Genomic DNA, 233,024 nt, shown 5'->3' on the forward strand with positions numbered 1-233,024 from the left:
CCTCGGTGCGCCCAGCCCCCCGCGGCACCCCCGGTTTGCCCACGGGGAGCGGCGGAGCCGGAGCACGGGGGCAGCAGGAAAGGGGAAGGAAGCGGCGCCAGGCCCGGGCCGCGCACGTCACCCCGGCCCCGCCACACCGGGGGGGCCGCACGGCCGCGACCCCACCGCGGACACCGCCCGGGACGCCGGGGTGGCTCCGTGAGCCCGGTACGGAGGGCACGGTCGCTGCACCGAGGGGTGCCAGCAGTGACACCCCCTCAGCCGGGCGGGGACACCCCCGGGGACAGCGACGGGGACAGCGACAGCCCTGCCTGGGGTCACCTCCTGCCGGGGCCTGCGGGGGTTCCCCATCCCCGTGTCCCCCCCGGTGACCCCCTGGAGGATCCTCTGTCCCCGTGTCCCTCCCGGTGGGGCCTCCGGAGCGTTCCCCATCCCCGTGGCCGCCCCGGTGCCCCCCCGGCCGGCCCCGCATCCCCGTGTCCCCCCTCCCGGTGACTCCCCCACATGCGGCCCACAGAGCCCAGCCCCGGCCCCGCAGCCCCCGCGGGACCCCCGGCCCGGCCCTTCCCTGTTCCCCCACTCCCCCTCCCGGTACCTGCGGGCCGGGCCGGGCCGGGCCGGGCCGGGGCCGCGTCTTTGGGCTCCGCTGGGCCGCGACCGCGCGCCCGCCCGGCGCCCGCCCGCCACAGCGCCCCCTGGCGGCGGGGAGGACTCAGGGACCCGCCGGGGGACACCGCCCCCCGCCCCAAAAACTCAGAACCCCCCAAAATCCCCAGAAACCCCTCCCCAAAATCCTCAGAAAATCCTCAGAACCCCCTCCCAAAATCCTCAGAATCCCCCAACAAAATCCTCAGAAAATCCTCAGAATCCCCCCAACAAAATCCTCAGCACCTTCCCCAAAATCCTCAGAACCCCTCCCCAAAATCCTCAGAACCCCCTCCCCAAAATCCTCAGAACCCCTCCCCAAAATCACCCACACGCCAGCAGGGGGGGGATTTAATTAACATAGAATATATTTTAAAAAATAATAATAATAATAAATCACTCTGGCTCCCTCCGGGGGGGGCCCAGGGCCCCCCACGCACGGACGGGCCCCCCAATTTTGGGGAGGGGGGCAGGGGGCAAAGTTACAAGTGCTTTCTACACGTCCCCGGCAGCTGGGTAATTTGGGGAGGGGGGCTTGGGGTACATATTGGGGAGGGGGGAGCGGGATCTCTCCTTAAACATGATGATGATTAGCCAGAAAAATGATAAAATAAAGGCAGAAGCGGCCCCCCCCGAGGGTCTCTACCTACGGGGTTATGTACAGCCCCCCCCGGGGGTGCAGCCCCCTCCCCAAATTTCCCGGGGTTCGGTGCCAGGTGGGCTCTGGGGGTGGGAATTGAGGGGGGGGCGATGAGTGGAACCCCCCAGGATGGTTTGGGGGGGTGCCTGGATTGTCTCCCCCTCCCCAAATTCCCTCACCCTGAGGTGGTCCCGGGGGTTTCCTGGAGAAGAGAACCCGGTGGGAATTTGGAGGGGGGGGCTGGGGGGTGCTGGGGACCCCCCCCAGCCTCGGAAAGAGCAGAAGGAGCCCTTGAGAGCCGTGCCTGGAGCCCCCTCCCCACTTTTCCAGGATTTTCCTGGCATGACAGTGACAGGGTCAATCCCAGGGTGGGAACTGGGGAGGGGGCTTGGCACGGACCCCCCCAGGCTCACTGGGGGCGGTCGCAGCCCTTGACAGCCGCAGTTTGGAGGGTCCGGACGGAGCCCCCCGCCCATTTCTGTGGGGCTGGGTGGGGGGGGTCGCAGCTCCCTGCAGCCGGGTTCGGGATCCATTCCTGGGTTCGGGATCCGTTCCGGGGTTCGGGATCCGTTCCGGGGTTCGGGATCCGTTCCTGGGTTCGGAATCCGTTCCTGGGTTCGGGATCCGTTCCTGGGTTCGGGATCCGTTCCTGGGTTCGGGATCCGTTCCCGGGTTCGGGATCCGTTCCCGGGTTCGGGATCCGTTCCCGCCTCTCCCGTTGCACTCCCGGTGCTGTCCCGGTGCATTCCCGGTTCTCTCCCGGAGCTGCCCCGGTCCCTCAGCGGGAGCGCAGCGGGCGGCGGCCCCGGGGGGCGGGCACGGCGGGCGGGGCGCGGCCCCGGGGCCGGCCCGGGCTCACTGCAGGCGGTCGGAGCGGAAGGAATCCTCCACGGCGGGGTCGGTGAGCAGCGCGCACGGGTCGCTCAGCATGCTCAGCCCGTCCAGCGTCAGCGGCTCGATGCGCAGCTCCTCCTCCAGCCCCCCCAGCCCCCCCAGCGAGCCCCCCTCCACCTCGAAGCCCGGCACCCCCGCCAGGGCCGTGGCGATCTCCTTGGACAGCCCGGGGGGCGAGTCGCCTGCGGGGAACGGGGGGGGGGGGGGACACGGGGGTCAGCGGGGACAGACACCCCGGGACAGCGCAGGGACCCCCGGAACAGCACCCCGGGACAGCCCAGAGACCCGCGGGACAGCGCTGAGACCCCCGGGACACCACAGAGACTCCCGGGACACCACTCTGGGACACCCCAGAGACCCCCGGGACAGCCCAGAGACTCCCAGGACAGCCCAGAGATCCCCAGGACAGCCCAGAGACCCCCGGGACACCACCCTGGGACAGCCCAGAGACCCCCGGGACAGCCCAGAGACCCCCGGGACACCACCCTGGGACAGCCCAGAGACCCCCGGGACAGCCCAGAGACCCCCGGGACACCACCCTGGGACAGCCCAGAGACCCCTGGGACAGCCCACCTGTGATACCCCAGGGACCCCCAGGACACCCACCTGTGACACCAGAGACCCCCGGGACACCACCCTGGGACACCCCAGAGACTCCCGGAATAGCACCCTGGGACAGCCCAGAGACTCCCAGGACACCCCAGAGACCCCCGGGACACCACAGAGACCCCTGGGGCATCCCACCTGCGACACCCCAGAGACCCCCGGGACACCCCACCTGTGATACCCCATGGAGCCCCTGTGACACGCCAGAGTCCCCCAGCCCACCCCTTGTGCCACCCAGCCCCCCCAGAGACATCCCCCGAGCCCCAGGACCCCCCGTGCCCCCCACCTGTGAAGATGATGTTGGGGATGGGGCCGTGGCGGCTGCAGTTGCTCAGGTTTGGGCGGCTCAGGCCGGGGGGGTCGTAGCCCCCCTCGCTCGGGGGGTAACCCAGGGCCCCCCCCAAATCCTCGGGGAAGCCTCCGCTGTTCCCGGGGGGGCTCTCCCCGATCCCGAACTGCTCCAGCTGTGGGGAGGGGGGCACACGGGAGGTGAGACCCCCACAGAGGGAGGTGGGAGGTGAGACCCCCCCAGAGGGTGCCCTGTGACCCCACCCAGAGGGTCCCCAGCCCCCATGTCCCCCATGCTGGGTCCCCTGTCCCCATGTCCCTTTTGCCCCGTTGACCCCATATCCACCCCATAAGGACCCTCCTGAAGGGTCCCTGTCCCCATGTCCCCCATGTAGAGGTCCCCTGAGCCCATGTCCACCCCACAAGGAGCCTCCACACAGGTCCCTGTCCCCATGTCCTCCTTGCCCCCCTGACCCCATACAACATTCTCTGACCCCGTGTCCACCCCACAAAGGGGATCCCCATCCCCACGCCCCCTCCGAGGTGTCCCTGTCCCCGTGCCCCACTCACGCTGCCCAGGCCGAAGTCTGCTGCGTGGGGCTGTGCCAGGGGCTGCCCCAGGGGGGTCCCTGTCCCCATGTCCCCTTCCCCATGCCCACATCCCCCCAGAGGTGTCCCCCTGTCCCCGTGCCCCACTCACGCTGCCCAGGCCGAAGTCTGCTGCGTGGGGCTGTGCCAGGGGCTGCCCCAGGGGGGTGCCGGGGGTGTAGGGGGGGTTGTAGGGGCGCGGGGGCGGCGCGGGGCCCCTCGGGGGGGGCTGGGAGCCCAGCAGCAGCCCCGGCTGCCCGTAGGGGTACGGGGGCAGCCGCTGCTCCGCCGGCAGCTTGCTGGTGTCCAGGGGCACGCCCTGCGGAGATAACGGGGAGGGGGCGTCAGCGGGGCCCCCCCCGAGGGTGGGGGGCTCCCCCAGCCCCCCCAGCGCCGGCAGGAGCCGTCCCTGAGAGCCCCGAAACAGCCACGGCTGCAGCCGGAGCCGCTGAGGGGAGGGGGCCTGGAGGGGACGTGGGGGGCCTGGGAGGGACTGGGGGGTCCTGGAAGGGTGGGGGGTCCCTAGAAGGGACACAGGGTCCCCCCCCCGCTGTCCCTGAGCACAGGGAGGGGCTGTGGGGGTGAGGGGGCCCTGGGGTGTGGGTGAGATGAGGATGGAAACGAGACGAGAAGTGAAGGCAGGAGGAGGGGAGAGGAGAGGAAGAGGAGGATGAGGAGGTTGAGGATAAGCGGGACGAAGAGGAGGGTGAGGAAGAGGAGGTCCAAGATAAGGATAAGGATGGGGAAGAGGAGAAAGAGAAAGAAGAAAAAGAAGAGAAAGAGAAGGAACACAAGGATGAGAAGGAGGATGGGGAAGAGCAGAAACAGAGGGAAAAGGAAGAGAAAGAGAAAGAACACAAGGACGAAAAGAAGGAAGATGGAGAAGAGGACAAGGAGGAAGGAGACAAGGAGGAGGAGAAAGAAGGGGAAAGGAGGAAAAGGACAAAGGTGAGATCCAAGACAAGAACAAGGACGGGGAAGAGAAGAAAGGGAAAGAAGAAAAAGAGAAGGAACACAAGAAGGGTAAGAAGAGGGAGGAGGGGGAAGAGGACGAGGAGAAGGAGACAAGGAGGAGGAGAAGGAAGGGGAAAGGAAGAGGACAAGGAAGGGGAAAGGAGGAAAAGGCTGAGGAAGAGGAAGAGGAGGAGGCCGAGGAAGAGGAGGCGGCGGCGCTGGAGCGGGGGACGACGACGATGCGTACCTGGGTGATGGAGGACAATGTGGGTGACATTGTTGGTGAGAACTGTTTGGGGTGCTGCCGTCTGCAGTCGCCGGCCGCGGGCAGGGACAGGGGGCTGAGCGGGACGCGCCGGCGGGGCGAGGTGGCCGCGAAGGAGCCGCCCAGCCCCGAGGGCAGGCTGGGGTTGCTGGGCGAGGACTGCAGCGGCTGCGGCCGCGGGGACGTGGGCAGAGAGGGGTTGGAGAGCGAGGAGGACAGCGAGGAGGGCAGGGACTGGTTGGACAGGGAGGAGGGGATGGAGGAGCTGCTGTGCGAGGACTGCAGCGAGGGGTTGCTGAGGGAGGCCTGCAGCGAGGGGCCGCGCAGGGAGGCCTGCAGGTTGGGATTGCTCAGGGAGGACTGCAGGGACGGGTTACTCAGGGAGCTCTGCAGAGGTGAGGGGAGTCCTGTGGGGACAAAAACAGAGAGCACCGTTACCCCGGCACGGCCCCAGCCCCGGGACGGCCCGGGGACGGGGATGGAGGGGAACAAAACGATGGGGACGGACACACGGACACAGGGACGGACACACACCCCGGGCAGGAGCGGGAGGGGGCACCGGGGTGGGAGACGGGCTCCTCCCAGACCCCTGTGAGACCCCTGGCACTGCCAGAGCGCAGGGAATGACAGCTGGGCACCCCCCAGGGACCCACAAAACAAATGGATCTTATAGGGCAACAGGGTGGGAGCTGGGCTCCCCTCAGAGACCCACAACACCATGGGACCCCACAGGGCAACAGGGTGGGAGCTGGGCTCCCCCCACACACCCACAGGACCCCCAAATCCATCCCCACCCCACTCTCAGATTGCTCCATCCCAGACTGGGATCCCTGGAGCTGCCACTGCCACCCCAGGACACCTCCTGGAGGGGCTCTGCGTCCCCCCACACCACCCAGGGGTCCCCCTCTCTGTCTGTTGGACACTGGTGGCGCTCCCTGTGTCCCCCAGAGCAGTTCCCAGCCTGGGGACCCTCTCTGGGTGCAGGGGGGGTCCCGGCTCACCTGGGGGGTCGTAGCCCAGCCCGACGCCGCCGGCGCTGCCGCTGATGCCCAGGTGGGTCATGGTGGTGGCCAGGTTGGAGGTGCTGCTGCCCCCGCTCAGGGGCGGGTACGGGGCCTCCTCGGGGTCCAGGGGGGTGGGCAGGGGGGATGGGAAGTGCAGCGTGGTCAGGTCGGGCAGGGACCCCCCGTGTTGAGGGCCGAGGGCATGAGGGGCACGTTGGCAGGTTGATCCGGGGATGGGAATACGCTGGCACAGGGGGGAGAGACACAGGATCAGAGCAGGACAGGGGCTCCCCCAGGGCCCCCCAGTGCCCCTTTCCCACCTCCAGCCCCTCCCTGGCATCCCCCTCCCCATGCCAGCCCCTCCCAGCACTCACTGGATTCCCGGCACCTCGCAGGAGCGTGGCCGGGCCGAGGAGGACGAGAGCTGTGGGATCAAAGGGTGGGAGTGAGGCCAGGCCAGGCCACAGGGGTGGGGGACACGGGGGGAACACGGGGGGACACCCCCACCCACCTTTCTGGTGTCCCAACCCACCTTCTTGGCGTCCCACGGCTTCAGCGAGTGCTTGTTGTCATCGAAGTTCTCTTCGATGGGAGGCACTTGGAAAAGAAACACTGGGAAGGGCACGGGGGGTCAGTGTGAGGAGGAGGGGACACAGGGGGGGTCACTCAGAGCCCCCCCAGAACAGAGAAAGAGGGGACACCACACTGGGGACATGGGTTGGTGCCACGCTCACCTTTGCTGTCCGAGTCCCCGTCCAGGAAACCTGTGGGGGAGCAGGAGGGTGAGGGGAGCACCGAGGGGAGGGGGCTGCCCTGGGAGCCCCCAGGGGGTGTGGGGGGAGCTCACCAGCTCGGCGGCCGGGGGGGGGCCCGGCCTGGGAGGGGCCCAGGTAGGAGTCCTGGGGTGTGGGGTTCATCACGCTCGTGTGCAGCGCCGAGTCCGAGTTCGTCCTGGACATGGGGAGAGGGGCTGCATCTGGGCTCTGCCTGGACCCCGACCCACTGACAGACCCCCAACCCACTGACAGCCCCACTGACAGCCCCCCAGCCCAGCCCCAGCCCCCTCCCCACTGGGATCCCTCCCCTGCGTCCCCAGACCGGCTCCGCTCCCGTCCCCTCTGCCACCACCCCTGGTATGGGGGGACAATGGGACCCCCAGGGAACCCCAGGGACCCTTTAGGGGCTGGGGGCACCCAGGGTGTTCCCAGGGAGCTGTTCCCAGGCAGAGGAGGGCAGGGAAGGGCTGGGAAAGGCGGCTGGGACGAGTGACAAAGAGGGACATTGTTCAGCAGTGGGACCCCTCCAGAGGGGGCCCTGACGGGGGGTCAGGGGCCAGCTCCTCCCCAGGGGGGTCCTGGGGCCTCTCTGGGGGTCTCCAGGGCCACCTCCTCTGCAGAAAGGGCCAAAGCCGGGCTTGGGAACAGGGAGAAAATCCATCCATTACCTGTTGAGAGCTGAGGGCAGCCGGAATAAATGTCCTTTCTCCATGGGGAAATTGCTCCAGGGCATGGTCCTGCAGAGGGAGAAAGGGCATCAGGGAATGGGATGGGAATGGGCACCCAGGACCCAGGGTAAGCAGGAATTACCTCCTCCAGGATGGGAATGGGATAGGAATGGGCACTCAGGACCCAGGGCAATCAGGAATTACCTCCTCCAGGATGGGAATGGGATAGGAATGGGCACTCGGGACCCAGGGTAAGCAGGAATTACCTCCTCCAGGATGGGAATGGGATGGGAACAGGATGGGAAAGGGCACTGGGGACCCAGGGCAATCAGGAATTACCTCCTCCAGCTGGGCTCGGGCGGTGGTGACAGGTACGTGGGTCCGTAGGGAGAGCTGTCGATGTGGGGGCACGTTAAGGGTCACACAGAGATCGGGGGGCTCCCAAATGCCCCGGGAAGGGCGGGAGGGCCGGGACGGCGCCGGGGACACGGCACAAAGGATATCTGGCGCACGTAGCGGCGCAGGGGGGACATCATGCGGCGCGGGTCCCGCTGCACGCGCTCCACCAGCCCGTGGTGCCGCGTGCCGCGCGTGGAATCCAGCGGCGACGGGCCCTGAGGGGAGGGGGAACGGCTGAGCCCACCCAGGAGGGGCTCGGGAGCAGCTGCCCCGCCTGGGAGAGGGCGAAGGGACCGGGGAAGGTCCCCGTGTCCCCAGAGAGCCCCTGGAGTCACCTGGAAGTCGGGCACGCCGCTGCCGATCTGGTTGACGTTGGGCAGGGAGCCGCTGTAGAAGGGGCCCCGGCTGTGGGCCAGCCGCAGCTTCTGCGCCTGCAGCTGGGGGGACACGGGTGGGGGACACTCAGCGGGGCGGCCGGCACCCCCTGGGACCCCCGGGCCGCCCTTCCCACACCCCACATTGGATCCGGCCCCTTCCCGCACCCAGAGCGGGATGATGAGGGTCAGGATCCCGAGAGGATCCCGCAATCCCGGAGCAGAGGCTCCCCCTGTCCCAGACAGACCCTGGGGCCAGATCCAGAGGGATTTTCCACCCCATCCACCCAAGGCCACCCCGGAGATTCCAGCACAGAGCAGGACTCAAGGCTGGGGGAAGGAGTCACGGCACAGCACGGCGGGAGATAAGGGGATCCCAGCAAACATCGGAGAGTTAAGGGGATCCCAGAAAACATCAGAGATTTGGGATTCCCAGGAAAGGGAACGGCCTCACTCCCCTCCAGCAGCAGGGCATGGCCCAATCCCCCCATCCCCTGATCACCCCACTCTGCTCCCGGTGCCCAGGGAAGGAGGAATTCCCTGGGCTGAGCCCACAGGAATCCCCTTTCACTCCGGAGCTGGGGGGCCCTAAACAGATCCATGAGCTGTTGTGCCTCAGTGCCTGGAGAAATCCCAGGGAAATGGAAGCTGAAGCCACAAAACCAGCTGAGAAACGGGAAACACCGAATTCCTGAGCGCAAAACCATGGAAATCCAGATCCAGAGGGAAAAACAAGGAAAACAACCCAAAAACCCCAGGAGATTTAGGCAGCAGCTGGCGGGATTAGCACCCGGAGCTGCGCTGGGGCTTAAGGCCTTGGGATGGAGCAGGGAGCTGTGAGCCAGGATCCCTGGGGGAGCCTGGAACCCGGCATCTGCAGCTCTCAAACACTGGGGAAACTCCAGGAAAAATTCCGGGAAAAACTCCGGGAAAAACTCCGGGAACCACGGAGCAGAGCTGGGGGGGCTGCGGATCCCACGTGGGAATGGATGGGGCAGGGATGAGGGAAGGAATTCCCAGAGGAGCCACCCCAGAGAAGGACCATGGAGTGGATTCCTGGAGAATGATTCCAGAAAGGGATCAGGGAGTGGATTTCTGGAGAAATGATTCCAGGCAGGGATCAGAGAACGGGTTCCCACAGGAATTATTCCAGGCAGGGGTCAGGGAAGGAATTCCGAGAGGAATGATTCCAGGCAGGGATGAGGGATTGGATTCATGATTCCAGGCAGGGATGAGGGAAGGAATTCCCGGAGCACTGATTCCAGGCAGGGCTCAGGGAGGGTGTGGATTCCTGGATTCACGATTCCAGGCAGGGCTCAGCACAGCCCCGCTGCACATTAACCAGCTGTTTGCTCGGCAAACACGGCCCCAAAATCCCTGCGGATGGAGGCACCCGGGGATGCTCCACCCCGCTCCTAAACTGCCCAGGAAGGGACAGCAAGGTCCGGCCCAGCCCCGAACTCTCCAAGGATGTCCCTGTGAGCTGTGACAGCGACATCCCAGACTCTGAGTTCCAGCAGATCCAAGCCAAAAATTCCCGGTTTGGGAAGCTCTGCTGGGCATTCTCCGGATTTTCCCCCATCCCCTGGAAGAGCCTCCCCGGATTCCTCACTGCCCATCCTCGCTCCTCCATCCCGCACTCTGGGCTGGGAAGGACCAAATTCCACCAAACGCCGGGATGGCGGAAATTCCCACAGGTTTCAGGAGGCGATTCCTGAGCAGCTCCACATCTGGAGCATTCCCGGTTTCCCCGACTCCCTCCGAGTTCCCAGCACTCGCCTTTCCCGGAGCTGCCGGGTGGGATTTATCCCAGATATCCCAAATATCCCACCCCTGCCTTTCCCGGCCCCAAACAAACCCAACCTGAGCATCCCCCGAGGGGTCCCGGGCACAGGGACAGAGCCCGGAGCTCCGCGGGGTGGGATCGGAGCCATCAGGGATCCCTTTCCCACCCCAGTTCCGCCGGGATCCACGCGGAACCCCCCTGGACCCCCTCCCCAAAATCCTCGCAGCCCCTCCAACACCCCCAAACCCTTACGAGCCCTTCCGGACCCTTCTACCCCAACCCAAATCCTTCAGAACACCCCTCGACCCCTCAAACTCCCCCCAACACCTTCGCAGCCTTCTCAGCCCCCTCCCCAAATTCCTCACGGGCCCCCCATCCCCTCAGGACCCCTCCAGCCCCCCCACACCCTCGCCCCCGCGTCCCCTCACGATGCCCCCAAATCACGGCCCCCGTCAGCTCCTCAAGACCCCCCTCAGCCTCTCTCGATTCCCTCGGTCCTCTCCCCCTCAGCCCCGGCCCCCCACAGCCCCTCACGGCCCCTCCGCCCCGGCCCCCCCCCCGCCCCGCGGCGCATCCGGCGCGCGGCCCGTCCTCACCCGTGTGGAGCAGATCTCCATCATGACCTCCTCGAAGGCCGCGGTCTCCTCCGCCTGCCGCTGCTTCTGCAGTGCGATCTTCTCGCTGAACTTGCGCGGGTTGGACGCACCGGCGCCGGCCGAGGGTCCCGCGCCGGGCCCGGGCCCGGCCCCCGCGCCCGCCGCCGCCATCTTCCCCGCTCCGCCGCTCCGCCGTCGCCGCCGCGCGCGGCACGCCGGGATCTGTAGTTCAGCGGGTAGAACCAACAGCGGGGTGTGCTATGTGTGTGGACTATAACTCCCAGTGATCTGTGCGTGCGCTGCGCAGGGAGCGCTGGGAAATGGAGGCACAGGGTTACGAGGTACTGGGCGGTGAGGGAGGCTGGGACTACAAATCCCGGAGAGCAGCGCGAGAGCGCCGGGCTGGGAAGGGGCGCGGCCTCTGGAAGGGGCGTGGTCTGCGCTGTGAGGGGAATGGGGCGGACGAGCATGGAGGGGCTCAGAAATGGGGGCGGCTCTGGGAATACAGCGGGGTCACCCCCTCCCCGAGCCTGGGAACTGAGCAGAAACCCCCCAGACCCAAAATTAGGGGGTATCAGACTCCCCTAGCACATATATCCTGGGGGGTGAGCGGGGCACACTGAGACACACACCCCAAATCCCGTCCCACCCTCCCCAGGCACAGGCAGAAATTTGGGATTCAGTTCTTTATTTGCTTCATCCAACGCCCCCAAATCCGGGGGAGTCCGTAAGAGCACTTGTGGTTATTGAGGGGGGGACACTCACCCCCTCCCGGTGTCCTGGGGGGGGTCACAGCACCGATCCCTTGTGCAGACGGGGAAACTGAGGCACAGCGCTGAGAGAGGCACTTTGGCACTTTGGAAAAGGGGAGTGCAGGGTGGGAGCGAGAATGGGGGATCCCAGGTCGGGCTTGAGAAAGAGGCCAGGTTAGAGAGGGAAACTGAGGCTGGGAGAGGCACTTTGGCACTTCGGGGTACAGGAATCCCACGGGATCCTCCGAGGCCGGGGCGCAGATCCCGGCGGATCTCATCCCTTGACGAAGAGGATGGCGCTGACCAACGCGAAGCCGGCGAGGATCAGGATCACCTTGGGGATGCGATTCCGCGGCACCCCCAGCTCCTGGGGCAGAATCTCCAGGAAGGTGACGAAGAGGAAGGTGCCGGCCGCCAAGCCCTCCAGCACGGCCCGGCACAGGCGCTGCCTCGGCCCCGCGCCCGCCGCCAGCGCCGTGCCCACCCCGACGCCCAGCGGGGACATGAGGGCCAGCAGCACCAGGCACGAGGCCACGGCGGGCGGGCGCAGGCGGCTCCGCAGCAGCTCCAGCGAGAGGCCGAAGGCCACGGCGCCCTTGTGCAGCAGCAGCGCCAGCAGCACCCGCAGCGCCGCCGCGTCCCCCTCGCGCAGCCCCAGCGCCAGCCCCTCCAGCACCGCGTGCAGCGCCAGCGCCAGCGCCAGCGCCCCGGCCCGCAGCGCCCCGGGGGCACCGGGCACCGCCGAGGCCGCCGGGACACCGGGGCCGGGAGCCGCGGCCTGGATGGAGGAACCGTTGGGCAGCAGCGCCCGCGACTCCTCGGGAGGCTCGGCCAGCTCGCGCTGCGCCAGCGTCGCCTGCTCCAGCACCAGCACCAGGAAAAATCCCATGGCCAGGATGAACTCGGGCAGGGGGAACTGCAGCTGTGGGGAGGGGACGGTGGGGACAGTCAGTGCCAAGGGGGAGGGGACAGTGCCAAGGGGAAGCTGCGGGCAGAGGAGGATCTGTCCGTGCATCATGTGACAGGGAAACTGAGGCACGGAGCTGGGAGAGGCACTTTGGAGAAACCAGGGGATATTGTCACCGTTCTGGCTGCTCCGCTGGCATCAGTGTGGCCCTGCTGTCCCTTCTCTGTTGTCCCAGCTGCCCTCCTTCCTCATCCTCAATGTCCTCAGTGCCCCATTCTCACTGTACCCTCTGCAATGCCCGTGCTCTTTGTCCTATTCTCACTGTGCCCCCTTCTGTCCTTGTCCCACTCTCACTGTGCCCCCTTCTGTCCTTGTCCCACTCTCACTGTCCTTCCCTCTGTCCCTGTCCCACTTTCAATGTCCATCCCCACTGTACCCCCTCTGTCCTTGTCCCACCCTCACTGTCCCCCTCCCAGTCCCGGGGACAGAAACACCCCTGGGGACAAGGACACCCGTGGGGACAGTGCCAGCCCCGGGGGTCTCACCGTGACGCGCAGCCCCTCCAGCGCGGCGCCGATGCTGCCCAGGTAGTCGGGCAGGAGGTCCAGCAGGAAGGTGCCCATGAAAACCCCGCCCGAGAAGCAGCTCACCAGGCTGAGCACGGGGCTGCGGGGGTCTGCGGGGGAAATTGGGGGGCTGAGACCCCAACGAGACCCCTCCTCAACCCTGCACCCTGCCAGGCCCCGTGGGGACAGCGCTGAGGTGGGGACAGCGCTGGTCCCAGCCTGTTCCAGCCCCTCGGACACCCCCAGACTCCCCAAGACCCCCCTGAACCCCCCAAACTCCATGAGCCCCCCACTCCCCGAACCCCCGAGACCCCCGAGACCCCCCAGACCCCGCAATTCCCGGTACCGGGGGGCTGTCGGAAGCACCAGAGGGGTGCGAGGCCGCAGGCGAGGGGCAGCAGCAGCAGCAGCACCAGCGACCCCAACTTCACCCCCAGCCCGGGCGGGGGCTGCGAGGCCGCCCCGGGGCTCCAGGCCAGCGAGGCCCCGGTGCCGGCGTCCCCGATGCCGGTGTCCATCGTGCTCCCGGTGCTCAGCGCCCGCAGCCGCCGGGGAAGCTCCGAGCCGCGCTGCGCATCCCCGGGAAGCGGGGCTGGAACGGGACGGGCCGGTCAGAGCCGCCCCCGGTCCCGGTGAATCACCCGGCACCGACCCCCCCCCCGCCCGGGGGCCCCGGGACACGGACAGGGCGGCGGGGAGGGACCGGAATGGGAACAAGGACCGGAATGGGAACAAGGACCGGGACCGGAATCGGGCACCGGGATGGGGAACTTGGGACCACAGACCGCGTTAGAGGTCAAGGACCGCGACCGGGGACCACGACCGCGATCGGGATCAAGGACCGGGACTGCGGCCACGATCAAGAACCGGGATTGCGGACCGGGACCGAGCGGGGATCGGGAAATAAGGACCGGGACCGGGAGTCAAGGATCGGCTTTTCCGGGACCGGGATCGGAAACGGGGCCGAGGACAGGAACGGGGGTCGGAACCGAGGACGGAACCGAGGACGGCACCGACGGGACCCCCGCTCCCCCCGCCCCGCACTCACCGCCCGCCGCATCCCAACGGCGTCCCGGGAACTCCGGGGGGCGGCACCGCCGCCAGCCCAGCCAATAGCTGCGCGGAATCCCCGGTACGTCACTGATTGACGCGCGGAGCAGCCAATGGGGAGCGAGCGGAGCCCGCGCGGCCCCGCGGCCCCGGGAGCGCGCACGTGTCCGCTCGGTCGGGCGGGGCGGGGGAATCCTCCGGTTACCGGGGGGATCTCCCCGTTCCTGCACTCCCGGACCCCGTTACCGGGGACATCCCCCGTTCCTCCACCCCAACTCCGTTACCGGGGGGCGCGGGGGGCACCGGCTCCGGTACAGAGCCGCCCCAAGCCCGGTTCCCCCGTTCCCGGTTCCCCCGCGAGACCCTCCGGAGGCAGCCGCACCCCCGGTGCCCCCGGTGCCCCGGTAGGGCGGCCGGAGCCCCGAGCCCCGCGGGGGGAGGGATGATCGCGGCCCTTCCCGGCACGGGGCGGGACTTGGCCGCGTTCCCCGGGATCCCGGAGATCCTGGTGCCCAGCGCCGGCACCGGGCGGAGGCGGCGGCACCACCGGGGACCGGGGGACCCGCAGGGGGTTCATCCCCGGGGCTCGGGGCACGAGGGATCCCCAGGGAACCTCAATGGAGGCACCGGAGCTCCCGGAACCCGACGGGCTCTTCCCGGATCCCGCCTCGCTCCCGGTGCCGGTGCTGGGCTTCCAGATCTTGACGCTCCCGGAGGATGATGTGAGTGGGGGCGGGCAGGATCCCCCCGGGGACACCGGGATGTCGCGGGGGGCCCGTCACGGACCCCGGCCCGGTGTCCCCGCAGGGCAGCGGCACCGAGGAGCTGCTGGGGCTGACGGTGAACCCCGACATCGCCTGCGGGCTCGGCACCGGCCCGGAGCCCCCCCGGCCCGAGGGGCCCCCGCCGGTGCTGCTGGAGGTGGTTTGTGACCTCAGCGCGCCCCTGCACCCCTCGCTGTTCCCCGGCACGCAGCTGGCCCCGCAGCCCGACCCCCGAACCACGGTGAGTGCCTGCACCCCCAGCTCACACCCGGACCCCAGCTCAGCCCCGGACCCCCCAGTTCAGTCCCGGACACCCCCAGCTCACACCCGGACCCCAGCTCAGCCCCGGACCCCAGTTCAGCCCCGGACCCCCCAGCTCAGTCCCGGACACCCCCAGTTCAGCCCCGGACACCCCAGTTCAGTCCCGGACACCCCCAGCTCAGCCCCGGACCCCCCAGTTCAGCCCCGGACCCCCCAGTTCAGCCCCGGACACCCCAGTTCAGTCCTGGACACCCCAGTTCAGTCCTGGACCCTTCCAGTTCACCCCTGGACCCCCCCAGTTCACTCCCAGACCTTCCCAGTTTGCCCCTGGACCCCCAAGTTTGCCCCCAGACCCCCCAGCTCACCCCGGACCCCCCCCCAGCTCACCCCCAGACTCCCCCAGTTCACCCCCAGTTCCACCCTAGACCCTCCCAGTTCTCCCCAGTTCGCCCCCAGACCCCCCTAGCTCACCCCAGTCCCCCCAGTTCAGCCCCATTCCCCCCGTTCCCCCATTCCCCCCGTGTCGCGCAGCTCCGGCTGACGGAGGAGGAGCAGCGGCTGCTGGCACAGGAGGGGGTGACCCTGCCCGGGGCGCTGCCCCTCACCCAGGTACGGCCGGGGGGCACACGGGGGGGGCTCGGTGCCACCGGGGAGGGGGGGGGGGGACAGCAGTGACCCCTCGGTGCCCCAGGCCCAGGAGCGGCTCCTGAAAAAGGTGCGGAGAAAGATCCGGAACAAACAATCGGCGCAGGACAGCCGGCGGAGGAAGAAGGAATACCTGGACGAGCTGGAGAGCAGGTGGGGTTATCCCTGCATTCCCGTTATCCCGACATTCCGGTCATCCCGATGTTATCCCGGCATTCCCGTTATCCCGACATTCTGGTTATCCCGACTGTCTGGTTATCCCGGCGTTCCCGTTATCCCGATGTTATCCCGGCGTTCCCGTTATCCCGACCCTCTTGGTTATCCCGGCGTTCCCGTTATCCCGACGTTCCGCTTATCCCAGCGTTCCCGTTGTCCTGACATTCCCGTTATCCCGGAATTCCAATTATCCCGGCATTCCCGTTATCCCGGTGCATCCCTTTCCCCGTTATTGTCCTTCTTTTTGTCCGGGCAGGGCGGCCGCGTGCTCGGCACTGAACCAGGAGCTGCGGAAAAAGGTGCAGGAGCTGGAAACGAGCAACGGGTGAGCACCGGGATGGGGCACCGGGATGGGCACAGAGCCGGGATGGGGCACCAGGATGGGGCACCGGGATGGGCACGGAGCCGGGATGGGGCATCGGGATGGGGCACCGGGATGGGGCACCGGGATGGGCACGGAGCCGGGATGGGGCACCGGGATGGGGCACCGGGATGGGCACAGAGCCGGGATGGGGCACCGGGATGGGGCACCGGGATGGGGCACCGGGATGGGCACGGAGCTGACCCCCGTTCCCGCAGGTCTCTCCTGCGGCAGCTCCAGGCGCTGATCAAGGAAACCTCCACCAAGCCCGCTCAGACCGGCACCTGTGTCCTGGTACGGCTCCTCCGGGACCCTCCCGGGACCCTTCCGGTCCCGTTCCGGGCTCACGGCTCCCGTCCCTCCCGCAGATCCTGTTCCTGTCGCTGGGGCTGATCCTGCTGCCCAGCTCCAGCCCGTTCCGCCGGGACGGCAACCGGGACGGCCTCGGGCCCACCGGAGGTAACGGGAGCACCGGGAGGGGGACGGGAACAACCTCGGGCCCACCGGAGGTAACGGGAGCACCGGGATGGGAACCGGGACAGCCCCTCCAGCCCCATCGGTGTCCCCGTTCCCGCAGTGATCTCCAGGAACATCCTGATGCGGCGGGAACCGGGAGCGGCCGCGGAATTCCCGTTCCCCCGGTGGATGTCGGGGCCAGAGCCGGGACCGGGAGCAGAGGACGGAGGCGGGGAGGGGCCTGGGGATGGAATTCCCGCCCCCCGGAGGGAGCCGGGCACCAATTCCTCCAGGCAGGACGTGGGGACAGGAGGGACACGGGGACACGGGGATGAGATGTGACGGGGGAACGTTCCGGAATAAACCTGAACTGTGTTTCCACCCCGTGGAATGTCGGGGGGACCCCCAAAGGCCAAACGTGCTCCAGCCACAGGGATTGGGATTTATTCCACATTCCACCCCCCTGGGGACCCTCAGCCCTGGAATAAATGGGGATCCCCCCAAGAAAACAACCACAGCCTCGCTCCAGGAACCGTGACCAGGATTTATTCCACATCCCTCTCCTGGAGGACGATCCCAGAGCAGATCCCGGTGCTGGGGGGCACGGCGATCCCCCCCAAAAGGACGAACCCGGGGATTTATTCCACACCCGCTCCGGGGGATGCCCCGGGTGCTCCCCGAGGCAGATCCCAGCAGGACTCCGGGTCCGGGCAGCAAAGCCGGGGCCGCCTCTCCTCCCGGCGCTCCGGGCCGGCGGAATTCCCGGCTCCGAGCCCTCGGGAGCCTCCGGCTAAATGGACTCGATCTGCTTGCGGACCTTCTCGAGCGCCCGCCGGTCCAGCACGCGCTGCCGCAGCACCACGAGCGCCGCCGCCGCCGCCGCCACGCCCAGAGCGGAGCCCACGAAGCGCCAGAAGCGCTGAGCCTCCAGCGCGGCCGAGCGGCAGCTGCGGCACGGCCCGGGGCAACGAGGGATGGATGGATGGATGGATGAATGCCACCCCTGGGAATTCCCGGCCCCCATGCAATTCCCAGCCTCAATCCCATAGAAATTCCCAGCCGCGATTCTCCTGGAATTCCGAGCCTCGATCCCCCAGGAGTTCCCAGCTCAAATCCCCTGGGAACTCCCACTCCCCTGGAATTCCCAGCCCCAATCTCACAGGAATTCCCGGCCCTGAGAGAATTCCCAGCCCCTATCCCCCGTTATTTCCCAGCCCAAATCCCAGGATCTCCCGGCCCCAATCTCCCATTAATTCCCAGCCACGATCCCGAGATCTCCCAGCCCCAATCCCGGGATCTCCCGGCCCCAATCCCCCGTTAATTCCCGGCCCCAATCCCCCGTTAATTCCCAGCCCCAATCCCCCGTTAATTCCCAACCCTATCCCTTTAATTCCCAGCCCCGATCCCCCGTTAATTCCCAGCCCCGATCCTGTTAATTCCCAACCCGATCCTGTTAATTCCCAGCCCCGATCCCGTTAATTCCCAGCCCCGTTCCCGTTAATTCCCAGCCCCGATCCCGTTAATTCCCAGCTCCGTTCCCATTAATTCCCAACCCTATCCCTTTAATTCCCGAACTCTATCCCGTTAATTCCCAGCCCCGATCCCGTTAATTCCCAGCCCCGATCCCGTTAATTCCCAGCCCCAATCCCATTAATTCCCAACCCTATCCCTTTAATTCCCAGCCCCGATCCCGTTAATTCCCAGCTCCGTTCCCGTAAATTCCCAGCTCCGTTCCCATTAATTCCCAACCCTATCCCTTTAATTCCCGAACTCTATCCCGTTAATTCCCAGCCCCGATCCCGTTAATTCCCAGCCCCAATCCCGTTAATTCCCAGCCCCGATCCCGTTAATTCCCAACCCTATCCCTTTAATTCCCAGCCCCGATCCCGTTAATTCCCGGCCCCACCTCTTGTACTCATCCCGGTGGGACGAGGCGCAGTTGATTTTCTCGATGAAGCCGGTGGGGCCGCACGCCGGGATCGTTTTCTGCCAACGGGAGCACGGAGGGCTCGGTCACGGGGAGACCCCCGGGATAACGGGGGGACCCCGAGCCCGGGGAGCCGCACTCACCATCTCGAAGCCGGAGCACCGCGTGCACTCCTGGGCAACCACGAACTGCTCCACTCGCCAGCACGGCGTGGCCACCGCGGGGCTCGCTGCGGGGCGGGGGGATCGCGTTACCGGGGAACCGGCGGGGAGCGCCCCGGTACCGGACAGAGCCCCGGGGCCGGACCGAGACCCCGCGACCGGAGATACCCCTCCGTCTCCAGCCTCACAGCCCCGGATCTATCCCGGTCTGAGCCCCCGGAACCTGTCCGAGCCCCCGGGATCCCGTTCCGGGCCCCCCGGTCCGAGCCCCCACATTCCAGTCCGAGCCCCCACATCCCGGTCCGAATCCCCGGGACCAGACCGAGCCCCCGGGACCGTCCCAAACGCCGGCCCTGCCCTGCTCACCGGGCCGCTCCTCGCTCGCTGCCGCCGCCGACGCCGCCGAGCTGTGGGCACAGAGGAGCTGCCGTGAGGGCCCCGCACCGGGCCCGTTCCTTCCACCCCCCGGTTTCCCCCGGTCCCCGCTCACCGCAGCCCGCTCAGCACCGCCAGCAGCACCGCGAGGCCGCCGGGCCCCATCGGGGCGGCGGGATCCGCGGCAAAGCCCCAGGAATCCCCGCGATCCTCCGGGAACTACCGGGCCCGGCCCCGCCGCGACGGCGGCGCCGCCATGTTGGAACTGCCGGGGGTGCCGGGAGGGGAAGGGCGGGGCCTGGAGGCTCAGCCAATGGGAGAAAGGGGCGTGACCCGAAGTCTGAATAAGGGGCGTGGTTTAACCATAACGGGCATCGCTTAATTTATGAGGGGCGTGGTTTCGGTTTAATGAGGGGCGGGGATATGCGGATGAGATGGAGGCGTGGCTATGGGAGTGGGCGTGGTTTTTAAAATCAATGTTTGGCGTTGTGGGCGTGGCTTGGGCGCGGCTTCGCCGCCGCTCGTCCCGGTCGCGATCACGGTATCGAACTCGATCCCGTCTCCGACCCCGGTCCCGGTCTCGGTCCCGTCTCCAATCCCGATCCCGGTCTTGGTCCCCATCACGGTAGCGAACTCGATCCCGTCTCCGACCCGGTCCCGGTCTCGGTCCCGTCTCCAATCCCGATCCCGGTCTTGGTCCCCATCACGGTATCGAACTCGATCCCGTCTCTAATCCCGGTCCCGGTCCCGTCTCCAATCCCGATTCCGGTCCCAGTCCCAACCGCGATCCCGGTTCTGGTCCCGATCCCGGTCCCAATCCCGATCGCAATCCCGGTCCCGATCCCGACCGCGATCCCAACCCGGTTCCGCCCCCTCCAAACCCCCATCAAAGAGACTCCGGAGCCGGGACAAGGCACAGCGGGGCTTTATGGCACAAGGAGAGAGGGGGGCAGCCCCAAACCCCCCCAGATCCCTCCGGAGAGGCGCCCGCGCTGCCCCGGGGGTCTCGGGGAGCTCCCGAGCCCCTACCCCAGGGAGCATCTCCCGCCGGCCTTCCGGGGGGGGCCGGGCTCCAGCAGGGCCCTGCTGCTGCTGCCGGGGGGCTGCGGAGAGAGTGGGGGGTCAGGGGGGCACAGGGGGGGTCGCTGGGCTGCCCCCCACCCCCAAATCCCGGTCCCACTCACGGCTTTGCTGAAGGATTTGTGCAGGATGTCCCGCGCCAGCGTGCAGAAAGCCTGGGGGGACAGGGGCTGCTCAGAGGGGAGGCAGTGCTTGGGGACCCTCCGGGAGGAAGGAGGGACCCCCTCATCCCGGCAAATTTGGGGGTGCAGTCCCAGGGACCCCCCCTCACCTCCTCCACGTTCTGGCTGGACTTGGCGCTGGTCTCGAAGAAGCGAATCCCGTGTTCCTTGGCCAGCTGAGGCACCGTGACCCTCCTGTGATCCCCTCGCAGCCCCTCCAGCCCCCTGGGACCCCCTCCAATCCCACTAACCCCTCCCCAAAACCCCTGGGACCCCCCCAATCCCACTAACCCCTCCCTGAAACCCCTGGGACCCCTCCAATCCCACTAACCCCTCCTCAAAACCCCTGGGACCCCCCCAATCCTAATAACCCCTCCCCAAAACCCCTGGGACCCCCTCCAATCCCACTAACCCCTCCCTGAAACCCCTGGGACCCCCCCAATCCCACTAACCCCTCCCTGAAACCCCTGGGACCCCCCCAATCCCACTAACCCCTCCCTGAAACCCCTGGGACCCCCTCCAATCCCACTAACCCCTCCCTGAAACCCCTGGGACCCCCCCAATCCCACTAACCCCTCCCTGAAACCCCTGGGACCCCCTCCAATCCCACTAACCCCTCCCTGAAACCCCTGGGACCCCCCCAATCCTAATAACCCCTCCCTGAAACCCCTGGGACCCCCTCCAATCCCACTAACCCCTCCGCAAAACCCCTGGGACCCCCCCCAATCCCAATAACCCCCCCAACCCTCCTGTGACCCCCCAATTCCCATGGAGACCCCACAGACTCCTCCAGCGCGTCCCCAGAACCCCCCAGCCCCAAAGCCGCCTCCAGACCCCGCAATCCCACAAACCCCCCCCAATCCCACCCCATGGGCTCCCCCAGCACCCCTTCTTCCCTCCCAGCCCCCTCCCCGAGCCCCCTCCCACCTTCTCGGCCGCGTCCCGCTGCACTTTCCTCCTCCCCTCCATGTCGCACTTGTTGCCCAGGAGGAGCCGCTCCACCCCGGCCGAGGCGTTCTGGGGACAGGGGAGGGAAACACGGGCAGGACCCCCGCGACCCCCACCCAATTCCCGCCCCCCCCCCCCCCCCAGAATCCCCCCACCCACCTCCTTGATGCTTTTCATCCAGTTCTGGATGTTCTCGAAGGATTTCTCGTCCGTGATGTCGTACACCAGGACGATGCCCTGGGGGGGGGGGGGGATCGGGGGTCACGGGAGGGGGGTCGGGACCCCCTGCCCGCGGTTTTGGGGTGGGGTCCCGACCCCCCCCGGGCTGCAGCCCCCTCCCCGTACCACGGCTCCGCGGTAATAGGCCGTGGTGATGGTTTTGAAGCGTTCCTGTCCCGCCGTGTCCCTGCGGAAACGGGGCGGGTTTGGGGATTTGGGGGGAATTTTTGGGGGGCATTTGGGGGGGTCTCCAACCTTCCCTGAGCATCCCTCATCCCCGACTCACCAGACCTGCAGCTTGATCTTCTTCCCATCGATATCCACAGTGCGGATCTTGAAGTCGATGCCTGGGGGAAAGAGAGGGGGGCACTGGGGGGCAAAACCAGTCCCCTCCCAGTGCTCCCAGTGCTCCCAGTGCTCCCAGTGCTCCCAGTGCTCCCAGCGACGGCATTCCGGCGCCCAGGAACCATCTGGCTCTCCGGGAAAGGGGGGGGGCAAAATCCGGGAGGGGAATCTCGGGGCATTCCGTGGCGGAGGTTCCCGGGAAGAACCCGTGGGCTCCCGGTGGAGGGGTTCTGGTGAGTTCCAGCGTGGGGGTCCCGGGGATTTTGGGGTGGGGGTTCCTGCTGAGTGCCAGGGTCCCGGTGAATCCCGGGATGGGGGTGCCGGGGCAGAGAGATGTGGGAGGGGTCCCGGGGGGATTTCGGTGAGGGGGGGTCCCGGTGAATCCCGGGATGGGAGTCCCGGTGGTCTCCCGGGGTGGAAGGATCTGGGAGGGGTCCCGGGGGAATTTCTGACTGGGGGAGTCCCGGTGAATCCCGGTATGAGGGTCCCGGTGGGTCCCGGTGGGGTCCCGGGACGGAAGGATCAGGGAGGGATCCCGAGGGAATTTCAGAGAGGGGGGTCCCGGTGAATCCCGGTTGGGGGATCCCGGAGGGGTCCTAGGATTGGAGTCCCAAACAATCCCGGTGAGTCCCGTTGGGAGGTCCCGGTGAATCCCGGAGGTTCCCACTTGGGGAGGGTCCCACTTGTGGGGGGCGTCCCGGTTTGGGGGGTGCCGGTGAATCCCGGTGGGTCCTCATTAGGGGGGTCCCGAGGGGGTCTCACTCACCGATGGTGGAGATGTAGGTGCTGCTGAAGTTGTCCTCGGCGAAGCGGATGACGAGGCAGGTCTTGCCCACGCCGCTGTCCCCGATCAGCAGCAGCTTGAAGAGGTGGTCGTAGGCCTTGGCCATGGCCCCCGCCACCGCCCGCCGCCACCGGGACCGGGCCGGCCCCCCCGGGCGGGGCTTGGCTGCGGCCCCGCCTCCCGCCGTGACGCCACGCCCAGACGACGTCACCAAACCGATACGCTTACGTCACGAGTCCGATGTGCCACTCCCAAAATGGCGCCACCATCCCAAGATGGCAGAGGTTCAGCGACCTCCCCAAAATGGCGGCAACACAGGGACCATCTCAAAATGGCGGAAACACGAACGACCCTACTGACGATGAGGCACTTTCCCAAATTCCGACAGTTTAAAGAACCACCCCAAATGGCGGCAATGAGAGGCGCCTTCCTCAAAGTGACAAAACTTTAACGACCGTCCCAAAAGGCGGCTAAGTTAGCGACCTTCCCAAAATGGCGTCAACACCGCCGCCACGGCCCAACGATGGCACCGCCCCACTTCCTCCCCTGGCGCCGCCCCGCAGCGGAAATGGCGCTGCGGGGCTGAGCCCGTCCCTTTCCGGCCCCTCACGCCGCCGCCGCCATGCCTGTGAGTGCGGCCCGACCCTGCCCGGGCTCCGCCGCCCCCGCGGCCGCCCCGGAACCGCGCCCGGCGGGGCCAGGGAGGGGCGGGAGGGCGCGGGGAAGGCGCGGGGAAGGCGGCGGGGCCGGGGGCGCGCGGGGCGCTGAGGGCGAGGAGCGCGAACGTGGGAGCCCCAAGATGGCGGCAGCGGCGTGAGGGGACGGAGGGTGGGGGGAGCGGGAGCGATCGCGGTGTCCTCAGGACTGACCGATCCCGGTGCCCCCGCAGCTCGCCAAGGACCTGTTGCACCCGTCTCCCGAGGAGGAGAAGCGCAAGCATAAGAAGAAGCGGCTGGTGCAGAGCCCCAACTCGTACTTCATGGACGTCAAGTGCCCCGGTGGGCATCGAGGGTCTCCCCGTGTCCCGCTGTTGTCCCCGCTCTCTCTTTGCCCTTCCATGTCTTTATTTCCCTGTGTCCCGCCGTCTTTTCGTGTCCTTCCCCGTTTCCCACCGGGCTCTCCCTCCGTGTCCCTCCCGGTGTCCCCCTTTCGTGTCCCTTCACGCGTTTCCTGCCTTGTCCCGTTGTCTCTCCGTGACCCTCCACGTGTCCCGGTCCCCCTGCCCGTGTCCCCCCCGATAACTCCGCTGTCCCCACGCTGTCCCCGCAGGCTGTTACAAGATCACGACCGTGTTCAGCCATGCCCAGACCGTGGTGCTCTGCGTGGGCTGCTCCACGGTGCTGTGCCAGCCCACGGGGGGCAAGGCTCGGCTCACCGAGGGTGGGTATCCCGAGGGGGCTTTGGGAATACCGAGGGTGGGAGGGGATGGAGGAATCCGGGGCTGCTCCATGGGAAGGTGCCGTGCAAGGAGGGCCTGGGGGGATTTGGGGATTTTGGGGTGGGGGGACGCGGTGTGGACCCCACTGGAGGGGCTGGTTCCTGTTTGGGGTGGGGGGATTTGGGACCTCAGCGGGGCTGACTCCCCCCTCGGTAGTTTTGGAATTCTGCTGGAGGGTTGGAATTCCAAGGAGAGGTTTGGAATTTGGGCTGTTTTGGAAGCTTTTGCCATCAGAATTCCCCAGAATTCGGGTTGGAAGAGGTGGAATTCCCGTTTCCAGAGCGATGCAGCATTGCCAGGTCTGTGTTTGCTCCCCAGGCTGCTCGTTCCGGAGGAAGCAGCACTGAGGCAGCCGGGATGCCACGGAGACACACGGGAATTCCGCCCTGTCCCTGTCGCCCCCTCCGCTTCCCGCTAATAAATTTTGGATAAAATACCCAAAATGGGTCAGGTCTGGTTCTTGGCTGCAGGGACACTGCGGGGTTTGGGCATGCGGGGAGGGAATTCCTTCCTGGGACTGTCCCTGCTGTCCCTTCCCAAAGCATTCCGTGATTCTCAATCCAGGTGGTGCCACCACCACCCTGGGGTGGGACAAGTCTCCTTCCTGTCCTTGTGGGGATGCTCAATTGGGAGTTCCACCTGGATAAACCTTTTCTGTGTGTGGTTTAACTGGAGGAACTGGGAATATCCATGTTTCATGCTCCCCACGCTGATGCTAACGTGGATCAGTGCTCTGATCCTATTATGGATCCTCCTCCCACCCCTCTTTTCCCATCTGGAGGGGAATTACCAGGATGTTTTCCCCAGATCTGGCTCTGGTGGGGTGAACTGGGGGCTCAGCTCTCCCCATTCCCACCTGGAGCTCCCCAAATCCACCCCGAGCTGTGACCCTGCTCTCACTCCGCATTTTTGGGGTGCTGAAACAACAAACCCTCCCTCCCTCCCTCCTTGGGTGTTTTCTGGAAGCTCTCGCCCCGCTGGCCCCTCAGAGCTGAACTGAAATCGAACTTGGGACTTTCGGTTCCTCATTCCCTCATTTCCTGGCTCGTGATTTCTCCCCACGGCGCCGCTGCCCCGCGCCCCAAATCCCGGCGTGCCGGCGCCGGGAATGCTCCGGATCCGAGCCCGAATCCCCAGATCCCCTCCCCAGCCCCTCCTGCCGGCGCTGGAGGTCGGAGCCAGCCCGGAGCAGCTTCTGGAGGTAATTTGGGCGGCTTTGATGTTTTAATCCCCACCCCAGGAGCCCTTGGAGGAAGTAAAACTCGGGGACAAGTGGATTTGTGGGGGTTTGGGGGTCTGTTTTATCCCAAACCTCCACCTGGATTGTGGGATTGCCGGTGTATCCCATCCTGGGGGGCACTGCTCGGGTAAAACCAGGGAATTTTGGGGATTTTTGGGCATGGATTTGTCCCAGCAGCTCGGATGTGTCCTGGCCTGTCCTCACGGACACGGGGCTGGCTCCGGGATTCTCCCCTGCAGGGAATTTTGTGCTGCGTGTCCGGGCGGGCCGGTGGCACCACCAGGTCACCACCGGGGTGTTGTCACCTCCCTGCCCAGACCGGATTTGTCACCGAGGGGTCAATCCCGGCTCCGAGCCCTCGGCTCCTGCTCCGAATCCCGGGATGGAGCCGCTGGCTCCCGCCGCCCTCCTGGCCCTGCTGGTGCTGGCCCTGGGACACCCCGACCCCGCGCTGGACCGGCACTGGGAGCTCTGGAAAAAATCCTACGGCAAGGAATATCACCCCCAGGTGCGAATGTGATAGGATGGGAGCTGGGAACGTCTGGGGAACATCCCAGGATTTTCTGGGGCTCTCCTGGTTGGAGAAGATCCGACGGCGTTCCGAGCGCTGCCGCTCTCCAGGGATGAGCCAGCTGGGGCTCCCGACGGCTTTTACTGGGATGAACTGGGGTGGGAAGGCTCTGGAGGGGCTGTCCCGGCTCTGACAGGGCCCTGCTGGAATTGCAGGAGGATTTGCTCCGTCGCCTGACGTGGGAGAAGAACCTGTGGCTGGTGACCCTCCACAACCTGGAGCACTCCCTGGGGCTCCGCTCCTACACGCTGGGCATGAACCACCTGGGGGACATGGTGGGTGCTGGCAGCGGTTCCAGCCCTCTGGAATTGCCCTGGAGGGGGACTGGACCTGGCTTTTGGTGGGTCTGGGGTGGGAAAATTCCTGACATCCCCCTCAGCCCGCTCTGGTGGGATCCAGCAGCCAGAGACAGGCTGCTCTGGAATTCTGTGAGGAAAGAGCTCCTTGGGGTGGGATTTGGGACACACGGGAGGTGTCTGGAATTCTGTGAGGAATTCTGTGAGGAAAGAGCTCCCTGGGGTGGAATTTGGGGCACACGGGAGCTGTCCTGGTCATTTGGGATATTTATGGATCATCCCTCTTCTGTGTCCCAAATTTGGAGGGGGTTTATAACCCAGTTTCCAGGGATTTGGGGAGCTGGAGCTGAGCTTTTCCTTTTCTGATTAAAATCTTGAAATTAAATGGAAAAACAAAGAGTTGAGGATACCCCACAGCCAATTCCACCTCAGAAATCCCGCACCACCCTCATGTGGGGCTGACAGAGAGCAGGAGTCACCCTCTGGGATTCTCCTTCCCACCAGACCAGCGAGGAGGTGGCAGCATCGCTGACGGGGCTCCAGCTCCATCCCCGTCCCCGCCGGAATTCTGCATTCCCAGCCCGACCCCGGCCTGTTGGGGACATCCCCGAGGCTCTGGACTGGCGGGACAAGGGCTGTGTGACCGAGGTGAAGAACCAGGTGAGCCTCGCCCCGGGATCCTCCCGCCGCTCCCCACGGCGGCTCCTGAGCCTCTCCCGCCTCCTCCGCAGGGCGCCTGCGGATCCTGCTGGGCCTTCAGCGCCGTGGGAGCGCTGGAGGCGCAGCTGAAGCTGAAAACCGGGAATTTGGTGTCCCTGAGCGTCCAGAACCTGGTGGATTGCTCCGGGATGTACGGGAACAAGGGCTGCGCCGGCGGGTTCATGACGGACGCGTTCCAGTACATCATCGACAACGGCGGCATCGAGTCCGAGGAGTCCTATCCCTACACGGCTCAGGTGGGCCTGGAAAACCTCTTTTCCTGGAAAACTCATGGAAACCTCACCCTGTTCCTGTTTTGCTCCCTCCTCTCCCATCCGATTCCCCCTGCCTCGGTTTTCTGGTGGCACCTCAGGACCCAAAGCCAGGCCAGGAACTTTGGGATGGTTTGGAGGGGAGTGACTGGACCGCGAGCTGGAATTCCTACCTGGTTATTTCACCATTTCTTAAGCAACGAGCTGGAGGGGAGGGAAAAATGGGTCAGGAGCCTCCTGAAAACACGATTCCAGGAAATGGGTCAGAGCAACAACAGCTCAATCCAAGAAAAAGTGGGAATTAACTCTCCGAACGTGGAGCTACAGTGGGAAAAGCTGTTCCTGGGGTCTGGAGGAAATGAGAAGCATCTGTGGATAGGGAGGATGAGGATGGTGGCTCCAGGGAAGAGGAGGATGACGATGCAGGCTTGTGCTGGATTTGGGATTGGGAAGGGGAACCAACCCCAGGATGGGGTTGGAATTTTGAATGTTTTTGAGGAAAAAGGACAGAGAATCCTGCGAGAAACAAACCAAGGATGGAGACGGCGGGACTGGAGGGGCTCAGGCGGGGGTCTGGGAATGCTCCTGGATCCCATTGGCTCATTCCCATTTCCTGGCTCATTCCCATTTCTTGACTTGTTCCCATTTTCTGGCTGGTTCCCGTCTCTAGACTTGTTCCTATTTCTTGTCTCATCCCCGTTTCCCAGCTCATTTCTGTTCCTTGGCTCGTCCTCGTTTCCTGTCTCGTTTCCGTTTCTCAGCTCATTCCCGTTTCCTGGTTTATTCCCATTTCCCATCTCCTTCCCATTTCCCATCTCCTTCCCATTTCCCATCTCCTTCCTATTTCTCATCTCCTTCCCATTTCCAATCTCCTTCCCATTTCCAATCTCCTTCCCATTTCCCGGTTCATTCCCATTTCCCGGTTCATTCCCATTTCCCACCTCATTCCCGTTTCCCGTTTTTTTCCCCCGTTTCCCGTCAGAACGGGACGTGCCACTACAACGCCTCCGCCCGTGCCGCCTCCTGCTCCCGCTTCGTGGAGCTGCCCGAGGGCGACGAGGCCGCGCTCAGGGACGCCGTGGCCACCGTGGGCCCCGTGGCCGTGGCCATCGACGCCACCCGGCCCAGCTTCTTCCTCTACCGCTCCGGTGAGGCCTCCGGATTGGGCGGAATTCGGGGATTTTTGGGTTAATTCCTGGAGGGAGGCTGGAGTGAGATGGTCTTGAGGCCTTTAGGGCTCTTCCAACCTTCCAAATCCACTTTCTTTGCAGAATCCTTCCAACCTTCCAAATCCACCTTCTTCCTTTCTTTCCAGAATCCTTCCAACATTCCAACAGAATCCTTCCAACCTTCCAAATCCACCTTCTTCCTTTCTTTCACTCCAGAATCCTTCCAACCTTCCAAATCCACCTTCTTCCTTTCTTTCACTCCAGAATCCTTCCAACCTTCCAAATCCACTTTCTTTCCAGAATCCTTCCAACTTTCCAAATTCATCTTCTTCCTTTCTTTCCAGAATCCTTCCAACCTTCCAAACCCACCTTCTTCCTGTCTTTCACCCCAGAATCCTGGTGAGAGGTATCATTGGGAATTTGGGTGGGGTTTGGGAGGCTGGTGGTGAATTCCTGGAGGGAGGCTGGGATCCGTTGGAATTCTGAATTTTCTCCCTCCCCAGGTGTGTTTGACGACCCCCAGTGCTCGCAGGAGAAGCTGAACCACGCCGTGCTGGTGGTGGGATACGGCTCCCTGGAAAACAAGGAATATTGGCTGGTGAAGAACAGGTAAAAACCCAGAGCATCCACAGGGAATTCTGGAACATTCCCAGCTGGGTGGAGACCCACAAATAGTCCAACTCCCAGCCCTGGACACCCCAAAACTCCCACCTCGTCCCTCAGGGCCTTGTCCAGGTGCTTCTTCACCCATGGGGGGGTTGGAACGATGATCCATAAGGTCCATTCTGGCCCAACCCACTCCATAATGCCAGGATTTTGTGTTTAGAGCTGCCCAAATCCATGTGGATGTGGCACTTGGGGACACATTCCCATGGTGGTGGCCTTAGCAGCCTCGGGGACAGTTGAACTTTGTGATTTCTGAGGACTTTTCCAACCCAAATTGTGGTGGTACCAGTTGTGAGTTTCTCTGGGTCTGGACTGGAGGCACTTGAGACAATAATTCATATTGTGACTCAAGTGTTTATTATTGTGTTTATTATTTCTTATCAGTAAAACAATCTCACTACTGTGAGTTGGGCAGCAAGGCACAAAATGGCCAACAATCTCTTGTTCCAAGGTCTTTTAAGACTAAACTATCCAATTAAGAACTGACACCTAAATTATTTCCCCTTTTAACCCAATAACTGATCCCAATGTGGATTTTTCCGCCCAATTACAAAATGCCACCCAAACCCATGAAGAAGAAGCCTGGAGAAGAAATCCAGGATGACACCCTGTGCCCTCCATCTTGCATACTAAAAATCCCAAAATCTCAATTTCTCACCAAGTGATGCCTCTACACTGCTCTCTATAATTTCACATTTTTGTGGATTTTAGTCTGTCTTGAAGTTTAGAAAACTTTCTCCATGAATGAGGGTCAAAATCAGTGCTCCCCCTGGGCGTCAGAACACCTCAGAGCAAACAGAGAAATATTCCCTGTGGTGCCCTGGGTTTCCACACTGAATAGTTCCATGAATCCCAGGATTCTGGCACCTTCTCCTTTAAAAAAAATGAGGATTTTTCCCTGTTTTCTTCTCCCTGTTCCCAAAGCTGGGGCGTGCATTTCGGGGACGCCGGGTACATCCGCATGGCCCGTAACGCCTCCAACCTCTGCGGCATCGCCAGCTACGCCTCCTACCCGCTCATCTAGACCCGATCTGGACCTGCTCTGGACCTGCTCTGGACCTGCTCTGGACCTGCTCTGGACCTGGTCTGCACCTGCACTCCAGGCACCTCCCCAGAGCTCCAGATTTCCATGGATTCAATGGATTCCTCTACTTCCAGGGTCGCTTTCCAGCGCTGGGCATTGTCTGGTGGTTGGATCCGTGGGTTGGGAGGGGATCCGGAGTGTGGGATGGGGAAATGTTGTTGATAAGCATCAGGGAGTTTGTTTTTGGTGGAAATGTGGGGGTTTGGGAGTAAAATGGTGATTCCTGCAGGGATTGGTCACAGGGGCAACAGGGAGCGGGTAGTGGGATCGTAGGTGTCGTTGGGATCACTGGGATCACTGGGATTGGGCACTGGGACCACAGGGGTCACTGGGATCACTGGGATTGGGTACTGGGACCACAGGGGTCACTGGGATCACTGGGATCAGGCACGGGGTTCATTGGGATCAGGTAATGGGACCACAGGGGTCACTGGGATTGAGTACTGGGATCATTGGCATCACAGGGATCGTTTGGATCATGTAATGGGATCACAGGATCATTGGGATTGGGTACCAGGATCATTGGGATCACTGGGCTCACAGGGATCACTGGGATCACTGCAATTGGATAGTGGGATCATTGGGATCAGGCACAGGGTCATGGGGATCAGGTACAAGGATCACTGGGTTCACAGGGATCATTGGAATTGGGTACCAGGATAATTGGGATCACAAGGATCATTGGGATCACTGGGATTACTGGGATCCCATTATCAGGATCCCAGGAATCCCAGGGATCACAGAGATCAGGTGCTGGAATCACAGAGATAATTGGGATTGGGTGCCAGGATCACTGGGATCACTGGGATCAGGTACTGGGATCACTGGAATCACAGGGATCATTGGGATTGGGTGCCAGGATAATTGGGATCACAAGGATTCCATGGATCACTGGGATCAGGTACTGAGATCACAGAGGTCATTGGGATCGGGTACTGGGATCATTGGGATCACTGGAATCACAGGGATCATTGGGATTGGGTACAAGGATCACAGAGATCATTGGGATCTGGTACTGGGATCACAGGGATCACTGGGGTCACTGGGATCCCAGCATCAGAATCCCAGGAATCCCAGGGATCACAGAGATCATGTGCTGGGATCACAGAGGTCATTGGGATTGGGTACCAGGATGACTGGGATCACTGGGATCACTGGGATCAGGTACTGGGATCTCAGAGATCATTGGGATTGGGTGCCAGGATAATTGGGATAATTGGGATCACTGGGATCACTGGGATCAGGTACTGAGATCACAGAGGTCATTGGGATTGGGGACCAGGATGACTGGGATCACTGGGATCACTGGGATCAGGTACTGAGATCACAGAGGTCATTGGGATTGGGTGCCAGGATAATTGGGATCACTGGGATCAGGTACTGAGATCACAGAGGTCGTTGGAATTGGGTACTGGGATCACAGGAATCGCTGGGATCACAGAGATCATTGGGATCTGGTACTGGGATCACTGGGATCACTGGGATCATGGGTTCCTCCCTCTGGAGCTGCTGCGATGCCGGACATCGATTTCCCTCCCCAGTGTGACGCTGCTGGGATTGCAGATATTCCATGGGAAATAAAAGATTTGCATCTTGCTGCCTCAAAAATCCCGATATTTGGGAGATAATCCCCCCCCCCCCCAAAAATCCCAACATTTGGTGGCTCCCATCACCCCACAGCCGAGAATTCCGTGTTGGTGGATGGAGATCCCGAGGGAACAGTGTCCCTTTTGTCCCTTTTGTCCCTAAACAATGTCCCCAAGGCTGGAATTCCTCACCCCCGGATCCCAGCCCTCCCTTGCCGGGGGGGATCCGAGCAGCCGGGAGCATCGGAGCGCCGGGATGAGGGGTAAGGATGGTCCCAGCTGCCCTTCCCATGGGATTTCCAGCTGGAAAAGGGGCGCGGGTGGCTCATTCCCAGCGGCCGCATTGGGATTTAGGGCGAGGTTTTGTTGGGAAAAGGAGTTGTCCCCGTTGGATCCCAAATCCTGGCACCTCCCTGGATTTCGGGGGGTGGAGCTGCGGCATCGGGAAGGATGAAACCCCCCCCCAATAAAGGACCCTGGTGAGGAGGAGAAAATTCCAGAACTCCCTTGGAAATCATGGAATTATTCAGGTTGGAAAACAGAAAGATTCCACACCTGGAATGTTTCTGGAGTTTTGGGGAAGGAGTTTTTGTCCCTCTGTGGGGTCATAGCTTTGCTCGGCAAGGACCCAAAGACCCCATTCCCGCCTCCATCCAGGAATTCAAGCCCCAGCTTCCCAAATTCCACCCTAATTCCAAAGGTTTATGCACACAAGCGCCGCGGGGCGGACCCGCAGAACCAGGAAACCGCGAGGCCAAAATTTAACCCCCAAAAAACCTGGGGAAAGGAGACTCACTCAATCCCTGCCCTGGGAGAGAGAATTCCCGAGGAAATCCCTGGAAAAGCTTCGGGAACGGGCAGGGCTCGTGTCCGGGGAGTTGGCACCTCCTGGCACCTCCCGAATCCCGCACAAAGGTCCCCGTTCCGCCCGCTTGTTTAAACAAACACCTTCCCGGCGGGACAAATCCCCGGGAATACCCGCAGGGAGACGGAACCCGGGGCCGTTTGGCTCCGGAGGGGGCGAAAATTTGGGATTTTCCTGGGATTTCTGCCGGCGAGGAGAACCCGGAGCTTTCCACTCTCCCGGATATTCCCTTTGGTGGGAATCGGGGCGCTGGGGGCCCGCAGGTACCTCCGGAGCGGGATGGAGCCGGTGCAGCCGGGATTAACCCGTTCCGGGCCGGTTTTTCCCAGGAGATGAAATCCCGCCTGGATCCGGCTGCGCTGGCATCGCCCGAGGTGTGTGACCCGTGCGGAACCGGGACAAGGTGGGGGTGGGGGGGCAGCGCCGTGGATTTGGGGTTCAGCCCCGTGGGATGTGGGGTTCTGCAGGCTGCGGGTTGGGAAAAATGGGAATATTCCAGTGGGGGTGAAGGAATTCTTGCCTTTGGGGCAGGGAAACTGAGGCACGGAGCCAGCCCCGCCCTGCCTTGCGGGGTTTTGGGGGTTCCCGGCTGAATCACCCACAAATCCCATGGGAAGGATCTCGGGGAGAGCGGGGAAGGGAGAGTTTCACCCCGAGGGCGGCGCGGGGGCTGTTCCCGATCCCTGAAAATCGCTGGGAAAGGGAATCGGGGGGTGCCGAGGGCTGGGGGGGGGGAACAGGGAGCGGTTCGGGATTTGGGGAGCGGCAGCGGCACCCCCGGAGCTGCGGCACAAAGGGTTAACAGGGAAAAGGCTCCGCTCGGCCGGGTGGTTCCTGCTTCGTTTGGAGTGCGGGAGGCGACAGCGAGGAAGGGGGAGGGGGCGCGGGGCCGGGACCCCTCCTCGGGAACCGCCGGGACCTCGTTGGGAATTGGGAACTGGGAATTTGGGAATTAATTGGGAATTTGGGAATTTCCGCCCGGCACCGAGCTCAACCCCCGCTCCCGTCACCCGCAGGTAGGACCGGGGTGACCCGGCGTGACCTGGGGACAGCAGGACACCCCAAAATCCCCTCTGAGCCCCCCCCCCCGGCCACCTTCCCCGTGGTCCCCCCGAGGTCGCGGTCCCGGTTCCCTCCAGCGCCCCCGGGATGGGGAATCCCCCGCCGATCGTTCCCCGCCGGTACCGGACGGTGCTGGGAAAACACCGGAGCCCCCCCGGGTTCCGAACCCCTCCGGGAATCCCGGCACACCCACCCCGGTATGAGTTTGGCCATTCCCAGCTCGGAGCAGCGCCCGAAATTCCCGGTCCGGCGTTGTCCCGGTGCTATCCCGGCCTTATCCCGGTGCTATCCCGGCCTTATCCCGGTGCTATCCCGCTGTTCCCGAGTCCCGGTCGGGATCCAAACTGGCCACTCTCAGCCAACATTTTGGGGCTGCCCCCAGGACCGGGATTTGGGGGGGGGAATGTCCCCAGAATTGGGATTTGGGGCTGGAGCTGCCCTCAGGATAGGGGTTTGGAGGGAAGGAAGATGTCCCCAGCACCGGGATTTTGGGGGAGCAGTCCCCAAGATCGGGATTTGGGAGTGGGATCGGGATTTGGGGCTGGAGCTGCCCCCAGGATCGGGGTTTGGGGGGCGGCTGTTCCCGGAACTGGGATTTGAGGGGAGCTGCTGCACGATCGGGATTTAGGGGTGAAGATGTCCCCAAGGTCGGGATTTTGGGGAGCTGTCCCCCAGGATCAGGATTCGGGGAGGGATCTGTCCCCAGGACCGGGATTTGGGGGATTTGGGGCTGGATCCAGATTTGGGGGCTGGAGCCTCCCCCAGGACTGGGATTTGGGGGGACTGCCCCCAGGAATTTGGGAGGGCTATCCCCAGGATGGGGATTTAGGGGGATCTGTCCCCAGAATTGGGATTTTGGGGGGATCTGCTGCAGGATTTCCCTTTCCCTGCTCCGGAGTTTGAATTTGCATCCTGAGATTCCCGGCAGGCTCTGGGAAGCTCCTGCACATCCCGGCTGCTTTCCTGCACCTGGATGAGCTCGGGAACCCCAAAATCTGCGTGGGGGGAGTCTCGTGGGTCCTTGGGAAGAGCCGTGCCTGTGCTTTTCCCCTGGAGCCGTGGCCACGCTCCTCTCCTCATTTATTTATGATTCCATGTTTATTATCCCGCGTTTGTGGCCGATCCCTGGCAGATCCAAGGGCAGATCCACAAAGGAAAACGGGGTGGTTTTTATTTGGGTTTTTTTTTTTTGTTTTTTTTTTTTTTTTTTTTTTTTGTTGTTTTCTTTTTTTTTAACATCAGCTGACCGGGCTGGGAATGTAAAAACAGGAAAAACGGCTGAGCTCATCCCAGCTCATCCCAGCTCATCCCAGTGCCCTCCCTGTCCCCAGCGGGGTGAGTCTGGCCAGGCCAGGATGTGGGGCTGGGATTTGGGGATTGTGGCACTGGGCTGGGGCACGGGGACTGGGGGGATCCATCGGGAGCAGCCCAGGATCCAGGAGGGGATCCCAGCAGGAGCGGCTGGCTCGGGGTTCTGGGGGGATGTCGGGATTTTGGGAGGGGGTCAGGATTCCCAGGGGTTTCCCGGTCTCGTGGGGCCTTTTAGGGGCTATGGCCAGGCTGAAATCCCCCAGATCCCAACTCAGATCCCACCCCAAAACCCGCTCAGATCCCAACTCAGATCCCACCCCAAACCCCGCTCAGATCCCACCCCAAACCCCGCCGTGTTCCCATCCCACAGCCTCTCCCAGCCCCATCCCAAACCCACCCCAGGTCCCATTCCAAGATCCCATTCCAGACCCCCCAGTCCCTCTAAAGCCCCCTGGGCCCCTTCCCCACTCTGGGGGGTTTATCCCTCCCGTCAGGGGTGGGAATTTGGGGGCTCGGATGAGCTGCATCCTTGCGGGGTCCCCCTGCGGTGGGGAGTCCCATTCCCAATCCTTTTCCCATTCCCAATCCTTTTCCCATTCCCAATCCTTTTCCCATTCCCTCTCCCATTTCCCAATCCCATTCCCATTTCCCTATTTCCTCTCCCATTCCCATCTTCCCATTCATTCCCATTCCTATTTCCTCTCCCTCTCCCATTCTCACTCCCACTCCCATTCCCATTCCTTTCCCATTCCCAATCCCATTTTCCCATTTTCCCATTTTCTCATTTTCCCCTTCCCATTCCCATTTTCTCATTTCCACTTCCCATCCCCACTCCCATTCCTATTCCCGTAGCCATTCCCAAACCCATTTTCCCATTTTTTTCCCCATTTCCCCATTTTCCCATTCCTGTCCCCATTCCCATTTCCCATTCCCAATCCCATTCCATTCCCAGTCCCTCTCCCTTTCCCAGTCCCATTTTCCCACTTTCCCATCATTTTCCCATTTTCCCCTTCCCCGCCTCTCTGCTCCCTTCCCGAATTCCTCCCAGTTTAATGAATAACCACAAGAGCTCAGCCTCGGGCAGGGGGAGTGAATTTTGACTTTCCCGCCCCCCCTGGGGGCTTTGGGGACCCTCCAGCACCGCGGGGAGACAGAAACGCCCCCCCTGCTCCGGCTGAGACCCCCCAAAATCCCCTCAGGGCTGGGCTGGACCCCCCTCAACCCCTCCCTTCCCCCTTCCTGCAGTGTCCGGCCACCAGGAGCACCCCAAAATCCTGGAGCACCCCAAAATCCTGGAGCCCCACCAAGTTCTGGAGACCCCCAAAATCCTGGAGCCCCCCCAAGTCACCCCAGAGCCCTACGGGGGGCTCCCGCCCCCGAGGCGCCGCTGCGTGTCCGTCCTGGAGCCCGGCACGGCCTGGGATGAGGATGAGGAGGAGGAGGAGGATGAAGGGCGGATCCCTCTGCGCAGACCCCGGGCCCTGCGGAGCTCCCCGGACCCTTTCCGGAGGCACAGCTGGGAACCGGGCAAGGAACCGCGGGGCATGGCGGGCTACGGGCAGCTCAGGTACGGGGGGACCCCGGGACACCGTCACCCCCAAATCCAGAGGGGTCGGGGGGTCTTCTGAGCCCCCAAACCCGGGGACTGGGGAGTCTGGGGTCTTCTGAGCCCCCCCAAACACGGGGATTGGGATCCATCCCTGCCTGGGTGGGGACATCCCCAAATCCAGTGGGCTCGGGGGTCTTCCTGCATCCCTGAGCCCCCCAAACCCAAACTGGGACCCTCTGTGCATCCCTGCTTTGCGTGGGGACACCCCCAGCCCTGACCCCCAAATCCAGCGGGGTCGGGACCTTCCCGCGTCCCCAAGACCCCCAAACCCAAACTGGGATCCATCCCTGCCTCGGTAGGGACACCCCCAATTCCAGCGGGGTCGGGGATCTTCCTGCATCCCTGAGCCCCCCAAATTTGGGGATTGGGACCCTCCGTGCATCCCTGCCTGAGTGGGGACACCCCAGATTCCCTGCTCACCCCTCGGGGACCCTCTTTGGGGCCGTGCCCCCCTCGAGGAGCCGCTTTGGGGGTGACTTTCCCCGCGTGCCCCCCCAGCAGGAGCCCCGAGCTGGGTTCCAGCGCGGAGCAGCTGGGGGGGCTCTGTGGGCGCCCCCGGGACCCCCGGAGAGCCCCCCTGGTGCACAGCAGTGACGAGCTGGACTCGCTGCTCTCGCAGGACGACGACGACGAGGCCGACGTGAGGCGGGCACAGGTGGGACCCTCCTGTCACCTTGGGGTCACCCAGCGGCCACCCGAGCCAGGGGAGGGGACACCGGGGAGGGGAGCACCGGGGCAAAGGCACATCCTGGTGGCTTTGGTCACATCCTGGTGGCTTTGGTCACATCCTGGTGGCTTTGCTGTCCGTCCTGGGTGGCTTTGGTCACATCCTGGTGGCTTTGGTCACATCCTGGTGGCTTTGCTGTCCGTCCTGGGTGGCTTTGGTCACATCCTGGTGGCTTTGGTCACATCCTGGTGGCTTTGCTGTCCGTCCTGGGTGGCTTTGGTCACATCCTGGTGGCTTTGGTCACATCCTGGTGGCTTTGCTGTCCGTCCCGGGTGGCTTTGTCATCGTCCTGAGTGACTTTGCCATCATTTGGGGTGAGCCTGTCACCGCTCTGAGTGGCTTTGCCATCATCCCAGGTGGCTTTGCCATCGTCCTGCTGGTTTGTCATTGTCCTGAGACACTCTGTCACCACCTTGAGTGGCTCTGCCACAGTCCCGGTGGCTTTGTCACTCTCCTTGCGCCTTTGCCATTGCCCAGAGTGGCTTTGCCATTCTCCTGAGAGACTTTGTCACCCCCTTGAGTGGCTTGGGCATCCTCCTGGTGGCTTTGTTGTCACCCCAAGTGGTTTTATCACCATCCTGAGTGGCTCTGGCATCATTTGGGGTGAGGCTGTCGCCGCTTTGGGTGGCTTTGCCATCACCTCAGGTGGCTTTGCCATCGTCCTGCTGGTTTGCCATTGCCCAGAGTGATTTTGTCATTGTCCTGCGAGGCTTTGTCACCATCTTGAGCGGCTTTGGCGTCGTCCTGGTGGCTTTGGCGTCGTCCTTGCGCCTTTGCCACCATCCCGGGCGGCTTTGCCGCGGTCCTGCCGGTTTGCCATTGCCCTTGAGTGGCTCTGCCACAGTCCTGGTGCCTTTGTCACTCTCCTCGTGCCTTTGCCGCCATCCCCGGTGGCTTTGCCACCGCCCCGAGTGCCCAGGACGCTCCTTGCCCCCGGCAGCCGCTTCCACCTGGGGACCGCTGTCGGGGCGGGAGGGTGGCAGTGCCACCACTGTCGCTGTCCCCGCCGGCAGGAGGACGCCAGGCGGCTCCCGGCGCCCCGGGCCGGGCCGCGCTGCCGGGGCTGGTCCCGTTTCAAATCCGCGTCCCTCGGTGTCATCCCGGCCAGCGTCCCCGGCCAGGAGGGTGAGTCTGTCCGTCCGTCCGTCCGTCTGTCCCCCCGTGGAGGGACCCTCGTGTCCCCCCTGGCGCTGTCCCTGCTCCGACCTCCCCGCTAACGACCCAGAATCGATGGCGCTGCCGCCGCAGTTAATTAGTTAATTATCACCCCCTCCGCCCCCAGCTCATCGCCACCTTTTAAACTCCTTTTTAAATTCCTTTTTTTCCTTTTCCAGCTGCCGAAATTCCCCCGTTCGCCTCCCAGCAGAGCCTGCTCGGAGGGTGAGTGTCCCCTGAGTGTCCCCTGAGTGTCCCCGCGCTGTCCCTGTCCCCTCCCCGCGCCTGTCACAGCCCATTGCCGTCCTCATTAGGGCTGGCCCGGAGCCCCGCGGGGACAGGGACGGCCTTGGGGACAGGGATGGGGGCAGGGACAGGGATGGGGACACGCTGCCCTGCCAAAAATGGGGTTTTGCCCCCTCCAAAAGTGGCTCTGAAGGTGATTTGTCCCCACCCGAGGGCATCTTGTCCCCTCCTTCGAGGGTGATTTATGTCCCAGGGTGGCTCGTCCCCACCCAAATGGGGATTTGTCACCCCTCAAATGGGGATTTGTCCCCCCCATGAGGATTTGTCCGCCCCCAATTGGGGTTTGTCCCATCCAAAGGGGATCTGTCCCCCTCAATGGGAATTTGTCCCCCTCAATGGGAATTTGTCCCCCTCAATGGGGAGCTGCCCACCCAAAAAGGGGATTTGTCCCCCCAAAATGAGAATTTGTCCCCCTCAAAGGGGATTTGTCCCCCTTAATTGGGAATTGTCCCCCCAAATGTGGATTTATCCCCCCCCCCAAATGGGGATTTGTCCCCCCCAATAGAGATCTGTCCCCCCCAAACGGGAATTTGTCCCCCCAAACGGGAATTTATCCTCTCCAAGGACGTTTTGTCCCCTCCCAAGCGTGGCTTTTGTCCCCTCCGGGGGGTGATTTGTCCCCTCCAAGAGCTCTTTGTCCCCTCCGAGGATGTCCCCAAGCAACCAGGACGCCCCTCCCCGCTCCCCAAATCGGGGGGGCAGCGGCACGGGGGGACCCCCGGGAGGGGACAGGGGGGACACGGAGGGGACAGAGGGGACAGGGGGGACACGGAGGGGGCAGAGGGGACACGGAGGGGGCAGAGGCGACAGGAGGGGGCTCTGTATGGCCCTGCTGGCCGCGGGGAGGGGACACGCTCGCTCCTCCCCGTTGTGGCGGGGACAGAGCCGGGATTGTCCGGCGGGCTCGCCCATCGCCATCCTCGTCCCGCAGCACCGGGAGCCGCGAGCGGCTGGCGGGGGAGGCGGGGACCCCCCCGGGCCGGGAAGGGACCCCCCTGGACAGGACCCTCAGCTTCATCCGCAGGATGACCGGCAAGACAAAGGTAACGGGGCGGGAGGGAAAAACAACCGGGGAGAAAACAACAACGGGGCGGGAGCGGCGCGGCGGGACAACGGAACAACGGGAGAAGGGGAGAACGGGACAGCGGGAAACCGGGAAACCGGGATAACGGGAAACCGGGAAAACAGGATACCGGGAGAACGGGAGAACGGGAAAATGGAAAAACGGGAGAACGGGATGGGTTCAAGGATGCTCCGCCGTGCCTCAGTTTCCCCTCTCCCCCCCCCGGCTCCGTCGCTCGCTGTTTGCCAGATTCTGGGACCTAAAAGATCCCAAAGAAAGGAAAGCGCGGGATGTGCTCGGGGAAGGGATCCCCAGCGCTCATTCCCGCCGCCATCCCTTCCTCGGGAATGTTTTCCTCCTCCTCCTCCTCCTTCCCCTCCCGTGCCTCAGTTTCCCCTCTGCCGCCCCTTCCCGAGGCGCTTTGGTGCCTCGGGGGACGGGGGGGACCCCCATCAGGGAGGGAAACTGAGGCACGAGGGGACCCCGCAGCCGGCCCTGGCTTTGTCCCCGGTTTTGGGGGGGTCAAACGCCGCTCGCCCCCCTGCCCCGGGCGGCCCCGATTTGCCGCCAAGCGGAGCCGTTAATCCCCGACCTCCTCCTCCTCCTCCTCCTCCTCCCCCCGCCGGATCAGCCGCCAGCTGTTCGCATCTGGGGGGGCCCCGCGCGTCCCCCCCCGGGCCCAAACCCCGCCCGGGATCCGGAACCGCCCGGGGAGCGGCTCCGGCCCCGTCCCGGCAGCGCAGCGGGGCCGGAACCCGGCGCTCCTTGGGGCGTTTATTGCGATTATTGCGGTGTTGGCTCGGGGCTGTTGTAGGGGAAAAGGCGCCTGGGAGTCGGGGTGGGCTTCGGGCTCCGTTTTGGGGTGGGGAGGGGGTCGGTCCTGGCTGGAAAAGCGGGGCTTGGATGAAATGTTCTCCCCAATTTGGGGAAAAAAAAAAAAAAAAAAAAAAAAGTAATAATAACGGTAATAAGAATAGTAATAATAATAGTAATAATAATAGTAACAATAGTAATGGTAATAATAATAATAATGATAATGATGATAATAAAATAATGAAATAATAATAATAATAATAATAATAATAATAATAATAATAATAATAATAATAATAATAATAATAATAATAATAGTAATAATAATAATAGTAATAATAATAATAGTAGTAGTAGTAGTAAGCCCATGGGGGTCTCCTTTGGGGGGCTCCAACCCCCAGATCCGGTACCGGGGATTCCCAACGGGAGGTTCTGCCGATGTTGGGGTGACTTTGGGGGTCCCTATGAGCGGACCCCCCCATTTCCCTTCCCACACCGATCCCTCCCGGAGCACCCCGGGCTTTCTCCGCTGGTTTTTGGCTGCTCCGGGAGGAAGAGGAGGAACAGCCGCGCTCCGGGCGTACCGGGAGGAGACGGGGATCTGGGCATGGGGAACGGGGGTGAAAGGGGCGCCCCGGGCGCGTCCTGCCCCCGCTCCGAGCCCCCCCCGAGGGTCTGATCACGCTTTGGTGACCAGGAGTTCATTAAAACCCGCAGTTTAATTAAAACCCGGCAAGGAGCCGGGAATGAGTCAGGAGAGAGGCCCAGGAACTGCCCCGTCCTGGCCTCGGCACCTGGGGGGTTTCCCTTGATTTTAGGAATATTTTTATGGATCCCAGGGATGCTTTTCTGGGTCCCATAGATGTTTTCCTGGATCCCAGGGGTGTTTTGAATCCCAGGGACCTTTTTCCTGAATCCCAGGAATATTTTCCTGGATCCCAGTGATATTTTTACTGGATCCCAGGGGTGTTTTCAATCCCAGGGATGTTTTCCTGGATCCCAGGGATCTTTTCTTGAATCCCAGGAATATTTTCCTGAATTCCAGGGGTGATTTTAATCCCAGGAATATTTCCCTGGATCCCAAGGACATTTTCCTGAATCTCTGGGATGTTTCCCTGGATCCCAGGGGTGTTTTGAATCCCAGGGATCTTGTCCTATATCCCAGGAATATTTTCCTGGATCCTGGGGATATTCTCCTGAATCCCAGAGATGTTTTCCTGAATCCCAGGAATATTTTCCTGGCTCCTAGGGATATCCTTCTGAATCCCAGAGATGTTTTCCTGAATCCCAGGAATATTTTCTTGGATCCCGGGGATGTTTTCATGGATCCCAGGGATTTTTCCTTGATCCCAGGAATATTTTACTGGACCCAAAGAATATTCTCCTGAATCCCAGGGACGCTTTCCTGAATTGCAGGGCTGTTTTCCTGAATCCCATTAATGTTTCCCTGGATCCCAGGAATATTCTCCTGAATCCCAGGGACGTTTTCCTGTATCTCAGGGATGTTTTCCTGGATGTTTTCCTGAACCCCAGGGATTTTTCCCCAGGAATGCCCCTCCCAATGCATCCTGCCCCTCTCCCCGGGGATTTTTGGCGCCGTTCCCGTTCCACAGCCGCTGTTTTTCCCCAGGGAAACTGAGGCAGCCGGGAGTGGTGACACCTCTGGTTGGCACCGCTGGATTTTTCTGGTTATTCATTAATCCCAGCGCTGCCGGTGGCGCTGCCGTCCCCGTCCCCTCGGTGTCCCCTCGGTGCCACCAGGCCGGGAAATTCGGGATAAATTACATTTAACTCCTTTGCATCCCAGAACCGCGGGGTTTGGCTTTGTCCTGGCGCTCCCCAAGTGACACTTGGGGACCTGGGGATCCCCAAAAAGCCGCAGCTGGCATCAGGAGCGTTATCTCGGATTGATGCCATAAATCCTGGCTTATCTCGGCGGAGTTAATGTTCAACCGGCGATGCCAGCCCGGCTCCCTCTGCCAGGGCCTCTCCCAAGCCGCTGTTTTATGGGGAAAAAGCGACATTTCCCCCAAAATAACACTTTTATCCCAGATTTCCACCCCCAGGGAAGCGGCAGCACCGTGGAGGGGCTCTCCCTGGAGGGATTTGCTGCAGCTGGGAGATAAGAGCCCCAAAAATTGAAGGAGAGCAGGGCAGGGATTTGCGTCACCCCGAAAACGGAGCTTTGGGGCGCGCGGGGCCTTTGGGACGGGTGGAATTCACAAATGGGATTTTCTGCTTCCTTTCGGGATGGGAAGGGGGTGTTCCCAAAGCTCGGGGCTTTCCAGGGAGTGTGTCAGGGGGGAAACTGAGGCACGGAGAGGAAGGGCTGGACCTGGGGCCACATCCGGGCTGCAGGGGCCGGAGCAGGGGGGGATCCGAGGGGCGGCCCCGGGGGATGATGGGGGTGGTCCGGGGGGGTTCTGGGGTCTGATACCGAGGGGAATGCAGGGATCGATCCCCAGGGATGAAGGGGATGGGCTGGGAGGGTTCTGGGGTCTGATACCGAGGGGAATGCAGGGATTGATCCCCAGGGATGATGGGGATGGTCTGGGGGGGTTCTGGGGATGGTCTGGGGGAATTCTGGGGTCTGATCCTGAGGGGAATGCAGGGATCGATCCCCAGGGATGATGGGGATGGTCTGGGGGGGTTCTGGGGATGGTCTGGGGGAATTCTGGGGTCTGATCCTGAGGGGAATGCAGGGATCGATCCCCAGGGATGATGGGGATGGTCCGGGGGGGTTCTGGGGTCTGATCCCAAGGGGAATGCAGGGATTGATCCCCAGGGATGATGGGGGTGGTCTGGGGGGATTCTGGGGTCTGATACCGAGGGGAATGCAGGGATTGATCCCCAGGGATGATGGGGATGGGCTGGGGGGGTTCTGGGGATGGTCTGGGGGGATTCTGGGGTCTGATCCCGAGGGGAATGCAGGGATCGATCCCCAGGGATGAAGGGGATGGGCTGGGGTGATTCCAGGGTCTGATCCCGAGGGGAATCCAGGCATTGATCCCAAAGGATGATGGGGGTGGTCTGGGGGGATTCCAGGGTCTGATCCCGAGGGGAATCCAGGCATTGATCCCCAGGGATGCTGAGGACAGTCCAGGATGAGCCTGGGGACCAATCCCTCAGGATGCTGGGACACAGATTCCTGTGGTTGCTGGGATTCAGATCCCTCGGGATGTTGGAACACAGATCCCTTGAGATATTGGATTACAGATCCCTTGGGATGCTGGAGCGCAGATCCCTCGGGATGTTTGATTACAAATCTCTCGGGATGTTGGATTCGGTTGGGATGCAGGAATTCAGATCCCTTGGGATGTTTGGAACACAAATCCCTCGGGATGCTGGATTCAGATCCCTCAGGATGCAGGGACACAGATCCCTTGGGATGCAGGAATTCAGATCCCTCAGGATGTTGGATTAGAGATCCCTGGGGATGCTGGATTCCAAATCCCTCAGGATTTTGGATTCAGATCCCTCAGGATGCTGGGACTCAGATCCCTCGGGATGTTGGGACTCAGATCTATGGGAATGCTGGAGCACAGATCCCTTGGGATATTGGATTGAGATCCCTCAAGATGTTTGAATACAGATCCCTTGGGAAGTTGGAACACAAATCCCTCGGGATGCTGGATTCAGATCCCTGGGGATGCTGGGACACAGATCCCCTGGGATGCTGGATTACAAATCCCTTGGGATGCAAGGACACCGATCCCTCGGGTTGCTTGAGCACAGATCCCTTGGGATGCAGGAATTCAGATCCCTTGGGATGTTTGGTTACAAATCCCTTGGGATGTTTGATTCAGATCCTCCAGGATGTTTGATTCCAAATCCCTTGGGATTTCAGATTCAGATCCCTGGGGATGTTGGATTCAGATCCCTGGGGATGTTGGATTCTGACCCCTCGGGATTTCGGATTCAGATCCCTGGGGATGCTGGATTCTGACCCCTCGGGATTTCGGATTCAGATCCCTGGGGATGTTGGATTCTGACCCCCGGGACGTTGCGGTTCCGTGCCCAGAGCTGGGCTGAGTCCCGGCTCCGTTCCCTCGGGAGCCGGTCCCGGCGGGGGGCGCGGTGCCGGTGCCGGTGCCGGCGGAGGATGCGGATCCCGAGGGGAGGCTCCGGGGCGCCGATCCCGGCCGGATCCCGGGAATCCCGGCTGGATCCCGGCCGGATCCCGGGGACCCCGCTCGAACAAAGGCCCCGCGGGCAGCACGAGGCCGGGGGGCGGCGCCACCCGCCCCCGGGAGGGCGGGACCGGCGGGGACCGGGCAGGGACCGGGAGCACCGGGAGGGGACCGGGAAGGAGCCGGGATCGCACCGGGAGGGGGCCGGCAGCGCTCCCTGGATTATGTCCCGTATCGAGTCGCTGTCGCGAGTCAGGAGCGATCGCGCCAAGGTGGGTCCCGGCAGCGCAGCCCCCCCCGAGCGGGGTCACCCCACTTTTCCACCCCATTTTAGGGTGGGGGGCTCTTCCCTCCCTGCTCCTGTTTGTGGGGGGAAGGGAGGGAGGGGTCGCTTCATTCTTCACCCAAACCTGGGGGGCTCTGCCATGTCCCAGGCGGCCGCGGGGATTTTTTGGGGTGATCTTGGGTTTTTTGGGGTGATTTGGGGTTTTTGGGGCGATGCTCGGGGCGTGTGTGGGGGGGTCCACACTTCGGGGGTCCCTATGGAAAAGGGGAGGGGGGGTGAGGACCCCCCCAGCTGCTCCCCATTGTGCATCGGGGGGTGCTGCCTGCTACAGGGACCCCCCCACCCCGCAGCTTCGGGGACCCCCACGTGTCCCCCTCTCCTCCCCAAACTTCTCCGCCGCCCCAAACTCGGCCCCGACTCTTCCTCATCCTCCTTTCCGCCCGAGCCCCGGGTGACGCGGGGATGAGGATGAGGATGAGGAAGAGGAAGTCGCCTTCCCCTCCTGCCGGGCGGGGGGCGGGAGAGCAATTTTCAGGACCCGCACCCCAATTTCTTGTTTTCCATGGAAACAAAGCCCGGCTTGGAGGGGGTTCGGGATGGGGAAACTGAGGCACGGCAGCACGGCCGCCGCTCCGACCCCCGTGACCGGGGGGGTGCGGGGGGGACCGGGCATGTGGCAATGCCGGCGTGGCGAAACCGGCCGGGGGGGGGCCCAAAGGGCTTTGTGTGCCCGGACCGGGCATTTTTGGGGGGGTTCGATGCTCTGTGCCCCCCCCACACACCTCAATTTACCCCAAAATTTGGATTTTTTGGTGACCCCCCCCCCTCCCTGAGCGCTGTTGGATGCTCTGAGTTGGTCGGGCAGCAAGGGGGGAGGGGGGAATTTGGGGGTGCCCCCACCCAGGAAAGGGTTTTGGGGGGGTTTTAGGGTGGTTTTGTGGAAGAGGGAAGTGGTTGTTGGTCCCTGTTGTTTGTTTGGTTTTTTTTCATTATTTTTTGGGGTTTTTTCGGTTTAAAAAGTTTCGTCCGAGACGTTTTGGCCACACCCAGAGCCGGGGGAATCGGGGGTGCCCCCCCCGGGGACAAAACGACCCCAAAAAGCAGCGGGACCCCCCCAGTCCCGACTGGGAGGGGAAATCTGGGGACCCCCCCGCGGTTTTTTGGGGATCCCCACCTGCATTTTGGGGGGGTCCTATCAGCGACCCCCCAAAACAGCTCAGGGGGTCCCAGATCTCCCGTAAATCCGGGGGTGTCCAATGTGGAGGGGGAAAATGTGGGGGTTCAGGGGGTCTGGGGGGGTCACCCGGTGGTTTATTTGGGGAGGGGGATCTGCTGAGATCCCCCCGCGTTTCCCATCCCGGACCCAGCGGGGTCTTTGTTGCCTCGGCCGTGGCTTTGTTCGGCGCGGGGGCTGTCCCCAAAACGGGGGGAATGTCCCCAAAAACGGGGGGAATATCCCCAAAACGGGGGGAATGTCCCCAAAAACGGGGGGAATATCCCCAAAACGGGGGGAATGTCCCCAAAACGGGGAGAATGTCCCCAAAACCGGGGGGAATGTCCCCAAAACCGGGGGGGCTGTCCCCAAAACCGGGGGGAATGTCCCCAAAACCGGGGGGGCTGTCCCCAAAACCGGGGGGGGTGTCCCCAAAAACGGGGGGAATGTCCCCAAAAACGGGGGGGCTGTCCCCAAAACGGGGGGAATGTCCCCAAAAACGGGGAGAATGTCCCCAAAACCGGGGGGGCTGTCCCCAAAACGGGGGGAATGTCCCCAAAAACGGGGGGAATGTCCCCAAAACGGGGGGGGGGTGTCCCCAAAAACGGGGGGAATGTCCCCAAAAACGGGGGGGGGGGGGTGTCCCCAAAAAAAGGGGAGGAGACCGTCCTCAAAAATGAGGAAATTACCCCCAAAAAGGAGAAGCTCGACCTTCTCTGTTTTGGGGTTCGTCGCTGTCAAATCCCGCTGGGTTTCGGGGCGCGGGCTCCCCCATTTCAGCCCCCCATCCGAGCCGGTTTTAGGGGGGGCTCTGCGAGCGCCCCAAAGCTCCCCCCGAGCTCGGCGCGGAGTTTTTGGGGCCGGAACAGGAACCCGAAAAGCCCCGGCTCTATTTAGAGCACCGAAACTTCCTCCGCCCCCAGCTCGGGGGGGGTTCGGGAGCGCGGGGACCCCAAAATTCCCCGCTCGGAGCAGCCGCGTGTCCCCGCAGCGCGGTTCGTGCAGGTTTTGGGGTTCGGGGGGGGCTTTTTTGTTTTTTTTTTTTATTTTTTTGGGGTGCAACCTCTTCCCCTTCCCACCCCCGGGGTTTTTAGGAGGGTGGTCCGAGACCCCCCCAAATTTACAGAAGGGGGGACGCGGGATCTCTGTATCCTCCCAGGGTGGTTTTGGGGTTTTTTTGGGTTGTGATCCCCAATTTTTCCGGAGGGTTTCGGGTTCGGGGGGGGTCCCGGGGCGGGCAGGAAGCGGCGGCGGCGGCTCCCGCCTTTGTCTGGCGCGGTTCGGTTTCCTTCTCTGGCCGGGGGGGCCCGAAATGGGGAGGAAAACACGGAAATGGGTGAGGAGAAAAGCGGGCAAACAGGGGAGAAAAGTCGGGGGGGAAAAAGAAGAAAAACGGTAAAAAAAAAAAAATAAATAGAGAGGTAAAAAAGTGGCGGGGAAATAGAGGAGAAAAAAGGAAAACAAGATTTTAAAAAAAGGGGAAATTAACAGGGGGAAAGATGGTGAAATCAGTTAGAAAGAAAAATGCTGTAAAAAGGGGGATATAGAGATAAAAAAGGGAAAAAACGGTAAAAAAGGGGGAAGGTAGGGGAAAGGAATGATAAAAAAAGGAAAGAAAATCGGGGTGGAAAAGGAAAGAAAAGCAGAAAGATAAAGGAAAGAAAGTGAAGGGAAGGAAAGGAAAAAAAAGGGGGGAAAAGGTGAAAAGAATAAAGGGAAAGGAAAGGAAAAAAGCAAAAAAAAAAAAAAAAAGGAAGGAAAAGAAAGGCAAGCAAATAAAGGGAAGAGGAAAAAAAATATAAAGAAAAAAAGAAAGAACAAAAAGAGGGAGGAAAAGCAAAGCAAAGCAAACAAAACCGGCGGAGCAGAGGCAGAAATCAAAGGCAGACAAACAAGCGGGCGGGAACAATCGCGCTCGGGGCGGATGTCGCGGCCGGAGCCTCGGGGGGGGGTCCGGGATGTGCTGCTGCTCCTGCGCCCCGTTCCCGGCCGAGGGGGAGCCCGAGGGACCCCGCAGGGTGAGACCCCCCCGAGACCCCCGCCCGGGCTGGGGGACACGGGGGGACGCGGGGGGTCCCGGCTGTGGGGTCTCCTTGGGGGTCACTGCTGAGCTGAGGCGTCCCGGAGGTGCCCGTGGGGTCCCAGAGGTGCCCGTGGGGTCCCACTTTTGATCCGAGGGGTCCCAAAGGTCCCTGTGGGGTCCCTGTCCTGTCCCATGGGGTCCCAGAGGTGCCCGTGGGGTCCCTGTCCTAATCCAAGGGGTTCTAAAGGTGCCCGTGGGGTCCCAAAGGTGCCTGAGGGGTCTCAGAGGTGCCTGAGGGGGTCTCTGTCCCAATCCGAGGGGTCCCAAAGATGCCCATGGGGTCCCTCTCCTGCCCCGTGGGGTCCCACAGCTGATCTGAGGGGTCCCAAAGGTCCTTGTGGGGTCCCACTCCTAATCCAAGAGGTTCCAAAGGTGCCCGAGGGGTCCCTGTCCTGTCCCGTGGGGTCCCAAAGGTGCCCGTGGGGTCCCCTGTTCTAATCCGAGGGGTCCCAGAGGTGCCCAAGGGGTCCCAAAGATGCCCATGGGGTCCCTCTCCTGATTCCTGGGGTCCCAAAGGTGCCCATGGGGTCCCAAAGGTGCCCATGGGGTCCCTCTCCTGATTCCTGGGGTCCCAAAGGTGCCCATGGGGTCCCAAAGGTGCCCATGGGGTCCCTCTCCTGTCCATGGGGTCCCTGTCCCAGTCCAAGGGGTCCCAAAGGTGACAATGGCGTCCCAAAGGTGCCCGTGGGGTCCCAAAGGTGCCCGTGGGGTCCCTCTCCTGCCCGTGGGGTCCCCCCTGTTCTCCCTCCCTCCAGCCCCCCCCGGGGGTCCCTCAGCCCCCTCCCCACCCTCAGATTGGGGGTCAGCAGCAGGGACAGAGCCCGGGACCCCCATTGGGGATCGGGGAGCAGCACCGGGGGGGTCCTGAGGCGCTTTTGGGGGGCTGCTGGTTGGCACCCGCCGGTGCCAGGCACGGCCGGGGCCGCGGGGGTGCCAAGGGGGGGGCACAAAGGCCTCTCTGTGCCCGTGGGGGGGGGGCACGGGGGGGGGTCCGAGGCTGTAAAAAGGGGGGGTGTGGGGGGGGGGGGTGGCACCGACTCGCTCCCCTTTTCCATACGGGAAAAAACCCCAAACCCCAAAACCACCCCGGTGGGGGGGGAGGGGGGGGGTTCTGCTGCTTCCCCACTTTTTTTTTGGGGGGGCGGGGGGGGTGGGGAAGCAAGGGGGTGACGGGCTATAAATAGATAGCGGGGGGCGCCACAGGGGCAGCGTCACCCCCGGCTGCGCCCCCGCAGCCCGTCCCCATTGGGGCTGGCACCGGGGGGGGGGGGGGTGGGGGGGTGGCACCGGCAGAGCCTCCGGTTACCGTGGAAACGGCGAAACCGGCGATGCAGGGGAGCGGCGGCGAGCGCCGGCAGCGGGCCGGGCTCTCCCCGTGCTCCGGCGAAGCCCCGGGCGGCACCGGGGAGCGGCGGCCGCCCGCGGCCATGAGCCGTGCGCCCCGGGCACCGGCACCGGCACCGGCACCGGGAGGGCGGCCCCGGTGCCGCAGCCCCGTCAGGCGCCCGGTGCCGCTGTCACAGGGCAAGGACAAGGAGAGGATGAAGGAGGGCAAGGAGAAGGACGCGCGTTACACCAACGGGCACCTCTTCACCACCATCTCCGTGTCGGGCATGACCATGTGCTTCGCCTGCAACAAGAGCATCACCGCCAAGGAAGCGCTGGTGTGCCCCAGTGAGTGCCCGGGGCCACGGCAGGGAGGGCGCAGGGGAGGGAAATGCCAGCTGGAGGTGCCCAAAACGGGATGCCAGGGGGGAAATGCCAGCTGGAGGTGCCCAAAAGTGGATGCCAGGGGGGAAATGCCAGCTGGAGGTGCCCAAAAGGGGCTGCCAGGGGGGAAATGCCAGCTGGAGGGGCCCAAAAGGTGTTGCCAGGGGGGTCTGCCAAGGGAGATTTGCAGGAGGGGATGTGGCAGGGGAGGGTTGGCATGGTGGCATGGCTGGGGTGGCTTTGGCAGGGTGGCATTGCTGGGGTGGCATTGCCGGGGTGGATTTGCCGGGGTGGATTTGCTGGGGTGGATTTGCTGGGGTGGATTTGGTGGGGTGGCATCCCCGGGGTGGCATTGCTGCAGTGGCATTGCCAGGGTGGATTTGATGGGGTGGCTTTGCCAGGGCAAAATCATCACAGTGGCTTTGCCAGGGCAGAATTTCTGGGGTGGCATTGCCACGGTGGCTTTGCCAGGGTGAATTTGGTGGGGTGGCTTTGCCAGGCTGGCATTGCCGGGGTGGCTTTTCCAGGGCAGAATCGCTGGGGTGGCATTGCCACAGTGGCTTTGCTGCAATGGCTTTTTCTGGGTGGCATTGCCAGGGTGGCATTGCCATGGTGGCTTTGCCAGGGTGGATTTGCCAGGGTTGATCTGATGGGGTGGCTTTGCCAGGTTGGCTTTTTCCAGGGCAGAATTGCCAGGGTGGCACCACTGCAGTGGCATTGCCAGGGTGGCTTTTTCCAGGGCAGAATTGCCACGGTGGCTTTACTGCAGTGGCATTGCCAGGGTGGCATTTCCAGAGTGGAGTTGCCAGGGTGGCATTGCTGGGGTGGCTTTACTGCAGTGGCTTTGCCAGGGTGGCATTGCCGGGTTGGCATTTCCAGAGTGGCATTGCCGGGGTAGCTTTGCCGCAGTGGATTTTTTGGGACGGCACTTCTGGGGTATCTTTTCCATCACAGCTTTGCCAGGGTGGCATTGCCAGGGCAGAATTACCAGGGTGGCTTTGCCAGGGTGGATTTGGTGGGGTGGCTTTTGCAGCTTGGCTTTGCCAGGGCAGAAATGCCAGGGTGGCTTTGCCAGGATGAAATTTCCGGGGTGGCTTTGCTGCGGTGGCTTTGCCAGGGTGGAATTGCTGGAATGGATTTGCCAGGGTGGAATTGCTGGAATGGATTTGCCAGGATGGATTTGCTGGGGTGGCTTTCTTGTGGTGGCTTTGCCAGGGTGGCATTTCTGTGCTGGCATGCCCAGGGTGGCATTGCCGCAGTGTGGAGTTGCCAGGGTGGCTTTTCCTGGGGTGGCTTTGCCGCAGTGGTTTTTTTTTTCTCAGGAGGCTTTTTTTGGGATGACTTTTTTTGGGGTGGCTTTGCTGGGGCGGAATTGCTGGGGTGGCTTTGCCAGATTGGATTTGCCGCAGTGCCTTGGCCAGGGCGGCTTTTTTGGGATGATTTCATTTGGGGTGGCTTTGGCAGCATGGCTTTTTTGGGGTGGCTTTGCCAGGTTGACCGTGCCATGGTGGCATTTTTTGGGGTGGCTTTTTTGGGGTGGCTTTGCCAGGTTGACTGTGCTGTGGTGGCATTTTTTGGGGTGGCTTTGCCAGGATGACTCTGCCGTGGTGGCATTTTTGGGGTGACATTTTTGGGGTGGCTTTGCCAGGATGACTCTGCCGTGGTGGCATTTTTGGGGTGACATTTTTGAAGTGGCTTTGCCAGGATGACTTTTTTGGGGTGGCTTTTTTGATGTGGCCTCACCAGGACGACCGTGCCAAGGTGGCTTTATTGGGATGGCTTTTTGAGGGTGGCCTCGCCAGGATGGTTTGTGCCATGGTGGATTTTTTGGGGTGGCTTTTTTGAGGTGTCCTCACCAGGACGACTGTGCCATGGTGGCTTTTTTTGCTGTGGCCTCACCAGGATACCTGTGTCAAGGTGGCTTTTTTGGGATATCGTTTTTGGGGTGGCCTTGCCATGGTGGCTTTTCCAAGATGCCATTTCTGGGGTGGCTTTGCCGCACGGGCACCGCAGTGCCCGTTCCCAGAGCCCCATTCCCGCCCGGTTTGCTGCCTGGAGCAGGAGATGCTTTCTCCATTTCTCCACCCTGGCACATCCCAGCTCCCTGGCGCTGGTGGCCCCGCTCTGGCGCGGTGCCCTCAGGCTGGGGCAGCTGCTGCTCCGTGGCAGCTGCAGCTCCGTGTGCTCCTCACCCACCCTCATTCCCACCACATCTGCTGCCGTCGCTCTGCCCTGCCAGCAGCCGGGGGAGGAGGGGTGGCAGGAGTGTCCCCGTGGCCCTTTTGTCACCTCTCGGTGTCCCCCAGCCTGCAACGTCACCATCCACAACCGCTGCAAGGACACGCTGCCCAACTGCACCAAGGTGAAGCAGAAGGTGAGCGCGGCGCCACCGGGGCGCGGGGGAGCCGTGGGGAGGAGGGGACACGGGGGAGGTGGCACTGGGGACACGCGAGGACAGTGACGAGGACAGTGACGAGGACAGTGACGCTTCCACTCCCCCGCAGCAGCAGAAGGCGGCGCTGCTGAAGAACAGCTCAGCACTGCAGTCGGTGTCCCTGCGCAACAAGAGTGAGTGGGGGGAGCTTTCCTTTCCTTTCCTTTCCTTTCCTTTCCTTTCCTTTCCTTTCCTTTCCTTTCCTTTCCTTTCCTTTCCTTTCCTTTCCTTTCCTTTCCTTTCCTTTCCTTTCCTTTTCCTTTTTCCTTTTTCCTTTTTCCTTTTTCCTTTTTCCTTTTTCCTTTTTCCTTTTTCCTTTTTCCTTTTTTCCTTTTTCCTTTTTCCTTTTTCCTTTTTCCTTTTTCCTTTTTCCTTTTTCCTTTTTCCTTTTTCCTTTCCTTTTCCCCCTTTCCTTTTTTCCCCCTTTTTCCCTTTTCCCTCCCCTGCCCCGTGTCCCTGCCCATCTCGGGGGGTGACAGGGGTGTCCCAGCACTGTCCCCTCCCCAGATGCCATCCGGGAGCGCCCCAACTCTGCCATCTACCCCTCGGAGAGTTTCCGCCAGACGCTGCTGGGGCCGCGCCGCGGCCGCCCCTCGCTGTCCCTGTCCAAGAGCGTCTCCACCACCAACATCTCGGGGTAAGGACGGGTGACAGGGAGGGTCTGGGGGTGTCCCCAGTGTCCCCAACATGTCCCACCCCCTCTCCAGGACGTTCAACAATGACTTTTTTTGGGGGGGCGGAATTGCTGGGGTGGCTCTGCCAGATTGGATTTGCCGCAGCGGCTTTGCCATGGTGGCTTTTATGGGATGTATTTTTGGGGTGGCCTTGCCAGGACGACTGTGCCACGGTGGCTTTCTGGGACGGCTTTTTTGGGGTGGCATTTTTGGGACAGCCTTACCATAGTGACTGTGCCATGGTGGCTTTTTTGGGGTGGCTTTTTTGGGATGGCCTTGCCAGGACAACTCTGCCATGGTGGCTTTTTGGGACAGCTTTTTTGGGGTGGCCTTGCCAGGATAACTCTGCCATGGTGGCTTTTTGGGACAGCTTTTTTAGGGTGGCCTTGCCAGGATGACTGTGCCATGGTGGATTTTTTGGGATGGGATGGCTTTTTTGGGATGACTTTTTGGGGTGGCCTTAGCAGGGTGACTGTGCCATCGTGGCTTTTTTGGGGTGGCTTTTTTAGGATGGGTTTTTGGGGTGGCTTTTTTGGGGTGGCTTTTCCCCGTCATGTCCCCATCATGTCCCACCCCCTCTCCAGGAATTTCAACGATGACTCTCCCCTGGGCATCCGGCGGATCCTGTCCCAGTCCACGGATTCCCTCAACATGCGCAACCGGACGCTCTCGGTGGAGTCGTTGATCGACGAAGGTGGGGACAGCGCTGGGGACAACGTGAGGGCACAGGGGAGGGACACGGGGGCTCCATGTCCCCCCTGATGTCACCTGCAGGCCCTGACGTCATCCTGAGCCAGCTGCTGAGCGATCTGGAGGCGGATGGGAAGGAGTTTGAGGCGGATTCCTGGAGCCTGGCGGTGGATAACAGCTTCCTGCAGCAGCACCGCATGGACGTCATGAAGCGGCAGGACGTCATCTACGGTGAGGGGACAGAGGGACGGGGACACGGGGACAGGGGTGGGACACAGGCGTGGGGAATGTGAGGACGGGAAAGGGATACAGGGGTGGGGATGCAGAGAGAGGGGGACACGGGGACCAGGGACAAAGGAAGAGGTTGGAGGAGCAGGAATGGGGACAAAGGGACAGGACAGAGGGTGAAGGGACAAAGGGGCAGGACAGAGGGTATGGGGACAGGGACAGCACCCTGGGGACAGGGAGGCGGGAATGGGGACACAGGGCTAGGCTGGGTGGCTGTCCCTGGGGTCCTGCTCCCTCTGTGCTGCTGTTGGGGTGCTGTCCCTGTCCCTGGGGTGCTGTCCTTGTCCCCAGGGGTGGATCCTTGTCCCCAGGGCTGTGTTCCTGTCCCCGGGGGTGTGTCCCTGTCCCCAAGGGTTCTGTCCCTGTACCCGAGGGTTCTGTCCCTGTGGTGTGTCCCTGTCCCCATGGTGTGTCCCTGTCCCTGTGGCATGTCCCCAGGGGGTAGTCCCTGTCCCCAAGGGTTCTGTCCCTGTCCCCAAGGGTTCTGTCCCCATGGTGTGTCCCTGTCCCAGTGGTGTGTCCCTGTGTTCCTGTCCCCGTGGTGTGTCCCTGTCCCTGGGGCTGTGTCCCTATCCTCATGGGTTCTGTCCCTGTCCTGGGGCTGTGTCCCTGTCCCCATGGCTGTGTCCCTGTCCCCGGGGCTGTGTCCCTGTCCCCGTGGTGTGTCCCTGTGCCCTGGTGACCCCGCCGTGCCCCCGCAGAGCTGATGCAGACGGAGCTGCACCACGTGCGGACGCTGAAGATCATGGGCGCCCTGTTCCGCAGGGCCATGCTGGAGGAGCTGCAGCTGGACCCCGGCACCGTCCAGCGCATCTTCCCCTGCCTGGACGAGCTCAGCCACATCCACGAGCGCTTCCTGGCCCAGCTCCTGGAGCGGCGCCGGGAGTCGCTGGCCCAGGACAGCAACAAGAACTTCGTCATCGACCGCCTCGGTGACATCCTCGTCACCCAGGTGGGCAGAAAATGGGGGTTTGGGGGGTGGGATGCAGGGAGATGAGGGTTTGGGGCGCTGGGAGGCGGTGAACGGGTTAGCGGGGTGCTTTGGGGTGGGGATGGTGGAGGGGACGCTCTCATTGATGTCCCCTCGTTGTTCCCGCTGCCAAGTTCTCGGGCCCCAGCGCGGAGCAGCTGCGCAAAGCCTACGCCGAGTTCTGCAGCAAGCACACCAAGGCGCTCAAGGAGTACAAGGACCTGCTGGCCCGGGACAAACGCTTCCAGCAGTTCATCAGGGTGGGCTCCCTGGGGACGCCCGGGCTGGGGAGTGGGGTCTGCATCTTCTGGGGGACCCCTGGGATGGGGAGCAGGGTCTGCATCTCCCCAGGATTGGAGCTGGGGTCTCCATCCTCTGTGTGGCCCCTGGGCTGGGGAGCAGGGTCTCCATCCTCTGGGGAACCCCCGGGATGGGGATCAGGGTCTGCATCCCCCCAGGATAGGGTTTGGGGTATCCGTCCTCTGAGGGACCCCCGGCCTGGGGAGCAGGGTCTGCATCCCCCTGGGATGGGAGTTGGGGTCTCCATCCTCTGGGGGACTCCCGGGATGGGGTTTGGGGTGTCCATCCTCTGGAGAACCTCTGGGATGGGGATAGGGGTTTTCATCCTCTGGGAGACCCTTGGGCTGGAGTTTGGGGTCTCCATCCTCTGGAGGACCCCTGGGGTGGGGATTGGGGTCTCCATCCCCCAGCACCTTCCAGTGGAAAACCCTTCTCCCATCTCCTTGCCTCAGTTTCCCCGACTCGTGTCCTTCCCTCCCTGAGCTCCGGGGGTCCCTGCTTTGTGGGGATGGGGGGTCCCTGCTGGTGGGGGTCTTTGCTGATGGGGGGTCTCTGCTTTCGGGGCTCCCTGCTGACGCTGTGCCCCCCAGCGGGTGACGCGCTCCCCTCTCCTGCGCCGCCACGGCGTCCCCGAGTGCATCCTGCTGGTGACGCAGCGCATCACCAAGTACCCGGTGCTCATCGAGCGCATCCTCAAGAATTCCAAAGGTACCTGGGAGGGGCTGGGACCCACCTGGGGCTGGAATTCCATGATGTCAGGAGACCCAGGACACCCTACTGGCTGTCCTGAGCAGCCAAGACCCCTACCAGGGGTCTCAGAGAGCCTGGCACAGAGCCCAGAATGCCCCTGTGGGTTTGATTATGACCCGTGGAGCAAATTACCAACCTTGCATGAAGATCTGCAAGCCACAACTGTTTAAGTAGAATATTAGTGAAGTTATCACAGGGTGGAAAAGTAGATTTTGGGGTTTTTCGTATGGGGGTTCAAAAGGCAAGATGGAGGGAACTGGGTGTGTCCAGCCTTTCTCCTTCTTCTTCTTCTTGGCCTCCACCTTCTGCTGTGATGGTGGCACTTACAGATTGGTCTGGAGTAGAAGCTCACTGTCTAACATAGGAGATAGGTGTTGGGAAGTAATTGTAAATATTGTAGTTTTTAGTATAAAGACATAACACCACCCTGGGGACAGGCAGAGCGCCTGGGCTGTCTTGCTGAGCTGACCTCAGCAGGGCAGGAGAAAATTTTTTATAGATAAGATGAAATAAACAACCTTGAGACCGAGAAATGAAGACCCCCGACTCCTTTTTCAAGCACCAAGCTGGGGAAAGAGACTTTGGAACTTTTCTTGGGGTCGCTCTGACCAGCGAGAGATCCCGGCATCACCTTCCCTTCTCGCAGACAACGAGGGCGACTGCGCGGACCTGTCGCGGGCGCTGCGCCTGGTGAAGGAGCTGCTGTCGGCCGTGGACGAGGAGGTGCACGCCTGGGAGCTCCGCGGGCGCCTCTGGGACGTGTTCCGGCGCGTGGATCCCCGCGCCAAGGTGCCGCTGTGCTGGGACAGTCGGCCCGGCGCCTTCGGCAGGGACGAGCTGCTCCGCAGGAAGCTGGTGCACAGCGGGGGCATGCTCTGGAAAACGGCGGCCGGGCGCTTCAAAGGTGGGAGATTTGGGGGGAAAATGGGAATGGGGGTGCGCGTGGAGGAGGGTGATGGCGGAGCCGCTCTCGCCGTGGCTGAATTTGGGGTCAGCCCTGGGATTTGCGGGGCTTCAGCAGGGTGAACCCTCCCACTCACCCCAACTCTTCCCTGTGGAATTTTTCCTCACTCGGGGCCACCAAATGTGGCAATGTTCCTCACTCGGGGTCACTGATTGTGGTGTTCAGAGGGGTCCCAGGACGAAGGAAGGGATGAGAATCTTGGCTCCGTGTTTCAGAACCCTATTCTTATAGTATAGCTTTAATATATCCTTTTGTTTTAATATAACATATATTATATTAAAACATATTGTTATATATTATATTAAACAAAATCTATTATATTATATATTATATTAAAACATTATATTAAAACATTATATTAAAACATTATATTAAAACATTATATTATATTATATTATATTATATTATATTATATTATATCTCAAAAGGATATATTAAAACGATACTAAAAGAGCAGAAAAAAGAATTTAATCAGAAAGGAATAGAAAGGAATGGAATTATGATAAAATCTTGTGACTCTCAGAGAGTCTGACACAGCTGGACTGTGATTAACCATTAATTAGAAACAACCACATGAGACCAATCAAAGATGCACCTGTTGCATCCCACAGCAGCAGATAACCACTGTTTACATTTCGTTCCTGAGGCCCCTCAGCTTCTCAGGAGAAAAAAATCCTAGCAAGAAGATTTTTCATAAAATCTGTCTGTGACCCATCCCAGATGTCCTGGTGCTGCTGATGACGGACGTGCTGGTGTTCCTGCAAGAGAAGGACCAGAAATACACCTTCCCCATGCTGGTGAGCCGCCCCCTCCTCACCCCGACCCTCACTGGGGTCTCCGGAGCACCATTCCCCACTCCCAACGCTCCCCAATTCCTCAGGACAAGCCTGCTGTCATCTCCCTGCAAAACCTGATCGTGAGGGACATCGCCAACCAGGAGAAGGGCATGTTCCTGATCAGCGCGGCGCCGCCCGAGATGTACGAGGTGCACGCGGCCTCGCGGGACGACCGCAACCACTGGATGAAGGTCATCCAGCAGGCCGTCAGCCTGTGAGTGTCCCCTGGGAACTGGGGACACCTGGGAACTGCCCCGGGATGTCTGGGAGTCGCTGGGGGTTCCATGGGTGCAGGGTGGGTGGTGGTGGGTGTGGGGTGTGGAGGGAAAAAGGGGATGGGTGTGGGGTGATGGGGTTGGGGGGTTCTGGTTCTGATCCCCCTCCCCATCCCGGCTCTCCCAGCTGTCCAAGCCGTCAGGATTTTCCCCTGATTGAGACGGAGACTGAGGCGTCCTTGAGGAAGCTGAAAGGTGGGGGCCCATCCCTGTTCATCCCATCCCTTCCCGTCCATCTCATTGACCCCATCCCATTGATCCTGTCCCATGGATCCCATTCCCTCTCATTGATCCCATTGATCCCATCCCATCCCATCCCATCCTATGCATCCCATCCCATCCCGTCCTATCCCATCCCACTGATCACATCTCATTGATCCCATCCCATCCCATCCCATTGATCCCACCCCATCCCATCCTATGCATCCCATCCCATCCTATCCCATCCCATCGATCACATCCCATTGATCCCATTGATCCCCTCCCATCAATCCCATCCCATCCCATCCCATTGATCACATCTCATCCCATCCCATGGATCCCATCCCATTAATCCCATTAATCCCATTAATCCCATTAATCCCATCCCATGGATCCCATCCCATTAATCCCGTCCCATGCTATCTCATTGATCCCATCCCATCTCATTGATCGCATCCCATTGATCCCCTCCCATTAATCCCATCCCATTGATCCCATCCCATCCCATCAATCTCATCCCATCCTATTAATCCTGTCTCATTGATCCCATTGATCCCATCCCATCCCATCGATTCCGTTGATCCCATCAATCCCATCCCACTGATGCCACCACATCCCATCCTATGCATCCCATCCCACTGGTGCCATTGATGTCATAGATCCCATCCCATTGATCCCATCCCATGGATCCCATCCCATCCCATCCCATCCCATCCCATGGATCCCATCCCATTGATCCCATCCCATTGATCCCATCCCATCCCATCCCATCCCATCCCATGGATCCCATCCTATTGATCCCATCCCATCCCATGGATCCCATCCCATTAATCCCATCCCATGCTATCTCATTGATCCCATCTCATTGATCTCATTGACCCCATCCCACCCCACAGATTCCACCACATCCCAGTGATCCTATCCCAGTGATCCCACTGATCCCACGGCTCCCGCCCCAATTGATCCCCGCTGACCCCACTCCCCTTTTCCCCCGCGCAGAGCGGATGGAGCAGCAGGACCGGCAGATCGCGGCGCTGCTGGAGGACAAGGTTGGCATCTTTGCCGACATGCTGGCGCTGGGCAGCGGCTGCTCCGAGCCCCCCGCAGCCCCCCGGGGCACCCCCTTCCCTGGGGACCCCGCCCGGGGCCCCCGCGGGGACGTTCTGCTGCACGACGCCATCCGGGAAGGTAGGCGGCGTTCTGGAACCTTCTTTGAGTCATTTTAATACATTTTTGGACATTTATAACATGTTTAAAAGAGCTTAGTTACTTTTGGAGGCATAAAAAGTAATAGAGTGGGGGTTTTTTTCCCCTTTTTCCCCATTTCCCCCTTTTCCCTGCTTTGTTCTCTTCCCATTCCCATCTTTCTCCTCATTGTCACCTGTTCCCTCTTGCCCTATTCCTCCTTTTTTCCCCCTTTTCCCCCACTCCCTTCTTTTCCCCCTTTCCCCTGCTTTGTCCCCTTCCCCCCTTTCTCCTCATTTCCCCCTATTCCCCCTTTTTTTCCCCTTTTCCCCCCTTTTCCCCCCATTCCCCTTTTTTGTTGTAGTGTCGGAAATAAAAACATTAAATAATAAATAAAAGGCGAAATATTAAACAGAGAAAATTGAGTTAGGTGTTAGAGGGTTTTGTTTTCGGTAAAACACTTTATAAAAGTGGTTTGTTCTTTGTTTACTCCTTTTTCTAGTTAATTGCTTTGGAAGGACTTTTTTGGTTTTGTCTAATTAGCTGGTTTTAAGATTAAGGTGCAATTCTTTAGGTTTACGAGGTGGCTTTTTTCACCTAATCAGAGAGAACCTTCCAGGCTTCTTTCCTTTTGAAGAGAACAAAAAATCATTTTGTCACTCCCTCAACAAAAAGCAGCTCTGGGGTGGGGCGGGAAGGACAAGTGTGGGATGGAAACTTCCGGATGCTCCAGGATGGGGAAACTGAGGCAGGGCTCCGCCTTTCCCCCACAGTGGAGTGCCTGAAGGAGATTTTCACGGGATGCAGCCGGGACCGGGACCAGAACCAGAACCAGAATCAGAACCAGAACAACCCCCCTGAGGCCGAGAGCTGCCCCAGCCCCAGCGCCAGCAGTAAGGGGGGGACACGGGGAGGGGTTCCTGGGTTGGGGGGACCCCCAGGACCCCCCTGGGGCTCACCCAACCCTCCCCTGCAGACGGTGACTCCGGCAGCATCAACGGCTCCTTGGAATTCCGGGCGGATCCGGACGCTGGGCAGCGGGTGAGTTGGGGAGGGGGCACAGTTGGGGGGCACAGGGGGACATTTGGGGACCCCCGGCCCACACTGGGACCCTCGGTGTCACCCCACTCTCTTCCACAGGACGGGAATGGGAACCAGGTCCCGCCGAGGGGATCCCAGGAGGTGAGCAAAGGGTTTTGGGGTGTTGGGGTTTTGGGGTTTTGGGGTGGTGCTCACCCCATGGTGCCTCAGTGGGTCCCCCCGATGTGGCACTCGGGGTCACCTCCCCTCACCCCAAATCCTGTCCCCTGCAGGAGATCAACCAGCGCCTGGTGAACCTGTACGGGCTCCTGCTGCGGCTGCAGGTGGGACAGGGGGACACGAGGGGGGACAGGGGGGAACCCCTGCCCAGGTCCATCCTGCTCCCAAATCCACGCCCTGTCCTCTTTCTCCCCTTGTCCCCTTCCTATTCCAATCCTTTTCCTCATTGCCCCCTGTTTCCTATTACCCCTTTTCCCCCTTTTTTCCCCCTTTTCCCCCATTCCCCCCTTTTTGCCCTTTGCTCTCTTTTGTCCCCTTCCCATTCTCCTCTTTCTCCTCATTGCCCCCTGTTCCCTCTTACCCTATTCTCCCTTTTATTCCCCCTTTTTCCCCATTCTCCCCTTTTTCCCCATTCTCCCCTTTTCCCCCTCATTTCCCTCATTTTTTCCCCTTGCCCCCCTTTTTCTCTCCCTTTTTTTCTCCCTTTTTTCTCCCTTCTTTCCCCTTTTTATCCCCCTTTTTCCCCCTTCTTTTTCCCCTTTTTTTCCCCCCCATTTTCCTGCCCCTTTTTCCCCCTTTTCCCCTGTCCTTTCCCCTGACCGCTCCGTCCCCCCAGGTGCACCTGACGCACCAGGAGGTGCTGCTGGAGCTGCAGCTGCCGGAGGGGCTGCAGCGGCCGCGGCCCCGCCGGGGCTCGCAGCCGGCCGTGCCGGTGACGGTAACGGGAGCGGCGGAACCGGGCGCCGGGGCGGAGCTGGCGCTGCTGCAGCGGCAGCACGGGCTGGTGCAGGAGGAGCTGAGCCGCTGCCGCCAGCTGTGCCAGGAGCGGGCGCAGGAGGCGGCGGCGCTCGAGTCGCGCCTGCGGGACAGCGAACGGGAGCGCTCCCGGTTGGAACGGGAGCTGCAGGAGGCGCGGGGGGCGCCGGCGGCGGCGGCGCCGCGGGGACGGAGGGCGGCGGAGCCTCGGCGGAGGAGCCTCCCGGCGGGGGATGCGCTGTACCTGAGCTTCACCCCGCCGCAGGTGAGCGCGGGGGCACCGGGGGGACTGGGGGCACTGAGGGCACCGGGGGCACCGAGGGCACCAGAGGGACTGGGGGAACAGGAGGGATCGCGGGTATCGGGGGTACCGCAGGGATTGAGGGCGCCGGGGGGACCAGGGGCACCAGAGGGAGCGAGGGCACTGAGGGCATCAGATGGACTGGGGGCACCGGAGGGAGTGGGAGCATCGAGGGCACCGGAGGGTCCGGGGCCACCAGGGGCACTGGAGGGAGTGGGGGGACCGGGGGCACTGAAGGCACCGGGGCCACCAGAGGTACCGGGGGCACTGAGGGACCGAGGGCACCGGGCACACTGGAGAGAGCGGGGACACCAAGGGCATCGAGGGCACCAGAGGGAGCAGGGGGCACCGAGGGCACCAGAGGGAGCAGGGGCGCCAGAGGAACCGGGGGCACTGAGGGCACCGGAGGCACCGGAGGGAGTGGGGGCGCCGGGGGCACCAAGGACACCAGGGGGACCGGGGGCACCGGGGATGGGCAGAGCCCGGGGGGTCTCTTTGAGCTCTGTCCGGCCGCACCCCCCACGCACGAAGGGGGGCTCTGGGTGAACCCCCCCGCTCCTTTCCCCCCCCCCCGCAGCTGAGCCACGCCAGCCCCCCCGCCGCCGTCCCGTTCCACGGCCCCGCCTTCCCCGGCTCCCGGGACGAGCTGGAATTCCGCGGAACCGACCCCGAGCGGCTGCGGGAGGGCGAGGACACCCTGGACGTGCTCCTGGAGGACGAGGGGGGCTTGGGGGGTCGCCACTCCCCCCCCGCCAGCCCCCGAGGTGGGTCCCTGTTTTTTGTGGGGGGTAAATCCCGCCTTGGTGTCCCCATTTTATTTTGTTAACCCGGAGTCTTTCCGTAGATTTCCTGAGGATGCAGGATATTCCCGAGGAGGTGGAGAACAGCCAGGAGCTGAAGGAGGGCGACGGGGACAGTTAGGGACCCCCGCGGCCCCCCCAGCACCCCACGATTCCCCCCCAGGACACGCCGGGGGCTGGATCCAGCCGTGGGGAGCGTTGGGAAAAGCGGGATGGGGACGCTGCTATTCCCGCGGGAGCCTTATGGGAATTTTGGGGGGCGAGGGGTCCTGTCGCCCCCTCCCCTACTCCAACCCGGGGGGGACAGGGGTGACAGCGTGTCCCTCCTCTTCCCGCTGGGATTTATTTATTTATTTGGATGTTTTGGGGTGCGGGAGGCGGGGGGGGCACGGACACCTCCCGTTCCTGGGTCAGCGGTGACAGTGACCCCCCCCCGGTATCGGGGGGCTGCCCGAGGGTGGGGCGGGGAGGGACGGGGTCCCCGCGGATTAACTGTAAAAACAAAGGATAAAAGAAATGAAAAAATATTAAAAAGAAAAAATTTGGAAAGTGGTGAAAATGAAGAGTTTGGAGCTAAAATGAAGAGGGGGGGCTGGGGGCTCAGTCGGTGGGGGGTTTTCAGCCGGGGGGTCTGGGCCGGGTTTGGGGCGCACCCGCAGGGCGGGGCCGTTCCCGGGGCGGTGCCGAACCCGCCGGGCCGGTGCGGGACCGGGCGCGGAGCGGGCGGGGCGGGCGCAGGACGCGGCCCCGGAGCGGCTCCCGGGGGTCCCGCAGCCAGGAGGGGTCGGGGGGCCGCGAACGGAGGGGAGGGGTCCGGGAGATCCCGGGGCGGGGGTCCCGGCCATGAAGAGGATGTTCTCCTGCTCCAGCTCGCAAGTGACGGTGAGTCCCGGCGGGGAACGGGGGGCCCGCGCCACCTGCGATCCCAATCCCGGTGCCAGCCCTTGCCGGCTGCCATCCCAGTCCCGGTGCCAGCCCCGGTGCCAGCTGCCATCCCAGCCCCGGTGCCAGCTGCCATCCCAGTCCCGGTGCCAGCCCCGGTGCCAGCTCTGATCCCAGCCCCGATGCTGCCTCAGTCCCGACCCCAGTCCAGCTCCGACGATCCCAATCCCAGCCCAAATTCTGGTCCTGGTCCTCGCTGTAATCCCTGTCCCATCCCAGCCCCAAATCCCAACCCCAGGTATGATTCTGGTCCCGATGCCCCGCTGCAATCCGAGCCCCATTCCCAGCTTCCATCCCAGTTCAACCCCAATCCCAGCCCCAATCCCGACCCCAATCCTGCCCCATCGCCTTGCCCATTTGCAGCTCCCGCAGCCCATCCCAGTCCCGGTTCCCGTTCTCAGATCCCGGTCCCGGTTCCCGTTCTCAGACCCCGGTGCCGGTGCCGCCCCTCCCGGTGCCACGCTGCAGCCCAGCCCAGCTCGGTGGCACTCGCCAAACCAGCCGGGCGGGCACAGGCCGGGACACGCTCCGGCCTCTCCGCCCCCTCCCGGCTCCGCGGGGATCCCGGATCCCGCACCGAGCCCCGCGGGGTGGGGAAACTGAGGCAGGAGATGCGGGGGCGGGACCCGCACATGGGGGGGTCCTGTCTTGGGATGGGGTTTGGGGTGCTGTCCTGGCTTTGGGGTCCTGTCCTGGATTTGGGGACCCCCCTCCCCAGCAGATGGAGAGCTGGACGCGGCAGGACCAGAAGCTCCTGGAGGCGGTGACACGAGGGGACGTGGCCCGCGTGGCCGCCCTGGCCGCCCGCAAGGCCGCCCGCCCCGCCAAGCTCAACGCCAGGGGACAATCCGCGTATGTCACCGCCGGGGGGACACGGGCAGGGGCCCGGGAGGGGGGGACACGCCGGTCACGGCCACTTGTCACCTCCCCCAGGCTCCACCTGGCCGCGGCCGGGGGTCTCACCGAGTGCCTGATGCTGCTGCTGGAGCACGGGGCTCCCGTCAATGAGAGCAACGATGACGGTGGGTGGGGACACCTTGGGGACACCTTGGGGACATCCAGGCAGGTCCCTGTGTCACCTCTGGAGGAGCCCAGAGCTGTCCCTCAAGGGAGGGACCCTGGGGAGTGTCCCCTGATGGAGGGGGTGTCCCCTGGGGGTGTCCCTTAGGGGATCAGGTGTCCCCAGGAGTGTCCCCTGATGGAGGGGGTGTCCCCAGGAGTGTCCCTCGATGGAGGGGAGTGTCCCTTAGGGGATCAGGTGTCCCCAGGAGTGTCCCCAGCCCGTCCTGTCCCCACAGGCAGCACCGCCCTGCACTTGGCCACCATCGCCTGCCAGCCCCAGTGTGTGAAGGTGCTGCTGCAGGTACGGGGATGGGAATGGGAACAGAAATTGGAATGGGAATTGGAGTTGGAATTGGATGGGATGGGAATGGGATAGGGGTGGGATGGGAACAGGAACTGGATTGGGATGGAGCTGGGGGTGAAAACAGGGACGGAGATCAGGATAGAGACAGGGATAAGGACACGGGTGGGGATGCCGAGGAGGATGAGGATGGAGGTGGGGATGGGGACAAGGACAGGGAAGAAGGACGGGGATGAGGAAGAGAACAGGGCTGGAATTGGGGGGCCGTTCCCATTCCCAATCCAATTCCCATTCCCACTCCCACTCCCTATCCCATTTTGTTCCCATCCCAATCCCATCTCATTCCCATTCCCAACCCCATTACCAATCCCAATTCCCATTCCCATTCCCATTCCCATTTCCAATCCCATTCCCATTCCCATTCCCATTCCCATTCCCATTCCCATTCCCATTTCCAATCCCAATTCCCATTCCCATTCCCATTCCCATTCCCAATCCCATCCCATTCCCATTCCCATTCCCATTCCCATTCCCATTCCCAATCCCATTCCCATTCCCATTCCCATTCCCATTCCCATTCCCATTCCCAATCCCATCCCATTCCCATTCCGTTCCCATTCCCATTTCCAATCCCATTCCCAATCCCATTCCCATTTCCAATCCCATTCCCAATCCCATTCCCATTCCCATTCCCATTCCCAATCCCAATTCCCATTCCCAATCCCATCCCATTCCCATTCCCATTCCCAATCCCATTCCCATTCCCATTCCCATTCCCATTCCCATTCCCATTCCCAATCCCAATTCCCATTCCCAATCCCATCCCATTCCCGCTGTCCCCCCAGCACGGAGCCAACGAGCGCCACGTGGACGGGCAGAACCGGACACCGCTGCACTGGGCCGGTGAGGGGGGGGACACGGGGACACCCCGGGATTTGGGGGACACCAGAGGGGTCCCCAGAGTCCCTGCAGTGACCCCGCCCCCCCGCAGCCTCCTCGGGCTGCGCCTCCAGCGTCCTCCTGCTCTGCGACCGCGAGGCCCCGCTGGACGTGCCCGATGCCGTGAGTGGGGACAGGGGGACAGCAGGGGGTGGCAGGGGACAGCGAGGGCTGGTGGTCACCCCACGTGTCCCCCCAGCACGGCCAGACCCCCCTGATGCTGGCAGCACAGGGGAACCACGTGGCTGTGTGTGCCCAGCTCCTGCGGCGTGGGGCCGAGCCTGGGCTGGCCGACAGGGATGGCAGGTGGGTGACAGGGGACACTGGGGACACTGGGGACACTGGGATGCCCTGGGGACATCGCTCTGTGGTGTCACCAATGCGGGGAAAGGATGGGAGTCACCTGTGCCACTGTGTCATGGTGCCATCGCAGGCTGCCCCTGTGCCACCCTCTGCCATTGCTCACTGTTCCCGTGTCCCTCGGTGTCACATCCCCGTGTCCCTGTATGTCACATCCCCGTGTCCCTCCGTGTCACATCCCCCTGTCCCTCCATGTCACATGCCCTGTCCCTCGGTGTCACCTCCCCGGCTCAGGACAGCACTGGAGCTGGCCCTGGCTCACGGCGGCCTGGAAGTGGCCGAGCTGCTGCAGGGCCACAAGGGAGACAAGGACACCGGGAATGTCACCGGGAATGTCACCGGGAATGTCACCGGGGAGGCCCCGAGCTGGGCTCTCCAGAAGGTCCCAAGGACAGGTGAGACCTCCTGGATCTCCCTCCCCCAATAAAAGGAAAAAGCTGGGGGGAAATGGGAAAAAATTGAGAAGAATTGGGAAAACGGGATCGTGTTGTTCCCTCCTGCAGAGAACGGCGCTGGACAGGTGGGAATCCAGGGCGAGGAGGAGGAGGAGGAGGAAGAGGAGCAGCGGGACGGACGCGCTGCCCGGCGGCTGCGGGAGGAGCTGGCGAGGAAGACTCTGGAATGCCGGAGGATGGAGGAAGCTGCCGAGGGCGTCCGGCGGCGGCTGCGGGAGCTCGTGCGTCTCCTGCCGGGACGGGAGGAAGATGAGGATGAGGATGAGGATGAGGATGAGGATGAGGAGGATGACGGCGCCTGCCTGGAGCTCCTGGCCCGGCGCGTGGCGGAGCTGAGGAAGAGGACGAGGGATGAAGAGTGGGAAGGAGGAGGAGGACAGAGCAGCTCCGAGGCTCCGGCGCTGATCCCGTTCCTGGCCTGGCTGGGGGAGGAATGCTCCAAAATGCGGGAAGCGAAGGCCGGAGCCTTCTCCCGGAGCCGGGAGCTGCGCCGGGAATCCGAGCGCTCCCTCCGGGCCTGGGAGCAGCTGGCGGCCGGGCTGGAGCAGGCGCTGGAGCAGCAGGACCAGATCCACGCCAGGATGCTCCAGGGATCCCGAATCCTCCTGGAAAAGCTCCGCCGGTGCTCGGTGAACGGCACAGAGGCAGCTCCGGGCGGGAAGCACCGGGAGGAGACGCCGAGGGAGGGCGGGGGGATGGAGAAGGAGCTGCTGGAGCTGCGGGAGGGGAACGGGAAGCTCCTGGTGGAGCTGGCGCGGCTGGGCCGGGAGCGGGAGCGGCTGCAGCGGGAGCTGCGGGAGCTGCGGGAGGATCCCGGTAAGCGGGACGAGGCGTGGCGGCTCCGCCGGGAGCTGCGGGCGCTGCGGGACGGGCTCGGGGCGCGGGTGCGGGAGGCGGGCGGCGACACCGGGACCGGGATCCTCCGGGACCTGCACCGGCGGCTGGACGCGCTGGTGCGCTCGCAGCACGAGGCCCTGCAGCTCATCACGGAGATGGAGGAGGGAGAGGCCGGAGAGACCTCCGGGAGCGACGGGACAGAACCGGGAGAACCGGGAGAGGCGCAGCGCACGGAGCGCGGCACCGCCGGGGTCCCGCCGGGCTCGGAGGCGGAGCGGTGGCGGGAGGCGGCGGCGGCGGCCGAGGAGAGGGCGGCCGGGCGGGAACGGGAGCTGCGGGAGCTGCGGGACACGGCGGAGGGGCTGGAGCGCAGCGTGGCGGCGCTGCGGGAGCGCGCGGGGCGGCTGGAGCGCGCCTGCCGCGACAAGGACGGGAAGGTGAGCGACGGGACGGGGACGGGGACGGGGACGGGGACGGGACCTTCCCAGCACCAGTTCCGTTCTCGTCATCATCCTCCTGCCATCCTTGTCCCCATCACTGACCCCTTCCCGTCTTCCTCCTATATCCATCCCCATGTCCCTCCTATACCCATCCCCGTCTTCTTTCCATCATCATCATCATCATCATCATCATCATCATCATCATCATCATCATCATCATCATCATCATCATCATCATCCCTTTCCCACCGTTGTTCCCATCATCATCTGCACCCCCATCCCTTTGATCCCATCCCTTTGATCCATCCCATCCCATCCCATCCCATCCCATTGATCCCATCCCATCCCATCCCATCCCATTGATCCCATCCCATCCCATCCCATCCCATTGATCCCATCCCATCCCATTGATCCCATCCCATCCCATCCCATCCCATTGATCCCATCCCATCCCATCCCCATCCTGTTCTTCCTCCCAGCCCCATTTAGGGGGACCTCAGGCGGAACTGAGAAGGCCTTTGGGGGTTGGCAGGGACCAAGGGGGCTCTGGGGGGCACTGAGAGCAACCAACCCCCCCAGACCCCCAATTCTGCCCCAACTTTGCCCCCCCAGCTGAAGCAGCTGCTGGTGGAGACGGAGAAACTCTCGGCCGAGGTGCTGGGGCTGCGGGGCAGGAGCGCCCGGCTCCAGCTGCAGCTGGAGGTGAGGACAGCGCCCGGTGTCACACCGTGTCACCCTCTGTCACCTCCTGTCACCCTGAGTCACCCAGTGCCACCCTGTGCCCGCCAGGTCCAGCAGAAGCAGCACCGGGACACCGTGGCCGTGTACCGGAGCCACCTCCTGCAGGCTGCCCAGGTGGGACCCCCCGGCCCTGCCCGGGGTCTCTGGGGGGTGGGGACACAGTTTTGGGAGGGATTCTGGTAAAATCCACATTCCTTCCTCCGCAGGGATTCATGGACGAGGGCGTGCACGCCGCGCTGCTGCGGATCCTGCGGGCCGAGGCGGGAGCGGGGCTGTGGCATTAAACCGGGAAATTGTGACACACACGTGGCCGTGTCACATTCTGTGTCCCTGTCTGTGTCCCTATCCCGTGTCCCATTCTGTGTCCCTTTCCGTGTCCCCTTCTGTGTCCCCCATCCTGTGTCCCACCCCGTGTCCCATCCCATGTCCTCATTCCGTGTCCCTATCCCCTGTCCCACCTTGTGTCCCATTTTGGGTCCCATGTCCCCATTCCGTGTCCCCATCCCATATCCCATCCCATGTCCCATGTCCCCATCTCGTGTCCCATCCCATGTCCCATTCTGGGTCCCATTTTGTGTCCCATGTTCCCATCCCATATCCCATCCCATATCCCATCCCGTGTCCCCATCCCACGTCCCTTTCCATGTCCCACATCCCCATCCCATGTCCCATCCCCTGTCCCATGTCCCATCCCATGTCCTGTCCCATGTCCCCATCCCGTGTCCCATCCCATGTCCCAGGTCCCATTCTGTGTCCCTTTCCATATCCCATCCTGTGTCCCATGTCTCATCCCATGTCCCATCCCATGTCCCCATCCCCTGTCCCCCTTCTGAGTCCCATTCTGTGTCCTGTGTCCCATCCCATGTCCCATTTTGGGTCCCATTGTGTGTCCCATGTCCCCATCCCGCGTCCCATCCCGTGTCTCCATCCCCACACCCCGGGGAACGGTGAGCACCCTCTCCATTGCCCTGGAACCCCCCGACCCCACGCACACCCCACTCCCGGACGGCTTTGGATCCCGCTGGGATTTTATTCGCGCTCCCGCCCCCGGCCGGGCCCCGCCCGCCACCGGCCCAGCGCGAATTTGGTGCCGGTGCTGACGCGCTCCAGGTCGGGGCCGCGCTCCGGGGCCCGGCGCAGGAGGGTCCCGGTGGCGATCCGGGAGCTGCGGAGGCCGTCGGGGCTCAGCTCCGTGATCCTGCACCGGGGAACGGGGTCGGGAACGGGGTCGGGAACGGGGCTGGGCAGCCCCCGGGGCTCTGCAGCCTCGTGTCGCTGTCCCCAGGGTGGCAGCGGGGGTCTCACCCTATGGTGGCCGGCAGCTCGCTGGGGAGTGATCCCGATCCCAATCCCGGTCCCAATCCCGGTCCCGGTCCTGATCCCGGTCCCTCGGCTCCATCCTCGGTGGCAGCGATGGCCTCCAGGACCGGAGGCTCCAGCCAGGCCACGGCGCCGACCTCAGCCGGGCTCGGGCACAGCCGGGCCTGGGCATGGGGGCATCGTGGAGGGAGAGACCCCCACGGTGGGGGGAACCCCAACCTCCATAGGGACCCCCACCCTTGGAGGGAACCCCAGCCTCGGAGGGAACCCCCAGCCTCAGGAGGGGCTTCCAGGGGAGGAACAGCCCGGCCATGAGGGACCCCCACCCTTAGAGGGACCCCAACCCAGAGAGGGACTGCAGTACCAAGAGGGGCCCCCACCCATTGAGGGACCCCCTTGGAAGTGCCCCCCACCCTCGGAGGTGCCCCCCGTGCATTGAGGGACCCCCTCGGAGGTGCCCCCCATCCACGAAGGGACCCTCTCAGAGGTGCCCCCCCCCGGCGGTGCCCCCACCCCCGAGCTGTCCCCACCTGCAGCCGCTGGCGGGGCTCGGCCGAGCGCAGCCCCAGGTAGGTGACAATGTGGTGGCACCGCGGTGGCCCCCAGTTCAGCGAGGGGGGGAACAGCGACTGCGGGGAGCAGGGGTGACCCGTGGGACACAGCGGCCACCTGGGGGTGTCACCCCCCGCCCAGCCCCGCTTTGGGGAGGGGTCGTTACCTCCCAGAGGCCGAGCAGGCGCCACGAGAAGGTTCCGGGCTCCAGGTGCAGCCCCGTCTCCTCGGCCAGCTCCCGCAGCCCCGCGGCCACCAGCTGCGGGGGTCGGGGTGTCACAGGTGTCCCCAACTCACCTGGGCACCCCCTGCCCTCCCCGCGGTGTCACCTCACCTCTTCTCCTGGCTCCAAGTGCCCACCTGAGTGGGGGGACAGCGGTCAGGGGACCCCAAAATATCTGTCCCCCACCCAGAGCTGCTGTCCCCGTCCTTGCGCTCACCTGGTGGCACCCAAACGTTGGGGAAGTGTCGCAGGGTGGTGGCCCGGCGGGTCAGCAGGACGTGGCCGCAGGTGGCCTCCAGCAGCACGGCCACCGCCGCTGTCACCCCCGCGCGTCCCCCCCGATCACCCGGCGTGTCCCCTCCCAGCTTGGCGGGGCAGAACGGGGGTCTCTGCGGGGACAGGGCATGTCAGGGCTGCCGTGGCTCCGACACCGAGGGGGGGACACCGGGGCTGGCGGCACCTTGAGGACGGTGACGGTGGAGCCGGGGAAGGGCACATCGGAGATGAGGAAGCGGCCGCGCTCCAGCCCGCAGCTCACCAGGGCCACGTCGGTGTGCGCGGGGCAGAACACGCCGGTGACACTCTGCGGGGACACCGCTGTCACCGTCCCCGCGCTGTCACCGTCACCGTCCCCGCGCTGTCCCCGCTCCCCCTACCCTGCACTGTCCCTCCGTTACCCCCACGGTCCCCAGACCCCCCCATTGCCCCCGGTCCCCCCCGGTCCCCCCCGGACCTGCCCGAACGCCGCCGCCCCCCCCGCCCCCGCGCGCCGCACGTGCACGAGCACGCGCGCGCCCGCCATGACGGGGGGCGGGGCCTCCTGCGGAGTGGGCGGGGCCTGACGCGTTCTGGGGGCGGGGCCTGAACCGAGCCGGGGATTGCGCCCCCTGCAGGAACCGCCGGGAATGGCGCCGCCCTCGGGAGGGGAGCGGAGATTGGGGACGGTTGCGTGTCCCTCTGTCCTGTGGGTGTCCCTTTGTCCTGCGTGTGTCCCCCGTGTGTCCCCCGTGTCCTCTGTGTGTCCCCCGTGTGTCCCCCGTGTGTCCCCCGTGTGTCCTGTATCCCCGTGTCCCGTGTGTGTCCCTCTGTCCTGTCTGTGTCCCCCGTGTCCTGGGTATGTGTCCCCCATGTGTCCTGCGTCCTCTGTGTCCCATGTGTCCCCCCGTGTCATGTGTGTGTTCCCCCGTGTCCTGGGTGTGTCCCATGTGTTCCCAGTGTCCTGTCTGTGTCCTGTCTGTGTCCTGCGTGTGTCCATCTATCCTGTGTGTGTCCCCCCGTGTATCCTGTCTGTGTCCCCGTGTCCTGTGTGTGTCCCCGATTGTCCTGTGTGTGTCCATGTCCTCCGCCTTCCCTCACTGGCGACACTGTCCCCTGCCACCCCTCAGGGACGCGACCATCGCTCCGAGGGGACACCGCCCCCCCGTGTCCCCGAGCGGTGCCATCCCCGGCCATGCCAGCAGATGTCACCCCGTGCCCGCCCCCTCGGGACCCCCGGTACCCCCCCCGAACCTCAGGGGTGTCCCCAGCGTCCCCCGCCCCTGCCATGTCCCCACAGGGTGACACTCGGGGACAGCGCAGCCTGAGCGGGGACACCGAGGCAGAGGGCATCTCAGTGCTCCCAGTACGTCCCAGTAACTCCCAGTAACTCTCGGTGGCCACACCACGGTGCAGGTGACACAGAGGGGACACACAGAGGGGACACACAGAGGGGACACACAGAGGGGGACACACAGAGGGGGACACACAGAGGGGACACACAGAGGGGGACACACAGAGGGGACACACAGAGGGGGACACACAGAGGGGGACACACAGAGGGGACACACAGAGGGGGACACACAGAGGGGGACACACAGAGGGGACACACAGAGGGGGACACACACGGGGTGGCCGCCGCACCGGTGCGCGCGCCCGGCGGTTACACACGCGGGAGCGCGCACCGGAGGGGGGGGGGGAGGGGGGGGTGTCACAGCCGCGCACACGCGCGTGCAAAACGCCCCCCCCCCCCCAACCCCCACCGCCGGGCTCGGCAGTTAATGAGGATCATCTCATTAACGGGGATTAACGCCTATCTATAGGGCGGCCGCGGGGGCAGCCCCGGGGGCTCTGCCGTCCCCACGGGGGTCCCCCGGTCCCGCCCCCCACCGGCCCCCGCTCCGGCCGCTGCCCGGTCCCGGCCCGTTCCGGGGCGGAGCCGCTCGGCACCGAGCGGGGAGCGGAGCCGGTACCGAGCGCCGAGGGGTCCGGGAGGGGCGGGGGTTGGGGGGGTGTTGGGGCTGGAGGTGGGTTTGGGGTGATTTGGGGTGGTTTGGAGTAGTTTTGGGGTGGTTTTGGGGTGGTTTAGGGTGATTCTGGGGTGGTTTTGGGGTGGGTTTTGGGGTGCAGGCTGGGAGTTGTGGGGTGCTGGGGCAGGGGATGCGTTTGGGGTGGTTTTGGGGTGGTTTTGGGGTGGTTTTGGGGTAGTTTTGGGGTGTAGGCTGGGTATTGTGGAGTGTTGGGGCAGGGGGTAGGTTTGGGGTGGTTTTGGGGTGGTTTTGGAGTAGGTTTGGGGTGGTTTTGGGGTAGGTTTGGGGTGCAGGCTAGGTGTTGTGGGGTGCTGGGGCACGGGGTGTGTAGGGCACTGAATGGGGCCATGGAGCTTGGGGACGGGCGGTTTTGGGGTGTTTTAGGGTTTTGGAGGTGTTTTAGGGCTTTGGGTGGGACACTGAGTGTTGTGAGGCTGTCGTGGGGGTATTTGGGGTGCGGGGTCGGGGTGTAGGGGGCTGTTTGGGGGTGCTGGGGAAAAGTCCCGGCACTGGTGGCAGCAGTACTGGGAGCACTGGGACGGGGGCACTGGGGACTTTGGGACAGGAACACTGGAGCAGGGGGAAACGGGGACCGCTGAGAGGACTGGGGACACTGGGAGCGCTGTCCCCACACTGTCCCCACTCCCCCTCTCCTCCCCGTGCCTCAGTTTCCCCCCGCTCGCAGCCCGGGGCGGGGCGGGGGGGTCGCTCCCAGCCCCACCCGCGATGCCGGGGGTCCCGCTGCTCTTCGTCCTCCTCCTCCTCACCGGGACCCTCGCCCAGTCCTTCCCAAGGGACCTGGTGGCTCGGAGCACCGTGGGGCTGGCAGGTGAGCAGGGCTGGGGGGCAGCCCTGGGATGGGGGGGGCTGCAATCCCTGTCCCACCCCCAAATCCCAATCCCAATTCTGGTCCCGATCCTGGCTGCAATCCCTGTCCCACCCCCAAATCCCAATCCCTGTCCCAGCCCCAATCCCAGTCCCAGTTCTGATGCTGGTCCCGATCCGAGCCCCATTCCCAGCTTCCATCCCAGTTCAACCCCAATCCCAGCCCCAATCCTGACCCCAATCCTGGCCCCAATCCAGACCCCAGTCTCAGCCCCCAACCCTAATTCTGATCCCAGTCCTGCCCCATTGCCTTGCCCCCAGCCCTGGCCTCGCTGCAGCTCCCGCAGCCCATTCCAGTCCTGATTCCCGTTCTCAGACCCCGGTCCCAATCCCAATTCCCGTTCTCAGACCCCGGTCCCAGTCCCGGTTCCCGTTCTCAGACCCCGGTCCCGATTCCCGTTCTCAGACCCCGGTCCCGGTTCCCGTTCTCAGACTCCGGTCCCAAACCCAATTCCCGTTCTCAGACCCCGGTCCCAGTCCCGATTCCCGTTCTCAGACCCCGGTCCCGGTTCCCGTTCTCAGACCCCAGTCCCAATCCCAATTCCCGTTCTCAGACCCCGGTCCCAATCCCAATTCCCGTTCTCAGACCCCGATCCCGGGGGTTCCCGGGCTCTCACCGTGTCCCCCCGCCCCGCAGCCACGGCCGCGTACCCGCGTTTCGGGGGGCTCCGGGGGGACAACGGCACGGCGCGGCTCGGCCTGGACTTCCAGCGGATGCTGCGGCTCAACGGGACGCTCTTCGTGGCCGCCCGGTGAGCGCCCGGTGCGCCGGGACACGGCCCCGGTGCGGGGCACCCTTAGCCGGGCTTGTGCAAGGATTTGCACGCTCCTGCGCCCTTGTCAGTGCGTGACCCCGCGCTGTCCCCCTGTGCGTGTTGTCCCTGTGTCCCTTGCACACCCCTTATGATGTCCCCTTGCACGCCCCCTGCCAGTTTGCACGCCCCCTGTCACTTTGCACACCCCCGTGTCCCTTACACTCCCTCCACGTCCCCTTGCACACCCCCATGTCCCTTGCACACCCCCTGTGCGTGTTGTCCCCGTGTCCCTTTGCACACACCCCCGTGTCCCTTACACTCCCTCCACGTCCCCTTGCACACCCCCATGTCCCTTGCACACCCCCTGTGCCTGTTGTCCCCGTGTCCCCTCGCACACCCCATGTCCCTTGCACACCCCCGTGTCCCTTGCACACCTCCTGTGTCCCTTTGCACACCCCGTGTGCCTGTTGTCCCCGTGTCCCTTTGCACACACCCCCGTGTCCCTTGCACACCCCCGTGTCCCCTCGCACACCCCATGTCCCTTGCACACCCCCGTGTCCCTTGCACACCCCTGTGTCCCTTTGCACACCCCATGTCCCTTGCACACCCCCGTGCCCCCTTGCACACTCACCCCCCTTCTCCAGGGACCACATCTACGCCTTCGACCTGCGGCAGGACAAGGGGACGCTGTACCCGGAGCGGGTAAGGGGGGACGGGGACAGCGACCCTTGGGGACACAGGGGACACACAGGGGGACACACGAGGGTCCCCGTGCCCACCCTCCCTTGGCACATCTCACCTGGCAGCACCTCACCTGGGAGACGCGGGACAGGCAGAACTGCGCCATGCGGGGCCGGCGGCAGGTGAGGGGGCGCCACCGGGGATTTGGGGTGCGGGAATTTGGGGTGCGGGCCGTGATGTGGTGGCACCAGGGTCACCTGTGTCACCCTCACAGGACGAGTGTCACAACTACATCCGAGTGCTGGTGCCCCGCGACGCCGAGACCCTCCTGGCTTGTGGCACCAACGCCTTCAGCCCCCTGTGCCGCACGTACCAGGTGGGGGGACCCCCGGAATGAGGGGGGGTCCTGGGGGTCTCAGCCCCAGCAGGGCAGTTCCCAGAGCACGGAGGTGCAGCTCGGGGGGCCCCGAGTGACACCTGAGACCCTCCCGGGACCCCGAGTGTCACCTGAGACCCTCCCAGGACACCCCAACTGTACCTGGGGGTTCCCGATGGGGTTGGGGATGGCACAAGGGGGATGCTGAGTATTTGGGGAGGGGTCTCACAGCCTCTGGACGTGTCCCCCCCCCAGGTGAGCAGCCTGGCCCAGCAGGGTGACGAGGTCAGCGGCCAGGCGCGGTGTCCCTTCGATGCCAAGCAAAGCATCGTGGCTCTCTTTGTCGGTGGGTGCTGGGGGGCGCGGGGGCACGGGCGGGTCCGGGGGGGCACGGGGGTGACCCGGTGTGTCCCCCCCCGCAGATGGCAGCCTGTACTCGGCCACCGTGGCCGATTTCCAGGCCAGTGACGCCGTGATCTACCGCAGCCTGAGCCCCGGGCAGGCTCCCCTGCGCACCCTCAAGTACAGCTCCCGCTGGCTGCAGGGTACCCCGAAATGGGGGGTCTGGGGGGTCTGGGGGGTGGGATGGGGGTCTGCGGGGGTCTATGGGGGGGTCTCTGGGGGTGGGATGGGGGTGCAGGGGTGTAGGAGGGTGTGAGGAACAGGTTACAGGTGTGGAGGGATGTGTCAGAATGGGGCAAGGGGATGTGAGGATGGGATGGGGGGTGCAGGGGGTCTGTGGGGGTGGGATGGGGTGCAGGGGGTCTGGGGGGGTCTGTAGGGATGGGATGGGGGTCTCTGGGGATGGGATGATGGTCTCTGGGGGTCTGTGGGAATGGGATGGGGGTACAGGGGTGTAGGAGGGTGTGGGGAAGGGGTTACAGGTGTGGAGGGATGTGGCAGAATGGGGCAGGGGTCTGTGGGGATGGGATGGGGGTACAGGGGGTCTGTGGGGGTCTGCGAAGGTGGGATGGGGGTCTCTGGGGGTCTCTGGGGGTACAGGGGGTCTGTGAAGGTCTGTGGAGGTGGGATGGGGGTACAGGGATGGAAGGATGTGTCAGAATGGGGCAGGGGGATGTGGGGATGGGGGTACAGGGGGTCTGGGGGGGCTGTGTAGGGATCTGTGGGGGTCTGTGGGGGTTTGGGGGAATCTGTGGAGATGGGATGGGGGTACAGGAGGTTTGGGGGGTCTGTGGGGGTCGGATGGGGGTACAGGTGTGGAGGGATGTGCCAGAGTGGTGCAGGGGTCTGTGGGGATGGGGTCGGGGGGTGCAGGGCTGCAATCTGGGGGTGCAGGGGAGGGGGCTGAGCACAAGGCTGTGGGACAAGGACAGGAGGTGGCAGGAGCTGATGGTCCCTCTGACCCCCCCTGTCCCTCCCCCCCCAGAACCCCACTTTGTGCAGGTGCTGCCCTACGGCCCCTACGTCTACTTCTTCTTCAGGGAGGTGGCAGTGGAGCTCAGCGCCCTGGGCAAGGTGGGGCACGGGGCATGGGGGGCACGGGGAGCACACAGGGACCCCCACCCTGGGGCTGAGGCAGGGGAGACTCCTGAGCCCCTCACCAGGGTGTCAGGCCTGTGGGTGCCCCCGGAGGCGTCTGGGGGGGCAGCCACAATGCCCAGGTTGCCCAGATGCCCTGGCTGGTGACCCTGAGGGTGTCCAGGTGCTGACCCAGTTCCCATGCAGGTGCTGGTGGGCCAGGTGCTGACCCTGAGGGTGCCCAGGTGCTGACCTGGTCCCTGTGCAGGTGTTGGTGACCCTGAGGGTGTCCAGGTGCTGACCCAGTTCCTGTGCAGGTGCTGGTGGCCCTGGTGGCCCAGGTGCTGACTCTGGGTGCCCGGGTGGTGACCCTGAGGATGTCCAGGTGCTGACCAGGTTCCTGTGGAGGTGCTGGTGGCCCTGGTGGTGACCCCGGGTGTCTGGGTGGTGACCCTAAGGGTGTCCAGGTGGTGACCCCACATGTCCAGGCGCTGACCCCAGGTGTCCAGGTGCTGACCTGGTTCCTGTGCAGGTGTTGGTGGCCTGAGTGGCCCAGGTCGTGACCCTGAGGGTGGTGACCAGGTTCCTGTGCAGATGCTGGTGGCCCTGGTGGCCCAGGTGGTGACCCTGAGGGTGTCCAGGTGGTGACCAGGTTCCTGTGCAGGTGCTGGTGGCTCAGGTGGCGACCCTGAGGGTGTCCAGGTGGCGACCCTGAGGGTGTCCAGGTTCTGACCCACCCCATGCAGGTTCTGGTGACCCTGAGGGTGTCCAGGTTCTGACCCAGTCCCCATGCAGGTGCTGGTGGCGCGGGTGGCCCGGGTGTGCCGCAATGACCGCGGCGGGTCCCCGCGGGTGCTGGAGCGGCGCTGGACGTCCTTCCTGAAGGTGCGGCTGCAGTGCTCCATCCCTGGCGACACCGTCTTCTACTTCGACGTCCTGGAGGCTGTGACACCGCCACAGACCCTGCACGGGCGCCCCGCTGTCCTGGCACTCTTTGGCACCCAACCCAACAGGCAGGGACATGGGGACGTGGGGACGTGGGGACACGGGGACATCAGGACACGGGGATGTGGGGACATGGGGACTTGGGGACATGGGGAAGTGGGGATGTGGGGACACGGGGACATGGGGACATCAGGACATGGGGATGTGGGGATGTGGGATCATGGGGATGTGGGGACATGGGGATATCAGGACATGGAGATGTGGGGACATGGGGACATCAGGACACAGGGACATTGGGATGTTGGGACATGGGGATGGACTTGAAGGGGGACTAGGGGACACAGGGACATGGCGACATGGGGCTATGGGATCATGAGGATGTGGGGACACGGGGACACGGGGACATGGGAATGTGGGGACATGGGATGTGGGGTCATGGGGTTGTAGGGACATGGGGATGTTGGGATGTTGGGACATGGAGATGTGGGGACATGAGGACATGCAGACATGGGGACATGGGGATGGAAAGACAGGGGGAGATGGGATATGGGGACAGGATGATGGTGACATGAGTAGGGACTCACATGTGGACATGGGGGTCACAGAGAGGGGCTTGCCCAGGGGGACATGGGGATGGACTCACATGTGGACATGGGGACACAGGGAGGAGCTTGTCCAGGGGACATGGGGATGGACTTGAAGGGGAACTGGGGATGGACTGAAATGGGGACATGGGGATGGACTCAACTGGGGACATGGGGACACAGAGGGGACACACACAGAGAAACAGAGCCTGGGGACACCCCAGGGACACGGAGGGGCCCTGCTCAACCCCAGGCCATCCTGTCCCCCCCTGCTGTCCCCGCAGCATCCCCGGCTCGGCCGTCTGCGCCTTCTACCTGGCGGACGTGGAGCGCTCCTTCGAGGGCCCCTTCGCCGAGCCCCGCGGCGCCGCCTGGGGCCCGGTGCCGGAGGAGAGGGTCCCCCAGCCCAGGTACAGCCGGGTACCCCCACCCGCACCGGGACACCCCCGGGTGCCGCCGAAACCGCGTCCCCACACCCGCTGTGCCGCAGGCCGGGCTGCTGTGCCGGGATGGGACCTGCTGCTGGCGTTGTCACCTCTGGGGACTTCCCCGATGAGACGTTGGTGTTCGCCAAGGAGCACCCGCTGCTGCACGGGGCTGTGGGAGCCGCGGGAGGGCGGCCCCTCTTCACCCACACCGGCACCAGGTGCGGGGACAGGGTGGCCTCGGGGACAGGGTGACATCAGGGACAGGGTGGCCTCGGGGACGGGGTGACACCAGGGACAGGGTGGTCTTGGGGACAGGGTGACACCAGGGACAGGGTGGCCTCAGGGACAGGGTGGTCTTGGGGACAAGGTGGCCTCTGGGACAGGGTGGCCTCAGGGGTGGGATGGACTTAGGAAGTGAGATTAGAAGTTGGTTTCCTAAATCACCATGGTGCACTGTAAGCTGCATTATTGCCCTTTGACCTGGTATCTTTATATAAATATTTATATATTTATATATATTCATATATTTATATATGTATATATCAATATATCTATATATATAATATAAATATTAAAATATATAAACATAATATTATACAATTAATATATAAATATTAATTAATATTTATATAAATAACATTTATTTATAGAGATAAATATAATATAATATAATATAATATAATATAATATAATATAATATAATATAATATAATATAATAGTATATAATAGTATATAATAGTATAGTATAGTATAGTATAGTATAGTATAGTATAGTTTAGTATAGTTTAGTATAGTATATAATAATATATAATATATAATATATAATATAATATATTTTATATATATAAACATTTATGTATTTTATATTTACACAGTCCACTTAACCAAGCTGTCATGAGGGAACACATTTCTGTCCTTTCTTTTAAGAGTGATACATTAGGTGATTTTTTTCCCTCCCCTAAACATTTACAACCAAAAAAAAAAAAAAAAAAAAAAAATTGAAAGAAAAACATCCCATCGAGAGATTTGAACTATTTCCTCTCTGCTGTGGAAAAGGGCGAATTAGTTACGATAAAACTTATCGCTTTTAGGGAAAGTGATGGATTTGTGGGAGTGGACGGAGCAGCCGTGGGGACAGGGAGTATTTCACGAGGGGAGGTTCAGGCGCCGCAGGGTGGGGATGGTCCTTGCGCAGGGCTCCTGAGAAGGGTGTGTGGGAGCACAGGGGGGCGCAGGAAGGCCCCGAGCCCCCAGCCCGGCTTTGCAAGGCCTGTCCCGCCGCAGGCTGACCCAGCTGGCCGCGGACACGGGCGCGGGGCCCCGCGGGAACCGCACCGTGCTGTTCCTGGGCGCCGAGGACGGGCGGCTGCTCAAGGTGCTGGCGGCTGCGCCGAGCCCCGAGGCCGCGCAGCCCCCCGGGGGGACCCCGGCACCGAGGGACCCCCGAGAGCTGGGGGACAGCAGGGACGGGACGCTGCTGCTCGAGGAGATCAGCCTCTACGACCCCGGGCGGTGAGGGGCTGGGGGTCTCAGGGGATGCTGGAGGGGGCTGGGGAGCACTGAGAGGTGCCTGGGGGTGCCTGGGGGTCCTGGGGGGCTGCTGGTGCTGGGGGGCTCTTGGGCACTGTGGGGCTGTGAGGATTTGGGGGTTTGGGGGTGTCAGGGGGGCTGTGCTGACCCCGGGTGCTCTCGGGTGCAGGTGCCACAGCCCAAGGGGATTTGGGGGTATTGCGGGGTGCTGGAGGGGGCTGGTGGGCACTGAGGGGTGCCTGGGGGTCCTGGGGGGTGGGTTCTGGGCACTGTGGGAGCTGCTGGTGCTGGGAGGCTCTTGGGCACTATGGGGCTGTGAGGATTTGGGGGTGTCAGGGGGGCTGTGCTGACCCCGGGTGCCCTCAGGTGCCACAGCCCAAGGGGATTTGGGGGTCTCAGGGGGGCTGTGCTGACCCTGGGTGCTCTCGGGTGCAGGTGCCACAGCCCAAGGGGATTTGGGGGTCTCAGGGGGGCTGTGCTGTGACCCTGAGTGCAGGTGCCACAGCCCGCGGGGGTTTTGGGGTGTCAGGGGGGCTGTGCTGACCCTGGGTGCTCTCGGGTGCAGGTGCCACAGCCTGCGGGGGTTTTGGGGTCTCAGGGGGGCTGTGCTGACCCTGGGTGCTCTCGGGTGCAGGTGCCACAGCCTGCGGGGGTTTTGGGGTCTCAGGGGGGCTGTGCTGACCCTGGGTGCTCTCGGGTGCAGGTGCCACAGCCCAAGGGGATTTGGGGGTCTCAGGGGGGCTGTGCTGTGACCCTGAGTGCAGGTGCCACAGCCTGCGGGGGTTTTGGGGTCTCAGGGGGGCTGTGCTGACCCCGGGTGCTCTCGGCTGCAGGTGCCACAGCCCGCGGGGCTCCGGGGTGCCCAGCCGGGTGCTGGGGCTGGAGCTGCACCTGCCGGGCCGGGAGCTGATCGTGGCCTTTGCCGGGTGCCTCCTGCGGCTGCCCCTGAGCCGCTGCGGCCGCCACGGCTCCTGCCGAGGGTGAGCGGGGCCGGGAGGGATGGAAAAGGAGCGGGAGGGAACGGGGATGTGCAAAATGGGGATGGGGATGTGCAAAATGGGGATGGGGATGTGCAAAATGGGGACGGGGATGCGCAAAATGGGGATGGGAATGTGCAAAATGGGGATGGGGATGTGCAAAATGGGGATGGGAATGTGCAAGGGAATGAGGACACAAGGATGTGCAAGGTCATGGGAGTGTCCAAGGGCACGAGGGCAGGGGAGGGGACGCGGGCGCACACGGGCGCAGGGACATGGGTGGCAGCTGTGTCCCCGCGTCCCCGCAGGAGCTGCCTGGCTGCCCGAGACCCCTATTGTGTCTGGCTGCCCTCCAGGGGCTGCGTCCCCTTCTCCGAGGACCTTCCGTGAGTTTTGTCCCTCCCATCCCCGACCTCCCGGGGCGTGTGGGGACACGCTGGGGACAGCGGGTGATGTCCCCTCTGTGTCCCAGGAGTGGCTTCCAGCAGGACATGGAGGGATCGCTCGGGATCAGCGGGACCTGCCAAGGTGAAGCCAAGGGGGAACACGGGGGACGCTGGGGATGTTTGGGGATTTCTGGGGGGATGCAGGTGACAATGGGGTGGCTCTGGCACACGTGGGTGATGCCAGAGGATGGGGAGGACGTGGAGGGGACATTGGTGGCTCCAAGGGACACACTGGGGCCTGGCCTGACCCTGCTCTGCTCTCACAGGGCCTACAAGGGTTGGTGACGAGGATGGAGACCTGGCCCACGGTCAGTGACATTGTCTGAGCACCCTGGCGTGGGGGGACACCCCAGGGTTTGGGGAGGGGGACACCAAGGACTTGGGGCGGGGGGGATTGTGGTGTCCCAGAGACAGATACGAGACACCCAGGGACAGGAGAGGGACCCCTGGGGTGGGACAAGGATCCCAAGGGGGGAAGAGGGATGGAGAAGGACCCTGGGGTGGGGGGACCCCAGTGAGCAGGAGGGACCTCAGGAACAGGAGAAGGGACGGGAGGGGGGACCGGGGGGGTCTCTGTGGGGGACACCGGGCTGACGGGAGGTCCCGCAGGGGTGCGGCACCCCGGGCCCGGTGCCGAAGCGACGGTTCCGGTGCCGGTGCTCGTGGGCTGCGTGCTGGGCGCCTTCGCCGTGGGCGCCCTGGCCACCGGGCTGCTGGCCACCTGCTGCCAGCGCCCCGCCGTCCCCAAAGCGCCCCCGGAGCCGCCGTGCGCCCCCCGGAGCCCGAGCCAGCCGCCCGTGCCCCGCCTGTACCCCGCGCTGCCGCCGCAGGACGGGAGCGGCCCCGAGCCCGAGCCCGAGCCCGAGCCCCCCGCGCTGCCCCCGGCCCGCGCCCCCCGGGAGCGGGAGCCCCGGCGCGGCCCCGCGGAGCCCCCCGGGCCGGGCCCGCCGGGCAGGGCGCTCCGGGAGGAGACGCTGCAGCGGCCGCCCGCGGGCTCGGCGTGGCCCGGGACCCCTCCGGGCAGCGGCTCCTTCGCCAACCGGGTGCTGCCCCGCGGCCCCGCGCCCCCGTTGGGCCCCCACGACCGCGGCCCGGTGCGCCTGGACGTGCCCCCCGACAGCCCCCCGGCCCCGCGGCGGCCGCTGGCGCAGAGCTACTCGCTGGGGGGGACCCCCGTGAGCCCCCCCGGGCCGCCGCGGGGCCTCACCCGCATGCACTCGCTGGGGACACCGGGGGGGACACCCTGGGGACCCCGGCCCGGAGCCCTGGAGCGCTCGGTGTCCATGAAGCCCCCCCTGCTCCCCAAACCGCTGCTGCTGCCCGCGGCACCGGGGCGGCCCTGAGAGCCTCCCGGGACACCCCAAATCTGCACTGGGGGACCCCGAGTGTCATCTGGGACCCTCCTGGGATCCTGAGTGTCACCTGGGACCCTCCTGGGACACCCCAAAACTGCTCTGGGGGGACCCCGAGCGTCACCTGGGACCCTCCTGGGACCCCGAGTGTCACCTGAGAGCCTCCCGGGACACCCCAAAACTGCACTGGGGGACCCCGAGTGTCACCTGGAACCCTCCTGGGACCCCGAGTGTCACTTGGGACCCTCCTGGGACACCCCAAAACTGCACTGGGGGACCCCGAGTGTCACCTGGAACCCTCCTGGGACCCCGAGTGTCACTTGGGACCCTCCTGGGACACCCCAAAACTGCACTGGGGGATCCCGAGTGTCACCTGGGACCCTCCTGGGATCCTGAGTGTCACCTGGGACCCTCCTGGGACCCCGAGTGTCACCTGGAACCCTCCCAGGACACCCGAGCTGTCACCTCCCCCAGGGTGCAGGGTCCCCACCACCCCAGCTCTCTGTCCCCATGTGACCAGGACAGCCCCCAGCAGGGTGACAGGGATCCCCGTGTCCCCACAAGGTCTCCACGTCTCCCATCCCCCTGGTTTTGCTTTGTTTTTATTCTTTCTAATTTATTTTCTGTTCGGACGGGGGGAATGGGAGTTGCTGTCCCCCCCCCCCCCCCCTTTGGGGACATCAGGAAGGGGGACACATGGCCCAGCCCATCCTACTGTGTAGGAGCAGGGCTGGGCCAGGGCAACATTGGCACAGGATTTTAATAAAAAATACAGAACAAAAAACGAATTTCAATGTTGAAATTTCTGCATTCCAAAGCATTTTCCCTTGGTGGAAAAGGGGGAGAGCAAGCATTTGTGTTGTCCCAGCACTCAGGGAATGTGTCCCTGATTTCTTCAGCAATCAAAACAATGTGATAAAAGTCCAAATTAATCAATTAATAGATTTTTCCCCAGGAAGAGGATGGGGGTGGAATGGAGGGTGCCCCATTCTCAGCTTGTGCTCCCCTTTCCTGGGTGTCCCAGCAGGATTTGGGAGAACTGAAACCACCCACTGCAGACAGGAGGGAAACACGTGTCAAATTAACCCCAAAGTGGGCTAATTAACCCCAAAGTGTGTTAATTAATTAACCCCAAAGTGTGTGATGAGAAGGGCAGCCAGGCTGTGTTCTCAGGAATGGCGCGGGCAGGAAAATCCCTGACACGGCACAGCCCAGCCTGGCCTCCCGTGGGAGGGAATTTACTGACCAAAAAAATGCTGCTTTTGGGCTTAAAAAATGCTGCTTTGGGCTTAAAAAGCTCCTGGTGTTTTTCTGTGGAAGAGCTGGGCTGGAATTCCAGGCAGAGACCAGTTTTGGTCAGCTTTGGTACATGGATATTTCCAGAAATTAAATCAGGGGATTCCCCTCCCAAAGGTGACAACATCCTCAGCTTTATTTCCCCCAAAAATAACCCAAACCAATTCTCAAGAGCTCCTTGGAGTTTTTATTTTTCATTTCCTCTTCCTTTTTTTCCCCAGCTGAAGGGATTTTTTGGCTAAATCACCTGTTTTGAGGAGAAGGATGGCAATAACTGAGGGAGGAAGGCACAATACAGATCAGCTGCATGTTAAAAAAGGTTCTTTAAAAATAGAAATTTTAGCTTAAAAAGTGACATTTGTATCTCCAAAGACAAGCAGAATCCAGAATCCACACAGACCCCCAGGATCAAGAGTATCCACCTCATGTTCCTTGGGTCATCCACTCTTTGTTCCACTCCTTGCCTCTTAGAAGGCAATTCCAAGTCTGAAATATCCAAGTATTTCACCCCAATGGAACTGGCAGAATCCAAAGTCAAACATTTTAATCTTAAAAGAACCACATGAGGAAAATAAAGCTTAATTTTGATGCCTTGCTAATGGAATTTTCAGCCCAGACAGGGTGAAGGAGAGGAATAGAAAGCTCTCCTGGATAATTCCTGGCTCTAAGCTCCCAAGCTGCTTTAAGCACATGCAAGAGCTGCAAATTTCCAGAGAATAAATATTTTAAATCTGTAAACATGAGTTTTTTGCTTTGGGAAGGCAGAGTTTGGGCCAAGCAGGGAGGAGAAAGCTCATGTGAGTGACTGAAGGTAGCACCACCTAAACAGTTCCCCCTTTGTCTCCCTGGTGGGTCCCGAGCCAGGAATGATTTGTAGTAATTTGGCAAATAATTCAGAATAATTAACAGCTTTAGAAAATTGTTTTTCAGCAGGGCAAGTCTGTAAACAGACAGAACTGATGTAACCCGTCTCTCAGAGCTGCTCTGCTCCCTAATCCTCTTTTCCTGCCCCGAAGTTAATCCAAATAATCGAGTATCCCTGGGACACGCGGCAGGAATGGGCGGCAGGAGGCAAGGCAGGAATGACATCCCTTGAGGAAACAAAGCTGAGCTCTGGAGCTGTGCCCTGCTTTCATTTGGATCTGGCTCATAAAATAATGAGATTACAGAGAGTTTAGTGGCAGGACAAGGTGGGCTGAGGCTGATATTAGTGGGCTAGTATGAAGCTTTGGATAAATGATGGAGTTACTGGTTGGGGTTTCATGGGTTGGATGATTTAATCCCAGACTGGGATGTTCCCCACAGGACAAAGGAACAGTCTGTGCCAAAGAGACAACAGCCAAATTGGCATTTCTCCTCCTGAGGGCCTTGGGTTTCCAGGAAAAACCCAAAATATTCTAGTGTGGTTTAAGAAACCCCACGGACACTCAGCCCTCAGACCCCACGAGCTCACAGGAGCTGGAATTTTTCCTTGTGGAACTGAACGTGGCTGCTCCTCCTGGCAGGGACAGTGGCTCTGGGGACAGTGGCACTCAGAGCTGGAATTTTTTTCCTTCTGGAATTGAATTTGGCTACTCTTCACCTTGCTGCCCACCCTGCTCCTCCTGGCAGGGACAGTGGCACTCAAGAGCTGGAATTTTTTCCTTCTGGAATTGAACCTGGCTGTTCCTCAGTGGCACTCAGGAGCTGGAATAATTCCTTCTGGAATTAACCTCACCTTGCTGCCCACCCTGCTCCTCCTGGCAGGGACAGGTGGCTCTGGGGACAGTGGCACTCAGAGCTGGAATTTTTTCCTTCTGGAATTGAACCTGGCTGCTCCTCACCCTGTTCCTCAGTGGCACTCAGGAGCTGGAATAATTCCTTCTGGAATTAACCTCACCTTGCTGCCCACCCTGCTCTGGGGACAGTGGCACTCAGGAGCTGGAAGTTTTTCCTTCTGGAATTGAACCTGGCTGCTCCTCACCCTGCTCCTCCTGGCACTCGGGTGGCACAATCCACAGCTTCTGTTTCCACCACTTCCTCCCTCTTGCCTTGGGAAATAAAGCAAAGAGCAGAGAAAAGAGTCAGGGTTTCCTCCCCTCTTCCTTGAATAGAAACTGAAGGGGAAAGGCTCCAGTGTGTGGCTTGAGACTCCTGGGATTATGGAAAACAATGTGGGAATACAGCAGGTTTTAGCAGAAAGAAAACAACACCACCGCAGCTCAGCAAAACAAAGGTTTCAGGGTAAATCTGGCGTAGCTGGGAGGCCCAAACAACCTCCAAGATCACCAAGTCCATTTGAAGGCTGGATTGGTGATTTTGGAGGCCTTTTCCAGCCTGAGTAACTTTATTTTGTGCACATTAATAAGGAGCAGCACACAAATGAAAAGCTCTGGAGCAGCCCTGGCTCTGCAAAGCTTCCTTCCCTGCCCCTTCCCTTGGCTGCATCCTGCTCCCAGGGCAGGAAACGGGGACCTGGCCTGTGCTGGGTGCCAGACAGGAAAACACTCGAGCACCAGGGGTCAACAAATCAGGGCTGTGGCACCAGCGGCCCCAAGAATTTCAATTACTCGTCTCTAGACTCGAGAAAAAAAAAAATCGCTTAGCTTTGGGGAAGAGAAAGGAATTGAGAAGTGAGGGGTGAGATAAACTTCCACTTCATCAAATTCCTAAATTCAAAGTTAATTAAAGGTCAAACAGCATAAAAGATGATATTAAAAAACAACAGAAAGCTTTCTGTGAGGAGTTATCAGAGCCTCAACATGGGGACAGGAAACATTTGAGACAGTTTCACTCTGAACTGTTTATCCAGGTTTGTATGTTACAGTCAATCCACTTCTGCAACAGTTTTTATTTATAAAATATGGTTTTATTTATTTTTAATATTTTTATTTATTTTAAAAATAAAATATTTAAGTTTATTATTTATTTTAAAATACTATTTATTTTAAAAATATTATTTAATTTTAAATTATCATTTATTTTTAAAATAACTGTTAAAGCACATCAAGCGCTGCATATGGCAACATCAGACATTTAGAATTTAATAAGAATTAAGTTCTTTCTATTGGTATCCATCAGTGTTCCTTTAATTAAATTCAAACTGGGATTAAATCAATAAAATCACCCAAAAAGCACTCACTTCGAGGGGATATTGACTGAAATGAGATAAACAAACCTTCTCAGCCCCCAAAACAATGTTTCTTCCTGCAATTGACCGTAGTAGCTCCTATTCAATGGAAGAATGGGGCAGGAAATTACCGAAAGGGCGCAAGCTCAGTGCACAGAACCCACAATTCCTCTTTAAAAGGGAAAAAAAGAGATCCTGTTCCTCGGAGATCAACAGATTATAGGCACACAGAGGGAAGTTCACCTAAAGTTCTTCTCGTTTAACCCTTGCAATCTGGGTTTTTTTTTTTTTTTTTTTCTCTCTTCTTTTACCTGATTTAGCAAGTTTAGCAGGTTTGTTTCATAGAATATTTGTGCTGGCAGGTGAAAACAGCCCAAGCCTGGAGTTTTCAGCACCTTCAGATTCCCCTTCAGCCCAGCTAAAGATCCTTTTTCCCATTTAAAAACAAGAGAGAGAGAGAGAAGAAAAGTCTTTATGTGGAAGTGTTAAATCAAACGGTTTTGTTACAATTAAAGTGGTTGCTGATTGCCATCTCGTGGGAAATGCAAAAATCACCTCTCAGGGCTGTCCCTGTGCCCTTTCTGGGTGGGAATGTCAGGATCTCAAAAATTAATTCAGTTTCAAAAGCACTCTCTGATTGCTAAGCAAACATTCGCCCAGGTGAACAGTCCCACTTGACCAAAGAATTACTCACATACAGAAGTGTTTGCAGGATGAGGCAAAAAATGCTTCCCAAAAATTTTCAGCAGCCTCAAAACTGCAGAGAAACAGCAATTTGTGTTTCCCCAAACACACAAAAATTAACTTGATGAGTTATTAGAAAAATTGTGATTACTCAAAAGGGATTTGCACTTAGAACCGAGTCGAATGGGTTTTCCCAGTCAAAATAAAGGCCAAGGAACAACGGGAAACCTCTTTATTTCCATTTAATATGGGATAGAATAAATAAGAATAAATAGAATAAACAGAATAAATAAGGAGCAACCTACACATCTCTTAGATTTGCTTATCCAGGAATTTCCTTACTCAGTGTTTACACGAAGCAAAACACTCAACGCTGGCGGTAAAGAGCAAAGCAAACTGTTCCACTCTGGATTTGGCACAGGCAGGAATTCTCATTATTCCTCTCTTGCAATCAGCCAAATCCATTTTCTCCAGACCTGGAGCAGGCCCTGGCCAAGCCACTCAGCCTGGAACCACCTTTATTTACACCATGAGTAGGATCCTCCTCCCTTATCTCGCCTGGTGAAAACATTCAGGCGCAGGAAGCAGCCGCTGGGCGTGTTTGGCCACATTTCAGCACTTTTACTTTCCTAAATACCCATCTGCCCTCTACTGGAGAGCGATCTTGGGGGTTTTATCCCAAGGTTTTCACACTCGAGGTTCCCTAAGACATTACCTGAAGTGGTTTTGGGGTTTGCTGTGGGGAAGAGATTGAGAATTTGCCCTGGTGTAAGAATGAAGGGTGAGATAGGATGTTTGTGATGGGATTTGTTCTCTGGGTGAGCGCCCATCACACGGGGGTGCCCCCTCCTCAAAACCCCAAGATCGTGGCCCTTCTCCTCATGGGAGTCCCAAAACCCCTCATGGGGGTCCCCCCTCAGAGCCCCTGAGGCTCCTCCAGCCCATTCCCTCACAGGGGTCCCCAAAGCCCCTCACGGGTGTCCCCCATCCTCAGACTCCCAAGATCGCAGCCCTTCCCCTCACAGGGATCCCCAAAGCCCCTTATGGGGGTCCCTCCTCCTCAAGACCCCCAAGATCGCAGCCCTTCCCCTCACGGGCGTCTCCCTCAACGGCTCCGCCCCGGCTGAGGGCGCTCGGCCCCGCCCAGCTCCGCGCCTGCCCCGCCCCTCCCTCCGCGGCCTCACAAAATGGCGGCTCCGGAGGCGAGCCCGTGAGGCGGCGGAAGGATACAGTATTTGCGACAAAAGAGTCCCCCAAGGCGGAGCAGAAAGATCGGGCTGTCCCCGCACTCGCGCTCAGCGGGAACTGTGTGGAATGCGGGGATTTCTCCTTCTTTTCTCTGTCGTCCTCCCCGCCCTGGAGCGGTGGGAGAGGCCTGGCAGGGGAGGGGTTTCCCCTGGCGGAAGGATATCAATCAGTTGGGTTGGACCGTAGGGTTCCTGGGTTAGATCCGGCAGAGGCGTTTTTGCGCCAAGTATAAAATGGCGGCCGCGCCTCACGGAGGCCGGGTGATTCAGATGTGCTTTGGAACGTTGATAATTGGGATTTCTAAATAAATATGTATTTATATATGTGTATTTCAGTGGTTTGAGTATATCTGCCCCCTCTAAGTGCCTTCCAGTTCCAGGATTTAGCTCCTCTCAGGCTGCCAAGCCTCCCTCTCCAAGGTGTTACCCCTGACTTGCCCAAAATGTCCTTTTTTTGAGGTAAAATTGGAGCTCTAGGGGCTGTTTCGTCTCTGGAGTGTTTTCCTGTGAGGCTTGGGAAAGCTGAAGTGTAAATAATATCCTTAATGTGCTTATAATAATCTTTTAGGCTTCGTTTTTCCACGCTTAAGTCTTCTACAGCATATGCAAAGACATAGGGGTGAGTTCCCAGCTCACTGTAAAGAGATTTGAGACGTTTTAATGCCAAAAAACTTGATGTCAGTCTGCATGTCCACAGGAGTGTGTATGTTTTGAATTGATTTTATTTAAAGTTTCATAATAAATACTTCTGCAGATTTTCCTAGCTGGGAACACAGAAGTCAAAACAGCTCTGCAGAGGAGAGTTTACATTTTTCATCTCTGGTTTTACACAGATGGTTCAAAATCAGCACACTTGATTATTTCTGCAGATTACAGGAGAGCTGCTTCCAATTTTCATAGTAGAATGCAGATTTTTTTTTTTTCCAATTTTTTGCCTATTCCTGGCACTTTTTAAAGTGCTGCCTGCCCCCAGCCACATACCCCCCAACTCTCAGGATGATTTTGGGATGCTCCACATCATTTCATCCCAATCTAAACCAAAAAAAAAGCACATTCAAGAAGACAAATCAATCCCAGAAAACAGTATTGGAAAGGAAAAAAAAACCTCAACTGTTTAAAAGCCAAAAATTATTCCAGGTTGGGGTTTTTCCTCCCATTTTGAGATGATGCTCAGAAATAAACCTCAGCAGGTGAAAATCTCCCTGGAGAAAACTCAAGGCTTTCACTTGAATGAACACAGCATTGTTTGTTGTTGGTTTTAAAGGGTTAAGTGGGTGGAAAAGCTGAAATATTTTCATTTGTGGGTAAGATCCACATTTCAGCTCTGCCCCATCACTCTTCAATGTACCCAGCACTGGAAATAAGCCATGTGGGGCATAAAAAAAGGATGAAAAAAATCAAATTTGGGGCAATCAACACCCAGGCTTGACCCCACTAAGGAAAGTCAGAGCATTTCCATGTCTATTTACTCTCCTGGACATAATTTTCTCTGCTTAGGCTCACACCACAAGGCTCAAAGTGATTATTTTCCTCAAGAAGAAGGTTTGTGCTGATATCTTGAGCACATTCCTGCCTCTTCCACCTTGCATTCCCGAGGGAAAGGTCAAGGGACAAAGAGGAATTTTGAGAAATTGGGCCAGGGGAGCACAGAGGGTTGATGCTTTTTGCAAAATGAGGGCGATTCCCATTGCTCCTCATTTGCACAAACGAGTTTCTTAAAAAAGCACTTGAGAAATGAGCTGAGAAATTGTCAGCACCTCCCAAACCCTCTGGGAATTGAGAGGGGGGGGGTTGTTTCTGCCCCTTCCCCTCGTGTTTGCCCCCAGTGCTGTTGTGATTCCAGGAGGAAAAGGGAGAGTTGAAGATTTTTGGGAGCCATCGCCATCAAGGCCAGCAGTGAGCTGCTGAGTGAATGATGAATGGCAAAACCACCCAGAAACTAAAAAAAAAAAAAACCCAACCCAACAACCTCCAAAATGACACCAAAACCAAATCCTGGCAGAAAGACAGAGAGCAGCGGGGGTGAGGAGTGACAGAGAAGGCTTCAAATTAAATCGAAATCTAAGGAGGTGATGCTGGCAATGGGAGCTCGCCAGAAATTGAAGCTGTTGAACTGCAGCAGACTGTCCTCTTCTTGGGAGAGCTCCTGGCTGCCTCGGTGCTCAGCAAGCTTGCCCAGGCCTCCCTTGGGCTTGTAGAGGGCCAGGTCTGCCAGCCCCAGCCCCTCCAGCTCGGCCATGTCCAGCCGTGGGATCGGCATCCTCCAGTAGATGAACGAGTCGTACTGGCTGCTGATGGTGTCCAGCATTTTCAGGCTGTGGAGGGCACGAGGGGGAAGAAAAGGAAGAGGGAAGCTCGACTAAAAACACAGGAGTTGGCCCAAAGTGGGTAGAAATCTCGGGTGTTGCCGTGTTGATGCTGTCCTGTAGGATAACCCCTTAAAAAAGGGATATCCTTCTTAGGATAACCCCCTAAAAAGGGGATATCTTTTTTAGGATAATCCCCTAAAAAGGGGATATTCTTTTTAGGATAACCCCCTAAAAAGGGGATATCTTTTTTAGGATAATCCCAAAAAGTTGGGATATCCTTTTTAGGATAACCCACTAAAAAGGGGATAGCCTTTTTAGGATAATCCCCAAAATTTATTAGGATAACCCCCTAAAAACGAGATAACCTTTTTAGGGGTTATCCTAGTATCCTTATTAGGATAATCCCCAAAAAAGGGGCTATCATTTTTAGGATAATCCCATAAAAACTTTTTAGGATAACCCCCTAAAAAGGGGATATATTTTTTAGGATAACCCCCTAAAAAGGGGATATATTTTTTTAGTATAATCCACCAAAAAGGGGATATGCTTTTTAGGATAATCCCCTAAAAAGGAGTTGATGGTGGAGGAGAGCACGGGTTTGTGCAGGTTTCACTCTAGGCTGGGTCTAACTGCAGGCTCGAGCTCTGCCAGAGTTTTATCCACACCCTTCTCTGCGCCGTAATTCGGGGGGGATTCAGGGGATTTGTCACTCCGTGCCTCAGTTTCCCCAAAGAAACAGCACAGGAGGGGAGGGCAGGGTGGGGATTAACCCCTTCCCACCTGCTCCTCCTGAAATCAGGGTGGGCATTAACCCCTTCCCACCTGCTCCTCCTGAAATCAGGGCGGGCATTAACCCCTTCCCACCTGCTCCTCCTGAAATCAGGGTGGGCATTAACCCCTTCCCACCTGCTCCTCCTGAAATCAGGGTGGGCATTAACCCCTTCCCACCTGCTCCTCCTGAAATCCCTCCTGCCAGCTCTGGGAGAGCAGATGTGGGAGAGCAGCACCTAAATAAACTCTTTTTCCACCCCTCCACACCTTTCCCTGTGCTGAATCCCCATGGAACGGGCCGTGAGGAGGGGTCCCTGTGTATCCCCCTCCCCCTTGATCCCACCCCATCCCTCCCTCCCCTGGCCGAACCCTCTAGAAAGGGCTGGAAGGAGCCTCGCCCGGCATTCCCACCACACCCCACCCATCCCTGCCCTGCCATCCATCCATCCATCCATCCATCCATCCATCCATCCATCCATCCCCGCTGCAGAATTCCCCCTGCAGCCCCACCCCGATCCACCAAAAAACTGGGAAAGAGCAGGACCAGACGTGGCTCAGCTTTTCTCGGTGGAGCTGAGTCACTGCCTGGCAGGGTTATGTCATTCACCTCCTCGATTGGCACCGGAGGTGGGGAAAAAAGCCCAGACTAACCCAAAACATCCTCATTTTTCCTGCTGATTCCCTGCCTTAACATCAGAATTCTCAAGGATGATTCAGGCATATTTTGGATCGGTGCGTTCAGCTGCTAAATTTAAAAGGTTCTGGATGTCACTCAGAGGCTATGAAAGGCTCCTGTGTCATCCCCTCCGGGCAAACTGAGCCACAGGACTTTAAAATAGTCTCTTCCCTGGGAATTTATCCCTAGGGATCTATCCGTGAGTTTTTTGCAGCAAAACGACACATAATTATTAATGGTGATGGGTGTTGTGGTGATGGATTTTTAAGCTCCAAACAGTAAAAAATTGAAGTTTAGTGACAAGAGAGGGAGAAAGAGAGTTTAGTGACAAGTAAATAATTAAATACCCAGTAAAAGGGAATGAATGTGGAAGGAAAACCCCTCTTGTGTGGCGTGTCACCCCCAAAAAAGATCATTTCCCACGGGCTCTGCTCATCCCATGGAACCAAACCCACCTTTCTCCGCTTAAATCCCCGCTGCCTGTAGCTCATTTCCCCCCTCAAAAATAAATCCCAGCATCTCCCCGCACCCAAATCCTTGCCGGGATAGCAAGCATCCTCTCCCGAGCATCCTCGCATCCCTTACCTTACGGGCGGGCGGTGCCGGGAGCGCTGCGCTCGGAGCCGGGGCCGGGCCGGGCTCTTTGTGCCGGGGAGCCGCGGGCGGAGGGAGCGGCTGGGGTCGCTTTTGTCTGCCGGAGCCGCTGGGTCTGCAATGCAGCCCCTCGAACTGCCCTTCCTCGTGGGGGGAGGATGGCGATGATGATGGTGGTGGTGATGATGGCAGATGAGTCAGCGGCTCCCACCTGCGCCAGGGAGGGAGGGAGGGAGGGAGGGGGAGGACGGCAGGGGCGGGGATGCTGCGTGCTGGACCCCCAAGGCGAGGATATGTTAAACCTGGTTCACTCCTGAAACCTTCAGCTGAGTGTTGGGGGGATCATTTTCAGTCTGCAAGGAGCTGGGGAATATTTATTTTACCTGCATGTGAAGATATGGGGTGCTGTGGTACCCCCAGACTTCGGGAGGGCACTGTGCAGGTCAAACACGGGGAAATTTGGCTTAAAGAAACCCCCCAAAATATATATTTTATTTTATTTTATTTTATATTTTATTTTATTTATATTTTATTTATATTTTATTTTATTTTATTTTATTTTATTTTATTTTATTTTATTTTATTTTATTTTATTTTATTTTATTTTATTTTATTTATTTTTATTTTTATTTTATATTTTATTTTATATTTTATTTTATTTATATTTTATTTTTATTTTTATTTTATTTATAATTTATATTTTATTTTATTTTATATTTTATTTTCTATTTTCTATTTTATTTTATTTTATTTATTTTTTATTTTATTTTATATTTTATTTTATTTTATATTTTGTTTTATCTGAGACTGAGGGTATTTGATCCTAAAGCCACACAGCAAAAATATCCCAGCTTTGTGGCTGAAGCCAGACGTGGAACTAGAAATAGAGGGAGCCACCCAAAACTGGCATCAGTCACTGCCAGGGCCAGGGTGGGGGCACCTCACACCCCACTTCACCCCACAGCTGACAACAAAGCAAACCCCAATGCAACCCCTCAGACCAGGGAGTCTGTCCTAGCACCCCTGAGACCCCAAACACCTTTTTGGGGGGCACAGGCCACATCCATGCACCTGAGAGGCTCAGAGCAGCCCTTGCCTTCCTCTCCCTGGGCTTTGCCTGAGATCAACATTCTTTTGGTGCTTTAGGGGGTTTTTTTCTCTCTTTTCCTCCCTGTTCCCTGCATGCAGCTCATTTCTGATGGTGCCAAGCTGTTCTGCCAGTGCTCGGCTTTCAGCCAGACTATTTCTGCCTCCTCCTCCTCCTCTTCCTCCTCCTCCTCTCAGCACTGCCATGGGCAAAGAGGATCCTGCACAGGAAAAATTCCAGCTGGGAGCCTTTTGGAGGATGCTGATCCCTCCAAGGGGTTGAGCTGCTGTGGTTTTTGAGGGTCCCCCAGGCCATGGGGTGCAGTTTGGCTGAGCAGCCTCATAAGAAGCTGGATGTCACCCATCTCCTTGGTCTTTGGGGTGTCACCTGCTCGTGTGACAGCCCAAAAACTGTGGTGTCCCTTCTCAGAGGAGAAGGGACATGGGGCTGAACCCCAAGGGGACATAGGAATGAGGGCACTGCTGTGGGTTTTGGGAGGGCTGCAAGGGGGACAATGTTCTCTGGCAGCACAAACACCAAAAATAAAAAAATGAAATGAGGTCACAAACACTTGGGGTATTATCAGCCAGGGCCACCCAATGGCTGGGGACAGGCGTGGGACAGAGACCCGAGTGAGTGGGGACAGTGCTGCCTTGTTCAGCATTTCTGGAGTGGGAGCAGTGGGGATGGCTGCGATTTGGGGGCTGACACAGCAAGGGACACTCTGAGGCTCACACAGGGGTGTCTCCTGTGTGGTGACAGTGACAGGACCGCAGTGGTGGCAGTGATAGGACTGTGGTAGTGGCAGTGGCAGGGCCGCAGTGGTGGCAATGCCAGGACTGCAGTGGTGGCAGTGGCAGGACAATGGTGGTGGCAGTGGCAGGACTGTGTTGGTGACAGTGTCACGACTGCGGGGGTGGCAGCAGCTCCCCAGATGTTGTGCAAGTGGAAGGGCACCGAGCTGGAAGTGGTGACACCGCTCAACACCAGCTGCAGGGTGTTCCCACCCCGGGGGCTCTGGGGTACCCATGGAAAAAGCAGGAATAATGCTCGGGGGCACATGGGAGCATAACTGGGACTTGCTGGGGACCCCCAGCCCTACCTGGTCCCCTGGCATTCCCCCAGTGCTCCTGGAAACCCCAAACCCCTGAACCCCAGCTGGGGACCCCCAGCCTTAACAGGACCTCAAGAACCCCCAAGTTGCTCCTTCTGGGACCCTGGGCCCCCCATTCTCAGTGGGACTTGGGCTCCCTATCCCTCCCGGGACCCCATTCCTACCGGGACCCCGGCCCCCCATTCCCACCGGGTCCCCCGTTCCTCCCGGTGCCGCAGTGCCGGCGGTTCCCGGGGAGGGCGCTGTGCCGGGGCCGGGCCGGGCCGAGCCGCGCCGGGCGGCGGGAGCTGCGCCGCGTCCGCACCGGGCCACGCCTGGGGCTGCGAGCGGGCACCGGCACCGGCACCTCCCGGCCACGCCTGCGGCTGCGAGCGGGGCACCGGCGCCGGAACCCGCACCGGCACCGGGACCCCCGAGCCACGTCTGGGCTGCGAGCGAGGCACCGGGACCGGCACCAGCACCGGGACCGGGACTCATAAAGGGATCGGGACTTGCACTCCCGGGCCACGCTTGGGGCCGCTGCGAGCCGGACACCGGCAGCGGGACCGGGACTTCCGAGCCACGCGTGGGGCTGCGAGCCGGACACCGGCCCCGGGAGCCGCTCCCGCTCCGGGACAGGTAATGGGGCCGTCACCGGGACGGGAACGGGCCGGGACGGGAACCCTTCCAACCCCGCGGAAGGGCCCCCGGAACCGCCGTAGGAAGGCGGAGAGAGCACCGGGATCGGTACCGGAACGGGAGCGGGGCGGCGGGACGACCCCCCTTGCAGCTCGCTGGTTCAACCGGGGAGCCCTCTCGGGATCCACCGGATCTCCCCAGCCCCACCGGGACCACCGGGGTCCCAAGGCCTGCGGGGTCCCACCAACCCTACCGGGACCCCCAAACCCTGCTGGGACCCCCGAAGTGCCGGAGCCCCGCGGAGCCCGGGGGTCGCACCGGGACCGTCCCTCGCAAAGAAGGGACGGTCACTTCCACTCTGCCGCCCATCCCGGGGGTCCTGGGCCCGCAACCGGGGCACCCCAGGACTGTCCCCCTGTCCAGCCCTGTCCCCGCACTATGGCCTTCCCTCCGAGACCCCCGAGGGTACCCCATGACTGGGTGACCCCAGTGCTGGGGGGCTCGGAGCGGACCCCCCTGCCCGGAGCCCGCCGGTGACGCAGAGCCCGGCGGTGCTTTCCCAACCGGGAAGTCATTTTGCCTGTGCCGGCAGGGCCGGGCCCAAAACCGCACTGCCCGGGGCTACCGAGCTGCCCCGGTGGGCTGAACCCGGCCACGGCTCCTCTCAGGGTGGGCTGAGGGCGTGCGACCCCCAAAGCGGGGATCGGGGGGCAAGAACCGACCAGAGCCGCCCGGAGCCGGGCCCAAAGCCGCCCCGTCGAGGCCGTGAGGCCCTGGCGGGTGCCGGAGGGGCTTTGAGGGGTGTGGGCAGGGGTCGTGGCCGTGCGGAGCCCGGAGGTTTCACTGCTGGTTCATCCGAGGCTCTCCAAGCGGCCCGGGCTGCGGTGCTGAGTTCGGGGGGCACCTCCCCAGCAAGGCCCGGCCGCTGCACGGCCGGATCCCAGCGCTGATTTTGCTGAGGAAATCGGGCTGGAAAGGAAACGCAGCCCCTTCCTCATTTACCCCTCAGCCCCTTCCTCATTTACCCCTCAGCTCCCTCCTCATTTGCCCCACAGCCGGGGGCAGAGGCCGGGTTTGGGTTTGGGTTTGGCAGGGGGGGCACGGCGTGGGCACGGAGCCGGTGTGCAGCGGGCGGGACGTGTCACAGCCTGCCCGGTGCCAGCGCTCCCGGAGGGGCTCACCGGGGAACGGGAATGGGCACACGGTGAGGGACAGAGCGGGGGACACGGCGGGGGACACGGGGGTCCTCTGGTTACGGGGGAGCAGCACAGAGGGCACCCACCCCTCGGGAATGCCCGCTTGGAGGGTGATTCCGTGGGGTTATTGCGGACAGATCGTGGCCGGAGGCGCTGACAGGGCTGTGCCCAGGCTGGGCTCGGAGCCCCCCGTTTTGGGGGTCTGTCCCCCGGCCCCGCTCCTCCCCGCCGGCAGCAGGAAGCGCGGCCGGACTTTGGTCCATCCGGCGGCACCGGCGCAGGGGCAGCGGAAGGAACTCGTCCCGTTCGCCGGAGGGAGCCCTGGCTCCGGCACCCATCGCCCGTGGGGGCTCTCCCGTGGCTGACACCGGGCTGAGCTCCGGCCACGGCCCCTCGTGGGTGGGTGAGTTCCCTGCGTACCACTGGCTCCTTAATTTTTTAAGGAGTTGTCTCTCCTTAGCATGAGGAGAAGCCCCCATTTTGGGGGTTAAACCCCCTGTCCACACCTCCTTGCCTAGCCCAGGCAGTACCGTGGGAGTTTGGGATAAAATCCCACCAGTCCCTGTTTATTTCTCTCTCATCTGCTCTTCAGAAGCAGGAGCGGAAGAGCTGAAGCTCCGGCCCCTTTTCGGAAAGGCCGGGATATTTTTAGCTGCCTGGCTCAGGGAGTTGGGATTTGCCATGGCTGCCTCCATCCCCCCCATCCTGCCGCAGCATCCTTCAGCTGTGTCCTGCCCTGGAGCGGGGGACAAAGCCCAGCCATGGCCACGGGGACAACTCTGGGGGTCTCTGTGTGATGCTCAGGGTCCCTGGGACCCCCTTGCCGTGACAGGATTAGCTGTGTGTGACCCAGGGCTCTACTGGGGCTCTCTGCCTTTTGTTGCTTGATGTGAAATTGCTTTAGCATTAATTTGGGGAGGTCTGGAAGCATCACTCTCCCTTCCCACCCACAGCCAGCCGCTCCTCTCCCCGCCGTGCCACCCTGACCAGGTGTCCCCATGGAGTGACCCTGCCCGGGGGGACGCTGGCTGCCACCACCGCCAGCATGAGCGACTTCTGGCACAAGCTGGGCTGCTGCGTCGTGGAGAAGCCCCAGCCCGTGAGTACCCCCCTGTGCAGCCATTTTGGGGAGGGGGCCTGGGGCTCAGCAGGGTTTGATGGCCTTCATCCCCTCGCAGAAGAAGAGGAGGAGACGGATCGACCGCTCCATGATCGGGGAGCCCATGAACTTCGTGCACCTGACACACATCGGCTCCGGGGACATGGCTGCGGGAGAGGGGCTGCCCATGGTACCCTGGGGGCTGGGGGGGGCTTGGCTGGGGGCTGGGGCTCGGGCTCGGGGTGGTGGGGCTCTCATCTGGGTGATAGGTGGTGGTTTTGGGGTGGTAGGTGTTGGTTTTGGGGTGGTAGAGTCTCACAGTTGGGTGGTGGGTGTTGTTTTGGGGTGCTGGGTGTCAGGATTGGTTGGTAGGTGCTGTTTTGGGATGCTGGGTCTTAGTGTTGGGTGCTGGGTGTTGGTTTTGGGGTGCTGGGTCTCAGGGTTGGGTGCTGGGTGTTGGTTTTGGGGTGGTAGAGTCTCACAGTTGGGTGGTGGATGTTGTTTTGGGGTGCTGGGTGTCGGGGTTATTTGCTGGGTGTTGTTTTGGGGTGCTGGGTCTCAGGGTTGTTTGCTGGGGGTTTATTTTGGGGTGCTGGGTATCAGAGTTGGGTGCTGGGTCTCGGGTTGGTTGATGGTGTTGTTATGGGGTGCTGGGTGTTGTTTTGGGGTGCTGGGTCTCAGGGTTGGGTGGTGGGTGTTGTTTTGGGGTGCTGGGTGTGTTTTTGGGGTGCTGGGTCTCAGGCTTGGCTGGTAGGTGTTCTTTTGGGGTGCTGGGTGTTGTTTTGGGGTGCCGGGTCTCAGGGTTGGGTGCTGGTTCTCAGGTTGGTTGGTGGGTGTTGTTTTGGGATGCTGGGTCTCAGGGTTGGCTGCTGGGTGTTATTTTGAGGTGCTGGGTGTTGTTATGAGGTCCTGGGTGTTACTTTGGGGTGCTGGGTGTTGTTGTGGGGCTCTGGGTCCCAGGGTTGTTTGCTGGGTGCTGTTTTGGGGTGCTGAGTCCCAGGGTTGTTTTCTGGGTGTTTTTCTGGGGTGCTGGGTCTCAGGGTTCTTTGCTGGGTGTTGTTTTGCGGTGCTGGGTCTCAGGCTTGCCTGGTGGGTGTTGTTATGGGGTGCTGGGTGTTTTTTTTGGGGTGCTGGCTGTTGTTTTGGGGTGCTGGCTCTCCTGGCCGGGCCAGGGGGGTGGCACAGGTGCTGACAGCCCCTCTCTGCAGACTGGTGCTGTCCAGGAGATGAGGTCCAAGGGCGGCCGGGAGCGACAGTGGAGCAGCTCCCGAGTGTTGTAGCGTGTGAGTACCTGCCCATGGCACCCCCAGCGCTCCCCTCTGAGGAACACCCTCCTGAGCCACCACCTGGGCGCTCCCATAACCCATAACCTCTCGGATTTTACAGATTTCTGGCTTTTTCAGCCCAAACTTGAACTGCCTGACCCCCCCCGCTGGAGGAGAAGCCAACCTGGAGTGCTTTAACCCCGCGGTATTTATGCAGCACCATCCTCACCCAGCTCCCGGTGACTTTGGGGCTTCATCCCTCTGGAAAATCCCTCCTTGCTGGAGGCACTGGCTGTGGTGAGGTGGGCAGGGAGCCCCCAGCTCGTGCCCCACCTACAAAGGACACAGCCACCCCCCTGAAACGTGCCAGGAGCTGCCAGGAGCAGCCCACGAGTCCCAAATCCTCCCAGTTCTCCCTTTTCCCACTCCCGTGTCTCCCATGGGCTGCATGGTGGTGCCTCAGTTTCCCCAGGGAACCAGTTCATGGTGCAGAGGCTGCTTTGATGCCTCCCAGAACATCCCAGAGGAGCAAAACCAGGATTAAGCCCCGATATTCTGGTGCCAAACCAGAGTTAAACCCAAGATGTTCTGGTGTCAAACCAGGACTGGATGTCAAACTGGGATTAAGCCCCAATTTTTAGGAGCAGAACTGGGATTAAACCCCAATTTTTAGGAGCAGAACTGGGATCGAACCCCGCTGCTTTGGTGCCAAACCAGGATCCAACCCCAATGCTCGACTGTCTCCGAGCCCACAGTGCCTCCAGCTGGCATTCCACCGCCGCCAAACCCTCACCTCCCTCCTTTTTTTAGGATCTGTTCCTATTTTTAAGCTCCCAAACCCCCCCTGAGCAGCCTCTGTGGCCCCGGGCAGGACCGTGGTGGGGTCTCCTCCACCCGGGATTGTCCCCAGGCCGGACAGGGCCTGACCCGAGAAGGGCTCTGCAATTAGGTGCGGGTGTACATAGTTTAATTAGTGCCAGGATTAAATATTAATTAGCACGTGCTGGGTGACAGAGCCTTTCCCCTGTGCTCCGGTGGGAGCTGGGATTTTCCAGCCCTGTGTCGTGTTCAGGTCAGGGTTTTTGGGCAAAACATTCCACCCTTGAAATAAATGCCTTGTGCTGGCCCAAGGGGTGGGTGCAGGAGCTCCTCGCTCCCTCCTGTGCTCCTGGAGCAGCCAAATCCACTGGGAAAAGCTGAAATTCACGACTTTTTATGGCACAACCAGTTTCCTCCCGGCTGGGCTGGACTCGGGAGCGTGGCTGCACTGACACCCCCTCCTTGGGCACCCCAAAATGTTCCTCTGACCCACTGTAGAGGGGATTGCACCCCAGGGAAAGAGGGGGCGCGCCCCCAGCTCGAGTGGGGCAGCACCCCGTCCCTGAATAAAAGCCAAGAGCCAAAACTGGAAGAAATTTAAAGGGGAATTTAATCCTTGGAAAACAGTGACAGTTGTGGACGGCTGCATGTCCGGACCCACCCTCTGGGGCCTCCCTCTGCCCCCCATGGAAGGAAGATCATCAATAACTCGTTAACTCCCTCACCCCAACGCCTTCATCAAGGGGGTGCAACTCCTGCCCATGGCACCCCCAAAACCCCACCTTGGGGACCACTGGGGCACAGGGAGCCATTGGGGGGGGGACAAACCACGAGCTGACCTCTAACAGAGGCAGCTGCCACCCCCCTCCACACCCAGGCACCCCACGGGGGCCTGCTCAGGGACCCCAACTTCTCATCCAGACCTCAGAACTCCACGGGGGTGCCTCTGTTATTTCGGGGAGCCCGGCGGCTGCCCTGCGGCGATGCGGCTGACCCGCTCCAGGACGTCCTGGGGGCACAGCGGGGGCACGGCCTGTGCCAGGGGACACTCCTCCACCAGGCTGTTCATGGGGGTGGGTGGGGGCACCACCTCCTCCTCAGGGCCCCCTGCAGCCCCCAGACCCCCCAGAGCTGCCCTGAGGATGGGCAGCACCTTCTTACGGGTGGCCATGGCGTTGCCCTGGGCGTAGGCAGCCACGCAGGGCCAGGGGCTGGGCAGCGGCCGCAGCAGCAGCGACGGCGCCGTCGCCTCCTCCAGAGCCCCGCACAGCTGTGGGGGAGCAAACGTGGGGCTGGGACCTGCCCAGCACCCCCAAAACTGCCAGGCTGTGGGGCAAAGCAGGGCTGGAGATGCCCAGACGCGGCTCCCCGACTCACCGTGCTGCGGAGGGGCTCCTGCGCGCTGTACACGGCGAGTTTGCGGGTGGGCTCGTGGTGTTGGTTAAAGGACACGGTCATGGCCACCAGCCCGGCATAGCCACGGGCCTGGCAGAAAGCCTCCAGGTCCTGCAGCAAGCCAGGCCGCAGCAGGAAGGTCTGGGCAGAGGGGAGGGGTCTCAGTGTCACCGTGATGTCCCCAGCGTGCCTCAGTTTCCCCCTGAGCCCCCAGTCTCACTTCCAAGTCCTCGAAGACGCCGCTGATGCCGACGACAGCCTCGTCATTGGAGAGGACTTTGAGGTCCTTCCGCAGCATCTGCTCTGTTGTCAGCCCTGGGAGGTGGCCAGCAACGATCCCAGGTCACCTTGCTGTCCCCAGGGAGAGGGGGCGACACACCTGGGTGCCGCTGGCCTGGCACACCCACCCGTGACATCAAACTTGGCCGCCTGCAGCGCTCCGAACACGGCGTCACGGGCCGGCAGCTCCGGGAACCTCTCCTCCAGCAGGGACACGCAGGCCACGTCCCTGGGGGTCACCTTGCCTGCAGCTGGGCTCAGGTTGATGCAGTCCAGCAGGATGGTGCCTGTGGGGACGAGTGGGGCCGTGGTGTCACCGTCCCCGGGGACAGAGCTCAGCCAGGACCCCACAGAATCACAGAATGATGAGGGTGGGAGAGACCGCTGAGATCATCATCCAACCTATGCCCTGACACGTCTACCAGGCTGTAGCACCATGTCCAGTGTTTATTTAAACACATCCAGAGATGGCGATTCTACACCTCCCTGGGAAGAGCATTCCAGTACTTTATTATTCTTTCAGTAAAAAATTTCTTCCTAATATCCAACCTGTACCATCCCTGACATAGCTTGAGGCTGTGTCCTCTGGTTCTGTCAGAGACTGACCTCACCTGGCTACAACCTCCCTTCAGAAGGTTGTAGAGAGCAATAAGGTCACCTCTAAACCTCCTCTTCTCCAGGCTGAACATCCCCAGCTCCTTCAAACCTTCCTCACAGGGTTTGTGTTCCCAGCCCCTCCCCAGCCTTGTGTTTGAGCATCTCAACGTCCTTCCCAAACTGAGGAGCCAGAACTGGACACAGCACTCAAGATTTGGCCTCACCAGCGCCGAGTCCAGGGGCAGAATGAGCTCCCTGCTCCTGCTGGCCACACCATTCCTGACCCAGGCCAGGAGCCGTTGTCCTTCTTGGCCATCAAGGCACGTTACTGGCTCATTTTCACCCAGGTCCCTTTGTGCCCCACCGTCCCCAGCTGTGCCCTGCTCACCGTGCAGCAGCGCGGCCGTGGTTCTGTCCAGCACGCCCGGGGGGCCCTGCAGGATCCTCTCGGTCACCAGGGTGGCACAGGAGCCCACGGGCTCCACTGTCACCTGGCACGGGGGGCCTCGGGCCCGCTCCAGCGGTCGGTGATCCAGGACCTCCACCACGGCCTCCTCCAGGGCAGCGTCAGCACTGCTGGGCAACGGGAAGGGTCAGAGCCTGCCAGAGCCCCTTATTCCTTTTTTTCCCTAAAAACTCCCTGGAAATGGATCAATTTCGGCCATCCTGGGCGGCAAAATCAAGCCCTGCTCTGCATGGATGGCCCTGGCTGTCCCCAAAGTGCCACCCCTTGTCTCACCCGGGCAGGACACGGTGATCCACCAGAGTCAGGGAGAGCAGCCCAGCATGGTGCCAGGTCCATCTCATCCCCCAGATCAATTTCACCCCAAAAAATGAGCGAGGCATCCAGGATCCTCCCAATCCCACAGCAAAGTCCATCGAGGCTCTGCTGTCCCCTGGCTGTCCCAAGGTGCCACCCCCAGCTCACCCAGGCAGGACATGGTGATCCACCAGAGTCAGGGAGAGCAGCCCAGTGTGGTGCCAGGTCCATCTCATCCCAGCCCAGTGTGGTGTAGCCTCCCCAGGTCAATCTCACCCCAAAAAATGAGTGAGGCAGGCGGGATCCCCCAATCCCACAGCAAAACTGAGCGAGGCTCTGCTGTCCCCTGGCTGTCCCCAAGGTGCCACTCCTAAGCTCATCAGGGCAGGATGTGATGGTCAACCAGTGTCAGGGAGAGCAGCCCAGCATGGTGCCAGGTCCATCTCATCCCCCAGATCAATCTCATCCCAAAAAACGAGCGAGGCAGGTGGGATCCCTCAGTCCCACAGCAAAAGCAAGCAAGGGTGACCCTGGCTGTCCCCAAGGTGCCACCCCCAGCTCACCAGGGTAGAACATGGTGATCCACCAGAGTCAGGGAGAGCAGCCCAGCATGGTGCCAGGTCCATCTCATCCCCCAGATCAATCTCACCCCAAAAAATGAGCGAGGTGTCCAGGACCCCCCAGTACCACAGCAAAGTCCATCGAGGCTCTGCTGTCCCCTGGCTGTCCCAAGGCGCCACCCCCAGCTCACCCAGGCAGGACATGGTGATCCACCAGAGTCAGGGACAGCAGCCCAGCGTGGTGCAGCCCTCCCAGGTCGATCTCATCCCTGAAGACCAGCGAGGCGTCCGGGATGCCCCGCTCCCGCAGCAGGAACGTCGTCTCCGTCCGCAGCGCGAAGTCGGCGCGGGGGATGTTCAGCACGGGCACGAAGGCGGCTTTGGGAGCCGGGGTGGTCTGCACCAAAGGGGGTGTCACACCCGGGGAGGCGTCCCCGAGGCCACCAGGGGTCCCTGGCGCGGTGGTTGAGCCTCACCTGGGCGAGGAAATAGGCCAGGGCCAGCGCGGAGACGGCGGAGTCCAGGTCACAGGCCTCGTTGCCCATCACCACGTGGATCTCCTGGTGCTGCTGGATGTGATCCTGCAGGGATGGGAGGTGTCAGGCATGGCAGCAGCGTGGCCCTGTCCTCCAAAATCCCCCACACTGCTCCCTTGTCCTCCAAAATCCCCCAAACTGCTCCCTTGTCCTCATCAGTGCTCCTGGAGCCACCTGTCACAGGTGGCACCCACAGATTGCACCCTCCTGGCACCCCTGGAGCTGCCTGGGATCCATTTCTGGCCTCCAGACCAGGTCCTGGCACCCCTGGGATCCATTTCTGGCACTAAATCCTCAGGTTTGGGGTGAGTGAGGTGTGTTGGGATTCCAGGAAAACTCACCTGAGCCACCAGGTGAGGCCAGGGACCATCCCAGCCCCGCAGCCCTGAGTGCTTTAACCCATTTGTTTTAGAATTTGGGGCTGTTTGTCACCCCAAAAGTGACGTTTCACCCTCTTTTGCCTGCCTGCGGCAGCAGGGAAAACATGTCACTCTCCTGTCCCCCGCCCACGGGAGCCACCCCGTGCCCAGGCTCTGATTTTTGGGACAATTCTCTGCTGCCATAACCCAGATTTGCTAATTTTTATGGTAAAACAGGAAAAAAAAACAACAACCCCAGAGCGGCTGCAGCACAAACCCCTCAGCAGGTCTGGGATGGGGCTGGGAGACATTTTGGGGTGTCCCTGGCGTGGCTGTGCCGCCTCAGTGGGGCACCACACTTGGGGGTCTCGGCCTCAATCCATGGGGTGCTCGTCTCCCCCTGCACCCCCATTTAACTGCACCCCCATTTCCCTGCTCCCTAATTGCCCACCTTCACCTCCATTCTCCTTGCACCCCCAATTCCCTCCCTGCTCCCCCATTTCTATGTACCCCCAATTTCCCCCCTGCTCCCCCATTTGTCTGCACCCCCATTTCCCCCTTGCACCCTCATTTCCCTGAACCCCGATTCCTCCCCTGCACCCCCATTTTTCTTGCACCCCGATTCCTCCCCTGCTCCTCCACTTCCCTGCACCCCAATTCCCTGCTCCCCCATTCTCCCCTGCACTCCAATTTCCCTGAACCCCATTTCCCTGCTCCCCAATTCCCTCCTACACTCCATTTGTCTTCTCCCCACTTCCCCTCTGTACCAATTCCCTACTCCCCCAATTCTCCCCTTGCTCCCCCATTTTCTTGCACCCCATTCCCCCCTGCACCCCCATTTCCCTGTATCCCCATTGCCCCCCCTGCTCCCCCACTTTCCTGCTCCCAAATTCCCCTCCTGCACCCCCAATTCCCCCCGTGCTCCCCCATCTCCCTGCACCCCAATCTCCCCCGTTCCCCCTCTTTCCCCTGAGCCCCCCAAGACCCCCTGAGCCCCCCGTTCCCCCCGGTACCTGCAGAGCCGCCCGGTTCCCCAGCACGAAGCGCTCCATGACAGCGCTGATCCACGGCCTGAACCGCCACGATGGCCCCAGTATAAACCAGTACGGCCCAGTAGAGCTCGCTACAACCCAGTACAGCCCAGTACAGCCCAGGATAACCCAGTACGGCCTGGTACAGCCCAGGATAACCCTGTACACCCTACTATAACCCAGTACAGCTCACTATAACCCAGCACGGCCCAGTACAAACCCAGTGCAGCCCAACAGAAGTTCAGACTGTCCCAGTACAGCCCAGTATCACCCTGGACTATCCCAGTATCACCCCAGTCCGTCCCAGTCTAGCCCAGTACCACCCCAGACTATCCCAGTCCAGCCCAGTCTAAGCCCAGACCCTCCCAGTCCAACCCAGTTTAAGCCCAGTCCATCCCAGTCCAGCTCAGTATCACCCCAGACTATCCCAGTACCACCCCAGACTGTCCCAGTCCAGCCCAGTCTGTCCCAGACCCTCCCAGTCCAGCCCAGTTTAACCCCAAACTATCCCAGTTTAATCCCAGTCCAGCCCAGTTTAACCCCAAACTATCCCAGTACAACCCCAGTTTGTCCCAGTCCAGCCCAGTTTAACCCCAAACTATCCCAGTTTAATCCCAGTCCAGCCCAGTTTAACCCCAAACTATCCCAGTCCGTCCCAGTCCAGCCCAGTTTAACCCCAAACTATCCCAGTACAACCCCAGTTTGTCCCAGTCCGTCCCAGTTTAATCCCAGTCCAGCCCAGTTTAACCCCAAACTATCCCAGTACAACCCCAGTTTGTCCCAGTCCGTCCCAGTTTAATCCCAGTCCAGCCCAGTTTAACCCCAAACTATCCCAGTACAACCCCAGTTTGTCCCAGTCCGTCCCAGTTTGTCCCAGTCCGTCCCAGTCCAGCCCCTCCCCCCGCGCCGCAGAGGCCGCTGGGAGGGGGCGGGGCCGTTCCCGGCATCCCCCGCGCTGGGGGGGGGGGCTCGGGGGGGACCCCAAATTTCCTCATTTCACCCCAAAACCCTCCCGGGACCCCTGGACCCCTCCCTGAACCCCCGAACACCCCCCCAGCCCCCTCGGACACCCCCAAATTCCGCTGCGACCCCAAAACCACCCCCCCCCTCCCCAGCCCAACCCGCACCCTGCAAAACCCCCCCAAAAAATCCGAGTGCGCCCCAAAATTTCCACCTTGAATCCTCTTCTTCCTCCTCCTCCTCCTCTTCCTCCTCTTCCTCTTCCTCCTCCTCCCCCCGCCCTCAATCCGCCTTCCCACGGGGCGGCCGCAGCCGGGTGGAAAACAGGCCCCGAAAACGGGGGAAAAAGAGGGAAAAAAGAGGAAAAAAGAAGAAAAAAAAGGGTGGAAAAAAAAAAAAAAAAACAAACAACAAAACAACAGGGAAGAGGATAAAAGAAAGGGGAGGTTAAAAAGTTAAAAAAAAAAAAAAAAAAAAACAAAAAGGGGGGAAAAGGAAGACGAGAGGAGCGAAAGCAGCGCGAAGGAATTAAAAAATAAAAGAGGATTAAAGAGGAAAGAGCAAAAGGAAAAAGAAGGAAGAAGGAAGAAAAAGGGAATAAAGGAGGAGAGAAGAAGGAGAAAAAAGCAGGAGAAAAGGTAAAGGGTTAAAAAGGAGGGAAAAAGTGAAAAAAAGAAGGGCGAGAGGAGGGGGGAAAAGGGAAAATTAGAAAAAGAAGGGGAAAGGAGGAAAAAATAAAGACAGGAAGGGAAAAGGAGGGAAAAAATTTAAAAAGCAAGGAAAAAGTGGCATAAAGAAGGAATAAAGAAGGGAAAGGGAGGAAAAACAAGGATTAAAGAGAGAAAAATGAGGATAAACAAGGAATAAAGAAGGAAAAAGGGGCATAAACAAGGAATAAAGAAGGAAAAAAATGAGGAAAAACAAGGATTAGGGGGGAAAACTGAAGGGAAAGCCGCAAGGGGGGACCCCGAGGGGCGGCCCCGCCCCGGGACCCCCCGGTCCGGCCGGACCGGCCCCGCCGCGGGCTCGGGGCGGAGCCGCGAGTGGGGATGGAAATCCACCTTCCCATGGCTGTTAAACGGCACTGCGTTTCGTTTATTTTGTTTTATTTTATTTTATTTTATTTTATTTTATTTTATTTTATTTTATTTTATTTTATTTTATTTTATTTTATTTTATTTTATTTTATTTTATTTTACTTTATTTTATTTTACTTTATTTTATTTTATTTTACTTTATTTTATTTTATTTTACTTTATTTTATTTTATTCTGATCTATTCTATTCTATTTTAAAATTTAATTTTATTTTATTTTATTCTATTTTATTCTATTCTATTTCATTGTATTTTTATTTTATTTTATCTTAAATTTTATTTTATTCTATTTTAAAATTTAATTTTATTCTATTCTATTTCGTTTTATTTTTATTCTATTTTATTTTACTTCATTTCAATTATTTAATTTAATTCTATTCTATTTAATTTTATTTTTATTATATTCCATTTCATTTTCTTTCATTTCATTTCATTTATTTATTTTAATTTCATTTTCATTTTATTTCATTTCCAGCCCCTGTATATATACCTATATATCTATATAGATATATATGTATATATATATTATGCATACATAAATATACATTTATATTTATGTTTAAAAACATATTTATATTTATAGTTATATATTTATAATTTACATATTTGTATATTTATATCTATATATTTACAGTATTATCTTTATAGTTACGTTTGTGATTATATTTATATTTATATTATCTCAGTATTTTCCTCATCCAGCCCAATTTTCCCTCCTCAGGCTGATTTGGGATGCAGCTGCTCCTGGACAGACCCAGAGCATTCCCAGGAGCCTGAGTGGAACCAGAGCAGCACCAGAGGGTCCCATGGAGCAGGAGGGGACCCCCGAGCCCCCCAAAGAGGCTACGGGTGGGGACGGAATTCCCGCTGCTGGGGACAGAATTCCCAATGTTGGTGACAGAATTCCCGCTGCTGGGGGTGCAATTCCCTGTGTAGGGGACACAAATCCCAGCACTGGGGACGGAATTCCCAGTGCTGGGGGCGGAATTCCCGACGTTGGGGACACAATTCCTGATGTTGGGGGTGCAATTCCCAGCGTTGGGGACGAAATTCCCAGTGTAGGGGATGGAGTTCCCAGTGTTGGTGGCGGAATTCCCGGCGTAGGAGACACATTTCCCAATGCTGGGGATGGAATTCCCAGTGCTGGGGTTGGAATTCCCAGTGCTGGGGTTGGAATTCCCAGTGTTAGGGACGAAATTCCCGCTTTAGGAGATGGAATTCCCAGCGTTAGGGACACAATTCCTGGTGCAGGGCATGGAATTCCCGGTGTTGGTGACAGAGTTCCCAATGCCGGGGACACAGTTCCCAATTTTAGGGGTGGAATTCCCAGTGTTGGTGACGCAGTTCCCGGTGTTGGTGACACGATTCCCGGTGCAGGGAATTCCCAGGAAGGTTCTGGAAGCCCATCCGGGCAGCAGGAGGGGGTCTCCAGCCCCCAGGGACCCCCGGGGGGCTCCCCCAAGCAGCAGCAGCCCCTGCATGAGGAGGGGTCCCCAAAGGAGGAAGGGTCCCCGAAGGAAGGGGGGTCCCCCAAAGAGCAGCCCCCACAGGACAAGGGGTCCCTGAAGGACGGGGGGTCCCCCCAGGACAGGGGGTCCCCCCAGGACAGGGGGTCCCCGCCGGCCGAGCCCCCCCGGGCGCAGCCCCCCGGGGATTTTTACTTTGTCAAGTGGATCCTGTGGAAGGGGCAGCGCACGGCCCTGGTGACCCAGGGCGAGAACGGGCCCTGCCCGCTGCTGGCCATCATCAACATCCTCCTGCTGCAGTGGAAGGCAAGCTGGGGGGGCTTTGGACCCCCAGATCCCCTGGGGAGGGGTCCCAGGGTGGGCTGGGATGGGATGGGATGGGATCAATGGGATCAGATCAGTGGGATGGGATGGGATCAATGGGATAGGAGGGGATGGGATCAGTGGGGTGGGATGGGATTGATGGGATGGGAAGGGATCAATGGGATGGGATCAATGGGATCAATGGGATGGGATAGGATGGGATGGGATCAATGGGATCAGATCACTGGGATGGGATGGGATCAATGGGATAGGAGGGGATGGGATCAGTGGGATAGGAGGGGATTCATGGGATGGGAAGGGATCAATGGGATGTTATCAGTGGGATGGGAAGGGATCAGTGGGATGGGATCAATGGGATCAATGGGATGGGATCAGTGGGATGGGATAGGATGGGATGGGATAAATGGGATCAATGAGATGGGATGGGATCAATGGGATCAGATCACTGGGCTGGGCTGGTCTGGGATGGGATGTTATCAGTGAGATGGGATCAATGGGATCAATGGAATGTTATCAGTGAGATGGGATCAATGGGATCAATGGGATGGGAAGGGATCAATGGGATGTTATCAGTGGGATGGGATCAATGGGATGGGAAGGGATCAATGGGATGTTATCAGTGGGATGGGATCAATGGGATGGGAAGGGATCTATGGGATGTTATCAGTGGGATGGGATCATGGGATGGTGCCCCGCCTGCTCTGGTTGCCCCCAGGTGAAGCTGCCCCCGCAGACGGAGGTGGTCACGGCCGAGGAGCTGATGGCACATTTGGGTGAGTGGGGACCCTGCTCTGGCACCAGGAATGGGGTGGGGGGCTCCAGTGGGACCCCCACATTCCCTGGGGGGGGCTCTGACCCCTCTGTCTCGCAGGGAATTGCATCCTGGCCACCCAACCCAAGGACACCTCGGAGGGGCTGCAGCTGAACTTCCAGCAGGTGAGGAGCACCCCCAGAACACACAACCCTGCTGGCTGCAGGATTTGGGGTGTCACCCTCAGGAGTGACCCCTCCCCGTGTTTCTGCTGCCCCCCAGAACATCAGTGACACCATGACAGTGCTGCCCAAGCTCTCCACGGGGCTGGACGTCAACGTGAGGTTCACGGGGGTCTCAGATTTCGAGTACACCCCCGAGTGCATCGTCTTCGACCTCCTCAACATCCCACTGTACCACGGCTGGCTGGTGGACCCCCAGGTGAGCCCCCCTGCCTGGCTGCTGGGGCTTCTGTGGTGTCACAGAGGTGTCCCCAGCGCTGGAGAGGAGCTGGGGCTCCTCCTGGCCAAGGTGACCAAGCTGAGGATGGATGTCCCAACCTTGGGAGTGCTCAAGGCCAGGTTGGATGGTGCTTGGAGGAACCTGGTCTAGCAGGAGATGTCCCTGCCTATGGTTTAGGTGGGTCCAGGTGAGACTGGTCTAGCAGGACTGTGGTTTGGGGGGGTTCAGATGAAGCTGGTCTATCAGGACTGTGGTTTGGAGGTTCCAGATGAGCCTGGTCTATCAGGACTGTGGTTTGGGGGCTCCAGATGAGCCTGGTCTAGCAGGAGATGTCCCTGCCTGTGGTTTGGGGAGGTCCAGATGATCCCAGAAATTCCCACCCCAAAGCCCTCGGTGATGTTTGGGATGGGGCTCCGAACCCGAGGCAGTGCCCGGCTCCTCTGGCCGCGGCAGGAGGTTGCCCTGGGTGCTCCCTTCCCTCAGAAGGGACCCTCAGACCCCTCTGCTGTGGCTCCACGCCCACCAGGAGCTCACCCCGTGTCCCTGCCGCCCCGCAGAGCCCCGAGCAGGTGCAGGCCGTGGGCAGGCTCAGCTACAACCAGCTGGTGGAGAAGATCATCACCTGCAAGCACGCCAGCGACTCGCGCCTGGTGAGCGAAGGTAACGGCCCTGCCGCCCGCCCGCGGGCCCGGGGGGCACGGCCGGGCACCCCCGGCCCCGCCACGTCCCCGCTGTCCCCTCAGGGCTGGTGGCAGAGCAGTTCCTGGAGGCCACGGCGTCCCAGCTGACCTTCCACGGGCTGTGCGAGCTGACGGCGCGCGCCCGCGAGGGAGAGCTCGGCGTCTTCTTCCGCAACAACCACTTCAGCACCATGATCAAACACAAGGTGGGAGCCCCGACCCCGCCGTGCCCCCCAGAGCCCCCTGTGCCCCCCCAGAGCCCTGTGTGCCCCCCAGAGCCCCAGCCAGGGCCCACTGTCACCTGTCCTGTGGGAATGTTCCTCACCTGGGGTCACCAGATGTGGTGGTGTTCACGGGTTTCGGAAGACTGATTTATTATTTTATTATTTAATGGTATGATATATTATATTATATTATATTATATTATATTATATTATATTATATTATATTATATTATATTAATTACATTAATTACATTACATTATTACATTACATTACACTACATTAGACTATATTGTATTACATTACACTATATTGTACCACATTACATTACACTATATTATATTACATTACATTACATTATGTGAAAATGCTATATTAAAACTACACTAAAAGAACAGAAGAAAGGATTTCATCAGAAAGGAATAGAAAGGAATGGAATGATAAAATCTTGTGACTCTCAGAGAGTCCGAGACAGCCGGGCTGTGATTGACCATTAATTAAAAACAACCCCATGAGACCAATCCCAGATGCACCAGTTGCATCCCACAGCAGCAGATAACCATTGTTTACATTTCGTTCCTGAGAACGAAATATTTTCTCAGGAGAAAATATGCTAGTAAAAGGAGTTTTTATAAAACATGTCCGTGGCACTGTCCCTTGTGCCCAGGGCCACCTCTACCTGCTGGTGACCGACCAGGGCTTCCTGCAGGAGGAGGGGGTGGTGTGGGAGAGCCTGCACAGCGTGGATGGGGACAGCTGCTTCTGTGACACCGAGTTCCACCTCTGCCACCCCCTGGGCAAGGACGGGGCCAGCACGGCCCCCCCGGACCCCCGGCTGCAGCAGAGACAAGTGGACCAGGTTTGGGGACACGTGGTGGCACTGGGTGTGGGTGCTGGGAGGTCCCCAGGACGAGGGAAGAGATTAATCTGGCTCAATGTTCTCAGAAGGCTGATATATTATATTATATTATATTATATTATATTATATTATATTATATTATATTATATTATATTATATTATATTATATTATATATATTACATTATATTACATTATATTACATTATATTACATTACATTACATTAATTATATTATATTATATTATATTACATTTTATATTATATTATATTATATTATATTATATTATATTATATCATATCATATTATATTATATCATATTATATCATATTATATCATATTACATTATATTACATTACATTACATTATATTATATTATATTATATTATATTATATTATATTATATTATATTATATTATATTATATTATATTACATTACATTACATTATATATTACATTACATTATATATTATGTTATATTATATTATATTATATTGCATTACATTACATTACATTACATTATATTATATCATATCACATTACATTACATTACATTTATTATAGAATGCCATACTAAAACTATGCTAAAGAAATAGAGAATGGATACAGACAGAAGGCTTAACAAGAATGCTAAAATTCTTGTTCAGATAAATAATAATCAAATTAACATAAAACAATAAAATAAAATATTATAAATATTTTATATATATAAACATATATTACTATATAATTATATTTATTATTATTTACCTTATGTATTTATATATAATAAATATATTTATATATCATAATAAATATAATAAATATAATTATATTTTATTATAATATTTTATGATATTACAAACCAAAATAATTTAAATAATAAATAATGAAATAATATTTTACTAAATATTATAATAAATATAATAAAAACCAGTGGCTCCTTCCAGAGTCCTGACACAGCTGGACCATGATTGGTCATTAAATAAAAACAATTCACATGTTGGAAAAACAATCTCCAGATCAAATTCTGAAACAGCAAAACACGAGAAGCTGAGGCTTCTCAGCTTCCCGGGAGAAAATCCTGGGCAAGGAGAGTTTTTAGAAAACATTTAGAAATTTTTTTAGAAAATTTAGAAAATAGGCACATTCCAAAGCAGCAAAACACGAGAAGCTGAGGCTTCTCAGCTTCCCAGGAGGAGATCCTGGACAAGGGAATTTTTTTTAGAAAATCTGTCAGGAACAAATGAGTCCCATCCTGGGTCCCGCAGGGTCTGACCCCCCTCTCTGTGCCCCTGCCAGGATTTCATGGTGGCCCTGTCACTGCAGCAGGGACAGGGCCCCTCCTCGGTGCTCAGCGACCTGGAGCTGGCGCGGCAGCTGCAGCAGGAGGAGTACCAGCAGCACCATCCTCATCCTCCTCCTCATGCTCACCACCCTGCTCCTCCTCAGCTGCTCCCAGCGCAGGTACCCGGGGGGTGCTGCTGGCCCTGGGGGTCTCTGTGCGTGCCCCCAGAGCTCAGCCCTGTCCCTGTCCCTGTCCCTGTCCCTGTCCCCACAGGCGGAGCGGCGGCGCCAGAGGCCGGATTTGGACTGCACCCTCCTCTAGCCCCCCGTGCCTGGGGGTGCCCACGCCTGCAGCCCCCCAAAACCCCGCTCTGCATCCTCCAGGGACATCCTGGGGGTCCCGGTGGGCTGGAGACGAGGGGTGACCGTCTGAGCCCACCCCAGGAACACCCCAGTGGCCTTAACACAGGGGGGATCCCACTCAGGGGGGTCCCACACCTCAATCCACACTCCAGGACACGGGTGGGTGTGTGTGTGGGGATGGGGGGACACCTGCACCCCCCTGTTCAAAATGTGGCCTTAGCCTTTGGCAAGTAAAGGACTTGTACCCCTGAGATCAGTGGGGACTTCTGTTCTCTGGGGACACAGGGGTTTGGGGGGGGATTGGGGGGGTTTGGGGGGCTTTTGGGGGATTTGGGGTCGCAATTCCTCCGCGGTTTGGGGGGATTTGGAGTTTTTTTGGGGATTTGGGGTCACGGTTCCTCCGCGAGTTTGGGGTCCCCTCTGTGGGGTGCAGTGGCGAGGCGTGGCCGCCAGGCGGCGACAGAGGGCGAGTGGGGCCTGTGGGGTTCCGTAGGGGCACAAATGGGGTGTCTGTGGGGGGTATATGGGGCACATATAGGGCTGTCTGTGGAGGGTATATGGGGCACATATAGGGCTGTCTGTGGGGGGTATATGGGGCACAAATGGGGTGTCTGTGGGGGGTATATGGGGCACATATAGGGGTGTCTGTGGGGGGTATATGGGGCACAAATGGGCTGTCTGTGGGGGGTATATGGGGCTGTCTATAGGGGGTATGTGGGGCACATATAGGGCTGTCTATAGGGTGTATATAGGGCATATATAGGGCTCTCTATAGGGTGTCTATATGGCGTGCACAGGGCACATATAGAGCTCTCTATAGGGTGTTTATATGTGTTGCATAGGGTACCTGTAGGGAGTATATGGGGTGTATATGGGGCATATATAGGGCTGTCTATAGGGGGTATATAGGGCTTTCTATAGGGTGTTTATATGGGGTGCACAGGGCACATATAGGGCTGTCTATATGGTGTCTGTATAGGGCACATACAGGGCTGTCTATAGGGTGTATAGAGGTGTATATGGGGCACATATAGGGCTCTCTGTAGGGTGTTTATATGGGGTGCACGGGGCACATATAGGGCGGTCTATAGGGTGTATGGAGGTGTAAATGGGGCACATACAGGGCTGTCTATAGGGTGTATAGAGGTGTATATGGGGCACATATAGGGCTCTCTGTAGGGTGTTTATATGGGGTGCACGGGGCACATATAGGGCGGTCTATAGGGTGTGTATTTGGGGTGTATATGGAGCACCCCGGGGTCCATAAGGGGGGCGCACGAATCCCGTCTCGGCGGTCGATTGCTCACGCCTGGGCCCCGCCCCGCCCCACGGCGGGCGCCGCTCCCCGCGGCGTTGCGGTGACGTCACTCCCGGGTCCGCGGTGACGTCACTGCCGCCGCTGCCTGGCGCGGGGCGCGCGCGGGACGGAGGGGGGCGAGCGGCGGCTCCGTGAGGGCTCCGGGCGGCGGCGGCTCCGTGAGGGCTCCGGCGGCGGCTGCGGGTGAGTGCGGCCGGCGGCGCGCGGGGCCGCCCCGCTCCGCGAGGGGCCGCCCGGAGGGGGCCGCGGGATGGTTCCCGCTCGCTCCCTCCGCGCCAGGCCCGCGGCCGGGCCTTTCTGCGGGCGTTGGGCGCGCACCGGAGCCATCCCGGGCCTCCATCCGCCCTCGGGCAGGGCCCGCCGGGGCCCCCCGGGGCTGCCCGGGCGGGGCCGGGTGAAGGCGGGGCCCCCCCGGGCCCACAGCGGCCTCGGGCAACGGCGGGGTCGCTGTCCCCCGGCCCGGTCGGGCGCGCAGCCCCCGGGCCCGGATCCCTCCCGGTCCCGTTTATCTGCCCACAACTATAAAACGTCAGGGGTTTGTCGGTTTCCAACAGGATCGCTGCTAAAATCACCTCTGGGGAGGGGGGTCCGGCCCGGCGGTGCCCCCTCCTGCACCGGCTCCGTGCCCCGGTGCCCCCACATCGCGCTGTGCCGCCGGTGCCCCGGGGGAGAAGGAGCTGCCGGCCCTGACCGGGGCCTCACCCCGTCCTCCCACGCTCCCCTCCCGTTACCTGCCCGCGGCACGGCCCCGGGAGCCGGGAATTGCGGCACCTCCCTCCCGCCCGCCCTTGCGAAACCGGCCACGGTGGTTCCTCTTCCTCCCGCGGCCGAGCGGAGCCGCCCCGGCCCTCGCCACAATCCGTGTCGGGGATTCGCGTCCCGGGGCTGCGATCCCAACCGAGCCCATCCCGACCCCGCGGGGTTCCCCAAAATCGGCCGGTGGGGAGGGACGGGGAGCCGGGATGCGCTGACCCCGCTGGCCCCGAGGGGCCGCTCCCCCGTCCGGAGCCTTTTTAAGGCACAAAGGTGCTCATTGTGTGGCCACAAATCCCTAATCCCGCGCTGGGGCCGTGCCGGGCCTCGCAGCGCTGGCGGTGGGCTCCGTGCCTCCGTTTCCCACCGGGGATCGGGTTTGGATCGGCCGCGGGATGCGCGCACGGGAGGGAAACCGAACTCGGGGGTTTCTCCCCGCTCCCGATCCCGGTGCGGAGGCGGCGTTGCGGTCCCGGTGCGGAGGTGGGAGCCCGGCCGTTCCCTCGGGCTGGCTGCAGGAGCCGAGCTGCCGGTTGGAAGCGGGACTGGGGCCCCTGTTAATGATCACCCTCTGACCTCCGGGCTGCCGGGAGCAAAGTCCCTCGGTGCCCGAGCCGAGCTCCGACGGGGATTTCACCGGGGCCTCGCTGGGAGCCGAGGTGGAAATTGGGGCGCCTGGTGGGGCCGGGGTGGGATCGGCCTTCTCCTCGGAGATGCCCCCCTCACCTCTCCCCCTTTTCCCTTCCCTCAGCATGTTTCAGACCTTGTACAGCTATTTTTGGTGGGAACGGCTCTGGCTCCCGGCAAACCTCACCTGGGCTGACCTGGAGGACCGGGATGGGCGAGTCTATGCCAAAGCCTCTGACCTGTACATCACCCTCCCCTTGGCCTTCCTCTTCCTCGTTGTCCGGCACCTCTTTGAGACGTGAGTCCCTTCCCTGGGGGTGGGCACGGATCCTGAGCCCCCGATCCGGCTCTCCCCGTGCCCTGGGGGCTGTGGCTGAACCCTGGCATGTGGCACCTTGCGCTCAGCCGAGCTGGGGGTCCTGATCCCCCCTAGCAAACCCAAGTGCTCCCTTTTCCCCACACAAACACGGCCTTTAGGGAGTGATTTGTTGGGCAAACAATGGGAACAGACCCGGCTTTGTTGGGATGGCGAGAGAAGGGAGGGGCTGAGTGGGGACAGCCCGTGACAGAGGGACCCGGGGGGCTCCCCTTGGCAAAACCCACCCCGAAGGAGGCACAGCAGCATGGGGACACCGAGGCACTGAGTGTTCATGGGTCAAGCCACCTGAGTGGCTTTAATGGTGCCAAACCGTGCAGGTGACAGGAATTCCTTCCCCAGGTACGTGGCCACCCCCCTGGCCGGGCTGCTGAACGTCAAGGAGAAGGTGCGGTTAAAAGCCACCCCCAACGCGGTGCTGGAGAGGTTTTATGCTGCCACCAGCAAACACCCCAAGCAGGTGAGGGCTCAGGGGGTCCCCAGGGGGCGAGGGTGGCAGAGGCAGGGCTGTGTGACACAGTGGGGCTGCCCCGGTGTCCCCAGGCCGACGTGGAGATGCTCTCCAAGAAGAGCGGCTGCACCGTGCGCCAGGTCGAGCGCTGGTTCCGCCGCCGCCGCAACCAGGACCGGCCCAGCCTGCTCAAGAAATTCAGGGAGGCCAGGTGAGACCCCTGTCCCTTCCTGCCTGGTGTCACTGTCCCTCCACCCTGGGGGCTCTGGGGGTCCCAGCTTGGCCAGGAGCTGCCTGGCAGGGTGGGAGATGTGGGATCTGGGTCCGTCCTCCTCCCTCCTGCTCCCCGGTGCCCGTCTGAGGAACGTCTGCTTCCTTTTTCCAGTTGGAGATTCACCTTTTACCTTATTGCTTTCATTGCTGGCATGGCTGTCATAGTGGATGTGAGTATTGCCCCCCTCTCCTTGCTCCCCCAGCCCCCCTGGCCCCTCTGACTCCTGTGTCTCCCCATCCTGCAGAAACCCTGGTTCTACGACCTCCGGGAGGTGTGGAAGGGATACCCCATCCAGGTGAGCACATCCCAGCTGCCAGCCCTCGCCTTCTCCTGAGCACCAGGGGGAACTGGGGGTGCAGGAGGGTTTGGGGGTCCTCAGGACACCCGGATGGTGCTCACAGAAGGGGACCAAACCCCTCTGGGGGACACAGAGAACAACCCCAACCTGTCCCTTGCCCCCAGAGCGTGCTGCCCTCCCAGTACTGGTACTACATGATCGAGCTCTCCTTCTACTGGTCCCTGCTCTTCAGCATCGCCTCCGACGTCAAGCGCAAGGTGGGGACACTGGGACGGGCTGGGGGACACCAGGACATCTCAGCAGGGTGGGCAGGTGGGAGCAGCTGGGAGGATGTGGGCACAGGAGCAGGAAAAAGCAAGAAAAGCTCATTTCTTGAAGGGAACCTGTTGTCTTGTGGGATAACTGAAGCCTCTGGAAGGTGGGAGAAGCTCAGGGGCTGTGGGATGGGGTTTTGCTGTGGGTGCTGTAACCCTCCCTTTGCTGAGCTTCCCTTTGCTTTGGGCACAGGACTTCAAAGAGCAAATCATCCACCACGTTGCCACCATCATCCTCATCAGCTTCTCCTGGTTTGCCAACTACGTCCGTGCCGGGACTCTCATCATGGCCCTGCATGACTCCTCGGATTATCTGCTGGAGGTTGGTGTGTCCCCCTGCCCTGCTGCCACCCCGTCCCCCATCCTGTGCCCCCTGCCCTGCTCACCCCCTCTGCCCCCCTCCAGTCTGCCAAAATGTTCAACTACGCCGGGTGGAGGAACACCTGCAACAACATCTTCATCGTCTTCGCCGCCGTCTTCATCATCACCCGCCTGGTCATCCTCCCCTTCTGGTGAGCTCTGCTGGGGAACGGGGGAACTGAGGCAGGGGCTGGGGGAGCCTCAGTGACAGGAGTGGCTTTTCCTGGCAGGATCATGCACTGCACGATGGTTTATCCGCTGGATCTCTACCCTGCCTTCTTTGGTTACTACTTCTTTAACTTCATGATGGTGGTGCTGCAGTCGCTGCACATCTTCTGGGCCTACCTCATCATCCGCATGGCCCAGAAGTTCATAACTGGAAAGGTGAGGGGGGGCATGGGGATGTCATGGGGGAAGGAAGGACCCCCAGATCCTGAATCCCGACTGCCTTTGGCTCTCCAGATCCACTGTGGGGAGAAACCCCTGTGGCTGCAATGGGGAAACTGAGGCACGGCAGGAAAATGAGGGGAGCTGCTGCCTGAACCCCCTTTTTCCCTCTGCCCGCAGGTGGTGGAGGACGAGCGGAGTGACCGTGAGGAGACGGACAACACCGAGGAGGAGGAGGAGGTGACCAAGAACGGTCCCCTCTCCAACGGCCACCCCGTCCTCAACAACAACCACCGCAAAACCGACTGAGAGCGCCCCGGACCCGAGAGCTGCCACCTCCTGCCACCGGCCCGGCCCCTCCGGCCGCTCCGCACCGGGAGCCCGGAGCGCCCGCCCCTGCTCCGGAGCGGGGCCGCAGCTCTGCCTCACACTCACCGCTGGTGCCCTTCCACCTCTCACCTGCTGCCTTAATCCACGGCGGTTCCCCGGCCAGGCGGGGACCCCTCCGGGGTGGCTCCATCCATCCCTCCGGGCGGTTCCTCCCCGCCCCGCAGCCCCTGCCTGGGATCGGCTCTGGCCAAAGAGCTCGGCCCCAGCCCCTCGCCGGGCTCTGCGTTATTCCAATTTTCCCAACCATTCCTTCACCGGGGCAAGGGGATAATTCCCCTTTCCCTGAGCTGGAAAAGCCGGCTCAGCCCCTGCTCCACCGAACTGGGAGGGAGGAGCAGGGAATTCCTGGGTGTTTCAGTGCCTAAATGATGGGATGACACTATGGAAGTACTTGGGGGAAGGAAGCTGCGGGGTTGAGCCACTCCTTGTGTCTCACAGAGTTTAATCCTCTCATTTCTCTTCGGTAAATGGATTTTTGAGTCTCTCCCTCTCCGTGGCCTCTCCCAGCTGTAACAGGACAAATTTCCAACTTGATTTTTTCCTTTTTTTTCCTTCCTTTCTATTTATTTGGAAGACAGGAGGAGCCAGGCTTGGCTCTGTCTCCTGCATCCTTTGGGATGCTGTGAGACCTCCCAGCACGGAGGGGTGGGGGGGAAAAGGACCATTAACCAATGTCAGACCAAAACGTGTTTTGTTGTTCTTGTTTTTTTTTTTTGGGTTTTTTTTTTTTTTTTTAATAAATAAAAGGTTAAATATATTAAAAGTTAAAAAAACTAATAAACTTGGGTAAAAAAAAAAAAATACAGGATTTGGGCATATTCTGTGTCCCTGGGGTGGGGAGGTTATTTTGGCATAGATCCTTTAGGCAGTGCTAAAAATGGGCAGAGTTGAGGATTTTGATGGTTTTTATGGGTTTTTTTTCCTCCTAAAAGTTCCCCAAGTCTTCAAGCCCAGGCTGGAGTGTGGGTTTGGGTTCCCTGAGGAGCTGCAGCCCCACTGGGATGACAAAGCCTCCATTCAGGTGGAGTCTCAGGATGGAACTGGAGCTCCAGGAGGCCCCAGAAAGGTTTTATTTTACAAAGAAAAAAGAAAAAGGTTATTTAGCAGAAAAAAAGCCCAACAAGCCTCCCTTGTGCAGGGACGGTTGGAATCAGCTCCACCACCTCCCAGATTGGGTTTTTCCACGTCAATAATGTGAGATTTGATCCCACTTTGTCAAACTTCAGCTCTTTCATCCAATTCTCAGGGTGGTTTTTTGAACTCTTTGGATCTGTCCTGTGCCTTCCCTCCCCAAACAAAAAAACCCAAGCCTGGAACTGGTGCCACTCCCTCCCTCCCTCCTGTGCCCAGGTACCCAAAGCCAGTTTGGGGCTCCCTGTGACATTCTGGGAGGGTTGGAGATGGAGACAGGCACCAGATCTCCTTCCTCAAGAAAACCCCAACCCCTTCCTCTGTAATTTTCCCCGGTGGAAGGATTTAAGGAGTGTTTGTTTTGAGGAAAGGTGAAGGAAAGGTGAAAATGTGGGAGCTCCTTATCCCTTTGCCTGGGCCCATCTACCTCTGGCATTTTTCCTGCAAACCCCACAGGAACAGGGATGATGGCAGAGGTTCAACTCTGCTTTTTCGCTTTGCTGTGTCTTGAGATCAGGACAGGTTGTTTTTAATAGAAAAACTCACTTTTATTGCTTTTTAGCAACTAAAAGATTCTTTACAGCTCACAGATGAAGACAGATACTTTTTGTCTTTTTTCCCTTGGATTCTATAAATCCTCATTGGTCCAGTTTTCCAAGGATTCTTTCCACCATCCTCCCTCCCACTTTAAGGCCTCAGTCCCAACTGGGAAGCACTTCCTGACAATACTGGGCAAGTGCTTGCTGCTGGAAAAATGAGCTTTGTGCCTTAAATTTGGTGGAAAGATGGAAGAGAGCAGGGAAAGTTCTTTCCTTGAAGAGAATTGTCTTGTGGGATAACTGGAGCCTCGGGAAGGTGGGAGAAACCCAGCGGGTGGAAACCACCCCCAGCACAACCCGAGTCCACTCCTGCTCTGTGTCCATCTGTGATTTTCCAGCTGAGAAAAGGGAGAACTGAGAACTTGTGGAGAAGAAAAACTTCACCCTCACTGAGGGAAAGGGAGCACCAGGCCCCTGGGGAAGGGGGAGCTGCTGGGAGGGAGCGGGGCTGGCTCAGAGCAGGCGGCCCCGGCAGTCGATGGCCCCGCAGCAGCACAGCAGCTCCTTGCCCTCCACGCTGCCAACCTCGTAGTTGTAATCCCAGGTGAGCTCTGTGCCAGCTCGGATCCTCCTGGGAAAGGACACAAATCCACACAGGATGGGTGAGGAGATTGCTCCAGGAAAGAGGAGAAAGGATGGGATGAGGCTGAGGCAGCCAGGGAGGAAGGGATCAAGTTCTGTGATGAATCATTGCTGTGAGGATTCACTGCAGGAGCAGAGAGGCACACAGCAGGGGCTCACCACGACTCAAAAGACTTGGGATTAAAACAAAAAAGGGAAATTGGCTGCTCCACGCCTCACTCTGCCCTTTGGGAAGGTCTAAAACTGGTGGGAATCACAGCAGGATCTCCAGCATAGGAGAGAGGATTTCACCTTCCACCAAGGTTTTTCTCTGCACAGGAGTGATGAAAATTGGGAATGGGGTTTCTAGGAGCAGGGAAAGCCCAGCTCAAAATTTGGGAGTAAAACAAGAAGGGAAATTGGCTGCTCCATGCCTCACTCTGCCCTTTGGGAAGGTCTAAAACTGGTGGAAATCACAACAGGATCTCCAGCACAATAGAGAAGATTTCACCTTCCACCAAGGTTTTCTTTGCACAGGAATGATGAAAATTGGGAATGGGGTTTCCAGGAGCAGGGAAATGGGTTTCCAGGAGCAGGGAACAGCCAGCCCTGGCCATGAAGCAGCTCCCACACAGCCCAGGAACCCTCAGCCCCTCCCAGCCCTCCAGGACTCACTTGCTGGCAAAGAAGGCGACCCAGGGGAAGCGAAGGTCGTGGGTGTCCACGAAGACGTTCTGCACAAAGAGGTTTGGGGTGCAGCTGTGCTGTAATGGCAACAGAGAGGAGCCTGAGCTGCTGCCCAGGCAGGGAGGCCGAGCTGCCAGCGCTGAACAGAGCCTTTATAAACAAGCAGCATTCCTGCTCTGCCCGCCAGTCCAGCGGAATCCTGCTGGAACAGGCTGCACGCCCGGGCTGAGTCATAAGATCCACACTCAAAGGTAACGGGCTCTGGAAGGACTCACGGGGCCATTCCTGCTCCCACCAGGCTGGAGTAGCTGGTTTTCCACTCAGGAAGGTGCCTCATCCTCCCAAACCTCTCATTTCCCCACTCCTCCCCAGGCTTGGGGAGGAACAGCCCCACTGAGCAGAAGGCTCAGCCCTGAGGTGTGCCCATAAATGCTCATTTATCTTTGATACCAACCAAAGGCAAACAGCAAGTCAAGGGGACTGTTTAAAACATAATCCTCACTGCAACTGCATTTAATTTTATGCTGCTTCATTCTTTAAATTGCTAATTGTCACATTTATCTTTTCTTTCTAACGAAAAAAGGGTGAATTGTGGTGTTACATTTTAGTTCAATGGTTTGCTCTGTCTCACCCCTTGAAAATATTTATTCCAAGCCTGTGATCCTCCCCTGAAGAATCATGGATCTGTAATCCCATTGGCCCAAGTTTTATTCTGCACCCAATTTGAATGTCCCTGTTAAGCTGTGGGGGCACCACAGATTCTCTCTTGGCCCTTCTCCACCTCTCCCTCTCCCTTCCCCAATGTCCTAGAGTGATGTTATGATACCTGTATCCCCATTTGTGTGTTCTGTTTATGCTGGATTTCATGTTCTGAGCCTTCAAGGCTGGCTCTGAGGAGTCAAAGTTTTGTTTTGGTTTTGCTATCAGCTGCTCCCTCACGGCTGTGGGACATAGAGACAGGGCAGTATATGGTGCTGCCTTTGCTTTTTGCTTTACTCTTGCTCTTGCTTTGCTCTTGCTTTTGCTTCTGCTCATTAGTTAGTTTAGCTAAGCAGTCCAAATTTTTCCCTGGACTGTTTCTCCTTTCCCTTTTTTGGACCAACTTGAACCTGCTGTGGACTGGGACCTGGGAAACACCGAGAGTTTGCACCTTGTGGCTGCAGCAGCTACCCCAGCACAAGAGGGACTGATAACAGAGAGAGACTTTCTGAATTTGTCATCTTTTTCAGAGCTATGAAAGAGTGTTGTCACCTGGTATTGTTCATTTTGTGTGCTGGGGGTGCTTTGCCTCTTAAATAAACATGTTCTTTCCACTTCTCTCCAAGGAATCTTTCATTAATCAGTTGGGGGGAGAGGCTGTGTGGGTTACCTAGCCGGAGGGGCCCCTTTTGAAAGTTTTCTCCCAAATTTGCCCTAAACCAGGACACCCCTTCTCCCTCAGAAACCATGCTGCTCCCACGGGTGAGACCCCAACAAACCCTCATGTAATCACCACCCTCAAACTCCACATGGACTCTCCTTTCACACCCGGCTTAGGGGGCCTCCAGGGGATGTCCCAGCCCCGTGACTCACGTTGAGGTAGCGGCCCAGGTTGCCCTCGAGCTTGGCGTCGATGATGTAGCAGTTCTCCTCGCCGTCGTAGAACTGGCGCGTGCTGCGCCGCACGGGCCCCGCGCTCTCGCCCTTGTCGGCCGCCGCCAGCGGCGTGGATTTGATGGCGATGCCGTGGGTGGATTTCAGGGCGAAGCCTCGTGTGGATTTCACGGCCACCTGTCTCTTCACGGGACCTGCTGCGAGATGGGATCGTCCCTGAGCCTGCTCGGCGCTGAGTGACAAAGCCCTGAGAGCCAAAGCAGCGCTCCGGGGTGGCTCCTGGGTGTCATGGACGTATTTTATAAAAATTCCTTTTGCTAGGATCTTTTCTCCTGAGAGGCCTCAGAAATGAAATGCAAACAATAATTATCTGCTGCTGTGGAATGCAACAGGTGCATCTTTGATTGGTCTCATGTAGTTGTTTTTAATTAACGGCCAATCGCAGTCCAGCTGTCTTGGACTCTCTGAGAGTCACAAGATTTTATTATCATTGTATTCCTTTCCTTTTCAAGCCTTCTGATGAAATCCTTTCTTCTATTCTTTTAGTATAGTTTTAATATAGCATTATAATATAATGTGATGTAATGTAATATAACAATAATATAATATAATATAACAATAATATAATATAATATAATATAATATAATATAATATAATATAATATAATATAATATAATATTTCTATAATAAGCTAATATAATTTATTATATATAAATTAATTTTAATTATAATAATATTATAATGATATTATATTATAAAATATAATAAATCATAAATCAGCCTTCTGAAACACGGAGTAAAGATTCTCATCTCTTCCCTTGTCAGGGTTGCCTGCAAATTCAACATCTGGGATCATTCCAGCCCAGCCTGCAGACCCACCCTAAGCCTCACTGATGCTTTTTCTTACAATACCCAAAAATATCTGCTTTTGAGGAGCAGATTTTGAAGTTTTGTCTTGCTAAACACATGGGGAAGGTTCCAACCTTCCTGGAATTGGAAGGAGAATGTCCTGGAGCTGAGGGACACAGCAGGAGCAGCTGCCACAACCTCAGAGCCCTTCCTGGTACTTCCACCCAAAACTCCTCACCCTCAGCCCTGCTCTCCCTCCTCACCTGACCCAGATGATGGATTTTTCTTGTCCTCCCCTTCCTCCTCCTCGGATCCTGAGGAAATGGTCTGGATGTCGTCGCTGTCGTTGGCTGTGCCCGGGGCCTGCCCTGCCCTGTGCTCCTCGTCGCTGTCGGTGCTGCTCGACACCATCAGCACGTTCTGGGCACAGGAAGAGCTCCTGGAGTCCATCCCAGCCTCCCTTTTCCCCAGAATATGGTGCTCACCCTCTGTGTTCCCACCCTTTGGAAGGAGATCCCCCCCCTCTGGGCACCACACTCCACAGGTGAGTGTTTGGGAACGCCTGTGGGGTTCTGGGGGGGCTGCTGAGTTCTGCTTGAGATCCTGCAGCATTAGGTGCTCAAAAGGAAGGGAAAGGTTCCCAAAAAACAAGGAGAGTTCACCAGGATGGCTTCCAAACAATGGTCCCAGATGTGCAAACCAAAGTGCCAAATCTAACCCAAATCCCACGCTCGCTTTTTTTTTGATTGTTCAGATCCACAAAAGACCCCAAAAACCCAAAGGAAATCCAGCGCCCTCCAGGAAACCACAGCTACAACCACAACCCCCGTGCTCAACTGGGAACCAAAGGCAGCAAATGACCCAAAATAAGCTTGAAGAAGGGGTTTGGGGGAGGCCCCTCCAGCCTGGGGGTCCCACTCACCTCTGACGGGGGCGGTGGGGCCAGGGAGCGGCGGCGGCTCTGCAGCAGCAGCGTGCCACTGACGGGCCTGCGGATCCCCTCCAGCCGCGGAGGGCAGGGGTTGTAGCCGTACCTCCTGCCCAGGCTGCTCAGCCTGCAGGGACAGCACAAGGGCAGCTCACACCTGCATCTCCAGGCCAAGTGGAAGCTGTGCCACAATTTCCAGGGAAAAATGATTTAAGGAATCTTACCCGGGAATTTTGGTTGATTCTTCAGGTTCCTGCAGAGGGGAGAAGCACAGATGATTGGAATCTCTCCCTTCTCGGGCACTCCAGACTTTCTATGGAATTGTTCCCCAAAATGCCAGCCCAGGAGGGAGATGCTGCCTGTCCCCACACTCAGTGTGACACCCAGCATGGAGATGCCCCTCCCTGGGGGACTCCCAAGTGCCCTCCCTGGAGCAGGGGGTGGCCAGGGACCACCTCCATGTTCCTCAGGTCCCCAGGCAGGAGGATGTTCAGCTCTGCTGTCATCAAGTGACTTCTGCAGCCTCTTGTGCCACAAATCCTTCCCTGGGTGGGGTAAAGCCAGAGAAGCCAGGGGAGCTGAGCACAGAGACATCCAACAGCCCCACAGTCCCCCTGGATGTGCTCTATGGAGAGAAAAGCCACTGGAGCAGCAGCACCTCCCTGCCTTTAACTCTCTCCCTCACCTCCTTCTTGGGTGCCTTCGCCTCTCCATTCAGATCTCCTGGAAGTGTGGAAGCACAGCCCTTCTCCCTCTCTGCAGGCATCTCCACCTTCACAGCCTTGGCTTCTCCCCCTTCGCCCACCCTGAAGGACGAGGCGCCGTCGCTGTCCTGCAAGCCCTCAGCCATGCTGTTGGAGCTCAGCCACGAGGCCACCTTGTTCTTGGAGATCTCCTCAGACACCGGCAGCTTGCAGGGAGGGGCTGTGGAGGGCTCCTCGTGGCCGAGGGGCCGTGTGAGCCCCGAGTCCTTGGAGGCCGTCTCCGAGGAGCCGTGGTCGCGCTGGCCGCGCGTCTGCCGGCGCGTGGCGTAGCTGCGCAGCACCGAGCTGGTGTTGAAGTTGTCGTCCTTGCAGAAGTTGTCATCAGAGCTGTCCTCGTTGGATTCCTCCAGCTCCTCCGTGCCCGTGTTCTCCTCGTCGTCGTCGTCGTCCTTGAGGTCCACGCCGCTGTTGTCCGAGGAGCACTTGGCGTCGCTCTCGTAGCCCTCCTTGAAGTTCTCCACGCTCTCAATGTGGTCGAGGTTGGCAAAGTACTCGTCACCCATCTCCAGCCCCTCTTTGTCAGCAAAGTCATCAGTCAGGATTTTCCCTTTGGGGGCAGAAAATGAAAGGTGAGTTTTATCTTTTCCAAAGCTCACTGAGGAGAAAAAGGGATGACAGCGCTTCATTCCAAAGCTGGGCTGGGAAATGACAACATAACCCCATTTCTTGATGTAACAAAACCTTGAAGCTTGTGGTTGAGCTAAAATCACGATTTTCAGCTCAGAAATCTCTACAGGGCAGCTCAAGCAGAGCCTTGGAAGGGCTGGAAGAGCACAGAGGCAGCAGCAGCTCTGGCCGTGGGTGGCTCTGTTCCAGAGTCAGTGCAACCCCAGAGCAACTTCTGCATCTCATGGGCTGAGCACAGGAAGCAGGGCTGGGGTTGGGTCACCTCAAGGACAGCCTGGGGGACATCTTGTGACACTGGCACTGCCACCACAAGGGTTCTTGCAGCATTGGGCAAGTTCATTAGCTCAGCTTTCACCCCAAAAGTAGGCGTGGCAGGAGCTTTACACCCCTACTGCTGCACTTTGGAATCACTGAGGTTGGAAGAGCTTCTGAGCCCCACTGTTCCCCCCAGCACTGAGCCATGTCCCCAAGTGCCACACCCTTGTGCTTTTGAGCACTTTCAGGGACAGTGACTCTACCACCTCCCTGAGCAGCCTGACCACCCTTCCCAGAGAGAAATTTTCCTGAATGTGCAATTTAAACCTCCCCAGGGTGTTGAAGAAGGCCGAAAGGTCCTGCTTGAGCCTCCTTTTCTCCAGGAGGAGCTCCCCCAGCTCCCCCAGGAGTTCTCCAGACCCTTCCCCAGCTCCATCCCCATCTCTGGCTACCCCTCTTTCCACAGCAGAGTTTTCCACGTGCCAGGTGAGCTCCCACCTGCGTAGATGCAGACAAAGGAGCCCTTGGCGATGTCGTCGAGGCAGCGAATGCCCCAACCTTTGTTCTGGGTCTTGAAGAGCTGCAGCCGCACCTGGAGGCCGTGCTGCACCAGGCGGTTGGTGCACATGTTCACGTTGCACTTGCACCTCTTGTTGCACTCATAAACACTGGAAGAAAAGGAGAAGGATGACAACTTTCAGGATGAAGAAACACCCCAAAGTCTGTGGCTGTTGGCAGTGCTGGGGTTATGCACAGAGATCCCAGAGGATCACAACTCATGTTCTGGATGATCCTCAAGGCCCCTTCCAACCCAAAGCATTTCACAGTTGGCAGAAGAACCAAGACCAGAGGTAGGTGGTCACATCTGCACGGGGATACCCAGGATCAACTCCCTCTCAATGGGTCTGGGGCTCTGCTCACCCTGTTGGAAGACACTCCTCCAGCCGCTTGTGCTGGTAGCCTGAGTTGGGGTTGATTTGCCCTCCAGGGGTGCAGCCGCTGGCCTGGATGGTCAGCTGGTGACAGGCACACTTGGATCTGCAGGGAGACACAGGAAAACCCACAAGATCAGTGTGAGACAGGAGAATAAATCACATCTTTAGGCAGAGATGGGCAGCAAGGATCTGACTTGGAATCAAACCAGGAGGGAGAAATGGTTTGATGCCACTCAATTCCAAGTTGTGGATTTCTCATGCCTGGAAGTGTCCAAGGCCAGGCTGGACGGGGCTTGGAGCAACCTAGGATAGCAGAAGGTGTCCCTGCCTATGCCAAGAGTTGGAACTGGATGATTTTTAATGTCCCTCCCAAACCACGAAACCTGCAAGGGTTTAAAGCCCAGGTGTCCTCTCACCCAGCAGCAGTCACCTACTTGTCCCTGCAGCCATCCTTGCAGTCACAGCCCACGAGGAACTCCCAGCTGGTGTTGATGTACACCCCTTTCCCGGGGATCCTCTCCTTGCTGTAGGCCACCTGCGGCGGCGGCGTGTTGTCGATCTCGTTGACGCACGACAGGGGCACGTCCTCCTTGCCCTTGGTGATGTCCGCGATGTAGTAGTAAGGCTTGTAGGGCTGGAACTTGCGATCCACCAGCACGTAGGGATCCAGGCAGAACATCTCCAGGAACAAGAAGTCGCAGTCCGTCTCGAAGAGGTAGCGCTCGATCTCGTGCATGGAGCGCAGGCAGAGCCCGCAGGGCGTTTTGTAGAGCACGTGGAAGCCCATCTTGCGGTTGACGCGGCGCCGCGCCGTCATGCGGCGGAAGTCGTAGAGCAGCGGGATGAGCAGCGGGTTGCGGCTGCGGTACTGATCGCTGCGCACCGGCCGCACCCGCGCCAGGCACGCGTAGCTGCACACGTGGGGAAGGTAGAAGAGCTTCTCCAGAGGGGCTCGGTACGACGGCTCGTTGGGAACGCGGTCCATCATCCCGTGGAAGGGCTGCGAGGGGACGCCGCTGGGGACGCTGCTGGGGACGGCGCTGGGGACGCTGCTGGGGAGAGATGGGGTGCTCAGGTTAGGAAGGATTTGAGATGTTTGAGGAGGGCAACGAGGCTGATGAGGGGCTTGGAACACAAGCCTGGAACACAAGCTTGGAACACAAGCCCTGTGAGGAACGTTTGAAGGAGCTGGGGTTGTTTAGCCTGCAGAAGAAGAGGCTTAGAGGTGACCTTATGTCAGAACCCAGGAAATTCCTCCCAAGACCCCTGTGCCTTTGATCTTTGTTGTCATCGTATTTCAAAAGTTCTATATCTTCTTGGTGATTTCTCATGGGTAGTTCTTCACAGCACTGACCCCTTCTTCTTCACAGTACAGCCAACAAATTCCATCTCTCCTCACAGCACAACCCAAAAACTCCAACTCTCTTCTCACCCAGCTAACCCACTCTTTTGTAGCACTCTTCACCACTGCAGCCTATTAATGGCAGGCCTGTTCCTAATCTTTGGTGATTAGCACAGCTACAACTCCTCAGGTGTGAGACTACCTTCTGCACTATCTTTATTTTCTTACATTCTATCCCTCTACCGATCTTGACCCATGGATAAAACAATTACCAACCTTTACACGAAGGATTACAAGTCAAAAAGAGTTTAAGTAGAATGACAACGAATTTATCACAGCGTAATAAAAAAAATCTAAAGGAAATTCACTGCCCTCCAGTAAATCACAGCTACTTGTCAGTGCTGGATGGGACTCCATGAACTCAGAGGCTTTTCCAGCCTCAGTGATTCCACCACTCCACGATTTGAGCTGCTGAATCCCCACAGGCAGACACAGCCCCACACGTGTCCCAACATCCCAGATGGACTGAGGGATGTGCCCCACCCAGAGCTCTGCTCACCGGTGCTGCGGGGCTGGGAGGGCCCTCCCGGCTGCCGGGGTGTCCCCGAGGACAGGGGAGGATGGGGACGAGTGGCCGGAGCCCACGGAGCCAGGACGGAAGGACGTGCTTTTCTTGGCCACCTGCTTTCTGCCCTGGGCCAGCTGCGTGTCCGAGCATCTGCAGGAGGGAAGGAGAAGCTGATTTGGAGCGTGGAAAAGCAAAATAACACTGGGAATCAAAGTAACACTGCCCCATGGAATTCAGAAACCCAGGAGAATCCCAGCAGTGGCTTTTTTTCCTAATAAGAGTGAAAATCAGCCCATTTCTGGCTGTTTCTGCTACAGCAATCCCACAACCACTCCGAATTTCAGAATTCAGCTGCAGCTCCAAGTGACTTCTGATTCTGAAATGAGGCAAAGGTAACAAGGCCTTAATCCCAGGAAGCTGGACGAACCAGACCATGAAGAAACCCCTGGCTTAGCAGAAACCAGCTCTAGAAGCTCAACCAGGCCTGAGTAGGAGGAACAAATCCAGAGGATTCTCTTGCAAGGACTAAGGAACAAGATAAGATTGTGTAAGGGAATGTAATAACATCCCTGATGAAAGAGCTAGTAAGGGCTCTAAAAAAACAGGTTCTCAACCTATTTCAGGAGTTTTCAATCAACTGCAGGTTTCCAAACCATTCCAGGAAGTTTTCAACCCATTTACATCAATAGAACAGAAAATTACCACAAACCATCTGCTGAAGAGGAAAAACTGTGAAGTTATTGGGGAGAAAAGGAGGAGACAAAGAGCAGGAAGGGATGAGGGTTTCTGCCAACAGCTGCCTGAAAGCAAAGTGTTCAAACACATCTCAAAAAGAACAAGAGGAAAAATGGGCTTAAACCAGTCAGAAGTGGTGACAACACAAGAAAAACTTGAAAGAAGGGGGAGAAACCCAAGCTTTCCTCAGAGGAAACAAAACACCAGAGTGAGGAGACTGTTCTCAGTTTTAATTATCTGAAATCCAAGTGTTTGAACCCCACAGAATCCCTGGGACCAGCATGGACACAGCCAGGCCTCTGGCTGCCTCTGCCCCCTGGTCAGGGGCAGTTGGGATTTAAGGGCAGGGAAGCAGCTGCACAAAAACCATGTCCTAAAGCCAAGCCCAAGAAGGAAAATTTTCCTTGTAAAGCTCTGCAAGGCCTGAATGGGAAAGGATTTGGTGATGACACAAAGGGCTGCAGGTCCAGCTTGGTTGTGTTCCTGTTGTGACACTGCCCATGGTCCCAGGGTGTCCCAGCCCAGCTCTTCCCTGCACATGGGGGACCTGCAGGGGTGGGGGCCCAGCCAGAACCTCCTTCAGCATCCAGGATTTCTCTGGCATTAAGGAAAAGGTGATTTTCTTGTGGCTTCCACTCCCAAATCCTGGTCAGACCAGCACAGAGGGAGCATTTCCAGGGGTAAATTAGGTTATATTGTACTGCTGATTGGAGAGGAACCCCAAGACCCCACGAGCTGGGGCAGGTGGGGTTTGAGCTGCTGCTGCTACACCTGGAAAGCCTGTGGGGAGTAAAGATTGACCTCCTGCACAGGCTGCTGACACCTGGGACATGTCCTGCCTCCCTGGTGCCCCAGCAGCAGGGCACAGGCAGAGCAGAAAACGTGCTGGCACGGGGCCAGGCGCCCGTAAATGCGGATGGGGAATCCACAGTGCTGACAAAAATGAACTGGGAGAGCCTCTCCCTCCCTTAAAACGTCCCCGAGCACATCCCCAGGTTCCTTGGTGTCCTCCACCACACTCCCTGCATCACCAAGCCGAGCTCCTCCTTCCTCCAGGCCTCCTTCAGCCTGCAGCTCCGGGAGTGTCCCCCTTGGGCCCCTGGCAGCGGCTTGGCCGTGGATTGCTCCGTGCCCACCGGGACCGACCGCTGATCCCGAGCTCCCAGCGAGGTCAGCCAGCAGGTCAGGCCACGTGGAGGGACACAAGGCAGCCGGGGGCCAGCGCCTGGATCGTGACACGAGGGAGCAATTCAGATTTTGGGAAGAGAAAGAGCAAAGGTCTCGTTTGGAAAGGCAAGTGCGAAGCTTTAGCCCTGAGGAGGAATATTTGGCTCGGGGAGTTGGTGTCTCTCAGCTCCCGCCCCCAGTTATTCATCCAGCAGCCTTAGGTAAAAGTTTCTCCCCAAAATCATGGCTAAAGGCATGGAGGACGCCTGCAGCTGAGGATTCCTCTGCACAGAAAAGGTGGTGCCTGAGAGAGCTGAGTGCTGGAGAGAAGCAAAGAGGTGGAAGGTGCTGGAGGTGCCTCTGGTACTTACTCCATCTCTGCAGGCTGAGGAGACGAGGGACGTGCAGCTGGCTCTGGAGTCTTGTACTGGGGACCAGCTCCTGCTAAATCCTGGGTGTACTGGACCACAGGGCCCTTGCTCCTCACAGCACCTGGTGGGGAAGGTAAAAAACCCAAGAGTCAAATCCTTAATGTTATCCCAAGTTGGCTGTATGGGCCCCAAAATACTGATTTGTTCCTGGAAGGAACCAAAACAGAGAAATTTGGGATTAATGGTGGGTCATCACTGAGCTCAGAGCACAGCAACTCCCCCAAAAATTCTGGTCACTTCCCCCAAGTGCAGTTTGGTTTTTGTGGCATTGTTCCAGGAGAAAAATCCCACAGGAAATCTAAATCTCCTATGCCAGAGGACAAAAACCCTGGAAATCTAAATCTCCTGTGCCAGGGGAAAAGGCTCAGTGGAAATCTGAAATCTCCTGTCAGAAGAAACAAAACCAAAATCCAGAAACCTGAAACCTCCAGGAACTCTGCTAAAAAAACCCACCACACCCAAACCAGCCTGCAGATAAATCCCAGGGTCTAAATGAAACCAAAAGATGCCACCAACCAACGTTGGGACGAGTCCTGGTTTGCCCACTTTGCTTCTTTTCCTGGGTGGAAGCTGTGGAAGCTTTCATGCTGAACATGGGCTCGAGGCGTGTGGAACCTCGGTAAATCCACTCACAACGTCTGTCCTCTTGTGGGAAGGAGAAGGAAACATTTGAAGTTCCCATGGGAAGAGCTTCCTGGAGTGAGACACAGAGAAAACACAGGGAGACAACAATGAGGAGTGACAAACAGCAGGCAGAACAGACAATAAATTGTCAAATGCAATTATTTACGTTGAAATTTCTAATTAGGTATTAGGGAAAATTTCTTCCTGTAAAGGGTGTTCATGTCCTCGTAGGGTGACCAGGGCAGTGGTGGAGTTACTGTCCCTGGAATTGTCCAAAACCCCTGTGGATGTGGCAACCAACCTCAATTATTTCCATGATTAACAAGAAAAACAGAACTGATCAAATCCCCAGGCTCAAATTTAATCCTAATGGGAGAAGTGAAATTCCTACCAGGAAAAGGATTTTCACCAGACTTCCATCCACTTCTTCCACTCTGGATTTCCACCAGGTGCCTTCCCACTCAGTTTTGATCAGCTGCCCATTCTTCAGCAGCACCATGGGCCGGTTGGGGTAGGCAGTGATGTATTCCTCAACAAAATCCCGACAGGAAACATCCTCAATGTCTTCCCAGGCCTTTTTCACTGTTTGGGACACGTGGGAGAAAGGGAATAAGACAAAACAGAAAGAACATTTAATTCTTTTTTTTTTTTTTTTTTTTAAGGATTTCCCAGGTGCATTTTTCCTAAGGTCAATCAAAGGTGATCCTGAGGGCTGGAATGCTGGTGGTGGGACATCCTGAACCCAGCCTGGCAATAAACCAGGATTTCAGATGTCCCCAGGCTCAGCAGCACATGGGACACGCCCGTTTTTGGACCTTCCCAAAAGCTCAGCAGGCCAGGAGGGGACAGGGATCACTCACAGGGCCGGCACACCGGGTACAGCTCCCACTCCTTCACGTAGGACGCGTAACCATCGTCAAAGAAAATCAGGAACCTGGAAAAAAAACCAGCAATTAGGAGCTGAAGAAACTTCTCACAGCATGGAATGGAAGTGGAGAACCTCTCCTGCTCCTCCTGGAGACAGCCCAGTCCTGGGTGAGGACAGAATGAGGAGTTACAAACACTCCCTGTGCTCCCCATGGCTGCTCAAACAGCACAATTCCCAGCCAGGGCATTTCCCTCTGCTCCAAATCCCCTCCGTGCCCCAGGAAAGGGAGATAAAAAATAGAAAATGTTTAATTGCTGCTGATTTCTGCAGGGAAGTTGAATGAGGCACCCATTTAGTGCCTCTGAGTGAGGACTCCAAGCCCTGGAGCTGTACAAAAGCTGCAGGATGAGGGATCAGCATCACAACCAGGAGAAAAGTTGCAATTTGAGTATCAAATTCAGCTCACTTTCAGTTATTAAACACAAATCAGATAAAATCCAACACAATTTACATCAGATCCAGGAGGACTGAATCCTTTATCAATCAGGAAAACCCCAAACCTTTATTTTAACAGACCAGAGCAGCCTTGCCCTTTTTTTATTCCCAAAAAAGCTGCTCCAAACCTGCTCTTTCCCCTCCTGAAGAGCTCTGGCATCACCTCTGCCACTCTGCCCTCCCAGGGCTCCCATTTCCTCCCACTGTTTCATGCCTCAAGCAGCCCAGACTCAACATTTGGGTGATAATTTGAATAAATTAGCAGATCTAATTCCTGACTCAGGGCCATGAGCAAGAGTGGAAGCTCCACCCTGAGATAAGAAAGATGAAGAAAGTCAGAATCACATTCCTGGGAAGGGCTCAATTCAGCACCTGAAGGGAATTCAAATAAACCCTTTTACTTTTTGGCCTAAAACAAAAAAAATAAAACAGAGATGGAGGTGTGTGACCATGGGAAATAAGAATACCTGTTTTTATTCTTGACATTGGGGGTTTCAGCCACAATCCCAGCATAGAGCCACATCTGATTGCCATCCTTGTACCTGGCCACCACCCTCCTGCCCACGTGGTGCCTCTCAGCAGATGGGTGGTAATCATAGGCAATGTGGTTGCCCGAGAGCAAACTCTTCCCTTTGTTATCAAATTTCACTTTGTACTTCTTGCCAGCACCTGGAAATACATTTTAAGGCAAACAGGAGATAAATAAAGAGGAAAATAAACAAAAGCCACGTGATTGCACAGCAGAATTCCAACACTCTGGGTCACTCTGAGACCCTTTATTCAGAATTAACTCAGAATTCACTTCAAAGCCTTGCAGGATTTCATATGGAGGTGTGCTGCTCCCACAATCCCTTCCAGGTGACATCAGGTGCTCTGACACCTTTTAATCCAGGTTTCCCACCCAAAATCCCAGGCAAGCCCCATGCATGGCACATACCAACCGTCTGGATGGCAATCAACGTCCCCTTGTGCCACGTCTTGGTTCTTTTTTTCCCCAAAATCCTCATGCCCACTTTGAGGTCCCCATCAGTGTTGAGATCATTGCTAGGGGCTGCAGGGACAGTGATGGGCTGGGCAGTGCCAGGAGGTTCCTGAGGGGGTTGTGCATCTACCAAGGGACAACAGCAGAAAGTCAGTTCTAAATCACCCAAAGCACAGTTCTGGAAGAAGCATTCCTGCTCTTCTTCCTCTCAGGCAGCCCAAGTGCCTCCTTTTTACTGAATGGAAACAGCTTGGAGAAGAAGCAGGAATTCAGAACCAATACACCCTAAATTAAAACAGCATTTTGGGATCAATAAACATGAATGGAGATCCTAGGAGAGAAAGCAGATCATTGTTTTCCCATTTTGGGAAGCAAAGGCCCAGGGCACAGAGCCCCTGGAAGCTCCCACACCTTTCTGTGCTTCCTGCAAGTTGGTTTTCTTGTTTACAGCATCCATGAACTTTGCAACATCGCGGGCAGATTTCCTCATGGCAGCCATTGCTTCCCTCAGCTGCAGGAAAGAAAAAGGAAACACAGAAAAACTTTTGGTTTTTTGCACCCAATACAATGTTGTGTCTCAGGAAAACCTCACATGAGGAAACATGTCTGGCCAGGGCCTCCCCACTCACCAGACTCTGATCTCTGGAGATTCTGGGACCGCTGCTGCCTGTGAGTGAAGAGAAAACATTGGTTTAAAACCTTTTTATTTGTGGAAAAAATCCATCCTAATTAAATCACAGAGAGCAGGGGGAACAGGGAAAAGTGCTCATCCCAAATCTATGCCCAGACAAAGCTTTTCCTCATTTGATGGGGACAACAGTGAGACAGGAGGGTAAAGGGTAAAATCCCAGTCTGGGACTCCAGGAATTCCAGGATTTCAGGAATTCTGGGACACAAACAGGATCTGCCAGATGTTCCCCATGAGCTAAAAGCATTCCCTCATCCCCACCCCTCCCCTGGCCCTGCTGGGGACACTGAACTGCGTTTCCAGCCCGAGTCCACGCTCATGACATCGTCATCCTCCTCGTCGGGGATCTCGATCACTTCTGTGGCTGCTGGGGCCTCGTCCTCGGAGCTGCTGTCCCGGTACTGCAGGCCCATCATGGAGTACAGCTCCTTGGCCAGCACCTCGCACTTGTCCATGGCCCTGCGGGAGGGAAAGCAGCTGAGCCCCCTCAATTCCACAGGGAGCTGCCCCTGACCGCTCAGGGGGTGTGAGAGACGGTCTGGAGTTTCCTTCATGCGCCTCACAAGGGCCCTGAAGACCCCAGCAGGAGCTCTGGCCTGGCTGAGGTGGATGTTTTTGGATGTTATTGTGATTGTTTGCAGGTGTGCTCACTGTGCTTTCGCAGAACACTGCTCCAAACAGGTTCTGATCAATGGTGGCTTGTCCTTGCACGCTCACACCTGCCTCACAAGTTCTGACAAGAGCTGGCTTGTCCTTGCACGCTCACACCCGCCTCACAGACACAATGGCCCATGAATCTTCCCCACCTTTTGGCCAGATACTCGCTTTGGATTGAAACTGCATAAACTGTAACTTTCTGAGATAACTTTGGTAAAACCCCATGGACTACAGCAGATCTAGACCATGAGGATTCTGTCTCACTGGTAGCCATATTCCCCTTCTCCTCTTCTCCTTTCTATCCTTTATTTCCTTTTCTGATCCATCTATCACATTTGCTGTTGGCCTTCAATAAAGGTGCATTTGTTGTGATTAAAGTGACAGCCCCCTGCTGTTTGTGTTTTGCACTTTTGGGATCTGGAAATGAACCATTGCTTGCCCTAGGGGGAAAGTTGCCAGTGTGCTTCATTAACCAGCTACACTGTGGGTGTGCCCTGAAGGGAATGGAGCATCCCCCTCAAATCCCCCTCCTCAGAATTCCCACACACCTCACAGCATCATCAATGAGCTGGTCAACGTGGGCCACCTCTTCCTCCTTGTGCCTCATGCACTGCTCCAGCTCCTCCAGCTGCTGCTTCCACTGCCTCACCCACTCGGAATTCTCCACTTCTTTGTCGATGATTTCTCTCAGCTCCTCCATGGAGATTCCCAGCTCCTCCATCACCTCCTGCTGCAGCTCATTCATGTCCTGGCAATCCATCCCTGCCGCACCTGAGGAAGGTGAGGTGAGGAAGGAGAGGCTGGAGAGGGAGATCATGGGAGCTTTTCCCACCTTCCTCTACCCCAATGTCCCCTCACAGCCCCCCCCGGTCCCCTCACATCCTCCCCATCCCCTCACAGCCCCCCCCCCCCCCCCGGTCCCCTCACAGCCCCCCCATCCCCTCACAGGCTCCCGGTACCGTCACAGCCCCCCCCGGTCCACTCACAAACCCTCCGGTCGCCTCACAGCCCCGCCAGGTCCCCTCAATACCCCACACCGCGTCCCCCTCATCCTCTCCCAGCCCTGTCCGTCCGCCCCAGCAGCTCACAGACCCTCACAGGCCCTCTCTTTGCCCTCAGCCCCGGCCGCCCCTCCTCACTCACCGCCGCCGGTTCCGTGGAACCGGAGCAGAACCGGAGCAGAGCCCGGCGCGGCCGCCGCGTGAACGTCACTTCCTGCGCGCGCCTCCCGCGCCTGGCGCCCCCTGGCGGACCCGGTGTGAGGAGAAATCCCCGAAATTCGGGAATAAATTAAATACAGTAAATGAATTCCTCTGGAAATCGGGAGATAAATCCCTCGGGAATCGGCAGTTCGGGGGATTGACCGCTGCCCACGGGAGCTGCCGGGAACGGCCGGCCCCGTTTAAGTTGTGAGCACCGGGAAAGCCGCGGTTCGCTCCTGAGGCGGCCGCGGATCCTTCCTGAGGCGGCCCCGGAGCCCCGGGACTGTTCGGGGCCGTTGGAGCCGTTACCGAACGCGCCCCGAACGATCCTTTAACCGTCACCTCGGAGGGGTTTGAAACACGGAGAGTGATGGGGGCAATGGGGAAATTGGGAGTAATTTGGGAAATGGGGCACAATGGTGGAAATCGGGAGCAATGAGGGTAAACGGGAAGCAATAGGATAAATGAGGATTTAATGGGGGAAATGGGGAATCAGTGGGGGAAAGGGGGACCCACAGAGGGTGGGAGTGCTGGAGCTACAGGCAGCTCTGAGCTAATGGGAGCCTGAGTGGTTCTCCTGGAGCTGGGGCTCATTGGAGCACCCTGCAGAGTTTGGGGGTCCCAGGGCGGATATTTTGGGGTCAGTTGATGGGTTCCTCCTCCCAGGTGGAGGTGGGGATGGCGCTGTAGGGATCCACCACGAGGCGGGCGCAGCGCACGGTCATGGCCAGCAGGAAGAGCCCCAGCAGCACCACGAAGGCCGTGGCCACGGCTTTGTCCACGTCCATGGCGGGCAGCACCGTGGGGGTCTCCATGCAGGGACCCTCAGGTGTGTCTGTCACAGCTCCAGGGACGCTCAGGTATCTCTGTCACAGCTCCAGGTGTCCCCTCCTGTCTCCAGGGATCCTCACGCACGTGTGCCCCAGTGCTCAACTCCCAATGACATCCCTGAGGGACCAGAACAGGGGTGGATTAATGGGGCTGAGGGGTCAAAAACACCCAAAAAATGGTAAAAGATGGCCTTGAGTCCCCTCTGCTCCTTCCTTACCTCCCTGTGGCCGGCTCTGGGTCTCAGTCCTGGCCCTGCTGGCTCCAGGCCCTCATGAATTCTGCAGGAATGCGCTGGCATCGCTTTTCAGACAGAAGCCAGGGGATCAAATTCCTACCCCACACCCTCTTCTCCCATCAGGAGAAGCCTCTGGGTCCTTTCATGAGTCTTCCTGGTGACTTGGGGTGGTTTGGGAAGCATTTTGGAGGATTTATCCCCAAAATCTAAAGGCTTTGCCAGTGAGAGGATTTCCAGGTAGTTTTTTGCTTATATTGGAATAGACTGGAAAAAACTCTTGGAAAATGCATTGAACTGAGCTGCCCGTTTGGATTTTGCAAGACAGCTTCATGAAAACCCCAGAACACCCAAAATACGCCAAAAATCTCCTTCAAGTTTCTTTATATTCCCCCTCTGAGAGAAATAATGATCACTTTGGGAAGACAGCATAACTTTCACACCCCAAGAGCTGGGCTGTAGGGGTGTTCCAGAGATTTTTCAGTAAAGGATCAGTTGTGGGGTCCTGTTGGTGGCCCCAAATCCCAGTCCTGACAAAAAAAACCCCGTTCCAATTCCAATCCCAGTTCTCACCCAAATCACATGTGCAGTCTGTGATTTTCTCAGTGCTTTAGAGCCGCAATCTCGCCCCAGTTTCAACCCGAAATTTAATTTTAATCTTAATCCTAATTACAATCCCAATGTTACGTGACGTCATCAACACTACCCAATATAGCCACGCCCCCTCGAAAAAGCCCCGCCTCCTTTTCGGTGGGGGCGGGACCTCACCACCTTCGCCCCGCCCCCAGCCGTGCCCTCCGCTTGTCCCGCCCCCAGCTCTCCGTCTGGACCAATAGCAGCGCCACATCTCCCCGTGTCCCTCCCCCCGCCCCCCGGTTTAACCAATAGAAAGCCGGCATGGCTCTGGCCCCGCCCCCGCGCCGGCGGGGCCGTGGGGCTGGCGGAGGTTTTCCTGCGCCGCCATCTTGGATCAGCGGAGCGGAGCGAGGAGGGGGCGGCCCGGGACCCCCGCCATGGCCGCCACCGCCGCCAGCGCGGGTGAGCCCGGCCGCGGCGGCACGAGCGGGGCTGGGGAGCGGGCTGAGAGCCCCGGGGAGGGCATGGGGGGCTGAAGGGGAGCACAGGGGGCTCTGAGAGGACCCAAAGGCTCTCCCGGGCCCTCCAGAGCTGAGGGCGACCCTCAGGGGCGGGGGTTGCCATGAGGGGCTCTGAGGGCGGTGAAGGGGCCCTGGAGGGGCTGACAGGGGCGTGAGGAGGCTCCTGAAGGGCTGAGGGGGAAATGGCACAGTGGGATGGGGCACCCCGGAGGGGTCAGGGCTGTGTTTATCTGGATATGGGGTGTTTGGGGCCGGGGGTCCCCGCAGAGCCGGTGGAATGAGGGACCCTCGATGTGGATTTGGATTTCCATCATCACTCCTTTGGATTTGTTTTCTTGACGGCTCCTGCCCCCTTTTCAGCTGTGTTTCGCTGAGGTTTTTCCGAACTCCCAGCACAAAGTGCTGGCCCGGTTTGAAGGTTTTGCACGAATGTTTGTGGGAGCTGTGCAGCAGGGGAGGGCCTGGAGCGCGGTGTTCCCTCAGCCCCGGTTCCTCACGCTGCTCCCCAGAGCCCTCAGCTCCCTGTGCACAGGAAGCTGCGAGCTGCTGCTCCCTGATTCTCGCCAGAAAAGATCTGATTTTATCAATTTTCTGGCTAAACTCTGAACTGAGTATCCAGATTAACCAGTGTTTGTGAAATCGTGATGGATTTACAGCGTGGTGGCTGAGATCAGAATCTGAGCTTTGTTTGTGTTTTGGGGTTTTTTTTTAGTCTTAGCTTGTTTTTTTGTGGCTTGAGACACACTCAGGTTTATCCAGGAGTGTTCAATGACACTGCTGAAGGATTCTGGGGTTTTATTTTAACGTTTCAGGAAGGTTTTGTGGCTTTTAATGGTGAAAAAACCCACTGGGGCCTCATCCAGTAAGATACTCATGGGTATCCAAGCATTTGTGGAAGTGGAGTCCTCAGGGTTCCGTGGTTTTTTGCACAAGAAAGTTTTAAATTTTGAAAGAAATGAGAAAGAATTTTCAACATCTGTGTTTAATATTTATAATCATGGGCAGAGTAACCAAATTTACACAGAGGGAGGGAAGTACACAAGCAGTAAACATGGAGATTATTGGGAGATTAAATTCTGAAGATTTCTCACAAATAACGTGGGTCTTCTTTTCATTAAAGTGTTAAAAAATTGATTTCAGGGCTCCAATGAATGCTGGATAATGCCCCAAAATACCCAGAATGTCTTCATTTCACCCCTTAGCAATGGAAGAAACATTCTTTTTTTAATTTCTATATTTCTTCTTGGAGAAAGTTCCCATGGGGATGAAAGTGCTGAGCTGGCATTTCATGGGGAACTCAAACAAGCTAAAAACCTCCTGCTTCAAAAAAAAATCAATTTAATGTACCCCAGACACAGAAACTGAGATGCTTTGTAAATAAAAAAACATAAAAGCAGAAATACCAAAGCCTTCTAGTTGTGAGTGAAATGCAGAGTACTTTTAAGGCTGCTTTATCTGAGGAGATCACAAATGAGTGAATTTAAAGCAAAACTTGTGAGATTTGATATCCAAACGTGAGCCTGGCAATTAGCCCCCTCCTGAAGCTTCTGCAGCAAAAAGCACCGGTTTTGTACAATAAAAATGCACATGAAATCTGCAGCATAAATCACAGCTGGAAATATTTGCAGTAATTTTATTTTGGAGCCTTTTTTTCCCTGTTGGGATGCCAGTGGTTGCAGCAGAGCCTTTCCCAGGAGAGTTGGGCTGGGAGCCTGGAGCACTGGTGGGGGTTGGGATTTACATTTGCTCCCTTCTGGCCTTAATTAGCTGCAGCACATGGTGTGGGGAGGCAGGGGTCGGTGCTGGGAAGGGCTGGGACACAGACCCAGCCAGGATTTTGGAAAAACACCTGGGATTTCTGAACTGGGCACCTCCAGGAATGGCGACTGCAAAGCAGCCTTTTCTGGGAGGGAATTTTCCCTCAAACCCATCCTAAAACTGCCCTGGTACAACCTGGGGCTGTTTCCTCTCATTTCGTTGTTCCTGGCTCCATCCTCCTCCCAGGGAGTGGAAACTTCTCCAGGAATTCACCTCCGTGTTTGGAATGGGGACAAGACAGGAATTGGGAAGGAATTTTTTGTGTTTCCTGGAAATCCCAAAGGATGAAAAAGCCAGAGCTCTTCCCTTCTCATTATTTGTGAGAATTCTTCGGAATTTATTCTTCTCATCATGTCCTTGTGTATTTCCCTCCCTCTGCTCTCCCTGCCCTGGTTTTTGGGGGGCTGTGCCCACTCCAGAGCGGTGCCAGCTCCTGGTGCCCAAGCTCAGGGTCTGTCCTGGTATTTCATCTAAACCAGGAGAGGGAAATGTTCCTCATGGGATGCATGTTGGGTTCAGGAATTCACCTCCGTGTTTGGAATGGGGAGAAGACAGGAATTGGGAAGGAATCTTTGTGTGTTTCCTGGAAATCCCAAAGGATGAAAAAGCCAGAGCTCTTCCCTTCCCATTATTTGTGACAATTCTTCGGAATTTATTCTTCTCATCATGTCCTTGTGTGTTTCCCTCCCTCTGCTCTCCCTGCCCTGGTTTTTGGGGGGCTGTGCCCACTCCAGAGCGGTGCCAGCTCCTGGTGCCCAAGCTCAGGGTCTGTCCTGGCCTTCCACCTGCACCAGGAGAGGGAAATGTTCCTCATCTTGGGCTCCTGGGACATCTCAAAGGTTTGAAAATCAATTCTCTGTGTGTCCCTGCGTGGAGCTGGGCCCAGAGAACAGCTCAGTGTCACTTCCTTCCCCTGCCCCGAGCGGAAATTCCTTCCCCTCAGGAAAGGCATTCTCTGTGCTCCAGAAACTTCATTTCTGTTCATTTCATGTTCACATAGGGCTGGGGAAAATGAGGAACCCTCCTGGCCTGCTTTATCCCCACTTAAAACTTCATTTTGTTCGACAAAACCCTTGGATGTCACCTTGGGACGTCCCAGCAGCATCTGAGTGATCCAAAATGGAGCAGAAAAGAGATGGGGAAGGGTTTCCACCTCTGGTTTGTTGTTCTCCAGATGTATTTTAGAACAGCAGAGAGGATCCTGGTGTTTTGTTGCTGCTCTTGGTTGGAATTGTTGTTTTTGGCTCCTTCAGCTGCCAAGCCTCGAGCTGGATGCTTGCTCCATACTGTAGTCACCCCTGGGAAATCCTATGGATCTGCAAGGAAAAAATTCCTCAGCAACATCAGCTGCTTGGAGGGAAACAAAACAGGCAGGCACAGAGGCTGGGAAGGTTATTTTGGTAAAATATGGTGGTAAAATATATTTAATTTTGGCAGAAATAGCAGAAATTTGGGAGTGTGTTTGCTGGGAGGTCCAGGCACACCACTGAGGTGATTGTACAGCTCCACTTTTAGCTGTAAATAAACCAAAATGCAATTCTGGAAGTGAAATTAAATTATTGTTGGGTTGAAATCTGGCTTTGGGCAGTGGAGGAGAATTGGGAGCCCCAATTTAAAGCCCATTCTTTCCCTGATTCATTAAACCTGACCTCAGTTCTTCACTTTGTCCCCCCAGTTGTGGCTGCTCCTGCCCAAGCTGCTCTGGGTGCTGCTCAGGGTGGTTTGGGAAGGCAAATTTGGGGTTTTTGGGGGTGTCTGGGTGGTTTGGGGTCCCCTTCACTCTGATAAAGCAGAAGTGGTTTGGGAGCTGCATCAGGCTCAGTTTGTGGTGGAGATTTTTGGGCTGGAACAACTTTTGGGGCAGTTTCACAGCAGACTTACAAACCCACAACTGTTAAAATAAGCACAGAGCTGACTTGTTTCAGCAAAACAGGGAAAAAATGGTTTCTAATGGATTTAAAAATCAATTTTCTGATGTGGAACAGCCTGTTTGAATATAGGTTGGGTTCTGATGGTGATGCTGGGATGTAGATTCAGCATAAGCCACACTGAGCAAGCTCTGAACTGCAGAATGTTACTGGAAATGTACAGGAAAATACAGGAAAATGGAAATACACAGGAAAATTGAAATATAGGAAATATACAGGAAAATACAGGGAAGTGGAAATACACAGGAAAATGGAAATACAGGAAAATACAGGGAAATGGAAATACAGGAATTATATAGGAAAATACAGGAAATACACAGGAAAATGGAAGTACAGGAAAATGGTGGAAAAATGGAATACAGGAAAATGGAAATACAGGAAATATGCAGGAAAATGGAAATACACAGGAAAATGGAAATATAGGAAATACACAGGAAAATACAGGAAAATGGAAATACAGGAAATATACAGGAAAATGCAGGGAAATGGAAGTACAGGAAATATACAGGAAAATGGAAATACAGGAATTATTTAGGAAAACGGAATACAGGAAATACAGAGGAAAATACAGGAAAATGGAAATACACAGGAAAATGGAAATATAGGAAATATACAGGAAAATACAAGAAAAATTTAATACAGGAAAATGCAGGAAAATACAGGAAAATGGAAATACAGGGAATACACAGGAAAATGGAATACTGGAAATATAGAGGAAAATACAGGAAAATGGAAATACAGGAAATATACAGGAAAATATGGAAAAATGGAATACAGGGAATATAAAGGAAAATGGAAATACAGGAGATATACAGGGAAATACAGGGAAATGGAAATAGAGGAAATATACAGAAAAATACACGAAAATGGAAGTACAGGAAATATACAGGGAAATGGAAATACAGAAAATACACGGGGAAAATACAGGGAAAATGGGATACAGGAAATATACAGGAAAATGGAAATAGAGGGAAATGGAATGCTGCAATCACAGCCTGGCTGGGGGTGGAAGGAACCATGGACATCACCTGGGCCACCTCCCCCTCACCCAGGGTGCCCCAAGCCCTGGGGGCAGAGCACAGGTCTGAACTGGTGGCACTGGTCTGGACTGGTGAGGAGCACAGGTCTGGACTGGTGCCACTGGTCTGTACTGGTGCCACTGGTCTGAACTGGTGGCACTGGTCTGAACTGGTGGCACTGGTCTGGACTGGTGAGGAGCACAGGTCTGTACTGGTGCCACTGGTCTGGACTGGTGAGGAGCACAGGTCTGGACTGGTGCCACTGGTCTGTACTGGTGGCACTGGTCTGTACTGGTGCCACTGGTCTGTACTGGTGGCACTGGTCTGAACTGGTGGCACTGGTCTGAACTGGTGGCACTGGTCTGAACTGGTGGCACTGGTCTGGACTGGTGAGGAGCACAGGTCTGAACTGGTGGCACTGGTCTGTACTGGTGGCACTGGTCTGTACTGGTGAGGAGCACAGGTCAGTAATGGTGCCACTGGTCTGTACTGGTGGCAGAGCACAGGTCTGTACTGGTGCCACTGGTCTGTACTGGTGAGGAGCCACTGGTCAGTACTGGTGCCACTGGTCTGTACTGGTGCCACTGGTCTGTACTGGTGGCAGAGCACAGGTCTGTACTGGTGCCACTGGTCTGTACTGGTGCCACTGGTCTGTACTGGTGCCACTGGTCTGAACTGGTGCCACTGGTCAGTACTGGTGAGCAGCAGCAGGGACCAGTGGACAATGATGGCTTTGGAAGTGTTCTATGAGCACTTGGGTTCATCCTCTGTCTCAGATTGGGCAGTGAACCCTCTGCAGTGAACCCTCTGCAGTGAACCCTCTGTGTCATCAGGAAAACGTGATTTTATTTCAATAAATTGTTTTAGAATGTGGAATGAGAGTTGTTTATGATATATTCTGTTAACATATCCCTACATTACTCTTTGCTCTTTAGGTTTTTGAAAGTCAGGATTCTTTCTAAAACATATTTTATAAAAATCTGGTTTTGTGAGATAATCATAATGTCTCTACCAGGTGATATGTCTCTACCATCTAATATGAAGAGACATTCATGATTCTTGACCAAATGGCTCCTAGTTTTACAAATGTGTATTATTACAAATATGTTATTATTTTATATATTATATACATTATTAGTTATATTGTATATAATATAATAATGTAACATAACAAATAACATATAGTCTATTCTATTATTATAGTATGTTATTTATATTACATACTAATATATATTATACATTATACATGATATTATATTATATACTATTATATTATATACTATTATATACTATCCTATACTATTATATACTATTTTATTATATACTATTATATTATATTACATTACATTATATTATATTATACTATACTGTATTATACTATACTATACTATATTATCTTATACTGTATTATACTATACTGTATTATACTATATTATTTTATTAGTTTTACAAATGTACATTCTAATTATGGGCTATTTAATATTCTATACAAACAGAATATTCTGTACAAACAGCTCTGCTCCTCCTCCCTCCTCCATGGTGCAGCCTCAGCCCCTCCCCTGCTCCCAGCAGGCTCCTCCTCTCCCCAGAAATCCCAAACCACATCTTGGATTTTGGCAGCCTGAGCTCTGCAGCTGAGGAAGCAGATGAAAGGCCGTTGCCCCAAACCCAGCCCCGGCAGATGCTGCCACACAGCTCCTAACTGGGGAGCGTTGCACTGAAGCAGAGGGGTTTGCAAGTAAACCTGGTTGATTTCTCTGGTTTTTCCACTCCTGTTTAGAGATGGCATCCGACGTTTCCTCGCTGGGTGCAGCCGTCGGCTCCGGGAACTCCGGCTCGGGAGCCCAGGCTGGAGCGGCTCAGAGACCCAGCAAGAGACGGCCTGGGTGAGTGAGGGCTGGGGGAAAAGGGCTTTTGGAGGGAGTTTTGTTCTCCAGAAAGAGCTGTGGCTGCTTCTGACAAGTGTCCTGCTTCTTTCAGGTGGGCTCTCTCCATTCCTTTCCCTTTGTGGTCAGCTACCATTTCAATATTTCTGTGCAAACATTTGACTTTATAATATACATCACAATTCTGTCTTGCAGTTATAGGTTAAATCTGCATTTCTCTTTAACTGCTGAATTGTGTGAGCTTGGTTATGCTTGAATTTTCATTTATTCGAACTCTCTGTCCACCTCAATGGGCACTTACATTATACTTGTGAAGTTTGATTTCATTTACAGCAAGAAAATTTTATCAATTATAAATTTATAGATATATAAATTATAAATTTATCATACATAAATGTCTCCCTTCTTTTAGTAGCCTGAAAAATCTGTATCTACAGATATTATTTTGTTACTTTTACCACACTTAAAGAACAGTAAGTATGGTGTCCTTACTCCTCAAAGTGACATACTCAGAGGGGACTAAAAACTTTGCACCTCATAGAAAGAACAAATACACACCAAGGATTGAGAGCAAGGCCTGGGGGAACAGAAAATCTGGATTTCGGAGCCTTATTCCAACCTTTGCAGCTGTGCTGTCCCTGGGAGGGGTGGGGGGAAGCCACAATGTGCTTGTGGGAGGCTTTTTGTTTGCTAAAAATGCCTTTGCAAATTCAAATTCAAAGGAGTTGAGTGCTTGTTCCCAGATTTCTGGCACGAGAAATTGCCTCGTAATTTTGGAGCAAACTGAAATCTGTCTCTGCACCCCTCCCAGTCACTGAAACTCTTTTTTCCAGCCCCATTTGCTGCTGTTCCCACTCCCCTGCAGCTCTTCCCGTGCTGCATCCACAGTTTTCCATCCCAAAAGGTGAAAACTCTTCTGTCCTTCCACATGAACTGGTCAGAAGTGGGGTTTTGTCCCTAAACACTGCACAAACTGAACTTCAACTCCAGGAAGTTTTTACCCTCCACTTTTTTTGTTTTGTTTTAATTTTAAATGCACCAAATCCATGCTTTTAAACTGGGAATGTTCCATCTGTAGGTCCCTGATTCTCCTTGGAGGCTTTTGGAACAGAAAGTTGGGATTCAGTGGATGCTCCAAATGGGCTTCCCTCCTTTGGAACTGTTTTTCCTTGCTCTATTCCTGATAGACACCTGAAAGAAGCCCCTTTCCAAACTTTGTTGGTTGTTTCACGTTAGGAACACTAAATTGCATTGGGATTGCTTAATTTTTCCTTTCAGGACTCATCCATGGGGACAGACAGAAAAGTAATTTAAAGGAGAAACCACTTGGTTAGCAGTTATCTCTTTTTCTGTTTTTCAGGCTCGATTTTGATGATGATGGAGAAGGGAACAGTAAATTCCTCAGGTGAGGGAGAACATGGCATCCAGAATTTTCTGTCCTGTAGCTGTGTCTGTGTGTTTTCTGTGGAGCAGGATCTCTCTGCTCCTGTGGCTTTTCCTCTCTGGAAGCAGTGGGAATTGCTCCAGTTCCTCAATATTCAGCAATATTCCTCCGTCTCTGTGGCTTTTGACATTAATTAATCCTCATCTGCTGTAAGGATGCTTCAGTTCCAGAGACATCCTTATCCCTGAGGACTTGGCAAGGCTGTGAGGATCTCCTCATGGTCCATATGGAGCACAGAAGAGTTGGAATATCTTGTGTCATTTATTTGTAGCCTCACTGTGTGGTTTAGGATTTAATAACTCCACTGATACTGGAGTTAACTGCAATAAAAACTCCAAATAACTCCAATTCCAGAATTCCCTGCATTCCTGTGCTTTAAGGATGGTTTCAGGATGATGAATGTGGGATTTTCCAAGAGAAACCCTTGGATGGAGATCCTAATTTGGGCTGCCTTTATCTTCCAAGTGCAATTTGGGGTGATCAGTGAATTATCCTGCACTGCCCACAATAAATTGACCATTTTTAACCCCAGGGATTTTTTGTAGCAGATTTTAAACCTTGTTTTCTCTGTTTTTTGGGGGAAAGAAGGAAATGCAAACACTTTAACCTCTCCCCCTTCTCCTAGATGTGATGATGACCCGATGCCAAACGATAAAGAGAGATTTGCCAGGTAAGAATTTGATGATTTAAAAGCTTTTTGTGCCAAAAAACCTTAATATGAGAGGGATCCTGCAGCTCCCTTCTCACAACCATCTTTTTTTGAAGGTATCCACAATAATCCTTGATGGTTTTTGGAGCAGTTCATTGAGTGTGATAATGACATTCCTCTTTTTCACCATTCCTTTCAGCTCTGCCCTTGGACTCTCATGCTTTTCTCCTGCTCAAGAAACTTGCAGAGATTTCAAGTTTCCTGCTTAGTACAAGTTTTCCTTGAACAGGGTTTCCTGGCACAAACTGGGATTTGTGTGTTTTGGAGGGAATTACACAGAAACTCTACAAATTGGGGATTTTCTGGAGATTGTAGGGAATACTTTGACCAGTTTTTGGTGTCTGACTGTATTTCTGAGTGTTGGGACTGAGCCCATAGGATTTTTACAGCTATTTTAAGCTCCATTCCCTTCTCTGGACATGTTCCAGCCCATGAATGTCCCATTTCCCAGGAGGGACCCAAAAATGCCCTCAGGATTTGGGGCAGTCCTGCTGTTACCTCCCAAAGGGTTACAGGGAATTCCAAGCTGGGATTCTCCAGCTTTTTAAATGGTTTGAGTCCTTCTGAAGTCAAGCAAATAAAAAATCTGTTAGAAATATCAGAATCCTTCTAATATTAGAAATAAGCAAATCAGAACTAGGTCACAGCCTCAGAAAATGTTTTGAAACTCCAACACATCAGGCACCAATTGAATGAAGAATGTTGCAAACTAATGACTGTTTTATTTTATGGAATTGCTCCTCTGCAAAACAGACCTGTCCCTAGGCTGGGTTTCCTAGTCCATCTTTCCATTTTTTTTTCCATTTCTTTCAACTTTTTTCCATTTTTAGCTTAGCTGGCTAATTTTATTTTTAGGTCTGATGATGAGCAGAGTTCAGCGGATAAGGAGAGACTTGCCAGGTAGGAGAATGGAGATTTCAAGCATGGACAAGCAGAGTTTTTCCTTTCCTTAATGTTTCTCTAGGCATCCCTTCTCTCTTTTTTTTTTTTTTTTTTTATTTTTTTCCCTCCTTCCCTCATCTGCTGCAGAGGATTTAACAAACTCCTGGAAATGGCTGTGGAATTGGGATTAGGAGGGGAAAGGCATTGAGGAAAGGCACACCTCATCCTTGGAAGAACCTTTTTAGGGAATACATGAAAGGATTTCTTTACCAAAGGCCACAGGGTAGGGCTCCTGCTTTCACCTCTAGCTTTGCTAACGTGTGCTAAATTCAGTTGCTCTTGTCCTGGGTCCCAGGTTGTCCATCTGGGAAGATTTTGTGTGCTGGAAATGCTGTTGGGATTCTCAGAACAGGCAGGAAAAGCTGTGTTAGCTCAGGTGTTTTCCTTCCAGGAAATGTGGCGTCACTGCAAACAGGATTTACTATTTCCCTGAGTTTCTATTAGTAATTTTCTATTCGTTTCTATTAGTAATTAATGAGTTTCTATTGGTAATTAATGAGAGGCTGTGCCTGAAACCACCAGAACAGTCACCAGGAATGAGCCCTGAGGACACCTGTGCCCTTCATTTTCCACCTTACAGACTTAACCCAGTTTTGGGCAGTTTTGTCTTTAAATCAAAACCTGACCCCCCCAGTGCTGACTGCACTGAGTTGTGCTGAAATGTTTGAGGACATCAGGAAGGCACAGAGGTGTCCCCAGCATGGACAATCCCAGTTCTCCCATCCTTTCCTTGTGGCAGAGTGAAATGGAAATGTCTGGTGATTCCCCAGTAGCTTTTGTTGTTGAGGGACCTTTGTTTTTCACACCTGAGCTTGTGAGTTTAGAGGCTGATTCAAAGGTGAGGTCACTGAATGTCTGCACACACCTCATAGTGATAAATGCTCCATTTTTGTATTTATCCTGTTTATTCACCTGCCTTTCCTTGCTCCTTCCAACACTTCCATCACATTTCACTTCCCACCATGTGCTTCCTTGCACACGATCCATCCTTCTGTAGAGGAAACCTGGCTTTTAAGCTCTGTTTTGGAAAATCCACCTTAGGATCCAAGTTAAATGATACATCTTGGATAAAAAAAAAACAAGTTCTGGTCTGTGGGACTGATGGGAGCCAAAGGGGTGCCAAGAGCCTCTTTAGGTGGCAGCAGTGGTCTCAGTGCCACCACCCAGGTGTTGCCTGCTCCTGGTCTGCCTAGCTTGGGGTTGGCCTTGATGATCTGTGCAGAAATGAGGTGTAACCTGCTTGGGAGCTGTGGTGGTGAGAGGGCTCTTGGTGTCACCGAGAGGTGGCTTCAAAAACACTGCAAGGTCAGACCCAGCTCATTCAGGTCACTCAGAATCCTGGTGTGGCTGGGGCTGGAAGGAGCCTCAGAGCTCCTTCCCACACCTCCCACCTGCCCAGCTTGCCCAGAAGAGCAGGTGCCCAAATTTTAGCTGCAGACCTGGTGGGTCTGATGGTGCAGGTGATCTCATCCACCCTCACATGGACAGTATTGAGGTTACCCTGCTTTGGGAGCGACTCCTTTGCTTCCTGCAGCATTGTGTGGTGGATAGGGGAGGTCAGCCCAGGTCCTCACTGTCCTGAGGTTGCAGGGAGCTGCTGTGACTTCGAGGAAGGTCCAGGTGTAGCCTCTCCTCCTTGCCCTGTCTCCACATTCCCTGTGCACGCCCAGCATGCGAGGCTTGATCCTAATCCCGACGGCGTCTGTGTGTGTGCGTCACACAAACCTCCCACCCCTGCCAGCTTCACCTTTCTCCTTTTCTCCTCCTGGGCCTCTGGCAGGGAGAACCACAGCGAGATCGAGCGCAGGAGGAGGAACAAGATGACAGCCTACATCACGGAGCTGTCCGACATGGTGCCCACGTGCAGCGCCCTGGCCCGCAAGCCGGACAAGCTGACCATCCTGCGCATGGCCGTGTCCCACATGAAATCCCTGCGTGGCACCGGCAACACCTCCACTGACGGCACCTACAAACCCTCCTTCCTCACCGACCAGGTCTCTGCCCGCACAAAAAGTCCCTTTTCCTCTTTTTATTGAGTCCCCTTAAGGTCCTCGAAGGTCCTTCTGATCTTGGCCTGATGCTGCTTTGTGGGAATTGCAGCCCAAACCCAGGGTGTGTTTTGGCTGTGGAGTTGAGAGGTGTCAACCTCTATCACTGACCACATCTCTGCCCATATAAAAAAATCCCTTTTCTTCTTTTTATTAAGTGGCCTTAAGGTCCTGGAAGGTCACAGTGAGGTGTCCCTGAAAACTTCTAATTTGTGGGAATTGCAGCAATCAGAGGGGAAAAAGCCAAAACCCAGGATGGTTTTGGCTGTGGAGTTGAGAGGTGTCAGTCTCTATCACCGACCAAGTCTCTGCCCATCTAAAAAAATCCCTTTTCCTGTTTTTATTAAGCCCCCTTAAGATCCTGGAAGGTCATAGTGAGGTGTCCCTGAAGCCTTCTGATCTTGGAGTCCCTCTTTTTATTAAGTGGCCTTAAGGTCCTGGAAGGTCACAGTAAGGTGTCCCTGAAGGCTTCTGGTCTTGGCCTGATGCTGCTTTGTGGGAATTGCAGCAATCAGAGGGGAAAATTAAATTATGAGTGGGGGGAGAAAGTCCAAACATAGGGTGTGTTGTTATAGGATATGAAATAACACAAGGCGTACACGCACCTTTCTTGAGGTAAAAAGAGTGTTTTTAATTTCTGATTCTAACATTTATAGATTTTTAAAAGTGACAGTGGATTGTCCAATGACACTGGACAAACTTAACAGTTTATCAAATTTCTCTTCTTCTATAAAAGAATGCGAAACAATCGGTTACTTACATAAAATGTGCGAGAATGTTCGTTATAAGAACATAAACATTAGAAGGCTTAGAAAAATTAAAAAAAACCAGGTGGCAGGAATGAGTTGGGAGATGTCTGTGTGTCTGCAGGAGCTCAAACACCTGATCCTGGAGGCAGCTGATGGCTTCCTGTTCATCGTGTCGTGCGAGACGGGGCGCGTGGTGTACGTGTCGGACTCGGTGACGCCGGTGCTGAACCAGCCTCAGTCCGAGTGGTTCGGCAGCACCCTGTACGAGCAGGTGCACCCCGACGACGTGGGCAAGCTCAGGGAGCAGCTCTCCACCTCTGAGAACGCCCTCACAGGTACAGCAAGCAGGGCTGGCACGTGAGGGGCTGGCAGGTTGGGACAGCCTGCAGAGGACTTGGATTAAATCCTTCCCTTTGTAGAGGGAACCAAGCCCTGGTGCCTTTCTACCAAGGATGCTGCAGCCCCCCCCGAGAGTGCATCTAAAGGTACCACCAGTGACACTCGTGTCCTGCCAGTTCCCACTACATCACCTGGCACCACACCTGGCTTGCTGGAAGGACTCCCAGTGCAGCAGCATCTCCTTTTTTTTTTTTCCTTTTTTTAGGTCGTATCCTCGATTTGAAGACAGGGACTGTGAAGAAGGAAGGGCAGCAGTCCATGAGGATGTGCATGGGCTCCAGGAGATCTTTCATCTGCAGGATGAGGTAGGAAGGAATTCCCTGGGAAAATCTCTGAGCCTAAAGCCAGACTTGCTCCCTAAACCTGGCCCTTCCATGCTTTTATTTCAGCTTTTTTGGGCTCATTTTGATGTAGACGTGACAGAACATGGCTGAGCTTTCCCTACAGTCAAGTTCTCAAAATGTTTGTTTGCCCTCTTGTTGTAGAAGATCCAATTAGTTTCAGCCCTCCTTGAGTTCTGCAGAATGAGGGGTTTGTGGGATGGAAATTCTTCTTGTTCGAGATGTCCAGATTATTTCCATGTTGATGAAGAAAGATCAAATCCTTTCTAACCCTGGTGCAGGTGTGGCAACAGCTCTGTGGATCCGGTTGCTGTCAATCGTCTGAGCTTCATGAGGAATCGCTGCAGGTAAATGACACACAAATAACATATAAATATATACAACACATAAATAACACAGCTGAACACCTTGCCTCACCTTCCCCCCCTGCAGCACAACCTCTTTCTCTCTCCCAAGGAATGGTTTAGGTGCAGCCAAGGATGGAGAACCCCACTACGTCGTTGTGCACTGCACAGGCTACATCAAAGCCTGGCCCCCAGCAGGTAACAATCCACCTTGTGTTCAGGTGGGCTGGGTTTAGGAACACATGGTCTAAAGTTGCCATTCCAGGAGCTGAATGTGCCAGGAAGTGCTTTGCAAACACATCTATGACTTTTATTTTAAGATTGACTTAATTTTTCAGGTGAAGCAGCAGAGGATGAAAATAATATTGAACTGTCTGATGTGCAGCTTTTGCTGAAATTCAGAGATTTTCATTCCTTCTGGTGAAAAAAGGGAGGGGTGGACACCTTAATTTGCAAAATCCCTTCATGGGGAAGAGTACTGAGTTACAGACCAGGGCAGAGAGATGTCTTGAATCCATTCCTCTGAATTTTTTCCTGTACTAACCTTGCTGGAATTTTTGGCCCTTCTCTCCCAGGTGTTTCCCTGCCTGATGATGACCCTGACGCTGGCCAGGGCAGCAAGTTCTGCCTGGTGGCCATTGGCAGGCTCCAGGTGAGTGCCCTGTTCCCCTTTTCCAACATTGCCTTGTCCTGGTAGTCCCCAGATTTAAACTGTTCTGTCTGAAAACATTCCCTGATGGCCACAAATCCCAGTGCAGGGCTGGCAGCTCAGGGCCAGCGAGGGTTGGTGACTGTCCCTGTGTCCCTGGCAGGTGACCAGCTCCCCCAACTGCACAGACATGAACAATGTCTGCCAGCCCACAGAGTTCATCTCCCGACACAACACCGAGGGAATTTTCACCTTCATCGACCACCGGTGCGTGGCCACCGTGGGATACCAGCCCCAGGTGAGGACCTTCAGGAGCTTTTTAATAAAAAAGTGCTCTTTAAATTTACTTTTCCGTCTACATCATGGCTCTGCTTGTCCAACAGAGCTGGTAAACCATGCCCAGGGCTTAACCCAGACATGTGTTTCTTCTCCACTGGTTGCTTTTCCATGTGTTTTTCCAAGTCCTTTGATCATGGCAAGGCTGGGTGTCTCTGGATTATGTCAAATGTCAATTAAAGCCATTTTTGCCTCAAATTGAGTTAAAGATCAAACATGAATCAACAGCTGTTGTGCTTTTCTTTTAAAAAACAGCACACCAGCCTCTTGTGCTTGGGTTGTGTAAGAGGGATTTGGGGGGAAGGAGCAGGAACTACCTGTCCAAAGACAGATTAATTATGGAATCTGCCTGCCAGATGAACTGACTCAATCTCTCCCAATTCCTTGAAAAATAGGAACTCTTGGGGAAAGACATTGTGGATTTCTGCCATCCAGAAGACCAACAGCTTTTACGGGACAGTTTTCAGCAGGTAAAAGCATCACAGCTGCCCTTTGCATGCAGGGTGGAATTCAGATTGGAGCTCATTCCGAGACTGGAATGCCTTGGTGCTTGCAAAACAACAAAATTGACTGGAAAACCAAGAAGAAAAACAAACCTTAGATAATTCTCCTGTGCAAACAGTTGCAGATTTAGTCATATCATTGAATGCAAAAATGAAACAGAACCATCTGATGTCTTAACTCCTAAATCCAGTCTTAACTCCAGCTCTGGCTGCTGGTCCAGTTGGCTTTTAGGGCCAGGGATGTGGCTCCCAAGTGCCTGCTTGACTTGGCTGAAACCCTGGTTCATCTCTAGGGCCCAGAACCCGCAGTGGAGGTGGTTTTCTTGCCCTGTTGTCGTTACTGTTATTTCTGAGGGCCTTGGACTGGTGGCAGGGCAGGTAAGGCTGCCCCTGTGGTTTCATGACTCCAAAAACCAGCTGCTCATATCCATTGCTCCAAACCGTTGGAATGGGAAGCTACAGCATGTGTTTCATTTCTTGGAGGCTTTTCCATACATCTCACCAGTGCAGAAGAGATAAGAGAAGTGAAGCCAAAAAACAAGGGGATTTTAGATTCCCCTTCTGGAACCTTTAGGAATCAAGCTGTCCCAAGGGAATAGTGCCATGTAGTTTGGGAAGGCTGAGATGTGGTGGTCCAGGTTTGAGGCAAAGGGCCATCACAGGGGTCTGGGGGGGGAACTGGTGCTCAGGTTACTCTTCCCCACCTTTGATCAGGTGCTACTGGTGTCATTCCATTTTGTTTTTAGGTGGTGAAGTTAAAAGGGCAGGTGCTGTCGGTCATGTTCCGCTTCCGATCCAAGAGCCGCGAGTGGCTGTGGATGAGAACGAGCTCGTTCACCTTCCAGAACCCCTACTCGGATGAGATCGAGTACATCATCTGCACCAACACCAACGTCAAGTGAGTGCTGCAGAGGGGCTCTCAGTCCACAGCAACCCAGAGCTGGGCAGCCTCAGCCTCTCCCCATCAATTTGCACAACCCTGGAGAAGTTCCTAAGTCCCTCCGGCTCCCATTCTCTGCTGGGATGTGCCAGGCACTGGAAGGCTACAAAGTGCAGGAATTGTCTTGTTGTGTGGCTTAGCAAGCTGCCAAAATGTGGCTCCAGCAGTGCCTGAAATGAGTGAAATCTGCCTTAGAATGCTCTTGGATTCCTGTCACAGCCTTCCCATCTTTGGGAATGGTCAGAGTTGTTCTCTCTTTCCATGAGGGAGCTCCAAGAGCTCCACACCCATTGCAAGGACCAAGAAGTTGTGCCTGTGTGTGATCTGGAGCTGCAGGCTTGGCAGCTCCAGCAGACAAACAGAAGGCTGGATTGCCTGGGGAAGGGAAATCCGGGATTTTTTTGCCATGAGGCAAAGTAGCACTGCATCCCTGCAGAGCTGAAATCTGCTGCAAGCCTGATTTCCTGCCCCATGTCAGAGCTCTCTCTTTGAACTTCTTCATTCCACACACAGCCATTCCCACATCCAGAGCCCAAAACTCCCTGTGGAAGTCCAGAGCAGAGCAGCAGTGTCTGTGTGGTTGTGTTTGAGGTGTGCAGGGGCTGAGTGTGGAGGAGGGAGCCTCCTATTCCATGGCACCACCTTTCAAGGAAACCAGGTGGAAACTCACTCAAAAACCCTTTCACTCAAGTGGGGTTTTTCATCTTATCCCAGCCAGCCACACCCTGCTACACACAGGACCCAGCTTTGCTACCAGTTGGGACTTTTTAAATCTCTTTTTTCTGTGTTTGATTTGCAGGAACTCAAGCCAGGAGTCCCGGCCTGCCCTGGCAAACTCCATGCCAAGGCCTCAGCTGGGGCAGAGCGTCAGCCTTCCGCTGGACATGGGCACAGCCCCACTGCCCTCAAGGTCAGGAGGAGCTCAGCTCCTTTTTCCATTTCCTCCTTCTCCTCACACACCCTTCATTCCCAAATTCCCCTCTCTGCAGCCAGGAACTCCAGGCTGACAAATCCCTGGTGTAACCACCCAGAGCTGTTCCCTTGGGAATTATCTTGTGTTCCCCAGTCACAGACACTTTCTATTTCAGGCAGCAGCAGCCACCTCAGGCAGAGCTGGAAGTGGGCCCAGGAAGGGAGAGCTTGGCTGGCTATGAGCACTCACAGGTGAGTCCAGAGGGATTTGGGCACTCCCTGTTCATTGTCCTGCTCTGTTTAAGTCACACTTTTGCTAGGGGTTTAAAGGTGGTGACACCAGGTTGAGGTGAGGTTTTAGGGTAAGGTGTCTGTTGGGTGTTGCTCAATTCCAATATTTATCACGTGGAATCATGAAGCATGGAATAATTTGGGTTGGAAGGAGCTGTAAAACCCATCCACTTCCACCTCCTGCCATGGGCAGGGACACCTTCCACCAGCCCACTTTGCTCCAAGCCCTGTCCAGCCTGACCTTGGACACTTCCAGGGATGTGACTGTGCATCCTAAATGGCCCTGCTATCCCAAAAAACACATCAGAATCCCAGGAGTGGCTGGGCCCTGTGCTCACCTCCTCTGTGCTGAGGTGTGAGCAGCCCCACCAGGTGTGAGCAGCCCCATGTCCCTCCCCAGGTACCTGTCCAGCCCGTGAGTGCTGCCGGCCCCGAGCACAGCAAGCCCCTGGAGAAGGCTGAGAGCCTGTTCAGCCAGGAGAGGGACCCACGCTTCGGGGAGATCTTCCCTGGCATCAGCACAGGTGGGTCAGCAGCTCAGCTCAGCTCCTCCTGCCTGCCCTGGTCACATTTTTCCTGCTTGTCCCCTCTGGAGCAGTTCTCCCTGCTCCCAGTCTACAGTGGATGCTCTGACTCCAGAGAAAATCCATGAGAGTTCAGTAGAAAATGGAAAAGAAATCGAATTAAACAGGATTTAACAAAATTGTCAGGAGGAGGAACCGAGGAGTGTTCCTTCACACAGACACATGTCTTCCAACTGCTTCTCTCCCCGTTCCTGAGATGTCCCAGCCCAAAAATGACTCGTGCTCTCTCCACAGATGAGAGCAAAGCCAGCACCATGCCAACCAACCCTCCCCTCTTTGCCCAGGGCAACACCTTCACTGCTGCACGGCCTGCTGAGAACTTCAGGTGAGCCTTCACCTGCCCAGCTCCTGCCCATTCCCTGTTTCCTCTGCTGTGCCCACAACCCTCTCAGTTGTTTCCCAGTGTGGAATCATGAGTCATTTAGGTTGGAAAGGCCCTCTGGGATCATCAAGCTGTTAACCCTGTGTTTGCCACTAACCTCTGTCCCCGGTGCCACGTCCACACATCCTTGGGACACTCAGGGGTGACCACTGGGCAGTTTCCCATCAATTACTGAGCTCATTTCCCTTCACCAATGACTTGAGCAGAAAGGTTTGGTGCCTTTTCCTCCTGTGAGTGCCTCAGCCACGTGTTGTGTTGCAGGAGCAGCAGCATGGTGCCTCCAGTGAACATCATCCAGCAGCAGCAGCCCTCGCCCTCCGGCCGGATCCTGTCCCAGATTTCCCGGCACTCCAGCCCAGCTCAGGTCAGCGGCACCACCTGGGCTCCAGGGACACGGCCGGTGTTCACAGCCCAGGTAGCACAGCCCAGACCCTCAGCTGCAGGCTCCCTGCTGCCTTCCAGCCCCTTCTCTCCACGGGCAACCACCCTGCTTCCACTCTCTGGCACTGCTTCCTCCTGCGGGGCTAATCCAGCAACTCCTCCCTGAGCTGAGGGTCGGGGTGAAGCCGTGCCTCCTCTTCCTCTGCTGTGTTTTTCCTCTCTTACAGCAAGTGGCATCTCAGACAGTGAAGACCCGACCTCCTTCCTTTGGCATGGGGACATTCCAGGGCACGCCGTCGTCCTTCAGCTCCATGGCAGCGCCGGGATCGACGGCGTCTCCCACCACGGCGCCGTACCCAGCCCTGGCCAGCCGTGGCACAGGCTTCAGTGAGTGGGGCTTGGGGGGCAAAACACCCCTGGGAGCATCCAGCTGTGGTGGGATGTGCTCTCCATCATTTTTTGGTGGATTTTGGGAGTGTCTGAATGTGGGGAGCAGAGTTGAAGCTGATGTTGATCACCTTCAATCATCCTTCAACCATAGAGTTAGACTTGGGGTCCTTGTGGATCCCTCCCAGCTTGGGATAATTGGGGTCATCTCAGCATTTTAAGGCTGACTGTGAGGCAAAAACCCCTCTGGGAGTCTCTTTGTTCTATCCCATAGCAAACACCTGAATTCCTGTGGCAGGAATTCCTGCCCTGTCACCGCCAGCAGCAGCAGCACCACACAGAGCCCTGCCCTTCCCAGTCCCATCAGGGCACTGGAGCAGCCCCGTTCCCAGAGCAGGGATGATTCACTGCCTGTGTTCTCTGTCCAGCAGCCACAGAGGCAGCCCAGAGCCCGGCCCCGTTCCAGCCCCGCGCCGCCGACGCCGTGGGAATGTGGCCACAGTGGCAGGGACAGCACCACGGCCCAGCATCCGGGGAGCAGCACGTGCAGCAGCCCCAGCCCAGCCAGCCCGAGGTCTTCCCAGTAAGATGGGGCTTTTTAACCTCCCAGTCTGGTGGGATCCACTGGTCTTGAAGCAGCCAGAGCTTGTTCCTCTGGTTCAGATCAGCTGGGGAGGTCCCAAACTCCTGGATAACCTGATGGAGCTGGAAGTGGAGAGGGCAGGACTGTCTTTGTATCTGATCTTTTGCAGGATCAGTGTGAAATTCTAGTTGGATTAACCCTTCTAATTCTAATTAATTTAAAAGAAAAAACTACAGTCCAATGAAAATTTAAAAATTCCTGTGAATTCATAATCTTCTCACCCCAGCTTTCCCAGCAGTTGGTGATTATAGCTTCAATTTGCTTCTCTCCTTAAATTTCTCTTGGACACAGACCCTGTGTTCCCTTGGGAAAGGAACCAGTTTAGTCCACAGTATCCATTCCAGCAAACCCATGATTAAATTACCCAGATGATCATGGAGCCATGGAATTGTTGAGGTTGGAAAAGCCTCTGGGGATGGAGTCCAGCCTTCCCCCCTAATTTCCAACCTAAACCTCCCTTGATATTCCAGTCTGGATCCTAAACCCTCTCCTTGTATCCTCACAGGACATGCTGACCATGTTGGGGGACCAAGGCCCCAACTACAACAACGAAGAATTCCCAGAGTTGAACATATTCCCTTCTTTTTCTGAATAAAACAAGCCTTAGGGGAGACAACTCAAAGCTCTCTACAATATCCACATGTAAAGGAAAAACAGCAGAGTCTTTTTCTCAAGGAACTGTGTGAACACTTCCCACCTTCTGGAAGCAGAGCTCTGAGGAGGGATGGCCTTGGAGGACGAGTGGTTTGGGCACCTCCTCCATGTGGGATTGTTCTGGAAGCTTCAGGACCTGATTGCCGCGAGGCTGAAGGCCCCAGAGCTGCTCCCAAGTGGATTTTTTTTGGGAGGGATTCCTGTCTGGATCACAGACAGCCCTTCCAGACTTTTTAAGGTGGCTTTTGACTGTTTTTATTTCATTCTCTGCCGTGACTTTTTTCTATAAAACACAAAACTGTTGGAATTTTTCAATACTGGAAGGAACTCTTCCAAGTGTTATCCCTGTAAACACAATCCTGGAGGATGCTTGAGTAAGAATCCATGTTCCAAGCCAGTGTTTTCCTCCTTTTTGGAGGAATTTTGGCTGCTTTTGGAGGGTTGTTACAGCGTCTCCAGTCCAGGGTGCTCCACGTGGAGATTCCTGTGTTTTTTCTGGAATCTTCTCTCTCCTGTGAACTGTGCAATGAAATCAGTGTGACCCATGACCCCCCCCTCGTTACCCTGGGATAATTAACAAGCCATAAAAATATTACCCATGTAGCTTTCTTCTGGATGAATCCATTTTCCAGCTGATGGTTTCTGTGCTGCCACAAATTGATGTTCCAACAGGTTTATTTTGGGATAAAACCTGCTCCAAGGAATTTTATCCCATGTAGGTGAGTTCCTTGTCCTCATTTTGGAACTGGATGGAGGAGAATCCCTGGATTTTCCAGGGAACTGCTGAGGAACTGTGTAATTTCACTACATTTGCTCACTCACCTCCTTAAAGAAGAATTCCTGCCATGGGATGATCCTGTTGCCAAATGACAAAGAGTAAGAGGAGAGCTGGAAAAGTAGGGAACAGAATGAAATTTTTTATATATATAAATATATCTATATGTATAAATTTTTAATTTTTAAACATTGACTTGGAATCTTCTGGCTTTTTCCATGGGAAAAAAAAGAAACCTACAACTTGTGGCCAACCCTGCTCTCCTCAGGGGCTGGAAGAACCATTTGATTCCCTCTTGCTTCAATTCCAACAGGAAAATGAATTTCAGAGTTGGACTTGGAAGGAAATTTGGCACAACAGCAGCTGGGGAAGGATCCCAAGTGTTCCTGGTTTTGTTTTGAATGGAATGTGGGTGTTCCCCCCTTTTCCCTGCATGTTGTGGGGGGCTCTGGGACCCCCAGGCTGGTTGTGAGTGTTCTCTCTGCTGCTTGAGGGCAAAAATGGGGAAACCCCCCCTTTTTCCAAGAGCTGATTCCAGAGCTGTCATTCCTGACTAAAATCTGAAACCTTTGTGTCACCAACCCAGAGAGATTCCTCTTGTAAGTGGAGCAGGAACCTTTATTTTTCCCTCTTCTTTTCCCTCTGGAAAATTAAGACTTGAAGGTTTTGTTTTAATTGGGTTTCTTGTTTCTTTTTTTTTAAATTTTATTTTAAATTTATGGATAAATGGGAACATCCCATTTGAAGACATCCTGGGAGTTTGTTCCCTGCAATAACCTCTCCAGCATCCATCACATCCTGAGCCCTTCAGGTCTTAAAGGGGGAGGAAAATTCCCATTTCCCTGAGCCCTTCCAGGTCCTGTGGCTGAATCCTCCCCCAAATTTTCCAGTTCCTGGCAGCTGGAGCAGCCAAAGCTGTTGGGAAGGAGGATGGGGAGAGGCTGAGAGGGTTCCCAGGGGTTTGGGGGGACAGGGGACAGGTTGGGCCCTTTTCCCCCTCTTTGGGAACTCCACTGTTTGTCCTGGGGTGGAATTTTATCCCCCATGTCCTGGGGGAGCAGGAGCTGAACCCCCTCAGGTGTGTCCCATCCCCAGGTGGATTTTGGGCAGCAGAGATTTTCCAACAGAGAGGGTTTTTTTTTCCCTTTTTCCAACCTTTGTCTCATTTCTGCCTCTTTCGTGGAGGAATGTCCCTAAGTCCCCATCCCCTCCCTGTTTTGGCCCCCAAACTCCTGTTCCCTCCTTGTTTTCTCCCCTATTTTCCCCCCCTAAGCCTCCTCCTCTCTTTTTGCCCCCCAAAAACCCCTCGTACTCCCCTGTTTGTCCCCATTTGTCCCTGTTTGTCCCCAGTTCCCGGTCACTCGGTGCCACGTCAGGGCCTCGTGCTCCAGGGGATGATTGTGCCCTGGAGCCCCGGGGTGACTCAGCCCCCTCTGTGTCCCCTCTCTGTGTCCCCACAGAGGTCACAGGGGGTGGCCCCTGTCTTGGGGACCCCCGTGGGGAAGGGGAAGGGGTGACAGTGACCCATCCCCACCTTGTGCTGCTCCATCCCCCCGCTGTCCCCTCCTGGCTCTGTCCTTGTTCCCGTGGCTGGAGGGTGACGGTGACAGTGGTGATGATGTCGTTGTCCCCAGTGTGACATGTCTGGGATGGCTCTGGTGCCACGTGATGAGGTGACAGTCACTGCAGGAAGCTCCTCCCCCTGCCAGGGACCCCCAAACTGGGCACGGGGGGGGCAGCCCCGGCTTGGGGACAGAGGGAGGGTCCTGTCCTCCGTGCCTGCTGTCACAGGATGTCCCCAAACTGCCGTGTCGGGCTGCTCCTGAGGGAAGTGGGTGCTCAACCCCGTCTGATTTGGACACGGGGAGGGCTTGGGGACAAGGTGGGTGTCCCCCAGGGCAGCAGGATGTCTCCAGGGTGGGGTGCCAGGACGAGACAATGTCCCCAGGGTGGGATTCTTGGACAAGAGAGTGGCCCCCAGGGCAGCAGAATGTCCCCAAGGTGGGATACCAGGACAAGAGAATGTCCCCAGGGCAGCAGGACATCCCCAGGTTGGGATGCCAGGACAGGACGGTGTCCCTGGGGCCAGAATCCTTGGGACAGGAGGGTGTCCCCAGGGCAGGATGCTGGGGTGGACAGGAGAATATCCCAGGGACAGGAGGACGTCCCAGGGACGGACAGGAGAAGGTCCAGGGACAGGAGAAGGTCCCAGGGACAAGAGGACATCCCAGGGACAGGAGAAGGTCCCGGGCACCGGACAAGGTCCCGGGGACAGGAGGACATCCCAGAGACAGGAGGATCTCGCAGGGACGGACAGGAGAAGGTCCCGGGCACCGGAGGACATCCCGAGGACAGGAGGACATCCCAGGGACGAACAGAAGAAGATCCAGGGACAGGATAAGGTCCCAGGGACAAGAGGACATCCCAGGGACAGGAGAAGGTCCGAGGGACAGGAGAAGGTCCCGGGGACAGGAGAAGGTCCCAGGGACAGGAGCGCGTCCCGAGAACCGGAGGATGTCCCGGGCAGGAGCCGCCAGCAGCCCCGCGCCGGTGCCGGTGCTGACTCAGCCGGTCCCGCAGCATCACGTGGAGCCGGGGCAGCCCCCTCGTCCCCCTCCCCGTCCCCTCCTTCCCTCCAGCCCATCCAAACCCGACGCTTGCCAAAATTTTCCGGCTGCCTCCAAACTTCCTCAATCCGGGAGCATAAAAGGCGCAGCGGCCGCGGCTCCCGCAGGCCCCGTCCCGGCGCTCCCACCGACGGCTCCGTGCTCGGTAAGCGGCGGCGAGGGGTCCCCCGGGGGGCGCTGGGTGGGTTTCATCCCAGGGAAACGGATCCCAGTGGGAATGGGGGACGAAAAGGGAAACTGAGGCACGGTACATCGAGCAGATCTGGGGGTTCCCAGCTCGGGGAGGTGTCGCGGGTCCTGCTCCATCACGGGGGGCTGGGGGCCGGTGGGTGAAGCAGGGAGGGGCAGGAGGGCTGGGACATCCCCCCCTGCATCCTCTGCATCCCAAAATTCCCCATCCCGGCTTGGGGCTGCCGAACGAGCCGGAGCGGTAACGGGAACCAGCTGTGCCGGCTCATGTGATGCCGGCGCCGGGCCAGCCCTGCCCCAAATCGGGGGAGGAGGGGGTGCCAAACCCAAATCAGGGGGTACAGGGGGTCTCAGCCCCAAATCAGGGGGTGCAGGGGGTCCTGGGCTCAAGGCAGAGTGTAGAGGGGGTCCTAACCCCAAATCAGGGTGTACAGAGAGTCTCAGCCCCAAGGCAGGGTGTGCAGGGGGTCCTGGCCCCAAGCTGAGGGAGGAAGGGGTCCCAGTCCCCAGCCAGGGTGTCCCAGCCCCACATCAGGGGGTGCAGGGTGTCCTGGCCTCAAATCAGGGGGTGCAGGGGGTCCCAGCCCCACAGGAGGGTGAGCACAGGGTCCTGCCCCCCCCAGCCCCCCCTGCTCACTCTGTGTCCCCTCCCCAGCGCCCAGGCTGTCCCCAGGATGTGGTGGCCCGTGCTGCTGGCCCTGCTGGTCCCTGCGGCTCCGGCCCAGCTGCACCCAGAGCAGGAACTGGATGCGCAGTGGGAGCTGTGGAAAAAAACCCACCACAAGCAATACAATGGCCAGGTATGGGGGAAATGGGGTTTGGGACACCCCCAGGGATGTCCCCAGGGTGGAAGATGTCCCCAGGGTGGGGGGCACAAGCAGGACCCTGTCCCAGCACCATCTCCCCCCGGCGCAGGCGGACGAGGTGACGCGGAGGCTGATTTGGGAGAAGAACCTCAAATACATCAACACCCACAACCTGGAGCACTCCCTGGGCCTCCACACCTTCGAGCTGGCCATGAACCACCTGGGTGACATGGTGGGTGTCCCTGGCAGGGGACAGAGGGGGGGCTGAGCACCTCTGGGTGCTCCCACCCACCGGGGTTCCTTCCCCAGACCAGCGAGGAGGTGGTGAGGACAATGACAGGGCTGAAGGTGCCCCGAGGTCACCAACGCCACAACGAGACCCTCTTTGTCCCTGACTGGAGTGAGAGAGCCCCAGCTGCCATGGACTGGCGTAAGAAAGGCTACGTGACCCCTGTGAAGAACCAGGTGAGATGGGTGTGCCCTCAGTGTCACCTCAGTGCCACCCCAGTGCGTCACCCTGGTGTCACCCATTGTGTCCCCACAGGGCCAGTGTGGCTCGTGCTGGGCTTTCAGCTCGGTGGGTGCCCTGGAGGGGCAGCTGAAGAGGAAAACGGGCAAGCTGCTGTCCCTCAGCCCCCAGAACCTGGTGGACTGCGTGGCCAACAACGACGGCTGCGGCGGCGGCTACATGACCAACGCCTTCGAGTACGTCCGCCAGAACCGCGGCATCGACTCCGAGGACTCCTACCCCTACATCGGCCAGGTGCGAGGGGTGCCGGCCCCAAAGCCCCCTGCATCCCTCCCATCCCCACCTCACCTGCCCTTCCTGGCCCCTCCCAGGACGAGAGCTGCATGTACAGCCCCACCGGGAAGGCGGCCAAGTGCCGCGGCTACCGCGAGATCCCCGAGGGCAACGAGAAGGCTTTGAAGAGGGCGGTGGCCAGGATTGGGCCCATCTCCGTGGGCATCGATGCCAGCCTGCCCTCCTTCCAGTTCTACAGCCGAGGTGAGGGGCTGGGGGGAGCTCAGGGGGCTGCTCGGGGAGCTGAGGCACTCGTGGTGACACCGGCTGTGTCCCCAAGGCGTGTACTACGACGAGAGCTGCAACGCGGAGAACATCAACCACGCCGTGCTGGCCGTGGGCTACGGGGCACAGAAAGGCACCAAGCACTGGATCATCAAGAACAGGTACAGGGTTTAGGATGGTTTGGGAATTGCAGGTGGTTTGGGGTCTTCCAGAGGCTCAGGTTTTGCTTTTCCACCCTGCAGCTGGGGCGAGGAATGGGGCAACAAGGGCTACGTCCTCCTGGCCCGCAACATGAACAATGCCTGCGGTGTGGCCAACCTGGCCAGCTTCCCCAAGATGTGACAACCCCACCCAGCCCTTCCCTAGCCACTGCCCTGCCTCCAGCTTGGCCCCTTCCCTCCCAGCCCCAAAGGTGACGGTGCTCCCGGGGGGAATTCTTTGTTTCCATGAGAAATTTCCCCTGGGAAAAGGGAAATTCACCTGCAGGGAATGGAGGATGAGTCCCCTCAACTCTGTTTTCCACACTTTGCCATGCTGGCTTCTGCATTCCCATGATCTGTGGAGGCCAATCCACCCAGACATGCTTCAGGAACCAGGTTCCACACCAGCCTCTGCCTCAGGAGCACTGGGGTGGAGGTGGAATATTCCCAATGGAGAACAAAAATCCCTCTCCCTCCACCCTGTATCCCAGTGGAGGCTGCTGAGAGTGATCTTGACTTTATTTTTCAACTAAAATTGGGAATAAGGCTTGGACTGGTTTGCTTTGTGCTGGAAAAAAGCCTCAGGGATGGGAAAAATTCTTCCTTTTCCCAAAGGGGCTAGGAATCCCATGTGAGGCAGAACAGGGTGAGAAGAAGCTGCTGGGGAATTTTGGGGCAGACGGATGGATGGATGGATGGATGGATGGATGGATGGATGGATGGATGGATGGATGGATGGATGGATGGATGGATGGATGGATGGAGTATCTGGGGAGGGGGTGGTTCTAGGAAGGACACAGGGAAGGACAGATGGATGGATGGACACTCAGGACACCCCCAGCCCCATCAGAGTCCCCCAGACCCTCCCCAGGGACTGTCAGCCATGGCTGGGGGGGTCACCATGGGGAATTTGGGGACCTCCTGTGATTGTGGCCATGGGGAGGACACGAGTGACAATGCCCCTGTGGGAAGAGGTGCACAGAGACCCCTGGGGGGGCACGGGGCCGTGTGTGCCCGTGGCTGAGCGTGGTGACCACAGCACACCCCAAAACCAAACACAGGTATCACAGCAGGCCTGACACACCCCAGGAGTGCAAACACCCCAATATCCACCCACACCCCGCCACACCCCGGAACGGGGCCCCCCTGAAACAATGGGGACAGTGAGGCATAAGGAAGTCCCCAAAGGAGGAAAAAAGGGACACTCAGGGGTGACACCGCAACATCTTCATTTATTGTTCCCTCCTGCCGGGGGGGATTCACTCCTCGTAGCCGTGGGGCGGGGGGGCCAGGGCGGCGCCCAGGGTCACCTGGCTCAGGTAGGCGTCGTCAAAGCAGCGGCGCCGCTCGGGCTCCTCCCACGAGCAGCAGCCCTGGGGGTCCCTCCAGGCGTCCCCAGGGGTGGCACAGAGCGTGGCGATGCCCTGGGACAGCTGTGGGCATGGGGATGGGGGGTCAGGGCGGTTCTGGGGGGTTCCCCAGCGCTCCTGACCCCCCTCGGTCACTCACCTGCTCCCGGGCACAGGCGCCGCGCTCCTCGGCGGGCAGCGGGCAGCACGCGGCCGTCATGGCCCCCAGCAGCTCCGGTACCGGGCGCCTGCGGGCACGGGCACGGGCACGGGGTCAACACGGGGGGCACCTCCAAGGGGCGTTTAGGCGGGGGAAAGGGACTGATGAGTCCCCTCCCCAAAAAGGGGTTCCCGAGCAATGGAGAGTGCCAGGGATGGGGATGGGGGTGAGGGGTCCTGCAAAGCTGGGACCTCCCAAAAGGAGGGACTGTGCTGTCCCTCCACAAACAGAAGGGACTGTGCTGTCCCCCCCCCCAAAAGGAGGGACTGTGCTGTCCCCCCACAAACAGAAGGGACTGTGCTGTCCCCCCCCCCAAAAGGAGGGACCGTGCTGTCCCCCCACAAACAGAAGGGACTGTGCTGTCCCCCCCCCCCCCCCAAAAGCAGGGACCGTGCTGTCCCCCCCGGCTGTTCGGGCTCACGCACCTCTGTGTGAAGAGCCGGGTGGGGCCGCACAGGGAGCGCAGCAGGGCCGGGCCGGGCCGGGCCAGGCTCACGTTGTGCAGCTCCCGGTCGTATTCGGGGTGGGGGGCGGCGGCGGCGAAGCAGCGACCCCGGGCCTTGGGACCCCCCCGCTTGCAGCAGCGGTGCTGCCCCGTCTTCACCGCGGATTCCTCCCGGCAGAAGCGATTGAGCCCCTTCAGCCACTGCGGAGGAGGAGCTGGGGGTCAGGGGGGACGCTGGGACCCCCGAGCCCTGAACACCCGGGTCAGCCCTGGGACATTTCCGTGCCCTCCCCGGATGCCGGGGCCCCTCCCTGACACGTTTGTCACCCTCCCGGATACCTGGGAGCCTTCCCGGCCTCTGAGTGGCTGGGTCACGCTCCGGGCACATGGGTCATTGCCGGGACACCGGGAGCCCCTCCCCGGATACCGGAGTGCCGGCCCAAACACCTGAGTCCCTTCCCAAACACCTCCCAAACACCTGAGTCCCTTCCCAAACACCTCCCAAACACCTGAGTCCCTTTTCCAAACACCTCCCAAACACCTGGGTCCCTTTCCCAACCACCTGGGTCCCTCTCCCAAACACCTCAGTCCCTTTTCCAAACATCTGGGTCCTTTTCCCAAACTCTTGTCTCCTCTTCCCGGATACCTGCACACCCCCAATCCTTTGACACCTGAGACCCTCCCAAACACCTGGGACACCCCGAACCCTTCAGCACCGTCACCCTCCCTCCCATCCTTGTCCCCCCGTCCCATCCTTGTCCCCCCGGCCCATCCTCGTCCCCCCTGTCCCAGCCGTGTCCCCCCCGGCCCAGCCTTGTCCCCACTCACGGCGCTGTGGGCGCAGCTCAGGCTCTCGTTGCGGCAGCACCGCCCGTACTCCCGTTCCAACCGGACGCGCAGGCGGACGCGGGGCCCGGAGCGGGCACCGGGGCCGGGGGGGCCGGGGCGCAGCGCCCGCAGCCCGCAGATGTTGCCCATGTTGGTGGCCGTGGGCTCGCCGGGAGGAAAGGGGGGCTCGCTGACCAGGTCCCAGGCGGTGTCGGGGTCCCAGGTGGGGACGGGGTCCCGGGTGGGGGCCGGGGTCCCCTGGGCGAAGCAGCGGCGCCGCGCGGCCCCGTGGCGGCGGCAGCAGTGGAACTGCCGCGTCTTCACCCCGAACTCATCCGTGCAGAACCCGTCCAGCACGTCCGTCCACTGCGGGCACAGTCCCCTCGGTGTCACCCCTGTCCCTCCCTGTGACAGTGTCACAGTCCCCTCTCCCGGTGTTGTCCCCGCGATGTCCTCACGTTACACCTGCCCCAGCGTCTTCCCCTCCAGCAGTGTCCCCGTGTCCCTTACGGTGTCCCCCCATCCCTGTGGTGTCCCCATCCCCGCGGTGTCTCCTCCCTCCTCACAGTGTCCCCTCTCCCTTCAGTGTCCCCATCCCCACATTGTCCCCATCCCCCCAGTGTCCCCCATTTCCCCAGTGTCCCCTTTCCCCCCGGTGTCCCCGTTCCCCGCAGTGTCCCCATCCCCACACTGTCCCCTTTCCCCCCGGTGTCCCCATCCCCACAGTGTCCCCATCCCCACAATGTCCCCTCTCCCCGCGGTGTCCCCATCCCCACACTATCCCCGTTTCCCCCGATGTCCCCACCCCCGCGGTGTCCCCGTTTCCCGGTGTCCCCACTCACGGCGCGTTGGGCGCAGGGCACCGGGCTGTGGTGGCGGCAGCAATCGTTCAGGCGGGGCCGGAGCGCGGCCAGCGCGGCCGCCTGGCGCCGGAGGTGCGCGAACGCGTTCGGGGGCAGCGGCAGCGGCGGCGGCAGCGTGGGGGGGTCCCGGCAGTGCCGGGTGACGGTGGCGGCCATGGGCCAGGCGGGGGGGAACCCGTCCAGGGCCGTGCCCCAGGTTGGGGGGTCCCTGGAGGGGCCCATGGCTCCCCCCACCAGGATGTCGGGGGGCACGTCCAGGACCTGCTCCTGCTGCAGCACTGCGAAAGGGAGCGGGGTGGGCACGGTGGGCGCTTGTGCCCGTGTGCCCCTCTCTGCCCTGTGGTGCCACTCCTGTGCCCAACCTCAGTGTCGCCATGTCGCTCCCACCCCGTGTCTCCCCCATCCAAGTCCCCCTTCTCCTCCATCACGGTGTCCCCGTGTCCCTCCACCCCTCCGTGTCCCCTCCATCCAATTCCCCACCCATGCGCATCCCTCTGTCCTCAGTCTTCGGTGTCCCCCTTTGTCCCCCCAGCCCTGGGTGTCCCCCTCTCCCCAGTCCTGCATGTCCCCCTTTCTCCTTCACCCCTGGGTGTCCCCCTTTGTTCCCCCACCTCCGGGGGTCCCTCCCCTCACCTTGTTTGATGTTGGGGGGCCGCAGGTCCAGGCTCTCCTGCACCACTTGCTGCAGATGCCCCGAGGCCAGCGCTGCTGTCACCGACGGGGGACACAGGGGGGTCAGCAGGGTCACCCCCTCTCCATCCCCCCACCCATGGAACAGCGAGCAGGGACCCCCCAGACCTGTGGGCTTGGAGCCCCATCATGGGGAGGGGTCCCAGGTGTTCAGGAGGGGTCCCAGGGGCTGGAGAAGGGGACCCAGGCACCCAGGAGGGCTGCAGGTGTTCGGGACAGGCTCCTGCGGGCATCTGGGAGGGATCCAGGTGCGTGGGCAGCAGCCCCGACATCCGGGGTGGGGACCCAGCCGTCCCTGGAGGCGTCCCAAACACCTGGCCAGGAGCTCAGGTGGGACCCGGGAGCTCGGGAAGGGGATCCAGGTGTCCGGGGAAGGGACCCGAGTTCGGGAAGGGACCCCCAAATCTCAGTGAGGGATCTCAGGTGTTTGGGAAGGGGATCCAGAATTCGGGAAGGGGCCCCCAAATCTCAGTGAGGGATCTCAGGTGTTTGGGAAGGGGATCCAGAATTTGGGAAGGGGCCCCCAAATCTCAGTGAGGGATCTCAGGTGTCCGGGAAGGGGATCCAGAATTCGGGAAGGGGCTCCCAAATCTCAGTGAGGGATCTCAGGTGTTTGGGAAGGGGATCCGGGTGTCCGGGAAGGGATCCAGAGTTCGGGAAAGGGCCCCGGGTGTTGGGGGGCCCCAGGCGTGCAGGGGGGCCCTGGGCGGGGGCCGCGGGGACTCACCGGCGGCGCTGAGGAGGAGGAAGAGGCCGAAGGCCGCCATGGCGTCGGGAGCTGTAGGGTCAGCGCCGGCTCCGCCGCCTTATGAAGGGCCGGCTCGGGCGTGGGGCCACATCCCGCGGGGCTGAGTCACGGCCCTGACGTCGCGGCAGAGCCGGGAGGGGTCCCCGGGGGGCTGCGCTGGATCCGCACCCCCAAACTGGGGCAGGGGGGCACCCCGACCCCGGCCAGGCTGTCCCAGCCCTGTCCCCACCTCGGGGGTCGCGTCCCCACCCCGGGGGTCCCGTCCCCACCCCGGTAGCCCCGGATCCCCCTCTGGTGGCCCCAGCGCCCCCCCCCGACCCCTGCGTCAGCGGAGGGGGAAGCGGTCAAACCACATTTTTGTGGGTTTTACCCCGTTTTGGGGCCCCCACCCACTGAGTCACCCCCGGTGCTGAGTAGGGGAGCTGAACGGGCACCTCCAGAGGGACCCCCGGACAGGGGGGGGGGTCCCTCAGCTGATGTCCCCAAGAGTCACAGCCTATGGCCAGGGGGGCTCCTGTGCTATCCCGGGATAACCAAAGCCCCGACCCGCCCGGGCAGGTGTTTGGGCTGGGGTGGGGGGACAGCCCCGTGTGTCCCCCCCCCGATTGCCCAACGGGGCTGCGGCTCCGTGACTCGGCCTTTGCGCAACCCCCCCACTTTCCCCGACGCGTGGGCGGGGGGAAATCCCGGCCGGAGGGACCCAGAAGTGCCGGGGGCACCTCGGGAGAGGGAAGGGACGGTGGGAACGGAAAATTGGGAATGAAAACCCGGGAATCGCAACCCGGGCAGGTTGTGGGGAGGGAATCCAGGGGGTTTGGGGGGGTCCTGCCCCCCAGGTGGGACCCCGGAGGTCGGGAAGGGGCCCCCAAATCTCAATGGGGGATCTCAGGTGTTCAGGAAGGGGATCCAGGTGTCCGGGGAAGGGATTCAGAGTTCAGGAAGGAGCCCCAGGTGTTCGGGGGGGCTTCGAGCACCCCAGCACCGAGACGCGCCCCAGTCTCAGCTCCCACAACATCCAGCACGTTTCCCAGAGTTTATTGAGTTGGGGGGTCCCGGGGCCCCCCGATAAGAGTGAGGAGGGGTCAGAAGCGCTGCTCGGCGTCGGGAACGCGGCTGTCCCTGAGCTCCTGCAGCCGCTGCAGCACCCGGGGCAGCTCCAGCTCGCCGAGCTGCCGGTTCTCCCGGCTGCGGACGCTGACGGTGCCGCGCTGCCGCTCCCGCCGCCCCACCACTGCGGGGGCACGGACGTCAGGGGGGAAAAACGGGGGGTCCGAGCCCCCCGACCCGCACAGGCACCCCCCAAACACAGCACACCCCAGCGGGGTCCCAGGGCAGGGATTTGGGGGGGGTCCCAGAACAGTCCAGGGGGGTTAAAGGTGGTCCCAAAGGGGGTGGGGGTCTCAGAGGGGTCCCTAAAACACCTCTGGAGAGGTCCTGAGTGGGTCTCAGGGGGTGCTGGTGAATTCCCAAGGGGGGATTGAGCTCCTGGGGGGTCTCAGCAGATTCCTGAGGGGGTCTCATAATGGGGGCTCCCAGGGGATTCACTTTTGCTCCCCAGCAGCACCCAGGATGTGGATGGGGGTGTCCAGCCAGTCCTGGGGGGCTCCAAGGGGCTTCCAAGGGGGTCCCAGGGGGGTTCTGGGGCTCTGCCCCACCCTTACCCAACTGGAAGTTGTAGTGGGCGAGTTGGGCCCGGCGGATCTTCCGTGCCAGGGTGGTCCCGGGGTCCCCGTCCAGGTCAGCCAGGAGGCCCCCCCTCCTCAGCACTGCCTGCACCTGCACCCCCAGAGTCAGTGTGGGGTGGTTTGGGGGGTCACAGGGGATGGGGGAGCACGGGGGGGGGGTCACACACTCACCTCCCGGGCATAGTCTTCGACCTCGGGGGTCTGTGGGATGACCATGGCCTGCAGTGGGGACAGCCAGAGCGGCCTGGGGGGCACCAGGGGTCACTGGGGGTGACACACAGGGAGGGGGTGCCCCAAGGGTTGCAGGGGTGCCCCCAGGATGGAGGAACCCCAAAGATGGAGGTAACTTGGGGTTCCGGAGAGTGTCCTGGGGATTGAGTGTCCCCAAAACTGGGGAGTGTCTGTCCCAACATGGGACAGGGTGACACTGGGGATGAGGGGGCCCACACAACTGGGGGTTCTGTCCCAGGGATGGGGGCTGTCTGAGGGACTGGGGGTGAGCTGTGGGGTGGTTTTGGGGTCCCCCCTCACCATCTCCCACCGTAGCTCTCGGCCAGCACGGCCACCATGCGCTCCACGGAGCCCAGCACAGCCCGATGGATCAGCACCGGCCTCGCGCGGCTCCCGCTGGGGCTGGGGGGAAAACGGGGGTCAGGGGGGCAGGGGGACCCCTTGTCCGAGTCCTGATACCCCCAAATCCCCAATTCTGCCTTCCCCATCCCAGTCCTGACACTCCCCAAAATCCTGACCCCCCCAGCCCCATTGCTGCCCCTCCATCCCAATCCTGAGCCCCCTCCCAGGCCCCAATCCTGACATTTCCCAATCCCAATCCTGATCCCCCAGCCCCAATCCTGATCCCCCCACAACAATCCTGAACCCCAGCCCAATCCTGGCCCCCACAAATCCCCCAGTCCTGCTCCCCTCCCAATACCTGGCATATTCCAGCTCGAATCTCTCAGGCATCTGGAAATCCAGCTGGATGGTGCCACACTGGTGGTGCCTCCCCAGAGCATCCCTGATCCGGATATCGATCTGGTGGGAATCAAGAGGTTCCAGAAGGGTCCTGGTTTGTCCCTTTAGGGATCCCCCTTCCCCAAATTCCTCACCTTGGGCCCATAAAAGGCTCCATCCCCCGGACTCAGCTCCCAGGGCTGCCCGAAATTCCTCAGGCTCCGCTCCAGCTGCTGCAGGGGTGGGTTGGGAGGGTCAGGGGGGCACAGAGCAGGGGGCACCAACAGAGGGGGCATCGTCCCACCTGCTCTGCACGATCCCAGGTTTCAGGATCCCCCAGGAATCCATCGGGACGCGTGGCCAGGGCCAGGCGGAAGGAGAAGCCCAGGACGGCGTAAACGGCGCGGATGAAATCCAGGGAGGAATCGATCTCGCTCTCCAGCTGGGAAAGGGATGTCAGGAGGGGCAGGTGGCACATTCTGGGGGGCACAGGGAGGGCTCGGGGGCACAGACACCTGCTCCAGGGTGCAGAAAATGTGAGCGTCATCCTGCTGGAAGCGCCGGACCCGCGTCAGCCCCGTCAGGGTCCCGGGGGGCTCGTTGCGGTGCAGGACCCCGAAATCCGCCAGGCGCAGGGGCAGCTCCCGCCAGGAGCGCGGCCGGTGGGCGAACATCAGGCTGGGGACGGACGGACAGACAGACAGGCTGCCCCCAGGAGCCCCCCCAGGGCACCCCAGGGCCGCCCGACTCACCAGTGGGCCGGGCAGTTCATGGGTTTGAGGGACAGGGTCTCGGGGGTGGCAGGGACGGAGAAGATGTGGGGGCTGTAGTGCTGCCAGTGCCCCGAGAGCTCCCAGAGCCGGGGGCTGAACAGGTTGGGGGTCACCACCTCGCTGAAGCCCCTGGCCCGGTACTCGCTCTGTGGGGACAGGGACAGGGCAGGACATCAGCTGAGCCCCACAGCATCGGGCATGGGGGGCTGCAGGGCCTGGGAGGGTGGGCAGAGGGGTCTGGGTGTGAGGGGATGGGGTGCAGTGGGGTCTGTGGGTCACAGTTGTGGTGGGGATGGGTGCAGTGGGGTCGGGGGGGTCACAGCAGTGGTGGGGATGGGTGCAGTGGGGTCTGTGGGGCACAGCTGTGGTGGGGATGGGGTGCAGTGGGGTCGGGGGGTCACAGCTGTGGTGGGGATGGGTGCAGTGGGGTCTGTGGGGCACAGCAGTGCCCAGCTGGGGTGGGGATGGGGTGCAGAGGGGTGTGGGTGATGTGGTGACAGGGAGATGACGGGGGTCATACCCGGATAAACTCCACCAGGGTGTTGTACACGTGGGCACCACGGGGCAGGAAGAAGCAGCTGCCAGGGCTGAACTTGTGGAAGAAGAAGAGCTCCTGATCCTGCAGGATCCAGGGAGTTACTGGGGTGACCCCCGTGGCTCTGCGGGCCCCCCCAGCCCCTGGCAGGGCTCCCACCTTGCCGATCCTGCGGTGATCCCGCTGAGCCGCCTCCTCCTGCGCCCGCTGCCACTGCTCCAGCTCCTGGGCACTGGGGAAGGCCACGGCGGCCACACGCTGCAGGGACCGACCCCCAGCTCCCCCCCAGAGCGCAGCCGAGCTCTGTGGGCACAGGGGGACATCAGAGGGACACCGGGGACCCCACCCAAGAGCAGGGCGGGGCACAGGGACCCCCAGCCGACACCCACCGTGAGCACCCGCAGGGCTCCGATCAGCCCCGTGTGCCGCAGCAGGGGCCCGGGGCACAGCTGGAGCAGGGGGCCACACCTGAGGGAGGAACAGACAGATGTGGGGACAGCTGTGGTGACAGCTGAGGTGACACAGGGCCACCCCACGTGTCCCTGTGCTCACCTGTACACCGTGGCCGTGGGAGATGTCACCTCCTCGAGCTGCTGCAGCTGGAAGGCGTTGTGCTGGGGAGGGACAGGGAGGTGGGTGATGGGGGCTTGGTGACATTAGAGGGGTGACGCTGAAGGTCCCAATGTCCCCAGAATGGCCTCCCGTGACACTCTGGGGAGGGGGACACACCTGGAGCAGCTCAGCCAGCTGCTGCCGCGTGGCCTCGAGGCGCTCGAAGCGGTGCCGGGCACGGGCGAACGTGGCACAGGCCTCCTCCAGCAGCGGCAGCTCCGCGCTCTGCACCGTCCTGGGGACACGGGGACACGTTGGGGACACACTGGGGACACCCCAAGGACCCTGCAGCACCTGCCCAGCCCTACCTGCTGCCCATGTGCACGTCGCAGAAGAAGCCATCCTCGGTGGCTTGGCTGCTGCAAAGCGTGGCCCCAAAAATCTGCTCTGCCACTGCCCCCAGGACGCAGGCACTGGAGCGCCAGAAAGCCTGGGGGGACACAGGGGACACGGGGGACATTGGGGACACGGGGGCTGTGAGGACAGCCAGGTGCAGGTTCGGCCCCCCAGACCCCAGGCTCACCTCCCGCCCTTCAGGTGTGGAGAAGTCGAGCAGCTCCAGGTCGGTGTCACCTTCCAGCGGCCGGTCCAGGTCCTGGAGGGTCCCATTCACCCGGGCCACCAAGGCCACCTGGGCCAGGCCAGCCCTACAGGGACACCAGAGACACCGTGGAGACACTGTGGGGACTCTGTGGGGATCGTGAGGACGTGGTAGGAACCCCACAAAACTCGTGGGGACTCTGTGGGGATCACGGGAGCACCACAGGGACACTGTGGGCCCTGCAGACCCTGTGGGGGCTCTGAGGGGACCGTGGGGACACAGCAGGAAGCCCGGGAACCTTGTGGGAACCACAGGGACATGGTGGAGACCCTGTGAACCTCGTGGGGACTCTGTGGGGATCACGGGGACACTACGGGGACATTGTGGAGATCATGAGAACCTCATGGGGACTCTTGGGGATTATGGGGACACTGCAGACCCTCCAGACCTTGTGGGGACTCTGTGGGGATCAGAGGGGCACCATGGGGACATTTGGACCCTGCAGGCCTTGTGGGGATCAGAGGGCACCACGGGGACACTGCGGACCCTGCAGACACCCTGAGGGGCCCGCGAACCTTGCCGGGACACTGCGGGGACCCCGGGGACAGCGTGGGAAGCCCTCGGGCCGTACCCGAGCTCCGTGGCCACCTGGAACGGGGTGGTTTGCAGGGCCCGGCCGGGCAGGCGGCGCCCGCCGGGCAGCGCGATGCGGATCGGGGTCCCCGGAGCGAGGCGGCCGCTCCCGGTGCCGCCGCCCGCACCATCCCCGGGCCCGTCCCAGCGCTCCGCCGCCGCCGCCCGCAGCCGCTGGAAGAGCCGGAGGCGCTCGGGCTCCGGCCCCGACACCTGGGGACGGGAATCGCGGCGGGGTCACCGGGCCGCCCTTGGGGAAGCGGGCAGGGGTGGGGCGGGAGGGGGATGAGGGGTCCCGGGGGTCCCGAGCGCACCCGGTGTCGCCGCGGGGCTCCCGCCAGCAGCAGCCGCGAACCGGCGCGTGCGGACATGGCCGAGGCTCCGCCCGTTCCGCCGGAACCGGGGATGGGCCTCCGCAACCCCCCCCCGCGGAAGCCGCGTTGGACTCGCCCGCCCGTGCGGCGGCGCCGCAGCCAGGACGAAACCATGGAGGGCGCGGGGGGGGGGGGGAAAGCCGCACGAACCCCTCAAACCGAGGGTGAACGCGAGAAAGAACGGATCCGCCAAGGGTTGTTTGGTAGTTTTTATGCAGATCCTGAAGCCCACACCGGTATCAAACAGGTACGATGGAGGCAACTAAAAACCAACAAAAAAAATAATTAAAATAAAATCAAGTAAAATCCCAACTTCATATAAAAGCCGCGGGGGCGGCTCTGGGTGTAAGGGGGGGACCCCTCTGAGCCCCCGCCGGGCTCCGGCTGCGTGTGGTGAACGATCCCGGAGGGAATTAAAAAGTGATTGCTATATACACACACGTAGAAAGTCAACAGTGATCCCGGGGGGAAGAAACAAAACAAAACAAAACAAAAAAATCCAAAGATCCCCAAATGAACCCAAACCCAACCAAAGTCTTCCCAAGCAGGGGGACAGGCTTGGGCCTTCTTGCTGCCAGTCCCGTGGAGCTCCAAGCTGGGTTTGGGTGGGTTCCTCGACCCTTTTTTTGCCTTGTTTTGGTGCTTTTGGCAGACAGGAGGAACAGGGAGGTCTCCCGTCCCTGCAGCAGCAATTTGGGGATCGGCTGGAAACCAACACCCCAACACCACTCAGCGCTCCTCTCGAAGCTTTCAGAGTTTTTCCTTTTTTTTTAATTTTTTGTCTTAACTCTTTCAACTACTACTGAAGGTTTTATTTAACAGCAACGTGGCTTCTTCTCGTTAAAACATCAGTTTTGTGTCTTGTTTTCTTGTCTCACCCAATGCTGGGGGTGGGCGGGGAAGGGGGCTGGGGCTAGAACCAACCGAAAAGTACAGAACATTTAATTTAGGAGAAGGTTACAGGAATCGTTGAGGGGAGGAAAAAAAGAAAAAAAAAAAGAAAAAAAAAGAAAAAGAAGAAAAAAAAAAAAAGGGCAGCCCCGGGAGCTGCGTCAGTACCGGGGAGGGAAGAAGGGGCGCTTGGGGGTGAAGAAGGGAGCCCCCCCTCTGCCGAAGGGCGGCCGCGGCCGCTTCAGGCTCTGGAAGGGGTCTCTGCCGCCGAAGGGCTCCCGCGGGCGGAACTCGGCGCGGGGCGTGCGGAGCAGGACGGAGCCGCGGCCCCCGGACGGCTCCCGGTGCCCGGGGGGGCCCAGCCCGCGCGCGGCCCCCGCCAGCTGCTCCCGGGGCAGGGCTCCGGGCCCCGCGGGCTCTCGGGAGCGGGGCAGGGGCTCCCGGGCCTGCGCCCCCGCCCCGAAGTGCTCCTTCAGCGTCCCTTGCATCGTACCGTGCTCCTTGGGGAAGGCGCCGTGCTCCAGCGGGGGCGGCGCGGGGAACGGGACCCCGCCGTGCTCCCCGGCCGGCGGCGGCTGCGCGGGGAAGGGGACCCCGCTGTGATCCCCGGGCACCGGGGGCGGCGGGGGCGTGGGGAACGGGACCCCCGCGTGCTCCACCGAGGGGGGCGGCGGCACGCCGTGGGGCAGCGGGAGCGGCGCGGGCGTTTCCTTGGAGAAGGGGTTGGCGTGATCCACCGACGGCATGCGGGGAGGGACCGGGTGGTCCCTCGGGAAGAGGCCGCCGTGGTCCTTGGCGGGAGCGGGCGGGGGCACGGCGGGCGGCCCCACGGGCTCCCGCGGGAAGGGGCTCCCGTGCTCCAGGGGCGGCGGAGCGAGGGGCGGCGGCGGCAGGTGGTGCTCGAAGGCGGAGCTGAAGTTGTTCGTTCGGAAGTTGTTGACGCTCTCCGGGAAGGGCGGCACGTGCTCCTTGTAGGGCCCCGGGAAGCCGCCCATGCCCGGCAGCTCCGAGGAGCCCGCGGGGCCGTTGTCGAAGGCGCTCCCGCCGCTGCTCAGCTCGAACCAGCCCGCCCGGCTCCCCTCGCGCCCGTGGCCCCGGCTGCCCTTGCCCAGCACCCGGATGGACTCCACGGTCTGGATGGGCTCCCCCGACATGCCCCGGCTCGAGGCGTTGTGGTAGCCCAGCGTCTCGATGGGAGCCCCCTTCTCCTCGGTGCTGTCGGGCAGGTCCAGGCAGGAGGAGGAGACGCGGGTCTCGATGCGGTAGTGCTCCTCCGGCGGCTGCGGCTCGCCCTTGGCGGCCCCGGACAAACTCCCCACCTCGCCGGAGCCGCTTTTGGGAATCTGCCCAAAATGCTTCTCCTCGGAGGGTTTGCGGGAGGCGTTTTTGAGCATGTTCTTGAACTCGATGGTGGAGGTGGCGGAGATGGAGGAAGCCAAGGGTTTGTCCCCTCCTGCCGCGGGCGCTCGGCTGGCGGGGCTGGGGAGGGCGTTCTGGGGAGAGAAGAGCGAGGAGCGGTGGGGAAGCGCGTGGGGCGAGTCCGAGTATTGCTTCTGCGGGAGGCCGGCCTTGGGCAGGCTGCTGTGGTTGGAGTCTGGCGTGAAGAACACGTCGTTCTTGCTGGGAGATGGGGAACCATCCGAGGCCGAGTCCTTCCCCCTGCGGCCGTAGCTCCCAAACATCGCCGGGGACGAGGCCAGAGGGTCACAGCTCTCGCTCTGATCCAGGATGGACCTCATGGCCGGGGGGAAGGATGGCTTCACACCAAACTCCTGCGAGCGCTGCCCGTAGCTGGACAGCACTGGCTGGTACTCTGCAGAATCGGGGAGTTTACTCGATTTCAGGATAGACTTGACCGGCTTCTTCTCCAGGTTCAGCATGGCCGAGGGCGGCGGCCCGGAGTAGTCGAAGTCACGGTAATCCTCGTCTTCTTGGAAAGATGTATCTGGGTAAAACTTCTCCTGGGAGGAGTCCATCAAGGAGGAGGGCATCTCCCTGCTGTCCACAGGTGGCTTGTACAGGCTGGCCGGGGACTCCCTGCCGAGGCCGAAGGGCCGGTAGCCGTGCACGGAACTGGGAAGTTCTTGGGAATATCCATCATCCCGGCCCTGCAGAGGAGACCTTGTGCTGCTGGGAGTTGAGGAACCGGGGCTCATGATTTTTGACAGCAGGGAGATCGTGTCGACGTTGCTCGACGTTGGCTTGTCCATCATCTCGTCCTGGGTGGGCGTCCCACTGCGCTCATCGCGCACCGGCGTCCCGTCCACATTGTCCATGGAAGTGCTGGTGGGACCACGCTGGAAGTCAGAGCTGTGACTCTCCGTTGCCATGCTGGACCCCAAGCTGCTGAGGATGGGAATATTCAAGTTCAGGCCACTGAAGCCAGGATTTCCCTTCAGGAAATTGTGTATCTTCATCTCCAAGCTGGGAGAAGGGGGTTCTGATTCCAGCTTGGCTTTTGAAATTTCGGAGGATTGACTCAGTGAGGTTTCTGTTGGCAAAAGGGAGGAAGGACTGGTAGGGTGGGAACTGGAAAATCCCAGGGAATTAGCTGGTGGCTTAAAACCAGAGCTTGACAGTGCTGGGGTATGTCCGACGGGAGCCTTATTGACTGAAGTGGAGGAAACCTCTGCGGTGGTTGAGTTTGGAGAATAACCAAAACTTTTGGCTATAAAGGACTGTGGATTGGAAGGAACATTCCTCCCCTTCAAGCACGGCACGGTTGTGTTGGCTGGCGATGCCGAGGTGCTCTGTGAGGCAGCTTCTCCTGACTGAGCTGTGTTTCCAGCCACGCTCTGCAGCAAGGACGACAGCCCTGCAAAACACAACTGCTGCATCAGGTACTGAGGGCAGGGGAAAATCACCCCAAGGCTCCTGTGTTGGCACTTTACACCCCCCAGTCTCCAGCCATGAAGAGGACTGGATTTTGCTGCTCCCAGTGAGGTGCAAATTCCGCCAGAGGCTTGGATTGATGTACAAATATAAATTACACCATCGAGTCAGGTGGGTAGGAACTCGTCCTGGTCTGCAGCCAGGAGTGGGGAAACCTGCCCTGCTGGCCAGGTGACCCTGGCAAGGTGCCAGAGCAGGAGCAGAACCTCTTGGTCTCCTGTCCTGTTCAGGGAATGTTCCAGATACGTGTGATTCAGCCACAGCACAAGCAGCAAGTACAGGGAAGTGACAAATCTCACTGGTCCGTGACACCTGAGCTACCTGACAAAGACCACCCACACGTGCCAGAGACGTAAAACGTGTCCAGTGAATTTCCACTTCCTCCCTGAGTTCTCACTTTAGGACAAGCAGAGCAGCACGTTTCAGCCTGGCCACTGCCCTCAGAGCCCTGCCAGCCCTCCCCCAGCACCCACCCCAGTACCTTGCAGCGCTGGCGCCGTCTGAGTCTGGGTTTTGGAGAGAGCTGACAGAATGCTTTCCGGAGTTATCTCAACTTTGGAGAGAATATTTGCTAATGGATTCGAAGGAGCAGATGGGGTTCCCAGGACAGGAGTCTTCAGGCCACTGGTGAGAGCTGAGGGGCTGGTCGGGGTCCCTGGCGAAGGTCTCGAGGCGGGACTCACACCTGGGGCAGGAGCACACAGCACTCACCTGAGCTGCTCTGGCAACACAGGCTCCCCACAGGCACAACCAGACCTCTGAGAGCAGCAACTCCCTCATGTTTATTTTGAGATAATTAAAGGTTTAAATGATCACCCAGCTCCGTTAGTGCCCACAGCCCAGCTCAGCACTCACCTGTGCTCTTCATCACCGACGTCAAACTGCTCAGGATGGAGCTGATCTTGGCCAGGTCCACGTTGGCCAGGTTGGGTAAGGCAAGTGCTGGTGCCAGAGGGATGGGAGCTGTGCTCACCACCTTTGGAGCTGGGGGTGTTGGAGGGGCTGGGGCTGGCGTGGCCGCTGTCCCCGAGGCTGTGGCAGCCGCAGCAGCCGATGGCACCACTTTGGGGACGCTCTCAGTCTTGGCAGGGGCCGGGGCTGGAGCTGCCTGTTTGTCCTTCCTCTCCTCCACTGCAGCAGAGAGGGGGAAACAAAAGCAGAAAGGTCACTCAGTCCCCTCAAAAAAACTCAGGGAACATCAATTCTGATTCCCACAGATGTAAAAACATCAATTCTGGTAAGTGTTTTGGGAGATGGAAACGATCACTGTGGAACTAGGAGATTCAAACCCTACAGCCCCAGCCCAGGCTTTGTGCCTCCTCCACATCCCAAACGAAGCTGGAAAAGCCTGGTTTCCTCTTTAATTCCCACAGCACAATCACATACCAATGATTTTAGACGTATCATCCTCCACATCAGAGAGCTCCATGTCTTCCACATCCCGATTATCCGTCGCAGGCTCTGGAGAAACCATCTTGCGTCCTGCAGCTGCGGGAGAGCGGGCGTTGTTCTCCTCCCCCATGCCCTGGAAAGGGGACTCAGAGCCCGTGGGAGATGGAGCATCCATGCTGGGAGAAGGGACAGGAGACTCCTCGGGATCAGGGAGGGTTGCTTTCAGCTGGTCCAGCTTCTTCTTCAGGTTGCTCACTCGGTTAGCAAATGTCTTATAGGCCTAAGGAAGGAAGGACACTGGACTGGGGATCTTTCATGCCTCAGTCACTTCCTTAAGGAAGCAACACAAAGCCTGAGAAAACCCATTCCAAATCCCTGGACCCTGCAGTGGTAGGAACTCAGCTTCTCACAGGGCAACAACCACAAAAAGTGGGGAGGATAAAACCTTTTTCCACTGACTTAAAACAATTTTCATGACCCCCCATATTTTAACAAATATGTTCAGCCCATCTGGGGCATTTGGCAGGTTCTGGAGGGTGCTGGTTGTTTTTGTAACACTTTACTACTGTCCTTTCTTTGCTCATCTAGTTCTCATATCAATCCCAAGTTTCTAGAATTCAGGATTTGTCACACTAACTGTAATTTTGCCCTGTTTAAGAATCTAGAGGGTATCCAACATTCCAGCAACACACACAAACTGAATTTCCAACTGCTGCATTTTGAGAGCATATCCTTGTCTTACCCAAAGCTTCCATTTTGCTCTCTTTGGAAACCACCCTTAAACCAACCCAACAAACTTTTTAATTTGGGAATAAAGAGATGAGGCATTTTTCAGACTCTGAGGTGTGGAGGATCCAGAAAAGTCACACTTACATTTGCCACCACCTTGACTTCCTTGTACTGTGCCTCGTAGAATATTCCAGCGTTCTCCAGCGCCTCGGTGAGCGAGGGGCCGTTCTTCACTTGCTTGTCCAAACCATTGACAAACTCCTCCAGCTTTGAACTTGCCTCTTCAAACTCCTTGGAGAACTTCTTCCCTCCTGTTTTATCTGCAGGGAGATGAACACCATGGAAACGAGGCAAAGCCCAGAAGTGTGGCAGCAATGGCAGCACCCAGGATATTGGGACAGTGGAGCTGCACAGTCCCAGATCATCCACTGGGATCTGCAAGGGTGACCAGGGCCTGGTTGCTGGTAAAGTTCTGGTTTTCAGACAGTCATTTGCTTGGGCTGAGCTTTACACCTGAGAATTTCCACAGAAATCCCACCTAGCCAAGATTTTTGGCTCCTGATTGCTGGTTCTTAACCTCACTCTGAAATTCTGGCATTTTCCACACATAAATTCTGGCATTTCCCATCTTGACAGAACTGAGGAGCTCCCACAACACCTTCAGTGCCCTCAGGGCTTTACCTTTCAAGCACTTGAGTGTCTCAGTGCTGCAGACATCCACCCTCATAGTGGAAAGCTGCTTCTCCTTGAGCTCTATCTGATCCTCTGAGCGTTTGTACAGCAGCAGCTCATCAATGAGGGACTGGGGCTGGAAAAAAGCAAACAGGAAAAGCCTCCTCATCACATTCCAGGGAAGACAAGCCCTGCCTCTGCTCCAGACTGCTTCCAAGCAAGAGCTAACCCAGGAACCACGTGGAGCCTGGGATTTTTAACCTCAAATTTCACAATGAGCAAACCTGGGCTCAGGCAGGAGCTGCAAATCCACAAATCTCCTGGTTATTTACTCCCCATTTCACCCTACAGGTGCCGGTGCATTTCACAACATGTCCCTCTCTGTCAGGGGACTGAATTTAGACCAATTTCTTGCCACCAACTCCTCAGCCACCTCTTCACAAGGATGTCCTGGGCTTGCCCAGACCCTCCCCGTGTCCGCCCCACTGTTCCAGGTGATTCCTGGGCCTGGAGTCACCCCACATGCAAACCCCAAGGTGGGGGTCAGTGCCATGGGTCACTTCCACTCACAGACTTACTCGGAATTCAGCAACAATCTTGGACTTCAGAGCAGCTTTGGGGTTGGTGGAGGCTGTGGGGAAAAAGAGAAATTGTGAAGAAGTTAAGGAACTGCCTCCCCATGGAAAGTCAGTCACAAAAGGCTGCCTAATAAAAGATATTTGAAGATAATTTCATGTGTTACCCATCACATCCTCCCCTCCATGCAGGTGTCCCTCAGTGCTCCAGGCTCCCGGCAGCTCATGGGGACATACACAGGCACAGCTGGGTTGGGACTGAGCTCAACAAGTGACACTGCTGCTGTTTAACATGCTCTGAACATTTCCTGGGCACACCTTTTCCTCAGGAAGACAAGTCCCTGCAAGGTCAATCTAACAGCTTTATCCAAGGAGTTACAGCTCTCTGCAAGGAAGGGAATGTTATTCCCCAAGTGCCAGACCTGGAGCTGCCATGGAGCCCAGGTTTCCTGTGGGCAGAGCTCCCCTAGGTCTGACCATGCCCAGAGCTTTGACAACTCTCACACCTGGTTACAGGGTTGGGGGGATGAATCCTGCTGGCAAGAGACTGAATCCATCAGACTGTGGTCAAAACAGGAGAAACAGGAAAGAAGACATGAGCTGATGAGAAGCAAAGCACTAAACCCTCCATCCACGCTGGACACAGCCCAGTTCTGTCTGGGAAAGCAGCTTCTGGTTTGTTAAACCCAGGAATAAACACTCCCAACTCTTTTAATCTTCTGCTGCCACACCTGATGTCCCACACATCACACCTGGTGTCCCACGGCCATACCTGGTGTCCCACATGTCACATCTGACACGTCACCACCTCTGTGGGGACCACTCAGGGTGTTGGTACAACGTGAGATCATTAAAGTCACTCTGTTTACAATAAATTCTCTCCTGCTGGTCTGGGCTCTGCACTGTCACATGTCACATCCTGCACTGCTCCAGGTTCCTCCTCCCAGCCCAGCCTGCTGGGGCAGTTCCTGAGCATGAAGGGAATGTCCATCTCCTCCTCCTCCTCCTCTCTGTCTTCTCTCCATCTCTGACCAGTCTAAGAGCAGATTCCAAGAGGTTCCACCAGCTCCTTCCTCTCCTGTCCACAACCTCTGCTCTCATATCTTATTTCTGCCACATTTCTTTTCTTTCCAAAGTCTTTTTTCTACCAACACCTCCTTGGTGTGCACATCTTGGGGCCCTTGTGAGCCTGCAGGCTCAGCTGGCTCAGCCCACTCTGGGCTCAGCCCTTCTGCTCCTTGAGCAGCCAATTTCTGCATTAGTGCACAGAGTTCACAGTGGTTCCTTACTTTGTGATTTCTTCCACGGCTTATTCGGTTTGTTCAGAGACTCTTTCAGCTGCTTCTGAGTTTTGAAAGTGGTACCTGGAAAAACATTTCATTTTTGGCAGTCTGGCATTATGGGATTCCTGTCAAAATCTTGGGTTTTGGTGCCATACAGTTGCACGGTGAGAGTGAACAGAAATTTGTTTTAAAATACCTCGACCAACTTCCTCATAGGAGCTGCTGGATGCCCAAGAGAACCTCAGTTTACTCAGGAATGCAGCAACCTGGGGGTGGTCTGCCATTTTTAAATCAAGTTTCTGTTTGCCCTTACACTAAGGCAGTTCAAAAAAATCACAGTAAAAAGGGAAAACACACAGAAATCTAAAAATGAAACTCTTTAGGAAGGCTGTAATGGAATCACCGTCAAACAGACAAGTGCTGCTCACTGGGAAAGCAGCCACAATACCTGATTTACCTGGAACCTCACAGACCTTGTTTTCAAGTCCCAGAAATGAGCCATTTCAGAGCAAAAAGCACAAAGGTCACTTCTCAGCATGCAACACCCAGCTCCAGCCTGTCCTCGTGCCACAGCCCGACCCAAGACACCTCATTGCTCCTGCTGTGATGGCCACTGACCCTCAGACCACACCCGAGGGCCCCCTGAGCACCTGCAGCTCTTCATGATGGGAGGAGAGCCAAACCCTGCACTGACTTCCACTGCTAATTCCTGGTTTTAACCAATTCCACGTGTTTCTCCTCTAGGGATTGAGGATTCTTCACCCTCCAGCTTTGCTCCTGCCTCTTCCTACCCCACAACCACCAGACTATGAGTGAACAGCACAAGGAGGTAGAGCCAGAGCACCCTGGTCAGGATGTGCAGGATCATTTCAGCCTCATGTTCTGTCTGCTCTCAGCTGGAGCAGTTCCAGCTCATGTGAAAGAATTCCCAGCTGCCTTAAGAAAGGTACAAAAGAGGTAAAGCAGGAGAATCCAGCGCTGCTCACGTCCCACACTTGCTTGTGTTACAGCCTGTGCCAGGTGCAAATGCCCCTCATCCCCCTCAGTGACCCCAAACTATTTCTACAACTTCAGTGAGCTCACGTGGCAGTTGGTAAGGTGAGAAATGCAAAGGGTGAGTAACTTACTCAGTGCTTCTTTCAGGGCCAGAATGGTTTCCTCAGGGTACACGTTTCTGTCCTCCCAGATTTTGAAGATTCTTTCGATGGATTTGGAAACTGATGGGTCCCTGCAAGAGAAGAGTTCTTTACTCCATGGCTGCAGGACACTGGTGTGAGGTTTCCCTCACCCCACAGGACAATTAGACCCAAACCAGCCCCCTCTGCAAATTAAAACTCAGTTCATGCCCACACATGGCTGTTCCAACAGAATCTTTGAAGTTCTGCTGATGTTTCTAGAATTTTCAGAAGAAAAATTCCCCCATTTTGAGACACTCAGCCTCCCAACAGCCCATTAGTTCATTCATTACTCACTTCACTAATGAAGCAGCCTCAGGAAGCACCTCTGCAAAGGTGTCCCTAAAAACAATGGCATTTTTCCTCTTGCAGTTCTGTATGACATCATTGGCCAAGTAAAAAAGGTTCAGCCGGTGAGGAAAAGCAGCTGAGGACAAAAGAAAACTGAGATCAGCATCAGGCACAGGCACCACAACAGGCACACCTTGATCCCAAAAGTTCAGCACTGCTTTGGGGAAAGTTTCAGAGTTTCCAAATTCCAGCAGGCAAACCTAGAGGACTAGAGAGGACATCTTTAATTTCCAAATGATTTTCAGATTCCTCCAGCTGTGCTTGCTCCTCTGACCCTCCTGATGTTCAAACTGAGTTACTTCATCAAATCCCTTCCTTCAGGGGTGGGTGGGTAAACTTAGGAAACTCATTCACATGCAAATGATGGTAATGAGCTCCTTCATTTCACCAAAGGACACTGCCAAGGATTAAACCAGAGGAACAGTGCCAAGAGGTGTGCTGTCACCTCTCACCTGCAACCAGAATCACTTTTTATCTACAGACCCCTCAATCCTCTTATCCTGCTTCATTTTCCAGCTCTCCCTACCTTGGTAGAGCAAATTCCCACAGCATGGCTGCACCTTGCAGCTCTCCAGGACTCCCCTGAGGAAGCTCAGCATCCTTCCTGCTCCAGAGCCCTTGGTGAGGAGCTCACCCCTCACTCACAACCTGGAAAAGCTCCCAGCAGAACCATTCCTGTTGCTGGAATGCCCTCCCAGCACGAGGGTGAGTTCCCAAGTGAACAAAGTTCAAAAGGAAGATCCTGCACAGAAGATCCTCCCCTGAGGGGAGCAGAGCAGAGGACACAAAAGGCTTAGCTCAGATGGGTTCTCCTCACAGGCTGATGTCCTTAAGCCTCTCTGAGCCCCTGCCAGCAGCACTGGGCTCTCCTGGCACTGAGCCCTCGAGCATCACTGCAGACTGGGGTGAGGAAGGGCACAGGGACAGGCCCTGCTCCTAAAGCCCTGTCCCTGCCCCAGGACACAGCACAGGCCTGACAGTCACTGCCAGCAGCTGCTCACCCCCAACTCTGCATGGAGCCCCAGTTCCACATCCCAGGAGGAGATTTTGTCCCTGACCCTGCTCCTGTGGCCATGGCCACCTTATGGAATCACAGTTCTCACATCCAAGGAAGAGCTTTTATCCCTGATACTGCTCCTCTGGCCATGGCCACCTCATGTTCTCATATCCCAGGAGAAGATTTTATCCCTGATCTTTCTATTCTGGCCACTGCCACCTCACAGAGCCCCAGTTCCACATCCCAGGAGGAGATTTTATCCCTGGTGCTGCTCCTCTGGCCACTGCCACCTCATGGAACCCCAGCTCTCACATCCCAGGAGGAACTTTTGCTTTTCCAGCACAGACTCAGCAAGCCAAGGATTTATGAGCAGAACCTGTTGCTCACAAGCTGTGCCCTGAACATGCTGACAGGACAGGCTGAGATGGGTTTTCTGGAGCACACGGTGCTCTGCTCTGCCCTGAGGGCTGGGAATTCAGCTGGAGCAGGGCTGCACTCTGCCTGCTGCTCCAAAACAATCTGCAGCCGGCTCTCCCCAAAATGCCAGCCTCAATAATCTCTCAGATCATCATCCCACTGGAATGGGGCTCCTGTGATTTAGTTAAACCCAGCAATTCTCCTGCTGCTCACCCTCCATCCCAGAGATGTTTCACCAGCAGACAGCAATGATTCCACATCTTAATAACATAAAATAGATTTCAAATAATTCTAAATCTTTGATACAAAGAATTATAAACCTTTGATTCAAAGAATTCTAAACCTTTGATTTAAATGATCCAGGATCTACACAGCAGAAGGAAATCTGGAGCAGGGCTCCAGCCTGATGCTGACCATACAGAGCAAAGTTAGAGGCACAAGTTATGAACCAAAATACACCCACATCATACAGAGGAAAGATCCATGCTGGGTGCAGAGGAAGGCTGTGGACATGATGCACAGAGAAAACCAAGTGTTTCTGGGTGCAATGGGCTGTGTCCAGTGAGTGAACAGCTCCTCTCAGCTTAAAGCAGTGAGGAAATGTGGGCAAAAAGGAAACTGCAGAGCTGAGCCCACTCCAAAGCAGGCACAATGGCACCAACAAAAATGGCATTTCAGAGTCTCTGGATGTGTTTAACCCACACTTAAACCCTCTGAGCAAACCCTCCTGCAGGGACGCTCAGATTCCCATCAGGAATTTCCCAAAGGTGAAGATTCAGAAGGATGTCCTTGCAGGAATATTCCTGTTGGGCAGCTCTGGCTGGGACCAGCACGGCTCAGAGGCAAGATGCCAAAGCAACAGCAACATGGCAAACAGCAGCACCCCTGGTTTTCCTGAAAATACACAATTCTGTGCCCCAGAACCCCCCACCACATTCCCCCTCACCAGGAGGATCTGATGTGTTGATAAGAGCTTTGGAGTTGAACATTTAAATGCTCAGAAATGAACCCAGGACCACCTGTGCTTGGTGTGGCTGGGACAGGGACTTCCCACAGTGAGAACTGTGAGGTCCTTGGGGAAGAGGATGAAGGGAAAAGCAGGGAAAAAATCCCTGTGGAAGCAGGGAATAACCAAACAATCAGGGGTCAGGGCACGGCAGCATCACAGCTGCTGTCAGGGATTGGGTGAGCAGGGTAAGAGACCTGCATAAAAGGAGGGGTGTGAAGGGAAACCATGAAAGAACTCCATAAAATCCAACAAAAATTCCAGGCTGTGGCCAAGGGCTCAGGGCATGGAGGACCTGCAGGTGGGAACAGTTCAGTGGCTTTTGATGAGGGGGGAAGGAGAGATGGAAGAGCACTGAGGGCCTCAGAAGAGCCAGGACAACTGTGAGAAGGCCACGTCCAGAGGAGCTGGCACATCCCAAGGAGAGATGGGCTGGATTTTCCTCAGGGGACATGCACTTGGAGCAGAAGGGGAAGGATGATGAAGGATGAAGGAAGCCCCAAAGATGATGCCACAGTGCCAAGGGGTGTCCAAGGGAGGGCGATTTCCAGGAGAGGTGGCAGTGACAGCAAGGCAGGAAGACCAAAGGTCTCACCTCTCTCCAAAGCTCTCACCTCTCTCTCCCTAATTCCATGGAGCACAGACAAAACAGATCAAACTCTGGGGAAAGAGAATCTCCTGCATTCTGCACTAGTGCCTTGACAGTGAACCCCAACTCTCCCAAATTTTCCAAAAGGTTCAGCACACAACAGACAGACACTTTGGGATGGGAATGTTATCTCCACGTTCCTGCCAAGCAAAGCTTCCTTGAACTCCCACAGGAAGAGTCCAACCTTTCCCACGGCAGTGGAGATAACACCGCTGTGCTTATCCTCTTGCCAACAGCAACCTTCTCCCTCCAGGCCAGGGCCACATCCTGATGTGCACTGCAAAGCCCAGAACTGCACCCACACTGTCCATGCCCACCCCGGGCTGCTCCAGGCACAGAAACGGCTCCTTGAGCCCGCAAAGTGCTGCTTTAGGAGATCGCGGATTCAGGAGCACAAAGGTGCCACCACTGAGGTGCACACCAGCATGTTGTGTTCCTCCGAGGATGACACGGTGATGCACGCACGACAAGAAGGAATGTTTTCAAGTAAAAGGGACAGATTTAGAGGGGTGTCAGGAAGGAATTTTTCCCTGTGGGGCTGCCGAGGCCCTGGCACAGGTAGCACAGAACAGCCGAGCCTGCCCCGTCCCTGCAAGGGTCCAAGGCCAGGCTTGGAACAACCCGGGCTGGCGAAGGTGTCCCTGCTCGTGGCACTGGACGGGTTTTAAACCTTTCCAACCCAACGACGAGCCCGACCCTGCCCCGCTGCCGGTCCCCGAGTGCCCGGTGCGGGCTGGCCGCCGATGGCGGGGCCCCGTTCCGCCCCGGCCGCCCCCCGGCCCCGCACTCACAGCGGCGCAGCCACTTCATCCAGTGGTACACGATGGTGCTGTGGTGCCGCTTGTTCTCCAGGCACCACGAGGAGAGGCCCTGGATGGACTCCATCGTGTTGGTCACCGCCTGCAGCTTCCTATCGAGCGAGGCCTCGAGCGCGCCGGCCGCGGACGAGGCGGCGGCGGCCGAGGAGGAGGAGGAGGACGAGGAGGCCCGGCCGCCGCCTCCGCCGCCCGCCGCCATCTTCCCGCGCTGCTCGCGGCCGGGCCGCGCGGGGGGCGGCGGGGCGGCGCCTCACGGGGCGCAGGGAGGGGGGGCCCGGGGGGTGCTCGGGCGGTGCTCGGCGGTCCCGGCCTGGGGTGGGGGGAAAGGCTGGGCCCCGGCGGGTGCAAGAGGCGGTGGCGGCCCGGAGGGATCGCGGGGAGGACCCCCGGGTAGCGGCCGGGCGGTGCCGGTAGGCGGTGCCGGTAGCCGAGGCGGTGCCGGTACCGGAGGCGGTCACGGCCCGGCCCCCCCCGCGCGCGCCGCCCGCCCCCCCGCCGCCATTTTGTGACTCCCGCACACCGGCGGGACGCGCACGCGCACGCCCCGCCCCCCTCCCCGCCGCGCCTGCGCGCGCGCGCCCGCCCCGCCCGGCAAGATGGCGGCGCCCCCCCACAGAGCCGTTTGCCCCCCCCCCCCCCCCCCCTTTTCCTGGCTGTGAGGGGGCGGAGAGCGCGCGAGCATAAAAACGGCGTTTGTGCCGTAAATCCCCGAATCACTGAGCTGGGAAAACACCTCTGAGCCCAAGCCGTGACCGATTGGCACAGAGAAACTGTGTGAACCACATCCAGTCGTTGTTTGGACAGAACCAGGGATGGGGACTCGAAGAAATTCCCTCATGTCCAACCTGAACATGGCTGGGCCTCCCTCAGCACAGCTTGGGGAAGAGGGGAAGCGGCTCCTGCCCGCCTCACCAAGTCAAACGCAGCACCATCCTCATCCTTTTCCCCCTTGACCCAAAACAACGCTACGGCGATTTGTTTTAAAAAATATGTCTTTAATAGGGGTGCTGAGGAGAGCGATGGGAGCTGTGTGGCTCAGGGGCTGTGGGGCAGGAGCAGCCATGGCAGGCTCAGTCCGTGGACTCGAGCACGGACTCGCTGAGCGCCAGGTCCCAGTAGTGCTCGGCGCTGTGCTTCTTGAAGTGCTCCCGCGCCATGTTCTCCGTGGGGCACTGCTTGAACTTCATCTCGCCGAAGCTGCGATCCTTCGCCGTGCCCTGGAGGGAGATAAGGGGTGAGGTGTCACTCTAATTCCCACCTGGCTCCAGGGGATATGGGGAACACAGCAATATGTGGTTTTATTTAGGTTACAGCTCAAGGAATGGGATGGAGAGTTGGATCCAACCTCAGCACCTCACCTTTGTTCGTTTTCCTAAACCACAACTCACCTCCCAAACCAGAGAGCATTTGTTTGTTTTCTTAACGGACTCCTCGTCAGACTCATCATCATCTGCAAAAACCCCACAATAAAGCTCATTTAGCCCCTGAGGTGGAACAGGACTCCCCCCTCTGCCAGCAGCACAGCATCTCTCACCCTCTCCCTTTGTGTTTGACGTCTGCTCGTCCCACTTTATTCGATGCAGCATAAGACGTTTGAATTTCTTCTGTGCTTTGGGGCCTGTGGAAGAATCAAGATTCAACATTTTCAGAAAATCTCTTAACCTGCAGCTAGCAAAGGTTCCCTGCCTCATGGAATGATCTGGGTTTTCTGACTGGATTACTGAGCTCTGCATCATTAACAATGCAATTAAGGGAGTTTTTAATTGCCTCCTCACTTCCTTGTCCTTCCCTAACCCTGTCACCAATTTCCATAGCAATTCCTGCTGGAGGCAAGCTCCACAATGCTCTGTGGTGACCCAAGCCTGCCTAGAAGGTCTCACCTCCTTCTACCACCACCACATTGACATCTTTGTGCAGAACCACCACTCCTGTGAGGTACAGCTGCCCAGCATTCGCTTCGATTTTGAATTTTTTTGCTGGATTGCTCAAATTTCGAACCCTAAGGAAAAGATGAAAAAAATAAAATGTTTGTCAAAAAACAGAACTGAGAGGTCCCTCTGCCCACCTGTGAGCTGTCTCTGAGCTCACTCACCTGTACACAGCTATGTGAACCCCCTGGGAAACATCTTCCTTGAGCTTTTTCACCTTCTTGGCTTTCCGCTGCTCTGCCGTGAGCTTCCTCGCTGCGTTTGCCTCCTCGTGAGCCCTGGAAACAAACAGCACTGAAAAGACTGATCCTAAACAAAACAGCAGCACTAAATCTACCCAAAAGTGTCCCAAAATGTCACAGTACAAGGTGCCACCTACTTCTGCCTTTTGGCCATCTGTGCTCGGACGTGAGCTTCCACCTTTGTTGGGTCCTGCACAGCTTCTGTGCCCAGCACCCGCATCAGGTTGGAAATCCTCACTGCAAGGGAATGGAAGAGGTGCTGGGAGGGCTCCTCTTGGAGAGAAGCTCTCACTGGACAGCTTTTCCCCACCAGAACAATTGCACAAACACAAACCCAGTGTCCGTGTGGATTTCAGATCCCTGCAATCCCAAAGCCTGCCCAGAGCCTGGCTGTCACTCACCTTTGGGCTCTGGTGGTGGCATCAGGCCCAGCCTGACCTTCTCCTGCAGCTCCTTCTGGGCTTCTCGCCGTGTCTGGCGCCGTAATTTCTTCTGCTCTTTCTTTGTTAAATACACACCCAGGGTCACCGGCGTGTCACTGTCCACTGGAGGGAAATGAGAGCATCAGGAATGTGCCTGGAGGATGCAGGGGGACACTGGCAGTGCCACACAGAGGGGATGGGGCTGCTGGATGTCCCCAAAGCCAGGGCCATACCTGGAGGGTTGAGCTGAGCTGGGTGCTCCACCAGGTTGGTGATCCCAAAGTATTCGTCTTTCTTTGAGGTCGTGCCACCTTTTCTAGAAAGGAGAGAGTTGGGCATCATGGAAGAATTGCCAGCATGAATTCCTGCACAAATCCCAACCCAGAGCTCGATGGGCCGAAGGAGACCCATGGTGGTGTTAATGTACAGGTGTCTCCCCCCATTTTGGGGTTCAAAAGCAGGGCCCCACATCCATCGTGAACAAAACTTGTGCAGATCATAAATAAAACCAAACTTCCTCGACTTTGGGCTATAATATCCCTGCAACTCCACAGCAGCTGCCTACCACAGCCCCCAGAGAAACTTGGGGAGCAAACTCAGTGCCTGATCTTGGAGATGGGATGAAATTTGATGTTCAAGCATGAACATCTGGCCTGATTTTCCACATGTTTCCCACACCCACCATGCAGCTCCTGAATTCCTGCTGTGGCAGAACCATCAACACCTGGAAATACTCACAAATCCAGGCCATTGGGGATGATGTAGGAGTCCCACCACTCAATCTCTGGGATCTCCCCCTCCTTCAGCTCCTTCTTTGGGGTGATCAGAGCTAATTTGGTGGAAGTGTGAATCCCAGTTTTCCTGGCAGCCTGGGAGATCTCTGCCTGCAGCTTTTCTAGCTGAGCCTGAGGAGGAAAATGGAACAGAAAGGTCATTCCAAACCAGCAGAAGCTCTGTGAAGAGCTGAACACAAATCACCTGCTGATTTATCAGGATTCTCAAACAATCTGAAGCAGAGAGAAACCACACAGCACATGATGGAGAGGGGAAGCTCCCAAGCCTGCCAAAACTCTGCTCTTGTTCCTGAGCCTTTCAGGACCATGGAACATTCCCAAAGGAACATTTCCCTCTAGGGATTGTATCCCTGGACTTTTTCTCTCCCTTTTTCCCCAAGAACTTGAAGCATTTTAACAAAATTCCTTTTAAATCTCCTCTTTTGAGTTGATCACTCGGCCAGAAAGAGATTTGTTCTCTTGAGAACTTTACAATGTTTTGTCAAAAAATGGAGATTTTACCCTTCAGGAGGTGAAGACAGTGGTGAGAAAGCCCTTGCTGACTTGGGCACACACCATCCCAACAAAACCAGGGTTTTTAAGAAAAAGTTTCAGGTAATTTGACTGGAAAACTTCAGAATCAAAGCCAGACCAGGAGAGGAGAATCCCCTCCTACCCAAGACCTCTGATACCTTTGTTCTCAATCTTTGGGCAATTTTCTCAAATTTGCCTTTTTCATGGAACTTAAAGGTGCGTTTCTGCCGCTGGGCCGGGGTTATGGAGACCCGGGGGTCAAAGTATGTGTTTGATTCCATATCCTCTGAGGGCTTTTCCTTCAGCTGCTGCTTGAACTGCTCTCTCTTCACTGCTCTGATGTTGGCCTTCAGGGTGGGCATGCGGTGGGTGAGCTCGATCTCCTTCCCGCTGGCATCCACTGTCCGGCCCTGCTCATCCAGGATCAGAGGTGTTGGCTTGGTCTGATCCTTCAGCTCCACTTTCCTGAGGGGCAGGATAAGATATGTTCTATTCAAACGTGAATACAGCACTAAATCAAAGGAAATTTGAGCTTATTTCCATGGTTTCTGTATTTTCTGTATTTTTACAGCTCATCTGTAGTGCCAGAAGAGACTCCAGCCTTGGAGAAAAGACTCAAATCTCAGCCAAGGGAGGAGGAACCTCCATTTCACCTCTTTTAATACAAAATTTATTCCTTCAGCAGCAGTTAATGTCATTGCTGAGGAACCAGCAGCACTGGAGAAGTGTCATTGTCAGATTTTCTGAAAAATCCCTTCACCAGGATTTCTTCTCCTGGGAAGCTGAGAAGCTTCAGAGAAAAACAAAACCAATAATTATCTGATTGCTTCTCTCGTGTTTTGCTGCTTTGGAATGTGCTCTGGAGATTGTATGATTGGTTTAAATGTGAATTGTTTTTACTTAATGACCAATGAAGAGACAGTCATGAGTTTTAGCCTTTGGTCTGTATCCTTTCTCTATTCTTTAGTACAGCTTTAGTATAGCATTAATATAATATAATGTAATGTAATGCAATGTAATGTGATATGTGATATAATGTGATATAAATAATAAATATAATATAAATAATAAATATAATAAATATAACATAATATAATAATAAATTATCCTTTTAAGAACATGGAATCAGATTGACTGATCTCTCCCCTTGTTGGGGCTGTCTGTAAATTCCCAGAGAAGCCTTTGGGGTTCACCCTGGTACTCACGGCGGCGCGATGCCCATGGCGTGCAGGTTGGCCAGTCCCACCATGTTGGCATTGCCAATGAGCCCTGGTTTCAGTGCCAGCTGAGCCTGGATCCTGGCCTGCAGCTCTGCAGCTTTCCTGGCTTTCTCAATGGCATCATTCATGAACGTGGCTGCCTGAGAGGGCTGGATGGTGTTGCCGATGGGGAGCCGCTCCGATTGGGATGAGGAAGAAATTTTGGGCTGTTGAAAGAGAAGGAAGTTTTGCTCCATGCCTGTTCCAGCAGACTCAGGCTAACATATCACAGCTGAAACAGGGGCCAGGGATGTGTGGGATTTGCCTGTTACCTGTGGGGTTGGAGGACTGATGAAACTCAGCTGCTTTTTCCTCTCCTCAATCTGTCGCGTGGCTGCCTCCATCATCTGTTTGATCTGTTGGACAAAACAGACAGTGAGTTTTCCTTTGCTCTGTTTGGGATACAAGTTGGGATAAGCTCTACACTGTGTGGGGACACAGCCCAGCTAAAACTGACCTGGAGCTTAGTCAGCATCCCTGGGCTCTCTGATGGAGGGCCTGGAATGACTTCAGGCTCATCCTCAACCTCCTCGAACCGTGGGATGCGCCGTTTCTTGACGCCAGAGGATTCCTTGGACACCTCAGAGTCATCACCAAACACATCCTAGTGTAAGGAAACAGCAGAAAGCTGTGGTTAGAACAAAATGTTCTCCTCCCAGAGCAGGATTTGAGATGAGAAACCACCAGCATGTCTCAGCTCCAGCTCCACAACGCAGAATTCCAGGGTGGCACGTGCAGGCTGAGCCCAAGCCCAGCCTGGGCCCTGCTCCCCCACCAGAGAAACACCAAGGAAGTCCATGCAAGAGGAGGAGACATCACAGGAATGAGCCTGCCTAACAGCACCACTGCTCCCCTGGCTGCTCAGAGGGGGGACTGGCACTGAGGAGATGTGGAAAGACAGAAATGGCCTGGCCAGAGCTGATCTGACTGGGATAAAAACATCTCCACATCTTCCAGCAACTTCAGAGGGTTTGGTGAAAGAATCTGTGCTGTCCTACCAAGCAAAAGGAGGATGTGGCTCTGTTCCCAGGGAGTGTTGGGACACCTGCAGCATTCCCTCACACTCCAGAGAAGCACATGGAGCAATGGCCCCTCTGATGGGTTTTCAGCAGCCTCAGATCACAAAACAAAAGGCACAGCACATTTTCCACAGAGCTCTGCTCAGGCCCAGCCCCAGGATCTGTGGATTCCATCATCAGTGCCTGGTTTGTGTGTGGAAACCTGGATGTAGTGTGTGTGTGTCAAGGTGTTATTTGAAAAGAAAATATACACACCGGTTGGGAGCGTTAGTTGCAATCCCTTCTTCACTACAACGGTTCATATCCTACAAGGACACTTCCTCAGCCACACAGGTACTTCTTGGAAAACCTACAAGTTCAAGAGAAAGGACTTGCCCATAGTATAAAGTGTGGAAACTTTACGTTCAGTTCCTGACCTTCCCAAGCCATGACCTACCCCAGAGTGAACCGAGGAGCGGCAGCTGGGCCTGGGAACCAGCACTGCCCGAGGCCATGGGGACAACAGGAGCCAGGAGAAATCCCTGTGCTGGGGCAGGCTCAGTCAGTCTGAGAGTTCTGACCACCTCAGAGTTTGTGTTCCTGCAGGGTCCAGGCAGACCCAGAGTGCAATGGATGAGTGCCAAGAGATGGGATTGCAGAGAGAAGAGCGAGGATTTGGCAGGAGGAACATCTCCCTCCATGCCAGGAGCCAAGAGAAGAAGGAGCAGTTTCTGCTCTTGCTGCCCAGCCCAGCTTCTGGCACAGCCAGGAACTCCAGCAGTGCTCAGGCCAGACAGCCCTGTGGCTTCACTGGGGAAGGGGCCCCTGCTGCAGCCCCAGCCCTGCTCCTGCTGCCATCACCAGATGGAACTTTGCTGGTGGGAGATCCTTGCTGCCATCACAGATCCCTCTGCCATCACCAGATCCCTGCTGCCATCACAGACCCCTCTGCCAGTGAGAGATCCCTGCTGCCATCACCTGCTCTCCCCAGCAGGCTGTCACCACACTGCTGCCATCACCAAGTGGTGGCACTGCCAATGTCCCCACCGCTGCCGTGCCCAGAGGAGCACTTGGACCTCCAGCCCTGCTCAACCCTCACACTCCCACAGCCCCAGGGACCAGCTCAGAAAAGAATTCCTGGAGGGAAATGAGGAGTCCCAGCACTGCCAAAGAGATGCAGATCCTGAGAGGACTGCTCTGGCTCATGAGGTTCAGTGCTGACTGCAATGTTGGGGAAACCCAGAGTGCCCTAAAATAGGAACCTCAGGAAGAGTGAAAGGAACATCACTGTGAGCAGGAGCAGCACGGAGAGGGACTGTCAGACTTGGCAGAGTGATGGCAAAATGGAATTCTGCAGGATGCTGAGAGAAGTCCTCAAGAGAAGAAAGAAGTGAAAACAGCTCTGGATGGACCTTCCACCATCCCAGGCAAGGGAGAAACAGCAGAGCAATGAAATCCCAGCCGGAATCAATCCTGTGCTAGGACAGGAGCTGCCAAAAAACACCTGTTGGTGATTCTGGGTGGAGAAAGGGAATGAAAACCCCCCAGATCATCCACCAGAGAGCCCCGGTGCTGTGTCAGGGCACAGGGAGCAATGGGACATCCCTGGGAGCAGCTCCAAATGAAAATACAAGCACAAGGAGCACTGAGAAGGGAGATGGATGCCCATGGATTCACTCCAGCAGCCTCACAGAAAGCCAAAGCCAGACTTCCACCTGGGCTTTGGGAAAGAGAACCACAAGGTAAAGGCTCCCACACTTCACCATGGAGAGGAGTCATTTCTCTTGAACATTCCAAGCTGTACCTCTCTGGAAGAGGAGAGTGTGCCAGAGCACCAGTGCTGCCTGCAGGCCCCCCAGCCACAGGAACAAACCAATCAATAATCAATAATCAATAATCACCTTTAGCTCCCGTTTGCGGTTCCGGTCGCTGTTGGATTTGGAGTGCCGGGAGCTCCGTCCTTCCTCCACTGCCTCGAAGAGTTTGTCTACAAATCTCAGAGTGGAATCATCCAGGAAGGGTTTCAGGTGGTCTGCAAAGGAGGAAAATCCCATCAGTGCTGAATTCTGAGCTCGAGGTGGGCAAGAGGATGGAGAACCCAGAGATTCCTTGGAAAATGGAAACCACTTAAATTTAAACGTGATTCCAGTCTACAAACTTCAGGTGTGATTCAATTTAAGTGTGGTTCAAGTCTACAAACACAGGGAGACCTGGAAGCCTCTGGGATCTTGGATTGTGTTGTCAGGAGCTTTAAACTAAGGGATTAAGGGAGAAGCAAAGCAGGGCTGTAATGGGCAGAAAAGCACCTTAGTTAAATTACCATTTCCAGTTCCTTGGATAAATAATTAATTTTTACTTGTACTTTGTAAAACATCCCAAGGCCTCCAGCTGAGTCTAGTAGGGCTGTAATGGGCAAAAAAAGCACCCTAGTTAAAATACCATTTCCAATTCCTTAAATGAGGAATTAATTTTTACTCATTGGATTTTTTAACACATCCTAAGACCTCCAGCTTTGAGTCCGACCTGATGGATTTTCCCCTCCTCACCCAAGAGAACCACCCTGTGCCCCTTCCCCTCCATCCTAGCAAAGTTTGGGGCTATTTTCCATTAAGAGAACTGCCCTGTACCCCTGCCCCTCCACCCTGGCAAGTTTTGGGGGTGCTCATTTCCAGTTCCTTGAATAAGGGATTATTTTTTACTTGTTGTATTTGCTAACTCATCCCACGGCCTCCAGCTGAACGTGACGGATTTTCCCCTCCTCACTTCACGGAGGGTCACAGAACTGCCCCTCCACCCTGGCGAGGTTTTGGGCCGTTTTCCAAGCCCAGCTCTGCACATACCAGCTGCTTTTTTCTTGTCCATGCCCTTGCCCACGCAGTTGAGGGCTGCAGTGACCACGGTGGGCTCCGAGAAGCCGAGCACTCGTTTCACCGTCTTCTCGATCCATGGCTTCAGCTCGTCCAGCTCCCGCTTGGACAGAGACATCTCTGCTCAGGCTGCAAGGAGAAACAGCAAACAGGGCCCTGGGCTGCATCACCTCATCCAAATCACCTCTCTGTCAGATGAGGTTTTGGAGAAATGTGGCACACTCGAGGTAGCTCTGCTGCTGTAGGTGGGGTAAAATCAGTAGGTGGTGTTGGAAAGAGAAAAGTTTTCATAAAAGGCAAAATAACAAAGCTCTATAGAGAGAAAACTTGAGCTAGGGGCTCTTGCTCTTAGTAAAACATCCCGCAAAAGTAATTTGTTCTTTTATTTTTCTAATTAATTGCTTAGGTGAAACCTTTTGGCTTCTGTCCAATTGGCTGCCCTTAAGTTTGAAGTGAAATCCCTAAAATCTTATTTTGTCCAATTTCCTATCCTTAAGTTTGAGGTGAAATCCCTAAAATCTTATGAAGTATCCTTTCACCTAACTAAAGAAAAACACTTTGGGGCTTTTTTTCCTTTTTTAGGAGATAAATGCTAATTTAGTCACTTTGTTAACAAGGTGCAAATTCTTACAATCACCTCCTCCCTCAGGGATCAGCTCCATGGGTGGGAAAAGCTTTTGTGGGCTAAAATGAGATAAACCACATGAGGAGGAAGGTCTGAGCCCCCCAAATCCTTCCATGGGGTTTGGGAAGAAAGAAGCACTGAGAGGGGAACATGTGGGACCCCACAAAACAACCTGAGCCCCTTCCCCAAGGGGCAGCCCCAAATCTGGGCTGGTTTCTGGCACTCACATCCCCTCACAGCCAGGGTTGAGGCTGCAACTGCTTTTAACTGGGCCCTAATAGGACTTGGGAAAATCTCCTTAGGGCTGAGCTGGAGCTGGGCACTGAGGTGGGGCTGGATGGACACCTGGGAGAGCTGGGAATGGGTCTGGGGTCAGGGATCCTTCCTGGGAATGGGATCAGTTATCCATCCTGGGAATGGGGTCTGGGGTCAGGGATCCCTCCTGGGGTTCAGCCCTAACAGAGCCCCCCATTCCAGGCCCATGAGCAGTTCCAGGAGGTCACTGCTGCTCCCTCCAGAGCCTGGAAACCTCTGCAGGTTCTGCTTTTCCTGGCAGTTTCCTCACAGCCAGGTTCAAACAGAGCCCAAACCCAAATCCCGGTGTTTCCCCCTCGCGTTCTGAGCCTGCAGAGGCTGAGGGCAAGCAGGACTCACAAATCGCAGCCCCGAGACACCAACGGCTCTGAGCACGTCCGTAATAAACCGCAAAATTCGTGTAATTAGAGCCGGGTCACCCTCCACCGGGGGAGCAGCGGCTTCACTTCCCGGCTGTTCCCGTGTCACACCGGGACAGCGGACCCGCCGTGGAGAGGGGACACAACCCCGGTACCGGCACCGGGATCAATGAACACGGCCGAGCACTGCCGGGGATTTCCCTCACACGGACCGACAGACGGAGCTCCGGAGATACGGAGCTCCCACCGACCCCGCTCCCGCAGGGCCCGGCATCCCCCGGTGCCGCGGAGCTCCGCCCGGGGCCCGGCCCGGCCCCGTCAGCGCGGCGCGCCGGGCCCGGGGCCACCTCCGCCACCGCCTCCCGCCCTCCCTCCTTCCCGCCAGCCCGCCCGCTCCCCTCGTTCCCTGCACGCCCTCCGAGGCCCCGCAGTTTCCCTCACCGGCGCCGTTTTCCCTCACGCCGCTCCCGCTCCCGGCCCGGCGGCCCCTGACGGTGACGGCGCGTCGGGGCGGAAGCGGAAAGGCGCGCGCGGCGCGTGCGCGGCCGGGGGCACGCGGGGGCCGCCGGGAAGGCGGGACCTCCGAGAGGCGCGCGCGCTCAGCCCCGCCCATCGACCACGCCCCCTTCCCCTCACGCCCTCATTAACCAAACTCAATTAAAACAATTAAAGCGACACGGTTTTTATTGGGGCAGGACCCCCTCAGCAGCCCGGCCACGGGTCCTGGCGGGCGCTCCTGGCCAGGAAGGCGATCTTGCGCGCCATCTCGGCGCAGTACACCCGGCGGCACGCCTCGAACGCCCGCCGCCGCCGCGCCCGGGTCGGCTTCTCGTAGTAGCGGGAGCGCCGCACCGCGTCGGCCACGCCGTCCTGCACCAGGATCCTGCGGGAGGGGAGAGAAAGCAGCGGTGACAGCGGCAGGGAAGGATCCGGGATGAGCCAGCCCACGCTGCCAGCCCTGGGCACGGCCCGGTCCCGGTGCGGACCCCTCGGCCCGGTCACCGTGCGGACCCTCAGTGCCTTCTCCTCACCGTCCGTCCATGAGGGGAGCGAGGGGAAGGAACCCCCCGAGCTCAGTTTAAGGTGGGATCTACGAAGGTCTGTGAGCAGAAAGCTCAGTGACGGCAGCGCCTCCTCCTGCGCTTCCCGAGGAATATTCCTTTAGTTCACTGCTTAACGCCCAATCCCAGCAGTCGGCAGGATGTGCAGCTCATGCGAAAAGCCCTCCCGTCACTTTCTGCTCCAGAAATTCTGGTTCTGACCCAGTGCATGAAGGAATTGCAGCCCCTCCGGAGTTCCCCCCGGTGCTCACCTGTTGAGGACGCCGTACGCCGCCTCCACGTTCCCGTTCTGCACCATCACCGTGCGGCCCACGAAGCGCAGGTGGTTCGCCATGGCTGTGGGATGGGGGCGGTGGAACCGGGCGGTCCCGGGGCTCGGGGGAGCCGCTCCCTCCTCCCCGCGCCCCGGGTACAGAGAGGGGCCGGTGCTTCCCGCCCCGCTCCCGGGGACACCGAGGGGCCCAAGGGAGCCCGAAGGGAACACGGCAAGGACCCCCCGCCCCACAAGCGGCCTCTACCCGCTCCCGGTAGGGTCCCGGTCCCGACTGACCCCGGTGAAGCCGCGGCCGCTCCGCGCCGGTACCGGAAGCGGCTAAAGGCGGAATTTCCGTTGGGAGGGATTTCCGCTACTACCGGGACTTCCGGCGGGCAGAGCCGGGACCGGCGGGGCCTCCCGGGGTCCCAAGCGGAGGGGACAGAGGGGCACCAAGGACCGGGACCGGCTCTGAGGCCCCCCGGGATAGGAACGCGCCCCCCGCCCACCGAGCACAGAGGACACGACACCGGCTGGCCCCGGCCGCTCCCGCGGCATTTATTGCTTCCAGCAGGGCCGGCTCCGGGCCCTCCCCACTCGGGGGGGTCCCCACGTTCCCCCCCAGCCGCCGGGGGAAGGCACAAGCCCGGGAGGGCCCGGTCCCCGCGGGGAGGGGGCTCCGCTCCGGCCAAGGCACGCGGCCGCCCCGCGGTTGGGGCTTCTGGCGGGGGTTCGGTGCCTCCCCCGGTCAGTCCCGCCCGCCCGCGGGTCTCACTGACCACCGGTAAAAAATAAATCAAAAAAAAAAGGCAAAACCAAGAAATGTAGACGAGATCTCCCCCCCCCGAGCCGGGGGGGGCGTCACACGTCCGGCGCCGGGGGGGACTCGGGGGCTCCCCGCTGCTGGAACGGCCCCCGCGGCGCCGCCGAGCGGGAGCTCCCGGGCAGGCGGCGGCACCGGGGAGCCCCGGCGGCACCGGCGGGAGGGCGGCGGCGCGGGGGAGCCGCGGGAGGAGCCGAGTCCAGCGCGGGTTTGGGGGCGACGTGGGGGAACCAGAGGCGCAGCATGGCCTCCACCTGCAGCAGCGTCCCCAGGTAGCGAGCACTGCGGGGAGAGAGCTCCGGTCACGCTCTGCGGAGCGGGGACACCCCCGTGCCCGCCCCACGGGGTCACCGGGGACACTCACCCCATTTCTGGCTTCTGCAGCACCCCAATGATCCGCTGGAGCCGGTCCATGGCCACGCTCTGCTGGAAGCTGCTCAGCCCTGGGGAGGCCCGAAATTGGGTGAATTCTCCCCAAAGGGAAAAGAGGGGTCTGGGGGGGTGGATGAGGGTGTGGGGGGCACCCACCTCTGTCGTATCGGCCCCGCCGCAGCCCTCCAGCAGCTCCGCCAGCGGCCGGATGAAGCCCCGGAGCTCCCGGCACTGCCAGGACAGGGAGGAGGAGGAGGAGGAGGTGACTGCGCTGCACCCGCAATGGGAAGGGGGCTCGTGTACCCCTCACCCCCAAAATCCTGCCTCAGTTTCCCCACCCACCCATTTCAGGTGAGGAAACTGAGGCAGGCCCAGCTTTTTTTTATGGGACCAAGCCCTCCCCCCCACCTCCCATTTTTAGGGTGCCACTTTGTTTTGTGCCAAAGCCTCATTTTTTTGTGCCAGAACCTCACCTTTTGGCAAAGAGTCGATCGCCATCGCTGGGAGGGACATCCCCGCCCTCCCCTTTCCGCGGGCGCTTCCCCCCGCGCGGGGACGGCGGCGATTCGGGCTCCCCCGCTCCAGCCCCCCCGGGCGCTTGCGGCCTCCGCTCGGCTTTGGGGGGGCTCCGGGGCAGCTCTCGGCCTCGGCCCCGCTGTCAGAGGCGGGGGAGCCGCAGGAGCAGGCGCGGGCAGGGGGCTCCATGGCGGGGTTGGCCCCCCCAGGGGAGCCTCTCGCTGCGTTCAGCTCCAGCCGAGGCTGCCTGGGCGACGGAGGGAGGGAAACACCGGGGGGATATCGGACAAAAATGGAAGGCGAGGAAAGAACTGCCTTGTTCTCCCGTGGGGGTGTCATCCCCACAGCCCCAGCGCTGCCTCGCACGGGGGAGCAGATCGGGCATCTCCTGAGCAGGGTGGGGGTGCAGGGACCCAGGTGGCACTGGGACCCTTCACCCACGACACCCCCCAGACCCAAAAATACCCTCCAGGACCACCCCCAGCCCCAGGGACATCCCAGGACCACCCCAAGCCCCGGGACCAGCCCCTCTCCCCTCAATACAACAACCCCCCAACCCCGGGACCTCCCGATACCGGGACCCCCAAACAGCTCCCCCGCCTCCGTCCCCTGCCGCCCCCTCCCCAGGACCGAGATCCCCCTGCAGGAGCCCCCACCCGTGATGGGACCCCCAGGACCTCCCCCCCAGCCCCGGTCACCCCGGGTCCCACCTGCTCCCGCCTGCACCTGCGGTGGTGCCGCTGTCCCTGTCTCGGTGTCGCTGTTCCCGTCCCTGCCCCGGCGCCGGTATCACCGTTCCGGTATCAGTGTCCCGTTGCCGGTGCCGCTGTCCCCGTTTCCCGGCCGCTGTCGGTGTCCCCGGGCAGGTTCGGCGGTGGCCGTGCCGGTGTCCCCGTGCCGGTGCCGCTGTTCCGGTGTCCCGGTCTCTGTGTCCCGGTGCCGGTCCCGCCCCGCCCGCGGCGGCCCCACGCGGACACGTGCGCGGCCGCACGTGCCTCCGGCCGGGCCCCGCCCCGCCCCGATCCCATTGGCCACCGCGCCCAGGGAGGCCCCGCCCCTTTTTTACTATTGGCTCGCTGTCGCAGCCCGGCGCTGATTGGCCGGAGGGCGGGGCTCTGGCCACGCCCTTCTGCGCGGCGATTCGGGGCACGCGGCGCCGGACACCGCCCCCGTTCCCTCAGCCAATGGGCGGCGGTCCCGGCGGCGCTGCTCGGCCAATGGGCGTGGCGGCCCCGCCCCTTTCCGTTACATAACCGGGCGGGACGGCGCGTGGGCCCCCACGTGGGGGCGGGGGTCCATTGTGACGTCACGCTTGTGTCCGTGGGGAACGCCCTCGGGGCGGGGCTTCCAGCAGATGGGCGGGGCTTCTAAGAGAGGGGCGTGGCCTGGGACAGCGTGCGGGGTTTGCTCGGGGCTCCCCCCGAGCCCCCCAAAATCTTCCCCCCAAAATCTTTCCCAGATCCAGAGCCCCCAGCCCGGCTCTTCCCGCAGGAGGCTCACGGTGACCCCGACACCCCTCCCCACGACCCCGCACAAGGTCCAGGGGCCCCCAAACCCCCAGAGCCCCATAAACCTCAATCCGTTAAACTCCTAACGCCACAAAACCCAGTACTCCAAACCGCTCACCCCAAAATCCCAGTCCTACAAAGCCCTCACCCCACATTTGCATCGCTCGCCGCCCCATCCCCAGCCTCCCCTCACCCCGACACCCCGGGCGAGGCCCCTCCTGCCCTCCCCGTCCCCCCGGGGGGGCCCGTCCCCCCGGGTGGGTATTTAGGGCCGGCCCGGTGGCTCCCGGCCCCCCTTGCCCCCCGCCATGCTGAGGGTGCTGCTGCTCCTGGGGGGCCTGGCCCCCGCCCTGTCCGCTGGTGAGTCCCCCCCCCACAGATCCCACCTTGGGGTGCACCCCCAGCCCCCCTCAGGTGCCCCCATGTGGGGCCAGGAGGCTCAGCCGAGCCCCCACCCCAAATCCTCCACTCTCCCCAGCAGGTCCCCACTGGACGTATGAGGGTGAGTGGGGCCCCGCTCAGGGACCCCTCATTTATCCCCACACCCCAAAACCCCCGTGAGCTGAGGGGCTCCCCAGAAAGTGGGGAGGTGGATGGGTGACAGCCCCCCTTGATTTGGGTCCCCCAAATGGGAAGGAGATGGGCAGATCTCCCCCTGGGTACCCCAAACATGTCCCCAGACATCTGGGACCCCCCAAATGGAAAGGAGATGGGCAGATCACCCCTTTACTCACCCCTGGGCCCCCCCAAATATGTCCCCAGCCATCCAGGACCCCCCAAATGGGAAGGAGATGGGCAGATCACGCCCTTGCTCCCCCCTATACATCTGTGCCCCCCCATGGGCACCCACCTGGTTCCCCTGGGCCCGGCGGGGGTGAATGGGTGCAGCCCCCCATTTTCCCTCCTCCTTTGCCCCCCTCGCTCCAATGGTCCCTTTGTGCTCCTTTACATAAGGTTCCTGCTGCCAAATCCAATTAGGATCCGGCCCCGGCCAAATCCCGCTAAGCCCCATCCCGGGGGGACCCATGGGTGCCCCCCCGGCTCCGCGGGCTCGGCTTTGTCCCCGCTCTCCCGCCTGGAAAAAATGTCCCCGACAGATTAACGAGGCCCTCGGGAACGTCACCGGCGTCCCGGTTCGGGGCCACCGAGGGCGTTTGGGGTCGCGGCGTGAAGATGGGGGGGTCCCCAGAGATTCCGGTGCCCCCCAGGTCCGCACGGGCAGCAGCACTGGCACGAGGCGCACCCGGAGTGCGGGGGCCGCGCTCAGTCCCCCATCGATATCGCGACATCGCGGGCACAGCACGACCCGTCCCTGCCGCCGCTGCTGCCCGAGGGCTACGAGCGCCCCGAGAGCCCGCAGCTGAGCCTCGCCAACAACGGGCACACCGGTGAGCGCCGGGGGAGCACCGGGCCCTTCCCGGTGTCCCGGCCCCGCTGATCCCGGTGTCCCACAGCCGTGCTGGCGCTGCCGCCGTCCCTGCGGCTCCGGGGGCTGCCCCGAACCTTCGCGGCCGTTCAGCTCCACTTCCACTGGGGCCGGCCCGGCAGCGCCGCCGGAGCCGAGCACCTGCTGGACGGGCGCCGGGCCCCCGCCGAGGTACCGGGAGTACCGGGAACAGCGCCAGAAACGGGTCTGGGGGCGGGAAATGGGGATGGAGCCGGTTTGGGGTCGGGAAGCGGCGTGGGAATTGTGTGGGAAGTGGTTGTGGGGAGGGGTGTCGGTGTGGGAACGGTGTGGAAATTGGGTTTGCACTGCGGGAATTCGCTGCGTGGAATGGAAAAGGGGTCCTGGGGAGGGAAATGGGTGCGGGGATGTGGAAAGGGGTCCTGGGGAGGGAAATGGGTCCGGGGATGTGGAAAGGGGTCCTGGGGAGGGGATGGGGGGCAGAAAGAAGGGTGGGAAACGGGAGTGGGAGCGGGTCCGGGCAGTGCGGGGTGGGAGCCGGGGCAGGGGCTGCGGTGGCCGGGTGGGGGGCTCAGGGGGTTGGGCTGGCTCAGGGGGTTGGGCTGGCAGGGTGAGGGGGCTCACAGGGGTTGGGCTGTCAGGGTGGGGGTCTCACGGTGTCCCCCCCGTGCCGCAGATGCACGTGGTGCACTTTGACTCCGAGCGTTTCGCCGACGCCAGCGCGGCTCAGCAGCAGCCGGGCGGGCTGGCCGTGCTCGGCGTCCTGCTGGAGGTGCGGACCCCACACCCACGCCCCCCACCCACCCACCCGCGCTTCCCCGGCCCCTCGCTGACCCCTCCTCACTCCCCAGCTCGGAGACGACCCCCACCCCGCCTATGACAACATCCTGAGGCATCTCGGCAGCATCCGCCACGCAGGTGAGGAGAGGGAGGGCGGAACCCCAAATCCCGCTCCCGGCACGCCCCAAATCGCTCCCCCCAACAGGGCAGACGGTGGACATCCCCTCGTTCAGCATCCGGGAGCTGCTGCCCGAGCGGCTGGAGCGCTACTACCGCTACAACGGCTCCCTGACCACCCCGCCCTGCTCGCAGAGCGTCCTCTGGAACGTCCTCCCGCAGCCCGTGCGCATCAGCCGCGCCCAGGTAGGAGCCGCTCTGCGGGGAGACCCCCGCGTTTGGGGGAAGAGCCCCCCCAGTGCTGCTCCTTATTCCTTATTCCTTTCCTTTCTCCTTTCCTTTTTCCTTTCCTTTCCTTTTTCCTTTCCTTTCCCTTTCCTTTCCTTTCCTTTCCTTTCCTTTCCTTTCCTTTCCTTTCCTTTCCTTTCCTTTCCTTTCCTTTCCTTTCCTTTCCTTTCCTTTCCTTTCCTTTCCTTTCTCCTTTCCTTTTCCTTTCTCCTTTTCTTTTCCTTTCCCCTTTTCCTTCTCTTCCCTTCCAGCTGGAGCAGCTCCAGGGAAGCCTTTACTGCACGAAGGAGCAGGAGGAGCCGCAGCTCCTGGTGAACAATTTCCGAGCCCCGCAGGAGCTGAACGCGCGCTCGGTGCTCTCGTCCTTCGCCGGGGGTGAGCGGAGGGGTGGGAAGGGTCCCTGCACCCCTCAGGCGGCTCCTGGAGCCCCGGGAACTGGCCCTGAGCCCGGTTTTTCCCTTGCAGGGCCACAGGGATATTCCACAGGTATTCCAGGTGGGATGTTGGGCTGGGGGGGATCACACGGGACCCCCCTGACCCCTCTGGGTGTCACACAGGTGCAATCATCGCCATCACCTTCGGCACCATCGCCTGCTGCGCCGGCCTCTTCCTCGCCGTCCACTTTGGGGCCAAGAGGATGCGGTGAGGGCCCCCCAGAGCCCTCAGAGGGACCCCCAGAGCTGGGGGAGCCCCGAGCTCTGTGTAGAGACCCCCCCCCCACCTCATGCTGATTTTACCCCTGCAGGGCGAGGAGGGAGCGGGCACAGGACGTGGTGTTCAAATCCTCCCCCCGGAGCTCGCCCACTCCCGCTGAGCCCTGACCGGGGCCGGGCCGGGCTGGGAGGAGCCAACCCAGGCCATCCCCCAGCCCCAAGGCAAATAAAGCCCTTTCCCCCTCCTGGTGGTTCTTTGTGAGGTGGGAACCAGCGCCTTTGAGGGGCTTTGGTCTGGATCCCATCACCCCCAAAAAACCAGGACACTCCAGGTGCCCCCCAGGGCTGGAGCAGAGCACAAGAGGGGGAGCGACCCCTTCTCCTCCCTCCCCTTCTCCCCAGCAGCCACAGTGACCCCGTGTTTTTGTAAAAGGGTTTTACTCTTAATTAAAAAAATAATTTACCCCCCTGGGACTGAACAGGGGTGAGAAGGGCAGAGCATCCCAGTCCTGGTGTCCCCCACGCCCAGAGCATCACCAGGGGTGGGGACACCCCCAAAGTGACAAACACAGGGAAATGGGGGGGTCCTGACTCCCCCCAAGGCATCTGGCCCACCCTGGCCTTCCCCAGGCTCAAACTGAGGGAAAGGAGTTTAGAGAATCTGGGAGCAAAGGGAAGAGGGTGGTGGTCAGACCCCAAATTCCCCAGGAGCACCAGTCAGACCCCAAAGGCCCCCAGGAACTGGGCAGACACAAATTCCGCCGGAGCAGGAGGGGTGAAGGCTTTCACAGGAGGGTCTGGCTGTGGCGCCTCGGCTCCCTCAGCCCTCAGGAGGCACCTGCAGCGCTGAGTAGAGCATGGCCTGGCCCTCAGGCTCCTGCTTACCTGGGGGAAAAGGGGCATTTGTGAATTTGGGGGTGATTTAGGGGTTTGTGGCAGCCCCCATTCAACAAGACTCATCCAGCCCCATCCCAGCAGCCCCCAAAAGTGACACCCCACTCCCCCTTACATGAGAGGCACTTGAGGACGTTGTGGAAGGAGCCACCGGCGGTGCTGAAGGCCCAGAGGCCAGTGCAGAGCGTGAGGATGAGGATGGGGCCCAGGCTGGCCTCGTACCACGGGTTCAGGAAGGTCTGGGGACACAGAGAGAGGTCACACCCTCCTGAGCCCTCCAAGGTGGAAACCTGACTCAAATCCCTGCTGAGCTGTGTGCCCCCAAATCCCCCGTGTGGCCCCCAAATCCTTCACATCCCCAAGGAGCTGGGGGCGCCTGGGGGTGTAACTCCCCCCACAGCCCCAAGCAGGGAGTGAGGGGCAGCGGGTGGGGGTTCCTGTGCCCCCCAGGACTCACCAGCCCCGAGGTGAGCAGGTGGCTGCCCACCACCAGCCCCAGGCCCCCGGCGCGGCGCCGCTCACAGGCATCGAAGAAGATGATGCCCCAAAAGGTGTGGAGCAGAACCGAGGCCATGGTGAGGAAGGCTGTGGGGAGACACACAGAGCCTCAGAGCCTTCCTCCTCCTCCTCTTCCTCCTCTGTGCCACGGCCTCAGCCTCACCAGAGGTGATGAAGAAGTACGGGGAGTCCCCATGGATCCCAACAGTGCCCGGCCCCGCAGAGTCCGCCAGGATGTTGGTGATGGAGAAGAGGCCGCTGATGGTGCCAAAGGAGAGCCCAGACACTGTGGAGGGGGAGCCGGGGGTCAGGAGAGCCCCCACAGCCCTCGGAGGGCTCAGGGAAGGGCAGGAGAGGTGGATGGAGCAGCCAGGGCTCTGCTCACCGTAAGCCGTGCGCCGCAGGGAGAGCGGGGAGCGCCCGTCCTTGCTGAGGGTGGCCAGCCCTGCATCGGCTTTCCTGCCCCACCAGAGAGACAAAGAGAGTGAGCTCCAGCCCAGGGAGAGCGTGAGCTCCAATCCAGGGAGAAGGGAAGGGAGAGCATGAGATCCATCCGAGAGAGCGCCATCCCAGGGAGAATGTGAGCCCCACGTCAGGGAGATCATGAGCCCCATCCCGAGGAGATGCTCGGCTCCTTCCCGGGGTTTAACAAGGAAAACACTTTGTGGGGTTCCTCAGGACACCGAGCCCCAAATCTGCTCTGGCTTCCCCAAGCCCGGGGACACCCCAGCCCCCGGTACAGCCCCCGGAACAGCCCCGGGCTGCTCTCACTTGAGCATTTTGAAGCAGGCGAAGCGGCAGAGCTCCTGCAGCAGCACCGCGGCGGCGGCTCCGAGCGGCAGCAGCGCCGCGTCCTCCCGCCCGCTGAGCCGCACCCACACGGACCAGAGCAGCGAGGCCGCCAGCAGCGACAGCAGCCAGAAAAACGCCCTGGGGACAAACGGGACACCGGGATGGCACCGCGGCCGCCGGCACCAGGCCGAGCCACCCGGTACCGGCACCGGGCCAAGCCGCTGGGTACCGGGACCCGCAGCGCCCTCAGCGCTGCTCCCAATCTCCCCTGAGCTGTCCCCTCATCCCAGGGTTCCTCACTCCGCCACAGCTCCCTCAGCCGCCGCGGGCAGCACCAGCCCCGGTGTCCCCCGGAGCCGTCCCAGAGCACCCCCCAAGGGCCTCACGGACCCCGGCGCCGCTCACCCCGCCAGCAGCACGATGAGCAGCAGCGGCTCCGCCGCCACCGTGAGCAGCACGAGCGCGGCCGCGGGCCCGAGCGCGATGGCGGCGCAGCCCAGCAGCACCGCGGCGGCCATGGCGGCACCGACAGCGCCCCCTGGCGGCCCGGAGGACCCGACAGCGCCATGGGGGGGTAGGACCAGTCCCGGGACGGGGGGGGACACAAAGGGACGGGGGGGACACAAGCGGACACCTGGCACGGCCTGGGCCCGGAGCCACTTGTGCGCAGGGTCACCTGAAGGTTCATCTGAAGGTTCACCTGTCCGCAAGGTCACCTGCAGGGTCACCTGTCCCCAGGATCTCTTCTCTTCTCTTCTCTTCTCTTCTCTTCTCTTCTCTTCTCTTCTCTTCTCTTCTCTTCTCTTCTCTTCTCTTCTCTTCTCTTCTCTTCTCTTCTCTTCTCTTCTCTTCTCTTCTCTTCTCTTCTCTTCTCTTCTCTTCTCTTCTCTTCTCTTCTCTTCTCTTCTCTTCTCTTCTCTTCTCTTCTCTTCTCCCTTCCCTTCCCTTCCCTTCCCTTCCCTTCCCTTCCCTTCCCTTCCCTTCCCTTCCCTTCCCTTCCCTTCCCTTCCCTTCCCTTCCCTTCCCTTCCCTTCCCTTCCCTTCCCTTCCCTCTTTATATTTTTTCCCTATTCCAAGCCCCTCACATCTCCCATCCTGATTCTGTCCCCCACCCCCACGCTGCTGCTGTTTACAGAGGAGCTGGGAAGAGCAGGAAAACTTTATTTAGACTAAAAAAATTCCATCAGCCAGCAAGCACAGCCTGGACGGCTCCAAAGCCCCTCCCTCCAGATTATTCCACCTCCCTCTGGACTGACGGTGCCATGGGGAGTGCTGGGCACTGAAAATGAAGATTTTTCATCCATCTTCACGTCTCCTGTGAGGAAAACTCCAAACAATGTCCCCTGCAGCCTCTTCCGCAGGAATCCTGCGAATGCCATCTCCTGGGCACGAGGCATTGTTCAGGGGAGAATCAGAGTCACTGCCTGCCTTGGATTAATTTCCCTCCTTGTTTCGCTTCCGCCTATTAAAGCTGGGAAATGACACAGCACATCCGAGCCCTGCTGACTTCAGCTGCCCCTTCCTCCTTGGTCTGACCCCCCTGCACAGCACCAGGCTCGGGGTGCCCAGAGCATCGCTGGGATGGAGCCCCCTCAGCACAGCAAGGACCAGGAGCCTCCTTCTTCCTTCTTTTTGTCTCCTTTCCCTTCCTTTTTCCCTCTGGTTTGGTTCACACGTTGAGTTTTCCCTCAGGAAAGGTGTGCCTCCCTCGCTGCTCTGTTGTTGTGTTGAATTTTGGCCAAAAAAAAAAAAAATCTTTTCATGATTAAAAAATAAAGACATAAAAGTAGAAATATAAAGCAAAATAGGGATTTGGGGGAATAGGAAGCAAGGTTTTGGGATGGGAGATGGAAAAGCCCCCTTGGGTCTGCCTCCTTTCTGTGGCTGCAACGGGTTTGTTCTGTGATGCCGGATGTGAAGAATCAATAAGAAAAAAGGCAAAAAGGAAAAAAAAAAAAAACACCAGGAGGAAAACAGGACAGTTTCCTTTTCCATCCAGAAACACAATTCCAGAGCTGCACCTGGGATGCAGGATGCTGCTGGAGGTTCCAGCTGGTCCCAGCCAGGGAGGAGCAGCTGCTTCCCCCCTTTGGTACCTCATGGCACATTTTATCCAGGCCCCTTTCTTTTCATGGATTCTCCAAGTTTTCCCAATTTTTGCAAGTCTTAGACCATCACAGCCAGTTCTGGAGTCATTCCCAGCCCTGAGCCAGCAAATCCCACTGAATCCAGCTCCCACGCCAAGGGTTTGTCCATTCAACCCCATCTGATAAACCAGAACCATCCTCAGGGATCTTCCTCGCCCCTTCCCTCCCCATTCCTTTAATCCCAGGATATTTTAACCCTTCCCTGCTCCCCCAGTGCCTCCTGGCTGAGCTGCTGACCCCAGCCCTGCTGGGATTCTTCACACCGAGTTCAGATTTCTGCTTGGCTTGGGATTTTTTGAGTTTCGTTGTTATTCTTGAGGAGGAGGGAGAGGAGGGTCTTGTGGGGAGGAGGATTTGAAGAGATTCACTTCCTGCTCAGCATTCCTGGGCATTTAACCCTTTGGCAAACATCTCCCTACAGATGGGGGAAGCTCCTTCTGCAGAGCACAGGGGGGCTGGGAACCAGATTTGGGATGTGCTGGAAAAATTCTTCTGTTGGGTTCGCTCTGGTAGAAAAAAAAAAAGTCTGCTTTGGGGAATTTTGGTTTAACACTGATTAGAATCCTTAAAATCTACAGAAATCTTTGGTTTAAAATTAACAGGAGATAAGATGAGCTTTGAGGCCACTCCCAACCATGATTCCATGGCCCTGCACCCCAAATGAGAAATCCTCCTGTACTATGCAAGGCTCATCTTGCTCTTTCTTGGCTTTCTAACCTTCATCTTCAAGAGTGACCAAAATATTGATTTTACAGCTCTGTCTCTTCCTCTCCCCCTTTTCCTTCCTCCTCTGGTCTGCACCCATTTCCACCTGGATGCCTCCCACTCCTCACAGGAGCTCTGCTCTCACCTTCTCCCCAGGGTGTTTTAACTCACTATAAAATAAAATAAATCTTTGACCGTTCATGTTTCTTCCTCCTGATAAAGAAACTGAGGCACGGGAAGGGGAAATGAAGCCAAAACAACAAAAATCCCCCAAGATTTTACGGGAAGTCGGGAGCCACTCTGGCTCCCAGTCAGCATCTCTGCCTTCTCTCCCTGAAGAATTCGCTATTTATAGCCCTGCTCCGTTAGAACATAATCAAAACCATCCTCTCTCCGTATGAGAACTCATCCAGCGGCACTGACCCTCCCCTTGGGGAAAACTTCCCAAGATTTGCGATTCAGCCGACCGAAAACGCCTCTGCGAGAGGGAAACTGGGAAACTTCCAGCGCACGGCTCGCGCTCAGCGCCCAGCGCCCAGCCCGGGGCTGCTCGGCACAACCCGGGGAGGTTTTTTCGGCACGAACGGGTTCCTTCCCACGGTACCGAGGAGCTTTGCTCGGCTCAGCCCCCCCCGAGTCATTTCCTGCTTTCTCGGGGACCGAAAGTGCCGCGGAGCAGGAGCGGAGCCGCTCCCGCAGCCGGCACCCAGCGGAGGACGATGAATTTCTGCATCGCGGTGCTCCTGGTCCTTCAGTCCTTGCCGGGTAAATCAGAATTCCACGAGTTTTCCCAGGGTTTTCTAAGGGCAGTTTGATTTTTAGCTCGCTGCTTTGATTATTTGATTATATTATTAATAATGTATTGTTATTATCCCACACTCCCGGGACGCTGCGGGGCAGTAGAGGGGGGAATCTGGAGGCTGCAGGATCTTGGGGGGATTTTTTTGGAGAAAGGGAAAAAACCCGATGTAAATTACTGAAAGTTTCATAAAACCTCTGCATGGAGAACAGTGGGATAGTGAACGTTTCACGCATTGTGTTCAAACCGTTTGCAAACCCCAGCTGGGAGCTATTAGGAGACACGGAGAAAAAAACCCAACAGGATTTCCTGAGAGTTCTGTGGGCACTTTGAGACGGGGAAGAGCAGAATCAGGGAATTGAGGGTGGAAAACCCCAACCTGGAGCTGCTTAGGGATGAGCACAAAGTTCCCCCATCTCTGGGAAGGTGAGACACAGAGCAGCACCAGCTGAGGGGAACCAGAAACTGCAGCTCTTCCCCTTTCTTTTCAATTTTCTCCTTCACCAAAGGAACAGATTTAAACACGAAACACCAGCGAGGGGAATCCCAGCTGGAAACTCTTTTATTCTCTGTTATTCTTGTGGGACTGCAGTGTAAATAAGGAGTGACTTTCTGGGAAAGCTCCTGCAGAGCTCAAGGCTGCTGGAGCCCTGCCAAAGGAGCGTGGGAAGGAGCAGGATGGGGGCCAGGTCCCAATTTCAGCCCAAATTTCCCCAAAAGCTCAGGGTGGGAGTGGGACAGGTCGAGGTGTGAGGCTGTGCTGTGTCCCTGCTGCAGAGCTCCAGCCCCAGCCTGGAATGTTCAGCCTCAGGCAGCGTTTTCAGAGAATCCCCTAATGAGGATTTGGGAAGTTTAGATTTTGGCATCTGGGCTTTGGGATTTGGGATAGTAGGTTTTGGGATCTGGGCTTTGCCAGCACTGGGAAAGTCAGGGGTATGAGAGGAAGAAATGGGAGGGTTTGGAGAGGGACCTGGAGCTACAGCTGGCCCTGGGCATGACTGACAGCATCACTCCAGATATTGATGGTGTCACTTAAAATGACAATATTATAATTGTCTTATTTGTGACTATGAGTATCAAACTATAAAAATATCTTATTATTCCACGTCTGCCATTCTCATGAGTACAACAGTGTACGAATTTGTGACTATTAGTTCATTAATATTCCCCATTAATTTGCTTTTAAAAATCCTCCCAAAACCCCAAGAAAACACACAGAACTTTATGTTTGGAATAGGGAATGAGCCACTCCCTCCAACTGTGACAATGTCACATGGCTCAGAATTTATTTAGAGTGCCTCAGCCCTAAGAAAACATCAGGGTGCCCTGTGAGCCCTTGGCAGGCAAAGGCACTGGAGCAGCTGGAGAGGGGCTGATCCCAGGGGAACAGCTGGATCCTGGAGGAGGGGCTGATCCCAGGGGAACAGCTGGATCCTGCAGGAGGGGCTGATCCCAGGGGAACAGCTGGATCCTGCAGGAGAAGCTCATCCCAGGGGAACAGCTGGATCCTGGATGAGGGGCTGATCCCAGGGGAACAGCTGGATCCTGCAGGAGGGGCTGATCCCAGGGGAACAGCTGGATCCTGCAGCAGGGGCTGATCCCAGGGGAACAGCTGGATCCTGCAGCAGGGGCTGATCCCAGGGGAACAGCTGGATCCTGGAGGAGAAGCTCATCCCAGGGGAACAGCTGGATCCTGGATGAGGGGCTGATCCCAGGGGAACAGCTGGATCCTGCAGGAGGGGCTGATCCCAGGGGAACAGCTGGATCCTGCAGGAGAAGCTCATCCCAGGGGAACAGCTGGATCCTGGATGAGGGGCTGATCCCAGGGGAACAGCTGGATCCTGCAGGAGGGGCTGATCCCAGGGGAACAGCTGGATCCTGGAGGAGGGGCTGATCCCAGGGGAACAGCTGGATCCTGCAGGAGGGGCTGATCCCAGGGGAACAGCTGGATCCTGCAGGAGAGGCTGATCCCAGGGGAACAGCTGGATCCTGCAGGAGAGGCTGATCCCAGGGGAACAGCTGGATCCTGGAGGAGGGGCTGATCCCAGGGGAGATCCAGCCCAGCTCTGGCTCCATCCTCACCACTGCATCTCTCACTTCCACCACATCCACACCCAGAAATGAATAAAAACCCCAGCTCTGACCTCCCACACCTTTAGCTGGGATCTAATTGTGGGTCAGTCCCACAGGAAAGGGCTTTTGCCCAAAGCACCAATAAACCAATGAAGCTTCCCATGACCCCACAGCCTCGTGGTGATGCCTTGGTTGTTCCTTTGCTTTCAGGGAAGGCGGAGGTCGAGGATGAGGAGGAGGTCGCCCCGGATTTATTTGAATACATGACTCATTTAAGTGAGAAATGCCTTTTTTTTTTTTTTAATAATTTTTACCATTTTCCACAAACCACAAGAGAGAGTTGGGATAACGAGGGCTGGGAAGGGATTTATCTGAGTTGTCCAGATTAAGTTGAGTTACACAAGGGGGGAAAAGCTGGGTGGTCACAACCCAGGACATGGGGGAGGGACTCATCCCACCCCATATTAGACAGGAATCCCCAATCCCCATAGTGCCACCTCACCTGGAGCTGTTTCCATTCCAGGTGATTACTATTATTCCACAGAAGATTATTACTATGACAATGCCACGGCAACCCCTGCCACGTACGTGTACGAGTTTGATTCATATGAGGTGAGTTGGTATTCCCCTAAAAAACAGATTTTCCTCACCCAAATCTCTGCCACAAGGATGAATAAATGGATTAAAGCTGCTGATTTTTAGACCGCAGAAAAAAATTGGGTTTGAGCAGAGTGTCCATGAACAGCAATCATGGGATGCTTTGAGTCGGGATTTATTTCTCCAGTTTGGAGAAATTCCTTGGGAATTCCTTGTTTTCCCAATTAAACACCATCAAACCATCCCAAGGAGGGATCTCTCTCTTAGGAGTTAATCCTATGCTGTGATATTTCAGGTTATTTCTTTTTCTCCACATGCAGACAAACACCACTGGAGACATAGATTATGACAAGTTTTTTCCAGAATGGAATGACACCATTGAGCTTTCAGGATTACCAGACACAAATGCTCCAGGGGATGCCAAGGACACTCCAGGGAATGCCAAGGACACTCCAAGGGGTGCTGAGGACTCTCAGGTGGGTGCCTGTCAGCTCTGCCCCAGGCTTTTAGCACATGGGACTTTCTGACTGATTTCTTTTCCTTGACTCACCAGGATTTTCATCAGGAGTCATTGGGATTGTCCCTGCAGGGCCACCTCACCCTCATCATCCTCCTCAGCTTCCTGGGTCTCCTGCTATGACCCCCAGACTCCTTCTCCAAAGGTACTCTGGGATTTCAACAGTCCAAGTGTGTCCTTTAACCCAGGGGAATGCAATTCTTTCTGAAGCAGCAACTTCCCAAAACAATGGGAAGATAAGAAGCCCTTCCAGGCAGATAAGAGTCCATCCAGCTGTGACCCCAGTGATGGCCTGGAGAGGCTTTCCAGGGCGTTTTCCCAATGGCCTTGGCACTCAGTGGGACCTTCACTGCTGTGAGCAACCAGGCTCCTCCACCCTGCTCCACAAATCCCTGGGATGGTTTGGGTTGGGATGAACCTCACAGAGCAGCTGCTTCCACCTTCCTGATGAGGCTCCTCCAAAGCTCCATCCCACCTGGCCAAGCTTTCCCCACTGGAGCTCTCACACATCCCAGGAATGCTCCAAGCCCCGTCCCACCACTCTCTGCTCACCTTTTTCCTTCATTCCAGACCTTGTGGCTGGGATGGTGACCAGGACACTGCCAGGTGTTGATGATGAAATCCTCTCCATGAGGTGTCTCTGTTCTGGAACTGCTGAGACTTTGTGGCTGAAGGTTTTGGTGAGAGCAGCTCAGCAATCCTTCAGGCCTTTCCTGTTTCCTCGGATTCTGCTGTAAATAAAAACCTCTGCCAATAAAACTCCCAACACCTGGTGCATGGTGTCTCATGGCAAATAATCCAGAACTGGAATAACAAATGCAAACAATGTGTGCGGTGCTTGTCCCATCAAAAGGATCTTCTTGAGCCTCTAAACCCAGGAGCTCCCAACTTTGTTTCTTCCAGAACTGCTTATTTTCCACAAGCACCCACAATATCTGGGAGAAGATGGACCAGAAAACCTCCAACCCCACCATGGAGAGCAAACCATCACAGCAATGGGTGGTTTTGGTCAGGAAATCAGAGTTAAATTCCTTTTTGGGGAAGAGAAAACTGCAATCCCACACTTGGTGCCTGTGTTGCTTTTCCTTGGGAGAGTTAACAGGAAGGAGAGACGGCAAACCGGCCCAGGTGTACCCGGGACAAAAGAGGCCGAGTCAAGGGGTGCTGAAGGAGACTCGTGGTGGTCACAAATCCCCAGAGCCCTCGGATCCCTCCTGAGCCCTCCCGGATCCCGGGGGAATCTCCCGAGCCGCCAGGGCAGGTACAAAGAAGAAAACTTTTGTTATTTACAAAGGCTGGAGGCGGGTTCAGACCGGACCGGACGCGCAGCCTGGCAGTGCCACCTCCTGGCTTTGTGTTGCCATCAAGGTGGATCGAGAAAAGCCAAGAACGCCCCGGAAAATGGTTCAGGATCACACAGCAGTGAGATTTCCAACCCTGGAGTGGAGTAAAAAAGCAATTAGAGGAAAATAAAAGATGTGGATGAAGGTTATGAGTTTATTTCTACAAACAATCCCTCTAATGCGGACTCAGAAAATAAAGCAGTTTGTTGTAACCTGACCTAAACATACATTGAATCACTCCCAAATCCTCAAACCAAATCTTCACCTTCTAGTGATGTTTTGGGACAGCAATATCCAAAGACACCACGGATGGACAGCTGGACATGTCCTCCCTGCTCCCAAAGCTGGGAATATTCACCCAAACCTCTTTAATCCCAAAGTGACACCATCCTCCTGGCTCTTTCACAAGTTCTTTTCCTAGATTTACCCTTTTCCACCCTACTCAGAGGGTGGTGGTGTCTCCACGAGCAGCCACCCAGCCCTCCTGGCAAACCCCTGGGATAAGCAGCTTTAACACAAAGAGGATTTTCCCTGCAGTTGTGAGAACCTTTCCCAGTTACCTCCTGGTAGGAAGCGAGCAGAAAGCTCTCCAGGTTTCTGCTGTTTTCCAGCAGCTCCTTATCAAACCATCCCAGGGAAATATTTTCTCCATGGAGTTTACAGAAAGCTGGAACAAACCTAGACTCCCATGTTGGGTTGTTGGTTTTTTTTTTTTTTTTTTTAATTCTGTCACCATGCTGCCAAAATGTTTCTGGTTATTTGTGTCTCCAAAGTTAAAAGAGTCAATATGTAAATATTTACAACTGCTTGTCCCACAATTGTCCCGCCTGGGCATGAGGGATATCAGTGGCTCACAGGCTCTTTTCAAGGATCATTTTCCAGGAGAAAAGCTTCAATAGAGAAACATTCATTCATTATTAATTTTAAATAGGAAAAGAATTTCCATAGGGATATAAATCCCATCTATCCACCTGGGGAGATCTAAATTACATATATCCAACTAGAGGGAGATATAAATCCCATCTATTCACCCCAAGGGGGTTATAAATCCCATACGTGCAACCCGAAGGGAAAACAAATCCCATATATCCACACAGAGTGGGATACGAGCCTCAAACATCCTTCCTGAGCAGCTCAGATTATAGGAACTGAGCTATTCCCCAGATGTGTGAACCTGCCTCCCCTCCCCGATGTGTTGTCAGTGCTGGCAAATTAAGTAAAAATAACACAAATTCGCAAAAGCCGCTGAACCTTATGGTGCGTGAGACCCCCGTGAGCCCCCGGAGCCCACTCGGAACACGGAGCTGCGGGGGCGGCCCCACGGGTAGATCCTTCCCGAGGCCGCGCGGTGGGCACGGCCCCCACAGCGGAGCACGGCCGGGGACGGCCGCGACCCCCGGCCCGGCCCCGCCAGAGCCGCGATCCCCTCAGAGCCGCGATCCCCGACCCGCGCCCACCCCACAGCTGCGACCCCCGGCCCGGTGCGGCCCCCACAGAGCCGCGACCCCCTCAGAGCCGCGACGCCCTCAGAACTTCGACACCCAGCTCGGTGCGGCCCCCTCAGAGCCGCGACCCCCGACCCCCGCTCACCCCAGAGCCGCGACCCCTTTAGAGCCGTGACCCTCTCAGAGCCGCGGCCCGCGACCCCCGCCCACCCCAGAGCCGCGACCCCTTTAGACCCGCGACCCCCACAGACCCGCGACCCCCAGAGACCCGCGACCCCCACAGAGCCGCAGCCCCCTCAGAGCCCCGACCCCCGCCCACCCCAGAGCCGCGGACCCCCCCCGGCCCCGCCCCCTCAGGGCCGGCCTCGCCCCCGGCCCCGCCCCTCCCGCTCAGGGCGCGCGCACCCGCCGGCCCCCGCGCGCGAGCACAAACCCCGCCCCCGCGCGTCCTGACGGGCAGCTCGCTCGGCCAATAGCGCGGCACCCCCCGCGCCAATGACGGCGCGGCGCGGGGAAGCCCCGCCCCGGGGCGGGGCGTGGCCGGGGGGGGGCGCCATGCGCCGTGTCATGGAGGCGCAGTGTGCGGGCGGCCATTGACGGTGCCGGAGCTGCTGCGGAGCGGCGCGGCCGGGGCGGCCCCGGCGACCCCCGACCCAATCCCGGCGCGCTCCCGGCGCCCGCCGCAGCCGCAGCGACCCTCGCGGCCGCTCTAGGCCACCCTCCCTCGCCAGTGCGGAACCGCGGGAGGGGGGGCAATGGAGATGAAGAAGCGCATCAACCTGGAGTTGCGGAACCGGGCCCCCGAGAAGGTGAGGGGCGGCGAGGCCGGTGGGGCGCGCTCCCCCCGCCCCGTGGGGCCGTCGCTGCCGCCTCGGGCCGCGCAGGCCCGGCGGCACCGCTGCCGAATCTGGGTCAGCCGTGGCGCAGGGCCCGGCGGGGCGCGGGCGGCGCTTCCGGCGCGGCCCCGGGACCCGCGGCCCCCCCTCATTCCCCCTCCGCCTCCTCTCTCGGGGTGCCCCGAAGTTCCCGGGGGTCGCGGCGGCCTCGGCTTCCCCCGACGTTAATCCGCCGCTTCCCCCGGCCGCAGTAAACAGGTCACGGCGGCGGCCCCGGCCGCGGCCCGCCGCTCATCCCGGCGCCTTTAATTAGTATAATTAACGTTCTTTCCCGCGCCGGCCACCCCGTGGGGGGTCCCCATACCCCTCCCGCTTCCCCCTCCCCGCGCGTCCAACTTTCAATTTCTTAGGAAAGAGCCCAAAAAGAAAAAAAAAAAAAAATTTTTTAAAAAGCCCCGAGCCGCTGGCGAGGCGGGAGCGCACGTGCGCGCCGGGCCCCGCGCTGCCCCCGCCGCCTCCCGGGGCTCCCGAGCATCGCTCCCCGCTCCGCTAATGAAGAAACCCGCGCCCGGTTCTCCCCAGGAGTAAAGTCCGGAGACTTTCGCTTTCCCTGACCCGCCGCACGTGGGGTTTTTCTGGGGAAAAAACTGCCCGAAAGTGTTGGTTTAACGCGCCCGGTGGTGTTCGGGGTGGCAGGTACTCGGAGAGGCCTCGTCAGCTGGGGATGGAGCTGGGATCCTCCCTCTCCTCCCGGCAGCTTGCCTTAAAATTTGGTGTCTGTGTGGGATAATGGGCGTTTTTAAATGAATAAATAAAGTAAAAGTGGGAAGCTGGCCTTGTGGTGCTAGGGGTCGGCAGCACTCCCAAAATTTTAGTGTGCGGGGAAAAGAAGTCACCTTGTGCCTGTCCTTTGCCAAGTGGATGTTCCACTCCAGATAAAATAATTTAAAATTAATTGGCTGCTTCTTGTTGCTGCTTCTCCAAGTATGCGACCTGTATTGATTATGAAGGAAATTATTTACTGGGGCTCCATTAATCTCTAGGAATCTCTGGTAAAATAATCTGGAGGCAGAAGGTTTTAAGTTCAGAGGGAAACTGGTTTTTTGAGTTTGCTTATGCACAGTTAAATGATGAGGAGAAGTCAGCAGTTGGTTGGCTACAGTGCTTCTGTGGGGAGCTGTATGTTGGAGTTTTGGGGTCAGGTGGCTGTTTTTACAAAGTTTAATGCATGCCTGGAGAACAGGAAACTACTGCCTAATTTTTAAATTAGGTGAGCGTTGATGATTTCTGGGCAGAAATCCGCTCTGATTTGAAGTGAAACCCCAAACGTGCAGGCACTGCCCTGTCCCTGGGGTGGGTTTGGGTGAATTTCAGTCCCCGGGGTGGGTTTCAGGCGAGTTTGCTGCTGTGACACCCACGTGTGCCCTGATTGCAGGTGACGGAGTTGGTGCTCGACAACTGCCGCTCCAGCAACGGCGAGATCGAAGGGCTCAACGACTCGTTCAAGGAGCTCCAGTTCCTCAGCATGGCCAACGTGGAGCTGACATCCCTGGCCAAGCTGCCCACGCTGAGCAAGCTCCGGAAGGTCGGTGCCTTTGGTGTGGCAGAGCCGTGGCTGCGCCTTGCAGCGCTCACGGTTGGACTCCTGTGGTGCTGAAAGCGCTTTGTGGGCGTCTGAAATGTGTTTTTAAGAATTTAAATTGTTTTGGGTGTTTCCAGTTAAACGTGGTGAGCTGGGTTTGGTTTTTGGTCAGTGATTCTTGGGGCTGTAACTCTTGAATGTTGTGAAGGTCCGGCTATGCATTGGTAGGAGGCTCTTGGGTCACCCAATTAACTCCAGTCCTGGTAACTTAAAACTGAGGTGCCTAAACCCATGAGACTTCAAAGAACAGTTTATAATTCTCAACTTAAAGGAACTTTTTAACAGCTAAAGCTTTATACCTTGGGTGAATCTTCAAAAGTGATTACATTCTTAAAGGGAGAACAATTAACAATGATGCAGCTGAATCTGAGGCTGAAAATCTATTTAACAATGATGCAGCTGAATCTGAGGCTGAAAATCTATTTAACAATGATGCAGCTTGAATCTGAGGCTGAAAATCTATTTGTTAATTCCTTTTTTTCCTGTCCAATAGCTGGAGTTGAGCGACAATGTCATTTCTGGAGGCCTGGAGGTCCTTGCAGAGAGATGTCCTAATCTCACATATCTAAATCTAAGTGGCAACAAAATCAAAGATCTTGGCACTGTGGAAGCTCTTGTGAGTATGAAATGGGAGGGCCTCTGGGAAAATGTAATAAATACTATTTTTTATCAAGAACCTTTAATGTTTTTGCAATGGATTGATAAAATCTCGTGGTTGATAGACTCAGTGCCATGACTATAGGACAGCATGTGGAACCCCAGTGCTGGAAAATGGGATGGGATGTCCCAAATCAGAGATGGTTGGGCTTGGTTTTGTCTTTGAAGAAAAGGTGACCAAGGTGTGATGCTGATTCCTCTGTGCTTGTTGGTTAAGGAGTGTTTGTCTGCTGAGTTTTCATTAAAATGTGAAGTGACTCAGGCACAGGTGTGATACAGTGAGGAAGAGGAGGGAGCTGCCACTGGTGATCCATTCACCCATTTTTGTGGATGATTCTGTCCAAAACTGGGCTCTGCACACATAACCCAACCCCCAAGGTTGGGAGTTATTCCACACAAGTGCCTTCAGTGGGGATTTGGCTGCTGACAGCAAATTGGACTGAATTTGAGGGAGGAAATTCTAACTAGAAATGAGAGATGATGATAAAGTAAATTATTGGGTTGTCACCCTGCTGTATCTGGGAGCACCACAGGAAAAAACCAAATCTTTTCATTTATTTTCAGCAAAATCTGAAGAATTTGAAGAGTCTTGACCTGTTCAACTGTGAGATTACAAACCTTGAGGACTACAGGGACAGCATCTTTGAGCTGCTCCAGCAGATCACATACCTGGATGGGTTTGATCAGGAGGACAATGAGGCACCAGACTCAGAAGATGATGATGATGGTAATTTCCTGAAACAAACTGGGGGAATTGGACTAAAGATACTTTTGCAAAGACACAAATATTCTTGTTGCCAGCAGTAAAGCCCTTTGTGCCACTGAGTGATACAGAGCAAGGGGACATGCACATTATTTTGAATTAAAAATTACAATTTTACAGGGTTTTGTAATGATTTCCGGTCCCTGCTTCAGTATAATACAAATTTTAGCTCCAAAAGCACACCTAGTTCCTTTTGGTCCCAGCTTGGTTGCAGCCCTTAAGGGGGCTCTTAGGGCTGGCAGGATTTTGTATTTGCAGCTGCTTCAGACATCAAAAGTTTTGCCTGAAGCTTGTGATGGAAAAACACTGGGAGTCTTTCTTAGAGAAAAAAATTACAAAATTTAACTTGGTTACAATCATGGTAATTTCCTATGTGTTGCCTGGATTTAGAAAAAAAATAAAAATCTCAAAATCCTTCAGGAAAAAAACTATTAGGGCAAGCCCAGCCTGCTGTACTCAGAGAGGAGAGAATGGAACTGGATTTCTGGTCTCATATGTGTGTCCTTCATTGCAGAGGGGGATGAAGATGATGATGATGATGAGAATGAAGCTGGGCCTCCAGGAGAATATGAAGAAGATGATGATGAAGATGATGGAGCTTCAGATTTGGGTGAAGGTGAAGAGGAGGAGGAAGTCGGTCTTTCATACCTGATGAAAGAAGAAATTCAGGTAAAGTTTGTAAATGCTGCCAAGTGCAGGAAGCAAAGAGAAGCTCCTGTGGGGTTCTGTGGTTACAGAAAACAGTTCTGGTACAGTTCCCAGAGAACAGAAAACAGCCTTCAGGAGGTGATGAGTGGAGTTCTTGCAGCTATGAACTGATCACACAAATTACAGGACAGCAGTCAAGCTCTGGGTCCTGCTCAGGTCCTCCCCTCCTGCAGGGTCTCCACAGGGGTGGGGTTTGTGCCCCAGAGCAGCCCCCCCATTTGGGATTGAAGGGGATTTGGGGTCCTGGGCCCAGCCACTGCTGGTTCTCTGATAAGAGTTTATTTCCTGCCAGGGAGTTCATGTGGTGTGGGTTTAATTCCAATATTCCAAAAGCCACTCTCAGAGGTTTGACTTGTCACACTCCCCTGTGTACAAAATTCCACCAAGCACAGGGATATAAAAACAAGACTTGGGTTTGTTGAATTCTCTGGAGCTGATTGTAATTCATTTACATTCCTCATCTATCAGCTTTAAAACAAGACAAAAGCCCCACAAAAACTCACTTGTTTTCACAGAGTTATGCACCTTTTCCTCCAGGCCCTTACTGTGGGTTCAAAGGCAATCTAGAGCTGCTGCCATCTCTATCACAGTTAATTTTTCAATAACTTTGAGCTGGCTTAAAGAAGTGAACAGTGAGGAAAAGCAAATAAATGAGTCTCTAGGGCTGACTGATGCCCTGGTGGGGAAATTGCAGGGAATTCCTGGATTTCTGCTTGGGATCATTGTGGAAACAAGACTCCAATAAACAGCAATTGTAAAAATACCTCCCAATTTTTGTACAGGATGAAGAGGATGATGATGACTATGTTGAAGGAGGTGATGAGGAGGAAGAAGGTAAGTGCTCAAGGATTGAAGTTGTGACTGAAACAATCAATTCTCTGTAATTGTCTTTGTGGGTTTGGGGCATGCACACTAACACAAAAACAAAATTAAAGTGAGGAAGAAACAAGAGTTTTCTGAAAGGAAAGGCGCTGTCTGCTGTGCAGTTGGAAATTGTTCTTTGATGTGGAGAGGAGTGGGGCTCTGCTGTGCATGTTGTTACTTACAGCCATTGAAAATATCCCTCAAGTGCCCCAGAGTCTCCTCTGGCAGCCAGGAGCAGCTGGAGCTTTCCCTTTATCCAGCTTCTCCAGAAGCAATCCTGGGACAAAGTTCTGTTAGCAAGGAGTGGCTTACTGGAGTATTTTTAATAAGTTTTTTCATCAAAAATTCCACATCTTTGTAAAGATGAAATCCCAGAATTTCTCCCCAGCTGAGCTCCCATCTCCTCCACATGCTGGGAGCAGGTTTGGGAGCTGGATTTTTCCACTTGCAAAAACAATATTTCTGCAGGAGCAGTGTGAATTTTTCACTTTGTACAAATCCTGGAGTCAGGATGGGCCACTGGACTGGCTGGGGCAGCATTGCACTGCAGGCTCCCACCAGCAGAGAGCACAGCAAGCACCCAAATCAGCCCTTGGGCACTGAAAATCAGGGATGTTCCATAGTACAGAACCTAAATCCAGCCCTTGGGCACTGAAAATCAGGGATGTTCCAAAGCACAGCACCCAAATCAGCCCTTGGGCACAGAAAAACTGGGATGTTCCATAGTACAGAACCTAAATCCAGCCCTTGGGCTCAGAAAAACTGGAATGTTCCACAGCACAGCACCCAAATCAGCCCTTGGGCACAGAAAAACTGGGATGTTCCATAGTACAGAACTTAAATCCAGCCCTTGGGCACAGAAAAACTGGAATGTTCCACAGCACAGCACCCAAATCAGCCCTTGGGCACAGAAAACCTGGAGATGTTCTCCAGGTTCCTGGGATGGATCCCAGGATGTTCTCCAGGATCTTCTGGCCCTTTGACACAGAAATCCCGGGGATATTCTGCAGGATCCTGCGTTGGGATGTTTTGGCTCTTTGGCACAGAAAATCCAGGGATTTTGTACAGGACCCTGGCTGGGATGTTCTGTCCCTCTGCCACAGAAAATCCAGGGATATTCTACAGGATCCTGGGCTGGAATGTTCTGTCCCTTTGCCACAGAAAATCCAGGGATGTTCTGCAGGATCCTGGGCTGGAATGTTCTGGCTCTTTGCCACAGAAAATCCAGGGATATTCTACAGGATCCTGGGCTGGAATGTTCTGTCCCTTTGCCACAGAAAATCCAGGGATGTTCTGCAGGATCCTGGGCTGGAATGTTCTGGCTCTTTGCCACAGAAAATCCAGGGATATTCTACAGGATCCTGGGCTGGAATGTTCTGTCTCTTTGCCACAGAGAATCCAGGGATATTCTACAGGATCCTGGGCTGGGATGTTCTGTCCCTTTGCCACAGAAAATCCAGGGATATTCTACAGGATCCTGGGCTGGAATGTTCTGTCCCTTTGCCACAGAGAATCCAGGGATATTCTACAGGATCCTGGGCTGGGATGTTCTGTCCCTTTGCCACAGAAAATCCAGGGATATTCTACAGGATCCTGGGCTGGAATGTTCTGTCCCTTTGCCACAGAAAATCCAGGGATGTTCTGCAGGATCCTGGGCTGGGATGTCCCATCAGGAGCACCTGCACCCCACACACACTCCCCATTCCCCTCCCCTCCTGTTCTCCATGGACAGACCATCATGGGCTGTGTGTGTCCCTCTCTCCTTAGCAGAGGGAGTCCGAGGGGAGAAGAGGAAACGAGAGCCCGAGGATGAAGGCGAGGAAGAGGAGGATTAACTTGCAGGACCAGACTCTCCAGTTGAGGAAGACGCAATAGTGATTATGCAGCTCTGTATGTCCATGTACCATAGATGTCCTGACAGAAATCCTATGTTAACTTTTTATAGCAGAAGTGTGGTTTTACTATTCCTGCCCCTTTTATCATTCCAGATAAGCTCTGATAGCCCATAGGGAACCTTCTGTAGAGAACAATTTTCAGCCCTATAATCACTGAAGCCATTGGCAAATTCCCCCCACCAGACTTTTCTTTGGAGCTCTTTCATTTCGTACAATCTTGCTGTGTTGGTCATTGTTAGCCCTGAATCCAACCCCATGTCCCATGGGTTTAATATTGGGAGTTTTCATTCAGAATTTTCAAGTTTTTATGCTTAAAAAGCTGAACTGAAAAGTGCTCTGCAGCGAATTCCCCACTCTCTGTTAAATCAGTTGACTCTAGGCCAAGTTTTCCATGGATTCAACTGGAAACCCCTAACTAGATGACACCCATGCTTCAGTTTTTTTAAAAGGTGACTCCTGTGATTTTTTTTTTCCTGTGGTTTTTGTTTTTTTTTTTTTTTTTTTTTGAAGGCTCCTCTCTATTTTGGGTATTCCAGGGTAAAGCCTCAGTGGGTTTCAGATGTTTTTGTTTTCCTGCTTGCTCCAATGTTCAGTGTTTGGAGTATTCACTAGATTCCTTCAGAAGTGTATTTTGGCAAACTGAAAGAGTTGTGATCCTTACAGGGTTGCAATCCATAAATTTTCCCCCAAGTCCATTGTCACTGCAGGTATTAACAAAGTGATTAATGTGTAGTTTTAAACCTTTTTGCCAGAAATCTTTGTTAATCTTTCACTCACTTTGCTCTTGCATTGTCATTCTGGGAATTCTGCACCACTCATGGCTATAAAATGTATAAAATAGATGAAATATGCATTTCTGATGCAGAAGTGAACGGGTAACTCCTCCAAGCGTGTTGTTTTCCACCCCCCAGCTTTTCTAGAACTGTTGAAGGGAAGAATTGAACCCAGGTTGGCCTTTCTCTGCACTTCACCTCTTCAACTGTTTAAATCTGGATGTAAAACACTCAGTTTGTGTGTAACAGTTGGGAATATTTGGGGGTTCATATTGAGTGGCTGCAGAGAGAGCATGAGGGATGTGCAGAGAGGCTTTTATAATTCCTAATAGCAGCCTTTATAATCCCTAATCTGCCCCAATCTATCATCCTTTCCTGTTGGAAACAAATTTTCACTTCCAGCATTCCTCCTTCAGGCGTGACCTGGGTCTCACACGGCAGTGGTGGTGTCACACTGACTGACATCAGTCTCACACAGGTCCTGAACCAAATATCACACACAGCTTTATTGCAGAGACTTATTTTTGTATCTGTCCTGGCTGCCAGAAACTGGGGAGAGCCTGCAGGTGGGAGGAGGGGGATCCCTGGGTCTGAGAGAGTCAGTCCCTCGTCACCTGGTTCCCTGGGGGACGTTCCTGTAGGAATTTCAGTGTGACCTCCAGCTCTTGGGGGGAGTTTAGGTCATGCAGGGTTGAAGTTCTGCAAAGCCCCACTCACTCCCTGTGTGCGTGGTTTTATTTCCCCTCACAACTAGAGCCTTAACTCTGGGTTTTTCCGGAACCTTCCCAGCCTCAAAAGCAGAGTCTGGTGGTGCACTGGGGAACAACTGACTCCTTGGGCTTTGTGCTTTTTAAAGGATATCTCTAAAGACACTAGAAAAGCTGTGGTGAAACTTCCTTTGCAGCCACAACCAAGTGCTGTGTTTGTGATGATGAGTCCTGGCTGGGTCAGTGCATGATTGTCATGTCCTGAAGGCTCTGGGTGCGGCACTCACTCCGTGCTCAGCTTTGAGAGAAAAAAAATGTTTTTCCCATCCTTTTGCTTCTTGTCCTTAGATTGAAACTTGTTATTTATAAGTGTGTATGTTAGAGCACCTCCATGTCAGGGTTTTACTTAACTGTTACTGATGCAGATAAAATTAGTTTTAAATGGAAGAAGAAGAAAAAAAAAAAAAAAGAGTCTATTTTGATGGATTAAAATAATGTGGGTAGTGGGCTTGTTTGGGTAAGCAAGACCAGAGCTCTGAGGGGTGACAGCCCTTCCCTAGGCCAGACTTCCCACTCCCCAAACAGCCACAGTTCCACCACGTGGAACCTGAGCCCCTCACAAACCCCAGAATCTGTCCCAGTGTCACCGTCCCCGTCCTGTGTCCTCCGCTCGGCATGCAGCAACAGCGTTTTTTAACGAGGAATTCAGAGCCTCCAGACAACTTTTGAAACTTTTTTGCTTGGTGGGTGGTCTTTTCATGCAAATACGTCAGGGTGGGTTTTATATTTTGTAGAGGTTTTGTCCTATTTTAATGCTCTTTGTATGGCAGTCTGTATATAGTGTGGTTTGGTTCCTTCTCCGACTCTTTCCTGAAACTTTGGAGTAACTGATTTTGTGCAACTGTGTTTTGAATAAAGCCATGACAGTGTTAAATTAAAGACAACAGCCCTGCAGCACTCTTCTGGTAACTTTTAGTTGTAACAAAACATGTTTCCTCCCCATGTGTGCTGTAAATTTTAAATTAAAAAGTTTTCAAACCGAATTATTTCAAATAAATTGAGACTATTGTATTGGATTACTTCTCGGGGTCTGTCCACCTGGGGGAAGGAATAGAGTAAGGGAATTTTCTTTCTGGTTGTGGAAATCTGCAGAATGGTGTGTGTTTCTGGGGGTGGAATTTGGATTTGTGGTACTCGAGTCCTGGAACAGTCAAGGAAGGATGTTCTGGAAAACCTGAATGGTTCCCTGAGTGTTTGCAGGTGAGTTTTAACAGAGATGTCAGAGACATCAGAGTCTGAGTCCTGAGATTTGATTTTCACAAGTCCTGCCTTGTGCCTGGCTGAAATATTCCTCACACAAGAACAATGTTTAAAAAAAAACAACCCTGCTGCTCCTCCCGAGCTAGAGAAAGCATTGTTTTATCTTGGGATTAGTCCAGCATTCCTGGCAAAAATCCCTTGGATGCACTTGAGAAAGCCCTTGGCAAACAGGCTTTTCTGCTGCTGGATGAGCAATTAGGCAAGAAATGGGTGGTGACTTCTGGGATATTTTATTTAGTTTTAAAAGGTGGAGAAGAATTGCTGTTCCAGCTGAAGCCCCATGTCTCTACCCAGTGCACCTATTT

At 57.7% G+C, this 233,024-nt stretch overlaps 29 protein-coding genes across 49 annotated transcripts; 13 read left to right on the forward strand and 16 right to left on the reverse strand.

Annotated features, from left to right (window-relative positions):
• Positions 1 to 1,001: 1,001 nt before the first annotated feature.
• CRTC2 (CREB regulated transcription coactivator 2) lies at positions 1,002 to 10,670 on the reverse strand. Its single transcript, XM_059490289.1, is given in 15 exon segments — positions 1,002 to 2,361; positions 3,072 to 3,249; positions 3,774 to 3,980; positions 4,863 to 5,287; positions 5,882 to 6,061; positions 6,064 to 6,128; positions 6,259 to 6,308; positions 6,417 to 6,496; positions 6,619 to 6,648; positions 6,732 to 6,835; positions 7,329 to 7,397; positions 7,668 to 7,727; positions 7,830 to 7,942; positions 8,063 to 8,164; positions 10,484 to 10,670. Coding segments are annotated over 15 exon segments (2,055 nt in total). The 5' UTR covers positions 10,655 to 10,670; the 3' UTR covers positions 1,002 to 2,140.
• Positions 10,671 to 11,154: 484 nt separating this feature from the next.
• Positions 11,155 to 14,201, reverse strand: SLC39A1 (solute carrier family 39 member 1). Its single transcript, XM_059490324.1, has 4 exons — positions 13,757 to 14,201; positions 13,055 to 13,300; positions 12,688 to 12,818; positions 11,155 to 12,157 (listed from the first exon to the last, which is right to left on the reverse strand). Exons 2-4 carry the CDS (start codon positions 13,224 to 13,226, stop codon positions 11,510 to 11,512), a joined length of 951 nt encoding a protein of 316 aa, XP_059346307.1. The 5' UTR covers positions 13,227 to 13,300; positions 13,757 to 14,201; the 3' UTR covers positions 11,155 to 11,509.
• A 60-nt stretch (positions 14,202 to 14,261) lies between these two features.
• CREB3L4 (cAMP responsive element binding protein 3 like 4) lies at positions 14,262 to 16,803 on the forward strand. Its single transcript, XM_059490325.1, has 8 exons — positions 14,262 to 14,480; positions 14,566 to 14,763; positions 15,315 to 15,392; positions 15,475 to 15,581; positions 15,901 to 15,969; positions 16,224 to 16,299; positions 16,374 to 16,464; positions 16,583 to 16,803. Exons 1-8 carry the CDS (start codon positions 14,376 to 14,378, stop codon positions 16,801 to 16,803), a joined length of 945 nt encoding a protein of 314 aa, XP_059346308.1. The 5' UTR covers positions 14,262 to 14,375.
• Positions 16,804 to 16,985: 182 nt separating this feature from the next.
• Positions 16,986 to 19,211, reverse strand: JTB (jumping translocation breakpoint). The gene is made up of 5 exons (XM_059490360.1): positions 19,040 to 19,211; positions 18,916 to 18,956; positions 18,532 to 18,617; positions 18,368 to 18,447; positions 16,986 to 17,408 (listed from the first exon to the last, which is right to left on the reverse strand). The coding sequence occupies exons 1-5, from the start codon at positions 19,087 to 19,089 to the stop codon at positions 17,252 to 17,254; spliced, it is 414 nt and encodes a 137-aa protein (XP_059346343.1). The 5' UTR covers positions 19,090 to 19,211; the 3' UTR covers positions 16,986 to 17,251.
• Positions 19,212 to 19,826: 615 nt separating this feature from the next.
• Positions 19,827 to 22,608, reverse strand: RAB13 (RAB13, member RAS oncogene family). Its single transcript, XM_059490341.1, has 8 exons — positions 22,444 to 22,608; positions 21,619 to 21,679; positions 21,459 to 21,519; positions 21,273 to 21,350; positions 21,093 to 21,182; positions 20,276 to 20,341; positions 20,109 to 20,159; positions 19,827 to 20,027 (listed from the first exon to the last, which is right to left on the reverse strand). Exons 1-8 carry the CDS (start codon positions 22,565 to 22,567, stop codon positions 19,950 to 19,952), a joined length of 609 nt encoding a protein of 202 aa, XP_059346324.1. The 5' UTR covers positions 22,568 to 22,608; the 3' UTR covers positions 19,827 to 19,949.
• Positions 22,609 to 23,016: 408 nt separating this feature from the next.
• Positions 23,017 to 24,342, forward strand: RPS27 (ribosomal protein S27). The gene is made up of 4 exons (XM_059490398.1): positions 23,017 to 23,089; positions 23,351 to 23,459; positions 23,731 to 23,841; positions 24,218 to 24,342. Exons 1-4 carry the CDS (start codon positions 23,084 to 23,086, stop codon positions 24,244 to 24,246), a joined length of 255 nt encoding a protein of 84 aa, XP_059346381.1. The 5' UTR covers positions 23,017 to 23,083; the 3' UTR covers positions 24,247 to 24,342.
• A 631-nt stretch (positions 24,343 to 24,973) lies between these two features.
• Positions 24,974 to 31,504, forward strand: LOC132084986 (cathepsin S-like). 4 transcript variants are annotated; one of them, XR_009420126.1, is made up of 9 exons: positions 24,974 to 25,100; positions 25,457 to 25,647; positions 25,866 to 25,985; positions 26,511 to 26,666; positions 26,738 to 26,962; positions 27,960 to 28,125; positions 28,650 to 28,755; positions 29,737 to 31,140; positions 31,212 to 31,504. XR_009420126.1 is itself a non-coding variant. In XM_059490321.1 (8 exons), exons 2-8 carry the CDS (start codon positions 25,522 to 25,524, stop codon positions 29,834 to 29,836), a joined length of 999 nt encoding a protein of 332 aa, XP_059346304.1. In that variant the 5' UTR covers positions 24,974 to 25,100; positions 25,457 to 25,521; the 3' UTR covers positions 29,837 to 31,504. The 4 variants fall into 4 exon arrangements, 1 of the variants encoding a protein (XP_059346304.1); XR_009420127.1 differs by having other exon boundaries at positions 29,737 to 31,060; XR_009420128.1 differs by having other exon boundaries at positions 26,834 to 26,962.
• A 1,143-nt stretch (positions 31,505 to 32,647) lies between these two features.
• Positions 32,648 to 62,984, forward strand: ARHGEF2 (Rho/Rac guanine nucleotide exchange factor 2). Of its 6 annotated transcripts, none has more exons than XM_059490266.1 (28): positions 32,648 to 32,721; positions 34,652 to 34,744; positions 35,966 to 36,287; positions 36,828 to 36,984; positions 38,070 to 38,181; positions 38,391 to 38,436; positions 39,449 to 39,560; positions 49,635 to 49,779; positions 52,122 to 52,189; positions 52,323 to 52,383; positions 52,757 to 52,886; positions 53,508 to 53,617; positions 53,698 to 53,844; positions 54,603 to 54,853; positions 55,006 to 55,131; positions 55,762 to 55,879; positions 56,568 to 56,825; positions 57,606 to 57,682; positions 57,766 to 57,935; positions 58,124 to 58,191; positions 59,197 to 59,385; positions 60,156 to 60,275; positions 60,359 to 60,423; positions 60,523 to 60,564; positions 60,696 to 60,746; positions 61,259 to 61,663; positions 62,277 to 62,463; positions 62,544 to 62,984. In XM_059490266.1, exons 3-28 carry the CDS (start codon positions 36,265 to 36,267, stop codon positions 62,618 to 62,620), a joined length of 3,315 nt encoding a protein of 1,104 aa, XP_059346249.1. In that variant the 5' UTR covers positions 32,648 to 32,721; positions 34,652 to 34,744; positions 35,966 to 36,264; the 3' UTR covers positions 62,621 to 62,984. The 6 variants fall into 6 exon arrangements, with proteins under 6 accessions (XP_059346249.1, XP_059346247.1, XP_059346248.1 ...); XM_059490264.1 differs by having other exon boundaries at positions 32,650 to 32,721; positions 52,320 to 52,383; positions 62,544 to 62,982; XM_059490265.1 differs by having other exon boundaries at positions 32,654 to 32,721; positions 34,679 to 34,744; positions 52,320 to 52,383; positions 62,544 to 62,982.
• A 358-nt stretch (positions 62,985 to 63,342) lies between these two features.
• On the forward strand, positions 63,343 to 68,874 carry LOC132084963 (ankyrin repeat domain-containing protein 35-like). The gene is made up of 12 exons (XM_059490284.1): positions 63,343 to 63,381; positions 64,163 to 64,293; positions 64,375 to 64,463; positions 64,740 to 64,804; positions 65,650 to 65,707; positions 65,796 to 65,866; positions 65,943 to 66,049; positions 66,338 to 66,498; positions 66,607 to 67,832; positions 68,448 to 68,537; positions 68,625 to 68,690; positions 68,783 to 68,874. The coding sequence occupies exons 1-12, from the start codon at positions 63,343 to 63,345 to the stop codon at positions 68,858 to 68,860; spliced, it is 2,181 nt and encodes a 726-aa protein (XP_059346267.1). The 3' UTR covers positions 68,861 to 68,874.
• Positions 68,875 to 69,583: 709 nt separating this feature from the next.
• Positions 69,584 to 71,492, reverse strand: NUDT17 (nudix hydrolase 17). Its single transcript, XM_059490327.1, has 8 exons — positions 71,405 to 71,492; positions 71,132 to 71,254; positions 70,889 to 71,060; positions 70,783 to 70,808; positions 70,615 to 70,707; positions 70,427 to 70,525; positions 69,882 to 70,060; positions 69,584 to 69,774 (listed from the first exon to the last, which is right to left on the reverse strand). Exons 1-8 carry the CDS (start codon positions 71,471 to 71,473, stop codon positions 69,606 to 69,608), a joined length of 930 nt encoding a protein of 309 aa, XP_059346310.1. The 5' UTR covers positions 71,474 to 71,492; the 3' UTR covers positions 69,584 to 69,605.
• Positions 71,493 to 73,503: 2,011 nt separating this feature from the next.
• Positions 73,504 to 83,920, forward strand: SEMA6C (semaphorin 6C). Its single transcript, XM_059490277.1, has 17 exons — positions 73,504 to 73,785; positions 74,479 to 74,593; positions 75,241 to 75,298; positions 75,403 to 75,459; positions 75,552 to 75,653; positions 75,909 to 75,999; positions 76,076 to 76,198; positions 77,041 to 77,129; positions 77,928 to 78,145; positions 78,946 to 79,071; positions 79,152 to 79,307; positions 80,375 to 80,602; positions 81,454 to 81,600; positions 81,906 to 81,983; positions 82,070 to 82,125; positions 82,310 to 82,351; positions 82,653 to 83,920. The coding sequence occupies exons 1-17, from the start codon at positions 73,683 to 73,685 to the stop codon at positions 83,384 to 83,386; spliced, it is 2,523 nt and encodes an 840-aa protein (XP_059346260.1). The 5' UTR covers positions 73,504 to 73,682; the 3' UTR covers positions 83,387 to 83,920.
• Positions 83,921 to 90,435: 6,515 nt separating this feature from the next.
• MLLT11 (MLLT11 transcription factor 7 cofactor) lies at positions 90,436 to 94,296 on the reverse strand. Its single transcript, XM_059490396.1, has 2 exons — positions 94,073 to 94,296; positions 90,436 to 92,046 (listed from the first exon to the last, which is right to left on the reverse strand). Exon 2 carries the CDS (start codon positions 92,037 to 92,039, stop codon positions 91,776 to 91,778), a length of 264 nt encoding a protein of 87 aa, XP_059346379.1. The 5' UTR covers positions 92,040 to 92,046; positions 94,073 to 94,296; the 3' UTR covers positions 90,436 to 91,775.
• Positions 94,297 to 96,556: 2,260 nt separating this feature from the next.
• On the forward strand, positions 96,557 to 101,875 carry CDC42SE1 (CDC42 small effector 1). The gene is made up of 5 exons (XM_059490401.1): positions 96,557 to 96,900; positions 99,050 to 99,195; positions 99,275 to 99,385; positions 100,404 to 100,478; positions 100,582 to 101,875. Exons 2-4 carry the CDS (start codon positions 99,142 to 99,144, stop codon positions 100,473 to 100,475), a joined length of 237 nt encoding a protein of 78 aa, XP_059346384.1. The 5' UTR covers positions 96,557 to 96,900; positions 99,050 to 99,141; the 3' UTR covers positions 100,476 to 100,478; positions 100,582 to 101,875.
• PRUNE1 (prune exopolyphosphatase 1) lies at positions 101,872 to 108,042 on the reverse strand. The gene is made up of 9 exons (XM_059490309.1): positions 107,971 to 108,042; positions 106,779 to 106,888; positions 105,347 to 105,451; positions 105,062 to 105,267; positions 103,939 to 104,123; positions 103,082 to 103,240; positions 102,895 to 102,989; positions 102,657 to 102,815; positions 101,872 to 102,549 (listed from the first exon to the last, which is right to left on the reverse strand). The coding sequence occupies exons 2-9, from the start codon at positions 106,815 to 106,817 to the stop codon at positions 102,229 to 102,231; spliced, it is 1,269 nt and encodes a 422-aa protein (XP_059346292.1). The 5' UTR covers positions 106,818 to 106,888; positions 107,971 to 108,042; the 3' UTR covers positions 101,872 to 102,228.
• Positions 107,736 to 115,493, forward strand: MINDY1 (MINDY lysine 48 deubiquitinase 1). 2 transcript variants are annotated; one of them, XM_059490293.1, is made up of 10 exons: positions 107,736 to 108,394; positions 109,573 to 110,623; positions 111,357 to 111,414; positions 111,513 to 111,577; positions 111,675 to 111,833; positions 112,412 to 112,514; positions 112,598 to 112,740; positions 113,466 to 113,615; positions 114,895 to 115,059; positions 115,154 to 115,493. In XM_059490293.1, exons 2-10 carry the CDS (start codon positions 109,658 to 109,660, stop codon positions 115,199 to 115,201), a joined length of 1,857 nt encoding a protein of 618 aa, XP_059346276.1. In that variant the 5' UTR covers positions 107,736 to 108,394; positions 109,573 to 109,657; the 3' UTR covers positions 115,202 to 115,493. The 2 variants fall into 2 exon arrangements, with proteins under 2 accessions (XP_059346276.1, XP_059346275.1); XM_059490292.1 differs by having other exon boundaries at positions 107,737 to 108,394; positions 113,424 to 113,615.
• Positions 115,494 to 116,631: 1,138 nt separating this feature from the next.
• On the forward strand, positions 116,632 to 121,516 carry CERS2 (ceramide synthase 2). Of its 2 annotated transcripts, none has more exons than XM_059490317.1 (11): positions 116,632 to 116,743; positions 118,065 to 118,238; positions 118,659 to 118,776; positions 118,860 to 118,978; positions 119,153 to 119,210; positions 119,286 to 119,336; positions 119,504 to 119,596; positions 119,847 to 119,975; positions 120,059 to 120,165; positions 120,244 to 120,397; positions 120,581 to 121,516. In XM_059490317.1, the coding sequence occupies exons 2-11, from the start codon at positions 118,066 to 118,068 to the stop codon at positions 120,707 to 120,709; spliced, it is 1,131 nt and encodes a 376-aa protein (XP_059346300.1). In that variant the 5' UTR covers positions 116,632 to 116,743; position 118,065; the 3' UTR covers positions 120,710 to 121,516. The 2 variants fall into 2 exon arrangements, with proteins under 2 accessions (XP_059346300.1, XP_059346301.1); XM_059490318.1 differs by lacking the exon at positions 116,632 to 116,743 and adding an exon at positions 117,958 to 117,972.
• A 928-nt stretch (positions 121,517 to 122,444) lies between these two features.
• Positions 122,445 to 139,481, reverse strand: SETDB1 (SET domain bifurcated histone lysine methyltransferase 1). 5 transcript variants are annotated; one of them, XM_059490257.1, is made up of 22 exons: positions 139,421 to 139,481; positions 138,826 to 139,048; positions 137,913 to 138,079; positions 137,562 to 137,599; positions 137,344 to 137,443; positions 136,888 to 137,058; positions 136,418 to 136,619; positions 135,448 to 135,521; positions 134,979 to 135,169; positions 134,480 to 134,657; positions 133,904 to 134,024; positions 131,622 to 131,780; positions 130,155 to 130,772; positions 129,707 to 129,823; positions 129,284 to 129,453; positions 127,825 to 128,450; positions 127,364 to 127,392; positions 127,134 to 127,266; positions 126,475 to 126,631; positions 125,341 to 125,555; positions 123,757 to 123,840; positions 122,445 to 123,091 (listed from the first exon to the last, which is right to left on the reverse strand). In XM_059490257.1, the coding sequence occupies exons 2-22, from the start codon at positions 139,035 to 139,037 to the stop codon at positions 122,690 to 122,692; spliced, it is 4,164 nt and encodes a 1,387-aa protein (XP_059346240.1). In that variant the 5' UTR covers positions 139,038 to 139,048; positions 139,421 to 139,481; the 3' UTR covers positions 122,445 to 122,689. The 5 variants fall into 5 exon arrangements, with proteins under 5 accessions (XP_059346240.1, XP_059346239.1, XP_059346243.1 ...); XM_059490256.1 differs by having other exon boundaries at positions 125,341 to 125,558; XM_059490260.1 differs by having other exon boundaries at positions 122,735 to 123,091; positions 123,757 to 123,845.
• Positions 139,482 to 140,120: 639 nt separating this feature from the next.
• CTXND2 (cortexin domain containing 2) lies at positions 140,121 to 140,294 on the reverse strand. The gene has a single exon (XM_059490402.1). It carries the CDS (start codon positions 140,292 to 140,294, stop codon positions 140,121 to 140,123), a length of 174 nt encoding a protein of 57 aa, XP_059346385.1.
• A 1,199-nt stretch (positions 140,295 to 141,493) lies between these two features.
• On the forward strand, positions 141,494 to 163,378 carry ARNT (aryl hydrocarbon receptor nuclear translocator). Of its 5 annotated transcripts, XM_059490278.1 has the most exons (23): positions 141,494 to 141,580; positions 148,185 to 148,290; positions 149,651 to 149,695; positions 150,360 to 150,404; positions 151,299 to 151,343; positions 153,166 to 153,379; positions 154,304 to 154,517; positions 154,602 to 154,667; positions 154,787 to 154,886; positions 155,204 to 155,269; positions 155,379 to 155,464; positions 155,842 to 155,918; positions 156,079 to 156,213; positions 156,647 to 156,721; positions 157,501 to 157,652; positions 158,494 to 158,604; positions 158,783 to 158,858; positions 159,298 to 159,421; positions 159,716 to 159,806; positions 160,125 to 160,278; positions 160,472 to 160,631; positions 161,063 to 161,214; positions 161,780 to 163,378. In XM_059490278.1, the coding sequence occupies exons 1-23, from the start codon at positions 141,556 to 141,558 to the stop codon at positions 161,867 to 161,869; spliced, it is 2,409 nt and encodes an 802-aa protein (XP_059346261.1). In that variant the 5' UTR covers positions 141,494 to 141,555; the 3' UTR covers positions 161,870 to 163,378. The 5 variants fall into 5 exon arrangements, with proteins under 5 accessions (XP_059346261.1, XP_059346262.1, XP_059346263.1 ...); XM_059490279.1 differs by lacking the exon at positions 154,602 to 154,667 and having other exon boundaries at positions 161,060 to 161,214; XM_059490280.1 differs by lacking the exon at positions 154,602 to 154,667.
• Positions 163,379 to 164,365: 987 nt separating this feature from the next.
• CTSK (cathepsin K) lies at positions 164,366 to 168,099 on the forward strand. The gene is made up of 9 exons (XM_059490322.1): positions 164,366 to 165,143; positions 165,182 to 165,475; positions 166,175 to 166,319; positions 166,435 to 166,557; positions 166,635 to 166,790; positions 166,870 to 167,088; positions 167,166 to 167,331; positions 167,408 to 167,513; positions 167,595 to 168,099. Exons 3-9 carry the CDS (start codon positions 166,194 to 166,196, stop codon positions 167,692 to 167,694), a joined length of 996 nt encoding a protein of 331 aa, XP_059346305.1. The 5' UTR covers positions 164,366 to 165,143; positions 165,182 to 165,475; positions 166,175 to 166,193; the 3' UTR covers positions 167,695 to 168,099.
• Positions 168,100 to 168,775: 676 nt separating this feature from the next.
• Positions 168,776 to 172,738, reverse strand: ECM1 (extracellular matrix protein 1). The gene is made up of 7 exons (XM_059490312.1): positions 172,675 to 172,738; positions 171,891 to 171,962; positions 171,237 to 171,535; positions 170,395 to 170,760; positions 169,547 to 169,767; positions 169,062 to 169,149; positions 168,776 to 168,985 (listed from the first exon to the last, which is right to left on the reverse strand). The coding sequence occupies exons 1-7, from the start codon at positions 172,712 to 172,714 to the stop codon at positions 168,812 to 168,814; spliced, it is 1,260 nt and encodes a 419-aa protein (XP_059346295.1). The 5' UTR covers positions 172,715 to 172,738; the 3' UTR covers positions 168,776 to 168,811.
• A 976-nt stretch (positions 172,739 to 173,714) lies between these two features.
• TARS2 (threonyl-tRNA synthetase 2, mitochondrial) lies at positions 173,715 to 178,796 on the reverse strand. The gene is made up of 18 exons (XM_059490050.1): positions 178,740 to 178,796; positions 178,424 to 178,638; positions 177,775 to 177,898; positions 177,560 to 177,681; positions 177,369 to 177,486; positions 177,192 to 177,253; positions 177,029 to 177,107; positions 176,799 to 176,942; positions 176,625 to 176,723; positions 176,084 to 176,250; positions 175,847 to 176,009; positions 175,636 to 175,773; positions 175,487 to 175,564; positions 175,312 to 175,412; positions 174,912 to 175,013; positions 174,552 to 174,624; positions 174,357 to 174,471; positions 173,715 to 173,926 (listed from the first exon to the last, which is right to left on the reverse strand). The coding sequence occupies exons 1-18, from the start codon at positions 178,794 to 178,796 to the stop codon at positions 173,778 to 173,780; spliced, it is 2,106 nt and encodes a 701-aa protein (XP_059346033.1). The 3' UTR covers positions 173,715 to 173,777.
• Positions 178,797 to 178,975: 179 nt separating this feature from the next.
• RPRD2 (regulation of nuclear pre-mRNA domain containing 2) lies at positions 178,976 to 192,845 on the reverse strand. Of its 2 annotated transcripts, XM_059490254.1 has the most exons (11): positions 192,620 to 192,845; positions 188,706 to 188,835; positions 188,361 to 188,461; positions 187,240 to 187,314; positions 185,954 to 186,006; positions 185,385 to 185,511; positions 184,848 to 185,023; positions 183,969 to 184,254; positions 183,438 to 183,713; positions 183,064 to 183,267; positions 178,976 to 182,505 (listed from the first exon to the last, which is right to left on the reverse strand). In XM_059490254.1, exons 1-11 carry the CDS (start codon positions 192,843 to 192,845, stop codon positions 179,852 to 179,854), a joined length of 4,308 nt encoding a protein of 1,435 aa, XP_059346237.1. In that variant the 3' UTR covers positions 178,976 to 179,851. The 2 variants fall into 2 exon arrangements, with proteins under 2 accessions (XP_059346237.1, XP_059346238.1); XM_059490255.1 differs by lacking the exon at positions 187,240 to 187,314.
• A 775-nt stretch (positions 192,846 to 193,620) lies between these two features.
• On the reverse strand, positions 193,621 to 203,479 carry PRPF3 (pre-mRNA processing factor 3). Of its 2 annotated transcripts, none has more exons than XM_059490290.1 (16): positions 203,410 to 203,479; positions 201,643 to 201,798; positions 200,704 to 200,834; positions 198,262 to 198,408; positions 198,077 to 198,160; positions 197,751 to 197,971; positions 196,704 to 197,010; positions 195,977 to 196,143; positions 195,472 to 195,554; positions 195,218 to 195,361; positions 194,954 to 195,053; positions 194,739 to 194,852; positions 194,527 to 194,645; positions 194,181 to 194,264; positions 194,035 to 194,096; positions 193,621 to 193,863 (listed from the first exon to the last, which is right to left on the reverse strand). In XM_059490290.1, the coding sequence occupies exons 2-16, from the start codon at positions 201,785 to 201,787 to the stop codon at positions 193,717 to 193,719; spliced, it is 2,055 nt and encodes a 684-aa protein (XP_059346273.1). In that variant the 5' UTR covers positions 201,788 to 201,798; positions 203,410 to 203,479; the 3' UTR covers positions 193,621 to 193,716. The 2 variants fall into 2 exon arrangements, with proteins under 2 accessions (XP_059346273.1, XP_059346274.1); XM_059490291.1 differs by having other exon boundaries at positions 201,643 to 201,908; positions 203,410 to 203,467.
• A 155-nt stretch (positions 203,480 to 203,634) lies between these two features.
• MRPS21 (mitochondrial ribosomal protein S21) lies at positions 203,635 to 204,633 on the reverse strand. Its single transcript, XM_059490397.1, has 3 exons — positions 204,580 to 204,633; positions 204,281 to 204,365; positions 203,635 to 203,851 (listed from the first exon to the last, which is right to left on the reverse strand). The coding sequence occupies exons 2-3, from the start codon at positions 204,361 to 204,363 to the stop codon at positions 203,671 to 203,673; spliced, it is 264 nt and encodes an 87-aa protein (XP_059346380.1). The 5' UTR covers positions 204,364 to 204,365; positions 204,580 to 204,633; the 3' UTR covers positions 203,635 to 203,670.
• A 183-nt stretch (positions 204,634 to 204,816) lies between these two features.
• CIART (circadian associated repressor of transcription) lies at positions 204,817 to 207,662 on the reverse strand. Its single transcript, XM_059490051.1, has 6 exons — positions 207,650 to 207,662; positions 206,704 to 207,169; positions 205,951 to 206,240; positions 205,634 to 205,708; positions 205,470 to 205,548; positions 204,817 to 205,387 (listed from the first exon to the last, which is right to left on the reverse strand). The coding sequence occupies exons 1-6, from the start codon at positions 207,660 to 207,662 to the stop codon at positions 205,144 to 205,146; spliced, it is 1,167 nt and encodes a 388-aa protein (XP_059346034.1). The 3' UTR covers positions 204,817 to 205,143.
• A 147-nt stretch (positions 207,663 to 207,809) lies between these two features.
• On the forward strand, positions 207,810 to 210,912 carry CA14 (carbonic anhydrase 14). Its single transcript, XM_059490052.1, has 11 exons — positions 207,810 to 207,861; positions 207,983 to 208,003; positions 208,710 to 208,889; positions 208,956 to 209,098; positions 209,583 to 209,678; positions 209,758 to 209,824; positions 209,892 to 210,049; positions 210,343 to 210,466; positions 210,557 to 210,577; positions 210,649 to 210,733; positions 210,837 to 210,912. Exons 1-11 carry the CDS (start codon positions 207,810 to 207,812, stop codon positions 210,910 to 210,912), a joined length of 1,023 nt encoding a protein of 340 aa, XP_059346035.1.
• Positions 210,913 to 211,185: 273 nt separating this feature from the next.
• Positions 211,186 to 213,446, reverse strand: APH1A (aph-1 homolog A, gamma-secretase subunit). The gene is made up of 7 exons (XM_059490332.1): positions 213,334 to 213,446; positions 212,908 to 213,066; positions 212,522 to 212,595; positions 212,300 to 212,422; positions 212,096 to 212,223; positions 211,754 to 211,877; positions 211,186 to 211,629 (listed from the first exon to the last, which is right to left on the reverse strand). Exons 1-7 carry the CDS (start codon positions 213,444 to 213,446, stop codon positions 211,565 to 211,567), a joined length of 786 nt encoding a protein of 261 aa, XP_059346315.1. The 3' UTR covers positions 211,186 to 211,564.
• Positions 213,447 to 223,110: 9,664 nt separating this feature from the next.
• ANP32E (acidic nuclear phosphoprotein 32 family member E) lies at positions 223,111 to 232,475 on the forward strand. The gene is made up of 7 exons (XM_059490333.1): positions 223,111 to 223,363; positions 224,826 to 224,975; positions 225,526 to 225,648; positions 226,254 to 226,416; positions 226,967 to 227,121; positions 227,943 to 227,994; positions 229,792 to 232,475. Exons 1-7 carry the CDS (start codon positions 223,310 to 223,312, stop codon positions 229,857 to 229,859), a joined length of 765 nt encoding a protein of 254 aa, XP_059346316.1. The 5' UTR covers positions 223,111 to 223,309; the 3' UTR covers positions 229,860 to 232,475.
• The last annotated feature ends 549 nt before the right edge of the window (positions 232,476 to 233,024 follow it).

The sequence above is a fragment of the Ammospiza nelsoni genome, chromosome 28 (genome assembly GCF_027579445.1).
Source record: "Ammospiza nelsoni isolate bAmmNel1 chromosome 28, bAmmNel1.pri, whole genome shotgun sequence".
NCBI classification, from domain to species: domain Eukaryota; kingdom Metazoa; phylum Chordata; class Aves; order Passeriformes; family Passerellidae; genus Ammospiza; species Ammospiza nelsoni.

Coding starts and splice junctions, on each gene's coding strand:
- SLC39A1 (XM_059490324.1), bottom strand. CDS start 13,226: ATGGACACCGGCATCGGGGACGCCGGCACCGGGGCCTCGCTGGCCTGG. Junction 12,819..13,054: donor GTGCTTCCGACAGCCCCCCG/GTACCGGGAATT, acceptor TTTCCCCCGCAG/ACCCCCGCAGCCCCGTGCTC. Junction 12,158..12,687: donor TGGAGGGGCTGCGCGTCACG/GTGAGACCCCCG, acceptor CCCTCCCCACAG/CTGCAGTTCCCCCTGCCCGA.
- CREB3L4 (XM_059490325.1), top strand. CDS start 14,376: ATGGAGGCACCGGAGCTCCCGGAACCCGACGGGCTCTTCCCGGATCCC. Junction 16,300..16,373: donor AGACCGGCACCTGTGTCCTG/GTACGGCTCCTC, acceptor TCCCTCCCGCAG/ATCCTGTTCCTGTCGCTGGG. Junction 16,465..16,582: donor CGGCCTCGGGCCCACCGGAG/GTAACGGGAGCA, acceptor CCGTTCCCGCAG/TGATCTCCAGGAACATCCTG.
- JTB (XM_059490360.1), bottom strand. CDS start 19,089: ATGGGGCCCGGCGGCCTCGCGGTGCTGCTGGCGGTGCTGAGCGGGCTG. Junction 18,957..19,039: donor GCGGTGCTGAGCGGGCTGCG/GTGAGCGGGGAC, acceptor CTGTGCCCACAG/CTCGGCGGCGTCGGCGGCGG. Junction 18,618..18,915: donor AGCGAGCGAGGAGCGGCCCG/GTGAGCAGGGCA, acceptor CCCGCCCCGCAG/CGAGCCCCGCGGTGGCCACG.
- RAB13 (XM_059490341.1), bottom strand. CDS start 22,567: ATGGCCAAGGCCTACGACCACCTCTTCAAGCTGCTGCTGATCGGGGAC. Junction 21,680..22,443: donor CACCTACATCTCCACCATCG/GTGAGTGAGACC, acceptor TCTTTCCCCCAG/GCATCGACTTCAAGATCCGC. Junction 21,520..21,618: donor AAGATCAAGCTGCAGGTCTG/GTGAGTCGGGGA, acceptor CCGTTTCCGCAG/GGACACGGCGGGACAGGAAC.
- RPS27 (XM_059490398.1), top strand. Junction 23,460..23,730: donor CATGGACGTCAAGTGCCCCG/GTGGGCATCGAG, acceptor CTGTCCCCGCAG/GCTGTTACAAGATCACGACC. Junction 23,842..24,217: donor CAAGGCTCGGCTCACCGAGG/GTGGGTATCCCG, acceptor TTTGCTCCCCAG/GCTGCTCGTTCCGGAGGAAG.
- LOC132084986 (XM_059490321.1), top strand. CDS start 25,522: ATGGAGCCGCTGGCTCCCGCCGCCCTCCTGGCCCTGCTGGTGCTGGCC. Junction 25,986..26,510: donor TGAACCACCTGGGGGACATG/GTGGGTGCTGGC, acceptor CCTTCCCACCAG/ACCAGCGAGGAGGTGGCAGC. Junction 26,963..27,959: donor CCTATCCCTACACGGCTCAG/GTGGGCCTGGAA, acceptor GTTTCCCGTCAG/AACGGGACGTGCCACTACAA.
- ARHGEF2 (XM_059490264.1), top strand. CDS start 36,265: ATGGCGGGCTACGGGCAGCTCAG. Junction 52,384..52,756: donor GGTGTCCCTGCGCAACAAGA/GTGAGTGGGGGG, acceptor TCCCCTCCCCAG/ATGCCATCCGGGAGCGCCCC. Junction 60,565..60,695: donor CGCCGAGGGGATCCCAGGAG/GTGAGCAAAGGG, acceptor TGTCCCCTGCAG/GAGATCAACCAGCGCCTGGT.
- LOC132084963 (XM_059490284.1), top strand. CDS start 63,343: ATGAAGAGGATGTTCTCCTGCTCCAGCTCGCAAGTGACG. Junction 64,805..65,649: donor GTGTGAAGGTGCTGCTGCAG/GTACGGGGATGG, acceptor CTGTCCCCCCAG/CACGGAGCCAACGAGCGCCA. Junction 68,691..68,782: donor ACCTCCTGCAGGCTGCCCAG/GTGGGACCCCCC, acceptor CTTCCTCCGCAG/GGATTCATGGACGAGGGCGT.
- NUDT17 (XM_059490327.1), bottom strand. CDS start 71,473: ATGGCGGGCGCGCGCGTGCTCGTGCACGTGCGGCGCGCGGGGGCGGGG. Junction 71,061..71,131: donor CCACCGTCACCGTCCTCAAG/GTGCCGCCAGCC, acceptor CTGTCCCCGCAG/AGACCCCCGTTCTGCCCCGC. Junction 70,708..70,782: donor ACTTGGAGCCAGGAGAAGAG/GTGAGGTGACAC, acceptor CGACCCCCGCAG/CTGGTGGCCGCGGGGCTGCG.
- SEMA6C (XM_059490277.1), top strand. CDS start 73,683: ATGCCGGGGGTCCCGCTGCTCTTCGTCCTCCTCCTCCTCACCGGGACC. Junction 75,460..75,551: donor CCATGCGGGGCCGGCGGCAG/GTGAGGGGGCGC, acceptor TCACCCTCACAG/GACGAGTGTCACAACTACAT. Junction 82,126..82,309: donor GATCAGCGGGACCTGCCAAG/GTGAAGCCAAGG, acceptor CTGCTCTCACAG/GGCCTACAAGGGTTGGTGAC.
- MLLT11 (XM_059490396.1), bottom strand. CDS start 92,039: ATGCTGGACACCATCAGCAGCCAGTACGACTCGTTCATCTACTGGAGG.
- CDC42SE1 (XM_059490401.1), top strand. CDS start 99,142: ATGAGCGACTTCTGGCACAAGCTGGGCTGCTGCGTCGTGGAGAAGCCC. Junction 99,196..99,274: donor TCGTGGAGAAGCCCCAGCCC/GTGAGTACCCCC, acceptor ATCCCCTCGCAG/AAGAAGAGGAGGAGACGGAT. Junction 99,386..100,403: donor CGGGAGAGGGGCTGCCCATG/GTACCCTGGGGG, acceptor CCCTCTCTGCAG/ACTGGTGCTGTCCAGGAGAT.
- PRUNE1 (XM_059490309.1), bottom strand. CDS start 106,817: ATGGAGCGCTTCGTGCTGGGGAACCGGGCGGCTCTGCAG. Junction 104,124..105,061: donor GATCACCATGTCCTGCCTGG/GTGAGCTGGGGG, acceptor GTTGCCCAGCAG/TGCTGACGCTGCCCTGGAGG. Junction 102,550..102,656: donor AGGAGCCCCTCCGCAGCACG/GTGAGTCGGGGA, acceptor GCTCCCCCACAG/CTGTGCGGGGCTCTGGAGGA.
- MINDY1 (XM_059490292.1), top strand. CDS start 109,658: ATGGAGCAGGAGGGGACCCCCGAGCCCCCCAAAGAGGCTACGGGTGGG. Junction 110,624..111,356: donor TCCTCCTGCTGCAGTGGAAG/GCAAGCTGGGGG, acceptor GGTTGCCCCCAG/GTGAAGCTGCCCCCGCAGAC. Junction 111,415..111,512: donor GGAGCTGATGGCACATTTGG/GTGAGTGGGGAC, acceptor TCTGTCTCGCAG/GGAATTGCATCCTGGCCACC.
- CERS2 (XM_059490317.1), top strand. CDS start 118,066: ATGTTTCAGACCTTGTACAGCTATTTTTGGTGGGAACGGCTCTGGCTC. Junction 118,777..118,859: donor CCAGCAAACACCCCAAGCAG/GTGAGGGCTCAG, acceptor CGGTGTCCCCAG/GCCGACGTGGAGATGCTCTC. Junction 119,211..119,285: donor GCATGGCTGTCATAGTGGAT/GTGAGTATTGCC, acceptor CCCATCCTGCAG/AAACCCTGGTTCTACGACCT.
- SETDB1 (XM_059490256.1), bottom strand. CDS start 139,037: ATGGATTGCCAGGACATGAATGAGCTGCAGCAGGAGGTGATGGAGGAG. Junction 136,620..136,887: donor GATTGCCATCCAGACGGTTG/GTATGTGCCATG, acceptor ATGTATTTCCAG/GTGCTGGCAAGAAGTACAAA. Junction 134,658..134,978: donor TGGTGAAAATCCTTTTCCTG/GTAGGAATTTCA, acceptor GTCTCACTCCAG/GAAGCTCTTCCCATGGGAAC.
- CTXND2 (XM_059490402.1), bottom strand. CDS start 140,294: ATGGAGACCCCCACGGTGCTGCCCGCCATGGACGTGGACAAAGCCGTG.
- ARNT (XM_059490278.1), top strand. CDS start 141,556: ATGGCCGCCACCGCCGCCAGCGCGG. Junction 153,380..154,303: donor CCTCCTTCCTCACCGACCAG/GTCTCTGCCCGC, acceptor GTGTGTCTGCAG/GAGCTCAAACACCTGATCCT. Junction 154,668..154,786: donor CCCCGAGAGTGCATCTAAAG/GTACCACCAGTG, acceptor TCCTTTTTTTAG/GTCGTATCCTCGATTTGAAG.
- CTSK (XM_059490322.1), top strand. CDS start 166,194: ATGTGGTGGCCCGTGCTGCTGGCCCTGCTGGTCCCTGCGGCTCCGGCC. Junction 166,558..166,634: donor TGAACCACCTGGGTGACATG/GTGGGTGTCCCT, acceptor TTCCTTCCCCAG/ACCAGCGAGGAGGTGGTGAG. Junction 166,791..166,869: donor TGACCCCTGTGAAGAACCAG/GTGAGATGGGTG, acceptor GTGTCCCCACAG/GGCCAGTGTGGCTCGTGCTG.
- ECM1 (XM_059490312.1), bottom strand. CDS start 172,714: ATGGCGGCCTTCGGCCTCTTCCTCCTCCTCAGCGCCGCCG. Junction 171,963..172,674: donor CCTCCTCCTCAGCGCCGCCG/GTGAGTCCCCGC, acceptor CGGTGACAGCAG/CGCTGGCCTCGGGGCATCTG. Junction 169,768..170,394: donor TGAGCTGCGCCCACAGCGCC/GTGAGTGGGGAC, acceptor CCTCCTCCGCAG/TGGCTGAAGGGGCTCAATCG.
- TARS2 (XM_059490050.1), bottom strand. CDS start 178,796: ATGTCCGCACGCGCCGGTTCGCGGCTGCTGCTGGCGGGAGCCCCGCGG. Junction 176,251..176,624: donor CCCTGGTGGAGTTTATCCGG/GTATGACCCCCG, acceptor CTGTCCCCACAG/AGCGAGTACCGGGCCAGGGG. Junction 173,927..174,356: donor CCACTACAACTTCCAGTTGG/GTAAGGGTGGGG, acceptor GTGCCCCCGCAG/TGGTGGGGCGGCGGGAGCGG.
- RPRD2 (XM_059490254.1), bottom strand. CDS start 192,845: ATGGCGGCGGGCGGCGGAGGCGGCGGCCGGGCCTCCTCGTCCTCCTCC. Junction 187,315..188,360: donor GGCCCTGAAAGAAGCACTGA/GTAAGTTACTCA, acceptor ATGTTTTTCCAG/GTACCACTTTCAAAACTCAG. Junction 183,268..183,437: donor GTCGGTGATGAAGAGCACAG/GTGAGTGCTGAG, acceptor CTCCTGCCCCAG/GTGTGAGTCCCGCCTCGAGA.
- PRPF3 (XM_059490290.1), bottom strand. CDS start 201,787: ATGTCTCTGTCCAAGCGGGAGCTGGACGAGCTGAAGCCATGGATCGAG. Junction 197,011..197,750: donor GCCATGGGCATCGCGCCGCC/GTGAGTACCAGG, acceptor CCTGCCCCTCAG/GAAAGTGGAGCTGAAGGATC. Junction 195,555..195,976: donor ATCCCCAATGGCCTGGATTT/GTGAGTATTTCC, acceptor TCTCCTTTCTAG/AAAAGGTGGCACGACCTCAA.
- MRPS21 (XM_059490397.1), bottom strand. CDS start 204,363: ATGGCGAACCACCTGCGCTTCGTGGGCCGCACGGTGATGGTGCAGAAC. Junction 203,852..204,280: donor GCGTACGGCGTCCTCAACAG/GTGAGCACCGGG, acceptor CCCCTCCCGCAG/GATCCTGGTGCAGGACGGCG.
- CIART (XM_059490051.1), bottom strand. Junction 205,709..205,950: donor GATCGACTCTTTGCCAAAAG/GTGAGGTTCTGG, acceptor CTGTCCTGGCAG/TGCCGGGAGCTCCGGGGCTT. Junction 205,549..205,633: donor GCGGGGCCGATACGACAGAG/GTGGGTGCCCCC, acceptor GGGCCTCCCCAG/GGCTGAGCAGCTTCCAGCAG.
- CA14 (XM_059490052.1), top strand. CDS start 207,810: ATGCTGAGGGTGCTGCTGCTCCTGGGGGGCCTGGCCCCCGCCCTGTCC. Junction 209,099..209,582: donor GGCGCCGGGCCCCCGCCGAG/GTACCGGGAGTA, acceptor CCCGTGCCGCAG/ATGCACGTGGTGCACTTTGA. Junction 210,050..210,342: donor TGCGCATCAGCCGCGCCCAG/GTAGGAGCCGCT, acceptor CTTCCCTTCCAG/CTGGAGCAGCTCCAGGGAAG.
- APH1A (XM_059490332.1), bottom strand. CDS start 213,446: ATGGCCGCCGCGGTGCTGCTGGGCTGCGCCGCCATCGCGCTCGGGCCC. Junction 212,596..212,907: donor GCCTGCTTCAAAATGCTCAA/GTGAGAGCAGCC, acceptor CTGGTGGGGCAG/GAAAGCCGATGCAGGGCTGG. Junction 212,423..212,521: donor CCTGCGGCGCACGGCTTACG/GTGAGCAGAGCC, acceptor CCCCCTCCACAG/TGTCTGGGCTCTCCTTTGGC.
- ANP32E (XM_059490333.1), top strand. CDS start 223,310: ATGGAGATGAAGAAGCGCATCAACCTGGAGTTGCGGAACCGGGCCCCC. Junction 223,364..224,825: donor GGAACCGGGCCCCCGAGAAG/GTGAGGGGCGGC, acceptor CCCTGATTGCAG/GTGACGGAGTTGGTGCTCGA. Junction 227,122..227,942: donor TGATGAAAGAAGAAATTCAG/GTAAAGTTTGTA, acceptor ATTTTTGTACAG/GATGAAGAGGATGATGATGA.